Source organism: Gorilla gorilla, chromosome 13 (assembly GCF_029281585.2).
Source record: "Gorilla gorilla gorilla isolate KB3781 chromosome 13, NHGRI_mGorGor1-v2.1_pri, whole genome shotgun sequence".
Classification (NCBI taxonomy): domain Eukaryota; kingdom Metazoa; phylum Chordata; class Mammalia; order Primates; family Hominidae; genus Gorilla; species Gorilla gorilla.
The window spans coordinates 25,891,023-26,178,039 of NC_073237.2; the positions used below are offsets into that span (position 1 = coordinate 25,891,023).

General features: G+C 48.7%; 1 protein-coding gene, 2 long non-coding RNA genes and 1 pseudogene across 5 annotated transcripts; 2 read left to right on the forward strand and 2 right to left on the reverse strand.

Moving 5' to 3' along the window:
- Window positions 1-8,877: 8,877 nt before the first annotated feature.
- Window positions 8,878-25,032, forward strand: LOC129524738 (uncharacterized). The gene is made up of 4 exons (XR_008668624.2): window positions 8,878-9,103; window positions 19,267-19,447; window positions 24,054-24,195; window positions 24,924-25,032. It is a non-coding gene; the product is annotated as an uncharacterized lncRNA (long non-coding RNA).
- Window positions 22,528-22,935, reverse strand: LOC101125119 (large ribosomal subunit protein eL32-like; annotated as a pseudogene).
- A 10,288-nt stretch (window positions 25,033-35,320) lies between the features above and the next one.
- PAX5 (paired box 5) lies at window positions 35,321-237,640 on the forward strand. 3 transcript variants are annotated; one of them, XR_010130152.1, is made up of 11 exons: window positions 35,321-35,785; window positions 48,969-49,134; window positions 54,588-54,785; window positions 63,291-63,355; window positions 67,028-67,156; window positions 102,982-103,157; window positions 146,317-146,446; window positions 187,897-187,998; window positions 223,473-223,559; window positions 230,278-231,177; window positions 234,518-237,629. XR_010130152.1 is itself a non-coding variant. In XM_004048026.5 (10 exons), exons 1-10 carry the CDS (start codon window positions 35,740-35,742, stop codon window positions 230,352-230,354), a joined length of 1,176 nt encoding a protein of 391 aa, XP_004048074.1. In that variant the 5' UTR covers window positions 35,321-35,739; the 3' UTR covers window positions 230,355-237,640. The 3 variants fall into 3 exon arrangements, 2 of the variants coding, with proteins under 2 accessions (XP_004048074.1, XP_018889748.1); XM_004048026.5 differs by having other exon boundaries at window positions 230,278-237,640; XM_019034203.4 differs by lacking the exon at window positions 35,321-35,785 and adding an exon at window positions 42,117-43,238 and having other exon boundaries at window positions 230,278-237,629.
- LOC134756853 (uncharacterized) lies at window positions 60,771-67,611 on the reverse strand. The gene is made up of 4 exons (XR_010130153.1): window positions 67,261-67,611; window positions 66,960-67,104; window positions 63,816-64,060; window positions 60,771-62,378 (listed from the first exon to the last, which is right to left on the reverse strand). It is a non-coding gene; the product is annotated as an uncharacterized lncRNA (long non-coding RNA).
- Window positions 237,641-287,017: the final 49,377 nt, after the last annotated feature.

Sequence of the window (287,017 nt, forward strand, 5' to 3'; positions counted from 1 at the left end):
GTAATACTGTCTTCTTGACGTCTACTTTAGCTGATATTAGTATAGTCTCTGCAGCCTTTGTAACTATTTACATAGTACATTGTTTTTGATCCTTTTACTTTCAACTTGTCTTTACATAAAGTGCATGCCACATAGACAGAATATAGTTCTGCATTTCTTTCTTTCTTTTTTTTTGAGACGGAGTCTCCCTCTGTCGCCTGCCCAGGCTGGAGTGCAGTGGTGCAATCTCGGCTCACTGGAACCTCCAGCTCCCAGGTTCTAGTGATTCTCCTGCCTCAGCCTCCTGTGTAACTGGTACTGCAGGCACCTGCCACCACACCCAGCTAATTTTTGTATTTTTAGTAGAGACGGGGTTTTGCCATGTTGGCCAGGCTGGTCTCGAACTCCTGACCTCAGGTGATCTGCCTGCCTCTGCCTCCCAGAGTGCTGGGATTACAGGTGTGAGCCACTGCACGCAGCTTTTTTTTTTTTTTTTTTTTTTTTGAGATGGAGTCTCACTCTGTCGCCAGGCTGGAGTGCAGTGGCGCAGTCTTGGCTCACTGCAACCTCTGCCTCCCGGGTTCAAGCAATTCTCCTATCTCAGCCTCCCAAGCGGCTGGGAGTACAGACATGTGCCACCACACCCAGCTAATTTTTGTATTTTCAGTAGAGATGGGGTTTCACCATTTTGGCCAGGATGGTCTCGATCTCTTGGCCTTGTGATCTGCCCGCCTCAGCCTCCCAAAGTGCTGCGCTTGCAGGCGTGAGCCACCGCGCCCAGCTATTTTTTTTTTTTTTTTAAAGAGACAGGGTCTTGTCCATTGCCTAGACTGGAGTGCAGTTGCAAAATCATAGCTCACTGTAACCTTTAACTCCTGGGCTCAAGCAGTCCTCTTACCTCAGCGGCCCGAGTAGCTGGGACTACAGGCATACCCCACCACCCCCAGCTAATTTTTAAATTTTCTGTAGAGACTAGGTCTTGCTAGGTTGCCCACACTAGTCTTAAACTTTTGGCGTCAGGTGATCCCCCCCTTCCTTAGCCTCCCTAAGCGCTGGGATTACAGGCAGGAACCACGGAGCCCTGCCCCATTAATCATTTAAAAGTGTACAGTTCAGCAGCATTTAGTGCATTCACAATGTTGCATTAAGTTGGCGCAACGTAGTTGCCATTAAAAGTAATTAAAAGTTTTGACAAAAACGGCAGTTACTTTTGCACCAACCTAATACAACCACCACCACCTCTCTCTGGTTTCAAAACTTTTTCATCACCCCCAGAAGAATATTCTATAGGCTTTAAGTAATAACTCCCCATCTCCCCTTCCTCATTCTCTGACAACCAGGAGTCTGCTTTCTGTCTCAAGGGAATTGCCTATTCAAGGTACGTCGTGTATAAGGAATCATACAATATGTAACTTTTTGTGTCTGGCTCCTTTTACGTAACACAAAAATGTTTGAGGTTCATCCAAGTTGTAGCGTGTATCAGTGCTTCATTCTTTTTCTGAGGGCGGGGTGGCAGGGGACAGGTCTGACTCTGTCGCCCAGGCCGGAGTGCAGTGGCATGATCTCAGCTCACTGCAACCTCCGTTTAATTCCTGGTTTAAGTGATTCTCCTGCCTCAGCCTCCCCAGTAGCTGGGATCACAAGCAGGAGCCACCATGCCTGGCTAAGTTTTGTATTTTTAATAGAGATGGGGTGTCACCATGTTGGCCAGGCTGGTCTTGAACTCCTGGCCTCAGGTGATCCACCTGCCTTGGCATCCCAAAGTGCTGGGATTACAGGCACGAGCCACCATGCCTGGCCTCACTACCCATTTGCAAATTGTTTGTATTTTTGTTTCAAATTGTAAGCATTCTTTATATATTCTGGACACTAAACCCTTATGAGATATGGTTTGTAAATATTTCCTCCCATTCTGTAGGTTGCCTTTTCACTTTATTGATAATATCCTTTGATTTGCAAAAGTTTTAATTTTTGTGAAATCTAATTGATCTATTTTTTCTTTTGTTGCTTGTGCTTTGGGGTCTTTTAAGAATCCATTGCCAAATCCAAACTCATAAAGATTTACCCCTATGTTTTCTTCTAATGTAGTTTTATACTTTCAGCTCTTGTATTTAGGTCATTGATCCATTTCAAGTTACTCTTTGTATATGAAGTGAGGTAGGGATCCAACTTCATTCTTTTGCATGTAGTTTTCCAGTTCTCCCAGCACTTATTTTGAAGAGACTGTTTATTCCCCCATTGAATGTTCTTGGCACGCTTGTTGAAAATCAGGTGACCATAGGTGTTTGGGTTCATTTCTGGACTCTCAACTCTATTCTGTTGGTCTATATGTCCATCCTTATGATGGTATCACACTGCTTTGATTACTGTAGTTTTGTAGTAAACCCTGTCTCTACTAAAATACAAAAAATTAGCCAGGAGCAGCAATGTGCACCTATAGTCCCAGCTACTCAGGAGGCTGAGGAAGGAGAATTGCTTGAACCCGGGAGGCAGAGGTTGCAGTGAGCTAAGATCACGCCACTGCACTCCAGCCTGGGTGACAGAGCAAGACTCCATCTCTTAAAAAAAGAAAGAAAGAAAGAAATCAGAAAGTGGGAGTTCTCCAACTTTGTTTCTCTTTTTCAACATTGTTTTGGCTGTTTGGGGCCCCACGCAATTTCCTATAAATTTCAGGATCAATCTTTCCGTTTTTGCAAAAATGGCTATTGGAGTTTTGATAGGGATTCCATTGAATCCGTAGATCATTTTAGGAGTATTGCCATACGTTTTCTGATATATAACAATGGAATTTCATTACATTAAATTAGGTCTTTTTAAATTTTATTCAGAAGTTTTATAACTTTCAGTGTACAAGTCTTTCCTCCTTGGTTAAATTTATTCCTAAGAATTGTATTTTATTCTTCTGGAATTTTTTTTTAGGATCGTTTTTTGATAATGTATATAAACACCACTGGTTTTTGTGAGCTCATCTTGTACCCTGCAACTTTGCTAAATTCACTTACTAGATCTAATAGATCTTTTGTGTATTCCTTGGGATTTTCTATATGTGGAATCCTGTCTTCTACAACTATAAATATTTCTTCCTTTCCAGTTTGGATGACTATTGTGATTTCAAATGATGAAAGTGTTTTACTTTTTCTTCCCATACTGCTAGGATTCCCAGTACCATATTGAGTAGCGGTGATGAAAGCAGGCATCCTTATATTGTTTCTGCTCTTAGGGGGAAAGCTTTCAGTCTATCACCATTAAGTATGAAGAGCTTCCTTGTCTTTCGGTCTTTGGTTGGGGTTGGACAATAGGCAGCATGGGCTAAATTTAAGAGGACAGGAGGGGAATGAAGTCACACCGTTAGTGTGCTGGCTCCCTCTCTGCTGCGTCTGCATGAGTTGATTGTGTTCCTCTACAAAAGACCACAGTTCCTGTCAGGTGACCTTCTTCATACAGCCATTCCCTCCCTTCCTTGCCCTTTTAGGTGTAACTAAAAGGTGAATGCTCCCTGCAATGGCTAGCCCTAGGGTACCATACCTTGTTGTCTTCCCTAGCACTGCCCACCCCTCTGTAAACCGTCCTTTCATGAAACCTTCCTCAGTTCCTCATTTAGAATGTACACCTGTTTCCTGCGGAGACTCTAATTCAAAGACTTAACACTGAGTAAATGGGCACATCTCTCTGGACTGCCGTCAGCCTGCAGTGGTCCAGCAACACTCCAAAGTGAGTGAGGTTTTAGCAACCACCTTATAATCTTTTCCGGCTTTGGATCATATAGAAGTCTGTGACTAGCTATGGGGTAGGAGGAGTTTAGTGGGAACAAGGAAGAGAACTTGCTGCTTTTCATGTCAGCTATGTGTACCTGAGAGATGCAACTTGCATAAACCATAAAACTTCGTTTCCCAATCAGAGTTGCTGAATCGAAGATTTGGAATTGCAACTTCTTCAAATGGGAAGACAAATATTTCCTCCACCTTTGCTTCTGATTCTGCTCATCATCCATTGTTAGTATCCCAGATTAGAATCTGATTAGGACATGCTGGCTGCTTGAACTTTGGGGCTTATTGCTACCAAATATTCGAGCCCAGTCCAACTTTTGTTTCATAACTGCCTCTACCCCAAGGCCTGATGAAACCCACTTCTTTTGGCCCAAGGAAACTCACATGCTGGCAACATTTATGTACTGTATTCATTTCCTAGGGCTTCCCACAACAAATTATGAAAAAAATGGGGTGACTTTTTTTAACTTGTTTTAACAGCAAGAATTTCTTTTCTCACAGTTTTGGAGGCTAGAAGTCTGAGATCAAGATGTTGGCAGGTCTATGCTCTCTGATGGCTTTAGGGAAGAACCCTCCCTGCCTCTTCCTGGCTTCTGTAGGTTCTTAGCAATCCTTGGTTTGTAGATGCATCACTCCAACCTCTGCCTCTGTCATCACATGGCTACATCTTCTCCCTGCATGTCTCCTTCTTCTTCCTATAAGTCCATTAGTCATACTGAATTAAGAACCCATCATATCTTAACTGATATCTCCAATGACGCTGGTTTCCAAATAAGGTCACTTTTTTTTTTTTTTTTTGAGACAGAGTCTTGCTCTGTCACCCAGGCTGGAGTGCAGTGGTGCAATCTCAGCTCACTGTAACTTCCACCTCCTGGGTTCAAGCGATTCGTGTGCCTCAGCCTCCAGAGCAGCTAAAGATAATTTTTTTGTGTTTTTAGTAGAGACAGAGTTTCACCATGTTGCCCAGTCTGGTCTCCAACTCCTGAGCTCAGACAATCTGCCTACCTGGGCCTCCCAACATGCCAGAATTACAGGTGTGAGCCACCACGCCCAGCCAAATAAGGTCACATTCTGAGATATTAGGGTTTAGGACTTCACCATATCATTTGGGGTGACACAATTCAACCCATAGCAGTATATATTTATCATTTGCAAGGACTTACTTCTCCCTCTCTGACTCATTCCAGTATTAGAAGAGAAAATCGTACTTATAAAGGAAACTTTACAACATTTTATTGAAGCAAAGCAACAGGTGAGCAGAAAAATCAAGAGCCCTCAACTAAAAGTCAAAGGACAGGATTATTGTGCCAGGTATGACATAATTTTCCTGTGTGAACTTTCAAGCCACTTTCTCTCTGTGCCCTTCAGTTTCCTCATCTGTAAAATGAGGAAACAGACTTCATAATTGCCAAGGCAGGTCCTGTTAAGCTCCCCAATTCTAAGATTCTTCGACGTATGCATCCATTGCTAATAGATCTTCTGCAAAGGATACTGTGGGCTTGTTTAAACTGTTTCCTCAGATTGCTTATGCTCAAGGTCTCTCTCGGTCCATTTCCAATTACTCTCCTGTTATCTGTGCGATAGTTTGGCTTGTTTGAAAACATCTAGAGAATTCAGTAACCTTAATTCCAAGTGTGAAATATAAAGGCTGCATTTAAAGCTCCATAATTGGACCCAGATATTTCTCCTAATGCTATTAAATCTTCTCGTCTAACCTTGATTCAAGGAATATTGTGCAGTTTCCTCTTATGGAGACTCAGAAGCATGCACTGAGGTCAGAGGGGAAAGGAGGAGAATGGGAAGATTTAGGGTCATGACGTATAATTTTACTTATCATTCCATCTGTGAAATTGGCTTACATACTTCCTCCCTGACTTATTTGTACCACTGACTCCTCCAGGGCAGGTGCTCTGTCTTATTCATCTCTGAGTGCACACAAGGACATGCATTTTCCCCCAAAATAGCACATGGCCCAGCCAGTGTTGGAGGGAAAAGGGAGGGAGGAAGGCAGAGAGGCCATTCATAAAAGAAGTCCCATCAGTGCTCTATTTTCACCCCCACCCTCCTCCTCTGATCCCCTAGACTCAGGTCCTCAGATCCAGGGACTGATTCTCCTTTTTTTTTTTTTTTTTCCTTTTTTCTTTTGAGACAGAGTGATTCTCCTTTTTAAAAAATTGTGGTAAAATAGGCTGGGCATGGTGGCTCATGCCTGTAATCCCAGCACTTTGGGAGGTCGAGGCGGGCAGATCACTTGAGGTCACGAGTTTGAGACCAGCCTGACCAACATGTCTAAACCCCGTCTCTACTGAAAATATAAAAATTAGCCAGGTGTGGTGGTGCGTGCCTGTAGTCCCAGCTACTTGGGAGGCTGAGGCAGGAGAATTGCTCGAACCTGGGAGGTGGAGGTTGCAGTGAGCTTAGATCATGCCACTGCACTCCAGCCTGGGTGACAGAGGGCGACTCCATCTCAAAAAAAAAAAAAAAATTATCCTGGTGTTGGGGCATGTTCCTATAGTCTCAGCTACTTGTGGGGCTGAGGTAGGAGAATTGATTGAGCCTGGAAGGTTGAGGCTGCAGTGTGCTATGATCGCCCTACAGCACTCCAGCCTGGGTGACAGAGTCAGAGACCCTGTCTCAAAAAAAAAAAAAAAAAAAAAAATTACCGATTTAATAATTTTTAAGAGTATAGCTGAGTGGCATTAAATACATTGACATCGCTATACAACCATCACTACCATCCATCTGCAGAGCTTTTTCGTCTTCCCAAACTAAAACTCTGTACCCAGAAAGCAATAATTCCCCATTCCCCTCTTTCCTTGGTCCCTGGCAACCACCATTCTACTTTCCAGCTCTAAGAATTTGACTGTTCTGGGTACGTTATATAAGTGGAATCACATAATATTTGTCCTTTTTATTTTTTTTTGAGACAGGGTCTGGCTCTGTCACCCGGGCTGGAGTACAGTGGCATGATCTCAGCTCACTGCAGCCTCCACCTCCCACGCTCAAGTGATCCTCCCACTTCACACTCCCAAGTAGTTGGGAAAACAGGCACGTGCCGTCAGCATTACAGGCGTGCACTACTGGGCCCGACCCTATTTGTCCTTTTGTGTCTGACTTATTTCATTTAGCATAATGTCTTCAAGGTTTATCCAGGGCTAGGTGAGGTGGCTCATGCCTGTAATCCCAACACTTTGGGGGGCTAACGCAGGAGGATCACTTGGGGCAGAGTTTGAGACCAGCCTGGGCAATGTCCGAGACTTCGTCTCTACAAAAACTATACAAATTAGCCAGACACGGTGATGTGTGCCTGTTGTCCCAGCTACTTGGGAGGCTGAGGTGGGAGGATCACTTGCGCCTAGGAAGCCGAGGCTGCATTGAGCTGTGTTTATACCACTTGCATTTTAGCCTGGAATGCAAGTGGTACCAACTTGCAAGGCCCTGTCTGAAAAAATAAAAAAGGTTCATCCATGTTGTAGTATGTGTCAGAATTAGAAACTGATTCTTCCTGAGAGCTACAGAACCTTCAAATTCCCTTCCAATGCTAAGTTCCTCTTTCTCAGCAGGAAGACATGCCTTCTTTGATTAAGCAAGAGCGAGAACAGGACTGATCCAGCCTCCCGGTCTTCACCACACCGTCTTTGTATCCAGGCCCTTGAGACCTCAACTTTAGAGCTTCCTTGGCCCTCATTCGTTTGGTCATTTAACAGATACTTACTTGAGCTCCTGCTCTGTAGGTATCTTCTCCAGTCCTATATTCAGTGTTTATAATCCGATAGAAAAAAACAGATATATAAATAAATGCAGCCAGACACGGTGGCTCATGCCTGTAATCCCAACACTTTGGGAGGCCAAGGCAGGAGGATTGCTTGAGGCCAGGCGTTCAAGACCAGCCTGGGCAACAAGGCAAGACCTCATCTCTACTAACAAAAAAAGAAAAAGAAATGTGAAGTGAGGTACTCACAGCTTCTAAGAGAGAAGTATTATGGAGCTCATGGCAACACAAGAGTAGGAGTTCATATGTAACTAAGAGAATGAGAAAAGTTTGTACAAGTGATTCTCTGAATCTTGACGTAAGAGTGAGTGTTCTCTGTGCAGAAACCAGGATCAGGCTGAAGCTCACCAGCCATTAGGCTCTGCCAGAGCCATGGCATAGAGGCATGACTCAGCTTTGTGTGTCTGTGAAACTGCAAGTGAGCTGGCCTGACTGGAGCACAGCATGTTGGAGAATGGAGGGAGAGAGGAAAACACCGTGAAAGAATAGACTTACTGGGAAGCTACAGAGGAAGGTTTGGGTCTGGTCAAAAAGTCCAGGTATGGTAGGTAAGGAACAGGATTTTATCCTCAGGACAATCAAAACCCATGGAAGGTTTTAAGAAGAGTAATGTGGTCAATTACATGTTTTTTACACCCTTTCTAATGGCTAGTGTGGGGAAGGTGAGACTGGAGGTGAAGCCAGTTGGGAGACTATTGCCTGAGACCAGGCGAGGGGTAACACAGTTACGGTGGGATAGAGGCAGCATTGTGCCTGAGCTAACTCAGACTGGCTCATGACAACTGATTGTCAAATCTTAAGGAATTTTGCAAGCTGGTTGTTAAGCCCACTCATTCTTATAAATTAAATTATATAAACTTACAATTCAATAAATTATATTTTTCAGCCTGGGTGCAGTGGCTCATGCCTGTAATCCCAGCAGTTTGGGAGGCTGAGGCAAGTGGCTCATTTGAGGTCAGGAGTTTGAGACCAGCCTGGCCAACATGGTGAAACCCCATCTCTACTAAAAATACAAAAATTAGCTGGGCGGTAGTGGCGCCTGCCTGTAATCTCAGCTACTCGGGAGGCTGAGGCAGGAGAATCACTTGTACCCGGGAGGCAGAGGTGGTGGTGAGCCGAGATCACACCACTGCACTCCAGTCTGGGCGACAGAGTGAGACCCTGTCACAAAAAAAAAAAAAAAAAAAAAGTTATATTTTTCAAATGGTAATAAATATTCAAAATTCACTTCCTAATTCTAGTTGTTTTGTTTTGTTTTGTTTTGTTTTTGGAACACAGTCTTGCCCTGTTGCCAAGGCTACAGTGCAGTGGCACAATCATAGCTCTCTGTAAACTCAAACTCCTGGGCTCAAGTGAACCTCTCGGCTCAGCTTCCTGAGAAAGTGGAGCTATAGATGTTCACCACCATGCCTGCTACTTTACTTTTTAACATTTTGTAGAGATGGGTCTTCCTGTGTTGCCCACACTGGTCTCAAATGCCTGGGCTCAAGCGATCCTCCTGCCTCAGCCTCCCAAAGTGCTAGGATCACAGGCATGAGCCAGCACGCCCAGCCCTAATTATTGTACTATTGTCTTAGCTCTAAAGGTAAGTTACCTCTATTTTATCTGTATGGTGGAGATGCTATATAATGATGTGCTGCTGCACCTCTCTTCCCAACAAAGTGTTCAACACCATCGAGGTGGTAACTTGAAATCAACCACTGTGGGAATATTTATATACTATGAAAATCAGCAGTTGCTTTACATCTGGACTTTCTCCCCCTGAGAGCCAGTTATTAGCATGCCACTACATGGGGTCTCTGTGGCCTGGAGACACATGCTCCAAGAAAGGGAAAGTAGTAGAATCTTTTGGCCATATCTGGGCTGGCAGAGTCAATGTGCTAGTTTTTAAGAACTCCCCTACTTTAGTAGCCTCTCTCTGCAGGGTGCTGTGCTGTTCTAAAGTCTATCACAGACCGTGCAGTAGGAAGGGAGTTTTTGTTGTTGTTGTTGTTGTTGTTGTTGTTGTTGTTTTTGAGACAGAATCTAGCTCTGTCACCAGACTGGAGTGCAGTGGTACAATCTCAGCTCACGGCAACCTCCGGTTCACGCCATTCTCCTGCCTCAGCCTCCCGAGTAGCTGGGACTACAGGCGCCCGCCACCACGCCCGGCTAATTTTTTTGTATTTTTAGTAGAGACGGGGTTTCACCACATTAGCCAGGATGGTTTCGATCTCCTGACCTCGTGATCCGCCTGCCTTGGCCTCCCAAAGTGCTGGGATTACAGGCGTGAGCCTCTGTGCCCGGCCGGAAGGGAGTATTCTTTTAATTCCCAAGGACTCTGCTGGTTCTGTAGTGCCTGAAGTGCAGGGCCAAAGATGTTATTTGTCTTTTTTTCTTTATTATTTATTTTATTATTATTATTTAAAAGAGACAGTCTCACTATGTTGCCCAGGCTGGTCTTGAACTCCTGGGCTCAAGCAATCCTCCTGCCTTGGCCTCCCAAAGTGCTGGGATTACAAGCATGAGCCACTGCGCCTGGCCCAAGGATGTTATTTGTTGGCCAGTAATTTGCAGTTGAGGGAGAACGGAACAGCAAAACTCCCGTCTTCATCCTACCTCTCTGAGGTTTTGACTGAATATGTCTGGACATCCTTGGAAAGATTTAACAGCAGTCACAGAGATATGTTAAGATCATATTTTCGAGGCCAGGCACGGTGGCTCATGCCTATAATCCTAGCACTTTGGGAGGCCAAGATGGGCAGATTGCTTGAGCCCAGGAGTTCAAGACCAGCCTAGCAGAATGTTGAAACCCTGTCTCTACAAAAAACACAAAAATTAGCTGGGCATGGGGGTGTGCATGCCTGGAGTCCCAGCTACTTGGGAGGCTGGGGTGGGAGGATTGCCTGAGTCCAGGGAGGATGAGGCTGCAGTGGGCCGTGATCATGTCACCTACACTCCAGCCTTGGAAGCAGAGTGACACACCGTGTCTCAAAAAAACAAAGGATCATATTTTCGTATTATAAATAATACCATCACTTTAGATTGGAGAAGGTTGGGGTGTTGAGGGTGGGAGCAGAGGCAAGGAGACCAGTTGAGCAACTGTGGTAGTCATCTTGGAGAGAGGTGACAAGAACTAAATCAGGGGAATGACATGGGGTATAGATCTGAGAGATGGAGCAGAGAGAGAATCAACAGTACATAGTGACTTGTTGGGGGTGGGGGAGGAGGGGAGAATCACTGGGTGGCTGGTGAAACCATTTATTGAGACAGAGAAACCAGAGAAATGGTAGATGTTTAAGGGGACCGCTCTTGAACTCACTGACTTTGAAGTGCTGGGACATCCAGGTGCTAAAGCCTGGTGGGCAATTGGAGAGAGAAGAAAGGCACAGGAAGAGAGAGCTCTGCATCTACATGTGTTGTGTATTGGGGAGTCATCAGCCGAGAGCTGATCATTGCAATCTCAGGCAGGAATGAACTTATTGAGGGGCAATGTGTAGAGTGAGAAGAGAATCAAGGACAGCACCCTGGAGTTGAACCTCAAGGTTTAAGAGGCAGACCAGGGAGCTGAAGGATTGAGGGGGAAGGATTGGATAGCATGGTAAGAGAAATAGGAGAAAACTGAGAGGGACTGGTGACTTTGGGAAGAGAGTTTGGGAGACAGAATTGATTGTGGTGTCTGATAACACTGGGAAAGAAAGGGAAATGAAAACTAGAGAGGCCACTGGATGTGTGGGGAGCTAGGGGGGCCCTGGAGCCCATCTTCAGAGCAGTCTGAGTGAAGTGGGGAGCAGAAATCAGAGTGCTCTGGATTGAGGAGGGTGTGGGAGATACGATTACGGAGGAACACACAGAAGGTCTTCTTATGAAGCCCATACTAGAGAGGGACCCAAGTCAAGGGAGGTTTGTAGATTTTTTACTGGATTTTTTAAGGTAAGAGAGACCTGAGCATGCTTATGGCTGTGGAAAAGTAGAGAAGAGGCTGAAGAGACCGGGAATTATCAATCAAGTGACCCATCGAGGTAGAAAACCCTGGATTGGCAGATTTCTCAAGCTTTTCATGTACACATGAATCATCTGGGGATCTTGTTAAAATTCAGATTCTCATTCAGTAGGTCTAGGGCGAGGCCTGAGAGTTTCCATTCTAAGAAGCTTCCAGGTGATGCTGATGCTTCTTGTCGATGAACCGCACTTTGGGAAGCAAGGCACTGGAGCTCTGAATTGCAGTTGTGTGTCCATTTGTCCATCTCCGTCCCTAGACCCTGAAGCAGGATCCTTCCAGATAATCCCTACTGTCGAACACAGCACATGTCATATAAAAGTTTGTTCAATGCGGGCCAAGGGTGGTAGTTCATGCCTGTAACCCCAGCACTTTGGGATGCCAAGGTGGGAGGATTGCCTGAGCTCAGGAGTTCAAGACCAGCCTGGGCAACATGGCGAAACCCTGTCTCTACCAAAAATCCAAAAAAATAAATAAATAAATAAATAAAAATTACCAGGCATGGCGGCACATGCATGTAGTACCAGCTACTCAGGAGGCTAAGGTGGGAAGATCGCTTCAGCCTGGGAGGCTGAGGTTGCAGTGAGCTGAGATCTTACCACCTATACTCCAGCCTAAGTGACAAAGTGAGACAAACCCCTCTCAAAAAAAAAAAAGAGTTTGTTGAATGCATTAAAAGTATGTTGAATGTGAAAGACATTTAATAGGTACTATAAAAAGTGGGGAGGTACCCTAAAGTACCATAACATGAGAATGGGTAAGTAAATTATAGTACAAGTGAGTATACTTCAGAATAGTCTTAAATAATTAAGGTGGTCATTATGAAGTCCATGTAATAATGTGGGGATATTCCTATGATACAATTTTAGAAGGCATGTGAATTTTTGCTTATCATAGCCACTGTGGGATATTATACATTTGGACAAAAACTAGAACAGATCAGAAAATAATCAGCAAGTTTGATTACTTGGAGCAATAGGATGATGGAAACATTTTTCACTTGGATTTCTGTGGATGTTACAAAAATTCAGGCAAAAAAAAAAGCAACACCTATGAAAGAAAAGAAATTAAACGTGCATGTTCTAATTGTGGAAAATCAAAACAGAGATAAGTAAACCCCACATATGGTGGCTTAGATTTGGGATTGTATGTACTGTTTAAAAATATATAGGCAGGGCATGATTGCTCACACCTGTAATCTCCTCCCTTTAGGAGGTCGAAGTGGGTGTATCACGTGAGGTCAGGAGTTTGAGACCAGCCTGGCCAACATGGTGAAACCCCGTCTCTACTAAAATACAAAAATTAGCTGGGTTTGGTGGCACATGCCTGTAATTCCAGCTACTCAGAGGCTGAGGCATGAGAATCACTTGAACCCAGGAGTTGGAGGTTGCAGTGGGCTGAGATTGAGCCACTGCACTCTAGCCTGGGTGACAGAGGGAGACTCTGTCTCAAAAAAAAAAAAAAACTTATATATATATATATGTATATATACACACACACATTAACTTTTCTTTACACAATTACTCATTATGATTTTGACAGCATCTCTCTTCCTTTGTCCTTTCTTTCCTTCCTTTCTTTCCTTTTCTTATGCTTTCCCTCTCCCCTCCACTTTTTAAGACATCTCTCCCTTAAGGAATTCCCATTCCCAGTGATAGCTCATCAAAGAAGCACATGAATAGCTGACATTATGTAATGCTTTGACATTTGGCATTCCCAAGGCATTACCCCACCCCTGATGCAGAATAAGTTGTCAGAGCATGAAATTGGTATTTTTACATATTCTTAATGTACAGATGTCAGTCTGAAAACCATTCGCTAGTATTATGATTACATTCTTTGTCTCATTTTCTTTGTATGCCAAGATTTGTTTTTGTGATTTCTTTTCTTTTGGGAGTTTCAAAGAGGGAAGACAAAACTTTAATAATTCAGTTTACTGATGCCGCCAAAAGGAAAAAGTAAACTTTTAAGTCTCTGACCACTTTTGGCAATGATACTCCTGGCACAGAAGTAAAGATGTAACAAGAAGGAACAGATGCAAACTGGAAATACAATCAGTGGCCCACTCAGCTTGTTCCAAATCAAATATGCCTGCAGTTTACAAGTTTGTTACTCTGTGTTAATCACATAAATGAATAGCCTAGGCTTATGGGAGGAAGCCTGTGCCTAAAAAATAACATTGTGGAAAATACACAAGATAAGAACCAGAAGGGATTTAGAAACACCCTGGTCCATTCTCCATGTATTCAGTGATGCAGGGGTGAGGGGGAAAATATATTCTAGGTAAGGTCAAGGAAGGTCTCCCTGAGGAGACGACATTAAGTGGAGACTTGAAGGAGAAGGAGCTGGGCATGCAGAAAGCCAGAGTAGAACATTCTAGGCAGAAGGAATAACAAGAACTAAGGGTCTGAGAAAATAATAATTCCTAACATTTATTTAACACTTAATATGTGCCTGGCGCTATTCTAAACACATTACATATATTACCTCACATATTCTTTTTTTTTTTTTTCCAGAGACTGGGTCTCACTCTGTCACCCAGACTGGAGTACAGTGGCATGATCATAGTTCACTGTAACCTCAAACTCCTGGGTTCAAGCGATCCTTTCGTCTTGGCCTCTCAAAGCACTGGGATTACAGGTGTGAGCCACGGAGCCCAGCCTACCTCATGTGTTCTTCACATCAGCTCTATGAGGCAGGGAATATCATTGTCTCCATTCTATAGGTGGGGAAATGAAGCACACCACGGTTAGGTAACCTCCCCAAGGCTGAACAGCTAGTAAGTGCGAGAGCTGGGATTCTAACCCAGCAGTACAATTCCAGAGTCCACATGCTTAACCATTTTGCCGTGCTGACAAAGTTGGGGCTGAACCCCTAGTCTCCTGACTTCTACTTCAATGCCTATCCCAGTCAAATACATGTATATAGGTACTTATACACACTCCCAACTTTCCCTCTCAGGAGTCTATATAAACGAGGGACATCTGAAGGTGCCTTCTCTAATCAAGTTGCTAGAATTGAGATGCCCATGGGGAATCTGTGTTGGCACTCCACCCTGAGGGGCACGGTCACCCTGAAGAAACAGGCTTCACGTCTCACGTGGAAATTTCCTAGGTGTATCCCCCAGTGCAGGCAGCCCTGGGAAAACTGGTTGAAGATGGTGGCAAGGACAGAACTGATGGCTCATTGACAGTCTATCTGGGGCCTGAGATGAAAGCCCAGGGCTACGGTAGATTCAGCTCAGTGATATGTGGTCAGAGTCCAGGCCATCCAAAGGAGGCAGGTCATGGACCATGGTAGTCGTGGAAAACATCCAGAACAGGCCAGAGCTCCACAAGAAAGGACTTGAGCTAAATTGGCAAGTTGTTAAGAGCTCCAGGTTGTTTGAGACCCATACTGCTTCCTACCTGCGTTTCACGTCATTCATTCATTTGTGCATTTAATTATTATTTTATCTGGCCATTTATTCATTCGACAAATTTTACCCTGTGTCTGCCACATGCCATTCCTCTGCTAGGCAGTGAGATACAAAGATGTAGTCCCTACTCTAGAGGAGCTCAAAGTCTAGAGAGATGGGAGAGGGCATGGTTCAGCGAATTCCTGGGGAAGGCAACACTGACTAGAATCTCTCTGGAAAGAATAGAGGGAAGACCAATGAAGACAAAGGAAACAGCAAGTGCAAAGCTACACTGACATGAGGGAGGCTGGCTCAGCTGGGTACATACAAATCTTGCTCATACACCATGAAAACTGAATATGGAGGGTGTGAGTATCAAGGGGTATAGAGCAAAGCCAGAAAGAGAAATGTGCTACCCTACCTTTGTTACAAGGCAGTGGTTAAGCAATACAGGAGAAAGCTGAGAGGATGCCGGCCTGGGGATCTGGAGACTGGGGTCCAACCTGAGCTCTGTGCTAATTCAGTAGGTGACCTTGGACAGGTCTCTTCTGCTCTCTGGACTTCAGTTTGACCCTTTGTAAAATGACAGGGTAGGATTATGATGATGTCTTAGGGGCTCTCTTCCAGCTCTATCATTCTGTGATTCTAAATCCCTTTATAACAAACTCTAGGAGAGGAGCTTTCCTCTTGCAAATGGAGTGTAAAGTTAATCCTGCCTGTGCTGATGCTAACTAATGTGTGTGTGTGGTTTATCCCACTTCATTAAACCCTGACTCCCCACAGAGCAATGCATGAGGCAGCCCAGGCAGGTAACACTAAAGTGTTGCTGAACTGGGTCTCCTAGTGGAAAATGATTTCCCCAAACTCTTTCTCAGGTTTATCAACACAAAGCATATAACCCCCATTTTCCATTTACCTTGCCACATGTGCAGATTTAGACCCAATCATAGAGTATGGTAAGTCGTGTCCTCATACTTCATTTATGTCGGCATCCTCCACAACCCCCACCATGCTGCCAGTGACATCATCGTTTTCCGTATGAAGAAACTAAAGCTCAGATAGATTAGACCACTTGGTAGGAGAGACACAGTCCCATGTGATGTGTGACCCATAAAGTGAGGGCAATGCTTCTGTTGACTGAATACTCGCCAAGGGGTGAAAAAACGGCAAGCTTTCAGGTAAAGTTCCCAGGTGAAAAACGTCCCCAAGGTTCTTACCTTTTGTGAAGATCTTGCAGGTTCCAGGTCACTTTTTTCTTTTTTTTGAGACAGGCTGTCACTCTGGAGTGCAGTGACGTGATCTTGGCTTACTGCTGCCAGGTGATCCTCCTGCCTCAGCCTCCCGAGTCGCTGGGACTACAGGCATTACCTTGCCCAGTTAATTTTTTATTTTTTGTAGAGATGAGGATCTGCCATGTTGTCCAGGCTAGTCTTGAATTCTTGGTCTCAAGTGATCCTCCTGCCTCCACCTCCCAAAGTTCTGGGATTACAGATGTGAGCCACTACACCCAACCACTTTTTTTTTAAGACTAAAAGAGAACATTCATTCTAGGTTGTCAGTTGAAAACAAATGGTAATTGTCTTGGGTTCCCTGAATTCTTCTTTTATTGTGAAGTATAGTGCAGATACTGAAAATGCATAAAGCCTATGTATATAGTTTAATGAATAATTAAAAGTGATCCCTGATAATCCCCATCCTAGTAAGGATATAGAATATAATCTTGAGTGAAAAACAAGACACAGAGAATACATCCAGTATAATCCCATTTACATGAAGTTAGTAAAACTGACAGGCTCGACGTTTGGCTGAAGCGGCCCACTCTTTGCATGGTCCTATGCTGTATCTAGACCTGACAAGACTTTGTCCTCTTTCACCTCACTGAGGATGAACCCTCTGAGGACAGAGAGGGATAGAGGCATTGAATGTTAAAGCTGGAAGCCAGGCACAGTGACTCATGCCTGTAATCCCGGCACTTTGGGAGGCCAAGGCGGGCGGATCATGAGGTCAGGAGTTTGAGACCATCCTGGCCAACATGGTGAAACCCCGTTTCTACTAAAAATACAAAAATTAGCTGGGCATGGTCGCGGGCACCTGTAATCCCAGCTACTAGGGAGGCTGAGGCAGGAGAATCACTTGAACCTGGGAGGCGGAGGTTGCAGTGAGCCAAGATCGTGCCACTGCACTCTAGCCTGGGCAACAGAGCAAGACTCTGTCTCAAAAAACAAAAAACAAAAAACAAAAAAAACAGCTGGAAGGACTATCCTGTGACATTCATTCACTCAATCATTCTCATTTCTCAGATACTTTTGGGGATTTACTATGTAGGGGATCTCTGAGGGATAAGGTATCAGTGGATCTTTTGTAGATCTTGTCTTGGAGGAACAGAAAAAGCTGGAATAAGTTGAGTCCTAAATGGAGGAAAGGAGTAGGGGTTGAGGAGGTGCCTGGCTCTGGGCCAGAACACACCCTCAGCTCCTCTGAAAGAGCTGGAGGGGTGGGGCCCACCAAGGGTAGAAGGCAGAAGAGACTCCCTAGGCCTCAGGAAGAATGGGTAGGCTACCGCAGATGAACCCAACCAGCCTCCCTGACCAGTCTCTGTATTCAGTCACCAAAGGATTTATGTGCAATGAATCCCAAAGGAATCAGAATTAGGCTGCAGAATGTGACAGGAAGGCCCTGAGACTGCCTGCTCCAGTGCCTTTACTTTGTGGATAAAGAGACTAAGGTCCAGAGTGAAGTGGCTTTTTTTTTTAAGATGGGAGTCTTGCTCAGCTGCCCAAGCTAGAGTGCAGTGGTGTGATCTTGGCTCACTGCAACCACCATCTCCCGGGTTCAAGTGATTCTCCCATCTCAGCCTCCGGAGTACCTGGGATTATAGGCACCTGTCACTATGCCCGACTAATTTTTGTATTGTTGTATAGATGGGGTTTCACTATGTTGGCCAGGCTGCTCTTGAACTCCTGACCTCAGGTGATCCACCCGCCTCAGCCTCCCAAAGTTCTAGGATTACAGGCGTGAGCCACTGCGCCTGGCATGGCTTTTCCAGTGTCCCCTGGATAGCTTGAGGGGAGCCCTAGGACTCGAATCCAGAATCCTGCCTCCCTTACCAGTGTTCTTCTTCTGCCCAGACACACAACAGTATTTTCCAAGATGAGTTTTTAGAATCATCAGTTTTGATGGTCATGAAATCTGGAAAAGATCTTAGTGGTAATCTGTCTAGTTCAGAGGGTCCCAAACCTGCCTGATCATCAAATCACATGAAAAATTTGTTTTTAAAAATGTAGATCCTGGGACCCCAGACCCCAGAGATTAGGGTTTTGGGGTCTGATAGAACTGGAATTTAGTAGGGCAGCTTGGCCATGTGTATATTTTAAAGCTCCCACTTCCTACCCTCCACTTCCAGCTGATACTGATGATTAGCAGGTGGATGCTATCCAGTTAACAGAGGAAGAAACTGAGGCCCAGATTCGGCGAGGTAGGGTGACTGTGCAAGATCACATGTCATCCCATCACAAATTCTTCTATTGTTCAGAATAGAATTGAGCCAGGCTGCATGTCTAAGAGCCTTGACATATTAATAGTGTTTTCTCTCAATATTGTTTTTTTTGGTGAACACGTTTCATTTTTGAAGCAGCTTAAAACATTCCTAGCCATGCTGCCAGGCACTCAGATTTGTGCAATGTTTACAATGACTTTGTTGTTCATTAAACAAATTTACCTAGACTAACCCAACATGAAAGAAATCATCTTGTTTACAGTGAGATCCTGACAAAAATACGTGTAGCAAAGACAGACAAACACACATAAACCTGAATTGCCGGGTGGGACATGATTTGCTGCCGCATTCAATTTTTCTCATTAGAACTTGTTTTATTTGAGCATGACTCAGTACCCCGTGTAAATGCGAGGTTGTTAATCTTATTACTATATGGAAAACAAATTAATTAGTATGCATGCTTTTGAGATGAGTTTTTAGGTTGGTGTTGGAAAGATTAGGAAAATACACTCATTACTCCAAATGGTATCTGATAATACACATCTGACTTCCACTTTAAGATCTGTTCCAATATATGGGCAACAAATATAGCTAATAAAAATCAAGCTTTTGGGCTCAGCAGCTAAATGTTCATGTTGGCCAGATCTATACACATGTTGACCTTCTTTGTTTTAAAACAAAAGACAGTTTGTCACTGTCCATCAGCCAGAGACTCACCTGCAACAGGCAGTTTCTCAGGTCCCAGCTCCCATCCAATATCCAAATTCAACTCAGAGTGACCTCTTTCCTCTGCTTGCCTACCACACTTCCTATCTCTTCCCAGTGCACCTGCTCCCTTCTTTCAGCAGCCATAATGAACACACCTCATTTTTGCAGGAAACTGTATGCTCCCCAAGGGTAGAGACTATCTTCCAATTGGAGATTTAAATGCGTATCGATCAGAATACCGCGCTGCAGGAAAAATACACAAAGAAGAACAAGGAAGCCCTTAAAGTACCAGTGTGGAACAATCACCAAGATATATCACTAAGCGGAAACATAACTCTGCAAGAATACGGTAACACTGATTACAAGGTTACCAGGGAGGTATACCGGGTGGTTGAGGGGCAGAGGTAGGAAGAGACTTTCCCTCAGGTTCTCTCTGTACCTTTTAAATTTGAGCCATATGTATGTACTCCCTAGTCCAAAAAGAAGAGCAAATTATAATTTAAAAGTAAAATCTAGTAAAAAGAAAATATTTGCTCAACATAAAACAACAATGACCAAAACACACACACACACAAAAACCCCACCAAAACAAGATAAAAATAAACAAATGTCATTTGGGGTATTACACTTTGGGAAGTCCTTTAATAAATAAATCTGTTTCACATTAGCTTAGTGTTACCGAGACTTGTTTCACCAGGGAATTCCAAAAGAAACATAAGGTATCTAGTGTTTCTCAGATAGTTCTCACTGCTTTTAAAAAATATTCACTTATAGGCCAGATGCAGTGGCTCACGCCTGAAATCCCAACACTTTGGCAGGCTGAGGCAAGAGGATCGCTTGAGCCTAGGAGTTTGAGACCAGCCTGGATAACATAGTGAAACCTCATTTCTACAGAAAATTAAAAAAAAAAAAAAAAAAAAGAGGCAGGAGGATCACTTGAGCCCGGGAGGTTGAGGCTGCCATGAGACTTGATTGTGCCACTGCACTCTTACCTGGGCAACAGGAGTGAGAAAAAAGAAACTATACTTACGAATATCTCACAAAACACAAGTGACCCACTGATGTGCTCTAGGCAACATTTTAAACCAGGGCATAGATCCTAACTCTGCTGCCAGCTCTGTGAATGAAACTGGGCAAGTCCTTTCTCTTCTTTGGGCCTCAGTTTCTCCATGTCCAAAATAAGCCAGTGGTATGAGATTCTCTCTGACATTCCTTCCAGCTTTGAAGGTGAGACAGCAAAAAAAATATATCAAAAGTCTCCTCCAAACTAAGCACGTGCTTTAAGTAGCAATTGGAGGCTGGCAGAGGACGATGATACTTGTTAAAGAGAAGTTACAAACATACCTGATGTAAACACGTTTCCCAGCTTCTCCAAAAACCTGGGGAATTAAAAAACAAAACAAACCCCGGAAGACATTCCAGGAGGTTATAAGAAACCAATGCATCATCTTTGGTTCACGACAGTTGATGATATTACCAAAGTCTCAGCACTTCCACTTACTCACTGTCCAGCCTATTGGGGAAAACCCTGGTTTGAGACTCAGTTTCCTCAGCTATAAAATGGGTATAATAATTGCTTTGGCACTTTCCCAAATTCTTGGTATAGGCACTTAATTTATGACAGCAACAGAGATAAGAGAATAGAGAGCCTGCGACAGGCTTGTCAAGCCATTTGTCAAAATGAAGTAAAAACATTTCTTATCAAGTTACATTTCATTTGTTGCTAGATTTCCCTTGGTTGTGGCAAGAGCATGGTATGAGACTATCCTCCTCATCCATTACTAGAGGCAAAGTAAATGTATAAAAGCCTTTGGCAAAGCGATTTCCCCATATATATCAAGAGCCATGCAAGCATTCGGCCCTTTGACCCAGCAAATCTAGATCTGGGTATTTTAAAGAAATGACAAAAATAGGAGAATGTGATATGTATGAAGACATGCACTTTGGGATTATCTGTGATAGTGAAAAACTGGAGTCCTTCTAAATATATAATACTGGGGAATGATATATCCACTTAAAAGAGTATTAAGCAGCCATTAAAATAATTATTAAAACATTTATTTTTAAATGATAATCATGAAAACCTGTGGCATTATAATGATAAACTGTCAAGTGAGAAAGCCGAATGAATGCGAGGCTGTAACTACACTCATAAATCACCTTTGTAAATTTTGCCTGAAGTAAGAGGAACACTGAACAGTTCATTTGTTAGGGTGGTAGGATTATGGATAATTTTCTTTCCTTTTAATTTCCCTTATTGTTGTAACATTGCAAACTAAATAAAAATCTGGGAAAAAATACAATGAAGGCAACAGACAGGTACATTGTGTTGTATCCTTCGTAAATCCTTTCACTGCAGAACGGGATTAAATGTGGCTTGCCATAGCAACTCATAAAATAAGACTCACATTTTGCATTTCCTCTAGACCCTCCTACCCTTCTGAGAATAAATTAAAATGTAAACACCAGAGTTGAGTTTTTAAAATCAGGATTATCTCATTATTCTATTTAAAACATATAAGGAGAGAAAATACACTTTTTTCTTCTGGATTAAGTTTCCCTGGCCAAGTTCCATATGTCTGTTCTTCCCTATTGGCAGGTCATGGGTCCCCATTCCTACCACAGGAGTTTATCAACCTGTTGACTTTGCTCAGCTATCGCACAGATAGTGGTGAAATCATTAGATTGAAGGAAACCCAACAGTTCTTGCTTTGTGAAATGAGCATGCTATTTCTGCCCAGGCTGCAAGCTCGGTCTGGTATCAGGATCTCCTGAGATGATGTGCAGGAAGGCACAGAAGTGCTTTGCAAATCCTCCAGAGCTGTGACCATCTGGATCTTTTTTCTTTAGGAGTCAATGTAACATAATGGAGGACTACGGGGATAGAGTGGACTTAGGGGAGTGGGGAGACGGGGCCTGGGTTTTAGGCAACCCGAAAGTGTTAGTGGTCAAACGATTTGTGTGGAAAATCAGCCTGGCTTTCAAATTCCAGCTCTGCCATCTCCTAACTGTGTGATCCTGGGCAACTTCCCAGTGTCTGAGCCTCAGAGTTGAGGCTTCATCTGTGAACCCGGAGTACTAACAAAACCTGCTGCACAGGTTTGTTTTGAGGATGGAAGGTGATCATGTACGCAAAGCACAGTGCCCAGTGATGTCCAAGAGATGTCCCTTTTCTCATTAGTCTTGCCCCTCCCATGAACTCACTATAGAACCTTTGGCAATTCTGTTTCCTTCTCTGGGCCTTAGCGTCTCCATCTGCAAAATGCGAGAAGAGATGGACTCAGCTGTCTCCCACAGCCGTTTTAGCATATGGGCCTATGATTTCACAGTGGTTCTTGTAGCAATGTCCTTTTCTTTTCTTTTTCTTTCCTTTTTTTTTTTTTTTGGCAGTTTATATTTAAACAGAAATAAAATGGGCACATGGGCTGTCTATTCATTTTCTTTGCTGCATAGCCTTGCTTTGTAACTGGTGACTCTGATGGCCAGCTGGGCTGCTCTTTCCACAATTGCTTTGTGGTTCTTGGAGGAAACATTGTAAGCGATCTCAGCACAGTAAGATTTGTTGCACCTCAGCAGCACTTCCAGCTCCTTGACGTTGTGGACCAGGAACTTCTGTAAGCTACTGGGCAGCATGTGCTTTGTCTTTTTGTTGCTCCCATAACCAATGTTGGACATCAAGAGCTGGCTCTTGAACCTTTTCTGAATCCTGTTGTCAATACCTCTAGGTGTCTGCCGGTTACACTTAATTTTGACATATCAGTCTGACTGCTGCTGGATGAATGTCTTGTTCCTCTTTTTGAAAATCTTGGGCTTCAGGAGGGATCTGAGGGCAGCCATGATGTGAGTAGGGGGTTGCTGCCACCTCCATAGGCAGCACCGAGGAAGAAAGGGCAATGTCGTTTTATTTTTTGAGACAGAGTCTCACTCTGTTGCCCAACCTGGAGTGCAGTGGTGCGATCTCGGTTCACCGCAACCTCTGCCTTCCGGATTCAAGCTATTCTCCTGCCTCAGCCTCCCAGGTAGCTGGGATCACAGGCGCAGGCCACCACGCCTGGCTAATTTTTGTATTTTTAGTAGAGATGGGATTTCACCATGTTGGCCAAGCTGGTCTCAAACTCCCGACCTCAAATGATCTGCCCACCTCAGCCTCCCAAAGTGCTGGGATTACAGGCATGAGCCACCGTGCGGGGCAGGGAATGTCCTTTTAAAAATAGATTGTATGCGAATGTGTATCTCAATGGGACACAGCCAGGGGAATGGGGTTGCAGAAGTTTTCTATAAGATTAGGCTCTCAGCTCCATAATCCTGCCCTTGCTTTACTCCTGAATGTGCTTCCTCTAGTTAACATTCCAAAACCACCATCCCTTCCAACTGGGGTTATTCCAAAGACATCCAAAGACATAGAGGAGATGTTGTAATGCCCTTCAAAGTGGCACAGTGAGGGTTCCCATGAAAAGATCTGTCTGAGCAGATCTCTTCCTCTGGAATTTCAGAGCAGATTTTTTCCACAGGATCCTTTGCTGTGCCACCTTGTTTGTTCTTTCCTGAGGGTGATGACTCCCAAAGAGCAGAACTTAGACCAGTGGCAAGAAGCTTTATGGAAGCTAATTTGTGCTCAGTGAGGGAAAGGACTGCCTAGAAGGCAAGGGGTTCATGAGCTCACTGTCCCTGGAGGTATTCAACCTTAGAATGGACCACTGTTCACTGGGATGCTGTAGAGAGGCCAGCCTGGATACAGTTCATACAATTAAATAAGGCCCACTACCCCAAGTCACTATGCTACTAATGAACTATTTACCAATTAATTATCACTTAATTAGCAATATAGATGATCCCAAACTTATGATGGTTTTACTTAGGACTTTTCCACTTTACAATGGTGAGAAAGCAGTATGTGTTGAGTGGAAATCATACTAAATTCTGAACTGTGCTCTTTTCCCTGGGTATCATACCAGAATATACAGGAAGACACTCTCTCAATGCTGGGCAGCAGCAGTGAGCCTCAGATCTCAGTCAGCCCCATGATCACGAGGCTAAACTATTGACACTCTGCAATGTGTTGTGTGGCCAGATGATTTTGCCCTACTGTAGGCTAATGTAAGTATGCTGAGTATGTTTAAGGTAGGCTAGGCTAAGCTATGGTGTTCGGTAGGTGTATTAACAACATTTGTGACTTAAGGTATCTTCAATTTACGGTGGGTTTATCAGGATGCAACCCCATTGTAAGTTGGGGCACTTTGTACATTAATTTTTTTTTTGAGACAGTGTCTCACTCTGTCACTGAGGCTGGAGTGCAGTGGTACCATCACGGCTCACTGCAGCCTCAACCTCCCAGGCTCAAGTGATCCTGCCATCTTAGCCACCTGAGTAGCTGGGGCTACAGGCACGCATCACCACCCCTGGCTAATTTTTGTAATTTTTTCTAGAGACAGGGTTTTGCCATGTTATCCAGGCTGATCTCGAACTCAAGCGATCCACCCACCTTAGCCTCCCAACTGCTGGGATTACAGGAGTGAGCCATTGCGCCCTGCCTGTACATTAATTAATAAACTACTGGTTGCACCATCTTAAATGCTCTGGCCTATTCTAGTTTCTCTCTCGGGAGAATGCCCACTGGAAGACTCCTGAGGGTGGGGGTTGGTGGAGAATCAGACTGAACACTTAGGACTTATCTTTCTGAGCCTTCTTTTCTACAGAGTGAAATTCTTTCTGCAATTTATAGGGTGTGTGTCTGTGTGTGTGTATGTGTGTGTGTATATATACACTAGAGTTCACCTCATTAATGCATTATTGACTGCAATTTTGTCTTTTCATTTTTCCTTTAGGATCTGAGGGTATTTTTCTGCCTTTCAGCTGTGGCCAGCTGTGTTTTATCCCAGCAAGTCTAGATCCGACATTGTCTTTTCAGAATTTTAGCAGCAGTATCATGACAGCTGTTAACCTTATGGCTCTCAGATGTGCTTGAGGTGAATTTTTTGTTCTTTGCTTTCTCGCTTTCAGCGCTGGAAAAGGATACTTTAAAAACAAACACAATTTTTCAACCCATGAGTACTGTCGGCCTCTTCCTATACATACCTACATTCATACCTCCTGTCAAATGCTGGGCCATTGGCTCCTCTACCAAAGGAGACATGCATTTAGGTTACCAAAAAAGGTTTTCTGCCAGGCACGGTGGCTCACACGTGTAATCCCAGCACTTTGGGAGGCCGAGGCGGGTGGATCGCAAGGTCAGGGGTTTTAGACTAGCCTGGCCAGCAAGGTAAAACCCCATCTCTACTAACAATACAAAAATTAGCCAGGCATGGTGGCAGGCGCCTGTAATCCCAGCTACTCTGGAGGCTGAGGCAGGAGAATCGCTTGAACCTGGGAGGCAGAGGTTGCAGTGAGCCGAGATCGTGGCATTGCACTCCAGCCTGGGTGACAGAGCGAGACCCTGTCTCAAAAAAAAAAAAAAAAAAAAAAAAAAAGATTTTCTGTAAGCAGCACTGGGGAATTCCAAACCCATCCTAACAATACTTTGTGAAGCAAATCCCAGCTGTTATATCATTTGGTCCTCACAACTGCCATGAGAAATAGGTTGAGTGGGTGGCACTTATTCTCCCCATTTTATAGGTTGGCAAACTGAGGGGCACAGAGGTGATGTCATGCTTCTAGGATGTGGTGAAGTGAGAGCTAGAGTCATGGGCTGCAGAGGACCAGTTCAGGGAGGATTTTACCTTCACCACATTTATTCATTCATCAGACTCTCAAATGAGCATTTTTATGTGCAAGTCCTGTGCTGTTTTGGGGTTGCAGAGAGGGATCAGACACTGTCTCACTGCTTTCATGAGAGGAAGGGAAGAGGACAAGGAGCCATGACAGTGTGACAAAGGCATTCACATAAGTGTGGCACCCAGGGGGAGTCTGATATGCTCACTAGTGGAATAACCCTAGACACAGTGCAGACACAAAAGCCCACAAAAGCAGGCATAGTGACTCCTGCTCAGCCAGGGAGGCCAGCAAGAGAGTCTTGCAAATCTCCAAAGGAAGTTCGGATGTTCCCGTGAGTGTTACCTGGGAGTAGCAAACCCTGGGGTGTGTAAGTGGATCAGACCTTAAGATTGCTCTAGGCTGGGCGTGGTGGCTCATGCTTGTAATCCCAGCACTTTGGGAAGCCAAGGCAGGTGGATGGCTTAAGCCCAGGAGTTCGAGACCAGCTTGGACAACCTGGTGAAACCCTGTCTCTACAAAAAATACAAACATTCGTCGGGCATGGTGGCGCATGCCTGTAGTCCCAGGTATTCAGGAAACTGAGGCAGGACAATCACTTGAGCATGGGAGATCAAGGCTGCAGTAAGCCATGGTGGGACCACTGCACTCCAGCCTGGGGGACAGAGTGAGACCTTGTCTCAAAAATAAAATAAAATAAGATTAATGCAGTCCTTGAGGACTCTGTTTCCTCAACTTGTCTCAATTTCATCACCAGGGAATTCTCTCTATTCTCCTGCCTTGCCAGTTCTTAAATAAGCCAAGCATTTTCTCCCTCCAAGCCATTGCTCATCATATTGAACTGTTGGTCTGTAGCATCCTTTTCCCTTTCTTTTCCAACTCACTCTTCCAGATCAAATGCTGCCTCCTTTAAGAAATCCTCATAGATTTCCTTAGCAGGAAGGAAGGACTCCACTTTTGTTTTCCTAATTGTATATAATTAAAAGCCTGGGCCAGGTGCAGTGGGTCACGCCTATAATCCCAGCACTTTGGGAGGCCAAGGTGGGCGGATCACTTGAGGCCAGGAGTTGGAGACCAGCTTGGCCAACATGGTGAAACCCTGTCTCTACTAAAAATACAAAAATTAGCCAAGTATGGTGGTGTGTGCCTGAAATCCCAGCTACTTGGGAGGCTGAGGTACAAGAATCACTTGAACCTGGGAGTCGGAGGTTTCAGTGAGCTGAGATCATGCCACTGCACTCCAGCCTGGGGGACAGAACAAGATTGTCTCAAAAAAAAAAAAAAAAAAAAAAAAAGCCGGCTCAAGTTCTTCTGTGGATTAAAGGCTTATTTCTTCAGTGTGACTTCGAGCAACTTGAGGCAGGAGGCTCTCATCTCGCTCCAGGACTAAGCACAAGGCTGTCTTTGCTGAATAGAATTGAATTAAAATGAGAGGAAGGGGACACATCCATTACCAAAGTCAGACTTTTTTTGGTCCTTTTGGGGCAAATCAGGAATGGTTTGTCAATATGGCTGCTGATACTTTGGGGATCTGGATGTTGCCAGCCTCACAAGTTCTAGTTCAGGGTGTTTAGACAGGTGTAGACCTGGTGAGTGGGGCAGGGGTCAGTGAATCACAGTGGCTTAGTGCTTGCTCTGAAAAAGCTTTTAAGCCAGTGTTTCCCAATGGATGGTCCAGGTACTTCCTGCATCCTACTCACCTGGGGAAGTTACTAGATATTCAGGTTCCAAGCTTGGTCTCATAGCACTAAACCAAGCTCTCTGGGGCTGGGGCCCAGGGATCTGCATGTGATTCTTCTCACACTGAAGTGTAGAAGCTACAGTTATAAGGGAACAGAATGACTTACTTCCAGAAGAGCTGGTGCCCAAAGGAGAACTCCTGCCCATGGGAGCCAGGAGACTAGGAGGAGTGGTGAGAACTGGACACAGACACTTCATCTCCAACCCATAAGGTAACAGGAAGGGTGAGCTCAGGGCTACGTGGCCTGAGCAGAGAATGGTGGCCACCAGCTGCAGCTCTGGGGGGGTCTTTACAGCCTGAGAGGATTTGGTAAAGTTCATGAGGAGCATTCCAGGCTGAGGGTGGTTGGTTTGCTTTTCCAGACTGAGGTTGTTGAGGGAACTTTGTGCAAACTTCCCAGCGGAGAAGGTTAAAAAAAAAAAAAAATCCAAAAAACTGATGGAGAGTAAGCTTTGCTATGTTTCTCTCCTTTGGTTCTAGGGCCTTTCTCTTATTTCTTTCCTTTGGCCTGTGGGTCCATTTACTCCATATGGTAAGGTGAGAATATGTCTTAGCTGCTGCTCTGACCATCTTCATGAGGTACAGCAGGGGCCTGCCCACTCTAGCCATCTTCCTTCCTTTGTCCCGTTCCTCAAACCATTGTGAATTCCTTCCCTCAGAAGCATTTGCCATTCCTACATTGCTCCCAAACCCTTGGGCAGCTCTTTTTTCAGTATTTTGCTTGTATGTTGATATCCAGTAGCCTCTTCTGCAAAGTGCAGATCTTAATTATGCCATCTGCTCCTTATTTATCTAGCAAAGTCCTACTTACCCTTCAACACTCATCTCAGGTCACCCTCTAGAGATGTCCCCTCCAGCCTCCCCCTTTCCAGAGTCTGGCTTCAGTACCTGGCGCAGTTCTCCTGGATCTCTCTTTGCTTGCACACATCTTCACTCTCTTACCATCTAAGTCGAGGCCTGTTTCCCTTCTGGACAGGGCCTGGTGCTCAAGTGGCATTGTACTGTGGCTCCTAACCCAGGGCTGTGCACCCCTTTCCAGGGTGGCTTCGAGGATCAGAGGATGCTGTGTGAGGCTTGCTGAAGGCATCTCTGCAAATGTTCTTGCCCTCCTCCCTGGCTCTCATGACAGGGGAGGGTACTGAGCTGACTCCTTAGGCCAAGGGGGCAGGGAACACCAGTGACTCAGGCTTTCTGACTGGGTCTGGAGAAAGAGTGGAGGTCTATTCACTTGGGGTGTGTGGTCCTTCAGGACCAAGGAGCATGACCCCACCCCTCGCCACCCTCTCCCCTCCACGCCAGCTGGGATTCAGCTTCAGCCTGGGTGGCCAGAAGGGGCAGAGTTTTCCTTTGGGTCTTGGAAGCTGCCCCAGGTGGTACTCCCAGGCACCCAGCCTACACAGAAGACCTCAGAGGAAATGGAGGGGCCAAACGCTCACTATATGGGCTTTGGTGAAAGGAGCCAAGACAAAACCCAGCTCTGAGCTTAATTAAAAAGAGTGCTTAGTCCCTCCCCCAACAAATGCAGATTGCCCACAAAGAAGAACAGGAACCCAGTGGCCAGGAAGACCCGCAGCCTTATAAACAAGCACTTTGGGCTGTGTAGGGCAGCTCTGCTATGATCTGATACAATGACTATTGTCAAGGAGGGCTGTTTTTCCATGTTTTTGTATCCTTTTCTTCACATTTTCTTTTGCTACCTAATTTCATGCATCAGAGGTCAAAAGACAAAAGGTCAGGCCTGGTTTAGAGGCAGCAAACTCCCCACCACCAAGAACGTGTGTCCAAAAGAGCGCTTTGAGGCACCGCCTGCAGACACCGGCAGGTTTTCATCCCTGATTCTCTTTTGTCACTTCATGGGGTACATGAGTCTATGTGCAAATTGCATGAGAAATGAGACACCAACTGCTGTACCAAATTAGGAAAAAATTCACTAAACTGTTTCCATCTCATACTTTGTTTATAAGAATTTGTACCTAACAAGGAAAAGCCCATCTTTGAACTCTCAGCCTGCCTATGGTAGAGAACTTTACACACACACACTCATATGTATGTAAATATATACATACATAAAATATATATACATATACACACATATACCCTGTAAAAATAAAATCTGAGTAAATATTTCTTAATTGTTTTGCTGGGAAGATTTATAAAGATCTGTCCAGAAAATTACCAATACTTGTTCTAAAGATTGTTTTAGTTGAAAGGATAGCAGCATTTCAGTATGAACAATTTAGCATGATTATTTTGGTACGTATTTCATATGAATATTTTGTCCTCAGACTGCAAATCTTTCCAATGTCTCATTTTGGATTCTTAGGTAATAGTAGATTGCCGGAATTTCCTTATGTGATAGGTCCACACTGTGTGTTTATAACGAGGATACAATGTCATGATTTCCCATTAGAAATATTTTCATGATTTAGGGGGATAATGACTTTCTGATTCTATGTTCATAAGCTCCTCATATTAGATATTTCAAATGGTTTTCATCCGACCGAAAATAAATTAGGGGATATCTTTAATTTTTCTTTGTGTAGAGGATTTTTTTTTTTTTGGTAGATTTGCATTCAGTGCCAGAAGGCCCCCACCTCCAGTACAAAGTGAAGGAAAATTAAGGCTTTGGGAAGTGTCTCTGGTGATGGCTAAACACTGAGACTGGCTTCAGGGCTCATCTCAAAGGCACTTTGGCCCAAGTGTAGCTCATCTTTTCCATCTTACTCTGGGCTGGGTTGCTAAAGATAGTTAATCAGCAGCAAATCTGAAAGATTTTTAGAGCAGTTTTATTTCCGGCACGTTCTCAAATCCGGACTTCATATCCTGTAGCCCCCTGACCTTCCCAAAAGACTTCCCTCCCAAAAGAAAAAATAAAAATCAGCCCACAACCTGCCCTGAGGCTGAGGTATTCACTTGGCGATTTGCAGGTTCACAAGGCAGGCTCCAGGGAAAGCACCCCAATCCTGGGGTGATCCTCTGCCGCGGCTCTGAAGTTATTACAGAAAAATGGAGAATGAAGAAACGAGAATATTAAAGGGCCTACTTAAAGGCGCGCTTCACTTCCGTTTAACACTCTGATCTGCGTCCAAAACTAAAAGAATCGTTTAGCTTGTGCACTCACCCTCACTCAAAATCGCTTGTGCAGTAGGCTCTTTTATGTTCCAGTACTTCATGGAATCAAATTATATCACATTAAAATGTTATTAGTTTAAAACACATTAAATAAATGTAAGTCTGGGCCGACGCATGAATATTTAAAGCTCACATTACACGGCGAACTAGAAGAAAAGGGGGTGAGGAGAGCCAACAGAACATCGTATAAATACTGATAGAAATAAAGCATCCTATGTGCAAACTTTCTTTAGCAAAATATGGTTTTATTACTTACACTTATTATGGTATTGTTAAATTTGAAAAGAAATATAAAGAGAAATGAACTGATTTACGCTTGTTTTCAATATTAAACAACCAGAATGCCAGTAAATCTTTCAATGCCCCATTTTGGATTCTTAGGTGAGAGTGGATTGCTGGGACGTGTTGACAAATTTTAAATACAACTGATTGCCTGTTTTTCATATTCATATATTGCGAATGTAACTCCAGGAGAGTGAATTTTATCTCAAAATTCTCCAAGAGTTGCCTTCAAATAGCGTCTCTGTGCATATGCATACGGCATACACTTGACGTCTACCATGTGTACCTGTGCGCTGGAAACTAGTCGTGGAACTGAATTGAATTAGTGGATTTGAGTTGAAATGAACCCATCCAAACGACCCCAGGTCTGCGCTCTTTGAGGCTTCTCTCAGTAACATTTCTAATGAAAGCAAGAAAAGCAGTAAAGTAAAACAATAGTAATAACCCACCATGAGCACCAGGTTACCCGAACACAGACCCATCGCGTATTCTAGCGCAACCCAAGTATTTCCGGGTGGCGAGTCGCTGGCACATGGTGCCCCAGTGAGCCAGCACCCGGAGCTCGAAGCCCTGTAGGCGCAGAGGACCCCACTGCCAACTGAAATGGGTGTTTTGACCCAAACCAATCCTCAGCTCCTTTTTGCCCCGGGCGCCGCCTGAAACCCCGAGGCGACGGCTGGCCCGCGATGTGCGCTTTTTGCGCTCTGCGCTGGGGGAGTTGCAGGTGGAGAGGCGCCCCCATCCATCCCGGCACCGCCCCTAGGCAAGCCCCAAGTTTATACCGCAAGGGACCAACTCGCCGCGACTCGGCGTCCACCCTCAATGCTGACACCGTTCAGGCCCGGCAAACGAAGCAGGGCGGGGTTGGGCATTAGGGGCGCCGCCTGCCGAAGATGCGGTACCACGTGCGCGCTGTACGGACCCCGAATCCTGTGAGTCCAGCTCCGGCCACAGGCTTTCGAAGAACTGGGCCCTCGGCTTTAGGGCGGGGCCTCTTCTTTGCCTCCTGCCTGGATGTCGACTCCCACCCACGCTCTGCGCGAGCTCCGGAGCCGAGCCCCAGTGCCAGAGTCGTTCCCTGCGGCTTCTCCAAGGGCTCGCACAGAGGGAGGCCCAGTGGCGGACGGCGATGGCCCAGCCTTTGCTGGATTCCGGGCTAGGGGTCTGGGGAAGAGGGGCACCGGGCCGGAAATGAGCCCCAGTTCGGGCTCCACGAGCCCTGGAGCCCCCAACGATGTTTCCTGGCTGAGTTAAAGAGCCCGACCTTGGCCCCTCGCCTGGCGATGTCGGCCTCCCCCTCCCTTGCCCGCAGCGTCTTAGCTGGAGGGCAGCTCGCAGCGTGCCTAGGCCAACCCCTTCTGCGTCTCTTTTCTTTTCCTGTCACTCTCTGTTCTCGGTTTCTGCTTTCTCCTTCTCACAGAATGCCAGAGCGCGCAGGGGCCTGGAGGAGCTTCCGCACCAGCCCCTTTTCTGGGCCTCCAATTTGCCTTCCCCACAGTCTAGTCTCCCACCGTTCCATATTTCTTTCTGTATAGACTCTGCTCCTATTTCCTCGCCGATTGAGCCAGCATGTGTCTCTGCCTCTAAATCTTCTCCCTCGTGTAACATTAAACAAACCAAGGTGTGTTGAGCTGGAGAAGTCCTGGCAACGTGGACAGAAGGAATAGCTTATTCTGTCCTGGGGACATTTCCGGTCACTACAGTTCGGTTCCCCTTGAGGCGGCGCCAGCGCCGGTTCCGCCCCGCAGGCCGCTGCTACGGAGGCGCCCGCTCGCTGTCTCGCTCTCTGGCGGTGTCTGCGTGTGTTCGGGTGTGGGCACATGTATCTGTGCTTGCAAACCAGGGCGGGCTCTCCAAACCGAAAGCTGCGCGGAGTTGGGTTTCTGGGATTCTAGGGCTGCGGGCAAGGGAGATGGGGGATTTTCCCGGGATCCCGACGCGGATCTGAGCCTAGACTCCCCGCGTTCTGGCCCCTTGTCCCGTATCTCTAGGGCCGCAGTGTCAATTCCGTGTCCTCCGAAGTGGTTCGTCACCTGCTCCGCCGCGGGGAGCCGCCCCTTGGGCCAACGCTGCGGGAGTCCGGACGGTCCGAAGCATGCTGGCCAGGCGCAAGGGGAGACCGACTCACAGGGGAGAGGGTGGGCAAGGGGACGGCGGCTGGGCCTCGGTACCCCGCGAGGGGGGCTCTGTGATTCTGACCCAGCACCGGCGCCTCCGGGCCCGCGAGGTTTTGACGACCAGCGGGCGCCCCCTCGGGAACCACATTTGTTTCTCGCTGGTCTCGAGCGTTCAGAGCGCGAAGCGGCGGAGCACGGCGAACCTACGATTCGTGATGCTTGGCCTAATCCTCTGCCCTTCATGGGTGCGGGCAGGAACGGAGTAGCGGCTGATGTCCCCTCCCTAATCCCAAAGCCCCACAAAAGCCAAAATACACACGCAAACTCTCACCAACGCATCTCACAAACACAAAAACTAAAGCCAACACATGAAAATATAATCCGAGCCCCCATCAAAACGTACAGCTCAAAAAAATAAAATTCAAATCGAAGGAAACAAAACACACACAACACGAAATTCCCTAAGGCAACACACACACAGACGACACCCACTCACACCAAATCAAAACACATCTAAACACCGCGGAGAAGGAAAAGCCTTACAAACGACACACAAAAAGACAGCCTACAAGGACAAAGTACAAAATCACACAAAATCAAAACTCACCCCAAAGAGCAGGACTTACAGAGCAAAACCTGCTAAAATCAATCCCACGAAAAAACAACACGCAAAACACCCGAAACAAAAGAATATCCCATGGAAAAATGAAAACTCACAGAAAACAAACAAAAACAAAACAAGACCTCTAAATGGAAACAACAACAACAACAAAACACCAACACCCCCCGCCCCTAGCCCGGGGTGAAATGTCAATTCCGGGAGAGCTTTTGATCTCCAGGCGCGGACAGGCCGCTCCTCACAGGCGCTGCCTCCCGGCGCGGGCGAGGCGGGAGGGCGGGAAGCCTGGGCTGGGGCTGGGTTGCGGAGGGAAAGAGTCGAGCACTCGGAGATGGCCAAAAATCAAATCTCGGGATAGGGACACGGGCCCGCAGGCTGCAGGGAGGAGGCGGCGCTGGGGAACTGCGCAGACCACTTGGTGGGGGGGCCGCCCGGGAATCCACAGCCACATTTCCGATTGTGGCGAAATCTGCTCAGTGGATATGTGATGTCCAGTTGCCGCCGGGGGCCCCCCTTTCCTCGAGCTCTAGGCTCTTCCGCCTAGGTTGCGACCCAGCCTCGTGACCACCCCCTCCAAAAAACAAACAACACTCTTGCTGAGGACGATTCACTCTCCAAAACTGCCATTGTCCGGCGAGCCAGGAGTCCTCCTACGGAGCGCTCCCCCGCCCTGGAGAACCTTTCCCCTGCGACCACCCCGCTGCAGGGCCCCACAGGCTTTCAGTGGCTAGGCCCAGCAGCTGAACTAACTCAAGGCTGGGGAGGGGAACAGGGAGGGGAGGCTTGAGTCTGGCCCGAAGAGAGAGGGCTGGACATGCCACACCTCTGCTCGGTCTCTCTGGATCTGATTTCCTCTCTGGAATCAAGTCCTGGGGCTCTGGGACTCCACAACGTCTCAGAGCTCGAGGGCAATGCGATTCCACTTATGGGACGGGGTAAGGTGTCTGGAACTCCCGCCAATCTCCAGGAACTACTGAGATGTTCTGCTCTGCCCGGGTGCTCCAAAGCGGAAGCCCGGATTTCATCTCCAGTATTTCACAGCTTAACCTCCATGCTCTGGGCCAGAATGGAACTTGATGTGGGGAGGGGTTCTGGGACTAGAAGACTGGATGGGACCTGGGGGCTTTAGGGATCTGGCGCTGCCCTAGGGTCAGGGGCCCAGCAATAGTCAGGGCCCCAACAAATTGGGGTGGGGGTTGGATGGCTGGGAACCCTGGGGTCGGGCGCCGCCCTAGGGGTGAATCGGAGTAAACCGGAACGTCGCCTCGGTGCCTGGCAACACTGCCAGCCTTTGCAACCCCTTTCAAAAGCACCTGCTCGGCCGAGCAGTTAATTTCTTCAAAAACAAAAACCCGGCCTGCGCTCGTCTAAGCAGCGGGGTTTGCACATGGAGATGTCACAGGCCCCGCGCACAGCGCAGAGGGCCGCGACCCCCAAGCGCATGTCTTAATAGAGGGTGCGGCTGGAAGACCCGGGCTCCCGGGCTCCGCTTCGGTCTGCCCCTTCCCGTAGGTGCGCTGGCTAGCGCCCGGCGCAGGCTGAAGCCTTCCTTCCCTCCCCCCCAACCCCTATAAAAGTCTGGGGCGGCGCGGCAGCAGCACTGCTGCTCTCCCGGCTTCCCGCTCTACTCCGGCCCGGCCGGGTCCGCCACGTCTGGCGCGCTGAGCAGGCCCGGCCGCGCAGCGCCTACCCTTTCCTCGCTCCGGGCCGGCAGTGTGGGGCGGCGCGCTGGGGGCGCGGCGTGTCTGGGGACATCTTGTGATGTTGGCGAGAACAGGACATGATCTCACATGGCGAGAAGCTCTTTAGTTCCTTAATCATTTCACGGTGCCTTCGGACGCTTTTTTTCCACCTAAAACGTTTAGTTTCAGCTCAGTGATCAGCTACCCCAGCTCGGCGGGGGAGCGGAAGGCTTGAATTATTCCGACCTGTGAGCGGCCCCTGGCACCAAAAAAAAAAAAAAAAAAAAAAAAAGAAAAAATAGGCACAAAAAAGTGGAAACTTTTTTCCCTGTCCATTCCATCAAGTCCTGAAAAATCAAAATGGATTTAGAGAAAAATTATCCGACTCCTCGGACCAGCAGGACAGGTAGGACCGCGATACGGGCTCCAGACGTGCAAACTCCGGGACACGGCCAGGCCCTGGTCCCCACGCAGGGTGACCCTGGAGGAGGAGGGGGTGCGCCGCATTTTCGTAGAGACTGTCTAACTGCGGCGTGTTTGTTATGTTTTTTCACCTATCTGTTCACACACTTCTGCATCAGTCCAAATATCTGTGAGTTTGTCTGTGTTTTTCTCTGTTTCTGAATGTTCATGCTGGTGTCCTTCCGGGGGTCTGCAAGTTAGGGCCTGTGTGTTTATATAAGGGATTCAGTGTGTGCATTACAGTATATGCATTTTTAAAAGATGTAAAAATATATGAGTTTGTGTCCAAAAGTTGTTTTCCTGTGTGTGTGTGTGTGTGTGTATCTTTATACTCGTGGGGTATTCGTGTGTGTTTATAAGTTAGTACTTGTGTGTATATTCTTTTGGGTATCCAAAATGTGTGTCTACTATGAGTGTTATTTATGTAATTGGGAAATATCTGAGTGTACATCCACTATTTAAAGGGTCTGCATTCACCTGTTATATCCCAAGTGATTTTTGGAAGTGAGAAAGAAGTGGCTACACTGACCTTTCCATTTTTGGATGTCAACGGCTGTCCAATGCATACATGCCAATGTTCACATTGTGTCTCTAGGCAAACTCCTAGACGTGGGTCTGGGGCCTATGGAGATCCGTGGTGTTTAGCATGAGCATTGTAAGGCCCAGTTTCCATTCTACTGGGAGATAGGACCAGGAATGAAGGTGTGAATTCAGGGCATGTAGCCTCTTGGTGTGCAGTGAGCACTGTTCAGGCTACCATTTGTACAAACAGGTCTCCTGTGGCAGGCATAACCTTGCAGATGACAGCTGACACCTGTAGGGTTAGTTGTGACATTTCTAGGGACCCCCATCCTACATTCACTTTCACCTAGACAAGCCTCTGACACTGGCGTGTGTATTTGTGTGTACACACAGACACACACACACTGTGTCCTCAGGTTTTATCCTGTGGGTGCCGCACCAGTGGAGGAGAGCACAGTGGGTGGATGCACGTGCATAGTCTGGGCATTCAGCTCTAAGGCCTGTATGCGCACAGGCCTCCCTGGCTTAGGTCCCCATGTGCCTCCCACAGGCCTGAGAAGTAGGTAGCAGGATGTGTTTATGTCTGAGAGGAGATAGCAGGGACAGTAGGCCTCCATCTGCCCTGAGGCATGAATCAGGTATGGGGGGCCTCTTTCACTCACTAGGCCACTGTGAACTCCCACACAAACACTCTCCTGGCCCTGGCAAGAAGCCCCCTTCCCCCATCTCTGTGCCCTCTGAGAACCTCCATCTCTACTCCAGCCTCAAATACAAGCCTAAGAGCAAAAGAGGATAAACTTAGACCCCAAGTCCAGGACAACTTCTGGGGCATAACTGTGTTTCCAAAATTGTGGCTGAAGAGAAGTGAGGGCAGAGATCTGAGGCAGAAGAGTGCTCCCAGGATGAGGGCTCAGGAAAAGGTATCTGGAAACTCCTCTTCTCCATCTTCAATTCTCAGAAGGCCCTTCTCCCTGGCCGTGGGCTTCTCAGCAGATGGACTTTCAGAGAGACCTGAGCCTGGAAGTGGGTGTTGTGTATGTGTGGGGAATGAGGCGGGGATGTGTGAGTGTCATGGAGAGGGTCTGCGCAGTCCTCGGGCTGGCTCTCCCGACAAGCTGTCTAGAAGAATGTAATTCATGGCGGTCGATGGGCTCTTTGATTAGTTCAATTGCCTGAATAATCATTTAATCAATAAAGCATTTCATTCCTCTGCATAGCTGGACTGGGTGGGGCTTGGGGTGGGGTGAGATAGGGGAGCCCTAGGCTGGCCAAGCCTTAAAATCTAGAGAGCCACGCCCCCTCCTCCCTGATGGGTTGGGGAAGAGCTGCCTGCCTGGAAAAGGGCAACAGTTCAAGTGAGACTGCACTTCCATCTGTCCACTCCAGCCTGGGTCAGGGCTGGAGAAGAGAGGGACGCTGAGAAGCTGTCCAAGCTGGTGCTCAAAGGGTTGTCCAGGTCTGGTTCCTATGAGAGCTTCTTCCTTCTCCCAACTTCTGGGTATTTCATGGGCCAATAGACTTCCTTTTTCTTCCTTCAGAACCATATTCCATTTCTTACCCCAACCTCAGTTTCCCTATCTGCCCAATGGGGAGGGAGTGTGTCCTTCTGGCTCTAAGCCCAAAATAAGGTCAGGTCAACACTAAGCAGGGAGCCACTTAAGGACCTTTTCCTCTAATGTCTTCCTTGCTGTAGGGAAAGGAAACACAGAGGTTCAGAGAGGCGCAGGGACTTGTAGGAGATCATAAAGCATGAGTAATGGAGGGAATAGGAATGGAAGGTGACCTCTCTGCCCTTAGACCTCCTGTTCCTGCTGGGAGAAGAGACAGATTCCCCCCTCTCTCCATGGACCCCCTTGGAGAAAAACTACTGCTTGGGCAAGTAGTAGTCTCTCCTTGCCATGGGAACCCTTGAGTCCTTAGATCCGGGCAGACCTGGATGGATTGAGTACTTTCCCACTGGGCATTGACATCCAGTCTCACAGTTCTGGAATGAGCCTGGAATGGAGTGATAGATATTAATAACCCCCATCCATGAAGCTTCATCTCACAGAGCCTAAGAAGTCACATCTCAGGATTTGTTCTCTGTATTAAACAAACGGGGAAGCAGAGGCTTTAGAAGGGGCTGCCTGTCTCAAGTCTTTGGGAGAGAGAGTAGTCCCAGCGCCCCTGGCCTGCAGGACATGCTGGTAATGATAACACACCCCGACTAAGGTGATTTTACATGATTCTTGAAAAACCTGGTTAAATTCTCGTTTTTTCTCCATCCTCTTCAAGAACTCCTGAAAACAGGGACAGGTCAAGTAGAGCAGACTCCTGATCCAGGGGCAGGAATCACACAGGAATCTGCTGTGCCTCCACTTGCTGTATAATTTCAGGTCAATTTCTTTCCCTCTGATACTTAATTTTTTTTTTATTTTTTAAAAATGAAGTTTAGAGAGAACTCAGTGGGTTGAGACAGCCGTGCTGGCAGCATCCCTGATCTTTGAAGAACTGAGCAACCAGTCTGAGCCCTATTGGGCCTCACTTTGTCAGAAGCAAGAACAGGGAAATGGGCTGGACTTGGGTTGAGGGAGTCGATGTCAGGCTAATAGAACACTGTAGCAGCCCGCACATCCTGAAGCCACGGTAATGCAGTGCGCTGGGAGGCGTGGAAGGGGAAGCCGGGAGGGGGTGTGTCCCCAGTGAAACGAGGTCTCTGCCTTCTCAAACATTATTCTCAATGGGCTGTCTTTCAGTACCAAAACTTTCAAAGGCAATTCGGTTCACATAAATTGAGTTTCTTCCTGGATAGTTTCCTTTTGCGGTCTCCTGCCCCCAGCGCCTAGCACAGGGCCCGGCCCAAAGCCCTGTTACTGGGAGAAAGAAAGCGCATCACTGCAGATCAGAGCGAGGCCCGATTGCGTTGAGAGCCGCGGTGAGAGCTGCTAGTCTCGCTCTCCTGGACCCAGGCTGCGGCTTGTGGGCGTTCAGAGACAGGACTGAGGCGCAGTAGCCCGGCTCCACCATGGACTTGCTGTGCAGCCTCGAGCTAGTCACGTAACCTCTCTGGGCTGTCGTTTAGTGACCTGTAAGGCTGGGCTAGGTGGTCACGGTATGAGGTCCGGTCGCGCCTTTTGGGGCTGGAACTTCCCAGAGGCCGCCCGCTCGGGCGGTGATGAATCACCCCTATCCAGGGGGAAACTCCTTCCCCCAAGAACGCCGCGAGTTGCGGGAAGGGGCTGCTCTGGGTGCACAGGTAAGACGGGTCCTGTGTGTGCCACGCAGCAGAACACTGTCCCGAAGCCGAACACCTACTGTGTGAAAGGGGGAATCGGCGCTACTCCTGCTCGGGCCGTGCCCCGGGGATTCTATGCAAGCCTCACGGGTATCCGAAGGAAAACCTGCGTGTGCGGGCATATTCCAGCCGAGTTCTTCGATTTGGCAGCATCGCCCCTCCCCCACCATCCCGAGAGCGGCTCTGGAGAGGCGCTTTTGAGAAAGGTTTCCAGCCCGCAGCCTTTCTTCTACCCCAGACTTGCTGTGTGACTTTGGACAAGTCGTATCCTGCCTCTGGGCCTCGGGTTCTGCACCCGTGAAATGGAGAAAGCATAGCTTCGAGGCCCTTTTAGCTCTAAGATTCTAGAGAACCTGGGTTTGTAGGCCTGAGCTCAGCAAGAGAGGCTGGGGGTGGGGGTGTCACTGGCTGCATCCCTCAGGGCGTCCCGCACTCCCGCCTCTCCAGTAGGTGTGCAAGCCGCCATGTTGAGTCTGGGCCGAGGATCTGAATTCTGGTCATTTCCGACCCACTGGGCGCCATCGGGTGAAGCCAGTGCAGGAAGTCTATTCCATCCCCGTCCCTCTCTGCTGTTGCGATCTTCCTGCTCCAAGGCCGGGGGTGAAAGGGGAAGATCCGGACAGGCGGGGTTCCAGACAAAGAAGAGATAACGCCGCCACTCCACCCCGGCGCGCACTGCAGCCTCCTGGGTCCCCAGAGGCCCGCCTGGGGCCGTTTTCCGCAGCTGTGCCCTGGTGGGGGGTGGGGACGGGTGTCAGCGCCGGAAACTTGTCTACTGGTCAGGGACAGCTGGGTGTGGAACAGGGACAGAAGGCGGGCCCAAGAGTCGACCCCAGTGTAGGAGTTTGAGAAGTAGAGCATGAGTAGAGAGAAGGCAGAGGAAGGGAAACCGAGGCAGAGAATAAAACAAGAGGATAACCCAGGAATCCTCCCATGATCAGCCTGTACTCTGTCTTCCTTACAAGCCCAGTCCTGGAGCAGGCATCTCAAAGCCCTTGTTTTGTGGATTTATGTTTAATATTAGCGGATCATCACTCTTGAAATAGAAAGTGAGTCTTCGGACCACTCCCATGAGTTGCTGGGGCAAGGGAATCCTCAGCGTCGTTCTTGAGCCGGGGCCCAGATGGCTCACAGAACTATAGCTTCCTGGGTGAAGAATGACTGTCACACGCTTCCTTTTCAAGGTCCAGTTTCTTTGATTGTTGTCTCAGAGCCTTAAAACCCACAAAGAAATGGACTCGCTAGTCAAAGATCCCTTCTGTAGCAAGAGTTCTGCTACAAATCCATCCATTTTGTCTACATAGGGACAGGAACTTCCCCTGTAGAGGGAAGGTCAGTTTCCCGTCAACTGGAAGCTGCCGCATTGCAGCGCGCCTGGCCGCTTTGCTTGACCCTTGCAGATACAATGCGCCCGTCCACCCGCCCGCTTCAGGGACCCTTATTAGCCCTGGACGCGACTTGGCTCATTCGGTTCTCAAGAAGCCTTGAGCCGGGTGCGGGATTACTCCGGTGGACAGAAGCGCAACACCAGCTCCCAAAGCGTCTGGCAGTTCCTGATCTGAGGCAGGAAAGAGGGCCAGCCACTCTGCTTGGGCAACCTGGCCCAAAGCCTTAGCCCCTCCACCCAGGTGCGCCCTGGTGGGCCCCAGTTACTAACTTTAAAGGAGTGTGAGATATTCTCCCCCTTCCCCCAACGTCTCTGCGTTTGGTTAATGCAGCAATGAGGGCCCTGCAGGTGGAGTGAGGGAGGAGGGTGGACGACGAGGAGCCAGTGGTGGTTTAGTAGGTACTTGATAAAATTAGGAAATAAAATTAGGAAATATTTCCGTGGAAGGAACCTTCAGTAAAATCTAGTTAACCCCACTCTGCCCATTTTACAGATGAGGAAAGTGAGGTCAGAACTGGCAGATATGCACACACTCCGATGTACACAATCCGATCCCATCACGAGCCTGATGGTGCAGGATCTCTACTGCGCTCCTTGTCTTCCTCCAACATACATTTTTTGTTTTTTGGTTTTTTTTTGGAGACTTCCCCCATTCTCACCCTTCAATCGGCTGCTTTCAAGCCTTGAGAGCGTCCCAGGATCCCAGCATCGCGGTGGGGAGGTCCAGCCCGCGTGGGACCCGCAGCGGGACTCTCCAGGCACTGCGTGGGCCCCTTTCCCCTCCCCACAGCCGCGATCCACTAGGCCTTAGTCCAGCGCGTTTGTCAATGAACGTGGCGCCGCCGCCTGGGCCCCGCCCCCCATTCTCTCCCATTGCCCAGGTGTCCGCTAATCAGGCGGAGCCTGTGGGCTGCTTAGCCAATGGGGCGGTGTTTCGAGCCAGGGCCGGCTGACGCCACTCTGATTGGCTTGGTGGAGCGTGATTGGCAGGTTAGCCCCCGCCCCGCCCCCGCCCGGAGGGAGCTGAGCCCCGGGCGGCGCTGTCCACACGCAGCGGGTCCTGAAAGCGGCTCCGGGGCGGCGCGGTGGCGCACTGTGCGCGCCGAGCAGGCGGAGGGCTAGCGACGGCGGCGGCGGCGGCAACGCAGGCAGTCAGAGCCGGCTGCGGCTCCATCTCAGCCCCGGCAGCCCCGGCGGCCTTGGTGGCAGGGACCCTCTGCTCTCTCCTCTGTTCCTCACTCCACGCCTGGGGCAGGCACGGCGGCCGTCCCGGAAGAGGCAGCGGAAAGACAGTGGAATCAGACCCACGAGGGAGGGCGGCGGGGCTCGAAGAGTTGGTTGGCACGAGGTAGACACCCCGGCGAGGAAGAGTCCGTCGCTAGTGTCCCCGTTCCTGCTCCCAGCGATGGGCGAGCAGCGGGGGCCGCGGGAACTTTGAAGGCAGCGGGTCTCAGTGTTGGAGGGCTGCACGCTCCCGGGGACTCCGGAGTCGCGGCCCCAGCGTCAGGGGCGGAAGCATCTCCAAACCCGCCAGGACCCCGCGCTGCCGGAGAGGAAGTTCTTTGCAACTTCGTCCGAGACGTCGGAGAGCCAGTTCGAGAGAGGCGGAGGGGGCAAGTCCGAGCCCCAGAGACTCGGAGAAGCAGAGAAAGAAAGGATCTGGCGGAGACCGAGGGGTCGAGGAGGGACCTCAGAAGCATCCAGGCCGCGGAACCAGCCTGGCAGCCCCCGGGTCTCTCTGCCCCCTGAGTGAAGTCAAGGGCCGATTGTTCCGGCGGCCTCCTCAAAGCTGCTCCTTCCCAGGGCCGGGGGCTGCTGGCTGTCCCGGAGGCGGGCCCCTACGCTATGCCCCCGAAGCCGCGGGCGCCTTGGCCGCAGCTACCCCGGGCTGGGCCCGGAGCTGCCGCTTGAGCCAGCCAGGGAGGGAAGCCAGCCGGAGTTGGGCACCCGCTCCTAGCCCGGGTGCGCTAGCACCATTTCCCGCCTCTCCGCGCAGCTCCGGGCGGTCTCCAGCAGGGAGGCTCTGAGAGAGACCCCGAAGCTCCAGCAGTGTTTTCTGAGCCCAGCTCGCACAGTGCCTGGCCTGGTGGCGCGGCTCCCTATCCGCCCTGGGCAGCCCCTTGGCGCCAGGAGGCGGCGGCGTGGGCCGGCCTGCAGTCTGGAGCGCCCCGATGGAAATACACTGTAAGCACGACCCGTTTGCATCCATGCATAGTAAGTAGGCGGCGAGCTCGCTTCTCTCACTCTCCCGCCGGGACCGGGTTGGGGGTGCCGGACCGTGGGTCAGGTACTAAGGCCGGAAGGATCTCGGACCTCTGCTGCAGCTGTGCAGCTAACTTTGCAAAGTGCAGGGATCCCAGGCAGGGGACCTGAAACAACGCACTTGGCCGCCCGGGCTGATGCACCTGGGAATCCCGCCTCCGGCAACGCGTAGCTTGGGCAGCGAGCTGCAGCCTTTCAAGGCTCCGGCGGCTACATTTCAGCTCTTTCGGAGAACCCTGGCTTGGACCCGTAGAGGGCTCCGGGCCAGGCCAGTTGGAGGGCAGTAAGTTGTAGGGAGAGGTCACGCACAGTCTCAGACAGCGCCCCACACCCCTACTCCGATGGCGCCTTTTTCAGCCATGGGGCTGATCCAGACTGGCGCTTGGAGGGATAGTGGGGCCCTGACCCGTGTCTGTATGTGTGGAGGAAGAGGTTGAGAGCTAAGCGAGGACACCGGGGCTAGGGCTCCAAAGGCGTCCTGGAGTTGAGGAGGGGGCTTTGAAAAATCAAGGAAGTAGCGGTTTCTGAGTTCAGCTTCTGCTTAGGAGCCGGCCAGTTCATACAGAGACCCTTAAAGACCCCACTGGGTCCTTCTCTGCAGGACGCCTTTTCTCATGGCTTCTCCCCTTTTAAAAAAGAGGATAAGAAACGAAAAAGAAAGAAAGAAAGAGGAAGCCAATTAGTTATCACTCAGGCACCCCCGCCTCTGAAAGACTCAGCGTGTGTAGGAGACGGGAAGGGTCATTTCGGGCGAGGGCAAGGCCGGCCTGGCTGCCTGGCCCGCAGGGATCCTGCCAATTCACCCATTATCACAGCCTCCTGTGAGATGAGCGCTCTTCTCACGGTGAGTTAACGCCGGATTAGATTCGGAGATTTCAAGGAAATTCCAAGTGGAACGAATCGCGTTTCCTTTCTGTTTGCTGCAGAGCCAGGCTGGAGGAAGGTGCCAGGCTTCGGCAGCCTCGGCTCGGGTGCCGCTCGGGGTCTCTGCCGGCTGCAGGTCAGGGAGTTGCTCCCGGGCTAGGAGCCGTCCCCATGCCTGGTCTCCCCACCCCGCTCCCCCCCCACCCCAACAGCCTGGGATCCAGCTTTCCTAGCCGCAGGTCCCCTATTTAACAAAGGCAGCAGAGACCCGGCTGGAGTGAAGGTGAGCTTCCCGGGGCGAGCATGTCCGTGTCTGCCACGCAGTGCTGAGTGGCCTGGCAAGCAGGGGAAAGCCTGTGTAGGCAGCCAGGGCTGGCTGCGGGCAGGTCAGTTTCTCTTTGTGTCAATTTTCTGAGTCTGAAGTAATCCACCAAAGCAGTGGGGAGCTCTGTGCAGAGGAGCCCCCTGTTCTGGTCCCAGCCCAAACGATTCCTCAAGGTTTGGGGCCTGCGCCCAACCGGTTTCCAGTCTGTGGTGACCCCAGTGCCCTCCACAGCCTTTTCTGCCTCGGACTCCAGCCTGGCTCTGGGGAGGCCCTGATCTTGCAATGTAAGCCCAAAACAAACCAGTTGGGGCAATGCTCTGAGAGGTGAGCAAGCCCTTGGCTCGGCCAAGGAGCAACTGTGGGGACAGATGGGGAGCACCAGCCCCCGCACTTCTCTCCTCACTGGTGGAAATCCACAGGCCCTCACTGTGTCCTTCCGCCCAGCGCTCCGTGGCCCAGAGGTTGTGCCCTAGCCCTTGGGGAGATAGCATCAGACCTGGTGGTCTCTCGGCTGAACATCAGTGTGGAGAAGGCGGCTTCTTTCAGGTGCAGGTTAGCCAACCGCTAATGTCTGTGCCTCCTTGTCCGGCCTTCAATCGCCCCCTCCGTGGGAAGTGCTCCCTGCCATTTTCAATCTCCCTGGCAGCACAGTGGGGGCTGGGCCCCAGCCAGTCTAGCTTCCAGAGCTGGTGCAAGACCTTGGCTTCTCTGGAAGCACTCTCGGTTCTGAGGCCCAAAGCTGTTTTCTTGCACAATGTAGGCCTGCTCTGGGGCCCCAACTTGCTAGCAATGGGGAGTGGGGGGTACAGTAGATCCTGGAAGGTGGCTGAGGTAGTAGAGGCTCAGATCAAGTCCCTCCTCATCACCTTCCTCCTGGCCCCGTCAGTTTCTTCTTCCTGTTACCTCTCCCTGCCTCCCTCCCCCTACCACTGCTTCCCCCCACCACTGCTTCAGAGCCGGATAGCTTCTTTGGAGAGGGGCAGGGACTTCCAGGAAATGGGCTTCTGAGTTTGGAGGAGTCCCCACCCACTATTCCAGGCTCATCATTTTCATCAGCACGATAACCTCCTGCTCTCTTCCTGAGCGGTTCCCCTAGGTATCTTTACCAGTTATAAAACACTCATAGCCAGGGTCCCACCTGACGGTGGCCTAAACCTTCAGCTTCACCCATTTTACAGAATATGATATTGAGGTCAGAGAGACAAAAGGACTGACTCAAGAAGTTCACATTGGCACAGCTGGAGCTGGTTCTTGGGTCTCCCTGACCATCTGACAAAGGCATTAAAATGAAGCTTCAGAGGGTTCACAGAAGGGGAGAGGGAGGGACTCAGATTCCAGAGAGAGGGCAGTGGGTATACACATATGCAAAGCTCTCTCTCTGTCTAGTCTAACCATGTATATGTCTACTGCCTGACTCTCCACATGTATCAATACCATTAGGGAGACTTCTTCCCTGCCCTTTCCCTGTGCCCCTGTTTGCCTGTCTGTGTACCCCTTCATTCTTTCTGGTTTATCTAGGAAAAATTTTAATGATCTTGTGGGGGTCCTGGAGCTCAATCTGTGGCTGAGTCAGCAAAGACCCTTTCCCCAAAATCCTATGCTCAGCCATGGTCTTTGGGGGTATTGGAGGGGGCCTGTGGTGGGTAGCATGACCTTATCAGGGCCTGAGGAGCGTCTGTGGAGGCCAGCCCTTTCCATACCAGAGCCACAAAGGCCTCAGGGGCCTCTGCAATTCAGTCTTTCTCTCCTCACTCCCCTCCAAACACTGCCCAGTCTGCCCTGTCCTGTGGTCTGTCTTTTTCTTGTATCTGTGGGTCTGTTTCCTGGTCTTCACCTGATTTGTTTGCCTCTGTCTCTGTGTCACTCCCCCTTTCACGGGATGAGTCCTCACCTAATTGGAGTCCATAGGAAGTACAGGCTGGGACTTGGGTTCTCCAAGAAGATGCAGGGCCAGAGCTGGCACCCCAGAAAACAAAGGTCCTCTGTCTAGAGAAGTCCCCTGTCCTCCAGAAGCCCCTTCCTGGGCTTCCTCCATTTTCTCTTCTTATTGCCTCCCGTTGTGTGCCACCTTCATCTTTCTTTTCTTGGCCTATTCTAGCTTCTCCATTCCTTTTCCCTCTCCTCTGCCTGCCTAACCTGCTGCTTCCTTTCCAGGCTCTCTCTCTCCTGGTTGTCTGTCTCATTCAGTTCCCACTGTTTACACTTCTCTTAACACACCTCTTTTTTCCTCTTTTCTTTCCCTGTCCTGCCTCGCCTCATTCAGACTTTGGACTTCACTTCTTACCAATTCCAGAGTAAGTGACCTTCCTCACACCATAGTTGTAAACCTTCTCACCACCACCCTCTAAGAGCTCTATTGGGTAGGATTGTGATGGTGGAGAAGGCCAAGGGGTCTTGGGGACCTTTCAAGGAAGTTGAGGAAGGTAACAGGCTCCCAGGTCACCCCAAGTCTGTTGTCAGCTGTGGACCTATAGATGAGATTGTGAAAGAGCATTACTATCTCAGCCTATGTGGTCAAGGGTAGAGGGTTTGGGGACCTGCTCTCACCTTGAGAGACCTGGCTCTAGGAGACCTTTAGGGTTTTCCCATGATACAAAACAGCCCCCAGTGCTCATAAATGTCCTGCAGGACTGCTTTTGGAATTTAAGTCCTCTGAAGGTTGCCACTGTGTTTTGGGCAGAAAGTCTCAATTGTCAGTGACATAGAGAACAGGCTATTGCAGATGGACCATAATACCTGGACTCCCAGGTCATATCAAAAGTGTGCTGGGTGTTTAAGCTTCCTTTGCCTGCCCTTTGTTTTCCCAGATGAGCTTATACCAATTTTGAATTTATTTTCTTTTACTTAAATCCAGCCTGCTCTTGAAAGATCTGTACAACCTTTTTAAATAGGTGTTCCCAGCCCCAGAACAAAGCCTTCTGAAGGCTTTTGGCCAGGGTGGCTGCAGTCTTTCTGTTTTAGAAAAACTATGCAATGATGTTTCTAGCTGCAAAATCCTATTTGGAATGGTTTTCCTTTTTCTTATGTCTTTTAGAACAATCAAAACTGAATAAAGATCATTTTGAAAATCAGAAATCCAGCTTAGAACTGCAACTAAGTACTTCAGTTATCTATAAAATTGTGTTTTTCCTTGAAATAAGCCTGAGCCTGGACATTTTTGGGAAATATTCATGGGAAACTTGAGTGGATTGCTTGTTCAGTTTTTAGGAAATACATTATATTATGGGGGTTTTTGCTCCCTTTATTTCAGATGTGGTTCATGAACCTGGGTTGTAGTTTAGTACTGGGGAGAAATAGTTGAGATGAGGTGGCTATTTCATATTTTAGAGTTGAGTGTATATGTGTGTGAGACCTTTGAGGTCTTTCCCTTGTACGGTCCAGTCCTAGTCCAGTCTTGGTTCAGGAGGAGTTTCCCCTTCCTTTGCCTCTGAGCTGCCAGCAACATCAATAAATGCTTTGACTTGGCTTTGGGCTCCAGTCTTCAGCAACGTCAGTGAGTGACTAATTAACAGCTATAAGGTCAATGATGTTGCTGCATCGGATCACTCTGTGTTTACTGGTTTGGCTCTTCATTTACTTGGGTGTCCTTCCAGATGGACCTTGATGTAAGAGAAGGGTGGAGGAGGCACTTTCTCTGGCTCCTTTTACTTAAAATCTATCCCGGGACCCTTGTAAAACCTGGGATCCAGAGGCTTTTGTAGGTTTCCTTATTTTCCCTGGACCAAAATAAAGCTATTTGTCAATTGCAAAACATTGTAAAAATTCCAGGGAAACTCCTTTATAACAAATCCCAATGCAGTGGAGTGGAATGTGCTGTGTGTAGAAGATGCTATGACCCATTTCTTTTGTGTGCTTTGAGAAGGTACAGTGGTCAAGTCTGCATGTCAACCTCACCTTCTTAAAGGGAGGGTTTTAAACAAGGCAATGGTTGTTTTTTTTTCTCAGTACTCTGCAGGTGCTGTTAAATTTTTAAAAAATTCCTTAGCCCTTGAATTAGATTGCTGATTAAAAACAAAATTCCCTGAGATATACTTTTACTGGAGTTGTTCTTTTCACTTTTAAAGACATTTGTTAAAAGGAAACGAGTTTTATTTTTTTCCTCTTTAAATATGATGTATTTTAATGCATATTTTCTCCCCAGGATCTTCCTTAGACCTCAGCATCACATAATAAGTTGTGCCCATTTCGTTTATACTGAGATCTTCACACATTTCATTGTTTAGAAAAATTACGGGGAAAATGCTAATAATAGTATGGGGATGTTTGCTGTCAATAGCTCAACAGACTGGCTGCAGATGGACAAAGGCTAAGATTAATTTTAAAAAGCAATCTGGGGACTTCGTGTAGTTTGCACGATTGGACTCCAGGCGCGAGACATCCAGCCTGCCGGCCATTTGTGATCAGAGGGGCTCTGGGTCCTCACAGCGGTGCTTCTCCTATGTGACTGGTTCTAACCACCCTTTCCCTTTCCTTTTGTTTCTGATCTGTTTCAGGACATGGAGGAGTGAATCAGCTTGGGGGGGTTTTTGTGAATGGACGGCCACTCCCGGATGTAGTCCGCCAGAGGATAGTGGAACTTGCTCATCAAGGTGTCAGGCCCTGCGACATCTCCAGGCAGCTTCGGGTCAGCCATGGTTGTGTCAGCAAAATTCTTGGCAGGTAAAGGCAGGAGCTCGAGGCTTCCCTTGATCTTTCAAATAAAGACCTAAAATATGACCCAGCAGCTGTCCAATATGACAGTATCATAGTGAGAATCATGGTGGCATTTTGTTTCACACGCAGAGCACTTTAAAGTTTGCAAAGCCCCAGTTCCAAGTAGCCCTGGGAAACCCCTGTCTCTAGTGACATGTGGAATAGGGTGACTTAGTCAGGAGGGAAGACATGTTTTCTGAAAGCCTGGTGAATTGTTCTAAAGAACTCAAGAGTAAGACGTTCTTGGGAATTTCCCTTATATATCCTAGGTGAGCCTGGGTCCCCGCATAGGACTTAATATCACATAACCAGAGTTCAATGTTTCATTTTAATGTTTTTGGAAGCATATTCCACTTTTAAAAGTCAGCTGTTATTTTCAGTTTTGGGTTATTATCAACCTTGTTATGTTGGGCTGCAGTATTTTCCTTCTCTATGTTTTTATTTCCATCACAGTGACAAGCATCCAAAGTATATATTAAATTAGAGAGGAGGAAAACAAAAAAAAACCCCAAACACCAACTTTCAAATATGACATTTGAAAGTTGCCACTTGACCTGGCGATTTGCTGCAAACAAAATACTAACAATGAGGCTTCTCCCATAGGACCGTGCAGCCTTTTAGCACTCCCATTTATTTTCTCAGTAGCCTCCGCGTGATCCAATGAAGCATGTTTTAAGATGAGAAAACAAACCTAGAGAGGCAAAGTGACTGACACAGGTTTATCTAGCCAGGCAGTACCCGGGTTGCGATGACGCCTAAAGGACCCCTAGACCATCTGGGTCTCACCATAGCCCCAAAACAAAGCCACAGGTTTGTTTCTGGGCATGTGATCTTGTTCTAGGTCTGCCCTGTCAGGCAGGAGCTTTCTTGGGTTTAGCTGTTCAGTGCTTTCTCACTATTTCTTTTCCCGGGTCAGAAAATAACCTTTGTCCTGTAGTTTGCATTATGGTTTGAGCACAGACACCTGAATAGGAGGTAAATATTTTGAAGTATGTCAGTGACATTCTGACTTTCTGCTGGCTCCTTCCCTTTCATCTGCTGGAATTCAAGAAATTCTCTCAGATGGAAGGAGCAACAGCTTCTAATAACCTTGGGGAGGCTGCTTGTTTGAGGCCAAGGGAAGAAGTTTTAGGACCAGGGGTCTGGCAGCTCCTTTGGGGACCTTGATCCCAGGGTTCATTCCGCATCCTCCAGCCCAGTGCAGGTTACCTGAGCTGTGGGGGCTGTGGGCTTCACTCCTGTTTAGCACTCAGAAAGCAAATGAACCCCAGAGATAGGGGGCGATTGCAGGACATTAACATGGTTTTCTTGTTAGGTGGTTGTTTTAGGCAGGCGGATGGGAGCGAGAGAAGAAAAGTCGAAGACAGAGAGATAGAGAAAAGAAAAAGAGAAAAAGAAGACAAAGAGAAAAGAGTGATTTTAAAAAGGCAGAGAAGTAGAAAGAGATAGATAAATGACAAGACAGGAGAAAGAGAGAAAGAGCACAATATTTTAGACTATCTCAGCATCAGACTTCTAGAACCAAAAGGCTCCTAGATATCTTTTTGTGGAGCCTCTTCATTGTACCGAGAGAGAGGGAGAGAGAAAGAAGGCCCTTTCTTTGTTTTTGCTGAGACATCTTTGCTGAGCCGACATTTTGCTCGCTGTTTGAAATCTCAGGGCAAGATACTGAGCCTTTTTCAGAGGGGACATCCAAACATGTGGTCTCATGTTCTGGTGCTCTGGAGCCTCCAAATCTCCCATGGAGATTGAGGGGGACAGGGACGCTTCCGAGACCAGCCGGCAGCCGGAATAGATTTGTCACTAGGTAGAGTGGCACTCGGAAGTTACGCGCCGCTCCGGTGCCTGGCCGTTTAAGTTGTCAACAATAAATTGGAATTTCATAGCTCATTATTTTCATAACTAAGAACCACAGTGGACAAAATGTCACTCTAATTAGAACTGCCTTTTAAGAAACAAGTTCAGCCCTAAAACAGTGTAACTGGGAATTTCTGAACTGGGGCCGTTCAATCCACAGATTTTTTTTTTTTTTTTTTTTTTGGTCACCGAAGAATCTGATGGGCACACGAGAGATGACAGATTGTAGGGAGAGTGCGATGTGTGGTGGCTATGGTTTTCAGAGTGTGTGGCAAGGCAGGCAAAGTCCCTGGGGCACACAGGGACCCCTGTCATCTCAGGAAGGTGGGCGGTCTGCCAGGAGTGTGGGCATTCAGTCTACAGAGCTCAAGGCTTCGGAGGGGCTAGAGACGCACAGCTTGGTGGCATCTGAGGCTGAGTTAAATCCACCCAGGGCCTGGCTGCTGTCTTTTTTCACTGGAGCCTGGTTGGGAGGTTCGGGTCATTGGAATTGGGTAGTATGTTACACAGCAACAAGAAACACTAGGGATTTTAATCCTCCACACGTGCTCTTTATTTTATGTTTTGCAAAGCTTATTCTCAACCGTCTGTATTTCTGTCTTCAAAACAGCCCCACAAAGCAAGCAGGGAAGACATTCTTCCCCTATTGTATGAATGGGAAAATTGAGGCCTAGAGAGGCTAAGTGAGTTGGCCAAGATCACACAGAGAGTTAGCATCAGAGCCACCTACACCTCTTGACTGCTAAACTAATGCTCTTTGCACCGAAGGACATTGTGTGTTGGTGGCTGCCGTTGGTCTTTTGTCTGTAAGCCAAGGGGCTGCACGGCTGTTTTGCTGAGATGAAAGGATAGTTATTAAATCTGAATCCTCATTTGACACAGTTTCGAGTTGGGGTTTTCGGAGTGTCAGGGTTGCCTTCTAAGTGCCTGGCCCATGTGTCAGTCAAAAGGACGACAGAGACCTCTCATGTCAAGGCCGCAGTCTTCCACAGTTGGCACTGCTCAGGTGGGATGGGCAGGTAGCCCTGCGTGCTGCCGCCCGCCAGCTATGTAAGTGGGGGCCGGGCTGGGGGGGACCTTCAGCCTGCCACCCTCTCAGAGTTGCTATGTGAACGTTGCAGTCCCATTCAACTAACATATTTTTGAGTATCCAGGACAGGGTTGTCTAAATGTCTGTAACCCCTTCCCTGAGATTCTGCCTGTCCTAACAGACACTCGGTGACTATCGATTGAGTGAGTGAATGAATGAAAAATGCATGTGAAAATGCCTGGCCTGGTAAACAGTAAAGTTCTCTGCAATTGCAAGGGGTCATTATTCTTATTATTATTTAAAATTTTATAAGCAAAGCAGCAGCTTGCTGTAGCGGGAAGAGCACTGAATTTAGAGTCAGGTTTGAAAGCTGGGGCTGTCCCTAACTACAGAAGGGAGTTAGGCAAGTCACTTAGCCTTCCGATCATTTATTTTTCCTTCTGTAAATCCCTGTGGCCTTGCAGGGTTAGTGTGAGGATCAAGATAATTCGAGGAAGAGCTCTGTAAACTTTAGGGTGCTGTGGCTGAATTATAGTGAGTTGTATTATAGTAAAAATTGGCTTTATATTATAAAATTGACAGGACAATTGGAGGCTGCAGAGATTGCTGTGTGCCTTGACTTAGGGTGCTTTTCTAGCCATCTGGGTTTTTTTGGATAGTGTTAAAAAGTTGTTTGTGAGTAATAATTTTTTGGCAATTACAGAAAAATTGCTGAAAGCAATTTTTTAGAAAGAGGGAAGATAGGTTGAGTTTTTACCTTATGGTCAAAATTTGTAAATGACTCACTCTTTTCAATGAAAAACAGACATTTCACTTTCACATCACTGCTTCCAAAGTATTTCATCTCTTTCAGGATATTCACTAACTTGGCCTTACCCAAACATACCCAGGCTGAGAATTTCAGCATCTCTGTAAATGTGACCAGTCATCTTGGGTAACATTTTCTACCCATCTCAGAATCACCTCGTTCCCTTGCCTATCATCAACTCTTGTTAGGTTTAAAAATTATTAGTCATTTAAAAAATGTCTTTTTGGTTTTTAAAAACAGATTCAACTGCAAGATAATTTCCTTGGAAAGGGAAATCAAGAATTCTTCTCTAAATATTTAGAGAGACGTCTGGTGATGTCTCAGATTCAGAAAAGAAATTATGTCAATTTTTTCCCCCCTGAAATGATGTTTCATGACACTCTCTTCTTGGTCTTGGTTTTACTGTAAAACCCTGACATCCTATTTTCCTTAATGAGCAAATGCTGATAGCATGGAAATGTCCTTAGAAACAGCCATTTACCTCAGGGGAGGTCCCTGGAAGAGTTGCCGTGACTTGTGGTTGGTTTTTCCGATTGCTTGAGTTTTGACTTACAACAGATATTTTCAGATAATTCTGCAATTCAACATTCCTTTTAATTTTACCCCAGGATTATTATTTTTCTCTTACGGAAAAATAAGTTGCATTTCAGGGGACAGTTTCATACAATGCTGCAGATTGTGCTAGGGCTTGGGAGAGCTGGCAAATCAAAAGTGTAAGCTACCTTATTGGGGAAATTGTAGTTCAAGAGGCTGGGTGGGCAACAGCCCTAGCTTGCCCATTTGGTCTTGTGTGACCCTAGGAAAACTGTTTAACCTTGATGAATCTCTGCTTTATACCTGTAGATCAGGACCTATTCATTTATTTGTTCATTCACTCATTCATTAATTCAAAGCAATTTATGTGCTTTAGAACTGTTGGAGATAAAATGGGAAAACTGACTCGAAAGTTTTCTGTAAACTATAAAATGGTAGATGAATGTGAAAGAATTTTGTTAATGCTTAGCCAGTGCTGTCCAATAGAAATACAATGAGAGACTGGCCGGGCGTGGTGGCTCATGCCTGTAATCCCAGCACTTTGGGAGGCTGAGGCAGGCGGATAACCTGAGGTCGGGAGTTCGAGACCAGCCTGACTAACATGGCGAAACCCCCGTCTCTACTAAAAATACAAAATTAGCTGGGCATGGTGGCACATGCCTGTAATCCCAGCTACTCGGGAGGCTGAGGCAGGAGAATCACTTGAACCCAGGAGGCGGAGGTTGCAGTGAGCCAAGATCACGCCATTGCATTCCAGCCTGGGCAACAAGAGCGAAACTCCATCTGAAAAAAAAAAAAGAAATACTATGAGAGCTGTGTATGCAATTTAAAATTTTCCAGCAGCACATTAAGAAAAGTTAAAAAAAGAGAGGTACTATATTTTAATTATATATTTTATTTAACTCAATATATAAAAATTGTTATTTCAACATATAACTAATATCAAAATTATTGAGATATTTTACTTTTTTGGTACTAAGTTTTAAAAATTCGGTGTGTATTTTATATTTACGGCGCATTTTGATTCAGACTAGCCATATTTCAAATGTTCAAAAGCCGCATCTGGCTGGTGGCTACTGTATTGGAACGTGCAGATCCGGACGTTTCCTGGACAGAGTAGCCCATTATTTTGTTGCCAATATCCGCTTTACTGGTTCCTCATGGCTAAGCTTCTTTCTCTTTGGGTCCTAGGTATTATGAGACAGGAAGCATCAAGCCTGGGGTAATTGGAGGATCCAAACCAAAGGTCGCCACACCCAAAGTGGTGGAAAAAATCGCCGAATATAAACGCCAAAATCCCACCATGTTTGCCTGGGAGATCAGGGACCGGCTGCTGGCAGAGCGGGTGTGTGACAATGACACCGTGCCTAGCGTCAGTTCCATCAACAGGTGAGGGGCTCGTGCCTGTGGGGGTTGGGGATTTGGGGGGGATGGCAGGGCATCCTGGAGGCTCTGCATGTGCCTTTCCTGAAGATCTGGTCTCTCTTTTTACCAAGGCCCCTTAGGGGTTACTGAACAGGAGGGATGCTAATGGGGCCTGCTCGGTCTCTCTTACCCTTCTCTTCTTTCCAAAGCAGGTAGGAGTCCTAGGCCCAGGGAGAGGGGAGCATGCCAACACCCTGGCCGCTCGAGTTTCTTCTGAGCCCAGAGTTATTTTCATCCCTCCCTTCACCACCCACCTATATGTGTGGAACACTTCACAGTGAATTGTCCTGACTAGACCTTCACAAATGTCGCTGTCCCTGCAAACCTAGGCTCAAGGTCTTAGCACTGGCCCATCTCAAAGATTCCCAGGAAGAAAATCCTTCCTCCAGTTTGGGCAGAGCTTGAGCCAGTGAGTGAGAGGAACATAACCCTGACTTGGAGTTGGGAGACTTGGCTCCTTGTTCCAGCTCTGCCACAAACTCAAAGTGGGACCTTGACAAAGCTCTTCCTCTCTCTGAGAGCCCAGAACCCCAGTGGTTCTGATGTGCATCTTCAACTCCAGGGGTGTTGTCCAGGAGGCTAAGATGCTCTGGAGCAATGGAGTTGCCCTCTCCCCAACTCATACATGGAATCTCACACATGGAGAGAAAGAACCAGAGAAATACCCTGGGAGTCATGCACAGGATCTTCCTAGCAGCCACACAGCTCCCTTTCCTTTCCAGTGTGATCCAAGACACATGGAAGGGAGCTCTCAGAGCTTTAAAAATTAATGTATGGAAGAAAGTTTTCTGTTGTAGATGATGAAATTTCAACTCCATTTAAACCCACACAGTCAGGGATGAAGTTCAGAGATGAAAAGAAATGATGGTTCTCTAAACTCTGCAGAGAAAAGAGAAGGCAGCAGCCTGAAAACTTGGACAGTTTCCATTTCTCCAAATCACACCCTACCATCATCAGTGCAGAGCTTGTGTGGGCATAGGGGACCCTCACTCCTAGCAGAACGAGGTGGTCGGTCAGACTAGAATGAGAGCCTCTTGTCCTGATAGTGGATCCTTCTGTGATGATTCAAATGCACAGATCGCTGTGGGAGTGCATGTGTTCACATTTTGAGTCCTGCTATTTTGTAAATTGTTAGCCTGTTTTTCTTCTCTTGGCAAACCTTGACAGAGGCCCTGACATCATGCATGGTACAGGGGAGATAGAGGAGAATCAGGTGTACAGTTTCTTGGTCTGTTCCAGAGGGGCTCTTTGTCCAGGGTGGGGTTCTGACATGCACTTAGAAGCCTGATACACCTGGACAAAATTGCTGAGGGGGTAGCAATGATGATGGTAGGTTTTGGGGAGGAGGGGATAACTCCTGTTCTTTTTCTGGATTATAAGAGGCTCCATTGTGTTTTATGAGCCCCTTACTTCTGGCTCTTTGCAGGATTTCCACGACACAAAACAACATGACAGGCAGCTGGCCTGCTCTGCAGAAGAACATCAGCCAAACCCCTGGTCAGGCTTTGGGGACCCACAGGTTTCCCAACGTAGAGTACACATATAATTGGGGGTTTGCAAGATAACCTTAGGTAGTCCGTGGGGGTCACAAAATCTAATGCCTTACATGGGGCCAGGCAGATAAGGTAATGAGGGAAGCAGGCCAGGCAAAAGACGATGGAGAGAGGTTGGGTCCCTGGCAAGCTAGGCAGCACAAGTCCTATTAAAGGGGCAGTGCTTCTTAGCTCCAGCCGAATGCTGTCAGGACCATGGGTCTGGTGTTTGCCAGGTTTTTTGCATTCTTCAAGAGAAGGCAGAAGCTGGGGCTTGTGTAGATGTATGCATGGATATTTCTGTATGTAAAATCTCTATATTTAAATTAATTTTTTTTAATGTAGAGATGGGGGTCTCCCTATGTTGCCCGGGCTGGTATCGAACTCCTGGGCTCAAGCAATCCTCCTACCTCAGCCTCCCAAAGTGCTGGAATTACAGGTGTGAGCTATCACACCTAGCTTAATCTATATATTTTTTTTAACAGAGGCAACTAATTTCAATTAAAAATGCCTTGCAGGATGAGCGTAACTTATTTACAGAGCATCGGTTTACATCCTCTATAATGCAAAGATGCAAGGATGCACATTGTTTTCTAATACATTTATTTTAATGTATTTTAGAAAAACATAAGTAACCCGCCAAACCAGTGAGTTCGTGAACTTTGTGAACTCCCCCTCAACACTCCCACCTACCCACTTACAGTAGGGAACTACAATTGCCTTATAAAATAAATTTATTTAAGTCAAAATTGAAGTGATGTGAAAGAAATGTATGAGGCAAATAGAGCAGTGGTTACAGATGTGGCAAAGACTGTGAAGGGGCATGGGATCAGAACACCCAGCAATCAGAACACCCACAATCAGGGGATGTGTGGTCAAGAGAAATCACGGGCCTGCTGATGCTTTCTGCCTGGACCTGTGCTGTGGGGAGGTTCTAACTGCTGGCTGTAGGGCCATGGCTAGCCTCAGGAGTGTCCTGAGTGTCCAGTCCAAAGCCATGGCCAGGCAGGCCATGCCTCTAAGGTGCTTTCATGTCTGTGGTCTCCTATAGTCCTTAAGGCTTGACTCTATCCTGTGGCAGGTGTAGCAACAGAGGCCAAGATGGAGAGTGCAGAGGAACAGTGACTTGGAGGTAGACATGGGGGTAGAACCCAGGTTTCCCAATGGTAAAAGGAGGGCTAGTTTCTTTCCACCACTGCCCTGTAGGACTCTGTGAGTGACAGAACTGAGGATCTGTGAGATGAGAGACAAGAGGGAGGACAAGTATTTTCTTCTCCATTTCAGATCCTCGCGGGCTGCCCGTTCTGCTGCCTGGCTGCCTGCCCTCTCTCATCCTTAGCCTTCTCCAGTGCTCCTCACTGGGGGCTTCTTTTTGGGAATATTCTCTGGCTCCTTCCTGCTCTCTTCAGTGACAGCTCACTAAGTGTAGGACAATCTCATGCGGCTGCCTTCCTCACCCCTAAACCCCCAAAGCCAGAGCCATCCCAGCATACAGTTTTATTTTTCAGATGAAGGCAAAGCTCCCACTGCATTCAGATGAATGCAGCTTCTAAATGTCTGCCTTGCAAATGACACTGTGTAAGAGGGTCCACATCTCTCCCAGCCCCTGCTTCCCTTGGAGGCAACTTTTCACCCTTTCTGATTTCAAACAGCTAGGGAGGGAGTGATGGCTGGATTTGTGGCTATTCTTATAGCCACAGGGGCATCTCCACGGTTCACCCCTAGGAGTATGTGCCTTCCTGTTACCTTCCAGGGGACCAGCCTAGGAAACCATGACTGACAAGGGGTTAAGCATCACTGAACTAGTTCTGTTAGGCTTGTGGGGGATTTCCTGGGACACAGATCACCTTGCTCATTTGACTTCTTATGGACAAACGTGCTGGGAGGCTGTACAACCTGCAGGGATCGCTGGATCCAGTCTGAGTGTCCATCGGAGGTGGCCATCCCAAAGCTGACCCAAACGGTGGGTTGAATAGGGTCTTCCTTCTTCTATTCCAGCACCGTGGCCAAGGGGTGGGGACTACAAGTGGCACTCCCAGCTTAGAGGGGCAGCTCTATTTAGTACCAAGTGGTTGGGTCATGTGAGAACATGAGGCCAGTATTGCTGGGTGTTCTGATTTTTCAAGAGAAGCTAGAATTCAGATATTTATGAGAAATCTCCCAACTTAAAAATTTTAGCAACTAATTCAAATAAAAACAAATATACTGTGCAGGCTAACAAAACTTGTCCCGGGCTGGAGGTGGCCCTGGGGAAGATGTTTTGTTAATTCTGCTCTTAATTCTAATTTTGGTAGCAGGCCTTCTGAGATTGTTTATCCATTTCCTCTTTCTTTTTTTTTTTTTTTGTTTTTTTGAGACAGGGTCTCACTCTGTCGCCCAGGCTGGAGTGCAGAGGCACAATCATGGTTCACTGCAACCTTGATCTCCCAGGCGAGGGTGATCTTCCCACCTCAGCTTCCTAAGTAGCTAGGACTACAGGTGCCACCACCATGCCTGGCTAATTTTTGGCATTTTTTGTAGAGATAGGGTTTCATCGTGTTGCCCAGGGTGGTCTCGAACTCCTGGACTCAAGCGATCCACTCACATCGACTTCTATCCGTGTCCTCTTTCTTCTCCACAACAGTCACAGGCCTGGGTGCCACCTGTGGGGCCCCTTGCAGCTTGGCACAGTTGCACCCCTGGGTTTTGAATTCTCGGCATAGCTGATGGCCCAAGCTTCTTACTGCACTGATGGCAGTTTGATCAGTGCCATAGATGTGGGTGTTTCTTCAGCCTTATCTTCCTGTTTCCTTTTTCGAGGCACCATGATTTTCTCTTTCACTGTAATTTTGTGAGGACTGGTGGTGGGGCGGGGGGCGTGGGATGATGGTGAGAAGCCTAGCCTTTCAAAGAAGGAAGAGTGATGTTTCCATGGGATCCTTAAATGCCACAAAGTCCCTCAGAGTTTTAAACCTCAAATTCTAAGTGGCTTTGAAATCCAAATAGCCTTTATGCCTCACATAGGAAGTATTTAGCAGAGGGACCGCGCTTCCTTTGAATGTGGCTTAAAGTAAAGTGCTGGGGCATGGGGGCTGGGAGTCTGGGCTGACTCGCTGTGCAATTCTGGGCAAGTCATTTGAGCATCTTGGGTTTTAGTTTCCTCATTCATAGGAAGAGTTTGATGCTGAGCTCCTTTCTCTGTTGGAACGTCTAGTGTGCTCTGCAGTACGGCAGCCAGGGTCCTGCTCACGCTCAGCAGGTAAGGGACGGGCAGTTTGGTGTGACTGCCAACTCAGCCCAACTGTCCCTGGCTTAGAAAAGGTCCTGAGTGTGCTCTTATTGGATGAGTCTTGACAGCCTGTCATTTTTAAAATTTAAAATTTGTTTAGAGTTGTTATGATTCAATTACAGTCTTGTTCTTCCCGCTACAGTTTCTTCTCAGTGTAAGCTGATGCTCTTTGTTTTTGCTTGGTGACTGCTAAAGGCAGATGAGCAAAATCTCTCACCCCTGGGGGCGGCTTCAGAGGCTTCCCTATAACTCTGAGATCCCCCTTTATAAAGGACAACCCTGATGCATTCTTAAAACAGTGTGAGAGTGGCTACCTTCCCCTCCCCAGCTTCCAAGGGGACCACTTGTGCTTTATTATTACTATTATTTTTAATTTTTATGGGTGCATAGTAGGTATATATATATATTTATGAGTACATGAGATATTTTGGTACAGGTATGCAATGAGTAATAACCCACCATGAAAAATGGGGTATGCATCCCCTCAAACATTTATTCTTTGTGTTACAAACAACCCAATTACACTCTTAGTTATTTTTAAACATACAGTTAAATTATTACTAACTATAGTCTCCTCATTGTGCTATCAAATACTAGGTCTTATTCATTCTTTCTATTTTTTTGCACCCATTGAGCATCTTTACTCCCCCACCGCCCTCGCCTTGTGCTTTTTAAAGCAAATGTGAAAAATATGAATATTTTAAGATGGAAGCTAGTCATTAATCTTTACAAAGACACCACTGAAAATAACATCTTACATTTAAGGAGCACCTAGTATGTAGCAACCACTGTCTTAAGTAATGAATTAATTTAATCCTAATAGTAATCCTATGAGACAGAAATGATTCTTAGTCCCATTTGCAGATGAAGAGACTGAGGCATAGAGAGGTTAAGTAATTTACCCAAGGTCATGTAGCTGGTAAATTGTAAGAGGGATGGGATTCAAACTCTAGTGGTGTAGTTCCAGAGCCTGTACACTGTGCTACTGCTGCCTCTTAATGATTTATAACAAGTGATAATGCTTTCCCAGTGATATTTATAGCTATTTTAAAAGAAAATGAGGAAAACATACTTTTCTTTGCTTTTTTACATACAAATTTAATAGTCAGACAATGATTTGAAAAGTAAGGATTTTAAGCTGAACTACAGTGACTTTTTTGCCATGTATTTATTTGTAACTATATTCATGTCTGGTATATCCATATATTGACATATCCAGCAATATCTCTGTAGACACATACACACAGAGAAAGTGACATACACAAAAATATAAACATTAGGTCAGATGCCAGCTTACTTCCAGGTGACCAAAAAGAGAACCTCACTCCCAGAACTGGACATTTTATTATGACCCGCTTTTCTCCCAAATGCCATGAGTTTTCTGGTTGTCCAATATGCTTCGAGTTTGCTTAGTTAAAATAAGTGGTTTGAATATTAGGGAAAACAAACAAACAATCTGAATGTATTTGAGGGAACACTTAAGCTGACTGATTAGAAAAGGGCAAGAGGCTCCTTGCTGAGCTCAAGTAGCCAGGCTCCAGATGGCCTGTGTGTGTGTGGTGAGACTATAGGGTGAACAGAAAAGACCATTTCAGGCTATCAGCTGAGGACACGGACTGCCCTTGGTGCCGAGCACCAAGCTGTAAGATCAGAAAGGGCAGAGAGGCTACTGCCCATTGAGTTTAAGAGGAGGCACCCACCTGCTACTTCTGTCCTTCTTCATTTGTATAAGCTGGAGACCCAGTGCAGCCTCAGAATAAACTTTCAGATATTAATGGTCTGGAATGTGAAAAAGCTTCTCACAGAATGTTGCATGAAAAGAGCAGGATGCAAAACTGTATACATGGAGGCTGAGTGCGGTGGCTCACGCCTGTAATCCCAGCACTTTGGGAGGCCGAGGAGGGCGGACCACTTGAGGTCAGGAGTTGGAGACCAGCCTGGCTAACGTGGTGAAACCTCTTCTTTACTAAAAATACAAAAATTAGGCGGTGGCATGCTCCTGTAGTCCCAGCTACTCGGGAGGCTGAGGCAGGAGAATCAGTTGAACCTGAGAGGCAGAGGTGGCAGGGAGCTGAGGTTATGCCACTACACTCCAGCCTGGGTGACAGAGAGAGACTTCGTCTCAAAAAGAAAAACAAAAAAACAAAAACAAAAACAAAAAAAACCGGGCATGGTGGCGCATGCCTGTAATCCTAGATCCTTGGGAGGATGAGGCAGGAGAATCACTCAAACCTGGGAGGCGGAGGTTGCAGTGAACTGAGATCGCACCACTGTACTCCAGCCTGGGCAACAGAGCAAGACTCTGTCTCAAAACAAACAACAACCACAACAAAAAAAACTGTATACATGGCATAATCCTGATTTTGTTAAGAGAAAAATGGATATTTCTAAATATGCCCAGGAATGTTGGTATAAAGGAAATACACCAAAATATGGTTTTTAGATGTCTTCTTTATACTTTCCCATGCTGTCCAAGGAGTCTACAATGAACATATATTACTGTTATAGTGGGGAAAAACTCTAATAAATGTCCTTTCAAAAGGTAATAGTTTGAGACTGGAATATAACTTTTCCAAAGAAACCAGACATTTTATTATGACCCACTCTTCTCCCAAATGCCAAGGAAGGAGCTTTCTGGTAGATCCGAAGGAGCTTTTCGCGTGGCCCTGTTCTGCTGCTCTCAGATGCGCCGGGCTTGCGGTCTTGCGCATGCGTTGTCCTTGCTGGAAGTCTACAAACTCTTCAGAGCCTAAGGTTCTGCAGAAGGATGTTAGAGCGGTCAGGTGGCCAAAGGAAGGCAGTACTGCTATTATCTCTTTTATGTACGGGGCTTTTCCATAAGATCTTTTTTCTTTTCCGAAAATGATTTGGTTACTTAAAATAAGCAGAGTGGTCTGTTCCAACTCCGTCATTGTATCGGAGGTCCACAATGGAATGTACTTGGTCAAGGTCACAGTGGAGTTTCTATCAGAATGTGAGCAAGGTCTCTGAAAAGACAGGCCAGGATATCACTGGCTCCAGCCTTGTGGATCCTTTCCGTGAGGTTTGGTGCAAGGTAGGCTTCCTCTTAAGAAAGCCAAACCGGATGTCTCCTGGCTGCACTTTGACTCTCCCTAGTATCAGAACAACATATACATCCCCTCCCTTGGCAACTTCCTAGGGGAAGGGGTGTTATCCCTCCTTATGCGTTCTCTAGGGCAGAGAAACCAGCACGTGAGCGCTGCCAGAGGACAGAGAGATTACCAAGTTCAGTTCCTTCATTCCACATATAGGAGGCTGAGGTCTAGGAAAGCGAAGGACTCCCTAAAGTCACTCAATGAGTCTCTTATGGAGCTAGAGCTATACTCGAGAAAGGGATGCTTACTCATAATGTTAACACATCATCCTCTTTCTTCAGAAGAGGCACTTGAAGCCCAGAGAGGGGGTGCAGATTACACAAGGAAACAAATTACACAGGGAAACAGAAGCAAAGTTGGGACTAGTCCATAAACCTTCCACCCTCCTGATTCCAGCCTGGGTTTATAATCTCCCTCCACCTCTGCCCCTCTGCCTCAGCTCGAACCATGGCCCAGCTTGGGTATGAGTTTTCTGGTTGTCTGTGCATAGCTGGTTGAGGTCTCTTCTCCTTCCTGATGGTAAATAGCAATTTTGTTTTTCAACTGCCCACAGGATCATCCGGACAAAAGTACAGCAGCCACCCAACCAACCAGTCCCAGCTTCCAGTCACAGCATAGGTAAGAGGAACTTTTAAAAAAAATTTAAAAATCTAATGGGCTCCAAATATTCTAAAGAACTTTTAATCATTCTTATGGACAGATAATTCTGCATAAAACACTTCAGCACACGTACTAATGCGCCTTCTTTGTCATTCTCCAAGGGCTGAATCTGGTAAATGAATTTTATAAATACTGCTAAAAGGTTTTGAATTTTACTGATTATTATGATAAATAGCTTTCACCATGAGACAGAAAATTGAAATCTAAGCCAAAAAAAAAATCCACTAATGGGGGTCTATAGAATGTCAGATAATTAAAGTAATAAATCAAGAAAGGGATACTTATTCATAACATTTTCTGCATCATTAGTCAGTAAGTAGTTTTGAATGTGTTTTTTTCTTCTATCAACCAGCCCTTCTACAATTCTTTGTGCACTTGCAGTCTTGAGTGAAGATGTGGCAAAAGTTCCCAAACTTACTTTCTCTCTCTCTCTTGCTTCGATCTCATGAACTCTATGAACTGTCAAGGGCTGCCAGTGGGGTTTCCAGTGCTCACAGGTGACGTCTGAGAGTGGCTGTGACCCGACAGAGTGGGAGTCATAGTTCCTAGTGCTCAAGAGTTCAGAAATGTCCTCTGTCTTCCCTTCAAAGATTGTGAAATGACATGTGTCTATTTAAGGTGTATTATTTCTCCACTTGGGATACAGGAAACACCATTGGTTAGCTGGGGGAAAAGTTATTGTACTATATAAGAAAGTGGGCAATGATTTAGCAAGTCTCTGACACTTCTGGTTGCCACAGTCAATCCTGCAGAATCACACCTCAGATTGTGTAACATTTCCACAGTTTTGTTATTCCTTCTTTAACTGAGAACTTGAACTCACACGGTGATGGGGAATGGGCAGAGTCCTGGCCTCCAGTTCCAACTCTGTCATTACCTCACCCAGTAAAATGTGAAAGTTCTCTCACCTCCCTGAGCCTCAGTTTCCTCATTTGTGGGTGGAGGGGCACTAACCAGGTGCTCACTGAGGCCTCTGATCCTCCATGGTTGGCTCTTTGGATAAAGGTAAGACAGATTTCCTCCCTGCCATGAAATAATTCCTCATTTAGTAATCCCTTCAGAAAGTGTCTGCTAAGTCCCTGCGGTGCAGACCTTGGCACCAGAGGCCAAGCCCATAAGGAAGGGAAGACAAAATCCCCATTCTCAAGGTAAAGGGGGAATATAATGAAGAGAAGTTTGCAAGACAGAGATGAAGCTCAAGAAGAAGGGATGGGTGCTGTGGGGGCAGAAGGGAAGGAACCACCAGCTCTGCTGGGCTAGGGTGAAGAGGGTGGAGGAAGGCTTCCTGGGGGAAAGTTTGTGGCTGAGATTTCACTTGTAGCTGACCAACTATTTCAGGTCACATAGCACTGAAAATCAAATGGGTATAACTGCTAATATTCTTTCATTTGGTTTAGAAGAATAATTCTACTGTAGGTCAGCAGCATGGTTTGTTCTGTCCCAGAAATTTTTAAATTAAACTACATCTCGCATACATATAGCCCCTTAGAGTTCACAAACTTACCGAGGAGTGAGGAAACTGAAACTTACAGAGATGAAGTAACTAGCCCTAGGTCATGTTGCCAGTAAGTGGTGGGGCCAGAAGTGGAATCTGGGTCTTTTGAGCCTAGCGCAATCACAAAACACCAAAACGAATGTCATGGGCTCTGCCAGCAACATGGTGAGCTTTGGTGGTTGTTGTTTAAAGTACCAAGTGACCTGGGATCTTCTTTCTTCCTCTGTTTTTTACATGTTAATACAGAAAAGGTTGTGGGATTTGCATAAATCTATTTTAAGGAGCTTCTTCTGGTGAAGAAAAAGAGAAGTTAACGATTTCTGCCTCTGTGTCTCTTAAGGAAGATGTAAGATCAAACTGAAATGTGAGAAGAAAGGCATGGCTCCCTCTAGGTTTGTAGGAGCCAGGAGCTGGATCTGCTCCAAAGGGAAGCTGTGAAGGGCTTCTCAGGCAGTCACCACCATTTCTAGTGATTTCCTACTCTTAAGAGTCAAAGGTGGCTCCACCTGCCTCCAGCTGGTTATAGCCCAAGGAAGTGTGTCTGAGATTGGTCTGTAGGTTTTAATGAATCAAAAAAGAATTCCCACAGCCCAGAAATGGCAATTCAGCTGTACAGCTGGAGAGGCCCCTGCTGATGGACTGGTCTCTCCCTAGGAATCTGGGGCCAGAAGTTAATGTGAAACTTGCACAAAAGTTGCCCCCCGCCTCCCATCCAATTCTTATTCTTAGGAACTTTGAGACCTAGCCTCAGTCACAATAAGTCACCAACCACTGCCCCTGTTTCTGGGCAGGGGAAATCTAGACTTTAAGTAAGTAAACCCAAGGCTAAGTTCTGGTACCGCTGTTTATTAGCTAGATGACTTTGAATCACTTTCCCTGTGGAGCCTCAGTTTCCTCATTTGATAAATGGGGATAAATAATAGCACTCTGGGCTGTTGCAATCATCAAATGAAAAGTACTGCATTCATGTGAAGTATATTATTGCTCTTCATTGTTTATTAGTGCGAAGCAGATTAGTTATAGGGTTTGAGGCTTTAGTCTCTGGGTTCAAATCACCACTCTGTCTCTTTTATTTTTTATTTTTATTTTTGAGACAGGGTCTTGCTCTGCTGCCCAGGCTGGAGTACAGTGGCACAATCATAGCTCACTACAACCTCGACTTCCTGGGCTCAAGTGATCCTCTTGCCTCAGCCTGCCAAGTAGCTGGGACTATAGGCTTGTGCCACCACACCTGGATAATTTTTTTAAAAGTTTTTTGGTAGGTCTTGCTATGTTGGCCAGGCTGGTCTTGAACTCCTGAGCTCAAGTGATCCTCCCACGTCTGCCTTCCAAAGTGCTGGGATTACAGGCGTGAGCCCCGGCACCAGGCACTCTGCCTCTTTTTAGCTGTATGATCCTGGGTGAGCCACTTATCTTCTCTGAGTTTTACCTTTCCAATAGGATCATCACATTTCCTAGCTTCTAAGATTGTTCTCAGAATTAAATGAGATAATGCCTCTATGCCTGGCACAGAGTAAGTTCTCGGAAAATGTTAGTTATTGTTATTGTCATAATTAATATTAAAATCAAATCGGGGGAAACTGGAAGGAGAAAAGGCAGCAAGAAAACTATAAAAAGAAGGGGCACTCTGCGGTTTGGAGTTTGTTAGCTGTGCGCATGAGTTTGTGCTCAGGTAGTTGTGTTTGCACCCAAGGTTGGGTGTGCAGGCAGGTGGTGAAATGCCTAACGAGTAGTTCAGGTTTTTTTTTTTTTTTTTTAAGCACTGACTGTTGGTGGGCCCCGGCTCCCCTCTTTCTCCTCTCCATCCCCTGCTTCCTGCATCCATGGATAGGCTGGAATTTAAGCGAAAGCCCTTCCTGTCCCCGTGTCCCCGTGTTCCTTTCTGCAGGGGTCAGTCCTTCTCAGTGCCCACCCTTCCCTTTCTCCCCCCATCGCAGAGAACTGGGGCACACGGCCCGCCCGAGGCCTGCGCTTGTGGCTCAGGTGTGGCCGCCTCCGCAGAGCGAGGGTCCTCAGCGCCCCCTGCCCACCCTGCGCTCGCTCCCTCCCAGCCGCCCCCAGCCTCACGTGCGGTGACAGCCGGTCCGCCGCCCTCAGCCCTCTGCGGCCCTGACCGCCCGTCTTTCTCCGCGCAGTGTCCACTGGCTCCGTGACGCAGGTGTCCTCGGTGAGCACGGATTCGGCCGGCTCGTCGTACTCCATCAGCGGCATCCTGGGCATCACGTCCCCCAGCGCCGACACCAACAAGCGCAAGAGAGACGAAGGTAAGAAAGGCCCGCGCAGCCCCGTCGGGGATGCGCTCCACGGGGTCTGTTTCCGGCGCTCGGTCGCGGGTGGCAGCAGAGGTGCCCGCGAACACCCCCCTTACCTGCAGAGGAGCGAGTCCCCCGGCCCGCACGCTGTCCTTTTCGTGAACACGGGAAAGGGCTGAGCCCTCCGCAAGACAGACAGGCAGCAGGGTGAGACTGTGGCATTCTTGCTGGCCTCCCCCATGGTCACCCCTTGGATAGAAGCAGCGGGCCTGGCAGAGCCCTTGTGGCCTGAGCTTTGGCCTTTAAGAAGACCCTGTGTGCGTGCAGATATGCGGCCCGAGGGCAGGGTGTGCTGGGCTCCGCACCCAAGTCCACTTTGTGGAGGAGCTTTGGACCAGAGAGAGGGGGCTGGCCAAGCCGTGAGAGGGGCACACGTGCGGAGGGCAGAGGGGTGGGTTCTCTGAAAGGCCCTGCACACGTCTCAGCAGACAGAGAAGGCCTTCAGCCCTGATGATGGTGTTGGGGGGCGGTGCTGAGGAAATTAATAATCATCTCATCTTTGTCCTTGGGTCTGGAAGAAAGAAGTGCGGGGGTGTTGGGGGGGATTACAAAGATGACAATCTTCCTGGTTGGTTTTTCTCAGCCCCTCCACGGGCCTGGCCCTGTGGTGCCTAGGTCTCCAGAGCCAGCCACCTCCGTCCTGGACACCGGACACCTTAACTGGGGCTCCTTTCCCCTGTATGGGCTGCCAGTACTGGCTGACATTAATGGGTTTGAGAGGAGAAAAGACCCCCTGGGAGCCTGTAAAACCTTAGTCAGGAAAAGAAAAAAAGAAAAAAAAAAGCCAGAGCTGTGGTCTAGGGCCTGAGAGCAGCGTGACAGAAATCTTGATTCAATTATTCTGTTCCTCAGCACAATTCCCTTTCTCAGCTCCGTGTAAGGGATGTGTGTTCTCATGAGCACATGCCTAAGTACTTAAGATCTGTAACTAGAAAATTGAGTCGGCCCAGCCGTGGATTGGCCTGTGGTCTGCGTGTTGCCAGCAGTGCAGAAGCAGAGCCGGTGGCCTCGGTTTAGAACCGTGGGGGTGTGTAGGGAAGATTTGCGGCTTTTGGAACCTGCCTTGCCTCTCTCTTCTGCTCCTGCTGCTCCTGAGCAGATGTCAGATGTCTTTAACTCAGTAGGCTGTGGTGCTGTGTTGCTGCAGGAGGCAGTGGGCCTGCCATCTCTGTTGTTTTATGAGGTTGATGGTATCATCTTTTCTCCCACTGTCACCTGGACTTGCAGCAGATGTGCCTAAGCTGGGGCCCGGATGTATTTGTTCACGGTGGAGGGACAGATTGTGTGAGACTCCCCCAGAGGCTGAGGGATCCAGGTGGAGATTTTTGGGGAAAGACAAAAGCTAGTTTGATGTTTACCACCAAACAGACAGGTTCTGGCCTGGGGGCATTATTTACTTTGTTTTCGGAGTGCTATATTGGCTTGCAGTCTGACCAGCAGTCATGGTTTTGCCCCTCAAGCTCCTTTACAAGGTATAGCGTGGTCAGAATGTGGGCGGTGTCGGTCTTGACTACTCCGTACTACTCAGATCATGCCTTGAGGAGGACTGCAGCCCATTTGGGGGTATTGACCTTTAAGAGGGACGGTGACAAATGGGATTGTGTCCTGGGCGAAGAGGGATCTGATACAGCATCTGGGAACACCTCAAGCCTCTAGGGATATTTTGGCACAAAGAAGAGCAGAATAAGCGAGACTGGATTGCTGCCTTCAAGTATTTGGAGGGCTGACATGGAAGGAGGAAGAAATGAGATCTCATTGCATGGCCTTAAAGTGTGTGGCTGATGCAGAGGTGATTTCACCTCAGTTTAAAAAGAACCAAGTTGCACATATGAGAGTGGCCTAGCATAAAAGGAGATGCCTCGGGAGGTAATGAGTGCCCTATCTCTGGGGATATGTAAGCAGAGACTAAGTGGCCACTTGTCGGGCTGCCAACAGAGTATCAAGAATCAGATGTGGTATTGGATGATCTTTTTTACTTTGTAATTAAAATTTTTTTCTTAATAAATAGACACGGTGTTTTGATATGTTGCTCAGGCTCATCCTGGACTCCTGACTTCAAGTGATGTGCCTGCCTAGGCCTCCCAAAGTGTTGGGATTACAGGCATGAGCCACTGTTCCTGGCCTGGGTGATCTTTGAAATCTTTCCAGTTCTGATATATATGGTAGAGTTCTGATCCTCAGGAAGACTTAGGGGGCAGTCCAGTCGGTGGTCTGTGGTAGAAGGGAGAATGATTTGATGGTCCTGGAAGCTTATAGGAGTGGAAAGAGTGGGGGACAAACCCAATCAACCAGAGCCTCCCCCTAACTCCTGCCCCACACCACTGAGAGTATGCACGTTTGATCCCAGGGGTGGGCAGCAATGGCCGGGCTCACACCAGGGAAGTGTCTGTCGGGGGTATTGCATAAGTGCCCCCTTCTGATGTTTCCCATCCTCTCTCTGTATCTCTCTGGATTCCTGCAGTGGCCCTAGGGGGAGGTAAAGAGGCAGAGACTGTCACTTCCATTTTACTAGGGGAGGGGATGGAGGCTACACAGCCATACAGCTGGTATGGACTGGGGAGTCAGGAGGAGCTGGAGTGCCCCTGAGGCCTCAGTTCCCTGGTATTTTCCAGCTACCTGTTGTCCCTCAGCCCTTTCAGAGATGCGCTTTGGAGGCGGAGCAGTCTGGGGCTGGGCAGAGCCTGGGGCTGGTATGGGGAAGAGTTTCAATCAGAAGGGCATGATTAGCAGGTTGGATGTGGAGAGAGAAGTGAGACCTGAAGGCCAGAGGTTGGAGGAGAGCAGAGAAAGTAAGAAGCAGCCACTGGGGAAACAGGGATATTTCAGGCACACTGGCCGGCTGGCCCATGGCGGCTGCAAACCATGGATTTGTGAGGGTTCTGGCCTCCAGTGCGGTACCATCAGCAGCCTGAGAGAAGAATCATGGGGTAAGAGAGGCAATGGAGAGCTAAGAGGAAGACAGCTGAGGGTCCTTGCCCATTTTTCGGATGAGGTGACTGAGGCTTTGCAAGGTGGAGTTGCTTACTCTGCTGCCTAGTTGACAGTCATCCCCAGCTTAGACTTGAGTTTTGCTCTGAGGGCATTTCCTGGGGCCACCCTCCTGCCCAGATCTTGCAGAGGTAAACGGGTGATAGGATCCAACCACAGAGGGTAAGCTGGCGAGCAAGACTGGCAAGCTGAAGTTCCTCTGATGAGCAGGGCAGTGGGTGAGGTGACACTGGGGGAAAGAGTAAGGCAGGGAGGGCCAGTTTTGACCAAAAGGATCTTGGGGGCTCCTCATAGGAGGTGGCATTTGAGAGCTGGGTAGAGGGAGGAGAGGGCATTCCAATCAAAGGCAAGAGAGATTGTGCCAAGTCTGGGACTCTGGTGAGCATGTGCAGGGAGAGGACCAGCACGGCAGGATTTGGAAAGGGAGAGAGGTAGAGAGATGTGGGTGGCTTAGACTTTGACGGAGGCTTCGAACATTTAGCCTAGAAGCATTTAGGGAGATAGTTTTGAGCTATGTGTCTCAGATGCTCAAGAAACATTCACTCTGCTGAGTGTTTCAGGTAAAAAGATAACGTGAAAGTGACTAGCCCTGCACTATCCAACAGAAGTAGAATGCAAGCCACATGTGTAATTTTAAATGATCTAGTAACTACATTAAAAAGAGTAAAAAGAAACAAGTGGAATTAATTTTAATAATATATTTTATTTAATCCAGTATACCCCAAATATCATCATTTCAACATGTCATCATATAAAAAATTTGATGCTATATTTTCTCTTATTTTTGCTGCCAAGTTTTTGAAATCTGGTATGTATTTTACACATGTAGTACATCTCAATTTGGATGCTAAACGTTTGACAGTTAAAGTTAGATGTAGTCCTACCAAAACAATAAAGCTGTGTTTAGTGGGACAAATATTTTACACTGCTTCTATTTTAAAATTAAAATTAAAATCAAATCAAATAAAAAAATTAGCTCCTCGATTGTACTGGCCACATTTCAAGTGCACAGTAGCTACATAGGACTAGCGGCTGCTGTGTTGGACAACACAGCTCTAATACAAGTGCTTGGCACATAGTAGGTGCTCAGTAAGTTCTCCTTGGTAGAGTGGATCAGTCACATTCCTTTAGAGGGTTCACAATTGGTAACGAGGGTGAGTGGAGGGACCTCTACTATCCTCAGTCAAGGGTGCTTTTGTTTGGTATTTTGGGCTTCCATAGAAAGCTCTGAGTAGAGTTCTGGAGCAAAGACAAACAAACTAACTAGAATATTGTTAGGCCAGTGGATTGGCAAAGGGCCCTTTCAGTATAGAGATTCTAGAGTTCTTCCTAGGATGTCTGCCTCCAAGACCAGACTCGGGGATATGGCCACTATGTCCAAGTCTCAGATGAACTGTTCTTCAGCAACAGGTAAGATCTCTGTGGCCTCTGGAGGAAGAGCTGGGGCTGGTTAAAGGAAGCTGCAGGAGGCAGATTATGGCTGAATGCAACATACGGCTTTCAGAAGAAGCCAGGCTGGGCCAAGAATGGAAGCTCTATCTTAGAAAGGTAGTGAGCTCTCCATCATCAGAGGTGTGAGCAGGCGCTGGACAAATGAGGAGCAGAAGAGTCAAGGATGACATTCTGGTTCGGACTCTGTGACTTTTCAGGCAGGCCTGTTCTAGCCTGGGTGGCCAATGCTTCTGTGCCAGTACTGTGTCTGCAAGTGCATCTACCCACTTGTCTTTCCCTTCTGCTGCCTGACCCTGAGGCTGCCACTCATGTGGACTTGACAGGGCAGGGGCCACAAATCATTTCTATCCCCAGCGCAGCCTCTCGGCACAGCCCCGGTTCACAGGGATGCCCGGGAGGCCTGTGGGATGGCTTCGAGGGTCAGGCTGGGGTGCTGCCCAGTTATGAGATGTCGCTTTGTCTCTTGGTTGGTTTGAACTGAGAGCTTTCGTCGAGGAAGCTGTGGCATGGCTCAGGAATCCTGCTGGGTGAGGGGAATGGAGGCTGAGTCAGCACCTCCCTCTCCGGAAGGCCCAGAGGAGGTGGTGGCAGGGAGAGACTTGGCAAAGCAGGCAGGGTTGTGAATAGCGGCCATGGGTGAAAGGGCAGCCTCAGACCCTGGGTTCCTTCCTGGGCTTTTGATCTCTAGTGAGACCTCCTTCCGCCGCTCTCCCCACTTAGGTCCCCTCCCTGTCCCCCTCACAATAACTCACAGGGCCCTGAGTTTGAAAGGCCCTGAACACACTGAGGTCAGCGGAGTGCGAATCCCTTTCACCAGTTCAGAAAGCTGACCTGTCCAGCCAGTGTGGACTGTGGGGGCCAGAGGTTTCTTTTTGGGCAGTAGGGGTATGTTGCAAGTGAGTTTCCAGCCTTCTGGGCTCTGGACTACCTTCTGAGGAGGGCACAGGAAGGGCAGCCAGGGTCCAGAGGTGGCCTGTCCTTTCCAGAAGATGCCAAGTCTGATGAGACTCTCATGGGGAGGTTTGTTGGGGGGCATTTAGCCAGGTGCTCCCATTATGACTTCCTTTTTGGGGATGCCTGTCTCCTCTCTGTTTTTGTGTCTCTCCCCATGTCTTTGGGGGTGCATCTCATTCTGTGTTATTTGGCTTTATTTCCTGTTTATTGAACCTTCCTCTGTGTCTGTTTCTGTCTCCCGGTCTAGCTCTCACTAGCTTTCTTTTTCGTACATACTCTCTCTCTCATACACACTCTCTCTGTCCCTCTCCTTCTTCTCTTTCTCTCACACTCATTCACTCATTCAATTTCCTTTCTCTCTTGCTATCTCTCTCTCTCCCCAAATCCCCTCTTCCCCTGTCTCTTTCAGGCTGGATGCCCCCTCAGCCCTGCCCAGCAGACCTCCACGGGAGCTATGGCCAGAGGGAAGGGGTTTCAGAAGCTCACAGACCGTGCTGGGCCCCTGGGCCCCTCTGACACAGGCAGGTCCTGGTCTTTTCTCTCATAGGACCCTTTTCCTTCCCTGGATGCATAGATGCTGTCTGCCGCTCCTGGGATAAGGGCAGAAAACAGAAGCAGGAAGTGGGGAGAGCCCTCTCAGAGCTCCCAGAAGGGATGGATATGTGGAAAAGCTCAGGATTCCTGAGTCAGGAGTAATAGGCAGCCCCTGTGGGATTGAGAGTTCACAGATCTCTGATCCCTGGAGAGCCCCAAATAAGGTGTTGAGTCAAAGGCACAGGCTTATGGGCGGGGATGAAATGGTTTGAGGACTTCTTGTAGCAAGTTACTTAATCTCTCTGCACCTCCATTTTGTTATCTGGCGAATAGAGTTGACACAAGCCTTGTGGGTTACAGTGAGAATAAAATGAAGTGAAGTGACAGCTGCCAAGGGCGTGGCCCCAGGGCCTGGCTGTAGTCAATGCTGAGTAGATGGCCACGGAGAGGCCTATGTTTGAGGACGTGAGGCCCGTCATGGCAGAGGGCAGCAGGCTTTAGCCACGGTCCTGTTGGCAGCTGGAACTAGCTGGTTCGTCCACCACCACCTTCCTGTTTGGAGCTGTGGGGCCACGGAGCGATTCCATAGTACTGAAGAAGCCGATTGCCTGCAGCCGGGAGCCCGGGGCATCCAGGCTGAACAACAGTGCCCCCAGGTGTCAGCTGCAGAACGAAGGGCCACTCACTTTCCTCCTCCTTTGCCTTTAGGAAGCTGAGTCTCCCAGCCTGCTTCATGGCAGAAGAAAAGGGTCAGGCCCCAGTTTTCCCTGAAGAGAGGCACAGGGAGCACAGGGGGGTGGAGGCCTCCAGGGTGGGGGCAGAGGGTAGCACCCTGGGCCTGGGAGGGCTGGGCGTCTGAGGGGTTGTTGGGGCCACCAGCCTGGACCTCGAGACTCCCCCATGGGAGCTGGAAGGGCCTTGGAGAGCACCTGAGACGCCCCGCTCCGTCATTCACACGGGAAAACAGGCTCAGAGAAGAGAGGCGGTCTGCCCAGATCACACAGTAAACCCCCAAAAACCTAGAGAGAGAGGATGGCTCTGTGGAAAATCCTTGGCATCCCTTGCCTTTTGATGTGATAAATTCAGTTTTCCTCTCCCTCCTTTCCTCCATTCTCACAGGGCCGTCCGCCATCCCCACTGTTGACAGCCAGCCCCATCAGTCTTATCTCCCCATGGGGTGCTGCCCACACGTCCCCCCGCACTGACCTCAGTTCTTGAGAGAACCCCTGCCCTTCTCTCGCGGGCCTCCCTTTCCTCCTGCTCATTCCTCCTGTGCCTCCAGTCCCTGTGTGTTGGCTCAGCTTCCCGTCTCCAGGCCATTGCCCACTCAGGGCCTGCCACCTGGAATGCTATCCTTGAGCCTGGACCTGGCCTGGCTTTCTGGAACCAGCCCACTCCCCTGTGGGGATTTCCAGTGTTGGGTCATTTGTCCTTCACAACTGGCTGAGACCCAAGGATTCTTTAGGGTCCAGTGTGGAGTATGGGTGACCAGGCAGGCTCTCCATCTCCTTTTCCCAGTGTGGCTTTGGGGGCAGGAAGGAGGTTACCACCATTTTGTCTTGGCCTCTGCTGGGGCTTTCCAAGGGCAGGTCCCCTCCCTGGCCCTCTGTGTGCTGTCCCCTGGATGTAGAGAGGTGTCTACATGTCCCCTCATGTAGAGAGGTGGGTTGTTCCCTGAGTTCTCTTTTTGTCTAAGAAGGAGTCAGGACCAAGATTCTGCTGGGGTGTGGTCGTGGTGGGGGCATCACGTAGAACCCAGGGGAGAATTGGCAGCCTGGCAGCCATGCTTTCCTTGGCTTGCCCTGTATTGATGATGATTTTGAATTAGTTACCAACATTGCAAAATCAGGAAATTTCATGTATGGATGGATGCCTGGCTTCTTTGGGGAAGAAAAATCAGATCTGGCAACCCTGGGGCAGCTGGCAGCCTGGCAACCCACAAGGCAACAGTCATCTGGGGCTGCTGGGCCCGAGTTCTCACGCGCTCCCCGCTCAAGTTGCTCTCGGCACTTGTGCTCTGTTTTTCTTGGCCTGAAGGTCTTTGAGCTTCTGGAGTCTTAGCATGAACTCTAAAGAAACCAGTTTGGCTCAGTCTCTGCCTGTGGCAGCTGAAGCTAATGGGAGGCAGATCCTGGAACTGGCCGGTGGGGCCGAGGGTGCGTGCGTGTATGTGTGTGGTCAGGGAAGTGGGTAGTCAGGCTTACAGGCCAGAGGTGGGTAGGGTAGCGGAGGCAAGAACTTAGGGCAGTGGCCAAGCAGCCACACTCCTTGGCAGGTCATGTGCTCTATACCCTGCAGGTAGGGTAGTCCAGGCACAGAGGGCGCAGGCTTGGCCCAAGGGTATGCAGGGGGCAGTTAGTGGCAGAGATGGTGAGGACCTGGTTTCCTTCTCCCTGCCTGGCTGGCCACTCTCCCCTGTGATCTCTGTCCTGATCTTGTAGCCGTGGGCACCTCAGCTGAGACCCAGATAGACAACTGCTGGAGGCCTCTGTGGTAACGCAGGGCATCTGAGGCCAGGTGGCCAATTGGAGGGGCTCCTGGGGCCTTTCCCTAGTGCCCAGGGCCTGTCCCACGGGTGGGGGCTCAGGTTTCGGTTCCTCCTCGCTCCTGGGTCCCCAAGTTTCACTTTGATTCAGTGAGCGAGAGCCCCCGTGAGAGCCAACGCCACTGAACCCCCACCCTCTCTGTTTGCGCACCTGGTTTGCCCCAGCCCCTCCCCCTCCTCTTACCCCCAGTTCCTTTTCCCATGGGGTGGTGTACTGGTGTTCGGGAGAGCCCTGGGGGTATGGGAGAGGGCAGGGTGCTGCCATGTGGGGATCTCAGTTCAGGGAATCAGTTTGGGGGCCAACCAGTACAAGAGTGGTGGGGCCGATGGAGGGGGATATACTCTCATCTGCTGTGGGCAGTCCCCTGCCAAGGCGGTCTGGAACTTGAGGTGAAATGGCCTTGGCTTTCTCCACCCTGCATGCCCTGCTGCCCCATGGGGAAGAGAATCCCACAGTCCTTTCTCTCTGGCTTGGGAATATGGTTTAATCCCTGGCTGCATAGCCTGTGGGTCAGAGACTTTACAAGGCTTCAAACCCCTGCCCCTGCTGTGTCCCTTCTTCCTGTCCCTTTCTCTGTCTGGGCCTCAGTTTTTCCATCTAAAACAGGAGATCAAGGAATTGCTGAGGTTTTTTCTGGCATCAAAATTCTGAGTTTCTCCTGGTTCCATCTCAAGTCCTCTTGGCATTATTGTAGAGCAGCAGTTCTCAAATGTTTGGTCCTGGGTCCCTTTAAACTCTTAAAAATTATCAAAGACTTCAAGGAGCTTTAGTTTATGAGGGTTAATTAAAATGGATGAAAGTTTAAGATATTTATTTATTAAAAATAACAGTAACAAACAAGTAACATATATAATATTTTTGAAATAAGAAAGAACCGAATCTTCCAAACCCAAAATTTAGTATGAATGGCATTGGCTTACAGTTCTGCAGATCTCTTTAGTGTCTGGCTTAATAGAAAACAGCTGGACTCTCATAGCTGCTTCTGTATTCGCTCCGTTGTGATGGAACACATCTTACAGCTTCTGAAAACCTCCACTGTAGACTCGTGAGAGAATGAGAGTGAAGAAGACAAATCACACATTGGCATTAATATGAAAATAACAGGTGCAGCAAACCACTATGGCACATGTATACCTATGTAACAAACCTGCACGTTCTGCACGTGTATCCCAGAACTTAAAGTAAAATAAAAAAACAATGAAAATAATTTTGTCCTCACAGATCACCTGAAAGTATCTTGGGGACCCCTTCTTCCAACCCTGGCAGGGCTTCCTGGACTACACTTTGAAAATTTCTGCTTCTGGCTGCTGCAAAGTCTGAACTTGCCCACTTATCACTCATATAGATAAGGAGAGCAATTAAGTGGTTTCAGTTAAAAGAAAGGTGTCATCAGTCATTTCTCCTGTTCTTAGCTCCTTAAGACAGTGGGAGCCATGGCAGGTCTTTGAACCGAGGGGGGAGTGACAAGACATACTGGGTTTTGGAAATCCTCCACTAGCCGATTGGGATATGTATGTAGTGCTTCTTGCTTCTATCCCAGGTTGAGCTCCCACGGAAAGACATAGCTACAGAGCCTTCTCCCCTTCCCAGCAGATTGTTGGTAGGGCTTGAGGTCTGATTTCCTTCCAGCAGGCTTTCTTCTGTGCCAGCAGCAGCCAGCTCGTGCCACCCGAGAGCCTGGGGAGTGAGTGTTTCAGAACCCTGCCTCGTCTCCCCATCCAGCTTAGCTCTGTACTAGCCTGCAGCCTCCTGGAGACCCCATCTGGGGCATATTTTTGATGGGAAGAACACCTAGCAATGCTATTGATTGGGAATGAAACAAAATAAAATAAAGAAGTGGGTTTGGTATTTATCTTGACTCCTGGCATTTGAGGAAAAGCAGGTCTAAAAGACAGTTGAGAAAGGGGAGATTTTTGTTCTGATTCCACAGGGGCTTCTGGGTGTTTCTGGAATGTTTCTGGTTGACTCATGTGTGTGTGTGGGAGGGTTGGGGGGTGGGGGTGAGGTGTGTGTGTGCCCGCATGTGTTTAATTTTACTTTGAAATTTCTAGTTTTCATTTTTATTGGTACAAATTAACATTTGTATTAGTCCTTCCTTGGGGCATTTTATCCCTGTGTTAGAATAAACTGGGAGAGGGAGAACAAGAGAATGTCTTAAGGTAATTTGAGAAAAATTGAGAGAGGAAGAAGGATAAAAGGTGTGAGAGAAGGTATGTGTGAGAAACACATTGCTTGTAGCAAAATTAACTGATCTACAAGAGGAAATAGGCAGAAAGAAAGGCATAGCCTCTTGAGGGACTGAACAGTGGGGGATGAAAGTGATGAGGGAGTCAGACACTTCCCAGCATCAGCCACCAGGTGGCACCATCGACCCAGGACAGCTTAGTTGCTGTCCAGGGTTAGGAACAAGAGGGGTAGGGTAGCAGGGCAGTGTGTACTGGCCATTCATGAGCTTGGTATGCTTGTAACTGGGTCGGAGGTGGCAGTGCCCAGGTGGGCTGACCATTAGCTGAAGTCTCACTTCTTCAGCAGCATTCAGTCAGGGAGGGGGAGGCTGGACCATTGCTAGTGGGGATTAATCTGGTCCTTTCTCACCTCCATGGTCCAAATGCCTTGATATAAACCTTTCTGGGAGTAGAGTCCTTGGTTCTACTCTAAGCCTTTACTTGCTGTGTGACCTTGGCCAAGTCACTTCTCTCTGGGCCTTGTTTTCTGCATATTAAAATGTGGAAATTGGAGCAGACGATTTTTGAGGTTCTTTTGGGCTCTGACACTCTGTGGTGTACCAGAGAGCACTAGAGCTGGAGTTAGATTCTAGATCTTTCTGTCAGCCATGTGACCTTGGGTAGGTCACTTCTCACATCTGTGGAGATTATAGTCACATCTTCCTCTTAGACTTACATAAAATAGAAGATGGAAAAATGCTTTTGAAATCTTTTTGGTGCTTCAGGAAAAGGAGAGTGTTGTGATTTTATAATTTTTGCTGGAATTTTTTTTTTTTTTGAGACAAGGTCTGGCTCTACCGCCCAGGCTGGAGTGCAGTGGTGTGATCTCAGCTCACTGCAACCTCTGCCTCCTGGGCTCAAGCCATCCTCCCAGCTCAGCCTCGGAGTAGCTGGGGCTACAGGCATGAACCACCATGCCTGGTTAATTTTTGTATTTTTTGTAGAGATGGGATTTCACCACGTTGTCCAGGCTGGTCTCAAACTCATGAGCTCAAGCAATCCATCTGTCTTGGCCTCCCAAAGTGCTGGGATTACAGGCGTGAGCCACTGTGCCCGGCCTTCTCTGGAATTTAAATTAGCGGGAAGCAGGGGCTCCACCATCTTCACTGCTTAGAAAGTTTGTTGCCTCTACATGTCACCATGGAAAAAGGCCTGCCTTATGGCAAGCGTTTGCTCAAGGTCACTGCATCTCTGTCCTAAATATCCATTGAATCTGCTCATTTCTCTCCATCCCCATTGCTACTGCCTTGGTCCAAGCACTCTCTTCTCTCATTTGGACTATTGCTGTAGCCTGCTGGCTGGTCCCCATCTCCAATGTCGTTGACTTGTCCAAATAATAGTCTGCCCTCCACATAGCAGCTGAAAGAAAATTCTGATCAATGACTTGCCTGAAGGGTTTTAACCTTCAAATCTGCCCATTGTTCTCAGAAGCTATGCAAACTTCTCAACAAGGCTGCCAGGCCCTCTCCACTCTCCTCTTTTCATGCGCACTCCAGTCATACCAAACCTCTTTCCATTCCTTAAACACCACATGCTCTGTCCTGTTTGCAACCTAGGAGTCAGACAACCAGGGTTCTAGTGCTGACTCAACAATGACTACTCCTGGAATCTTGGACCAATCTCTGAGCCTCAGTTTCCCAATTGTGCTTGTGATTGGACTGTTATATGAATTGAATGAGATTATGCATGTAAAGTGCTCAGGATGACCCCATATATAATAAGTGCTCAATAAAGAGTGCCTTTTATTATGCTCTTCCCACTGCTTGAAAAACTGTCTTCCTCCCTCACCCTAGTGTTTACCTGGCTGACATCCCAAACTTCAGGATCTAGCTTGTATCACTTCCTAAGTGAGGGCTTCTCAGATGCTCCCCTCCAACCCAACTCCCCACCAGCACACAGAACCTGCCTGTTCATCAAAATATCACATTTGTCACTCGCCTGTTTTCCCAGCAAGACTGTGAGCTCCATGAAGGCAGGAACTGTGTCTGGAGCACTCACCAATGTCACCTTAGTGCCCAGCACAGGGCCTGGTTCACAACAGCAAATATGTACTGAATGGGGGCCATGGATGTCACAGAAGCCATGGGCTCATCTGGGGAATGAGTGGAGGCTGCTGAGCAGAACACAGAGCCTTGCACATCAAACATCCCCCAAGTCCTGCCTGACCCCAGAGTCTCCATCCTCCAGGATCTTGTGACAGCCATTCTAGACGGGGAGGGAGCTCTTTCGTGATCTACATGCACACATGCATACATATGGATACTAGTGCCTGTGGTCCTCTTTCTGCCTGCCATACCTAAGCATGTGCTCCAGATGTGTATAGATCACAGCACCAAAGAGGAACTGCAATATGGGATAACTATAACGGCTAACATTTACTGAGTATTGACTCTGTGGATTTTAAATTATTAACTCATGTAACACTCACAACCACTGTACCAGGTGGATACTCTTATTATCCCCATTTTATAGAGATACAGAGAGAGTGAGACAATTTCCCAAGGTCACACAGCTCAGTAGTGGCAGTGTTGGGACTAGTACCTAGGTGCTTACCGGCCATCCCAGTCTGCCTCTCACAGAGGGTGTCACAACAGGATGACATCCATATGAGGCTGTGTTCTCCAGGGGAATATCCTCAGCTCTCTCCAACATGGGGCTTTGATTCTACTTTTTCACAGTTCTGCCTGTTCCCCCATTATCCTGTCTGGCTGAGCTCAGGGGGACCTTGGCTCAGAGTCTGTTGCATCACTCAGGGGTACGCCATTTCTGAAGCTTTCCTAACACTGCTGCGCACACTTCCCTGTCACACCTGAAAGTTGGTCACCTTCAAGCGCAGCCGGCTGGTCACATGTGGGTTTTAAGCCACAGCAGGTGGCACCGTGGGTAGACTGGGGTTTGAGCCTTGCCTTTCCTTTTACTAGCAGTGTGAGCTTTGACAGCAAAGGGCTTTAGCTTCTTTGAGCTTCGATTTCCTCACCTGTCAAAGGGGGATAATAATTCCTGCCTTTTCTGGTAATTAGAAAATGTTGCCTATAATATTTTGATTAGCACTGGCACATGGCAAGTTTCAAAAATATCACCTATTATTTTATTATTTCTATTATCAGAGCAAAGTGTTTTTACTCTGAATCTAGATTCCTCAAAAAGATCTCGTTGAGAACGTTCTAAATTCCCAGATTTTTTGTTTTCTCTCTCTCTCTTTTTTTTTTTTTTTTTTTTTTTTTTTGAGACAGGGTCTCACTCTGTTGCCCAGGCTGGAGTGCAGTGGTGCAAACACAGCTCACTGCAGCCTTGACCTCGTGGGCTCAAGTGATCCTTCCACTTCAGCCTCCTGAGTAGCTGGGACTACAGGCATGCACCACCACACCCGGCTATTTTTTAAAAATTTTTTTGTCAAGACAACATCTCGCTTTGTTGCCTAGGCTGGTCTTGAACTCTTGGGCTCAAGCAATCCTCCTGCCTCAGGCTCCCAAAATGCCAGGATTACAGGCTTTCTCTCTTTTTTAATGATCGTTTTATTTATATTACTAAGTTTCATGATAGGATTGTTCAGCTTAGGGTCAGAAGAAAAGGAAAGAAATACCAACTGGAATTCATGCTGGCAGAATTTCAGCTCCATGTTTCAGAAACACAAATAATTCAAGTTGTAGCTGAGGGCAGCTGTCAGAAGTAAGGTGAGCCTGACACGACACTGGAGAAGCCTGGGTTTCTCATCCTGACTCAGCCGTGGCCTTGCGGTGTGGTCTGAGTCAGGTCCTGCCCTTCCGGAGCCTCGGTTAGGATGCACTGAGCCTGGACAACCCTTCCAGCTCCTGATCCTTTCTCCTCCCCCGCTCCCCTCCGCTCCCCCTCCCTCCTTCTTCATCTTCTCGCTCTTCGTTTCCTTTCTGTCTCAGACACAAACGCCATCCAGCACTTCTGAATAGTACTTTTGTTCCGTGAACATCTCTTTTCTGAAAAGGACGATTGGTCAGGTTTGTATCTTTTAACTGCTGGCACATTTTATCAGTTAAGAACCTGCGTACCTCCCTCTCGGGAGACAGCCTTAAGGAGGCAGGCAGGCAAGCAGAGAGGCAGAGACAATGGGCGAAAAACAACTGTTTGGGGGCCTAATTTATGGTCCCTCCAGCAAATGCCTTCCTTCGTGGGAGCCCTTTTCCCCTTTCCTGCTCTTCCCCATGGCCCCGAGCATCTTCCAGCAGACCCCAGTGTATGACTCCTTCCTAGCTCCCCAAAGAATGGGGAGAGGGAACGAGCAGAGCCTGTGCCTGAGCCATCTCGTTCAAGGCCTTCAAGGCGGGGCTTGGAGTCCTGGCTTGGCACTCCCTTGCTGGTGATCTTGGGCAACCCATGCTGGGCCTCGATTTTCCTACTGGCACCAGAGAGAGCAGGACGCCTTCTTCAAATTCTTGTGCAAATTCAGCGAGAAGCAGTGCATGAGAAAGTGCTTTGTAAGCTGTAAAGCTCTCTTGCCTATGAGAGTATCATTGTAGTTCATCTCACATACCCGCTCTGTGGCAAGGGACACATTTCTGAACATCTCCAAGGGTCAGTTTCCCCATCTGTAAAATGGGGACTATATACTTAGGTCATACAATTACTGTGAGAATTCCATAACAGAGGTAAAACACCTGGTACAGTTCTTGGCAGTGGGAGGTGCCCAGGTCTAGGCTGGGCCGTTTTCCGTTTCCCTTTCTTATTCCTCCACAGCGCCTTTCCCTGAATGCAGCGTACAGGCACGCAGCCGCAGGCGTTTGAAACCCAACTGGCCACTCTCTGGCCTGCACCCCACTTCGCTCCTCTGTAGAAGTCGGACAGTAACAGTATCTGCTTCCGAGGACTGTGGGGGAAGATTAGACTGTGCCCATCCGTGGCTCGGCACAGCGTCAGCACCAGGTGAACGTTGGTGATGCTGCCAGGCCTTCCTCCCTCTGGACACCCAGGCACTGGGCATGGGCTGGACGGGACCCCGGCCACCATCTCCTTCGAGCCTACTCGTGGCCGGTGAAGAAAGCCAGGCATGAGAGGAGCAGGAAGCGAGTCGCTCAAGGGCGCACCGAGTCATATCCCAAGATCTTTGAAGGAGGTCCAGGGATCCGCGGTGCCTGAGAATACAGCTCGGCAGAGAGGCCGAGGTCCCTGCGGGGAGGCCGGTCCCTTCCTCCTCGGCCCCGCGGTCCGGGCGCCCCGTGGGCCTAGCTCCCGCCCACCGGCCGGGGGTCCTCGGGGCTCGGGCTCCGACGGAGGAGTCCCCAGGGCCGGGGGCGGAGGGCAGACGAGTTCCAGGAGGTCACCTGGATTTCCTGCGCGACGTGGAAGGAGAAATGAATTCAGCTGCGGACGAACGTGGCGCAAAGAGAAGCTGCGCGCGGCGCCCCCGGGAAGGAGGCCGCCCGCTCGCGCCGGCCTCCGCCAAGCATTTGCAATTTAATTGACATTGGCGGCAGGAAGCCAATCAGTCTAAGTCAATTGACGTTCCGAGATAAAACTAATCGGCGGCCGGCGCTGCCCCCGCCGGCGCGGCCGCGGCGGGGCCCGGGGCGCAGCGTGGAGGCGGCGGCGCGCCCTGCCGGTCCCGGCGCTGGCGCGTGTCTCGGCCCGCTGATTGCCGCGCGGCCCGCGGCGGCCAGGAGAGGCCCGTAATGAATGACTTTATTTGCCGGGGCCCCGCTGAGAACAATTGAGTTTGTTATGCTAACAACGGATGCCAGCTTTCCGGGGCCCCGGGGGGCGCGGGCGCGGCGGCAGCCGGGAGCTGGGCAGCGGAGCAGATGACGCGCGCCGGGGCGAGGGCGCCGGGCGGGGGTCGGACGGAGCTGGCGTCGGGACCCGGCCTGGAGGGGCGAGGCCGGTTCGGATGGCGGACGCGCAGCGTGGAACCGTGTTGGGAGTTCTTGATCATTCCTTGATACTGGACAGGCAGGTCCTCCTGGGTGCGACTGCCACTCTTTCTTCCCTCTGTCCCCGAGCCTGAGTGGGAGTTCTGATCTTGCTGGATGATGCCCTGACATAAACTTTTTTGTCTCTTGCACCGGTGGAAAATTAGAAAAAGGCACAAACACAAAGGCATCACTTTTTCCAGTGACCTGCTGTGGCTTGGGAAGTTCGGCACTGGATTTTGACCCTGCCACGTGTGCTTTGCGCCCTGGAGGGAAGGCCTTCCTTCCATCTCTGTCCCCTGTGTGTATCCCCATGCTCTGTGGCCAGGCGCCCGCCTCAGAAAGCTCTTCTTGCCCTACACAGAAGGCTGCCTCATGGAGATGGCTGGCTCTGAGGCCCCACAGCCTTCTCCTGCCTCCCCCTTCGGACCTTGAGTTCCAAGGGCAGAAGTCGTCTCCCATTTGTCCCAGACGCCCTCAGTGCCCAGCACAGGGCCTGGCACACACGTGGAAGTAGTACGTAAGGGAATGGACTTCTCTCTTCTTTGCGATCTCTTGCTTTCCCTCTGGTTACAGACACCAGAGTCCCCTTTTCCAGTTCTGTTTTCAGGCATGCTGGCATTCCCTCACTCACTAAACAACTGAGAACCAGCCTTTCATCAAAAAAAGCCCTGGCCAGGGAGAGATAATGTAACCCGTGAGATGAGTGTGTGGCAGGCACCCGCTATGTGCTCAGAGTTGGCAAAGGTGTAATAAGTGCTTGCTGAGGGCTTTTCCCTTTGTCATGGCACTCAAAGATCCCTGGTGCCACCCTGTGACAGTCACCACCCCACCCCCCATTTGAAGATGGACAAACTGATGCCCAGCGTGTTTGAGAGGCAGCATGATGCAGTGGAATGGGTCTAGGCTGGGAATCTAACACTAGTTTGCTGTGTGAGCTTTGTCCTTTTTCTTCCCCTCTCTGAGCCTCAGTATCCTTATCTATAAAGTGGGGGAGTTGGAGATGATGGCCTCTGAGGGCCAGTTGAGTGTGAGTTGTCTACAGGGAAGAGGGACCCAGGTCCCTGCTCCCAGCCCAGCTCTCTTTGGCCTTATAGTGTGACCACTGGGAAAAAAATTGCCCTCTACCCTCAGCTATACAAGGCTGATGGTGAGAGTGAAGCACTCACTTTGTGATAGGCGAGTGTGGTGAGTGTGTATGTACCAATACTGTTTTCCTTTGGCTGTTGGAAGAAATGAGGCTAGGTGCGGTGGCTCATGCCTATAATCCCAGCACTTTGGGAGGCTGAGGTGGGCAGATCACCTGAGGTCAGGAGTTCGAGAACAGCCTGGCCAACATGATGAAACCCCTAAAAATACAAAAAACCTCTACTAAAAATACAAAAAATTAGCCTGGCGTGGTTGTGTGCACCTGTAATCCCAGCTACTCAGGAGGCTGAGACAGGAGAATCGCTTGAGCCTGGGAGGTGGAGGTTGTAGTGAGCCGAGATTGTGCCACTGCATTCCAGCCTGGGTGACAAAAGCGAAACTTCATCTCAAAAAAAAAAAAAAAAAAAAAAAAGAGAGAGGTTCAATAACCAGTCCAGGGCCACAGAGCCAGTAAGTCACAAGGCTGGGATTCAAACCCAAGCACTCTGTTTTCAGAGCCTATGCATATAACTGCTCTACTAGTTGGCAGAGGCAGCATATAACCCCCATAACACCCCTCCCTTGCCCTACACCTCACCCCAGTCTTAGTCCCACCTGCCTTGCTCTTGGAGCTCCAACGTGCATTCTGCATGTTTTCAGGGCAGCAGGAGCACTGATTTTTCAAGGTGATTTTTCTCTCCCTGGCCTTTCCCTCTTGACCTAGGTACAGACAGCTGAGAGAAGGCTCTAGCAGGGAGGAGAAGCTGCCGTAGGAAGCTGGGACTCCTTGGCTCAGTCCTAGCTGGAATCTTATGTTTGGGAAACGGTTTTCTAAAAAGGGCAGAGGGAATCCAGGTCTTGTCTGTTAGGAACAAGCTTTTACTATTCATGATCAAGGAAGTACATTTATTTCACAGTTGTTTTTGGTACTTGTCTTTCTGTCCCTCAAAGGCGGTCTGGAGAACTCTTTCTCTCTAGAGCTATACCCTTTTTAGCAAGACAAATTAGGAAGATAGTCCCTAATATGGGATAGTCTTGAAGGGTAGAACTGGAGGCACCTTGGAATCATATATAGTGATTTTAAATCGTGTAACCCCAGCCGGGCAAGGTGGCTCATGCCTGTAATCCTAGCACTTTGGGAGGCCGAGAGGGGTGGATCCCTTGAGCTGAGGAGTTCAAGACCAGCCTGGGCAACATGGTGAAACCCCATCTCTACAAAAAATACAAAAATTAGCTGAATGTGGTGAAAAAAATATCAACCCAATGTTTCCTCTTTAAAACAAGTATTTTGTAGCGCTTCCTTTGCTATCCTAAAACAAAATTTAGAGGAAATAGAATCCACTCATACACATAATTTAAAAAATAGATTTAACGCCCCAATTGTAACAAAAAGGGGAAAGAAAAGTAAAATCATAATAAAATGATATATTTTCATTATGTAAATGCTCAGACATGACTACACCAGAAGACATAATAAAGTAGTTAGTTGCTTGCACTTAGGCGTAGAATCTCCATGAATGCAGCAGCTATAAATGTGGACAGCTGTGTTTTTTGGCAATATAAATATCTCTGGCGGTGTTGCCATCAGTGAACTGATTTTCTGAAATTATGAACATGTCCTGATAAAATTCCAACCAAAGCAAAGCATAATCTTCCCTCAATGTATATGTTGGTTGTATTCTTGGAAAAGTTAGTGTAAATGAAAACACCAAATCTCTGTGTATGTCGGAAACACAGAGTTACGTTCATGGCTCACCTATCTATAAAGAGTTTTCACCAACTTCAGTGTGTGATGGGTCATTCCAAAGATGTGTGAGATGCAGGCCAATTATTTACCGTGCTGAACTGTGCTGGGTAGCATCCCTGGCCCCATCCATTAAATGCCATACTTCCTCCCCCATAACAATATTAGCAATAATTCATAGATTTCCCAAATCTCCTCTGATCTGATCGTGCTTACCGACAACCACTGGAATGAGTGGGTTTCTCTCTAGGGTCTCTTTCTTTTGGGAAGTTCTGTGGAGTCTGTGAAAAAGCAAAATCTGCATGTATTGTGCACCCATTGTGTGCAAGACCTGACCCGGAGACACAGAAGCATAGCCTGATTTAGATGTGGAGCTGTGAAAGCTACGTGACCCCGCTCCATGGGTGCTAAGCTCCCAGGGGCCTCAGTCAGTAAGCATAGCCCCACCCACATCTTATCCTTGTCTGGGATGCCCCTTGCCTCTTCCTTCATGCCCCCAAATCCAAATCCTGGCTCAGATGCCACCTTCTCCTTCCAGGAGAAGGACCCCCCATCCTCCTGCACTGGACAGGTTCTTTCTGTCTCTAGACTTTCATTGCCTGCAGTTGAGGGCTCTCTTAGGATACTTTCACAAGCTTGGACTGTAAGTCCATCTCCAGGCCTTCTCTCCTTGACAGAGTATGGGCTCCCTGAGGGCTGAGACTGGGTTCCCTGGCAGGGCTATGCTTGGGACCAGAGCACCAGCAACAGATCAATGAATGCTGGAACCAAGGGATTCACCTTAGCCAGGTACCCCTCTTTGTACACATCTTGTTCTTTTTATTTTTTATTTATTTATTTTTATTTATTTATTTTTTTGAGATGAAATCTCGCTCTGTGGCCCAGGCTGGAGTGCAGTGGCATGATCTTGGCTCACTGCAACCTCTGCTTCCTGGGTTCAAGCGATTCTCCTGCCTCAGCCACCCAGTAGCTGGGCCTACAGGTGTGTGCCACCACACCTAGCTAATTTTTGTATTTTTACTAGAGGTGGGGTTTTACCATGTTGGCCAGGCTGTTCTTGAACTCCTGACCTCAGGTGATCTATCTGCCTCGGCCTCCCAAAGTGCTGGGATTACAGTGGGGAGCCACAGAGTCCATCCCTTGTTCTTTTTAATTTAGCAAATGGCTTCTGTTTTCTTGTCCTCACTCTCAGTCCTTATTGACTCTCAGGAGGTGCTCACTGTGCAGACAGCACTCTCTCACTTGGAATCCAGCAGCTTGTTTGCTCTGACCAGTGCTGTAGGCCTGGCACGATTTATTGACCCCATTGCACAGATGTGTTGAGAGAAGTGTAAGATCACACAGCTGGCCAAGTGGCAGAGCCAGAGCTCGCTCTCTGTGCTCCACCACTTTTGTCACTTAAACACTTCCAAGGCAGAGCCTCTTCCCTGGGGTGTCATTCATCCGTTTACTGGCTCCTGATGTGGTGTCGGGCACTGTGGTCTCAGAGGTAGGTAAGGCCTGGGAGACCCCATTGTTTTCCCTCAGGGATTTTCCCTAGGGACCCCTTTGTTTTCCCTTAGGCAAGGCATGGAAAGGGAGCATCAGATGTCCCCTGGGAGGGTGAGGCCACTATTTCCCAGTAGGAGGTCACACCGGAGCAGCTGTCTCCCTTCTCCTTTGTACCTGTTTTTTTTTTGTTTTTTTTTTTGCCAGTTTCAGTGAAATTCACTCTACAGGTATTTATTGTGCGCCTGCTATGTGTGCTAGGCATTGTCCTAGTTGCTGGGGACACAGCAATGAACAAGACAGACAAAAATGTTTGCCCACATGAGTGACATTCTAAGGAAGAAAGACAATAACTAAATAAGGAAAATAAGCAGCATGCTGTTCTATGCTCTGGAGGAAAACAAAGCTAGGTGAGGAGACAGGGAATGAAGCAGGGCTGAGGGGGGGCCTTTGCTGTTTTTGGAGGGTGGTCCTAATGATGAGCTGTCGTTTGAGCAGAGGCCTTAATGGAGGGAGGAGTGAGCCGGGCAGATATCTGGGGGAGGAAGTTTCCAGAGAGAGGGAACAGCAAGTGCAAAGACCCCAAGGCTGGTGAGCTTGGCATGACTGTGGAACCCTATGGAGGCGAGTGTGGCGGGAGCAGAATAAGCGGGGAAAGAGTGGGAGGAAACGAGGTCAGAAAGGTGGGATTGCTGGGGGGTACCCAGTTCAGTACCAGTAAAGCCTAGTAAGCTGTGAGGGGCCGTGGGTTTTGCTCAGAGTGGGAGTAGACAGCAGCCTCGAACGTCCAACAGGGAACTTCAGGGGTGCATTTTCTCCCCTCCCTCCAGTGAGTCACTCACTCCAGCATACCTTCCCTCCTAATCACCTCCCGAACCTGCCCCCTTCTCTGGATAGCCATTCCCACTGTTAGCTCTGTCCTGGCTGAGGGCTCCCACTCGACCCTGGGCCTCAGTCTCATCTCCCTCCAACAAGGTCTCTACACTGTGGCCAGATTAGACCGTATGACCCTCCTCCCCCAACCCTTCTGTGTCTGGAATTGTGAATGTATTGATATCATCAGACAAGGGACTGACTGGAACAGAGACTGGGGAATCTGGGATGTGGGGATTGGGGCTGCTGGTAAGTGGGTTGTCATTTTGTCTGGGAGGCAGTGCAATGCGGTGCAGTGGGTGGCCCAAAGCCCCTCCCCCAACCCTCAACCAGCTCCTAATCCCCAGCCCTGTCTCTGGCTTCAGCAATGGCTCCCCCCAGAGGCACCTGCTTTATTTATGGCTTCTCCCCAACTCCCCACAGGCAGAGGGAAGTCCATTAGTGTGTTTGCAGACTCTGCCAGCTCTGAGCAGATGCAAAGCTTATTTGCAAACTGTCATTGCCCTGGCCTCCTCCAGAGACTCTCATGCTGGGCTCAGCCTTGTGCCTCTAAGAGCCACCTCCCTCAGGCAGCCACCGGGGCAAGCCGCTTTCCTGATTTCCCTAAGCATAGTCTTGGCTTGGAGTTGGGAAAATTAAATTAAATGCCACGAAGGAACCATAGCAGTGCATTGGGCCATGTTGACAGTAGAGAATGAAGTCCTCTCTGTCGATAGGAGTTCATTGTTTTGACATAAATTAGGGAGGCATTGAGAGAAAGTGGAAAAAGTCTTGACCTGAGAACCTGGGACCCAAGTTCAAGTCTCTGTTAGGCTGCTGAGTATCTTGGTGATTTGGGGCAACAGTTTATTGCCTTCTGGGCCTCAGTTTCCAAGCTGCACAAGGAGCTGTAGACAGGCTTGGAATCCACTCCAAGCTCCAGAATTCTCTGATTTGAATTTTGGGGATGTTTCTTTCATCCAATGAGCTGGGGACAAAGTGATTTGTCCAAAATGGCTTGGTAATTCTGAAATTGCCTGGAGATTGGCCTCACTGGGGTACAAGGCACTGAGGAGTTGAGACACCAGGGCTCTCAGTCTCACCTGGCCTGATAACTCTGCTGTGTGACCCTGGGCAGGCCACTTTCCGTCTCTGAGCCCATTTTCTCATCTGCAAAATGGGAATCGTAATCTCCTGCCCATCTCCTGAGATTATCATGAGAATCAGATAAGCTGATGAATGTTTCATATTCCACAGGAATATGTATTTGAGGGGTGCGATTGTTATCATTTTGTCGCTGTTATCCTTTTCAGATGTCTAGGCATGCACACTTGCCAGTGTAATACAAGAATATACCCCTATAGGGTACAGAGCCCAAACACGTCAATTTAACTACATAAAAGGGAAATAATGGTGCTTCCATGAATAATGAAGAGCGCTTCTTATAATTTGTGCTTGTTCAGTTCCACACCCTCATAAATCCACCATTCCTGTGTGTGTGTTTGGTGGAAAAACACACCACAGACATACACAAAAGCCTCTTGAGTTCTTTTCAACTGGGACAGGAGATGACACACGTTGGCAGACAGAGGCTGATCTCTGTGTATCCAAGAGGAGTCGAGCCAGTCCGAGTACATCTAACAGGTCAAGCTCTGAAATGAAGAAGCAATAAGCCAGTGAAATGGTACTATCACCGAAACATGATTGATCAATTGAATTCTATCAGAGACAGTGGACAGTGAGATTAACTCAGGCCTGATAGGTTCAATGAGTTAAAGCATGATGTTCATTTCAGCTTCATTTCACCAGTCTTTGCTTGTGAAATTGGTCAATCAATAGAGGTTGAAGATCATATATATAGATAGATAGATATCGGGGACCATCTTATGGGGAATATAATCTTGGTAGTTGGCTCCTGGCTGGGGCTGCCTGCTGCGGGTAATGGAGACAGAACAGGGACTCCATCAGCCCCATCGAAATGGCCTGATAACTTCTCCAAATGAAAAGTATTTTTGGATCTCTGATGATTTATCTTTTTTTTCCTCCCTCTCACTTTGATCTATGACAAAACCCATACCCATCTTGGAGAAATATAGTGATTTCTCCTGAAAACATTTGTGCAATGATCAGATAGATACACTTCAAATACGAACCTTCTTTTTAGTTATATCGTCCTTGGGAAAAAATACAGACAGTAATTTAAAAACTCAAATAGGGGTAATGCAAAGATATCAGAGTAAATATGATTTTTAAACCCTTTTATTTATTTATTTATTTATTTCTGTGCAGTGGGGGATGGGAGAGAGACTGCTGTGTGCATGAAGGCCATAAAAGGGATGTATGCATCCCTTCCAGGTCCTTCCAGGTATAATTAAAATGAAGCCTTTCACATTCTTTGATCTCATTTAAAAGCACAATTCACAGAAACAAATCACTCTTTTGCTCCTAGTAATATTTCATTTGCTTCAGAATATTTTCACTATGGCGGTTAACATCCTTTCTAATTAGTGTGCATATCCCTCTGTAAGGTGGAGTAATTAGGGACTACTGTATGAGGTAATGGACTTGGACAGTATGGATTAGAGAGAACAGACTTGCCCTGTGGCAATGCACCAGGTATTACTTCCGTTCTGCCTCTTGTTTGAGGTCATCTTGATTCATTTTAGCACAAAGAAATCCCATCTCTTCATATCAACACCATGAGAGCTTCAATAATGTATTTGCACTGTTTGTATATCAGAGTGTATATTAGGTTCTGGATAATGGATAGTGATGCTGAACAGCTCGACAGAGAGGGAAGAGCGTCTCACACTTCACCCCCTTTCCCCTCCTCCAACTCCTGAATTCTAATCATGCTGAATTATAGCCGTTCCCCTGCACCATGCTTTCTGTGCCTCCAGGCTGTTGCAGATGCTGTTCCCTCTGGTTGGAATGCAGTTCCTCTTCCCTGGGCATTTCTTTGGCTAACTCCATCCTTAAGACTCAGGGTAAGGCTGGACATGGTGGTTCATGCCTGTAATCCCAGCACTTTGGGAGGCCAGCCTGGCCAACATGGTGAAACCCCTTCTCAACTTAAAATACAAAAAATTAGCCAGGTGTGGTGGTGCATACCTGTAGTCCCAGCTACTTGAGAGGCTGAGGCAGGAGAATCGCTTGAACCTGGGAGGTGGAGGTTGCAGTGAACCAAGATGGTGCCATTGCACACTCCAGCCTGGATGACAGGGTGAGACTCCATCTCACAAAAAACAAACAAACAAACAAAAAACCCAAAAAAACAAACAAAAAAAGACTCGGGCTACATTTTTTCCAGGGAGCCTTTCTTGGGCTACGCTTGCCCCTAGTCTGGATTAAGTGGAGTGAGTTAGTGTAGGGCTAGGAGCAGACTCTGGAACCAGACTGCTTGAGTTCGGACCCTAGCTTCTCCACTTCTTAGCTGTGTGATCTTGGGCAAGTTACTCTTTTTTTTCTTCCTTCCCCCCACCCCCCCAATCGTTAGATCTTGTGACTAGGCAAGTTATTTAACCCCCTGCCTCAGTTTCCTCATCTGTAAAATGGGAGGAAGCAATAACAGACTTGACATCTTAGGGTTTTTGTGAGGATCCAATAGGGAGGTGCTTAGAACAGTGTCTTGCAGAGTGAGCTCTGAATAGGGTCTGGCCACTTGCATTAGGCTCCCAGGGCTGTGTCTGCTTCTCCGGCTCCTAGCACTTATCGCACTACATCGCAATTATTCACTTGTCTTCATCCTCCAGTAGGGGCCGGGGCTAAGACTTGAAGCTCTCTCTAGCTCTGGTGGGAAGGGCAGGGCCAGATACCCAGTATGTAGCTCAGGGATCGACGGATCCAGGAGGCTTGAGGCAGGAGTCAGAGGCCTCATGTCCAAGCTCACCTTGAATCTGCTGTCTGGCCACTGACAGATCCCTTTGCCATCTGGCCTCCCGTTTGCCATCCTCGAATGTGGAATCACCAGCCCTTGGGGCCTTTCCCACACTGACAGCCTGTGACTCATTGGGTAACACCCGGCACAATCAGATTCACTCTGGTCAAACCTGAACGTATTTGGCAATTTTACAATTTCGCATTTTCCTTCTCCGAGAAGAAAGATTGAGTGAAACTAATGGCTGAATAATGGTAGTTTCAGTGGAATTTTTCTCCATGCCAGCTTGATTTTTCTTAGTCTGCAACCCCAGTTTAGGACAGGATTTAGAAAATGACTCAGAACATTGGTTTTCGTTCCGGGCTATCAAGGGACATTTAGAGCCTGGCCACCCTCATCCCTAGCATGGGGCCTGGCTCATAGTAGATGTCCTAGAAGCGTTTGCCAACTTAACCTGGTTGCCTGTACCCGGAATCCCATCTCTTACCTTGGCATCTTGTTTCCCAGGCCTGGCTCTGATCGTCCCTTCTCCAGGACCCCCCTCCCTGTTGTTAGTCATCTCTGGATCACTCTAAGCACCCCAAACAGCACCATGCAGAGAATAGAAGCTCTGTAATGAGTTTGAGCCTGAGTCTGTGAACAGCATTTTGTTGTTGTTGGACTCTGAGCAATATATGACTTGCTGCACTTTCTTTTTGGTATATGCTGCCAGGGAGCTTAGAGCTCAACTGAGTTTAGTAGTTTATCATCCACTCTAGTTCAAAATTTTATGAACAGCCTCAAATCTGTCTTAGAAGTAGGGGAGACATAAACTCTTAGTTGTTTCACTTTTTCCTCCTCTGAGATCACTGATATAATAGAGGCCACTCCTGAGTTCTCTGATGATACCAGCGACTGTCCTAGTGCTGAATTCTTCTGAGCCATACAGCCCTGCAAGCCCTCAAGCCTTCCTAGCTTAATAATTCAGTCAACAAACATTCATTAGCATCTCCTATGCTTGAGGTAAATGGGACATGGGCTCTGCCCTCAGCTCATACTTTAGCAGGGGAAAAAAATACTAATTCTGGAAACAGCTAATGTTTATTGAGCACTTACTATGTGTCAGGAGTTATGCTAAGTATTTTACATGTATTCTCATTAAATTATTTTGTCAACTCCAGATACTATTATTATCCCACTCTACAGATAAGAAAATTGAGGATTAGAGCAGTTAAAGAAGTTGCTCAAGGCTGGGCGTGGTGGCTCACACCCGTAATCCCAGCACTTTGGGAGCCCAAGGCAGATGAATCACGAGGTCAGGAGATCAAGACCATCCTGGCTAACATGGTGGAACCCCGTCTCTACTAAAAATGCAAAAAATTAGCCGGGAATAGTGGCGGGCGCCTGTAGTCCCAGCTACTGGGGAGGCCGAGGCAGGAGAACGGCGTGAACCCGGGAGGCGGAGCTTGTAGTGAGCCGAGATCGCACCACTGCACTCCAGCCTGGGCAACAGAGCGAGACTCCGTCTCAAAAAAAAAAAAAAAAAGAAGTTGCTCAAATATCATGGGCTTGTGAGAGACAGAGTTCTGGGATTCGAACCTGGGCCCACATGAGTTCAGAGTGCCTAGGCTTCCCCACTGTTCTGTACTGGGTCTGCCACGGTGCCCAACTTCACTTTAGCACACGTAGGAGCTGTGCGAGTGCTCTGCTCTGTTATCTTGGGCAAATTACTTCATCTCTCTGTGCCAGCTTCCTTAACTGTAAAGTGGAGGTTCCAAGAGGACTGAGTTCACAGAATGGTTTGTGAAGAGTAAAATCCAGGCCATAGTGGTGGCCCATGCAACGTGCTGAGGACACCCAGAAGAAAGGGTGGTGAATTCAGCCTTTGGATTTGGAGGCAGGCTTCAGAGAGGAGGCAGCTTTTAGACTGAGTCTTGCTGGGCAGGAGGGAAGGGCATGCCAGCAGAGGGAGCAGAATGTCCAGGGGCACTGGGGAGCAGTGGTGAAGAGACACATGAGGGCTGACAAACGGCCTGCTGGGATGGCATCGTGGGGTGAAGCGCGGGGTGACCCTGACTAGAGGAGCAGGTCGTCGAGGCCTCGGGGGCTCAGGCTTTGTCCCCGGGGGAGCCTTGGAAGGGTTTTCTTGATGAAAATGAGGATGACAGCAGCTAGCATTATTTGGACACTAAACTCTGTGCCAGGTGCCGTGTTAAAGTGTCATGGAGATTATCTCATTTAATCCTTATAAAAGCCCCACGAATTGTCCTGCATACTGTTGTTTTCAGTTTACAGATGAGGAAACTGAGGGCTTTCATCTTAGCAGCTGACAGGAACAGTAAAGGGAGGTGTCCCGAGTGCTGGATCTGCAGATAAGAGACCTAGGTACAAATCCCAGAGTTGCCACTTTGAGCTGAGGGACCTCAGTGACTCAAGCTCTCTGAGCCTCTGTTTTCTCATCTGTAAAGTGGAATAAGAATACATACTTCATAGAGATGTTCTGAGGGTCAAAGAAACTGAAGGATGCACAAATAACTTGGCTCAGTGCCTGACACTGAACAGCGCTCTATCTGGGGTGAGAACAGGGGGTGTGGGGAGCTTTGCAGCCCTGTTATCTCTGTCAGCCCCACTTCATTCTTTGCTAGGGACAGACAATGCTCTCTCAGTCTTGCACAAGGAGTTTTGCTAACATAGCCCCAGAACAAACCCCTTGGCTTCCTATCCCTTTTAAAAAATTATTTGGTTTTTTTTTAGAGACAGAGTCTTGTTCTGTCACACAGGCTAACGTGCAGTGGCGCCATCGTAGCTCACCAAAGCCTTGAACTCCTGGGCTCGAGCAATCCTCTTGCCTCAACCTCTCAAGTAGCTGGGACTACAGGCCTGCACCACACACCCCAGCTAACTTTTAAATTTTATTATTATTATTATTTTTGAGACAGAGTCTTACTCTGTTGCCCAGGCTGGAGTGCAATGGCATGATCTTGGTTCACCACAACCTCCGCCTCCTACGTTCAAGTGATTCTCTTGCTTCAGCCTCCCGAGTAGCTGCAGGCATGTGCCACCACACCTGGCTAATTTTTGTATTTTTAGTAGAGACGGGGTTTTACCATATTGGCCAGGCTGGTCTTGAACTCCTGACCTCGGGTGATCCGCCCGCCTTGGCCTCCCAAAGTGCTGGGATTACAGGCATGAGCCACCATGCCCAGCCATTTAAAAAAATTTTTTTTTTTGTAGAGATGGGGGTCTCGTCATGTTGCCAAGGCTGGTTTTGAACTCCTGGCCTCAAGTGATCCTCCCACCTCAGCCTCCCAGAGTGCTGGGATTATAGGCAGGAACCACTGCTCTCAGCCTGAAATAATCCTTTAAAGTTACAAATTAGCATGGTCTGAATTTGGTGGGTGTCTGCTTTATAGGTTGTTTTGAGAATTAGCCATTGCAGCCACCTGAAGATGCCAACTCCAAGCTCATTGGACTCACTTGACCCAAACTGGAAAAATGCCCCAAGTCACATCATTTCATCTTGCCAGTCACCCCAGCTCTGTACTCCTGTGGCAGATGACCATCAGGACCTGCTCTGTCCCCCATCTTCACAAGGGAGGCAAGTCTAGGCATGCAGGCAGTGCCAGAGGCCTGTGGTTACAAGCAGCAAACTGGGCAGATCTAGAGACAGCCCTGGACCCTGGGGTAAGGTGGGGGTGTTGTAGTGCATAAAACAGGAATGGGATCTGGGAGTTATTTTCACAGTTTTTCCTTTCCTTTCCTTTCCTTTCCTTTCCTTTCCTTTCCTTTCCTTTCCTTTCCTTTCTTTCTTTCTTCTTTTTTTTTTGAGACTGAATCTTGCTCTGTCACCCAGGCTGGTGTACAATGGCACAATCTCGGCTCACTGCAACCTCCATCTCCTGGGTTCAAGAGATTCTCGTGCCTCAGCCTCCTGAGTAGCTGGGATTATAGGCTCCCGCTGCCACGCCTGGCTAATTTTTGTATTTTTAGTAGAGACGGGGTTTCACCATGTTGGCCAGGCTGGTCTCGAACTCCTGACCTCAAGTGATTCGCCTGCCTCGGCCTCCCAAAGTGCTGGGATTATAGGCATGAGCCACTGTGCCCAGCCTATTTTCATAGTTTCAAACAGCTTAAGAGTAAATATATCCCTGTGAAGAAAAAGGATTTATTCCTGTCTCTGACTTTCCCCCAGCACTCCCACCACCCCCAGCCAACAGGCCTCTCATCACAGGAGTGCTCATTCAAGAGGATGGGATCCCCTCTGTTGGCTCAGGCATTCTCTTAGTGGTGGGATGGATCATAGCCAGGGAGTCCCCTATAAAGACTGCAAAACAACCAAAATGGGAAAATAAGTCAATGCTCATTTAATACTACTTAGCACACAAAATCTAGGTGGATTTTGGTGGAGAAAGGGGTTAGAAATGACCAACTCAGCTACCTTAGCTTACTACTGGGGTCTCTGAGGCTCAGAGAGGGAGAGGAACTTGCCTGGGCCCACACAGCAAGTAAGAGAAGAGCTGGGGCTAGAACCCGGGACTGCTGGCTCCCAACCCTTTTCCCACTGGGCCCTGCCACTGCCCTGCCATGCTAAGGAGCAGCTGTGAGGTTGAAGGAAGCTGTATAAGGGCTCTGGCTTTGGCCTGGGTTCTGCAGAGAAACTGGACTCTGAGAAAGGCTGGAGGCTGACCTGGTGGCTCAAGCCTCTTTTCCTGGGGCTCTTCAGCCTCCAGATGGGGTTACATCCCAAAAGCCATGATGCCAGGAGGGATTTCAGAGATTCCTGTTTGTTTTTATATTTTTCCTCCTAGTGAGCATCTGCAGACATAAAGTGCATGATGATTTTTAAAGAAACAAACCAGAACCCTCCAAGAAAAATGCAAAACCCCTGAATCTGCTGTGCTCTGAAGAAAATGCAATGGGTTTATGATCTTTTAAGACACACAAGAGACAGCTTTCTCTTGACAGATGGGAATCTGAAGCTATTTTGCTTCTTCCCTTTTTGCGTGACCAGACCCGATTGTGTAAAGCTTTTAGCTTCAAAGCTGGGTTGTGAATAACATTGGTTTAACCTGAAATTTAAAGCCAGCATTTCTTTGCTCCCCGAGACGGGGCTTCCTGCCCCTTGCTCCCCTGAAGCTAGCTTCCAGAATGTTAATTCTACGAGCCATGGTTGACTAAGCCCAGCACTGGGTCTATTACATATTATTTGATTTGGAGTAGAAAAAAAAGATTTAAAGATACCATGCCCCCTGTACACCTTTGTACTTTTGCCCGTGTCTGTCCATATATTTAAGCATACCATTCACTTCGTGAGTTCAGACTTTTCTCCCTGGAATAAAATGGGTCTGAGCATTTCTGCAGCCTGCCTCCAAGACCACATTCTCCAATTAAGTCAGACAGCATCTTCACGGTGCAGATGAGAAATGCTACGGAAGCTTACACTGGAGGCCTGGAGGTTCAGACTTGCCCTTGTGCAAGGGCTGATTTTTGGGATTAATTTTTATAGCTGTCTCTGAGCATATAATCTGTTTGTTGGTTCATTCTCACTGAGTACCCACTGTGTGCGACACCAGAGGCAGGACAGAGGGTCCCCTCTTAAGACCATGCGCCTTTTCAGTCAGAGTACTTATCTTGGTTGATACTTGTACCTTTACTGGTCCGATTATTTTTCAGTTACTGTTTGCCACCTCCTCTGGACATAACTCCATGAGGACAATGGCTGGCTCAGCTTTTGCCCATCACTATGTCCCTGGCATTAGCACTCACTAAGCTTGGTGGAGGGAAGAATGATGAATGTGTGAGGTCAGATGGAGGGATCCTGACATTTTCAGACAGACATGCAGAGTGATGGTGCTTGTCACACTTGTCACAGTTAGTACCAATTCATTCATTTATTCCACAGATATTCGCTTTGGAGGAGAGAGAGATGAATTACCTCCCACCTTTAGCCCGAAGGTAGCTCATAGCACAGTGTGGGAGTGAAGGGCCCAGGGGATGTGGCTCCTAAAATAAGGGAGAAAGTGGTCAGAGCCCTAAGAATGGGAGCTGGAGGACCAGCTGGGGCATGAAGGAAGGCATCCTGGAGGAGGAGACGTGTGCTTCTGGCTGTGTCTGTCTGGAGAACAATGCCCGTGTCCATGGGAGATGGTTTCCATTCCATATGGGCACAGTGAATCACCTGCCGCTGAACAGGTGAATCAGCAGATCCACTTTCAAACACCCACAAATGCAAGCTCCTACCTCCCCTGGCCCCTAGTTTCTACCAAAAGAGGAGGCTTGGGAGCAGAGTTTAGAAAGCATGGCCTGACCTGAAGGAAAGAGCGATTCGGGCCCTGGGACTGAGAAATGTGGAGGGCACATGTTTCCCCAGCCCTTCCCGTAGCTCCTCAAGACTCCTGCAGCAAGGCTCAGATCCTCTGTCTGGCCCTTGGGGCTGTCTGGCTCAATCCCTCCCAGCCTCTCCAGATTCTCCTAGGGCCTCTTCCCTCTCTCCCTCTGTTCCTTTCACCCCCTTCTCTCAGGGCCTTTGTACGAGCGTCTCCTCGGTCTGGCACCCTCTCTGCCCCACCCCCTCTCCCTGGTTACTCCTCACAGTTCCATGCAGTTCCTCTTGGAGACTTCCCTGATTCCTCCCACAGGCAGCCACTCCCCTCTCCATGACACATGGTCACATGGATATATTTTTATGCTCTCTTTTCACCCTAGCACCAGTCACTGTTGTTTGTAATCCTATGTTTATTCCTGTGATCACTTGACTAAAGTGGGCTGCCCTCTCTAGACTGGAGAGAGAGAGGCTTGTCTTGGTCATCACTGTATCCCCTGTTTTTGTTTATTTTTTAAATGTATTTACTTAAAAAATATTACCTGATACAGAGTAAATATTTTATCAATATTTGTTAAACCAATGAATAACTAGTTATGTGTTTTGGAGTGTCCAAATCCTTCTTAAGGAAATAACAGACACTATTGCCTTTATTTCCCTAGTAAAGAAAGCAAGCGAGGTGCTGGTGGGGTGAGAGTGGTGAGGGGAATCGCGAGACAGGGTGAATGCCCGGAGAGGCGGGCTCTGCCCAGCTCGCAGCCCTTCGAGGGCAGTCCACCCACCTCGGCCTCCCAGGTGCTGGAATTACAGGCATGAGCCACCGCGCCTGGCAGCCTAGATATCCTTACAGGTTCAGCTGACAGAGGCTATGGCTGACTCTCAAAGAACCAGAGCAGGACGCAGCCAGTCTGCTTCTGGGGAGACTGCAGAGAGGAGCGCGTGTCCAGCGAGGCTGCCTGTGCTGAGTCTGTGTGGTGTCCTCAGGGGGAGGTTCTCCTAACACCCCCTGTGTGTACACTTGATGGCCTGTGTGCCCTGAGCCTTTACTTTCTGCTGGGCTCTACTGGGTGACCAGACAGTGACCTTGCCCCCAGGGGCCCTCAGTGGAGCCACCCTCTCTGAGCTTTGGGCTCTGAGCTGTGGAAAGAGCCTGGCCCATGAGTCCCGGGGGAGAGGGATCAAGCCTGAGGACTCCTCTGGGAGGATGGCCTGGCTGGCTGAAGAGACGCCCCCTAGAGGGGCAGAGTTGAGGGGATCTGATGGAGCAGCCTGGGTGGGCCGGAGGAGCTGGGCACTGCCCTGCTGGGGACAGAGCCAGGCCTCAGTGGGAGTTGTTAGGAGATGGCTGACAGGAAGGAGGCTTCACTGAGTTTTGGGCCTGGCTGGCAGGGTCAGGGCTGGGAAGTATAACTGAAGCTGGTGGAGGGAGAAGCTCTTGAAAGTGGATGGGCCCCTTCTGACAAGGAGGAACTTGGTGGTGTCCTGGGGACCAAGGCCCACATCATGCTTTAGCAGGAGTGACTGGGACCAGGATGACTGGGCAGAGCCACAGCTGAGTAGGAAAAACTGAGCCATCTTTCCTGGTGTGCGTGTGCGTGTGCGTGTGTGTGTGCATGTGTCTGTGTGCATAGAACCTTTGAGAAAAGGATCGTTTGGTGGGTGCTGACCAACGGAAGAACACTGCTGGGCAGATAGACTGGGCCGTCAGCTCCCACACCTGCTAGTCTTGGTGACCTTGTGGGAATGGTCCCCATGGGGATGGGCCATGATGGGAGAAGGGTCTCTGAGGATGATGTCCTGTGGGCAGGAGCAGGCACCTGTCTTGTGGAAGGCCAGGGTCACGGGCTGCCAGAGGAGGGGCCTAGGCTTCAGGCTGGGGAACGTTGGTCAGAGAGACCAACTTCTGCCTTGGCCCACATGTGGGGGTATCTGGTCACTCAGGCTGTGGCCCAGCCTACAGTATCCTCTTGGGTCAAAATTGGTGGGGAATCCATTTTCTCAGAGGGCTCATGAGCTGCCTCCGAAGGCCCTTCCTATAGAGGATGCTGGGTCCTCTGAGCCTGTTGGCTTCTACAGGGGATCCGAAAGGCCAAAACTCAAAGCTGCTATATTTGTTCAAATGTCAGCTCTGCATTGCAGTTGTCCCCAGATAAGTACAGTTGAGGAAGCATTGACTTTTGACTGAGTCTTGGTGACACCACATCTCACTGCTTCATGGTCTTTAGTCTGGCCTCATTCCTCACATGGGCGGGAGCTTGACGTGACGGATGAAGTCTAGTCTAGGGCAGCAGTGCGCTGGTGGGGGCAGGGGTCAGACAAGGCCTTGAGTAAGGGCACCTTTCAGCATGAGAGCAGACCCACGCTGGTTTTCCCCAGGGCTTCCTGGCTGCAAAGGCAGATGCCTCACCTCTGGGCCTGGGTTTCAAGAAGCCTCTGGTCAGCCTTGCGTGAGCAATATGGTCCCAGAGAGCCCTGGGGAATGATGTACCCCCGAGGCCATTTCCTCACGGGAAACATTTGCCCTCTGTGCTTGATTTTATTTTGAACAGTTCAAGCTTGAGACTCAACAGAAGATATTTCATCCCATTTGTTTCTTTATTGATAATTCATAATGTTTCTTTTGACATGTAAGCATCATCACCAGAGACTGTTACAGTGTGAATAGCTAACAATACAGAACACAGAGGGAATTTAATCTTATACTTAGTTAATTTACATTTTGTAATAAGCAGTACATTTAAACTTCTGAAACCAAACCAAACCAAAGAAAAACATGTCATGAAAAGTCTCTCCCCCTCACCTCCACTCACTCACTTCCTACCTCCCTGAATGAGCAACCACTGTAAATGTTTCTCATATATCCTTTGGAGAGATTTATATTGTACATCATCTTATTTTCTTCCTTTTTTACACAAAAGGTTGTACATTATACATGCTGTGCTGTACCTTGTTTTTTATTTTTTAACATAACAATGTATCTTGAAGATCTTTTCATATCAATTCACAGAAGGAAGCCTCATTCCTTTTCAGCTGCTGCACAGTTTTCCATTATGCAAGTATGCCTGGCTGAGTTAACCAACCCCCCACAAATAAACTCTTGGGTTGTTTCCAGTCTTTTGCTACAAGAACCTTGTACATACATCACTTCTCACATGTGTAAGTTGAGCTGTAAAATAAATTCCCAGAAGTGCAATCGCTGTATCAAAGGGAATGTGCATTTGTGGTTTTGATAGATTTGTCGACTTGCCTAGCACAGGTGTTGTTACCACTTCCACCAGAATTGTATGAGAGTCCCGTTTTCCTACAGTCTTCCTAGCACAGTGTTTCACTGACCGGTCACATGATGTGGTAGCAAATGTCCAGGGTAAGGACCTCAACTCTGGGAAAAACTGTACCTCCCAGGAAGGTCTTTAGGACAGGAGGGGCAGGAGCACCTGATGACTAAGCCTGTGGGTCAGCCCAAGCTCGAATCCTCAGGCAAACCAATAAATCTCTCTAGGTCTCAGTCTTCTCATCTGCAAAGTGGGGAAAATAACCTACCTTGAGGGTCATCATGAGAATTAGATGACATGATGCATGTCAAAAGGGCTTTGCACAGCCCCTGGCACATGGCTGCAGGAGGCTGACTCTGCACTTACCATCAGGTGACCTTGGGAAAGGCAGTGCCTTACCTGAGCCCCTGCTGGTGTATTCTCTGGTCAGGGAGGGAGTTGGGGTCAGGTCCTCTTCATAGTCTCAGGGTCTGACCTGTCTTTCTTTAGCAACGTGTATAACCTCCACTCACCCTTCCTCTCTCCTGCTCATCAAAGGTATTCAGGAGTCTCCGGTGCCGAACGGCCATTCACTTCCGGGCAGAGATTTCCTCCGGAAGCAGATGCGGGGAGACTTGTTCACACAGCAGCAGCTGGAGGTGCTGGACCGCGTGTTTGAGAGGCAGCACTACTCAGACATCTTCACCACCACAGAGCCCATCAAGCCCGAGCAGGTACGCCTCGTGATGCACGCCCGCCACACCTGCCACCGCCACACCGGCCCAGCCAGGTTCCTGAAGGCAGAGGCATCTGGCGGGGTGTGGGTGAGGGCACACCAGGTTCTGGTCAGAGAGGTCTCTTCAGTGTTCTTGGCCAAACTTGGGCAGTCGCTACATCCTACAAGGTCAGGAGGGCTTGTCTGGGCCTCCAGTGGCTTCTTGCCCTGGTGCCTCTGTCGCTGGCCAGCCAAGGGGTGGGTGACTTCTCTGGCTGCTCTGGTGTCCTTTCCAAGGGCTCTTTGGACAGAAGGGTGTAATGATCTTTCGGGCCACGTAAGGTGGTCTTGGGTCAGTATCTTGTCAGTCAGGGTGATGGTGGAAATATGTAACCAGCACGCGGCCTGGGGGCTCACCGGCCGTGAACAATGGAATGACGGAGCGGGTGGGTATCCCACTGTCTGCCCTCTCACCAGGTCATCTTGTCATGCTCTTAGTGACTGAATCCAAAATTCTGGAGATAAAGAAATGTCTCATTGCACAAACTCCCACCTGGGTTATTTGCAAGAGAGGGAGAAAGCAGGAGGACCAGCCCTGGCTGACTGGCTGTCTGCTATACCCTGGGCAGAGTAGTCACTACCTGTGGCTATAGAGATGAGATCACGAGGCTCGGCCCAGTGAGAGGCTCTTGAGGCCTGACTAAGGTCCCTGGACTACCAGATTCAGTTCATAAGACTATTTCCTGACACCCAGTGTGTGCCAGGGCCTTGACAGGTAACCTTGCAGGCTAGACATGGCTCTGGACTGCCAAGAGCTCCCACCTGGTGGGCCAACCAGAGAGACCCTACAGACAACAACTTTCCTCGGCACTTTCCTCGCTGGTACTAGTGGTGAGAACTGGCTGCACTGAGCTTCCTCTAAATGCTAATTAGAGGGTGCTTCTGAATTTTCTCCAAAAAGTCAGTCCAAGCAGTGTAGGCTCCCTGCACAGCTCCCATGGAGAGGCGAGGTGCTGGAGAGAACCGTGTGGTGAGGGAAGAGCAGGGCCTCTGGGGCCACCCATCTATGACAGTCTGTCTGTGTCTGAGCAGTTTCTATGAGAGCTCTTACAGACCTTCTAGCCGCTTTGTTTTCAGACGGTAAAACCAAGGTCCAGAGAGGCAGAGCAACTTGCCTAAGGCCACGCTGCAAGACGCATTCATATAACAAATATGATGAGTGTCTACTTTGTGCAAGGCCTGGAGCCATGCACTGGGTCACATCAGTGAACAAGATGGGCTTGGACCTCCCCTCAGGGAGCCTACAGACTTGTGGAAGAATCCCAATAGAAGAATTACCTAAAGGGTCATGGGTTACAGGTGTGCTTGGTGCTAAGGAGGAGGTGTCTGAGGTTCTCTGAGAGCCTAAAGGAAAGGCTGAGCCAGCCTGGAGGCCTTAGTGGCCTCCTGGGGGAAAGGTATTTATGCTGAGCCTGAAGGGGTTGGGTGGAGCAAGGAGAAGGGGTGTGGGGCTGGAGGGAAAGTGCCTGGCAGAGGGGACAGCAAGTGCAAAGGCCCTGAGTTGAGAGGAAGGCGGCAGGAACGAGGAATGGAGAGAGCCGGTGTGGTTGTGGCTCAGGGATGGGCGGGGGATGATGCTGGGGAGGTGGGCCTGGTCTTGTAGACTGGGTTGAGGATTTTAGTCTTTCTCTTACAAGGCGAGTGACACCTCTGTTGGGTAGGACATGGTTATGGTGCTGGGCATAGCCGCCCCCACACACTCTAGATCTTGGACTTCAGGGAGGAGAGTCTGTTTCCATCACAAGCACCCTCTCTGCTCTGCTCAGAGCCCTTCTGAGAGACGGCAGAAGGCACATTTTCTCTGACACCGGAGGAGAGTGAGAGGGGCCTCGATCAGGAAACCTTCCTGGATGAGGCCTGTCCTTCCCTCCAGAATGTGGAAGAAAGTTTATCTTCTTTTTTTTTTTTTTTTTTTTTTTTTTGAGCTGGAGTTTTGCTCTTGTTGCCCAGGCTGGAGTGCAGTAGTATGATCCTAGCTCACTGCAACCTCCACCTCCTAGGTTCAAGCGATTCTCCTGCCTCAGCCTCCTGAGTAGCTGGGATTACAGGTGCCTGCCACCACGCCCGGCTAATTTTTTTGTATTTTTAGTAGAGATGGGGTTTCACCATGTTGGCCAGGCTTAGTCTTGGACTCTGGATCTCAGGTGATCCACCCGCCTTGGCCTCCCAAAGTGCTGGGATTATAGGTGTGAGCCACTGCACCCAGCCAGAAGGTTTATCCTTTTTTTTTTTTTGAGACAGAATCTTGTTGTGTCGCCCAGGCTGGAGTGCAGTGGCGCGATCTCGGCTCACTGCAAGCTCCACCTCCTGGGTTCATGCCTTTCTCCTGCCTCAGCCTCCCGAGTAGGTGGGACTACAGGCACCCGCCACCATGCCCAGCTAATTTTTTCTATTTTTTAGTAGGGGCAGGGTTTCACCGTGTTAGCCAGGATGGTCTCGATCTCCTGACCTCATGATCCGCCTGCCTCGGCCTCCCAAAGTGCTGGGATTACAGGCATGAGCCACTGCACCCAGCCAGAAAGCTTATCTTCTAATGGCTGACAAGATCATGTAATTTTAGGGGTAACAGGAGCCACAGAGGCAAGATTTCAACCTGTTGTTTTTTTAGAGGCCCAGAGAGAGGACAGGGCATGTCTGAGGTCACCCAGCAAGTGAACAGGGAAGAGCGGGGATCCAGGCCTCTGCACTCCACCTGGCCTCTGCAGCACAAGTGTTTCTGTGAACCCCTTATTCACACAGACACTCCGTGTGAGACTCCCTCTGTGTTTCACATGACCGTCATGGAGACTCAGAGTCTGCACCATAACTCCTTTAGCTCAGAGTGCCCAGGAAGACCACGCAGCCTGCAAGACCTCATCCCTGAGTGGTCTGGAAGCCGCCCATGGATTCACTCACTCACCTGCTCACATGCCACTCCTCTAACTTCTTCCCTGAACGTGGGCTGGGAGCCAGGCACAGTGCCAGGTGCTTATCAGCTCTGTCCAGTCTCGCAGGGGCAGCGTGCTGTGGACTCAGAGCCCGCAGGACAAGAGAGACTGTTCAGAGGGTCCTGATGAGATGTCAGCCAGAGAGGGGGATGTTACCTGGGTTGGGAGCATCAAGGACAATGGCACTGAGGGGGCAGTGTTGGATGGGGGGCTTGAAGGACAGGTCCCATGGGCTCATGGAGAGATGGGGTCTGATGGGGAGGAGACCTGATTACAAACGCTGTGAGGACTCAGCATCTCCAGTGTCCTTCAGAATGAGCAGGCACGTCTGCAGGCCTGTCTCTGACTGTGCGCTCTGAGACGGCGACTGCAGGCGAACTGTGTGGCGGGATAATGACTGACCCAGTGTTTTCTGGTTAATCTGCTTCACCTCCCTGTAATGTGTCTTAATGAGGAGAGATGGAAGGTGAGGCGACGGGGCTGCCCTGCACCCACACACAGGCACTGGACTATGAATGACATACCCTCGTGCCCGATTCCCAATCACTTTGGACAAATGATGCCTGAGCAAGGGGCCGCAGGCTGGGAAGGGATGTCAGTCAAGGGTACAGGTTCCTTGAGCCCCTCATGCTAGCTCTCCAAGAGGTGAATGTTCCACAGGCCTCGCCTGTGAGCCCCAGCGTGGCGTGGCGGTGGTGACAGGAAGAGGGCCTGAGGTGCTGGCCGCGGAGGCTGGCTGCCTCTTCCATTTTCGAGCAGATTGAGCTGTCTCAGTGTGTGTCTCTGTGGCCTAGTGCCCTGGATGGGGGCCTTGCTGTCACTTTCGCTGAGCAGCTTGGTGGGGAAGAAAGAGCACTTACTGGCCTTGGGGTCGGGAAGCTTGATTTGAGTCCTAGCTCTGCCCTGCCGAGCAAGTCACTATTTTTCTGGGCCTCAGTTTCCATATCTGTGGTAGGAGTGATCATGATTTTGATGATGACAACAACAAGAACAGCCGCAGCAGCCGAAACTGAACGTGACGACAGTGATCCTCCTCACCTACACACCACAGCGTTCGGTTCACAAAGACCGTTCACATCCATCCTCTCATTGGACCCCCAAGGCAAATGCCTGCCAAACAGGCTGGGCATGATTTGGGAGCCCCATTGTATAGACTAGAACATTTTTTTTTCACAGATTGTCTATTCAAGGAGTTTCCAAGATTGTTGAACCGCAGAGCTGGAATCTCATCTCAGGGTCTTCTGTCTTCATCTCATGCAAGATGGTTCCATGGGCCTCCAGGTCCAGGACGATTCCAGGGGCCAGTCTTCTGGCTGGCTGGTTTCCAGACCTGGCCTATTTCAGTCAGTCTGCCTGTCATTCCAGAACTCTCAGAACTTGCCATAGGTTTGGAGAGGCCACATCCTCCCGGATCCTCCCACCCTGTCTCCCATGGGAAGAACATTCCTCACTGGGGCCAGGCAGGGGTCCTGACAGTTACTGCTGTTAGCTCGGAGCCTGCCCCACTTGCAGCTTTTCCCGCCAAGATCTACCTGGGTGGGTGGGCCCAGGCTGCTGGCTTTTGTAGGGAAATGTAGTAAACCCTTTGCCCTGGGTGGAAGGCGTTAATGTTGACCACTCCTGGGCCATGAAACACTTCCTTTTCAAAACGGTTATTGAAAAGGCAATTCTGTTTTCCCTACATGTGGAGTGAGTAAAAATCACGTTGGAGGAAGAAAAGAAAATAAAGCTGCTGGTGGCGAGTGTGTGTGTGCGCACGCGTGTATGTGCGTGCGTGTGTGTGTGTATGTTTCCAACAGTGGAATCTGTTTCAGTAAAACTCCCGTTGACATTGTCGTCGGCGCAGCGCTCCTGTTGGGAGCGGGTCCCTCCTCCGGCGGCCACAGGAAGGCCGCGGAGCACAGCCTGCCGTATTTACTCTCGGCAGACTATTAACCAACACCAGGCTATTAATCTGGCTTTTGAGCCTTCACTAAAGCCCATAAAAGCTCACAGTTGTCAAATGGAGTTCATTTTAATTTCCTTTCAATCACAGTAAATTATTCAGGTGATAAATCAGCTGGAGCAGCCTCCTGGCTGTAATAGAAACCCTAATTCCTGGCTAATTATCCAGCCCATTGCTGCCAACAGATCAATACGGGTGCAAAATGGAACGGGCCAGGGCCCTCCCTCCCATTGGGCCAGAGACAGAGAGACAGCTGGGGAAGGGGACGTGCTGCTGACCTCCCAGGGAGTTCAGAGGTCACAGGGGGTTAAACTGGGAGAAGATCTGCCCCTTGTCTAACAGAGAAAACCACTAGAGAAAACCACTAGAAATGCCTCCTGCTCTCGTCAGCTGCTTTGCCCTCTCAGTGGTGGCACCTCTCCAGGCTGGTGGGCCGAACAGCATTGCCTTCTCCTGTGGGCATCCTGTTCCTGGGAAGGGGCTGGTTTGTGCTTCTGAGCATGTTGAGCTTGGTCATCAGGGATGGCCTGAACCTCGACCATGAGGCAGAAAAAGGGCTGGGTACCCTGGGGAGAAAGAGGATGTGGTTTTTTTCTTCAGGGAGCTCATTTTCCTTCATTATGGATCTGTGTCCCATCATGAGGAGGAGAGGAGGAGAGGAGGAGGTGGGGAGACAGGTGGGCCAGGCTGAGAAAGGGGAAGGCTTCCTGGAGGAGGTGCCTTGAGGGAAGGGCAGAATGCAGCCCCGTGGCAATAGCAGATGGCGGGCTGGAGAAGGCATTCTAGGCCGAAGGAGCAGCACAGGCAAAGGACTGTGGAAAGAGAGGAATGCAGGTGTGGGCAGGGAGCTGCAAGGGGGCCTGGATGGTTGAAATGGGGGTCAGTGAAAGGAAGTCAGGTACAATGGGGTGGAGGAGCAGGAGGGGACCTCAACCGCAGAGGGCTGGAACGCAGAGATGAGGTGTGACTGCTTTGAGGGCAGTGTGTCCCAGAGCCCGGGATCTGTGGCCTGGATTATTCTGCTCACCTTGGAAGCAACCTTCACTGGGACCTCTTGCCTCTCGTCCTGTTCCTGCAACTACCGTTGGATCTCTTTCTTCTTGAAGCCTACCTCCTATAAGAGTTCCTCATGGTTTCCCACCATTGAAACCCAACCCCGGACCTTCATCCCCATCACGCCCCTTCACCGTCCCCATGTCCCTCTGCTTGCTCACAAGACCCTCGGGCTGTGGCCAGGCCTGACCCTTCACTGCCCACACAGGCTGGGCTGCTCCTGTGTCCAAGGGGGCTGCTGCCCATGGCCCAGCCTCTCCCAGGGCTGGCGTGCGCATGTGTGTGCATGTGTATGTGCATGAACGTGTGAATCCCAGGTGAGGCTCTGAGCGTGTTTGGTGACAGGTACTATAGTTATTACTTTCTTAATTTTGTGGCTCACTCTCTAAGCTGCTGCTCACTGCTTCCCTGCCTGGAACATTCTTTCAACCTGTTTCTAAATCCTACCCTGTGCGGGCCCAGGAGGAGTCCTGCCTGCCCTGTGAGGCCTTCACCGACCCTGCACCAATTCGGCCTGCACCAACTTGTCTCTTATCTGAGCTCATAATACATTGGGTTTTAATGATTGCTGTAGTAATTGCTGTAGCTACTATGTATTCATTGCTTATGGCATGCCTGGCTGTCTTCTGAAAAGACCCTTACTTACCCCACCTCATTACCAAGTCACAACAACTCCCATCATCCCCGTTGTGCAGGCAGAGTAACTGAGGCTTGGTGAGATGAGTACAGTGGCTTAGCCAAGGGCACACAGTAAATATGGGGCCAAGATCATAAGCCAGGTCCTTGCCTCCAGAGCCCAGGCTGGTGGCCGTTGGGGTACCCCCCAGTTGCAGCACAGGCTGCCCACTGACTCTTAGAGATGGATAGTTTCCTGGAGATGCAACCTGGGGGTTCAATTTGATCATGCAAGCAGCTGAGCATGAGTTAGGAGGTGCTAGCACGGCCACATGAACCAGTGTGGTCTCAGGAGGCATAAACAGAAGTCTAGGGTGGTGACTGTCCCATTCTCCTCTGAGCTGGTTCTGTTCCTCTCACCCTGCCTCTCTCCTCATGGGGCTGTGCTCAGGGCCAAGCTCCTTCTTTGCAAAAGTAGAGTTTGTGTGGAAGAGGCAACTGAAAATTCTTACCCAGGAAGAATGACTGGAGAAATTTGGGCCATTTGGTCTGATGAAGAGAAGGCTTGAGGTTGTGGGCAAGGAAGAAGACAGGCTAAAAGAACTCACTAATAGCCCAAGCTTTCTGACAGTGGAATGGGCCTCCTTGGTAAGTAGTGAGCTTCTCATTGCTGGAGGCATGCAAGTAGAATCTATCCATTTTCATACATGTGGTTTTAGAAGTTTAAGAATCCGGAGGGCTTAATTATCTAAATGCCAATGCCTTTCCAACCTGAAAGAATGATTCTAAGATAAGAAGAATGAGAAGGGTCTGGTGGGAAGAGGGGAAGGAGTAGAGAAGATCTTTTACACTGAAGCACCAGAAGGGGCACTGAAGGGCAGTTCCCCCGAGGAATCCTCACTAGGGTGGACAAAGAGGGTCAGTCTGCATCACAGGAGCCATGGCCCTGAGCAGCAAAGGGGTGGGGACTGCAGGGTCTTGGGAGGCCATTGGATGACTCCAGCTCCTCTAGTGCAGGGAGCAGGGCTGGGGTTCTGGTGAAGATGCCAGGGCCAGGATACTGGTGGCTGCTGTCAGCCTTGCTGCCTCCAGACAGTATCTGGCTTCCTCTGCCCAGGAGTTCAGGGCCAGGTCCCATGGGGGAGGAGTAGGTTGGTCAGCACATTAGCAGAAAGTGGTACGTGGTAAGTTAATGAGGTGCGAGGGGACTTGTGTGCTGGGGTCAGGGCCTTGGACTGTATTATCTTGAGAGCAAAGAGAGGCCTCTGTGAGATTGTAAATCAGGGAATATCAGGATCCAATCCAACACAGAGTGGAAGATTGCTCTTGCAGCTGTGAGGAGACTTGGAGGGCTAGGGGACCAGGAGGCTATTGCTAGGGTATAAGCGACATTGCTGTACCCCTGAAGATGGCTGCCTGGGTCTGGCTTCTCTCCAGTCCATAGTATTGTCCAGGAAGTGTGGCCCCATCATGCATGGCTTCTCTTCTTTCCCTTCCGCTCCCCCACCTCCTCACACTTCCCCTCACCAACCCTCCAAATCTCCAGCCAGGCCCCCGTAGTTCCTAGAGTTAGCTTGAATTTGATTCTGAGCTTCCTGATGGTCAAAGCAAAATGGGAAATGCGATCAGTTGTGTTCTTCTCATTGTCCACCAGTGGAGAAGAGTCCAATTCCTCAATGGAAGCCATTTTTTTTTTCCTGACATTTAGAGTGGAAGGAAATTTTCACATGGGTTTTCAGTGGGTAGACCAGTGAGGCAATGGTCACGGTCCTCAACAGCACATTTAGAGGCCGTGCAGTAGGTTGTATAGAGCTTGTCTTATGGATGAGTATGATGCCCACATGCTAATCAGTGCATTTCTGCAGGGGCAGGGCTACCGTGACCATGAGGCTCAAGAAAGCAGCTTTTCTGATAGCCCAACTTAACTAAGAAAAAATCCCAGACCCTCCAGGGTAGCTCTTCTTAGATTTTCCAACTTGATGCTCTGGGAAGATACGCTTTGGGGCTTTGAGACCTCCTGCCACCCAGAGGGTACCCCCGGGAAAATGTCCTCCTTAGGTGGAAAAGTTTCAGTCTATCAGAAGGTGCCTCCAGTGGTCACCATCAACTGCATCAGCTCAACTCTTGATGAGAATAAGAATTTCGTAGTTTGCGTTGACTTCTCTGGTGGGAGCTTGGTAGGCAGGGACTTGGGGACTTGAAGGAGGGAGAAGTCATATGTTTTAGAGATTAAAGAAGGAGATGGTAGGCTGGATGTGCTTTTGTTCAGGACTTCCCAATTACCATGGCACACATAGAAAGTGTTAATATTTGTGTAACACACCGGGATAAACAGGATGCTCGTGGCTGGAGGCAACTGGCCTACAGGCTTTAGCTTCCCCACATGCCCCCTGGTCATCCAAAGGCTGAGAGAGTTTGATATCTTGGCACACTATTTGTAAGGCTCTGCTTTTGTGGAAAGGAAGAGTTGGGGTTTGGTCGGAGCTTTGAATCTTCTTTCTTTTTCTTCCTCTGTAGGGTTGCCAACCTAGCAAAAATGGACAAGGTATTGATTTGGGTACTGAACAAGTACCCAAATACTCACTCCATACCTTCCCAACCATTTCTAGGGGCTCTGAAAACCTGAGTTGGGCAGTACCACTTAGGCTTAACTTAAGCACCCATTAGAGGAGACCTAAAGTGAAACTTCTGGCACATTATTTCCCAAACTGACTGCCCTGTAGAGCAGACCCTCCCTGGCTTACCCACCCAGTTGCAGGAGGGGAAGATGGAACTGAGAGACAGACTTAACTGGGCCTTCCTATGGGAAACCTGAAGCGTGTAGAAGCTTGAAGTTCCAGAGAAGGGCTTCTGAGCCGCAAGGCACAGTGATGCCACCCACCAGCGAGCACAGCTCACTGCTTGTCCTGGGCTCTGACCAGTTGGATAAGTGACTCCTCCCATGGCAGGGAGCTATAAGAGGGTGGAGGCAGGGGGACAAGGCTTCTCATCCCAGTTGTCCCCAGCAGGAGGAGAGGAGGTAGAAACACCTTCCTGAACACTGAACTGCTTAAGATTTAACTTGGACGCTATTTTGCCTTAGGAATGAGATAATCACAAGGATTATTCTGGAATTGTTGCTCCCTAGATCTCTAGAAGTGCCGGGTGCCTCTAGACCAGCCATACTCTCCCTTATTCTATTTATTCTATTGTCATCATCTCAAAGTGACCCAAGGATGAAAATTACATGGACTCTATGGGACCTCAACCTTCTTCACTTGATTTGCTGCCAAGAATATTGCCTGGGGATGTCCATTTGTTTCTAAGTAGCTTTTGAAATATTTTCTAAACAGTTGAGTAGTCTTTGCCTTCCTGTGAACCAAGCACAAGGACAGCTCCCCAATAAAAATCATTCCTGCTTTGTAAGGGAGGGGGATGTTTGAGGGAATACCGGGCAAATTGCCATAGTGAAAAGCGTGGGGTTCTGGGCTTTAGTGATGGCTCTTGGGCTAGTCACTCTGGGTCATGGTTTTTGCATCTAGGGTGGGAGATTGCCCTGGGTCATCCTTGAGATCCATTCCAGCTCTAACATTCTGTGAGTGATAAAACAAATGGGAAATCCATCACTTATTTTTATTTTGACTTGTTTACAGTTTTTCCTCCTGTCTATTCCACTCTTTTTGATGACAGGCAAATTCTGTGTTTGTGGGATCTAAAGATTACGAGTGAATTGTCAAAGAGCTGCCTGCACCTTGCTCGGATGTTCTTTCATTCATTTATTCATTCATTCATCCAAGAAATTTTTACAGATATGCCATGTCAGTGACATTGACCACCTGTGCTGTGTTGTGTGGCATAAAGTAACAGCAATTGATGCAGCCAAAATACTGTGTGAGAATTGACTTTTGAGTAGAGATATTTCCCCTCAAACAAGGCTATCCGATATTTGCAATTCAAAAAAAAGACAAAAGAACAGATACTTTTGGTCTTACACCTTGTTTGTTTTGAGGGTGTGTCGGAAGTTTGACTTAAGGAAGTCGGCTATTTACAAAACTCTTAAAAAACAATAAAAATAAACATTTATTGTTTTGTAAATTATTTTTTAAAAAAGAACATAGATTTCTGATTCTTATAACAAGATCGGAGCTATTGTAGGCTCTCCTATTGCAAACAATTGAGTCAAATATAACAATAAAGCATTATATATGTGTGTGTATATATATATATATATATATTTTTTTTTTTTTGAAAGAAAAAGAGGGAAATCCTCAGTGGCTGGAATTTAAAAGGCAGCTCAAAGCCAGAACTTTAAGTGCATGAGCTAATGTCCTGGTGGCCCAGGGTATGGGTTCTCAATATAGTCTCTAGTGAACAGGGGCTGGGGTTTTGATGCTGATGCTGAGACAAAAGATGTAGTCTTAGAATTGTGTGATATATAGGAGTGGGAACCAAAGCTCCTGCAAAAAACTAGAAACCTGGAAGGGCTGCACTTTCCATGAAATGGGCACTAGGTAAGTTTTACTCACAAGCTGAAGGAGGCAGTAGGGAAACTTGATTCTACATGGGACTCAGAGAAAAACAAAATATTTCTAAAAAATTCAAGGATAGAAATAATATAAAAACTGGAGGCATATTAGTGAAATCCCTGAGATGCCTCGCAGATGCATATAAAAAAACTGTCATCTGGCTCCTTCCACAATTTAGTATGTACAACATGCCTACAGAATAAATAATAACTACTAAATAAGCTCACAATTTAAAAATGTCAAACCACCCAAGAAAATGAGGGAAAGTTAGGAGACATAACGAGGAAAATGAGTATTCCAAGAATCCAAGATAACAGACAGTTTGAAAGAGACTAGAAAATGATTAAAGAGATGAAAAAGACTAGAAACCATTATAAAAGAATAAAATGCCATGACAAAAGAAGGAACACACTAGAAAGAGAATCAAATAAATTTTCTAGAAATAAAAATTATGATGGTGAGAATTAATTAAAAATTCAACTGATGGATTAAATACCAGATAAGACATAGCTGAATAGAAAATTACTGATTTGGGAGGAGACAAAGCTGAGGAAATTCTCAGGAACATAGCATAGAAAGCTAAAGAGTTGGGAAATATGAAAGAAAAAGGTAACAGATAAAACAAAATATCATGAGAAAGTCCAACATACACCAAATAGTTGGCATGGAAAAATAAAAACAGAGAAAAGAGGCAATCTTTGAAGAAATAATAGCTAAGACTTTGTGAAACAAAACTGTTGCAAGAAACATGTATCATCAGATTGAAGAAGCATACTAAATCCCAAGCAAGTTAAATAAAAATAAACAGACATCTAAGCAAAACTTTAGTGAAATTGAAGAACATCAAAGACAAGAGAAAATTATGAAAGCAACCAGAGAGAAAGTATAACATTTAGACTGACAGGGCTCTTTTTTCAGCACTGTTAGAAGTCAGAAGACAACAGAAAATATCTTCAAGTGTTAAGAGATAGTAATAATTACCTCGTACTCAGATAAATGATCATTTAATAGTGAAGGCAAATAAAGACATTTTCAGATAATGGCAGGGAGAGTTTACCACTCACAGACTGTTGCTGAACTGCTAAATCATGTACTTCAATAAGAAAGATATGAGAGACTTGCAGTTTCAGCTCTGACAAGTGGAGTTTTGACACCATTACTCTGATCTTTACAATAAGAAGTAAAGCTGACGCCACTGCACTCCAGCCTGGGCGACAGAGCCAGACTCCGTCTCAAAAAAAAAAAAAAAAAAAAAAGAAGTAAAGCTGAACAAAAGGAAAATCAACACGTTTTCTTGGCCTAAGTCATAAGAATACAGAGTTACAGCTGAGATCTGCCAGATTAACATGAAACCTTACTTTAGTCCAATTACTTCATGTATCATGTACAACTTTCAACAAAATATTAGGCAAGAAAAAAAAAAGTAAGAAGAGACAAAGTAAGCATCAAAACCAGACTCAGACTTTGGAATTATTAGATAGGTATATATGTTTTTCTTTTGAGACAGGGTCTTGCTCTGTCACCCAAGCTGGAGTACAGTGGCATGATCTCAGCTCACTGTAACCTCAACCTCCCAGGCTCAAGTGATTCTCCCCTCTCAGCCCCCCAAGTAGCTGGGACTACAAGCAGCACAACCATGCCTGGCTAATTTTTGTATTTTTTGTAGAGACCAGGTTTCACCATGTTGCCCAGGCTGGTCTTGAACTCCTGAGCCCAGGTAATCAGCCTGCCTTGGCCTCCCAAAGTGCTGGAATTACAGGTGTGAGCTACTGCACCTGGCCAAGATAGGGAATTTAAAATGACTATAATTAATATGTTAAGGACTGTAATGGAAAAAGTAAACAACATACATGAATGGATGAGTAATGTAAGCAGAGAGATGAAAATTCTAAGAAAGAATCAAAAGAAAAATAAAAAACACAGTAACAGAAATAAAGACTTTCTCTGATGGGCTCATCACTAGACTGGACACAGCCAAACCAAGAATTTGGGAGCTTGAAGATATGACAATAGAAACTTTCCCACACTGAAAAGCAAAGAGAAAAAAGAATGAAAAAACAAAACCAGAACAGAACATCTAAGAACTGGGGGATAATTTTAAGAGGCATAGCATATTTATAATTAGGTTGCTGGAAGGAGAAGAGAGAATGAATGAAGAAGAAGAAATATTTGAAATAACAATGGCTGGGAATTTTTCAAAATTAGTGACAGATGCTAACCACAAATGCAGAAAACTTAGAGAACACCAAAATATCTACATTAGGCATATAATATTCAAAAGCCAGAATATCAAAGACAAAGAGAAAATCTTGAAAGAAGTCAGAGGTGAAAATTACCTTACTTACAGAGAAACAAGAATAAAAATTACAGTGGATTTCTTGTCAGAAACCATGCATACAAGAAGAGAGTGGAGTGACATATTAAAAGTGTTGAAAGAAAAAACTCACCCACCTAGAATTTTATATCATGGGGAATTATACTTCAAAAGTGAAGGAAAAAATACTTTCCCAGTTAAACAAAAATGGAGGAAATTCATCACCAGCAGACCTGGCCTAGAAGAAATGTTGAAAGAAGTTCTCCAGAGGAAGGAAAATGATGTAGTTCAGAAACTCAGATCTACATAAAGGAAAGAAGGGAGTTGGAGAAAGAATAAATGAAGATAAAATCAGACCTTTGATTTTTCTATTCTTAATTGATCTAAAAGGTAACTGTTTGTGTAAAGTAATAATAATAACAATGTATGGAGTGATTTATTACATATGGATAAGTGAAATGAATGACAGCAATGTCCTAAGGGACAGGAATGAGGAACTGGGAATATTTTATTAGAAGGTACATGATTGAAGAGGAATAGTATCATTTGAAGGTGAACTTAGATTAGATGTAAACATATATTGCAGACTCTAGGGAAAGTACTAATACTTAAAAAAAGAAACATAATTGAAATGCTAACAGAAGAGAGAAAATGGAATTGTATGACACGTTCAGTTGAAACCAGAGAAGGAAGAAGAGGGGAGGTAAAGAAACAAAGAACAAGTTCAACAAGTAGAAAAGTTACAAACGTAGTAGATATGAATCCAATTATATCAATAATCACTTTGAATGTGAATGGTCTAAATATACCGTTGAACATATTGAAACCCCGTCTCTACTAAAATACAAAAAATTAGCTAGGCATGGTGGCGTGCGCCTGTAATCCCAGCTACTTGGGAGGCCGAGACAGGAGAATTACTTGAACTTGGGAGGCAGAGGCTGCAGTGAGCCGAGATCTCGCCATTGTGCTCCAGCCTGGCTGACAGAGCAAGACTGTCTCAAAAAAAAAAAAAAAAAAAAAAAGGGAGATTGTCAGAGCATATTAAAAAAACAGAAGGACTCATCCATATGTTGCCTACAAGAAGGATATGAAATACAAAAGGAGAGAATGGGATTTAAGAAGTGATGGTAACCAAATACATAGATAAATGAACAATAATCTAAATAGGTTTGTCCAATAAATAATATCACCTGTAAAAGTAATTCATAGTTTTGGAAGTTTAAAACAAAGTAGGAAAAAAGGCAATAATAATATGTAAGACTGGGAGGAGGCTGATCTAAGTTAAAACATTCTAAGATTTTTGCATTTCATAGGAGGAAGATAGATATATTGATAAACATTAGGCTGTGTTAGGTCAAGGATGCCAGTGAGCAAATTAAGGATAACAAGTAAAGGGTAACCATTATGGTAATAGAATGCGTAATGTGCAAACCAGAAGAAGCAAAAAGAAATATTTAGAATACTTAGTGGATCCAATAGAAGGTAAGGGAGAAGAAAGGTAAATTAAAAATATAAAATTACACAATAGAGGATAGAAATAAATAAAAATATTTGAGTAGTCTTGATAAATAGATTGGATTTGCAAGATAAATAGAAGATGTGTAAAATAACCAAGACCCAGAAATGTGGTGTTTTTAGTAATTAACCTAAAACAAAATGGTACTGAAAGTTTGCAAGGACTGAGAGAGGAAAATATGGCAATACTAACCAAATAAAATGTGATAGAGTAATCTCGTTATCAGATGATATAAACTTTAAGGCCCAAAGTATGCTCAAAGACAAAGAGGATTATTGCTTAACGATAACAAGAACAACTTGTAGGAAAATGTAACACTCCTGAACCTGTATGCACTTAGCAACAGAGTCTCTAAATATTTAAAGCAAAAAATGTCAATGAACAAATGAACAAATCCCATGATATTTTGGGGAGACTAAAATGCCCCTCTTGTTAATGAATAAATCAAGCTGACAAAAAACTGGCAGGGATATTTGTAAGATTTGCACAACATAATTAACAAGCTTAATAGAATAGACATATGAAAGGACAACAATTAGAGAATACTTTTGCTTTTTGAACTCCTGGAAGGAATACTTCCATGAATGCCCATTCATCCTGCCCCCTACTTACACCACCCTACCACCCTACTTCCCTACCCCCAAATATGTCTTATAAAGAATTTGTAGAGGAAGTGGAACTGGCTGGCCTATAGAAAAGAAAACTCATGGCCGGGCACAGTGGCTCACGCCTGCAATCCCAGCACTTTGGGAGGCCGAGGTGGGCGGATCACAAGGTCAGGAGTTCGAGACCACCTTGGTCTCGAGATGGTGAAACCCCGTCTCTACTAAAGATACAAAAAATTAGCCGGGCGTGGTGGTATGTGCCTGTAATCCCAGCTACTTGGGAGGCTGAGGCAGGAGAGTCGCTTGAACCTGGAAGGCGGAGGTTGCAGTGAGCCAAGATTGCGGCATTGCACTCCAGCCTGGATGAGAGGGCAAGATTCCATCTCAAAAAAAAAAAAAAGAAAAGAAAACTCAGTGGATATGCAAGAATGTGATCTGATCTCAAAAGGGATCCTGTAGAGAAGGAACAGAAGCAGACTTCTTTGTAGTTCCAAGGGGCAGACCCAGGATTTAGGTGGAAATTACAGAGAGGCAGCTCTCATCTCAGTTGAAGGAAACCTTCCAAGCAGGTGAGCTGCCTAAATGTGGATTGGGCTGGGAATCTTCTGTCGCTGAGAGTGTCTGGTGTGGGCAGTGAGGCCACTTGGGAGGAAGACTGAGGAGGGGTTTCAAGTGTCAGATTGGGGCTTGGAAGAGGTAACCACTAGGGTCCCTTCCAGCTCTGAGCTTTGGCATTCTGTGACGCATGTAGTTGCATTTCCTCTCTTCTATTTTGGAGAAAAGATGAATTTGTTGATTCTTTCCCGATGTCTTGGCTATGAAACCAAATGGGATGACTTTATTGAAGACCATCACATAGTCCAGCTCAGTGTCAATGCTTTTAAGAAGGTGCAGACCTTATTGGGTCAGGGCAACAGAATTGGTGATGTTTTCATTTCAGGCTCACCAAGAGGACAGATAACTTTATCTACCTGTTGGTTACAGTAGTTCAAGTGTTCCTGGCAAGAGCCGGCTCATCAGGATGAGAGCATGCGAGGAAGATTGTGACAAACAAGCTTTCAGAAGGAGCTTAGGGACTTAGATGAGTTCTAAATGACAGGTTAATAATGATCCTATCTGTGTCCATCCATGGGGCTGGAGCTGGGGAATGGAGATTAAGGTCAGTGGAGTCAAAGAGGTGTCCCTTAGGGAGGTTGAGGGTAGTTGAAGATAGTGGTGGGAGGTCCCGAGGAACAGGGAATCTGCCAGGAGGAATGGCCGCATTTCACTAACAGTATGAGGGGATTGGCTTGGGCAGATAATGTGGAATTCTGAGGAGATGCTGTGGTAGGATGGTGTGGTGAGCAATGGCATGGAATTTTGCAGACCCCATGCCTGGCCCAGAAAGGCCTGAGGAGAGGACGGTGGTGTGCTTTCTACTGGGGAGTGTGTCAGGGACCCATGTCTGGAGGACTGCTGGAAGTAGCATAGTGTCATGGTTAAGAGCACAAGCTTCGGAAGCAGCTGCTTGTGACTTTGCAACCTGTTATGTTAGTTTTGAGCTCACGTAATCTCTTGGGAGATTGTGGTAATAAAAGTGAATGTAGGCTTACCTCTGGAGTCTGTGTGATTCTTCCTTTATTCCTACCTTTGAGAACACTGGTTATTATCACATCTCAAACAAATACGAGCTTTTCTTCCTTTGTGTACAAAGTTATTATTTCCAATCTACTTGGCTTTACCGCAGCTTTATCCTCAGTTTTCTCATAAGTAAAATGGGGATAATAACACTATTTGTGTTGGCCGGGCGCGGTGGCTCACGCCTGTATCCCAGCACTTTAGGAGGCTGAGGCAGGTGGATCATGAGGTCAGGAGATCGAGACCATCCTGGCTAGCATGGTGAAACCCCATCTCTACTAAAAATACAAAAAATTAGCCAGGCGTGGTGGCGGGCCCCTGTGGTCCCAGCTGCTTGGGAGGCTGAGGCAGGAGAATGGCGTGAACCCGGGAGGCAGAGGTTGCAGTGAGCCGAGATTGTGCCACTGCACTCCAGCCTGGGTGACAGAGCGAGACTCTGTCTCAAAAACAAAACAAAACAAACAAAAAAACAGCAATACTTGTGTTGTAGGTGGTTGTACTGATTAAACAAGGTTTGGCAGAGGGTTCAGCCCATAGTAGGTACTCCAAATGTTCCTTTATTATCATTGTTGTTATTATTAAGGAGTGTTCTGCCACATCAGAGGTTCTACAGGGCAGAGAGTCAGGGTCATGGTGGGAAAGGGATCAAGAAAGCTCAGGTGGGTAGGGCTGGGTTGGGCAGGAAAGGAGTTGGAGAGGAGGCAGGAGGGAGTTTGCGCAGGGAGACAAAGTGGCTATGAATTGTCTTGGTGGGAGGGAATGAGAGACAGACCAGAAGGCCCTATCTGACCTGCAGTGATGGGGCATTTGTGCTGGGGAGTTGCTGGGAACTTTTTCTTTCCAGACTTTCTCTGTTTTTACTGTTTGCTTGGCTACAGATTACACAGGCAAATGAGCCCAGGCTTCCAGGGAAAAATTCCATTAAAGCAATCAAAATAACAATTTGTATCACTTTTAGAACTTCTGCCTGAGGAGCTAAGAAATCTTTGTACTAAATTATTAATTCTGGGTTGTACTGTAAGGATCTTCCCCTACAAACAAACAATTTAATATTTCCTTTTTGGTGCAACAGAGGACGAGTTCTCCGGTCTCCTAGATCTGCCTCAAAAGGAGGGAGGAGGTATTTAAACCCAGACTGTGATACTTCTAAGGAACCTGCCTAACAGAATGTGTCCCGTCCCTCTCGGAGGAAGGGATGGACTGTCAGCCTCGGTAACCTTGTTCTCAGGGACACTCGCCGCTCCCACTTATGGTCGGGCTGCACCTGTGCTGGCCACATGGCAAGGCGGTAAGAGCCAGAGCTCTGGAGTCCCTGGTCCTGGAACCTGGCGTGCGTACCTGCTGGCTGTGTGATTGGGATAGTTTGCTCCCCCTCACTCAGCATCGGTTTCTCCATCCACAAGAGGAGGGTGGCCATGCCGATATGCTAGCACAGAGCTGGTGTGAGGCTCCCGTGTGTCTCCAAAGCCTTGGACAGTGCCTGGCACGTGGGAGACATTCAGAGGATGTTATTTATTATTATTTGCATTCTCAGGGAATGTCTCAGTGATATAGACACGGCTCTGCCTTTCACCAGGGGCAACGGGGGTGGGGTGCACAGAGAGTGTGTGGGGAGGAGGATGAGGAAGAGGGTGCCAGGTAGGGAAGTGGAAAGAGGAAGAAGAGAAAGAACAAAAGCATGGAGACATATGCATATGTGTTCAGTCTGGGAAAGGGAGAGTAGTTTCAGGTGGCCAAAGTGTGAGGTATGGTGGGGGTGTGGGTGATGGTTTTGGAAATTCTGTTAAAAAATATATATATATATGTTCACACACACATATACATACAAATAAAATATAATGTCACTTCATATAATATGTAATACAGTAATGTAATATCCGGACAGTGCATATCCTTAAATACTTTCACTTGAGACCATTTGAGACCAGCCTGGGAAACACAGCAAGACCCCATCTCTACAAAAAAACTAAAAGTTAGCCAAGCGTGATAGCTACTCGGGAGGCTGAGGTGGGAGGATCGCTTGAGCCCAGGAGTTCAAGGCTGTAGTGAGCCATGATCATGCCACTGGACTCCAGCCTGGGTGACAGAGTGAGACCCTGACTTTAAAAAAATAAAAAATAAATAAACAAATGAATACGTAAAATTTCAGGAAACCGAGGAAATAGTACTTGATCCAAAGCAAGGTTTAAAATTTTTACATTGCATTAGCCTGACAGGACATTTATGGTAGGTTTGGAGCCACAGTGTAATTTTTCATCTTTTAAACATCAGGGCTTGTCACTTTGGATGTTGGAGTATGAGGATCAGTGGTGGGCCTGATGGTGCTGCCTCTGGAGCTGCCAGGAAGGGGAACGTTGCTTCCATAAGGGACATCATTTTAGGAACAGGCATATTTATTTATATGGGCTCCTCTGAATAAATTCATTTATGAATAGAATCTGGATGTCAAATTATAGCACATGGAATAAATCTGGAGAAATCCTGTGATATATGTGCCCTGGGGGCAGCACTATTCACTGTTATCCTTTTTCTGGGCTTCTGATCCTGTTTAGAATGGGTTTTTGGGATTTGGAAAAAGTAACCACTTCCCTCCTGTTTTGGCCCTGCACGTGGCTGAGTCATCATTTTACACTGTGGATTGGGGGTTAGGAGCTAAGGAGCAGGAAGCGGCCATGGGGCTTTCCAAGTTCGTTGGGCCCTGCCTGCTGGTGGTTGGTAAAGAAGTTGCCTCGACTGTCTCCTGGGGATGCTTCCAGGCCAGCTCACCAGTGGATTTCAAGTAACTCAAAATGGACTTAAACCGCAAAGTGTCCTGGTGACCGTAACCTATCTCTAGCACGTAGTTTTCCCTTCCATTACTGGTAGTCAGAAAGCTGCATCTATGCTGTGGGGCAAAACAACTCAGACATGTTCACACATGGCCTTGAGAGACGAACCTCTCATTGCTTTGGAGAAGCTTAGCTACAGGAAAATCTTACAGGACAACTGACATTGGTCATTAGATTCCCCTCATGGGCAGATTTGAGGTCAAAATTTCCAGAGGTTTCAACCTGATGAATGTGGCCCAGGTTTTGGCTGGTTCTGGGGAATCTTATTTTCCAGCACTACACACTGAGGTCAGCTGCTCGGGTTTCTCTCGATCTCTGAGTGGTTCCCATGAAAAGTTCCCTGATTTACAAATTCGAGCTGTCCATCTGTGCACTGGGAGAAATACATGGAAATGCTCGAGGCAGCACTGCTTGGCATTGCGGAGTTCCTGAAGCTCAGGGGCAGCTGGGCCATGGCCCCTCTGCGAGCCTCAGGGAGTCACTTCCTGATGGAGCACTGCATCCTGACGGAGCACTCCTCAGGGAGTCGCTTCCTGATGGAGCACTGCAGAGTTTCCTGCATGCTGTTCCTTTAGGGGGAGGTGTATGTGTGCATCTTGGTGTAGAGAACTCAAAGCTGAACACTTTCTAGCCCCTGACCATGCTGTTTTGTAACAATAGAGTACAAATGATGTGCCAGGCACTGATCGGGGCACTTTGCTTGTATTAACTCGTTAAATTCTCTCAACAGCCCTGTGAGGCGGAGACTTTATTTTAATTTTACAGAAAAGGAAACTGAAGAACAAAATAGTTAAGTAAGTTTTCCAAGGCCTGCAGCTGGTAAGTTGTGCTGCTGGGATTTGAAGAGCAGCTTCTCTATCTCATTCAAAGAGTGGCCCAAACAATTGGACCGGCTGATCCAATTTGCCAGAAACAATGGCTGTGGCTCAAGCATTCTAAAATAATAGTTACTATTTTTAGGATCTGTTTCTTGTGTTAAACAGATCTATAAATAGTAATGCCCTTTGATAGGTTACTTGATTTGGTTATCTTGGCATAGATGTCATCTTGGAAGGTATGGGTACAGTGGCTTACACCTGTCATCCCAGCACTTTGGGAGGCCAATGTGGGAAGATCACTTGAACCCAGGAGTTTGAGACAGCCTGGGTAACATAGTAAGACCTCATCCCTACCAAAAATTGAAAAATTAGCTGGGCATGGTGGGACATGCCTGTAGTCCCAGCTACTAGGGAGGCTGAGGCAGGAGGACTGATTGAGTCCAGGAAGTGGAGGCTGCACTGAGTCATGATTGTGCCACTGTACTTCAGCCCTTCCTGGGTGAGAGAGCGAGACCCTGTTTCAAACAAACAAACAAAAAATTAAAAAAAAAAAAGATAGTTGTCCAAAGGGAGTTTTGTTTTTTACCATAAAGACAGGAGTGTGGCTGTACCTGTCCCAAATATCTTCCAGTTCATAGCCTTTGTGATTGTGTTATACAGACAGGAACTTTGGCGTCTCCGTCATCTATAGATCTGTGTGTTGGAGGTCTGTGATTGTTGCTACAGCAGTCTTCTGAGGGGATTCATGTCCCTGTCTGTGGGTAGTTACAATTCTCACTCTGCGTGGCTTCAGGCCTGGGTTCCTGTCAGGTCACTGAGCTTTCACATGAGGGTGTCAGTACCACTTCCAGCTCGGTCTGTGTTTAACCATGGGCACAGAGCAGCATCCCTCCAGCCCCCGGTTAGAAATAAAAATGCTTGGAGAACATTTAATTTATGTGCCTTTCATTTATTTTAAAATCATTCCCGGATAAAGCCATTCAATTGGGTAACTGCCCCACCAGTGTGGTCCCCTTAGAGTTATACTGAACCCATATGGAGACACCCTAAGAAATCACGTTTGAAAACCACCCCTGGATCTGAAGCGCATTCAGCACTTTCTCAGCTTGCTCTTTAGGGGGGTTTTGGGGAGAAATTCCACCTGGTTTGAGAGTTAGTCGGAAAACCTCTGAGTAATGGGCGGTCTGCATCTCATGGACTCTGTGAGGTCGTGAACCAGCTTCCCTTCTCCAGCTGGCAGTGGGGAGGGCCTCATGCAGTCCTTCCTGGAGTGAGATTAAAAGCCTCCAGCCTCATCTCCTGGCTTTGAGGATGTGGAGAGCATGGTGGTTGAGAGTGGACACTAGGGCCAGGCTGTCTGGGTGCCGTCCTGGCTCCATCACCTACCAGCTGCACGGTTCGGGCAGGTTATTTGCCCTTGCTAAGTCACAGTTTCTTCATCTAAAAAATGGGGATAATGAGTGCTTGCCTTATACGGCTGTTAGAGGTTTCAGTGAGGTCCCTGTGACATGTGGCACATGTTGACATGAGCATGTCCCATGTGTTTGTTGTTGGGTCCAATTATTATTATTTTTTAATCAGCTTTTATTTTTTTGAGACAGAGTCTCTTTTTGTCACCCAGGCTGGAGTGCAGTGCTGCAATCATAGTTCACTGTAACCTTGAACTCCGGGGCACAAGCAATCCTCCTGCCTCAGCCTTCTGAGCAGGTGGGACTACAGGTGTGCACCAATGTACCTGGCTAATTTTTTATTTTTGTGGGGATTGAGTCTTGCTATGTTGTCCAGGCTGGTCTCGAACTCCTGGCCTCCAGTGATCCTCCTGCCTCAGCCTCCCAAGTCCCTGAGATTACAGGTGTGAGCCACCGAGCCCAGCTCTAGTCACTTATTATTGGGTCCATTTTATGTTCTCCCTTTTTCTGTCCTTTCTTCCCTCCATACCTCCATATATTTTTTGCATCCTTGTGAGCTGCTTATATCTTTTCTGGAAAGTAGTGAGGTATGAAAAAATGAGTGATTAATACAGTTAATTAATATAACAATGGCTTATAGGTGTAGGTTCTTTGGAACCTACGCCTATTCTTCTCAAAGTCTTTCATGTGTCTTTTCTGATTTTATTACGAAAATTCTCTTGCAACATTAATTTACCCAGAATTCTTACACAGTGATCCTTAGGCCTTCTTTTCTGGTATTAAGTAGCTTGCAAAGATGTAGCTGTGTGTGTGTGTGTGTGTGTGTGTGTGTGTGTGTGTGTGTGTGTGTGTGTGTGTATGTTGGACTAATCCACAAATACTCAGCAATATCTTTAGGAGAGCTGAAGTTAGCAAGTAAGATCAGCTTTATTGTACTGTGAAGATCTGATTTTCGAAAGTAACGTGGGGTGTGTAAAACTCCAGTCTCATGTCCTAGAGGCCAAGCATAGCCATTTGAAATGAGGAATAGGAAAGAATGGGGAAACAGATTGGAGCCACCACCTATGGGATGCTAGGAGCCAGACAGGCACTGAGGAGACTTGGGGACGCCAGAGTCCCCATCTTTGCCTGGGCTCCCCCTTGGCCTGCACCCACCTCAAGGCAATGTGCATGGGGAGGCAAACTTGATGGACCCGTAAGTCAAGGTGATTCTGGCCACATCCCAGGGAATGGGAAGAAAAGAACGTGAAGCGATGGAGGTGGGGGATGGTGGGACTGAGATGGAGAATAGCTGGATTTGGCAGGGCTAGGGTGGGCCTGCACTGGAGGAGGGTAAGCACAAGGACATAGCAGGCCCTGGGTGGGGAAACTGAGGGCTGGGTGCAGAGAAGGAGAGCTGGAAGACAAGGGCCAGCGGGTGTTACGCTCCATGGTTAAAGGCTGAGGCACTTGCAGCCTTGTAGGGTAGCGTCAGCTGTGCTGAAGGCGGTTGCCCTGCCACCAGGCCCTGCCCTTTCATGGACTGCTCCTCCTGGGCTCACTCTCTTGCAGGAAAAAGCCGGGCCCCACAACCTCTAGCAACTCCTCTGCTAAAAGCTCTGCTTCCAACATCAGCACCTGTAGCTGCATAATCTAGGTTAAAATTGTATTAATTGCGTGATCATGGGAAAGTCACTTCATCTCTCTGTGCCTCAGTTTCTGCATCTGCAAAAAGGAAGAAGAATGAGAACCACACCCCTCTGGTAGAGGCAGAATGAAGCCCAGTATGAAAGCTGTGTCAGCAGCTGAGCACGACTCTTACAACAGAGCAGGGACTTGCACATGTCCCACCCCTGGGTCCTCCTCAAGCCCACCTAGCACATGGAGGGGGACTCTGTGTGTAAAAGGTGCTGTGAAATTACCTGACTGCTTTCACATCTGTGGCCTTGTTTGATCAATGTGAACGCTTCTGTGATATGAAGGCAGGCAGATGCTATGATTCCCATTTTGCCTGTGAAGCAAGTGTAAGCCAGGGAAATGCATTTTCTTTGCTCTTCCTAACTCCAAGTGTTGCTTTTCCTGAGACCTGGGCTCTGATTTGAGGCCTCCTTCTTACAACAGTGTCCCCTTGAGCAAGTCTTTCCCGTTCAGCTTCCATCTGAAAATTGAGGGGAAGGGAATGGGGATACCCCAAATCCCTTCAGCTCAGACGCTGCCTAGAGTTATAGGCCTGACCTAGGAGGCCTGGGTCCTTTCCCTGAGCCGAGGAGAGGGTCAGGCTCCTGGACACGCAGGTGGGCACACGAGTTCATGTTTCAGCCATCAGCTGCCTGGGCAAACTGCCAGGGTATTAAATGAGATAATGAGATAACACGTGCAAAGTGACTAGCACTTGATCGAGCGCTGCTATCATTATTTTTACTAACGCTATTATTCTTCAGGAAGCAGAAGTGAGTTCAAGTACAAGCTCTTTTTCTTACTAGCTATGTGATTGGAAAGGATCTGTCTTGGGAGATGCCCTATGCACCCCTGCATCACCCAGTGAGCCTGGTGCGAGTCTCATGTCCTGGAGGCCAGGTGTAACTGTTTCTCCATCTCAGTCCCACCCCCGCCCCCACCTCCACCGCTTCATATTCTTTTCTTCCCATTCCCTGTGACGTGACCAGAATCACCCTGACTTGTGGGTCCACCAAGTCTGCCTCCCCAGGGGCATTGCCTTGAGGTGGGTACAGGCCAAGGGGGGAGCCCAGGCAAAGAGGGGGAGTCTGAGGTCTCCAGATCCTCCCCAGTGCCTACCTGGCTGGCTCCTAGCATCTCACAGGTGGTGGCTCCAATCTGTTTTCCGTTCTTTCCTATCCCTCATTTCAAATGATTATGCTTGACCTCCAGGGCGTGAGCTGGAGCCAGGACAGGAGATTCATGCCAGGCATACTGGGTGATGCATGGGTGCATAGGATACCCCTCAAGACGGACGCTCTCAAATCACACAGCTGGTAAGAGGCAGAGCTCGTATTTGGACTCACTTCTGCTGCTTCCTGAGGAATAATAGCGGTAGTAAAAAGAATAGATAGCAAAGCTCTGTCAAGTGCTGGTCACTTGGCACACATTATCTCATTTAATACTCAGAACAACTCTGTAAGGGAAAAACTATTATGAGTTGTGTTCCACAGATAGGTAGCTGAGGCACACAGGGGCAAGGCCAGGGTCTGTGATGGGTGGTGCTGGGTTAGGCCACGCCCTTGCACCCTAATCCGTGCTTTCTCTTACCCTGCAGCTGCCTTCCAGTATGGTTTAGCGTTTACTGGGCATTTTCACTCTGTTGCTCACCAGCAGCAGCTCTACTGCTTCTGGGCCTGTTCCTGCCTTCATTCCCCCTTGTGCCTGGGCCTCTGTCTATCCCACTTAACCTGTTTTCAGGGCTCTAATTATCCACTCTCTACCTGGACCCGGAATCTTCTCCTCTCATTGCGTTTCTTTAGGATATTTTCCGAGTACCTGCCGGGTGCCAGGCACTGCTCTAGGTACCTGGAGATTCAGCAGAGAACAAAGCAGATGAAAATCACTGCCCTTGTGGAGCTTCTAGACTCCTGGACGGAGATGATTTCTGACCCTGATGCCTGGGTGCCTCTCCAGACTCAAATTCGATTCTCCCTGGTGCTGTGCACTGAGAGCCCTGCCTTCTCCTGCTTGCTGTTCCTGGGACAGCAGCACATCCTGGTGTCCACTTCTAGAGGGCCTGTTTTCCCCTGGAGACCTGACCTCCTCCTCCAGGCACCCTGGGGATGTTGCCGTGGGCTCAGGGCGGGTCCCAGGGCTGCTCCTGGGGGTCGTGTGCGCAGGCATGTGATTTACCGCGCCTCACTGCGCCACATGTCTTTAAAATTACAGTGCCCATTTCCTGCTGAAATAATTTCCACAAAGAGTGGCTCCTATTACCACAAGAGGCGTGCAGACGTCATGATTTATTATTATTTATGGTCCCAAGGCCTTGTTTATGCAAGATGGGTTAGGTGCGTGCGATAGAAATGCCATTATGCAAATGACATTGAATGTCCTTACTGCGCCTAAATAATTTTTGTGTTGGACGATTAAACCTCATCTGTTATTGATATGGGCTGCAGTCGGGCCATTACAGAGTCCCAACAGTACTTACTCCCAGTAATGGGAAAATTGAGAGAGAGAGACAAACGCAATTGCCTCAAGTGGGCCGTGATGGTCTGGAAGGAGTAGAACATCTCCGGGGCTGAGCAGGGGAGCCTCAGACTCCTCAGGATAAATAAGGAAGGCAGCGCCGGGCAATAAATTAAGCCCCGGCTGGAGTGGGTGCCTTGCAGGATTTGCAGCCTTCCAGCCCTGTGATTTAGCTATTTGATTTAGCCAGGGGACTAGGCAGCCCCAGCCCGAGTTCCAGTGAGGCCCCGCGTCGAGGGGAGGGTAACAGGAGGAGGGTGGCCACGAGGACGCTGGGCATCCAATCTGCTGCGCCCACATGACGCCAGCGTGCACCCGCACGCAAGCACTCTCTCACTCTCTCTCTCTTTCTCTTGCTCTTTCTCTCTCTCCCTCTCTCTCTCCCTCTTTTTTTTTGACACAGCTGTGAAGTCCCATTTTGATCAGTGTTGATAGCTTATGAATTCCAAAATTGACAAAATTTACAGAAAAATGAGGATAATCCATCTTCCTTAGCAGCCTGTCAGGAGCTGGCCATACTTCATAATCTCCAATTACAGATGCTATTTTCCGACATTTACATGCAGATATTAGAACCAAATGAAAATGAGAAACAAAGAGGGAATGGAAATGCAGCTATTTATATGTATAAAAGACAAACAGGTAAATTCAAGACATTTAGATTGGATTTGGGGTCCCTTTAGGAGGCTGGAAAGAGACAGCCTTGAGCACGTGGGGTTTCAGAACAAAATGGCAAGACACGTGGTCTCAGCAGGGCCTACCCAGGGTCTGGTGGTTTGGGTTAAAAATGGGTCAGCCCTGCCCAAACGGCTAAGGATGCTTGACTGGGGGTGGGGGACACGTAGGGCATCCCCCAGGGCTTTAAGGGTCTCTGAGGATCACCCACAGCCCACACTGAGCAGTAAAACCCACACATATTTCATGAAAGGGCCAGTTTAGAACCTTCCACATTTATTTTAAGAAAGAAAGGGTGGTGGGGCAACTACCATTGGAGCTTTGCCCTAGGGCGAATTTCAAAAAGTTGGCCCTTTCTGGTACAGAATGTACATACTCCCGCTGAGAAGGGGACACAGGAAGGGGCCGCTGCTTGTCAGAAAGGCCCTGGCCAGGTGCATAGGGAGTTGCACCAATAAACTTTTAAAATGGGATATAAATAATAAAATTAATGGGGAGAGAAGGAGTTCTGATATATGGATCATCCGCTTCCTTCTCGAGGCTAATCTGGCTGAGAGAGGAGGGTCTGGGAGGAGGCTTTGTAATGAAAATGTTCTTCCCATAAAATTGAAGGGAGAACAGCCTTGTTGCCCTCGCAGCTGTATGTGGCACTGGCTTCTGGAAAGCCGGGGATATTAATTAGCACTGCTTTGGATTAAACTCTCCCAACCATGTCGGATGGTACGATTTTTCTCTTTGTGAGCTTGACAGAGGGTGGCAGGAAGGATCCTGCCTGGGTTTTCCCAGCCTACCGTTATTAATGAACTTTTATTTGGGGATAAAACCTCTTCCTTTCCTGGAAATAAAAATGAGATATTCCAGGGTTTTCCAGGGCAATTGGGCAGAGAGAGGCTGTTTTGTTGGACCAGGCAGAGGAGGTGGAGACGGTTGGATGGGGAGATGTGAACATCTAGTTGCTTTTGGCTTGAAAGCTTTTGTTTGTTTGTGGGAAGCCTATTTCTAGCCAGCAGTTTTATGTTATTTGAGGTTTGATTTGTGGGAAAGAGGTGAAGGAAATAAAATCAGGAGTCTAAATTAATGTATGTGTGTGTGTAAGGGAGAAGAAATTATTAAAAATCCAACTCAGACCAAGCCTTTAGACGTGTGTTTGTTTACATGTCTAGCCTCAAGGCAAATGGCTTGCTTGTCCAAGTAAATTATAGGTATTAGCACGAAAATTAATTATTATGCTTTGTTTCTAGGTATGAAATGCAAGATTCATGGAATTAACACATAACCACAAAATGCAAATATATTTCCGTAATTAAAAGCAGAAGCTCTTAAGTAAAGTTAACCCTGATAAAAAGGCATATAAGCAGAAACACCATCGTCGCTGTGCTAGTTTTGTCTAGATTATTAACATTAGGTAAAATTTGGGCTTACACATCATAGCTAAATCCTAAGCCTAGTGTCTCCTTCCTTTAGTTTCTGATCTTTCTAGAAGCCAGAATATCACCTTCAGTAAAGAACAGAGAGGGCTTGAACTAAGCAAACAGTCACATGCCTGGTTTTTCCTTAATGGCGCTAACAGTGCCACATGTTACTGTTTAATTCTCTATTGTTTTGCACTAATGTTAAGATGAATTGCTAATGTTGGCATTAAACGGGAGCACCGCTGTCCTCTGAGTTGACGGTGTAGGAGCTTTCTGTCTAAATGAGGAGAATAAAGGATAAAGTTAACAACATCTGTGGCTAAACCTATCTGGAAACCTTTTCTATAGGAGGTCATTCTTCAGCCAGGATTTGAAGGGGCGGATAGACAGGAACCGGAGGAGAGAAAGCGAGAGGGCGCCCGGCGGGGAAAGCATGGCCATGTCAAAGGTGCAGAGTCAGGTGGGTCGTCTAAAGAGGTCACCAAACACAGGAAGATGAGCCTGGCCTAGCAGGTGGTGTCCCCGTCAGGGCTCCGGCGCATCATGGAGCAGTTTACAATCAGAGTAAAGAACACAGGCTTTGGAGTCAAACAGAAGCTGGGTTTAACCCCCGGCTCTGCAACTTACTCAACTTCTCTCAACCTCAGTGTTCTCATCTGCAACTTGTTGGGGTTAGTAACAGTGGCAGAGGGGGTTTAGAGTGGTGTTTCAGAGCTTGGACTTTGGAGTCGCACTGCTGGGGGGTGAACTGGACATGTTATTTTGGCACCTTGTGTCTCATTTTCATCATTTGTAAAGGGAGGGTAGTAATACTTACCCTGTAGGGTTGTTGCAAGGATTAAATGAATTATTAATAATACATTTTAACATCTAGAACAGTACCTGGTACACAGTAAGCACCCAGTCAATGTAAGTTATTCCGCCTCTTAGTAAAGGTATGTGAGGGTCTAGGGGGAGCTGGTAGAGTCTTCTGAATGGCAAACCAGGGAGTCTGAATTCACCATGAGAGGCCTTGCCTTTGCAGCCTTCTCTTTCTGGTAGTTCCCTTGCACAGTTTCTGTTTGGCCCTAGGAATCCTTGGTGACCCAGAGGGCGCTCCCTCCTGAGGCTGGTTGGGTATGCCTTTGCACAGCATCACGTGTTAGGAAGTTCCTTCTGACAGGGAGCGGAAGGGCAGAGAGGTGGTCTTTGGCCTGAGGAGTGTGTGTGTGTGTGTGTGTGTGTGTGTGTGCATGTGTGTGTGTGCCTGCAGGTTCCCACATGGCCAGAGGTGGTGGTGGTGGGGAGGGGCATCCAGGCCCACCTCCCTGTCCCCACCCTGCCACCCTATTGATCTGGCCGTGTGGAGTGAAGTTTTCTCTTTTCACTTCTCCATGGCTCCAACATAACCTTTCTGTCTTCCTTGTAGCTGGGAAGTCATGCCAAAAGAATGTGAACTATGAGAGTCTTGGGGTGCTCCCTCTCCTCCCATGCTAGGTACTTGAGGATGGAGATCCTCCCTTTGTACCCCTCATTCAGGCCCCTTTGTGGCCAAGAGTCCTGCACTCCCTTGGAGGTAATGGCCTCCCTGCCCATGACTAGCCATGTAGTGGTAAGAGCAGCTGGGCCCCATCATGGACTGCCTGGAAGAAGCCTGTGGAACTTGGCCACCTGGAGATGGAGCTTTGTCCCTGGAACTTTCCCTCCCTTTGTCCACATCAGGCTCTGGAGCTGCTCGTGACCCAGCCAGGCAGAGCTGTAGCAGGTGCAGAGGTTCCCCAGAGAGGGAGTCCGCATCCCCCTTCCCCACAGGAGTCAACCCTACTGGGATCTTACTGTTTAGGAGGCTTTGACTACTGGGTCCTGGGCCACTGGGTCCCAGTTCTCATTCTCCAGAAGTGGAGCTTTGTGCTCTAAGCCTTGTCAGGATAACCTTTCTGTCCACGTATTTGGGAAGACCTGTGAGCTTGCAAATAGCACACTGGTTAAGGGAAGGAGAAAATACCTGATCACTTTCCATTTCTAATGAACTTAGAGTGAGCCCTGCCTTGACCGTGAGAACAGTATGAATCAGTCCGGTTCTAGGCTACCAGGAAAGCAGAAGCAAGCATCATACGCCCCAGTCCGACAGCATGTCTAGTGGAGGAGTGGAGGGCCTGGGGCCCCCTGCTGGATCCAGGCAGGGAGGGCACTGGCACCTGTAGGACCTCTGTTGGAACTGGAGCTCCAGAGAGCACACCCAGGACCAATGTAGGGAGACCAACATTTAGCACTTTCTCACACCGGAGCTGTGTGGCTGCCTCGGAAAGTAGTGAGTTCCCATCACTGGAGATACCCATTTGGTGGATTTCAAGTGCCAGGTAAAGATCAGCCTACAGCACTCCTGAGCTCCATTAGGCCCTGAGATTTGGAGCTTACTAAAATTCCATAAGAGGACAGGGGAAGAAAAGGGCCTTCTGATTAGTCATTGCTGAAAAGTTGCTCTCAGACAGAAGTTACAATATCTGACTTTGGTGGCCTCCTTGGGCTTCCCCTGCTGGTACCCACCACCACTTGGGAACCTGTCTGGGGGTGTGCCTGAGGGGGGCCTGGCAGGCTGTAAACAGAACAGGGGGAGATGAGTCACTGAAACTTTATAGATCTCTTCTTGGAAGCCCTTCAATTCTGCTGCAAATCTTTTTTTTGTTTGTTTGTTTGCTTTGGAGATGGAGTTTCGCTCTTGTTGCCCAGGCTGGAGTGCAATGGCACAATCTCCGCTCACTGCAACCTCCACCTCCCGGGTTCAAGCAATTCTCCTGCCTCAGCCTCCCGAGTAGCTGGGATTACAGGCATGCACCACCATGCCTGGCTAATTTTGTATTTTTAGTAGACACAGGTTTCTCCATGTTGGTCAAGCTGGTTTCAAACTCACAACCTCAGATGATCCGCCCGCCTCGGCCTCCCAAAGGGCTGGGATTACAGGCATGAGCCACCATGCCTGGCCTGCTGCAAACCATTTTGACCCAGGCCATGAGTACATCTCTGGAGAAACAAATGAATAAAGAGCGTGTTTGGCCCACGTCCGTGGCAACCTCTGATGAATAAAAGCACCTTGACATCACTTATCCTCTCAGTGACCCTGGGAAGCACCTCTGGCACTGTTGGAAGAGCCAGGCCATGGTACCTGTCCCAGTTCATTTGATTTCACAGGCATTTATGTCACATCTGTTCAGAGCTGGGCACTGGGCCAGGAGCTGCTGCCACAAAGATGAGGGAGACACAGTCTCATCCTTATGAAGCTCACACTCTAGCTGGGGGATGATGTCCCTAAACGGTTAAACGTATAATGCAGAATAATAAGTGCTGTGGCAGAGAGAAGCACACTCAGCCGTTTTAGGAACACAGAGAAGGGGAAATCCGTGAGGGCTTCCTGGAAGAGGAAGGCCCTTCAACATCCTTTGTAGTACTTCCCCCTAGTTAATATTAATGGTAGCACTTTGTAGATTATGGAGTACTTCTGCAAGCATCATTCAATTAAACTTTTTATTTTGAGATAACTGTAGATTCATATGCAGTTGTAAGAAATAATACAGAGGGCTCCTATACACCCTTTACCGAGTTTCCCTCCACAATAACATCTTGTAAAACTATAGTACAATAAATTGACACTGATAGACATTGAGTCCAAGATACAGGCTATTTCTACCACTGCAAGGATTCCTCCTGCTGTTTTTTCAGTAGACATTTTCAAAGTATTTATTTATGAGTCTGGCACTGGGGACTCAAAAACTGAAACGCAAAAGGCCTGCCCTCCAGGGCTTTATTCCGATCTCTCTTCTGGGCTTTCTCACAACCTTGTGAGGTAGGTCACATATCCCCCTTACAAATGAGAAAAGGTACCAAGAGTGAGAGGTGCCTGGCCTAGTTTCACACAGCACAGACTTGGCCGTGTCAGGCTTGAAGTCTGTCCTCCTGGCCCCAGACCCGGTGGAATTCCTCAGCCACGCTGCCTCCCCTGGTTGCTGTCAGGCCTCTGGATTCGGGGACCTGAGGTCAAACGGGCAACATCTTCACCAGCCCACAGAGGGAACCTAAGCCCTTCCTGGGGCCATATCAAGGAGAACCCCATTCCACAGAGTGAGGACCCCATCTTGGTGGGCACAGACTTTAGTGAGCCAGAAGGGCCCCAATGGATTTGGTCCATCTCCCTCATGACAGATGGAGTCACTGAGGCCTGGCAAGGGGAGGGTCTGGCCCCAGTTGCATGGGAGTCCAGGGCAGAGCCAGGTCTCCAGGTCCCTTGCCAGCTCATCAGATCCATGGTAATCAAGGCAGAACTACTCCTTAACATACACTTTGCCAGGTGGAGTTTTGTGTGTCCAGGTTTAAAGAACGCAGGGCATTCCTCCTTGCAGATTCAGTGCTCTTTCCCCAGCTGGAGGAGGATAGTGGGTGTGTGGCCAGGGCCCTTCATGGAGGAGTGTCTGAGCTGTACCTTCAGGGGTGGCAGTAAAGTCCCCTCCAACTCTAACTCTGCTTCCAGGTGGGGGACCAGTGCTGCACACGGGGTGGGCAGCAGGGCTCCCCTCTCTGAGCTCTAGTTCTGCATCTGTCCACATCCCAGGACTCCCGGGGCACCACGGACCTGCAAGGACTTTGCAAACTGGAAGGTGCTAGGCAGGCAAGAGGACTTAGACTTCTTGTGTTTGGAACTTTGGCATCCCTGAAGATGCAGGGATGATGGCCTTCAAGGAGCAGGGCAGGGCGCCAGGAAGAGGAGGCGAGAGAGTAAGCTCCTGGCTGTCCTTGGCCTCTTGCGTTCTCTCGTTATTCCACAGGTATTTGTTGGATGGCTGATGAGCGGTGACAGGCGGTGCCATGAGTCAAATATGTGTGGTTTAACTTTATTTATTTTAACTATGGAGACTTTCTTTCTTTTTTTTCCTTTTTTTTTTGAGACAGGGTCTCCCTCTGTCACCCAGGCTGGAATGCAGTGGTGCGATCTAGGCTCACTGCAAAGTTCGCCTCCGGGGTTCAAGCAATTCTCCCACTTCAGCCTCCTGAGTAGGTGCCCACCACCACAGCCTGCCTATTTTTGTATTTTTAGTAGAGATGGGGTTTCACCATATTGGCCAGGCTGGTCTTGAACTCCTGACCTCAGGTACTCCACCTGCCTCAGCCTCCCAAAGTGCTGGAATTACAGGTGTGAGCCACCGTGCCCAGCCATAAGTATGGAGACTTTCAAAGTAGACTTGGAGTAATTTAATCAGCCTCCAAGCACCCCTCCCCCAGATTCAACTCATGACAATTGTTGCACTGATATCCCTCCCCCGACACACTCCACTTATCTTTTAATGGCTTTATTGAAATATAATTTTTATATCATAAAATTCACTCATTGTAAGTGCATGAATCAATAGTTTTTAGTAGATTTAAGGAGTTATGCAACTATCACCACAGTTTGGTTTTGGACTCATTTCATCACTCCAGAAAGATCCCTCATGCTGGTTTATAGTTAATCTCTGATCCCACCCCCATCTCCAGCCAATCATGGATCTGTGCTCTGTGCTTGTAGATTTGCCACTTCTAGCATCTCTATGGGCTATCCTCTATGTCTGGACTTTTTCACCTAGCATAATGCTTTTGAGATTCATCCATGTTGTAACATGTATCAGCACTCCACTCCTTTTCACTGTTGAATAGTATTCCATTGTGTAGATATACCACATTTTATTAACTGCACTTTATTTTTCAACAAACTTCAGACATTATGTCACTTCACCTGTAAATATTCTAGAATGAATCTTTAAAAGACACAATCTTTTATTAATTTATTTTTTTGAGACAAGGTCGCCCAGACTGGAGTGCAGTGGTGTGATCAAGGCTCACTGTGGCCTCAACCTCCTGGGCTCAAGTGATCCTCCTGCCTCATTCTCCAAAATAGCTGGGACTACAGGCATGCTACTATGCTTAGCTAATTTTTAATTTTTTTGTGGAGATGGGGTCTTGTTATGTTGCCCAGGCTTGTCTCAAACTCCTGGCCTCAAGTAATCCTCCTGCCTCAGCCTCCCAAAATGCTGGAATTACTGGTGTGAATCACAGTGCCTAGCCAGACAAGACCTTTTAAAAAGCATAACCACACCACTATCATATCCACAAAGTTAGCACATCCATTCATGTCATCAAATACTCAGTTGGTGCTCACATTGCCAATTGTCTCATTATATGTTATGATTTTTTTTTTTTTGAGACAGAGTCTCACTCTGTTGCCCAGGCTGGAAAGCAGTGGCTCGATCTCGGCTCAGTGTGCAGCCTCCGCCTCCTGGGTTCAAGCAGTTCTCCTGCCTCAGCCTCCTGAGTAGCTGGGACTGCAGTCACATGCCACCATGGCTGGCTGATTTTTTTATTTATAGTAGAGATGAGGTTTCACCGTGTTGGCCAGGCTGGTCTTGAACTCCTGATCTCAGGTGATCCGCCCACCTCAGCCTCCCAAAGTGCTGTAATTACAGACGTGAGCCACCGCGCCTGGCCATGTTTTTTGTTTTTTGTTATTTAATGATTATTTATTTTACAGTTTGTTTGAATCAGGGTCCACATTGTGACCTATCGATTTGTCTCTAAGCCTCTTTAACCTACAGGTTCACCATCTCTCGTTCTTGACTTGCCATTCATTTGTTGAAGAGGGAATCTAGACTTTGTCATGTGGCCAGTGATAGAGGCAAAGAGCATCAGCAGTGGAAGGAGACTTAGAGATCCTCCAGTGAAAGTCCTCAGACAGGTGGGGAAGCAGAGGCCAGTGAAAGGAGGGGCTTGCAGACCCCTTTGCCTGCTCAGCCTCAGTCCCTGGAGCCAGGCCCTGGAGACACGTCTCACCCACTCCAGCTTCTGTCCTCCTTCTGGGTAGATGTAGAGGTGGGCAGGTGTCTGGTCCTTCAGAATGGGAATGGTTGGCCTGGCTCTGGCCCAGCTCCCAAGGGATACCTGTGGCCTGGCGGTGAGCCTACAGGAGCCCAGCAGGTGACAGGGAGGCCTCCTGGCCCCAGGTGGCCATCTGAGGTGACCAGCCCTGCAGCCTTGCCCCATGCGCTGCCCTCTTTCGTGCTGCCCTCCTTCTCACGTGTCTGTGTTTCTTTTCTCCTCCATGCTATGGCAGTGGTGCCCCGTGCTGATGAGACAATACTTGGTGCAGCCCCAGGCAGTCCTTTTCCAGGTAATTTCCTAGGGACCCAAATGATGCCCAGTGCACACTCTCCTGGGGCACGTGCCTCCTTGAGTCCCTTGCTAGAATTCCTGAACCTCTCATATTGCTTAGTTTCCAAAGCGGTGTCCCTCTCCTTATCCCTCAGATTCTCATGATAGTCGAGGTAGGCAGGCAGCTAGGGACTAGAATTAAAATTTCATTTTACTCATGGTGAAAATGAGATTCATAGAACTGGCCCAGCTCACCTACAGCCACACAAGTGAGAAAGGGGCAGAGCTGGGACAAAAACCCTGTGTTATCACTCCTAGTTCAGTCTTTTTTCCCCCACTGGGTCAAAGGCTATCAATGATGCAGATAAAAATGAACTAAGGGCCAGGCGCAGTGGCTCACGCCTGTAATCCCAGCACTTTGGGAGGTTGAGGTGGGTGGATCACTTGAGCTCAGCAGTTCAAGACCAGCCTGAGCAACATGGTGAAACCCCATCTCTACAAAAAATTAAATAATTAGCTGCTGAGTGTGGTGGCGTGTGCCTGTAGTCCCAGCTACTTGGGAGGCTGAGGTGGGAGGATCCCTTGGGCCTGGGAGGTTGAGGCAGCAGTGAGCCATGATTGTGACACTGCACTCTAGCCTGGGTGAGAGAGCAAGACCTTGTCTCAAAAAAAAAAAAAAAAAAAAAGGACATCCATCCCTATCCCTGTACCTCAGTTTTTCTATGTTGGGAAAGATGACCCTGACTGTCCTTCTATTATAGTTCTGATATTTCAGAGGACAAGCTGTTCCATCATCTGGAACATGGTGTCTGTGAGGATGGTGCACACACCTTGGGCTGGTGGTCTTGACCCTGAGGTCTTATAAGAGTCTGTGGCAGCTGGGTGTGGTGTCTCATGCCTGTAAATCCCAGCACTCTGGAAGGCTGAGGTGGGTGGATCATCTGAGGTCAGAAGTTCAAGACCAACCTGACTAACATGGTGAAACCCCATCTCTACTCAAAATACAAAAATTAGCTGGGTGTGGTGGCAGGTGCCTGTGATCCCAGCTACTCAGGAGGTTGAGACAGGAGAATCACTGAACCAGGGAGGTGGAGGTTGCAGTGAGCCGAGATTGCACCATTTCACTCCAGCCTGGGCAACAGAGCGAGAGACTCTGTCTCAAAAAGAAAAAGATTCTGTGGCAGCAGGCAGAGGAAGTTTTATCCCAACGGTTGCATTGCAGTGGGAAATCTGTGAATTGCTGACTTCAGTTCATTTCTGTTCCTGGGTCATGGTCAAGGACAGCACCAGGGTGCCCTGATGAAGAGGGAGAAGAAGCCTAAAATGACATCCTAAGAAAGAACCCCAAGGGCTCAGAAAAAGTAGGAAATGTGGAACACAGCTGTTGCCTGTGATTCTTAGGGGCTGGGGTTGGGGGGGCGGGCAATGTACCCAAGTATGTAGGTGCACCAACACACTTACACATCTGTGACTGTGTGTGTACCTCTGCACCCCACCACTCAGCCTCTGGCTTCGAAAAAACTGAGAAATGGAAGTAGAATGCCATTGTTACCAGGAAAAGAGGCACCAGGAATTCCTTTCCTCTTCTCTTTCTTTCTCTCTCTCTCTCTCATCCTTCCTTCCTTCCTTCTTCCTTCCTTCCTTCCATCTTTCTTTTTCTGTCAGTTCACCTTTCCCAGCCTTCACTTTCACAAAGAACTTGAGGTGGCTTGCAAAATAAGCAAGTATGTGTATCTAAGTTAAGTTTGGAAAAAAAGGTTCAGAAATTACATGGAGAAAAGGGGAAGATCATTGTGCCAGGAGCCAGCAATGATGTGCTTATGGTGGTTGAACACTGAATTTGACCGAGTTTCCTGGCAGTCAAAGCCAAAAGAGATATGCAGTGGTTTCCAGTGTTCTTGTTGTTTAGTCAGAGGCAGATTAATGACTCACCAGGGGAAAAACTTTACTGGTGTTGAATTGTAGGAGGGATTGATAAGGAATTTGAATATTCTAGTGGGCAGTGTCCCCAGAGGTTTTAAACAATCTTCTTTTTGTGGCTGTTTTCTTTTTTTGCCTCATAAAAATGTTGAGTGCCTGATATTCCATCAGAGACTGGTGAAAGCACTACCCAGGGGCTTTAATATGTTGGATAGGGATGTGGCTTTCTGGTGACCTGACTCGATGCGGGGTAGAGGTGGAAGGAGGGCAGGGGATGTTAGCGTATCACTTAGTGCTCTTGTTCAAACACTTCCCAGTTAATTTTTGAGTGTTGTGGCTCATAACATGCTACTGAACCATTATTCATTCATTCAATCAACAAGCACTTAGGGGGCACTAAGGATGTTCCATGTTCCACACTGACAAGGCAACCTGCAGGGAGACAGACAAACAGCCTCTCTACATGGTGATAATGGAGGTCTGTGCAAAAAGCCACCAAGTATGGAAGCATAGACAAGGGAGAGATTGTTTCTTTGTAGGAGTGTGGAGCTCAGGAATGGCTCCACCAAGGAGGTGACATGTGAACTGGGTCTTGTGGATAATGTAAGAGTTCTCTAAGTCACGGAGTGAGAGGGACCCTCCGGGCGGAGGTAGGACAGTGTCTGGAATGGCTGAGGAGCTGTGGTGTAGCAATGTTCCAGGGAACCCAAGAGATTGGGGAGAATGCAGTTGCCTTTAAAAATCACAGACACCTCAAAAGGACAAACGGTGATGAGGACTTAGGGAACAATTAAACACCAAAACTAAATGACAGCTTCCCCTGGCTCATGCAGGAGCAGAGTAAGAACTGAGGGAATCCCACCAAAGAAGAGAGGCTGGGCTCTGGGCAAGCCCTGCAAGGTGGTGATGGTGAAAGGCACAGATATCTGGGTGCAGTGGCTCATGCCTGTAATCCCAGCACTTTTGGGAGGCCGAGGCAGATGGATCACTTGAAGCCAGAAGCTCAAGACCAGCCTGGCCAACATGGCGAAACCCTGTCTCTACTAAAAATACAAAAAATTAACTGGGTGTGGTGGCATGTGTCTGTAATCCCAGCTACTTGGGAGGCTGAGGCAGGAGAATCGCTTGAACCCCGGGGGCGGAGGTTGCAGTGAGCCAAGATTGTGCCACTGCACACCAGCCTGGGTGACAGAGCAAGACTTTGTCTCAAAAAAAAAAAAAAAGAAAAAGAAAAAGGAAAGGCACAGATGGTGAAGTGCAGCTAAGGACTCGTTTCCAAGTGTCCCGCCGTCCCCCAGGGCCTGGCTCATAGGGAGGTTTGCTTTGCTTTCTGGGATCCAGTGGTGGTTGGATGCCTGGATTTTCGGACCTCCCACTGCATGTATAACATAAGTTGAAGATTTCTTGTCTTAAAAAGATGATCCAAACCTAACTTTTGAAGTGGCTGAACGAGCTTTGTTTGATACTGAATTTGTTGACTAAAACAAAAATCAAATAGCAACATAAGCCTCTTCCATCTGGAAATTAAATGTGTTAAGAGGCAGAATATATCCCTGTTGACCACCCTTTTTGTGGTTCTTTTAAACCCAGGTTGGCTCTGCTTTCTTGGGGGGAAATAAAGGCATTCGCTTGCAGACCCAGCAGCCCAGCCCATGTCAGAGAGAAGAGGCTGAGGTCTAGGAATGCGCCAGGCCCCAGGGTGGGCTGGGGAGGGGTGCAGGGATGCTGACTCTTGGCTGGGATGCTGCCTGGCCCTAGGAAGAGCACTCCTTCCTTCATTCACCCAGTGTTCATTGTGCAAGCCCTTCACAATCGAGTTCCAGCTAGTCTACCGTTCCATCTTTCCCCTTTACGCTTGCACCCCCTCTAACTATTGCATGTGCCCTGTTTCTGGGTCACTCTTGTCCTATTACCTCTGAGCCTGACTTCGGCTGTTCTCAGTCTTGGGAGTCAGGGATTGTTCACTCCCAGGTTAAATACAGCCTGCATCAAGAAACCCTTCCTGACCACTTCACACCCCATATTTATTAATGACTCTGTGCTCTTGTCCCTCTTGGCTGGAATTTCTGGGCCAATGTGTCTTCTCTTGGGGTTTGTGGGTGAGGCTCAAAGAGTGTGTCTGGTCTTCACACATCATATTGCACACAACAGGGCTCAGTAAAGGTTGAATGAACGCACGCCCACCATGCTCAGGCCTTCACTAGGGCATTCGGGAACACAGAGAGGAGGGAGGAACTGGGACCCACCCCTGGGGGCCCAGAAACTCTAGAAGATGCCATCTAGAAAAAGACCCTTGTCAGAGGCATTTTGACCTGCCGTCTTTGCACACAGCAATGAACTGAAGGAGTTGCTTCCAGTGAGTGGAATTCTAAATTCATGCCCGATTCATTCTCAGAAAAATTAGGAGGCTAATGCCACGACCAAGTCTTGTTCTACAGAAGAGGAAGTCTAGACAGCAACCTTTTTCCAATAGCTCTTGCTGCATGGAATGAAGCAGTATTTTCCAAACTTTGCTGGCTGTAACCTATAGCAAGAAATACATCTTAATCTCTACCTCGTACACACATACCCACTGACATGGGAAACAAAGACTTACAAAACAGGACTTATCCTTTCTATGTGGGAGACCCTTGGATATTTTTTTTCAATTTCATTTATAAAAATGTTGGGACCAGCAAGTTGATTTCACTGTGTTTTAATGGATCAGGTACTCACAGTATAAAGATCATTAGGGTCATTGTCAAGGTTTTGGAGTCAGAGGGACCCAGGTTTGAATCCTGGCTTGGGCACCTAGAAGCTGTATGAACTTAGTTAGGCAAGTCATTCCTGCGCTATCATAAAAGCCTCAGTTTCTTCATCTGTAAAATGGGGATGTCATAGAGCCTGCTTCAAGGGGTGACTGTGATGATTAAATGGGATAGTACAGCTAAAGCTCCTGGTACAGAGTGAATGCTCAGTGAGTGTGAGATTTTGATGCAATTGTGAAGACTGTGGTTGTTATTGTTCTGGCACCACTTGGCGGGGCCAGCAGAATAAGGGTGGGACTCACACTTCCTGGGGAATGGTGGTTATGAAAGACTTCTTGGAGGAGGAGGCACTGAGACAGGGCAGCAGGATGACTGGGTCCCACCACTAACCCCACAGTGAGCAGGAACCCTGCGTGAGCATCCCAGGCCAGAAAAGGTACTCTTCCTTCCATGAAGGGCAGACTTGTTCCCAAGGATTTTTGGCTGGACCTAGAGCTGGCCACGTTAGATGCCTTTGCCTTCCACATTTAGGTCTCTAATCCACCTGGAATTGATTTTTGTGTCTGGTGTGAAGATCCAATTTCTTTTTTCCCCTGTTTCTGAATGGATAACCAGTTACCCCTGCTCTGTTTATTAAAGAGTCCATCCTTTCCTGCTGATTTGTACACAATCTCCTTCATATATCACAGTTCCATATGTGCACGGACCGGGGTCTGGACTGGATTCTGTTTCATTGGTCTATTTATCTATCCCTGTGCCAATACCACCCTGTCTTAATTACTGTAGCTCTATAGCGATCCCTGATGCCTGGTAAGCCTGTCCCCCTGGCCTTGTTCTTCTCCCTTAGAAGGACCTGGGCTTGCTTTGGGCCTGTGCTCTTCTCCACATGTTTCAGAACCAGCCTTTGATGAATGAGGATCGAAGAGCCCTGGGGAACTCTGGACATGCTGTCCTCAGCACGAATCATCTAGAGCCTGGGCCTGCAGCACCTCCTGGACTCGCTGCTGCCATCACCCCCAGTCGAAACTTTAGCTGCCCAGGAAGTAATCTCTGATTTGAAGGGAAAGACACCAGGAATGTGCCTGAGTCCCAGCCCCTTCTGCCTGCCACCCAGTGGCTCCTTTGGTTTCCCTCCCAGTGGCTCAGTCCTCGTCATTTTACTCAGGGTGCCTGCAGCTCCTTCCAGAAGACTGCTTGCTTCTGTGTCCCTCCCTGACAAGGACATAACCCTGGACCAACATGGGTGTGTCCTCCATCAGCAATGCCAGCGTCCTGGAGGAAACTCCCCACATAAAATCTTCACATGCACAAACAAATTTGTTGGCTTAAGTGTTTGCAAATTCCCTCCTCCCTCCCTCCCTCCCTCGCTTCCTCCCTTCCTTCCTTCCTTCTCTTTCCCTCCCCCTTCCCTCCCTCCATCTCTCCCTCCCTCCTTCCCTCCTTCTTTCTCTTTCCCTCCCTTCCTTCTCTTTCTCTCCCTTCCTTTCTTCCTTCCTTCCTTCCACCCTCCCTCCCTCCCTTCTCTTCCCCTCCCTTCCTTCCTTCTCTTTCCCTCCCTTCCTTCTTTTTCTCTCCCTTCCTTCTTTCTTTCCTTACTTCCTCCCTCCCTCCCTTCCTTTCTCTTTTCCTTCCTTCCTTCCAGCTCTTTCTTTCTTTTTTTTGACAGAGTCTTGCTCTGTCACCCAAGCTGGAGTACAGTGGCATGATCATGGCTCACTGCAGCCTCGATCTCCTGGGCTCAGTCGATCTTCCCACCTCAGCTTCCCGAGTAGCTGGGACTACAGGTGAAAGCTACCACACCTGGCTAATTTTTGTATTTTCTGTAGAGACAGGGTTTCACCATGTTTCCCAAGGTGGTCTTGAACTCTTAGATTCAAATGATCCACCCGCTTTGGCCTCCCAAAGTGTTGGAATGACATGCGTGAGCCGCTGCACCCAGCTGCATATATTTTCTTTACCTGAAAATAGGCCCTGGGGTGGGGTGGGAGGAAGAGACTTGTCACTCATGCTTATAATTTAGTCTATCCTTCGGTTGAAAGATCCAGGTTGGTGCCTTTGCTGCCTTCTCTGGAGACCATTCTGACGGTGGCTTGGATGACAAGGAATGACTCATTGCGAACTCTGATTTCGTGAAATGGCTTAAAGAAAGGAGCGTGACTCATGGGCTAAATACACATGGTTGGTGTGGACTTGGTAAATTAGATATGTGCACCCTGTGGTTTTCAGCATACAGGTGTTTACCTGCTTCTAGAATTCAAAAACACTTGCCAAATGGTGGCTCAGTTAGTTTGCCATATTGGATTAGGGTGGGAATTCATGGTGACCTACCCCAATTGGTATTCTTTCCTGTTGGTGGTGGGTAAAGCCCTCCTCCCCTTGAGCCTCAGTTTATTCTTCTGTGAAATGAGGATTTGGAATGGATGATCTCCCAGATTCCTCTTAACCCTTGTTTCTGTGATTCTACCTTTGTGGTTTAAGAGCACAGAAATCAGAAACCATTCTTTCCATTCTCTTGGCAAGAAGACACTTATTTCTGCCTTGCTTTTGGTTATGGACCCTCCATCCCTGCACTGAGGAGTGTGGGGTCTCTGGCCAACTGGAGTTGGGTGAGGGCAACATGCAGGCCAGAGGGAGCAAAGTTTGGATTCTTGTGACGTTGCACTGAGTCCTGCCCACCTCCTCTCCTGGGAAGAATTGTTGATTCTGGACAACTGTCTTGTTCCACCAAGCTGACTCTGCCCTTTCAACACTGGAAGTGTTCATGAGCCCCTTGTGGGCCTTGGCACAGGCATGGACTAACTCAGCTTGGTGGCTGAGCTCAGAACGTGGAGTTGGCATTTGACTAAGGTACTGTGGAGTCTTGGTGCTGAGACGTCTCTGTTTCTTCTTTCAGACCACAGAGTATTCAGCCATGGCCTCGCTGGCTGGTGGGCTGGACGACATGAAGGCCAATCTGGCCAGCCCCACCCCTGCTGACATCGGGAGCAGTGTGCCAGGCCCGCAGTCCTACCCCATTGTGACAGGTGAGGGCACCTGGGGCATGGGGGATGAGTGAGGGAGAGAGAGAGAGATAGGAGTGTGTGGTGGGAAGAGTGGCTTCTTGGTGTGTTTGGATGTGATTGGCCAATTTTGTTTTAACGAGGTTATGAGGCCTGGGAACAGGTCAGGTGCTGGGGCCAGGGTTGCAGCTGTGATGAGACATGGCTGGATATGGTTCCAACAAAGCTGGGGAGAACAAATGCCAAATGGACTGTGGGCTGGAGGGGACTTGGGGCGGGGGGCAGGAAACCTCATGCCAGAGGGGCCCTCGTGGGTGGGGCTGAGTGTTCAGAGGCCTAGGGTTTATTTCTTTCACGAGAAAGGCCACCCTGGTGGGCACCAACCTCAAGGAGGAATGGGATTCCTTGCAGATTGTTGTTGGCAGGCAGAATCTGAGTCAAGAAGGGTAGGCGGCGTAGGCTGGAAGGTGCATGGCGGATGCCAAGCAGCTTCCTTCTGGAAGTCCCAGGGCCAGACTCTTTAGCTGTCTGTGTAGAGATTGGGAGTGTGGGTCCTGGAGGTGCACTGTTGAGTTTGATCATGCCATTTACTAGCTGTGCAGACTTGGGTGAGTCATGTATGCGTTCTGGGCTGTGGCTTTAAGCTGCACAGCGGGACTAGTGCTAGCACCTACCCCAGGGGGCTGTGGTGAGGCTTAATTTGTTCGTATGTGGAAGGTGCTTGGACTCTCGTCTGGCACATGGTAAGCACCCAATACATGTAGCTGTTAGGATTCTTCTGAGAACCCTCTCCCTGTGGCATGTCACCAAGGGGCTTGCTGACTTGCTGCTGCAGAAGGGCTGGATGCGCAGGCCAGGACGGGGAGACCCCTGGCCCAGCTGTGCTGGGATAACGTGGAGCCGACTCCATGTGGACAGACTCAGCTGCCAGCTCTTGGTTGTCCAACCAGGCAGGCAGGAGGCCCGCTCGGGTACTGCACAAATAGACAAGGGGCTGGCGGGCCACACTTGGGCCAGAGCCGTGGGTCTGGTTTGAGGTAGCAGGATGCCCATGTGGGCTGGTAGGCAGGGCACAGTGAATAGTGACAGTGACACGGGACTCGTAGACATGCAGGTGGACTGTGGGTGCATCAGGGAAGCTGGGTTAGACTCGGGTTAGAACAGTGGAGGGGGTCACTTAGGCCAAAGCAGCAAGACAGGGAGGGCCCAGCTCCGAGACCTGGGCTGAAGGGTCAGCACTGAGGCTCAGGCAGAAGAGAGGGGCCCTATTTGCAGCTCTGAGCACCACATAAGGGCCAGTCAGGTGGCAAGAGCGACTTTGTCCCCCATCCACCTGAGGTGGGCCAAGAGCCTGGAGTGCACCCAGGCCTGAGGTGGGAGACGTTAGCGAGGGGCAGGGAGCCGGGGAGCCCATCTGGAGTAAGCCTTTGCTGACCCCACAGGTGTCCGAGGAGGTCCCCTCCCCTGGTGTCACAAGAATCCATGACAAGACCTCTGAAGGCACTCCCATTTCACAGACACAGAAACCAAGTCTCAGGGAGGGGCGGTGGCTTGCCCAGCATAAGGGGTAAGGGGGAGTTAGAGCTGGCCCTCTGGCTTCTAGATCCTGGGCCCTTTTTCCTCTTTTTCAAGGAACTACAAATAATTATAGAGGTGGGCATGGCAGAGTGCAAAGAAACCTGGATTAGCGAACAATAATAGAAACTGACACTTCACTGAGCACTTACTGAGAACCGGGCATTGTGCTAAGTGAACTCACTTTACCTTCAGAGGAATCCTGGGAGGTGGGACCGTTATGATCATGTCCATTTCACAAATAGAGAAACTGAGGCTTGGGGCAATTGAGTGGCTTGTCAAGATCACAGCTGGTGAGCAGTGGAGTTGCAGTTGAATTCCAGGGCCCGTGCTGCTGGCCACGCTGCCACACAGATCAGCTGGGGCTCATCCAGCAAGGTCACTGCCTTGATGTCTGACTCTGGACACATCTCTGAGCCTCCGTTTCTCCATCTGTAAAAGGGTCCTGGTCTCTCAGGCTCCAGGTAAGGATCAAATGAGATCCCAGAGGAGACCGTTCTGCAGAAAGGAGGGTTTGTTACTGGGATCGGAGTTTATGAGAAGATTGGGTAGGCAGATCACAAGAAGATGTTATAGGCTTACCTTGGAGACATTGTGGGTTTGGTTCCAGGATACTGCAATAAAGCAAATATCTCAGTAAAGTGAGTCACACACATTTTTTGGTTTCCCAGTGCATATAAAAGCTATGTCTGGCTGGGCGCAGTGGCTCACGCCTGTAATCCCAGCACTTTGGGAGGCCGAGGCGGGCAGATCACCTGAGGTCAGAGGTTCTAGACCAGCCCGGCCAACATGGTGAAACCCCATCTCTACTAAAAATACAAAATTAGCTGGGTGTGGTGGTGCATGCCTGTAATCCTAGCTACTTGGGAGGCTGAGGCAGGAGAATTGCTTGAACCTGGGAGGCGGAGGTTGCAGTGAGCCAAGATCACGCCATTGCACTCCAGCCTGGGCAACAAGAGCAAAACTCTGTCTCAAAAAAAAAAAAAAAAAAAAAAAAGCTATGTCTATACTATACAGGTTGAGCATCTGAAATGCTCCAATATCTGAAACTTTTTGAGTATGACATGATGCTCACAGGAAATGCTCATTGAGGCATTTCAAATTTTGGATTTTCAGATTAGGAGTTGAACTGGTAAATATAAAGCCAATATTCCAAAATCCAAAACGATCCCAAATCTGAAACACTTCTGGTCCCACGCATTTTGGATAAGGGATACTCAACCAGTACTGTAGTCTAGTAAGTGTGCATTATGTTTTTTAAAAGACACATACCTTAATTTAAAAATACTTATTGCTAAAAAATGCTCATAATCATCTGAGCCTTCAGTGAGTCATCTTTTTGCTGGTGGAGGGTCTTGCCTCGATGTTGATGGCTGATGACTGATCAGAACGGTGGTTGCTGAAGATTGGGGTGGCTGTGGCAATTTCTTAAAATAGACAACGATGAAGTTTGCTGCATCAATTGACTCTTCTTTTCATGAAAGATTTCTCTGTAGCATGCGATGCTGTTTGATAGCATTTTATCCACCATAGAATTTCTTTCAAAATTGGAGTCGGCTCTCTCAAACCTTGCCACTACCCTACCAACTAAGTTTATGGAATATTCTAAATCCTTTGTTGGCATTCCAACAATGTTCACAGTATCTTCACCAGGAGTAGATTTCATCTTAAGAAACCACTTTCTTTGCTTATCCATAAGAAGCAACTCCTTATTCACTAAAGTTTCATCATGAGATGGCAGCAATTCAGTACATCTTCAGGCTCCACTTCTAATTCTTGTTCTCTCACTGTTTCCACCATATCTGCAATTACTTCCTCCACTGAAGTGAGTCATTTTCAGCCCTCAAAGTCATCCATGAGGGCTGAAATCAACTTCTTCCCAACTCCTGTAAATGTGGATATTTTTACCTTTTCCCGTGAATCACGTATATTCTTTTTTTTTTTTTTTTTTTTTTTTTTTTTTTGAGACAGAGTCTCGCTCTGTTGCCCAGGCTGGAGTGCAGTGGCGTGATCTGGGCTCACTGCAACCTCTGCCTCCCGGGTTCAAGCAATTCTCTGCCTCAGCCTCCCGAGTAGCTGGGATTACAGGCGCCCACCACCACACTTGGCTAATTTTTGTATTTTTAGTAGAGACGGAGTTTCACCATCTTGACCAGGATGGTTTTAACTCCTGACCTCATGATCCACCCGCCTCAGCCTCCCAAAGTGCGGGGATTACAGGCGTGAGCCACCGTGCCCAGCCAAATTGTGAATGTTCTTAATGGTATCTTTAATAGTGAATTCTTTCCAGAATGTTTTTAATGTACTTTGCCCAGATCCATCAGAAGAATCACACTCTCTGGCAGATATAGCCTTACAAAATGTATTTCTTAAATAAGACAACTTGAAAGTTGAAATTCCTCCTTGATCCACAGGCCACGGAATGGGTGTTGTGTTAGCAGGCATGAAAACAACATTCATCTCCTTGTACATCTCCATCTGAGCTCTTGGGTGACCAGGTGCATTGTCAATGAGCGGTAATATTTTGAAAAGAATCTTTTTTTTCTGAGCAGTAGGTCTCAATGGTGTGCTTAAAATATTCAGTAAACCATGCTGTAAACAGATGTGCTGTTATCCAGGCTTTGTTTTTCCACTTGTAGATCACAGGAAGAGTAGATTTAGTATAATTCTCAAGGACTCAAGAATTTTTGGAATGATAAAGGAGCATTGGCTTTAACTTAAAGTCACCAGCTATATTAGCCCCTAACAAGAGAGTCAGACTGTTCTTTGAAGCTTTTGAAGCCAGGCATTGACTTCTCCTCTCTATCTATGAAAGTCCTAGATGGCATCTTTTTTCAGTATAAGAGTGGTCTATATTGAAAATCTGTTGTTTAGTGTAGTCACCTCCATCAATGATCTTAGCTTGATCTTAGCTTCTACATCAGCACTTGCTGCTTCACCTTGCACCTTTGTGTTATGGAGATGGCTTCTTTCCATAAACCTCATGAACCAATCTCTGCTAGCTTCTAACTTTTCTTCTGCAGCTTCCTTACTTCTCTCAGCCTTCCTAGAATTAAAGAGAGTTAGTGCCTTTCTCTGGATTAGGCTTTTGTTAAAGGGAATGTTGTGGCTGGTTTGATCATCTTCTTTTTTTTGAGGCAGGGTCTCACTGTGTCACCCAGGCTGGAGTGTAGTGGTGCAATCATGGCTCAATGGTCTTGACCTCCTGGACCCAAGCAATTCTCCCACCTCAGCCTACTGAGTAGCAGGGACTACAGGCGTGCACCACCATGCCTGGCTAATTTTTAAATTTTTTGTAGAGACAGGGTTTTTCTATGTTTCCCAGTCTGTTCTCAAACTCCTAGGCTCAAGCAATCCTCCCACCTCTGCCTCCCAAAGTGCTGGGATTACAGGTGTGAGCCACCATGCCCATCCTGGTTTGAGCTTCTATCCAGACCCCTCAAACTTTCTCCATATCAGCAATAAGGCTTATCATTCATGTGTTCACTGGAATGGCACTTTTAATTTCCTTCAACAACTTTTCCTTTGCATTCACAATTTGGCTGTTTGGTGCAAGAGGCTTTGCTTTTGGCCTGTCTCAGTTTTTGACATGCCTTCCTCACTAAGCTTAATCATTTCTAGCTTTTGATTTAAAGTGAGAGATACATGACTCTTCCTTTCACTTGAACACATAGAGGCCGTTGTAGGGTTATTGATTGGCCTAATTTCAGTATTGATGTCTCTCAGGGAATAGGGAGGCCCTAGGAGAAGGAGAGATGAGGGAACAGCCAATCAGTGATGAGCAGTCAGAACACACACAGCATTTATTGGAAGTTTTCCATCTTATATGGGCACAGTTTGTGGCTCCGCAAAACAATTAGAATAGTAATATCAAAGATCACTGATCACAGATCACCATAACAGATATAATAATAATGAGAAACTGTGAAATGTCACAAAAATTACCAAAATGTGACCCAGAGACAGGAAGTGAGCACATGCTGTTGGACAAATGGCACTGATAGATTTGCTTGACACAGGGTTGCCAGAAACCTTCCATTTGTAAAAAAATGCAATATTTGTGAAGTACAATAAAGTGAAACACAGTAAAATGAGGTGTGCTGGGCATCCTGCCATTTATGCACATGCCTCTTTAGGTAGAAAATAATCCTGTAAAAGTTGAGGCTGTGGTTGCCTTTCTGAGAATCTTGTCTACAGAAATGGTCAACTGGTGGCCAGCTGGCCAAAGGGCTAACCTAGCCCACAGACATGTTTAGTTGGGGCTACATAGAGCTTTTTACAAATTTGAGTCAATATTTAGAAAATGAAAGTCTGGATTTTGGGATTCCCTTACAAAAACTGGAAAATTTGGCCACACTGGGTCATATTCCCACATAGTCGTGGTGGTTGGGGTTCAGTAGCAGTAGCTGCTGCCCCTTAAGACAGGTCCCCATGGTCCCCACTCAGTTGCTTCCTTATTTATCTTACAAGCCTGGCAAGGAATTTGAGTTGAACTGATCTAGAAGATTGGTGCTAAGAACCAGCTCAGTGGCTTAGCTGTCCTGGGGTCTGCAGGAGAAGGCTTCTTTGTTAGGCCCAGGCAGGAAGTCTGGGCATGGATTGAGTTTTAAAGTAAACCCTTGACCAAAGACCTGTTTATACTTTGATTTATCCATTTTAAAGCCTCATTATAGAGCAGAAAAAAATATAAACATCCCAGGCCTAAGTCAAAATTATGCTTAATTTAAAAATATTAGAAGTATTCTAATTATCAATATAATATATATTCTTATAAGTAAACAATAGTTAGCTAGAAAACATAATAAAAGAGCTGGGTGCAGTGGCTCACGCCTGTAATCCCAGCATTTTGGGAGACCGAGGCAGGCGGATCATTTGAGGTCAGGAGTTTGAGATCAGCCTGGTCAACAGGGTGAAACCCCGTCTCTACCAAAAATACAAAAATTAACCAGGCATGGTTGTGCACACCTGTAGTCCCAGGTACTAGGGAGGCTGAGGCACAAGAACCACTTGAACCTAGGAAATGGAGATTGCAATGAGCCGAGATCACGCCACTGCATTCCAGCCTGGATGATGTAATGAGACTCTGTCTCAAAAAAAGAGAAAACATAATAAAAGAGAAGACCCCACTAACTATAACTATATATATATATGTGTATATATATATATGTATATATATATATATGTATATATATATGTGTATATATATATATGTATATATATATATATGTATATATATATATGTGTATATATATATGTATATATATATACGTGTATATATATATATATATATATATATATATATATGTATATATATATATAACACCTGGGAATAAACTTAAGTTTAAAACTCCCTTAAGGGTCATAATAGAATAAATGAAGAGATGTAGTTTATTCTTGGATAAAAAACTAAATATCATAAAATGCCAACTCCTCCGAAGTAACCTCTTAATTCAAAATAATTTGTATCAAAATACCAACAGATTTCTTTTGACTTTATCAAAATGATGCTAAATAATAGATAAATTAACACTCAGTGATAGCTAGAAAAATTTTAACATAGAGAAATGAGTAAAAGTCTTAGCATATTTTAAAATATCTGATAAAGCTACAATAACTAAAACTGTTTGTTACTGAAACTGAAGTAAATAGACAAAAGGAACAGCATAGAAAATTCAGAAATAGGTCCAAATATACATGGGCATTCACAAATGCAGCATTTGAAATCAGTAGAAAAAAAGACAAATCATTTAGTTAATGACGTTGAGACAGTTGGGCCTGTTGAATACCTTCCTCACTCTTTATATTAAAATAAAATTCAGGTTGAACAAAACCTTTAAATATCAAAAATGAAGTCATAATAAAACAAACAAACAAACAAAAACTCAACGGATTTTTTTTTTTTCAATCTCACTTTGTTGTCCAGGCTGGAGTGCAGTGGTGCGATCATGGCTCACTGCAGCCTCAACCTCCTAGTGATCCTCCCACCTTAGCCTCCCAAGCAGCTGGGACCACAGGCATGCACCACTACATCCTGGTAATTTTTTTTATTTTTGTAGAGACAGGGTCTCCCTATGTTGCCCAGGCTGGTTTTGAACTCTTGGGCTCAAGTGATTCTCTCACCTTGGCCTCCCAAAGTGCTGGGATTACAGAAGTGAGCAACTGTGCCTGGCCTGGAAATTTTTTTTATAATTTTAGAGTGGGAAAAGTCTTTTTTAAACTATATTCCAAATACAAAAGACAAAAGAAATAAATTTAAGTATTAAACATTTAAATCTTTTGTATGTATATGGAAGAACATCCAAAAGACAAAGAACAAAATGAAAAAAAAAAGTGTAGAAGACAGATGACAAAAAGCTAATTTCCTCAATATATAAAGAGCTTTTAAAAATGAATAAGTAAAAATCCTTTGTCCATTTTTTTCTACTGATTTCTTTTTCTTAACGTTTCATTCAACCTGAACATCTTTTCACTGGGAAAAAATGCGGATGCCCAGCAGTATATGAAAATGTGTTCACCTGACTTATAACTTAAAAACTGTAAATTAAAACAATCATGAGACACTTAAAAACATCTTAACAAAGATTAAAGTTCAGTGTTGGAGATAGTATGAGAAACGTATCTTTTCACATATTGTTATAAGAGCATACATTGATGCAATCTCTTTGGGAGGGAAACTTGGCAATATTGATCACTTTTCTTTTTTTAGAGCTACACGTACTGGAATGGGATCTATCAAAATTTTACATGCACATGTTTACTTGCTTGACTCAGAACTTTTATATGTACTTTTAGGAATTTATGTCATAGGTATATTCACATAGATGCACAATGATATCTATATATGTATGATCTTTACAGAATTATTTATAATGGTAAATAAAAACAGACAATGCAACATGCATCAATAGGAGCTGGTTAAATAAATTATGTCTCTTTCACACAATAAAATACTATGCAGCCACTAAAAAGAATTAAATAGAACTATCTGTACCGATGTAAATAAGTGTCTAAGATATACTTTGAAGTAAATATTAAGTATTTAAGTATTTCATTGATATGAACAATGAAAGTTTTTCATTTCTATGAAAAAATATAAAGGATAGACACACAGATGCATGTGCATGTGCACACACACACATCAGATGCTTGTATGTGAAGATCCGGTGGGAGAGCTTTGAGCCCTTTCCTCTGCTTTTTGGGACATTATGGTGCTGTAGCAGGGATGCATTGCAGTCAAGTTCTCCACCCAGTTCCACCCAGCATCCCCTTGGGATAGCATATATTCACAGTGCCCCTTTACTCTCCTGAAATTACATTCATTAAGAATGTAGGTCTGTCTTCACAACTAATTTCAAATAAAATCAAAACAATGCCCTATGAGGTAAATGAGATGAAAGCAAAGTTATGTATAATTAAATAATATGTACTTTGATATGTAAATACTCTGTATGTTTAAACTGCAAGACATAATGAAGGTGTCCAGGGCTTTCCCCGTGCACAGAATCACAGTGAATGCAACAGTCCCAGACATAGCCTTACACACAGGTATGGACTAGGGACTAACACTAACTCATCCTGCCAGCGTGATTTTACAAATAGGTGAGGAACCCTTGGCAAAGTTCCAAGTAAAACAAAGTACAAGCTTTGCTCCATTTACACGGTAGTTGCATTCCTAGAAAATTCAGTGTATATTAAGACCATGGAAACTGCAAGTTCACATTTATATGTAAATGAAGTTCAGTTCTAGATTCAAATACTTGTAAACGGATTTCTCACCTACCTGAATGTTTGGCAGGACAGGAGAGTTGTGAAGGTTGGAGAAAAAGTCTTCACTGTGTGGGATTCTTGCACTGCAGGGCAGTAACACCCATTAGGCAGGGAGAAGCCCCCATGGATTTTCAAAACACCCTCTGGAGGTGCAGTTACCCCCCCATTGAGAACTGTTAAACACCTTGAAGGAATGCCCCCAGGAGCTGTTGGGGGGTGGGGGGCTCTGTTTCACCAGATGGCATTCATCTAACTCCACCTGTGTTAGTGGATGTGCTGACACAGTGCGGAGCTCTTCAAGGGACAGTCAGAACCTTCCGGCCCCACCTCTCCCCTTTTCCCCTCCCCACAAAGCCCGGAGTGCTGCAGGTGCCCAGCTGGATGGTGAGCCTGGCCCAGGGCTCTACCTGGGGTCTGGGGGACAGATGGCTTCTGCGCTGCTCTATCTCAGCCCTCACACTCTGGGCTGTTCAGGGAAGATCTCATTAGAGAGGGATATATATGCCGCATTAAATATTAAGTTAAACACCTGCTCTACCAGCTAGGGCCACAGTTCTGAAACTGCTCACCATTTGCAAACTGGTGACATGGCCAGCCTGTTACTGCACTGTCAGCAGTTTGGGCCTGTCCTGATTGGGACTAATTATCTGCAGGTGTCTCATTGGGCCACAGGCCTGCTGATGGGGGAGCCACTGTGCCTACCTGCCAGAGAGGACAGTGGGTGGGGCACCAGGCTCCCCACTTCTGCTCACCTCTCTACTGGTGAAGGACTCAGCTGGGTCCACCTGACCTTTTGCCTGAGAGAACAAAGGAATGGGGCCAGACTGTATGTTGCTGGCCTTTTTCCCTGAGGACCATCTCTTTGCATCAGTAAGTTGGCATGTCAGGAGGAGACAGAGAGAGGCCTCCTGTGGGCCAACAAGTTTGGGAAACACTAGCCTGGTAGGAGACCCGGGCCCTGGGGACTGAGGCTCCCCCTGGGCACTGCCCCTTTTTAGTAGTGGAAATACCCACAAAGACAGACAGAATGGCTGCCAAGTCCGAGTCCACCTGCTCTGATTTGCAGTATCCCTCAGGTTCAATGTTTGGAGTCTCAATACCCAAAACTTGGCAGCCCAAGAAAGTCCACCCTCTTCTGGCTTTTAATCTGAGCAACAGCCACGGGCTGAGGGAAAGAGCACTGGAACAGGAGTCAGAGGAACAGGTTTCTGTCTGGACTTTGCACCTAACTGGTCCTGTCTTTGGATACATTGATCATCCTCTTCTCTCCAAGCTCATTTCCCTATCTATGAAATAGGGGTGGTAATTCTGCACCTGCCTCCCTTGGCTGTTTCAAGGATAAAATGAGCCAGTAAGAGGAGGGGGCTTAAGAACCACTGAAGGGGCGTCTGAGTGTATGTGGGCAGTTGCGGAGAAGGAGGCTTGGAGGGGTTTGGGATCCAGCTTTGGCGAGTCCCAGCCTTCCTCAGAGCAGACGTTCTGACCGTATCTGGGCAGGGTGGGAGGATCCTGTGGTCCCACTCCTCACTTCACAGCTGGGGAGGCTGAGGACAAGAGAGGGAAGTGACCTGCTCAAGGCCACATTTAGTGAGTGAAAGCTGGAGCCCCAGTTCCAGCTCCCCCAGGGCCCTGGCTTCCACAGCCTACTGCCATTATATGATGAAATGGACTAAAAAAATCCCAGTTCAAATTTCCTGAAGGCGTCTCTTTCAGTGTGCAATTGAGAATGTCAGCAGGGAAGCCAGATTACCAGAGATGGAAGCCCACTTCACCGCATTCTAGCTGGGTGATCTCAGGCAAGTTACTAATTTCTGGGCCCAAGTTTCCCATCTGTAAAATGGGCCAGCACTAGAGTTTTCTCACAGCTTCTGGCAAGGATTATATGAGCGGACCTTGCAGAGTGCTTAGCACAGTGCTTGGCAGGTGGTAAACACCCCATAAATGGTAGTTATTACTATGTGTCTGGGCTCTTGTCCAGAGTCCCTTATCTCTGCCCTGGGGGCATAAGACAAAGAGATATTTGCCCAGCGACAGCTCTCCACGTGGGGATGCTCTCAGAAGGGTCCTGATCCCGCAGAAATCCACAGAAGGTGTTGGAGTCTTGGAGACCCCGTCAGGATGTCTGGCTGAGGGGCAGGGGTGGAGAGCTCTGAATTTTTTCCACTTGTTTAGAGTCCCAGTGTCTATCATTGGAAGCAGGGACATCCACTGTGCGTTTGGGGATTTTGGGGAAACAGTAAACACTGCATGGGGTTGCTTTTAGCCTGTGAACCCACGGACTCCAGACCTGGGGCGTCTCAAGGGCTGGGGAGCCCAGGCTGGTTTCGGCTGCGTGGTGGAGACCCTCTGCTGGGCTGAGTGGCTTTGGGGTTTTCCTCCTCAGGAAATATGTTCTGCCTCCTCTGTCACAATCCCCTCTGGCGGGGTGCCAGGCAGCTCTGAACAGCGATTTGTTCATATTTCCATGGGGCGTGCCTCCTTTGACCCATTTTTATGAGCCTTTTTGAGGGTCATCAGATGCAGCTGAATACCTCTTCTCTCAGAGTGAAATCATAATGAATAAGGAAAGCAAAAATACAAGAACACCTTATGTATCCAGGCTGCCAAAAGGTGCTGTGAAAAATTACAACAAGAGCTACAGTGCAGGATGATTCCCTGCAACTGAGTGTCGGCCACGGGGCCGTCCTTGGAATTCCATGGAAGATGCTGGGCTGGCTATCAGAGCTGTTCTGTGGGCCGGGCGTGTGGCTCATGCCTGTAATTCCAGCACTTCGGGAGGTCAAGGCGGGAGGACCACTTGAGCCCAGGAGTTGGAGACTAGCCTGGGCAACATAGGGAGACCCCCCCGATCTAAAAAAAAAAAAAAAAAAAAAAAGTTGTTTTGTGCGTTGGAAAGGAGATAATATCAGTAGTTACAGCTTATTGGGCTCTTGCTCTGTGCCAGGCTGGGAGTAGCATGGTGCCCCTGGTGGACAGTCCCTGCCCTCACTGGGCTTACTTGTGGGGCAGAACCAGGCAATTTACAGTAAACACAGAATAAATTTGCAATGTAATTTTACCGTGGCATGTGCTCTGAAGAAAATAAGTGAGAGAGAAGAGAGAGACTCAGGGAGTGGTGCCCAGCGGGGTGGATCTCTGTAAAATGATGGTGTTTGATCTGAGATCTAAATGTTGAGAAGCTTTGTGGGGAGCTCGGGGAAAGGCATTGTGGCAGAAATTATAGCTTCAGCCTTTTAAATGTACAAATGAATGAACGAATGAATGAATGACATGCATATCCTAAAGGATGAGGCAGGTTTCTCAGTTCTTTCTCTGCTGCCAGCCAGGCTCAGCCCATAAATCAGGCCTCGAGGGCTCTTGGAGTTAGAGGAAGGCATAGAGGTCCCGTGGCCTGACTCTTCACACAGCCCGGGGTCAGTTCCACATCAGGGCTTGGGCACCTCTGGTATTGGGGATTTCACTACCTCAAAGGCGAAGTCTCTTCCAGCGGTATTTACCCAAAGCTGTTCTCAGTTGAAGTGATTTCCTTTCCCACTGTCAGGCCAGAAGCTGAGGTATCTACAAAGTCCAGGCGGGCATCTATGCTTTGAACTCATAGACCAGGCACTGCCCAACACATCCCTTAGCCTGGCGTGTGCCCCCGAGGTCCAGCCCAAACGTGCTTTGATTTGCATAGAGTTTTTAAAACTTAAAAAAAAATTAGTCCTAACATTTTAACAACCAGAGGAGATACACCCCAATGTCCATCCGTGGAGACCTTGTTACATACAGAATAGCTCATCCACACAATGGAGTGGGAAAGAACGGGGAAGCTCTTTATATCCTCATAGGGGATGTAAATAATGTATCTTTGAGATACATTATTTATGAAAAAAGCAAGGTAAAGAATAGTGTATACAGCATGCTGCCTTTGCGTAAAAAAGGGACAATGGGAATGCATATTTATGTTTGTGAGAATTAAAGAAACTCTGGAAGGGTACTCAGGACTTAACCATGTTTAGGCAGAGGGTGGGGGGAGAGCACTTTTTACTGAGTGGTGTTTACATTTTGATTTTTTGAACCTTATCAACATATCAGCTATCAAAAAGTTAAATTTAAAAGTGCCTTAAAAATCAGGAGATTTAACATCAAGAGGGTGGATTGCTTGAGCTGAAGAGTTCAAGACCAGCCTGAATAACATGGTGAAACTCCGTCTCTACAAAAATCTACAAAAATTAGCTGGATGTGGTGGTGCGCGCCTATAGTCCCAGCTGCTTGGGAGGCTGAGGCAGGAGGATCACCTGAGCCCAGGAGGTCAAGGCTGAAGTGAGCCATGATCGTGCCACTGCACTCCAGCCTGGGCAAAGGATCGAAACCCTATATCTAAAAAAAAAAAAAAAAAAAAAAAAGAATTAAAATGTCTAGCTTCTCTTGGAAAAAAAGTAAGACTCAGCCACCTTGGGTCTACATTCCCAAGTGGCCACACTTGGGGAGAGTTGAGAAGTGGTTGCCCCCTGTAGCTAAAGCAGCAGGCTCCTGTTTACCCCACACCCCACCTGGCAGCTTCATCCACTTACCTTACCTGCTGGCCCCTGTGGGCATTGGGTTTTCAACCCTGTTCTAACCCAGTCACCCTATCCTTCCTGTGTCCTCTTACCTTAATTCCTGCCCAACAGAAACCCCTCTCTCAAGCCAGGAAGGGCAGCCCACAGGCTCTCCAGCCAGCCTTACCTGTCCCTGACTTCAGGCCTCTGCTCAAGCTATTCTACCTGCCTGGGATGGCTTTCCCCAGTATCAGCTCAGCGTGCAAACCACCCGCTGGGAAGGGCCTGGAATAGCGAGTGCAAAGTTCTCAAGAATGTGCAGCAACACAGCGTTTCATCCCAGTGCAGTGACATCCGCTCTCTCCAGACTCAATGTTGTGGGCCCTTTGCAGTAGCAGTGGCTGCAGAGTGAAAACTCCATATCCAAATTGGACTCTCCCCAGAGATGCAGGGCTATTTGCATTCCAGAACGATTTGGGGGTGAATTCTATTGAAATTTGAAGTATTTGTTTTTTCACTGGTAAATAGACTCACAATTATAGATTCCTGGATTCCTAGAAACCTAGAATTTTGGAATCTTGGTTTTTGGAAAGCTACTCAGAGGTTCAGAGGTGCCAGAGGTCCGATCATTTTAAAGCCGAAATGAAACTCAAGCATCTTCGTAATTAAAATGCACGTAGAAGAAAAATATGATTTGCTTTCAGGTTAGCACAATGTTCCCAAGAAATATTTGTTGAATAAAATGAATTAATATTTGTGTAAAGTGTAGCATCAATTAAAAAAATAATTTCAGTGGAAAGTACTCCAGTTGTTTCTGACCTTATATTTTATAGGATAAAAAATAAATGAAGCTGGACAGCCCTTCTGCTAATGCTCTCATAGATTTTTATACCTGTGAGTGGCTTGGGAGCTGACCCTTCCAAAGAGCCTTCAAGCAGGTCTCTGGGCCTCCAGCGTCCAGCCCACCCTGCTGTGATCCATCTTCCTAAAATAGCGATTTCATTAGCTTGTTCTTGTGGTCAGAGATCCCCACTGCCTTGTCATTGTCTGGAGGAGAAAAAGTGCAAAGGATAGCACCTGGGCAATTTGCAGAACTTCTGCCATTCATCGCCCATTCACTCATCTCTCCATTAAAACTGAACTCCTCCTTCATGTCAGACATCAGCCTAGTCTAAGTCCTGAGGGTTTTAGAATTCCTGCCCTCAGCCAACTCACAGTCTGATGGGGGAGGCAAACATGGATACATGTATGCGGCAAAGCAAAACAAAACAAAAATGAAAAAGAAAGAGAAATATAGTGGGAGAAGCCAAGTGCTTTTGACAGCATGAAGGAAGGAACAGTTGCTTCGCTTTGTGGGGTTTGGGGAAGGTTTTATGGGGAAGCAACATCTAAGCTGCTCCAGGGAAGCCATCCACTCTTGGCTTCTCTTTGGTTTAATCTCTCACCATTCTCTTAAAAAAAAAAAAGTCTTTTTTTTTTTTTTTTTTTGAAACAGGGTCTTACCCTGTGGCCCAGGCTGGAGTGCAGCGGTGTGATCATGGCTCACTGTACCCTTGTCCTCCCAGCCTCAAGGGATCCTCCCACCTCAGCCTTTCAAGTAGCTGGGACTACAGGTGCATGCCACTATGCTGGCTAATTTTTGTATTTTTTGTAGAGACAGCGTTTTGCCATGTTGCCCAGGCTGGTCTCAAACTCCTGGGCTCGAGCAATCCTCCCACCTTGACCTCCCAAAGTGAATAATTCCTTTTTAATTGCAAAGTAATACATGCTCACTCTAAAATAAATTCAAATGGCACAGAAGTATGTACAGCAATCTGTCCCCACGTCTCCTCAGTCTATTCCTAATCCATTCTGTAGATGTCATCAGAGTTGGCGATTTGGTATGTGTTCTTCCAGAACCTTTGCTGTGCATAAAGAAACATGTCAGGATCTACACATACAGTTTATTTCCTATAAATGGCTTCAAACTCTCTGCATTGTTGTTTAATTTTTTTAAGCTTATTCATGTTTTAAGGACACCCTAGCTGTCGGTAAGTAAAGAGCTTCCACCCTGTCTAATGAACTGGACAAACCAGCATGGACTTTTTCCCTAGCGGTGTGGCTGAACAGCCCCGATCCTCAGGGCTAGGGGGCGAATCTCTCTCAGTATTTGATACACGGGGCTTCAGACAGAGGTGAACAGGCCCAAGAAGGGCAGAGGACAGGGCACCTTGGCATCCACAGGAGGCCCAGGGCTGTTGGCATAGAGACAGCTGACTTGGAGCCTGGCTATGGCCTCCCCAGTGCTATGCGGGGAGGGAGGCTGCCAGGAGGACAAGGGGAAGCCACGGGGAGGAAGCTTTAGTTTAGTGAGAAGAAGCACTTCTGAGCAGTTTGAACTCTCTGAAAGCTGAATAGGCTGCCTCAGGAGATAATAACAATGATAGCTAATGTTTAATAATAAGCATTTGTTATGTACTTTGGTTCATTTAATCTTCTACTCTTTAAAACACAGGCAATATTTTGGTCCCAAGTAATAGTTAAAGAAACCTGTGAGTTCACACAGCTTGTAAGTGGAGGTATGGTTTTCTCCTAACTCCTCTAAGGTCCTGCTTCCCTTGGTACCAAGCCCCTCAAGCAGAGCCCTTTCCCGCTTACCGTAGCACAGAGAGGCTGGCGCCCACCGGGGTCTGGGAAACTGATCAAACGTGCAGTCCTGTGTGCAGATGCTGGATCAGACTGCCTGGCTTTGAATCCCAGCTCTGCCACTTATGAATTGGTGACCTCGGTTTCTCAACATGTGTGTGTATGTATGTGTGCACACCTCAGTCTCCTCATCTATAAAATGGGGATAGAACTCACTATGTAGATGAAGTGAGTGGATAACTTGCAAAGCACTAAAAGCCCTGCCTGGGCTTCTTACATGTGGCTTTGAAAATCTGGAGCTCGGGAAAACAACCTGAGTCAGGGAGTCAGACTTAGGGGTCCCCAGCAGAGGGGCTGGTGGGAGAGCTTGCGGGGGGATCTGTCCAGCGTGGAGCAGGCCTGACGGCTGCCTGTCTTGGATGTTCTATTGACCTCCTGCAGTTTTCAGTTGCTGCTGTAACAAATTACCCCAATCCCAGGGGCTAAAACAATGCAAATGTGTTATTGTAAAGTTCTGGAGGTCAGAAGTCCTAAAATCAAAGAGTGGTGGGCTGTATTCCTTCTGGAAGCCCTGGGGTAAAATTCATTTCCTTGCCTTTTCCAGCTTCTAGAGGACACACAAATTCCTTGGCTCATGGCCCCTTCCTCCATCTTCAAAGCCGGCAGAGCAGCATCTTCTCTCCTCCTTGGCCTCTGCTTCTGCTGCCACATCTTCTGTCTGTGACTCTGACCCCCTTGCCCCTGTTTCTAAAATCTCTTGTGGTTACATTGGGCTCACCTGGGTGATCCACACGCTCTCCACATCGCAAATACCTCAATTTAATCACATCTGCAAAGTCCCTTTTGCCATGTAAGGTCACATAGTCACAGGTTCTGGGAATTAGGATGTAGACATCCTGGGGTGGGGGGGTGGATTATTCTTCTGTCTACCACATCTCCAGGGCCAAATATAAAAGCCTCCTTGAGCACCGTGTGTCCTGTAGTTCCCCTGGATGACCCATCATCTGTGAGGGCACTGGACACCTCTTTTGCTCCGTTTCTGCCTGTTCTTTCTCCACTCTTTCTGTGAGCACTGGCTGGTTCTCACTCTGTCTCCTCCATCTGCCCCAATGTTGAGACAATTTGTGCCCTCCCTAGAGTCAAGAGACTTTGGAATATAGGTGCTGGATAAACCCTAGGGATCACCAGGTGCAATTCCATCATTGAACAGATGGGGAGGCTGAGGACTGAGAACTCAAGTTCTCCCAAAGTCAGACACCTCTGGAGCCCATATCCCTTGACTCCTATTCTAGTGCTCTTTCCTCCATGTGGAACTCAGCCTTTGTCCTTGCAGAGTGGAACTTTTTTTTCCCTCTCCTATCCTCCTTTCTCAGCCTGGTTGATCCACTGCCCTCTATCTGCCTATCTATGAAGCTGCCCAGTGGAACCTTTATCCAGGCCCGTCTTTTTGCCATCTTTCAACTCAGCCATGCGGAGTCCCTGACTCCAAGCCTTTGGTCTTGCTGGTTCCTGTACTTCGGATGCTTCTGTCATTTGCCCAGAGGTGGCGGCAGTCTGCTGTGAAAGGGAGAGAGGGGCCTGATTCGGAGTCAGGCTCACAGATCTTCCTCCCAGCTCTGCCATAACTCCTGGTAACTTTGAGAATTCCCTTCCCCTCTCTGAACCTCAGTTTTGCCGTCTGCCCAGTGGGAATTATAAATCCTGGCTCATTCTTACCTTACGGGACTATGGTGAAGTGCACATGAAAGAAAGTGTGTGACAATGGCCCAGAAGCTGTAAGGGGCTGGGCCCTTTCTTGTGAGCTCACGGAGAGCCAGCCACCTTGACTGTGCCAGGGGTCTGGCCTCCCCGGCAGGAAAGTGAAGATGAGCTGGTCCAGGGCTTTGCCTGTAAAAGGATCTCACAACACTGCTGAGGGATTTAAGAACCAGCAGGCCTGACAGTCCCTGCCCGTGTGCCTTCAGTGCATGTCTCCCTGGAGCAGTCCCCAAGTGCTGCCTCCTCTAGGAAGCCCTCCTCAATTACCCTACAGTCAGAAGTCATATTGCCCTTGATCAGCCCACCATTATGCCTGTTAGCCCACTGTGCCTTGATTTATAATTCTTTGTGTCCAGCCTAACTTTCTTCTTAGTCTACAAGATTCTGAATTGTCTCTGCCTTCTCCAGCACAGCCTAGTATGGGACTTGGAATATAGTATGTACTCAGGAAGTGTTTATTGAATGAATGAATGGATGAATTAATAAACCAACGAGCTGTCTGCTATGATTGGTCGTTACTAATCACGCAGCACTCCACCCTTCTAGGTCATTGTCAAGGTTATTGACATGATTCACACACTCACATACATATCTTTGATTAGCATAAAGTCACATTTGAATTCAAGATATTATCATAATTATTATTTCTTCCCAAATGCATTAGCTTCTACTAGTCTGCTGCCTTTTTTTTTTCTTGGCCAAGTTCACAGCTCAGGAAAAAAATCTCTCTCTAATTTATCTCTATTAGCTTTTATTTTCATTATCTGCGAGGCCATAGAACTTCTACTCCTACCCTGAGATCATCTATAAATGTTTAGTAAGGCTGTTTCTGGCATGAATGCTTAGGGGCACCTGCTGCCTGTCTGGATGAACACGTCCAGAGAAGTGTTTGCCTTTTCAGACCCATTAGTTCCTTTTGTATGCCTCTGTGAACCCAGGTTCAAGATGGGGTCACATGCCCATGTTAAGGATAGTGTGGCCCAGCAGCCTATTCAGGGGGCTGGTGTGTAGGATAGGGTACTAGGGGGCTCTTTCCCCAGAGTTGGTTTCAATCCTGAACAGCTAGAGAGGCAGGCCCAAGCTAGGGTCCCATGAGCCAAGAGTCACCAGCAGGAGTGATAGCTGATGCTCCCATCCACTCCCTCTGCACCATGCAATGTTCTAAGCCCTTGACTTATTAATAGCTTGTCTAATCTGCATAACAACCCTTTGTGGGAGTCACTCTTCTCATCCTCATTTCACTGGTGCAATAACTGAGGCACAGAGAAGCATAGAAACTTGCTCAAAGTCACACAGCTTGTAAGTGGTGTAGCCAGGTTTTAAATGCCGGCAGTCAGACTCCAGAGACCACACACTTGACCTCTAAGCCACACTATTCTCATAAAGCCTGGTAAGTCATGGCAGCCTGGAAGTGTGCCAGAGGAAGTCTGAGTTGGACAGACCCCTATCTGAAGAACAGAGCTGATAGGTGGATTTCAGGCCACGTGTAGGGGCCGGGACTGATGGGGCTTCTTGGGTGATATCTGATTGAAGGGTAGTGGGTTGACTCATTCCTGAAAAGCTGGCATCCCCTTAGGTCAGCCTCCTGCTCAGACAGACTTCATGCAGCCTGACCAGGCCTTAGCAGGCCCTGGGTGAAGGTTTGGTGAGTGGATGGGCAGACACAGCAGGTATGATTGTTCCTTCTTTCTTGGGAAACATGCTGTGTATTCTTGCATGTTCCTGCCTGGGCCAGGCCACCTGGACACGCCCCAGCAGCCTCAGGGCTCTCAGCCCCTGCTGTGCAGCCTCCCAGCCCTCAGGCTGTGTGTTGTCCATTGTGGGGAGCCCTGTGCTTCAAGAAACTCCCCACCTAGACCAAAGCTTTCTTCTGTTCTTTTGCTTTCAAGCAAAAAATAAAAGCATAAGAAAGATAATTGTCACTACTTAAAAACAAATATTTTAGAGATGGGGTCTCACTCTGTTGCCCAGGTTGGTCTCAAATTCCTGGGCTCAAGTGATGCTCCCACCTCAGCCTCCTGAGTAGCCGGGACCACATATGTGAGCCACCCTTCCCAGCCAACTGCTTTTCTTAAACAGACTTTCTTCCTCCTTCCTTGGTCTGGGAGAGAGAAGGCCAAGCGCCAGGGTAAGGATCATGCCACTTAGGTCTGGTTCTCTTCAGGAACAAGTCGTGAAGTCCCCAGTTCTTCACACCTGCACCCCATGGAGTTCCTGCTTTCTTATCCTCCATTGCCCGGCCTGCCTGAGAGGAGGAAGGATGCCAAGTGCTGGTGGTGAGGGGTGGGGAACCTCAGCCCAGGTCCCGGGGCAGGCCAGCAGGTGTGATACAGGTGTGATCCAGGTGACTGGATTTGGGGGAAGTGGGGGGGTGAAGCCAGAGGCTGCACTTAGGGCTCTGGGCAGTGACTCTTTTCTAGCTGGATTGGCAGCTTTATGGGGTCTTTCACAACCACTAATATCAGCCCCGAATGTTATAGTTGCTCAAAAGGTGTTGCCCAAAAGAAAACCATGGTTGGCACAAATAGCCGTCTGTGCCAGTGTGGGTGGGGGTAGATTTCAAACAGATACCGGTGGCTTCATTATTTTAAAATCCGTCTTGTGCTAATGAGGCTGATGGAATAAAAGGCCCTGGTGGAACCCAGCCTAAGGCCATGGAGCCAGGGTGTGGCTTCCCATCCCCCCAACACTCCCCACTCGGATCCTGCAGCCCTATTTTGGCCCCTCTCCACCTGGGCTTCAGGGCCTCTCTAAGGGCTGGGCCCATCAGTGGCCTAGTTTCTCTGTGGCCTGAGCACACTTCCAGCAGGGACAGGCTCTGCCCACGGCACCTTCCCAGATGAATCCCTTCTTTGACCTTTGTAATTATTCCTGTTCAATCTTCCTTCGTGTTTTCTTCCTCCTCCCTTTTTGAGGTGCTCAACTCCTGCAATCTCTCCAGTGTATTAAGGATGTGAGTGAAATTGATGACTGGGATGTCTCAGGTCTTTATGATGATGAATGACTTTCACTGCCAAAGCTTTTATTGTCTGTGATTTGGGAAGAAGGGGGAACTGATATATCAAGGCTGCCTGTCACACCATTTAATACAGTTATAAATCCTGACGTCACTAACTGGTGGTCAGGAGCTGGAGAATTCCACCACCACCGCTTTGCTGAGCCTTTATGGATTTTCTTCTTTCTCTCGCCTTTCTTTGCTTGACCATCACAATTGTGTTTTGGGAGGGGGGATAGGGACAGCTAGATAGTGAATTTAAAAATCACAGGGACACCCTGCTCTAGGGAGGGGATGGGAGCCCTCCCTCACCCTTACTCTAAAAGAAGCAGCAGATAGAAGGCCTTTCATTCTAATGTGAGCAAGGAAATTGTTTGGTGAGACAAGCCCTGAAAGTATGCTAATGCCTTCTTGCATGTGCACCGCTCTCTACAGTTTACTAAGTGATTTTACATCTGTTATTTTTCAGATCCTCCTACCATCTTGGGAGGGCAGCAGGGAAAGACTTGACCCTCATTTTACAGAAGAGGAAACTGAGGCTCAGCAAGGCAATGTTCCTTGGCCAGGGTTATGCCACTTGGGCTGATGACAGGAGCTCCCTGGTGTGAAGCAACAGAGCATCACCATTAGGCGTTTAGGGCGTGGGGTCAGACAGTGCTGGGCTCCAATCCCAGACCCCCCTACCTTTTAGCGGCTGACCCTGGGAAGGCCACTTACATTTGCTGATATGCCATTTCCTCACCTGGAAATGAGGCTAACACTCTCCTCATTGGGTTGTTCTGAGGGTTGTTCTAGGGTTAAATGAAATCATGCACGTGGGTTTGTAAGCTAGGTTCTTGGCTCATCAAAAGTGCTCAGTAAATGTTTTTAAAAGGTGAAATGATAAGGAGAGGCATGTGACAGATGTCACAGGTGCACAACGGGGGCCACTTCCCGAGGCTGGGTGGGAGGGCTTCCTGAGGGAGGTGACACTTGAGCACACGGAAATGAGCAGGAATTAACCAGGCTGGGGAAACAGGTGAGGGAAGAGCATTCCAGGCAGAAGGAACAGCATGATAAAGGATGAGTGAAGAAAGCAGCTGGAGATGAGGGAGGGCCCAGGTCCCTGAGGCTGCCAAAGACCTGGGGGCAGACCTTGCAGGTGCTGGGAGCCCTGAGGGGAGTCGAATCTCCAAGGGAATCTCTGTGGGGTCTTGACAGAGGGTGGAGGTAAGGAGGATGAGACGCGCAGGAAGACCTGACCTGCCCCAGGTGGCTGTAAAAGCCCAGGAGAGAACGGATGAGAACCTGAACCCAGGCTGTGGAAAGGGGGATGGAGGAAACATTTTGAGGGGTGGAACTGGCAATAGTCACTTGTGAGGAGCAGGTGGGCGGCCATCAACGATGGCTCCCCTGGTTGGAGTTTGGGGGACCCGGGAGATAATGGAGCCAGTGGCTGAGATGAAGACCATGGAAGAGGAGCCGGTTTGAATATTTAACTTTGGGGTACCCCAGGGACACTCAGGTGGAATGTGCAGAGGCAGTGGGGGTGGGGTCAGGACTGGGGGCATGGACACAGGTGGTGGGAGGATGTGAGTCACTCAGTTGAGAGCTTTAGACAAGGACGATGGGGAGGAGCAGAGCTGGAGGGGGACTCTGGGAAACCAGGGTGGCTGAGGAGGAGGACGCCATGGAGGAGGACGCCATGGAGAAGCCCGGAGTGGGGGAGTGAGTGGTGATTGACACGCCCGCCACAGATTCGCTCCATCTTGGAGGCTGTAGCAGTCACAGGACTTCACTGTAAACAACAGAATTCTCTCTGGCTTGTTAAGCAGAAAAGGGATTTTCTAAGGATGTTAAGATGCTCAGGGTCTCCAAGAGGGCCACAGAACCAGGTTTGGAGGCTTCCCAGTCAGGCATAAGGCCTGGCCCATGCTGCAGGACTACTCTGTGAAGCGGCCATGCTGTCGCCTGCGGACGCAGACCCTTTGGCTCACACAACCATCGCTGGACACCGGATGTCACCACTAGGACCTCCGCCTCAGCAGATGGACTCCATGTGGTGCCTGCTTCTTTGTGTCATCAGCTTCTGAATTAAAGACTCACACGCACGTGTCTACTTGGGGGACCCAAAAATATGCCTGCACCCTCACGCAAGGGTGGCTGGGAAATCACGTCTCTGACTTTGGCCTCAAGAAGCCTGAACTCTTAAAGTGGAAAATGCCCCAAACAAAAGAAGGATGTTCGATGATGTCAGGCAGCCAAAAATATTTGAAGATTTAGAGAGTGAGCAGAGAGATCCAAGGTAACAAGGCTGGAAAGAATCCATTGGCTTTGGTAGTTAGGAGTGCCTTGTTCTTCCAGCCAGTTATCTCCCATAGCCCATCCATTTCCACAGGATTTGAGGCAGCATTAAATGAAAGCCCAAGGGCATCTGCACATGGCCAGAAACCACCTGAAGAAAGCACGAAATGGTTGCACTGGATTTGGGATGGGGGTTGTGGCAGTGGAGCCCTGAAGCTCCAGGAAAGCCATAGTGAGGAGAGGAGGCTGGACCAGGAGGCCATGGGGTGGGGGCTGTCCTTCAGGACTTGAGTGACTTGCAGTGGATGCCTGGACTGGGGACAAAGTAAGGGAGAAGAATGAAGCAAGGACCTGGTGGCCTGGCCCCAACCCTGTAGTCCTGGGGGTTGGCTGGCAGGCATTTCCCTTTGGCTAGCCCTTGGGTAGTTTCTGGGCTTTGGCTGGTGGCTTTTCTCAGTGGAGAGGTTGGAAAGTAACACCGATTGGGCTCAAAGAAAAAGCCTCCTGTCCTTATGGGCACAAAATCCCTAGCACTGAACGCAGGCTGGGCTCAGAGGAGTGGCCTGGGAGATGTTTTCTGAGTGAAAGAAAGAATGAGCCTAGGCATTTGTTTAGCTTCAGCTCTGCACCAAACATCGTGATGGGTACCACAGGGAAACAGAGGTGAGCAGGACATAGTACCTGCACCAGAAGGGGTAGGTCTAGTGTCTTCTACTAGACAGCTGTCCCAGCAGTCTGACATGTGCTGGGCTGTGGAGCAGCATGGCTCTGAGAGCACTGAAGAAGGAGCATGGGACTGTGGGGGACAGGACCAGGGCATCTGGGGGGTCTTTCACAGGAGATGACATTGGTGGCATTTGCCTGGCGCCTGCCAGGACTCTGTGGCAACATTTGCTAAGGCATGGAGGCGAGTTGGGGGAAAGCAAGCCATTTAGGGCTGTGGTACTGGTGGGGGTGCTGGAACCTATACCGCCCCAGTAGAGATGCTTGGGAGAAGGCAGGAGGAGAGGGCATGAGGGGTCTGGACTTCATCCAGAGGTGATGGGCAGCCGAGGAGTTCAGGGTCCCATGGATCAGAGGTGGCTGGAGCCAGGCAGGGGTTCAGCTGGGCTGCGGTGGCTATGGGTGTCTGCAGTGCGGCTGGAGTTGGCTGTGGATGACACCCCCAGACTCTGCCCCAGGGGTGTTAGTGGGAGAGGCTGGGCCAGTGGGTGCCAGGATGTCCGGGCCAGGCCTTCTTGCCCAGAGGCGCCCCCAGAGCCTGCTGGGTGCCCTCATTATGCCCCCTCATGTGGCGAGGAGAGCCGGGAGCTGCAATCAAGACGCCGGGTGCCTCCTGCTGGTGTTCGGAGAGCGGGCAAACCACATGAGATCCCATCTCGCGCATAATGTGCATCCGAGGACAAAATTAGATTGAGAAGTAAATGGAGCCGAAAATTTCCAAAGCATTTCCCGTCAAGAAGCTGTTTGATTGCATGTTTTAATTCTCCTAGTCCTCCTGCCCGGTGAGCTTCAATTTGGTGGGGATGGCTGGGGCAGAAGGAGCCTGTGATGGGAGGGGTTGCTGGGGTTCTGGGGCCCGGAGGCCAGAGGGAAGAAGAGAGGCCCTTTACACATGTGAATGCAGACCCCACGTGCCTCCTTCTCTAGGTGATGTGGCTCAGACCTCAGACAACCCTGTGAAGATAGTGCCACTAGCCCCAATTTGTAGACAAGAAAACTGAGGAGCAGAAATTAACCTGCCTGAGGCCACATAAATAATATGCAGTTGGCTGGGCTGGGCTGGCAAGCACTGGCCTGTGGAACTTTAAAACTAAAGCTCGGGCTGAGTTGGATTACATGTTTGAATGTTCTATTTTCTTTCTTTTCTTTTGTTTTAACCAGAAGACTGCCTTGTTCCTCTTTCTCATTCTCTTTCCTTCCCTCTTTCCATCCTCCATTTCCAAACCCAGGAACAAACCATGGGAGGCAGAGCAAGGGGCATGGTTCCCATTTTCAGGTTTGTAAAGCAAGGCTCATCGAGGCACAGGCATTTGCTGGTAGCACAGAAGGAAAAAGTTAGAGTCAAATTCTGTGAAGTCGGATTTCTGTGTGTGTTGCCCCTGACCAGTAGGCTCAAGGATGGCTCAGCCCTGTCTCCCGGGCTCCAGGGACACGGCTGACTTTGGCCAAGTCTGCAGAGCCCAAGAAGATGCTGGCATTCTTAGATCTACTCACAAAACGAAGTGTTGTAATTCTCTTCATCAGGGACGTGAGCGCCCTGGACTACTGGAAGAAAATTGAGCACCAGTTTCTTGAGCTTGAGAGGTGTTCTGTGAAGACAGAGGGAAGGGCAGGAAAGCAACAGAGAAAACCTGGGAAAGAAAACCTAGGAAAGGAAACCTGGATCAGGATCCATGCTGGGTCCAGGGCCCAGACCTGGCTGTGCACAGCCCTCTGGGCAAGACCCTGCCCTTGCAGGAGTTTCTTCTTCTCACCTGCAGAATAGGCATTTAGTGATCTTTTTTTTTTTAACAACTGTTAAGGTTTTGTTTTTTTCTTGCTTGTGTGTGTGTGTGTGTGTGTGTTTGAAGAAACCTTTATTCAGATGAATCTTCCTGGGAAGCTTGATGTAAACTAGTTAGAAGTGAGGTTCACTGGTTGAAAGAGTGGGAGCTCCAGAGGTCCCTGAGGTCCCCCTGGAGGCTCACGGGAACAGATCAACCCCTCCCCCAAACTGGTTGACCTTTAGCATCCTTCGAGCTCCGGTGCTCCCTGATTCCACAGCGGTTTTCCAGCCAGCGTGAAGGCTGCTCACAGTCGCATGTCCTCTGCTCAGCCCAGCTCGGTTCCTACCTCTGGGCCCACAGCCCTCACACCTTACCCACAGCTGCTGCCTGGACCCGAGGAAGCTCAGACTGAGTCCCAGGCACATCTGCCACTCCAGGCTCACAGGAGGCAGCAGTCAGATGCCCACTGCATTGCCCACTCTGCCCCAACTCAGCCCGAATCTCCTTCTAGGTCCTCCTGAAGGAACCCTACACACTGAGGCCCTGTTTCAGTGCCTTCTCCTCCAGAAGGTCTGCAGTCTGACTGCAGGAACCGAATCTCAGATCTGCTGTTTGCTACATGTGAGAGCTTGCGCAGGACCCTTCACCTCTTGGAGCCTCAGTTTCCCCATCTATGGACAAATTGAACCCAGGCCTGATTGGCTCTTGTACCTGTCCCCACATGGAGTTCCCTGTTTAGTGGCGTCCCTATCCCTGCACTGTACAAAGCACTTTCACTTCTGTGATCCCATTTGGGGCTCTGATTACCCATGAGGGAGTCAGGGCAGGGGTGATCAATCATGTTTTACAAAGGGGAAACCGAGACCCATAACCAGCAGTGGCCTGCAAGCAAGAGCCTGAGCTAGGCTGGTGGCTAGCAAAAGCAGCCGGTGATTCTGTGAGATAGTTCGGCCCTGGCACCTGATCTGCTTCTCAGGGAAGGGAGGGCTGGAGAGGGATGGGCTGGCACTTCGGTAGCCTGCAGCGCCAGCCTAGCAGCACAATTTAATGCATGTTCTCTGCAGCACATTAATTTGCTGTGCACCCTGGGAGGTGCCTCTGTGGGATGGGCTTGGTTTTCCTTGGCAAGCAGTGCACCTGCTCAGCCTGCCTGTCTCATATGGGCCTCCTTGCTGCTTGGTTTGAGGAAAGAATTGGAGGTGTAGGAGCTGGCGTTGCAAAATATCAGCGTTGTCTGTTTGGACTTTCTTGGTTCCAAGCCTGGCACTGTGACATCGACTATCCCGTTGCCCCCTGGACCAGCCGAGGCACTGGTTTAGGATTCGTGATGGGCCTCAGTCCCTTTACAAGAAATCAGAAGCCTATCAGAGGCTTGGATACTTACCTATTGACTTTTTCTTAAAATAATATGAGCTGTCAGCCGGACCTGGACAAAGGGCAGAGAAGCCAATAACTATGGATTCCTCCTGTCTCTGCAGCATTAGCTGATCTCCCTCTGGTGGGTGGCCTGGGGTTGGGCATCAGGTGCACAGGTGAGGACATTTACAGAGGAGAGGAGACCTGCCCGAGGGCACAGTGAGGAAGTGCAGGGTTTTCTGACTCCTAGTCCGGGGCTGGCTGTACCTCCATGGGCTTTGCACTTGGTCCCCCAGCCCTGAACTTACCCCTTAGCTTCAAAGATCCAGTAGATCCCTCCCACCATGCCTGACTTCATTGCAAACACATCTTAGATTTGAGCCCCAGGAAGGGCTTTTTGCCCAGTGGAACTTGGTGGTTAAGAGCACGGACTGCTAGGGTTTCTAATCCTAGAAACCCCCAACCTGTCACATTTTCTGCCAGTGCAACCATGGGCAAGTTACTTCACTTCTCTCAGCCTCCATTGCCTCCTCTGTACATTGGTGGCAGTAACAGGCATCAGAGGTAATAACTGACATTTGGGAGCACTTACATGGGCCAGGCGGTTTCCTAAGTGCTTTACGTGCATTGAGTCTTGAATCCTTTTAAACAGTCTAAGGAGGTATCATTATCCCCATTTTATAAATGAGAACACTGAGGTGTAATCTTGCCCAAGGTTATAGAACAACTAGTAATTTTAATCAAAAGAATCTGCTCCAGACCTTTTGCCCTTCACCGCTAGGCTGAGCCTCTTAACAAGGACAATAATAATAGTGATCATTTCTACCTCATACGACTGTTCTGATGACTAAATGAGGTGACGCAAGTAAGGCATTTAGAAGAGTTTCTGGCAAATAGAAAGATCCCAGTGCTGGCCACCATTCTTCATGTACCTTGCGTGCATTCGGCGGATTCGGCGGCACACACAGGCATGGGGTGAACCGCTCCAGAGGCCTCCACCTTTGTGCACAGGCCTGCTTCCCTCTGCGCCTCTCGTCTTCCGCATATAGACCCCATGTTTTATTCGGACCCCGGAGCTGGCAGAGGTTTAGCACAAATGAAAGCGTGTGGTAGGGAGGTGCAGCGAGTGTGAGTGGGCCATGGGCACCAGCCTACGTGTGTTCCCAGAGCTGTCTCACTCACTCGGCCCTCGCCACCACTCCATCAGAGAAGGACTGTTGGGGTTCCCCTTCCTCCTCCGTTAGACAGACAAGGAAAGGAAGGCGGGGTCACCTGCCCAAGGTCACACAGCTGGTAAGTGGCAGAGCTGGGATTTGAGCCCTCAGAGCCCATGCTCTTAGCTGTGTGTGTAAGCAGTGGGGAGCCATCGAGGATTTCTGACAGCAGCTCGATGTGAACAGAGCTGTGCTTTCAAAGCCCAATCTGGCTTTGCTTTTGGGATGGACCGAGGGTGGCTGTGGAGCGAAGGAGGCACGGTTAACAATGGTGGCCTTATTGGGTGTTCACTCTGTGCTAGGCCCTGTGCTAGGGGCCTCACCTGTATTTGTTAATTTAATCCATGTGACAGCACTATGAGGAAGATAGGATTGTCCTCATTTTATAAATGCAAAACCTGACACACAGAGAGGCGAAATGACTTGCTGGAGATCACATGGCCAGTGAGTGTGGAGCCAGGATCTGAGTGGAGACCACCAGCCCTGTGGCTCTTGTCCCATCACACACTGCCTACCATCCCACATGGCCCCCTTTACAAAGATTTCACATCCCCAAATCCAGAAGGCCAGTCTGGGGAATGCTATCCTTTCTGTGCTTTCATGTATTTATTCTATTTTTTCATTTAGCAATCATCTTGTTTACATAAAATCTATCTCCCAGGAAGGGAGATTTTCCCAACTATTAGATTTGACAGGTATGTTCTGAATTAGCAGCTCCTACCCAGGGTGGGCAAGAGGTGCTGGGCAAACATGTGATGGGAATACTGCCAGCCCTGGGCAGGAGAACATGGGGTGACCGCCAAGTTTCGGACCAGCCCCGGGACTCTGTGATTCTGAAACATGAGGCGTCTTTGGATTTGTCTTCCATGTTCACCGGCCAGTTTGGAGATGGCTTGATATAGGCATGTACCAAAACCAGGAGTGGGGGCGTGGCAGGTCTCGATCAGCAACCAACCTCCTGGAGGTCTTTCTGTTGCCATGCACTGCACAAGGGCTCTCCAGGGAGCCACTCTGGACCCAGATGGACAGCTGGGCTCTCTCCACATGCTAATTATGATTACATAGGTTTGTCAAACACTGGTTTGTCCTATCAGTTTCTTGGATAAGAGGTGCATAATATCATGTTGAAGTGACACACCGTCACCTTCCTCTGATGACAAAGGTTCATCTTTGGGAACCAGCATTACTGAACCTCGCTGATACAGTCGCGAAGGCTCTGCACGTCTGTAAGCGGGCGGCTCGTCCTTCCGCCAAGTTCCCCAGACTATCACGGCTTGGGCTTCTTATGTCTGATTATATTGTTTTCCTGTCTCTGTCCTTGCTGCCCACCTGCCACCTGTCAATTTTCCTAATGTCAGTTTCCTGGCCATAGAAGTCTCTCTCCTTCTAAGTTTGCTGTTTTTAATCTGCTGGGGGCTGGGAAGCCAAGCCACTGAGCTCGTTGGAACTATGTGCAAATGAAAGTGGGCAAAAAGCCTGTCCCTAAGTCCCTCCCAGCCTTTCAGAGTTGGTGCCAGGAAGGACTTAGGGACAGGCTTTGTGCCCACTTTTGGCTACTCATAGCCGGATTGCAGGGGCTGGGGTTGTTGATGGTACATTTCAGATCGGTAGGGCAGGCCACCACGGAGGTCTGGATGCCAGCCTGGGAGAGGCCTGGTGGGGCCATGAGCTCTGAGTATGCAACTTGGCCAAGGTGCTGCTGGCATCATGATGCTGTCCTTGAACATGAGAAGTTCCTGCCATGACACTCTGGCCTGAGAGCGGCTGCAGTGGGGGCAGGGGGCAAGTGCACTTCATGCATCTTGGTTCATTATTATCTCTTCTTCTAGAGTCTGAGTGAGCCCCTTGGGCACGGATTGTGTTTAGTTTTAAGAAAACATTAATTTTAACTCAAAAAGTTAATTTGGAATAAAAAGTAATACACACATGTGGTTAAATATTCAAGCCATACAGAAAAATAGAAAATGAAAAATAAATCTCCCACTCCCAACCTAAGCCCTCCCATCTGTAATCCCTCTCCCCAAAGTTAACAGTGTCTTCTGTATATTTTCAGTAACATTTTGATTCCTCTATCCGCCTCCAGATTTTATCCTCTTTTTACTAGCACAGATGGAATTATACTGTACACAGTGTTCTTCCACACTTGCCTGTTCACTTAGTAGTTTCCCTTGGAGATCGCTCCACAATTTCCACAATCAAATCTACCTCATTGTTTCTCAAAACTGTATAATAAATATTCCACCACAGGCAAGTATCATAATTTATTTATCCCAGCAATAAGGATTGCTGCCTTCCTTCCTTCCCATGAAATATCTTGGTGTATTTTTCTGTGTGTTTCCATAGGTGAAGTCCTAGAAGCTGACTGGTCACAGGGGAGGGTGCATTTTGTATTCTGTGATTCACCTACTGAAACAATCGTGTGTGTGAGGCAGGAGTGACTGGCTCTGAAGTCAGCCAGCCTGCATCCAGCTCACCTCTTAAGAGCTGAGTACCTTATCTGCAAACTGGGGATTGTAATGCTTGATGATATCTCCTGGAGTGGCTGTGGTACTTAAATGAGATAATACATACAAAGTGCTTAGAACAGTGCTTGGCGCTAAGAGCTGTGTAAAGGATAGTTGCTGTTGTCGTGGTTGTTATTGTTACTGTTATCATCTTTGCATCCTTTAGAGCACTCAGGACAGTGTTTAGAACTTAGTGTCAGATAATGCATGAATGAGTGAATGAATGAATAAAGTCACGAGCTAGCCCACTTTGCCCTGGGAATCCTTGCACCATAAATACTGCCTTCCCTCTGTCTCTGGAGCAGTTCCCATCATGGCAGGGAGGCCCAGAGCCATCAGTGTGGTGGTAGAGCTGCTTTGCTGCTTTCCTAATTAGAACCCTGACTTTGTCATTTCATTAAGTTGGCTCAACAGTTGCTGGTTCCAGGTGGCTGGTGTCATACATGTGCATGGAAATGTAGACTGAGTCCCAGTGTCTGCTCTAAAATGCCAGGCAGATGAAATTCAAACACGCTTCCAAAATTGAAACACAGTATTGGAGTGTGATAGTTCCAGAGATTCCAGGGAGGTGGGTGAGGTCAATTCAGAGGAAGGAATGAGGAGGGTTAGCAAAGTAAACAGCTCCCTGGTTAGTGGATTCTGAGATTGTCTTCCTGGCTCTACAAATCCAGATTAGATCTTTAGCCAGGGCAATTAGAAGGAGGTCAGTCAGAATTAGTTAAAAGTGGGGATTAGGTAATTTTGGGAAAAGAAATTTAGGGTTATTATTCCTAAATCAATAACACCACCCAAACTAATGGCTAATAAACCTGTCATTAGGAGCCTGCCAGATCCGCTTTAATGACTGGATACAGCTCATCTGCAATTAGGACATCCATTGTCTGCAGGCAGAGGTAGGCTGTTACATCACCATTCCCACTGCCCTTCCCCTCCGGGTGAAATATTCCCCCTCTGCATCTCCCGTCAGCAGCACACCCTCCACTAGTGGCAGGTCTGGACAAAGGGAGACTCCAGAGCAGCCCTGTTCAAACTGCCACACATTTCAAACACCAGCGGGAACGAATAAGGCTGGCGGCGTATGCACTACGTGTACACACGCACCGACGTGTGAGTAGCAGGATGAATCCCCGCCCCAAGTCCTGGGTATTGAGCTGTTTCTCCCCCTCTCCCTAAGGTGGCACTTGTTCACTGTCATCTGCTTTGGGGTTTGTTGAAAATCTTCAGCTCATGTCATTGTCTTTGGCATTGTTCACCTTTTCCTACAACAGGTGTCAAAATATACTTCAGAAAAAGTTAAAAGCATAACTCTTGTACAAATATAAAGTGAACGATATGTAAAATGAAGTTTTTTTGTTTTTTTGGAGATGAAGTCGCGCTCTGTCGCCCAGGCCGGAGTGCAGTGGCGCAATCTCGGCTCACTGCAACCTCCACCTCCCAAGTTCAAGCAATTCTCCTGCCTCAGCCTCCTGAGTAGCTGGGACTACAGGCGGGCACCACCATGCCCAGCTAATTTTTGTATTCTTAGCAGAGATGGGGTTTTGCCATGTTGTACAGGCTGGTCTCAAACTCCTGACCTCAGGTGATCCTCCTGCCTTGGCCTCCCAAAGTTCTGGGATTACAAGTGTGAGCCACTGCGCCCAGCCTAAAATGAAGATTTTATTTCATTTGCAGACTGACCACTCCCATCCCCTTCTGTAAGTTCCTTATGCTTAGCCTCCTTTCACTCAGGTTTAATTCAGGGGCTCCAGGAAGTCTGATGCTGTGGGCAAGGGTGTGGAGACCACAGCGAGCAGCCGCTGCCATATCCGTCTCTGTAGGAATTGATACCCACCTTCTTTTCCATCAACATGGGGGTGAAATGATGCCACCGACTTAAGGAATGTTACTGTGGAAAAAACCCTCAGAGGCCATCTGTTCCCACTGCTTGAGTATTCAGATAACCAAGGCCCAGAAACCAAGGCCCAGAGAGGGGGTGAAGTTTACCTGAGGTCACACAGCAATCCGTGTTGCCTGCAGTGTGCAGGCTTCCTGGACCTTAGGAGTCCCCAGCAGACAGAGTTGCCAGTTCGCAAAGAGCTCTGCCTTTCCCAGCCAGTTCCCCCATATTCCCTTATAGTTTGGGCCTTGTATGCTAAGATCTCCCTCCTCTGGGCAGGACCTCTTGCCCCAGGGCTGTCAAGGCTGGCAGACCCTCTCGGGCCATCAAGCCATCACCAGGATCCCGCCCCCACCTCTCGTCTTGTTCACAATAATTAATGGCTGCTCGATGGCTTGCTTCCTTCTTTCTCTCACTCACACACACAGTCAGGTAGATGGAGGGGGAGTTTGGTTGGTGCCCTATGGTATTCAAAGTGAAGGGTTTTCACACTGTCAGGGTAATGAATTCTGCAAGGGTTTGAAGCGAAGGACTGGGAGGATTTCTGTGTCATGTGTCTGGGAGTGACAACCCCCAGTGGTTAATTACTGCCACACGATGAGAACCGAGCTGGTAGCAAAATGAGATAAGTTCATTATGAGCTAAATTTGAAGTTAATTGGATTCACATTCCCCCCCGTTAGTGTACATAGAGAGAGCCTACCTAGAAATGGGCTCTATGAAAAAGAAAAAGAAAAAGTTGCATCTAAGCAAAAACTGATAAATCAGGCCTGGTTATTTTGTGGAGTTCGTGATGAAGGGCTTTCTGAGACGTTGATGCGAAGAGAAGCATAGTTCCTTCAGAAGAGCAGACCCAATGTCATATGATTAATTTCATCTTGGCAAACGTTTTCTGAGCACCTACTGTGTGCCAGGCCAGTGCAAGGGAAACAGGGATGAGAGCAGTTCTTGATCTCCGGGGATTTCCAGTCTAGAAGCAGGAGAAGGATGGGTGCCCAATGCTGGGGGATTGTGAAGGCATCTGGTGCCAGAACGCCTCCGTTTGGATAAGGCTCCATTTGTGACTAGCTGTGGGAACTTGGGCAGGTGCCTAATCTCACTGTGTTTTAGTTTCCACATCTGTAAAATGGGGATAACAATAGGGTTCACCTTACAGAGTTTTTGAGGATGAAATGAATCTATATCTACAAAGCAGAGTGAATAGTGTTTAGAACACTGCTTAGTGTAGAGCCTTGTCTGGCGTACAGTAAATTCTACAAAAATATTAGCTGTTATTATTGTTATTATTATCAGCCGTGCAACCTTGGGTACATCAACTGCTTGGGAGCCTTCATTTCCTCATTTGTAAAATGGGGATTATAACCGCAACCTTATGGGGTTCTTGTATTGAATGAGGTTAAGACATGGAAGTGCCTGGCCAGGGCCTGGCTTGTGGGAAACTCCAAGGAGGCTGGAGCTCTGTGGGTTGACCAGTCACCAAGGGGGCCCAGGTTCAGGGTAAAGGATCATAGACCTCACTTCTCCATGAGAAGAGTAACAAAGAATTTGCAGACATGTTTAAATCCTGTTACAGAGAGTACCATTGTTACACTCCCAATAAATACCCTCTTTTTCCAATTATCAAAGAAAGCCCCATGCTCAGATTGTTGTATTACCTGCCAGAGGTCACACAGCGAGTAAGTGGTGGAGCTAAGATTTGAAGCCAGGCCTGTGTGACTCCAAACTCCACCCCTCCCTGCAAGGCTCAGGGGCCTAGATTTGGCTCTGGAGGCAACGGGGGACCCTGTGTGAAAGGGAGAGCAGATGTGAGTGGCTTCATGCCCCCTCAAGCCTGCCACCTGCAGAGCTGCCTGGAGGTCTCCTCCCTGGGGTCAGGTCTGCCCTCTGGATGCCAGGTCTTCCACCAGCGTCAGCCATAGCTTGCCTCTGCCCAGCTTGCCCTCTCCCCAGATGCAGCCTGAGACTTTATATCTTCCCTTCACGTCTTTGCCTGTTGAGCATTTCCCAGCCCCAGCCCTAGGCAATCATGAATCTACCTTTTGTCGGTAGATTTGCCTATCTTGGACATTTGTATGAATATATTCATACAATACATAGTCTTTTGTGACTGGCTTCTTTCACGTAGCGTAGTCATTTCAAGTTCATTATGAATGTTACTACTGTAGTATGTATTGGTATTTCACTCTGTTTTATTGCCAAATATTCCATCGTATGGATATACTACATTTTCTTTATGCATTCATCAATTGATGGATATCTGAGCTGTTTCCACTTTTTGGCTGTCATGAATAATGCTGCCATGAACATTTGTGTACAAGTTTTTATGTGGACATATGTTCTTATTTCTCTGGGGTGTACACCTAGGAGTGGGAATTGCTGGGTCACATGGTAACTCGATGTCTAAGAACTGCCAGGCTTTTCCAAAGTGGCTGTACCATTTTACATTCCTACCAGCAGTGTTTTGAGGGTTCCGATTTTCCCCATCTTTGCCAATGATTGTGACAATGTGTCTTTTTGACTGTAACCTTCCCAGTGGGTATGAAGTGGTGTTTTATTGTGGTTTGGATTTGCATTTCCCTGAGAGCTAATGATGTTGAACATCTTTTCATGTGCTTGTTAGCCATTTCATTTATTCTTCTTTAGACAAATGCCTATTCAGATGCTTTGCTCATTTTAAAATTTGATTATTTGTCTTTTTATTATTGAGCTGCAAGAGTTCTTTATATATTCTAGATACAAGTCCTTTATCAGACATGATTTGCAAATATTTTCTCCCATTCTATGGGTCATTTTTTGACTTTCTTGGTAGTATCCTTTGAAGCACAAAAGCTTTTAATTTTGATGAAGTCCAGTGTATCTATTTTTTTGTTTGTGTCGTATCCAGTAAACTATTGCTGAATCCAAGGTCATGAAGATTTATGCCCATATTTCCTTCTAAGTATTTTGTACTTTTAACTCCTACATTTAGGTCTTTGATTCATTTCTGAGTTAATTTTTGTAGTGTGTGTGCATCTGGTTTCACGTCATAGTTAGAAAATCTTTCTGCACCTGGATTAGAGAGGAATTCACCTGTATTTTCTTCTAGTACTTGTACAGTTTTATTTTTTTACATTTATTTCTCAGTTCTATTTGTAGTTTATTCTTATATATGGTGGGAAGAGTTGATCTATTTTATCTGTTTTCCCAGATGGCTTTCCAGTTGTCCTAACACCATTTATTAAAAGTCCATATTTGCCCCAGTGATTCGAGATCCTACCTTCATCGTATGCTAGATTTCCATATAATCTATGCATTGGATTGTTGGGTCCATAATCCAATATGGATTGGATCTTTTGAGCCTTTGTTTAAATTTTTCATTCTATTCCATTGGTTTTTTCTTCAGGTGCTGGTATCACAATATTAATTATAAAGACTTCATAGAATATTTTAGCATCTGGGAGGGCTAGTCCCCTCGAGGGGAAACATTTTTAATAATCCTACAATAATAGCATTTAAGTAGAAATCATGAGATCTGAATTGAAGTCCCTGTTCTACCGCTTACTCTGTGACTTTGGGCCAGTCAAACCTCATCCCTGAGCCTCAGTTTCCTCATGTATACAACAGGGGCAGATCCCTGTTCTTCCCCCTTCCTCTCAGGATTGCAAAGAGTGAGTTATTTCAAACCAAATGTGTCTCTTCTGGAGGAGTGGCCTTTGTGTTGAGTTTCACTGTTCTGCCTGGACTCCTTGCTGATAGTAAGCAAAGCCAAGTCTTGGTTATTCTCCCTGGTAAGAGAAGGCCACGCATGAGTTAGACAAGATGTACTTACGTGCCATTAATAGGAGGAATTATGTTAGGAATGCAAATTGATTCATTTTAGTTAGTTATTTGCAAACTTATTATAGGCCGTCAATAACATTCAGTGCCATTGCAAATGATACAAATAATTTCTTCCTTGGTTAAAAAAAAATGAAAGAAATGTGTGCTTTGAGGTCATAGCATGTTTAGAAGCATTAAATCTGGTTTCCCATCCCAGTCCAGAGGCTTGAATTAGAGCTAAGAAGGGGGAGTAGCATCTCCTTAGCTGCCTTGTGTTGACAGGTTGTAAACCCCAACCCTGGCGACATGCCTGAGACATGTTAGGGAAGGGACTGAGAAGGTGAAACTGCCTGTGCCCTCCAAGGTCACAGACTCCTCAGCTTGGTGCCGGGAGAGTTCTGATGGGCCTCAGAGCAGATCTGAGGCTTGAATTCATAAGAGTGGGTTCCCAACCAGGAGTGGGGATCAGCCTCTGCCTGGAATTTGATACGTGTTCTTAGAGGTTCCAGGCAGCAAGCTTTTAAGTAGAGAACAGTGATGACATTTATTAAATCTTTGTCAATCAGCAATTGCCACCACATTGCTGCTTAGCAAATGCCCCCCAAACTCAGGTCTTAACACAGTAATCGTTTATTCTTGCTAGTGCACTTGGGGTCGGCTGGGCATTGGCTGCACCAGGCTGGGCCGGGTTCCAGTCACAGTTTGGGTCCATCTCTGCTCCACATGTGCCCCTTCCTCCTTGGACCTGCAGGCTAGCCAGGACATATTCTCAGGATAAGGGAGAAGTGCACCCAGCCACACAAGCACATATCAAGCTTCTGCTTGCCGAGTGCTCCCATCCCATTGGCCAGAGCAAGGCACACGGCTGAACCTAAATTTAAGGGTCAGAGGAGGCCACTGTGCTCTAGCAGGAAGAGCTGCAAAGGGTTCCTTTTGTTTTTTCATAAAACTGAATTTATTTGGTTTTAAAAACCAGTTTAATATATGTCCTTCCTACTTTTTGGTGTTAAATTACTATTTCTTTTTCAAGCTGATGGTGGTGAGGGTGGGGTGAAGAATTACCTTCCACACTGTGCCATGTGCTTCTCACACATCTTCCCTCTGCCTCCTTACCACAGCCTTATGAAGAAGGCATGCTTCTGTGTGGTTGCAGAGATGGCACAGGGTGAAGAGGGCAGGCTTGCAAGCCATACTGGCTGGGTTTGAAACCTTGCTTTTTAATCTTCTAGCTGTGTGACTGTGAGCAAGTCACTTAAACGCTCTGTGCCTCAGTTTCCCCCTCAGTAAAATAGGAATCATAGTAGCTCTCTAATAGGGCTATTGTGAGGAATAAGTGAGAATGTGTGTGCCTAACTCACAGTTTACTCTCCGTAAGCGTTGGCTATTATCCTCCCCATTTTATAGATAAGGAAATCGAGGCTCAGAATGACTAAGGGACTCTCTCAAGGTCACACAGCTAATAAGTGGCAAATCAAGGATGTGAGCCTGGGCAGACTTGACATGCTTCGTCACTGTGCTCTGCTGTCTTCCTTCCTCTGGTGAGCTGCAGCCTCCCCGAGACCTCCCCACACAGTGTCATCAGGTTTATGCTGGGAATTTTGTAAGCTATGAGGCTTCAGTGGAATAATGCTGCTCAACAGCCCATACCAGTGCCTGGCACACTGGAGCAATTCAGGAGGTTGAGAGGACACAGAAAGCTGTCAGCTTCTCTCCCTTCCTTGCAAGGAACAACCCAGGCCCTTTGTTTTCATGGCTAGTCCAAGGAGAGTAAGCGCAGCTACAGGTGAAGCCTCTGGTTCTGGGGACTGTGCCTGCGTAAAACTGGAGCCGTGGACAAGGCAAAGGAGCCCCTCTGTGATGGGAACTCGGAGGCAGAGTGATGTGTAGAGTGCATGCAGCCATGTGCCAGCTCCTCTGAGCACATACTGCCATCCTGGTGGGCTAGGAGAGGGGGACCTGAGAATGGAATGAGTCCCCAGCATGGTGGTTGCTCAAGTCCTGCACAAGGCTGGAGTCGACACAGTCCATTACCTGGCTATTTCACCAAAATTTTCCATTGGTTCTAGGAGATGAGCCAATTTTCTTATGATTTCCCAAGCCTAAGATTTATCCAGCTGATTATAATCTTGGGTTTCCCCCTGTCCCCTAGTGCTTATTCCTCTTATGTCTCTGTCTTATCGTATTGTACTGGCTAAAACTTTCAGAACAATTTTCAGTGATAACATTGATAATAGGTTTCCTTGACATGTTCTTGACATTAACAGGAATTCTCTAAGTATCTCACCAATTAAGTATTTTTAAGGTATTAACTTTAGATTTAGTATCAATATAAGAACAAGGAAGTATACTTCAATTCTTATTTACTAAGAGGTATCATAAGGAATTAATATTGAATTTTAGCCAATGCCTTTTCTACATCTTTTATATAATCATATGATTTTCTTCCTTTAATACATTAATATGATGCCCTGAACAGTGCTTTAATATTGAACCATCCTTGCATACATAGAATGAAACTTTTTTGGTCATGGTATATTATTCTTTCTGTAATATTGCCCAATCAGTATGATAGTAGACTTTTTACATGTATATTAACAAATTGTGAGACTAGTCTTTAATTTTTTGTGTGCTGCCTTTGTTAAATTTTTAGATCAGGATTATGCTAGCTTGGAAAAATGAATTGGGAAGATTTCCTTAGTTTTATATATCCTGGGAACAGTTTAATAACTGAGATATGTGTCTCTTGAAGGTTTAAAGAACTTGCCAAAAAGAATAACAAACAAAAACTTTCCCAAGAAGCTAAATGGATGAGGCACTTATTTTTTTTTAAACTTTTTCTATTTCTTCTAAGATTATTGGGATGTTGGTATTCTCTGACTCTTCTTGAATTACTTTTGGCAATTCATATTTTCCTAGAAAATTGTACCTTTTGTTGAGATTTCTACATTCATTCATGTGGAGTGTGTTTCTGTTTTTAAATATCATCTCTGGTTATAATGTCTCCTCATTCTTTATCTTGATTATCTGTGCTTTTTTTTGAATCTTGATAGATTTGTCTATTTTATTGTTCTTTTCAAATAACAATTATTGGCTCATGTATTGTTGTCTGCTTTTCTGTTTCCTAATTCATTCTTTTCTTTTCTTTTTGTGAATGGAGTCTCACTCTGTCTCCCAGGCTGAAGTGCAGTGGTGCCACCTCAGCTCACTGCAACCTACACCACTTAGGTTCAAGCGATTCTCCTGCCTCAGCCTCCCAAGTAGCTGGGATTACAGGCATGTGCCACGACGCCTGGCTAATTTATATATATATATATTTTTTAGTAAACACAGAGTTTCACCATGTTAGCCAGGCTGGTCTTGAACTCCTGACCTCAGCCTTTCAAAGTCCTGAGATTACAGGCGTGAACCACGGCCTGCCCCTAATTCATTCTTTTCTGTTTTTATTTTGTTGATTCCTTCCTCCTTCTTTCCCTGGGTTCATTTTATAGATTTTTATCTGGCTTCTTGAGTGCTTTGGTGAGGCACTGATCTTCTGAACCTTTGCTTTAGGGTTCAAGGTTTTAAAACATGTGTAACAGCAGCAGAAACTGTTGGGGTTCAGAAATGACCCTGAGAGCAACCCACCGTTGAAGAAAGGATCCACTCCCAGGGGGCAGGGGGGCGGACTGTCAGTCCCAGCCTTGCCTCAGGTCAGCCGAGTATCTTTGGACAAGTTCCCTCCCCTCTCACGATCCTCTTATCCATCCCAGGCAGCCAAGTAGGATGTGAGCACTTGTACCAGGCAGCCTCCTACTGGGCTAATGCCCCCCATCTTTCAGGAGGCAGATTTGGCAGCACCCCCTTATGTGGTCCTGGCCTCTACCCCAACATGCACACCCATCAAAACTGTGCAATTGAATTTTCCTCTGCATGATGGAGCCAATCAGTGATGGTGACAGTGTCCCAGCTGAGAGACACATGGACACTCTGGACTCATGGTCAGAAGCACAGCAGCCTGAAAGAGCTGGACACTCACCCATGGGAGTGTGCACGCCTTGAGGGCTGAGACCTTAACCTCCATGTCCCAGCGCCAGAACAGTGTTTGGCACTGGGAGGTGCTTCCTGCATCTTCACTGAATGAAGAAACAGCTCTAGGCCAAAGGAGGAAAAATTCAGTACTAGGCCAGATATGGGACTATAAGGTTTGAGGCAGATATGCCCCCTGTTCACTGTGGGGGGCTGTTGAGGAGAGGAGGAGTGAGGCATTTGAGCTGGTCTTTGAAGGCAGGTGGTGGCAGGCTGTGTGCAGTTGGAGGAAGGGGGACTTTGTACAAAGGACATAGCAGAAGCAACAGTGTGGAGATGGAGAGGTCCCAGGCATTCTTGGGGAGTAGAGAGTAGGGAGAGCTGGCTGGAGTCGGGGCGTGCTGTCACCTGCGTTGCCTAGCCTCCCCAAGCAGGGGGTTCTGATTTCCCAGGAACAGGCCACATCCCTGACTCTGTTCTTGCTGAGTGGAGCGAGGGTGGCTGGAGATGTGTGTGCATGCGTGTGTGTGTGTGTGTGTATGTGTATGTGTGTTTGTGAGAGCGTGTGAGCGACAGCGGGGAGCTGGGGGCACATTGCCGTTCAGCGTCCAAACGTGACAAATGTGCAGAAGCGTCCAGGGAGCTGTGGACATGAGCGGCTGGCCACGGAGATGCTCACCCTGTGATTTGTTGCTTTGATTCCTCAGGCCGTGACTTGGCGAGCACGACCCTCCCCGGGTACCCTCCACACGTCCCCCCCGCTGGACAGGGCAGCTACTCAGCGCCAACGCTGACAGGGATGGTGCCTGGTGAGTTTGCACTGTCGGCGTCTCCACAGCAGGCAGTGGACGGGGTTTCGGTGGGGGGACATCCCCCCCAAACAGCCTGGGTGACCTCTACGCTTCTGAGAAGCGGGCCTGAATAAATCAGGCAGAGGTCTGCGCTCTCTGCAGCTGGGCCTGCAGTGGGCCCTGGACCAGCCAGCAGCGGCACCAGGGAGGACACCGGGGGCGAGGGGAGGGTCTTTGACTGTCACTCAAACAGGCCTTGTTGGCCACGTACAGAGTCTGAACACAGAGGGTGCAGGGGCTGGCTGCAGGTCACCCAGCCGGTGTGGAGCGAGCCTTCTCCCCAACCTTCCCTCCCTCCCGGCCCCCGCCCTCTCTCCCACACAATCATGTGACGTGAACAAGCAGAAGGCTCTGAGGTGCTCGCGGTGGCCTTACTCCTTGGGGTTGAGGATAATGTGTTGAGGACAGACGGGATGTTGGATGGTGGGTTTGTCATTTGATTCTAAACTGAACACCCTGTGGCCATTGGAACCTGATCCCCCCAGGCCAGTGATGTGTCAGTTTAAAACATTTGGAGAGGAGGCTGCCATGTCTCCTTACATTGTGGGGTGGTGTGGGGACAAGTGGTACTGGCTGTCTGGGTGTTAAGGGCATTAGCATAGCAGAAATACCCGAGTATTCTTTCTTGAAAGATGTTTTTAAAAATCAGGAGGAAAATCGGGCCTCCACTGGATGTTGTTACACATCTTTTATGAGTTAGCATTGTCTCCTTTTAAAAATTATTTCTAAAAGTTTTTATTTATTTAATTTAATTTTAATAGACAAATAGTTCAGTGTATCTATAGGGTACAGTGTGGTGTTTTGACAGTGTATACATTGTGGAATGATCAAATCAGGCTAATTAACATACCCTTCACCTCAAATACTCATAATTTCTTCGTAGTGAGAACCATTAAAAACCTCTCTTTTAGCTGTTGGAAATATGCAATGCATTATTACTGACTATAGTCACCATGCTGTCTCTTAGGTAGAGTCATTTTCAGGGGGCAACACAGCTTGTTTCAGTGCCTGGGGCTCTAAGGGCCTTATCTCCTTCTAACACACACTCTTGACTGTCTTTGGGCACCTAAAAAAGCCAGAATAGGCCGGGCACAGTGGCTCATGCCTGTAATCCCAGCACCATGGGAGGCGGAGGCAGACAGATCACTTGAGGCCAGGAGTTCGAGACCAGCCTGGCCAACATGGCGAAGCCCTATCTCTACTAAACAAACAAACAAACAAACAAAATACAAAACTTAGCCAGGTGTGGTGGCATGCACCTGTAATCCCAGCTATTCGGGAGGCTAAGGCATGAGAATCGCTTGAACCCAGAAAGCAGAGGTTACAGTGAGCCAAGATCGTGCCACTGCACTCCAGCCTGGGCGACAGAGCGATACCCTGTCTCAAAAAATAATAATAAAAATAATAATGTAATAAATAAATAAATAAGGGAGCCACCCCTTAGAGGGCCCCACTTCAGCCCTGCTGAAGCCATGCCCACTCTCCCATGCACTGGGGAGAGCCTGCAGGGCCAAACGGACATGACCACACCCCTCTTCCTAGCTCATGCTGGAGTCCCACCCAAATAGGCCCAAGTCTCTTCCCCCGGGCCATCCTCCTGAAGCCAGCCCATGTCACTGGTGTGTGCATCCCTGGGCCCAAGGCCTGGCTCTCTTTCGAGAGTGTGGACGGAGCTTGGATGTGCGGGCTGGGTGTCCACACATGCGTGTGCAAGGCCCCACGTGGTGATGAGGATCCCAGGGTGGGGAGGAGCTCAGCAGGACGGATCTTAGCTAGGCTGGCTCCCGTTATGGCCACATCCTGGCACAGAACGCCAAGAAAGCCCAGAATTCTACACTCGATCCTGGCCTTCCAGGTTGTTTCGAAGATGTATTTAACAAGGTAGGAGGATGGAGCATATTTCATTTAACGGTTTGCTAGCTTGATTGATGACTTTTAAATATGAGACACGTGGGAAACGGCCTCCATGTGTACTCTTGTCCTGGGCCTTGCCAATGCCAGGGAGGCCTGCCAGGTTCCTGCCTGCAAAACTTTGGTCTGCTGCAAGGATGGACCTGTGGCAGATCACAGAGTTGGTGGGACACACACCACCCTTCCCCTTGCCCCGCCCCACCGGCTCCTCATTTTCCAACCTTTAGCATGTCCAGGCGGCCTTGGGAGATGGATCCCAAGCCATGTCCATGGATGGCCCGTCGCATTTATGTAGGGCCTTATAGAACACGGACTTCCCCTGAGTGCTATGACGCATCAGTCCTGCAAGGGGGGCAGGGTTAGGAGAGTAATCCCTGTTTTCCAAAAGGGCCAGAGAAGCCCCGGAGAAGCCAGGGAATTTCCGGGGGGCTGTGCAGCTTGCAGGAGGAGGACTTGAACCCCAGTCTTTGGCCCCTTCTACCTCCCTCCCAGCACTCCCCACACCCGGGGAGGCCCTTCTTCCTGTGCCCTGGGCTGCCTGGGTGTGCTCTCTGAATCAGTCAACTCCAGCCTATCTGTGATGACAGAGGAACAGGGACAGCCCCGGAACCTGTTCTGAGATCATGTCAGTGGTGAAGCTGAGGCCACCCAGCCGGTCCTCTCAGCCCCCCACTGGAAACCCCAAAGAGGCTGAGTTCAGAGAAGCAGCTGAACTTTGCCAAGTTTATCCAAACAGAGCCTGCCCTCTGGCCACCAGGATTCCTCCAGCCCTAATTACCAGGCTCAAGACACAAATGGCTGCAGGCCTGGCAGAGCCTCCAGTGGGAATGGATGGCGACTCCTTGCCCATTAACAGGGCAGCAGGAATCACAGGCCCGAGCAGGGGCACAGCTTCACCAAGCCTGGCAGCAGCTGGACAGGGGCGGCCCCAGGGCCCCATGGGACTCTGTCCTTGGGCACAGAGGAGGGTGCACGAGTGTGGAGGGAGGAAACAAGCACTTCGGCAGAGGAGCCTGCTGCCTGGGAGCTAATGACTTCTTCCTTCTCTCTCTCCCTCCATTCTTTCCTTCTGCATCTCTCTGTCTCCTCTTCCTCCGTCTTTTCCTCTTTCTCCTCTTGCCCCAGCCTCCTTGCTATCTCTTCTCATGCATCTCCCAGCATTTATTCAGTGCCATGCCTGGCGTCAGGGCTGGGATTCCAAGCTCAGCCGCACAGCCCTTAGTTCCTGTTTCTCAATGGCCAAACAGGGTCAGGTCTTTGGGACTCCTGTTTCCAACAAAATTTCCAAATCTGTTTCTTGGGTGGCCTGTGGACATTGTTTTTGCAGACACTACCCCCGGCACTGTCCCACAGAACAGAGAGGGCCCACCTTTTGGCAGAGCAGGGGCCCTGGGCTGTCAGGCCTCACTGTGGTTGGCCTCAACTTGCCTTTCTGGCCTCCTCTCCCAGCCTCCCCGACCCTGACTGCTGTCTGGTGCCCAGCACACCTTGGACTCTCACCCATCAGTTCCTTCATCATTCTTGGATAGCTTCCCACCTTGACCTGTCAGAATCCAGCATCACCCTTCAGGGCTGAATGCAAACCTCACCTGCTCAGAAAAGCCTTCCCAGATGACCCCCTCTGGGGGAAGATGCTTGTGCCTGGCTCTGCCACATCACATGACCCAGCGTGTTCAAGGCACAGCCCCCTACGCCACGTCCACCACTCTCACTGGGACCTTATTAGTCTCTGCACCCTTCATGGCCCCTAACACATATCAAGTTATCTTTGTGAATGTTGGCTAAGGGAGGGAGGAGAGGGAAATTATATGGACCTGTGTGTTAGTTTCCTGTGGCTACTGTAACAAATCTCCCCAAACCTGGTGGCTTAAAACCACAGAACTGTGTTCTCTTATAGTTCTGGAGCACAGGAGTCTGAAGTCAGTATCACTGGGCCAAAATCAAGGTGTCCCCAGGGCTATGCTCCCTCTGGAGGCCCTGGGGAAGGATCTGTTTCCTTCCTCCTCCAGGTTTTGTGGTTCCCGGCACTCCCTGGCTGCAGCTGCATTGCTCCAAGGCAGGAGCTTTCAGTGTTTCCCTGCTCCATCTTCAGGTTGCCTTCTACTCTGTGTGTCGAATCTGCCTCTTCTCTGTTATAGGGATACATATGCATTTCGGTCATACCTGGAGGATCCAGGATGATCTCCCCATTGCAAGATCCTGAATCAATCACATCTGCAAAGACCCCTTTTTTCCTTTCACCGGGAGTCACATTCACAGGTTACATATAAGGAGCCTTCCTATGTCAGGCTCCAGGGAGTAGGGCATGGATATGCCACAACGCGCTTGAGAACTTCAACTTAGTGTTTGTTCAGATGCTGATTCGTGACCTCTTGGGCTTTTGAATCCTGAAGGCATCCACTGAATTGTGACGGTGCTGAAGATGATGATGCCATTGCATTGACCCCGAGGGCCTGTTGGCATGTTTGGAGAAACAAGTGAAGCAAGGCTCTGGGACACCTGTGTCTCTTGCCTTTGTCTCTCTGAGGTTGCTATGCTGCAATGATCTGTTTCACTGTGAGATCTGTTTCACTCCCTCCTGGCCTCTGGTGGGCTGGTGGTGCAATCTAGAGGGAAACCCAAAATCTTCGGGGTGTTTTTTCCCCACTGTCGGCTTTAGAAAACATTTAGCTGCCACTACTTTCACTTCTTTTTTCTTTTCATTTTTTAAATGAAGGCATGGTCTCACTCTGGCCGTCACCCAAACTGGAGTGCAGTGGTGCGATCTTGGCTCACTGCAGCCTTGACTTCTTGGGCTCAGGTGATCCTCTCACCTCAGCCTCCTGAGTAGCTGGGACTACGGGCATCTGCCACCACGCCACCTAATTTTTGTATTTTTTGTAGAGACGGGTTTTGCCATATTGTCCAGGCTGGTCTCCAACTCCTGAGCTCAAACGATCCTCCTGCCTCAGCTTCCCAAAGTGTTGGGATTACAGGCATGAGCCACTGTGCCCGGCCACCACTTCATTTCCAAGTGAAGGCTTTTATTGTAAATGTGCTTGGAGGACACACAGAGGAAGGCACGCTTGCCTTGGGCTATGCTTCCACAGCCACACTGCAGAGCCTGAAAAAGTGGATGTCACGTTTTTCCTTACTAAATGTCTGCTTGTTAGCTTGGACTCATGTTCAGCTTGATTTCTGATTCCGTCATCAGAGTTGTCTGCTCCTTCCGGCTCCAGGGCATCCCCATGTCTGCAAAACACAGCTTCTGGTCTTCTCTAGGGTTTGCAGATTCAGTAAATTCTGCAGCTCTGTAAACTGCATCGCCATTTGCAGAGCAGTTATGTTGAAGAAAGCGAATATAGCATCTTATATCAGCTTAGAAAGGAAACAGTTTTCAAATTTTATTTCCATCAAGTCCCAGAAAATGCCAAAAATTTTGCACCAAAGATTTCATAGTGTCTTGATTGGTGTAACCAGTTGATTCCTGCCTGAAGATATTTTGCAGCCTAACATGGTTGCAAATATCATAACATGGTTGCAGATATCGACATGGCATTTGAAATTCTGACAAATTCTGGGCTAGAGGAAAAAGGAAGGGGAATTCATTGCCCTTTGGCTTTAGTAAGTCTGAGAAAAAAAGGTTGCTATCTTTGAGGAACCGGTGGGTGCCACATCCCGCATGGCCCACCAGAACAATGTGCACAAAGGCACTAGGTGGGGTCCCTGTGGTCCTGGGCACTGTACTTGCCATGGATTGATGGACATCATTTCTAGATGCCTTTTAATTGAGGCACTCACTAAACTGATGGCTTTTATTTTCTTAAAGAAGTAGGAGGTGAGGGTGCAGTGTGGAGTGGGGGCCTGAGGCCAGAGGAGAGGTGGGCCCAGCCGTGTGGGCCGGGAAGGCACAGGGTCCACTGAACGCCACAGGGGGAGTGAGAGGGGCCTGCTCCTTCCCACCTCAGCACCTGCAAGTTCCTCTGCTTAAAGGGCTCAGCCCCTCTCTGCTGTTTGCCCAGCTTGCCTGGTCCCCTCTCACCTATCTGGGTTTCCCTTCCATAGAGAGGCCTTCCCCAGTGACCAAATATATTTGAGTTTCCTGTTGCTGCTGTGACAAATTACCACAAATGAGTGACTTAAAACAACAGACACTTTTCACCCTCTGATTCTGGAAGTAGGTCTCACTGGGCTGAAGTCAAGGTGTCTGCAGGGCTTGTTTCTTCTAGAGGTGCTAGGAGGGAATGATTTGCTTTCTTGTTCTAGCTTGTTGCTGCTGCCGGCATTCCTTGGCTTTTGGCCCCTTCCTTCCTTGTCGAAACTGGCGATGTTGGGCTGAGTCTTTATCTGGCTGTCCCTCCTTTCTACCTCATTCACTTAGAGAGCTCTGTGTTTCCCTTGGACCCACCTGGATATCTAGGATAATCTGCCCATGTTCAGGACAGCTAATTTCATTTTATCTGCAACCTAATTCCCCTCTGTCATGTAACCTGACATAGTCATGGGTTCTAGGGCTTATGATGTGGACATTTTTGGTGGGGGAGCCACAATTCTGCCTGCCACACACCCTCCGAACCAGGACCCCCATCATTCCTCTCCCAGAGCTTCCTGCTCTTTTCATGTGCAGCACTAAGCCCAGATGAAGTCATTTAGTGTGTGGTTTACTCGTTCCCCTCTGGCTTCTCTTCAGGTCTGTATGGTATGTGAGAGCTGTACAATAATCAAGGCTATGTCTGTTTTGTTCACAGTTGTGTCCTTAGTTCCCGGCACAGTGCCTAGCACCTAGTTGCACTCAGGACACAGTAGCTGAAATTAAAATGGAGAACTTTAGGCCGAGCTGCCAAGGAGAGCTTCGCCAGGTTTGCTGTGGCCCTGAGTCTGGGGCTGGGGTGATGCAACCAAGGAGGCTGGGGCTGACCCAGGGCTGGGAGTGGTAGCGCTGTTAGAGTGGCTGCCACATGGGGAAGCAGTGGGAGGCTGGGTGGTTAAGAGCATGGACCTGAGCCAGACTCCCTGGTTCTGAGTCACAGTCCTGCTTCTCACTAGCTGTGTGACTTGGGGCAAGTTACATAACTCCTCAGGGCCCTGGTTTCCTCCTCGTGTATAAAATGGGGATACTGATAATAAATGTGAGCATTAAGTGATGTAATATACATAAAAGCTCTTAGAATTCTGACTGGCACATATGGAGTGGCACATAAGTGTTCATTATTATTGCTATTATTATTTACACAGGGGCCTGGGCTGGATAGGGCAGTGAACAGAGAAGCCTAGCAGGCATGCTAACGCTCAAATCAAGAGCTCTCCAGCAGAGCTCATACCTCCTGGAGCCTGTGGATCAATGGGAAAGCCAACTAGAGAAGAATCCAGTCAGAAATGAGAGCACTGCCAAGTAGGAGTCAGGCAGTCTCCGAATGCAGTGGGTCTGGAGAAAACAGGCAGCTGTGGTTGGTGCAACTGAGAAAGGCCTTCTGGCAAAGGCGGCCCTGGAGCTGGGCTGGGAACCGTGTGTGCTTGGCTATCTGGAGAGGAGGATGGGGGCTTTGCGGTAGGGCAGAAGGCTAAGCCTAGTGGCTGGTGTGGGTTCCCAGGGGTGGGAGTCCAGCCCAGGCCAGGCAAGTAGGATTGGCAGGGAGGGGAGCCTGTTGAGTGGAGGCTGATGGCCAGCAAGGTTAGGATCTGAGCTTGGCAACTTTTGGAGGCCAAGCAGACATGCAGATGAGGCCTTCTGCCGACAGGTGCATGAACCCCAGGAGCATGGGGCGAGGGCCAGTCCAGACAGAAATATGCAGATGCCCCAAGAGAAGCGAAGGGTGCTTTGGCAAGAATGTGGCTTCACCATTATTAGCAGTGTGACCACAGAGGAGCTCTGTGACTTCTCGGAGCCTGCCTTGCTGCTGTTTGAAACAATGGTTGTGTAGTTACGGAGACACCGCCTGTGTGAGATACGAAGGGTATTGAGGTTCTGGAGCGGGGAGGAGAAGGTTTCTTTTGTGGTCTGGCAAGCCCACCCCTGATTCTGCGTCTTGCCTGCCCTACAGGCCTGCTCTGTGCAAAGCATGCAGGCTTGGGGTGGGGGCCGCAGTACCAGGCAGCATCCTGGCCCAGCTCAGCCAGGACACTCTGTGCCATCTGACATGTCATTTCCACTCTCTGGGTCTGGTTAAGCATGTGAAACAGGGGGAAAATATATACTGCCCAGTTCCATAGGCATGGCCGGGACTAGTGAACAGGATTCAGAGGGCCACCTTTTCCAGCCTTGTATCAAGAACCTTTCCTATGATTAGTACTGAAGACATTGGAATGGGCAGACTTGGGAGGGTCCAGCGGACACTGGTGAGAACTTGGTGGTGGGGATTTGAGCATCAGATGGAGAGAGGACCAGTGCTCTCCAGGCACCTCCGTGACCTAAGCATCAGGCTCAGGGAGCGTTTGCTCAGGGAAAGAACAGCCTTTGTTCTTAACACTAACTTCCCTTGACCCCTGACTTTCTTTCTAAGCTCCTTGCTGGGGCTCCTGGTAGCTCTCTGGCCTGGGCACGCCGCCCCTTTGCCAACCTGGCCCTGGCGTCTGGGGTGCACACCTGTTGCTCGTTCCTGACTCTTTGCTGCCCTCTGGTGGCCTCCAGTCACTCTGCCACAGCAGGAACATAGACTTGACCCTGGGGAATCCTAGACACAGCTACGATGAAGTGCAGGTGGCCATTCACTTGTTCATTCATTCATTCTCCATACATTTCCTAAGAGACCCTTGGTGCCAATTGTGGGCTAGGGGTGGAGTTGCCGACACAGCCCCTGCCCTCAGGGAGCTCACAGTCTAGTTGGAGAGATGGATATAAAAAAATCCTGATGTGCTAATGTTAAGAGCTAAGACCTAGGAATCTATAAAGTGTTGGGGAAATGCAGGTGAGGGGGACCACTGAGTCTGCTGAGGCAATGGGGTGGAGTGGGAGAAATCAGGGAAGACTTCTCAAAGGAGGTCATTTGAGATGGACCTTGAAGAGTGAGTTTGCTAGTCTGTGAAGCTGGAGGGATATTGTTGGGTAAGGGACCAGTGCATGAGAAGCCCCAGGGGAACCAGAGAACGTGGGCATCAGGGAGGGAGCTGGGAGTGACCAGAGCCTTGTGGGGCTGGTGGGAGATGAGCTGGAAGGGAAGGCTGGATCTAGGGAAGAAGGGTCCCAGTCACACCCACACCTCAGCCCTGGAAACCTCTGGGCATGAGGCTGAGCATCCAGTAGCCTTGCAGAGGGCAGGCTCTGCCCAGGCACATGTGGAGAGTCAGGGTTGCCTGTGCCCTCATAGGATGGGGGGGCAAGGGGTCTAGAATGATGTGATTTGGACAGTCTATGTGACTAAAGCTCCAGGAACCCTGCACGGAAGTGATGCTGGGAGTGAGGAGAAACTGATACACACATGTAGACTTTCTCAGCTCTTGCCTGCATTTGGGAAGAAAAGAATTACAAAAGCCTCAGAGATGGAAAGGACTCTGGGGACATGAAGGTCCTACTTGAATTTAGGAGACCTAGGTTCTGATTCTAGCTGCCAGATACTCACAGCATGACCTTGAGACATGACCTTGGGACTCCCTGCTCTCTCTTAAAGCAGGAGGCAGGGCCTGGGGAGGCTGGGCTGAATGCACCCCAGGGGGCTTTCTGCTCCTGCCATTCAAGGTTTCTAAGTCAGTGATGTTTATGCCTGCTGATATCAGCTGCTGACCGAACTGGAGGGCTCCCTAAGCCCTGCCACCTCTGTTCTAAGCAAGCAGCAAGTGCTTCCAAGTTCCCTTCAGATCTGGGGCTGTGAATAATAAGACAGTGGCCCTGGGCTGTTGTGTATAATCTGGTAATCACTTCCAAGGGCTGGACTGAAGGAGAAGAGCCTGAGGACTTGTTAACCTTACACACTGCTCCCATGTCTCGATCGGGAAGGCCCAGAAACTGCTGGGGCAGGCCAGGGCTGGCTTTCGGGGCTTGTGCACCTGGGAGCAGGGCTCCCAGACTGGAATCTGCAATCTTAGGGTGAGAGAGAGGTAGTAAAGATCACCATCATTTGTTCCATCTTTGAAAGCAAAGTGTCCCTTTTGGGAGCATGGAGATGGGGAGAGAGAATATCCTAGGCTCACAGGTGCTGGGAAACATTCTTATTTCTCACATCCCCATTACAAGGACAGCTGAGAAGCAGAGTCTCAGCTGGGAGAGTGCCCTGTCCAAAGCCGGTGCTCACTGGCCCGCCTGGGAAGTGTGCAGTGCTGGGGGAGCTCAGAGCCAGGGGCTGAGGACAGCTTTGGTGCTGCTCTGGGCTGAATCTACTTGTTAGATTTCCCCAGTTTCCAGCTCCTTCTGATGGTGGTTGGCAGGCCCCAGATCCAACTGCACCAACCTGGTCATGAGTATGTGAGAACATGTGTTTGGGATCCTGACTTACAATGTCTTCCTGATGTCCTTCTACTAATGGTGTTTCTTAAAAACAAACAACAAACAAAACGACTGGGCTGTGATGGCTTTTTAGGAGATGAAGGGGAATGCTATCAGAATTTGCTTTAGAAGAAACTGAAGCATTTGCGGAAGGGCTAAGTGTTGGGTGGCTGATGCAGGGTCAAGGTGGGCCTGGAGGGCTTAAAGGTTCTCCCAGCCCTGAGAGGTTAGGGTTCCCCCATTAGTGCAGAGAGGAGCCTGGAGGTACACAGCCCAAAGTGAGGGTGTCCTGAGGACAGTGGCCTTGCTGAACCTTAGGCCTTCTTATCCTAATTCCTGATGACCAAGTCAGATTCTGACCAGAGACAGAGTGGACATGAATCCAGGAGATAAATGCCAAGGACTGGACGAGGACTGCAGCCCGGGTATGCACAGGGCCCATGGAGTGGCAGCAGAAGCCATCCTCAGCCCCTGCCACACAGCAGGTGGCGGAGCAGCCTGACACCAGGCCTGGGGTTTAAGCCACGCTGCTACAGGCACCTCCCAGTAGCACTGCTTGCCAAAAGGCCTGTCAAGAGGGCAGGTGGCAATTCCCTCTGTTTTGTGGTTGAGTCTTGGTTGGGGGCAAACAGGGAGAAAGTACTCTGGGCCTGGCTTACCTGGAGATAGGATGGGAAGGAGAGGCTGAAGTCCTAGGAGGAGCCTGGGCCAGGCAGCCCCTGCCCTGAGGGCACCCTATGCAGGAGTGTCAGGGCTCAGACCAGCCCCTTCATCTACTGGGCAGCAGCAATCTGCCCCTTTGAGGCTTGGGGCCCAATGCACTCTTTCCCTTTTCTTTTACTTTTTATCACATTATTTACGAGTGCGTCTCCACCTCCACCAGACTTGAGCTCCTGGAAGACGAGGTTGGTGTCCCAGCCAAGACTTCCCACAGGATCCTAAATGAAAGTGCAGGGCCCTGGAGAGGCCCTGGGCTAAAGTCCCAGAAGCTTTTTAGGAATCTACAACAATCTGAGGCCCAAACAAAGCTCCTTTTACCTCTAAAATTAAAATAGGAAACTAGAAAACTGACATTAATAAATGTTATAGTAAATGTTTACAAATTGTAACATTATTGTTAACTTCATTAACTATTAAATTTAGGGCTTACAAAAATTTCATTACATTTAAAAACCATTTTTAGATTAGATTTTGTTCCTTTAAAAGAATTTCTAAGTGTGTGCTTCAATTGCTGAGTATTCATAGCTAATCATCAATTAGATTACTTGTGGCCAAATAATTCCAAAAGTAAAATTATAAAAATAAGCTTTTTGTGTTTTTAGAGTGAAAAGTATCATTATTATAGGGCATTTAATGCATGATGTGCTGTGGGGTAGAATGGAAAGGGGCCTCCGTGTCCTAGAAGAAGGGGCTTGGGAGAGAGCCTGTTGAAATGTATTGAACATAATAAATAATTGTGGGGCCTTGAGCTGATCAGGTTGCAGTGGCCATCCATTCATCCATCCATCCACCCATCCATTTATCCATCCATCCATCCATCCATCCATCCATCCATTCATCCATTTATCCATCCATCCATCCATCCACCCATTTATCCATCCATCCATCCATCCATCCATTTATCCATCCATCCATCCATCATCCATCCATCCATCCATTTATCCACCCATCCATCCATCCATCCATCCATCCATTTAGCCATCCATCCATCCATCCATCCATTCATCCATCCATCCATCCATCCATCCATCTATCCATCCATCCATCCATCCATTTATCCATCCATCCATCCATTTATCCATCCATCCATCCATCCATTTATCCATCCATCCATCCATCCATCCATCCATCCATCCATCCATCCATTTATCCATCCATCCATCTATTCATCCATCCATCCATCCATCCATCCATTTATCCATCCATCCATCCATTTATCCATCCATCCATCCATCCATCCATCCATCCATCCATTTATCCATCCATCCATCCATTTATCCATCCATCCATCCATCTATCCATCCATCCATTTATCCATCCATCCATCCATCCATCTATCCATCCATCCATCCATCCATCCATCCATCCATTTATCCATCCATCTATTCATCCATCCATCCATCCATCCATCCATTTATCCATCCATCCATCCATCTATCCATCCATCCATCCATCCATCCATCCATCCATCCATTTATCCATCCATCCATCTATTCATCCATCCATCCATCCATCCATCCATTTATCCATCCATCTATTCATCCATCCATCCATCCATCCATCCATCCATTTATCCATCCATCTATTCATCCATCCATCCATCTATTTATCCACCCATCCATCCACTATCGCTTCCTTCCTTTCCTTCTCCCTTCCAACATTTATTGAGCATCTACATGTGCCAGGTATTAGCCTAAGGATACAAGATCAAAACCCATGACCCTTGTCAGGCAAATCTGTGAGGGGCTATGGGGGCCAGTTGTGGTAGCAGGCAAGCCCAGGGACTCTGGGAACACAGAGAAGGGGGATGGAGCCTAGACTGGAGATGTCAGACACAGAGGGGCTTGGAATCTCTGTACAGTAGGGCTGGGTGGGAGGCATGTCTGAGGGTGCTTTTGCAGGGAGTTTTGCTAAGATTGAGAAAACACATCAAAGAACAGGGGCACAGCTAAAGCTTTCCAAGTCATCCCTGGTGCTGCCCTTAGGGCAGGGGAGGAATCTAGGAAGAGACAATTTTCAGGTTTATTGTTGAGAGAGAAACATATGTTAGCCAGTGGGAGGTGGAATGAGGAGGGAGAAGATGAGTGTTTCAGGCAGAGCAGGAACAATGAAAACAAAGGTTCTGAGATGTGCTTTGCTCCTGTACTTACTTCAGTCTTTCCGAAACCCAGCTTTAATCTACTGGGGCTGTCAGAGTTTGACTCCCTTCAGCTTGCTGGGATCTGCAGCCCCTGTCTCCAAGACCCTGACAGCTGTCAGTCTTCATCTGGACCAACCGCTGCCTCCAACCCTGAGGGTCACTCCACCTGGGATACTGCTATCCAGAGAACTTCTGGCAGTGTCCGAAGCCCTCAGGGCAGTGAGAGCCAGTGGAGCTTGGCTTCTGCCTTCCAAAAGGAGAGTGTTCTCAAATGAGGCCAAACCACCCATGCCCGTAAGCTCATTCTACCAACAAGCCCCATGCTTCCCCACCCCCAACCTGCATGGTGCTTTAGAGTTATCAAGGGACACACAGCTGTTAGCCCCAGTTGCCATTTGAAAGCATGTTGTGAGGTTGGAGTGCGCATATCCATCTCGGAGGCAGGCTGACTGGGTTCAGGAGGTGGTGTTGCATTGCCAGGGGGATAGCCAGTCAGGGAGCAGCTGGGCTTGGCGCCTGGAACTTAGGGTCTCTGAGCCTCCGGTGTCCATGGAGACTGAGAGGAAATGGAGACTATCTATGGGCTCTGGGGCCAGGGAAGGTGCTCCCTCAGGGACATAGGTGGCCTTTCTAACTCGAGTTCTTTTATGGCCCAGGAAGAGCTCTTCCTGCTGGGATGCTAGGGAGCTCACACTTGGAATTCTGGTATATTCCTTTCTCCCTCCCCATCCTCACCTGTGTGTGTTTGACACATGCTCCTAGACCCAAATTTAAGGCTCTCTCTTACAGGAAGCCCCCCACCACAGTCCCTCATCTCCCCACTGTGTGCACCCCCAGGGCACTGCCCATGGTCTGCCATAGAGACCCCGTGCACCCGTCTCCTGGCTGCTTCTGAGGTCAGGGCTGCCTGGAATTCCTCTCAGATCCTGGCCCTGCCTGCAGTAGGTGCTGCCTGCAGTAGGTGCTCAGTAGCTGTGGGTGGGATTTATCTGAATACAGCACATGCCCCTCCCCATCTTGCCCAGTCCAGAGTCCAGGGCAAGTTAGGGTCCGACTGTGTAATTAAACAGGGCTTGAGTGCCACTGACACGTCCCCAGTCCTTCTTCCAATATTTGCTCTGGCTTCTAGCAGGAAGACGCTGAGACAATGGCCCTTGTTACCCTCTGTTTGAGTTATTTATTTTTTTCACTTTTCCCTCCTTCCCCTCTCGGGGGACTTGCCTCTCGCCCTCATCCCTCATGTTTTCGCTTTCACTTGACTGTCACTCTCATTGTCCTCCCGGGGCCGGGAACGCGGGGTGACAGGCAAGGGGAGCCCAACCGGGCTGGGAGGCTGGAAATATAGTCATTAATGGGACCCACGAAGCCCAGATGTCCTCCCTGAATGCGGGTAATTTGTTTTTAATGAAAAACCATGCGGTGACCCTGAACAAATGAATTTTCTTTATAAGGAGTCTATGTGCAACGGGCACAAATAAAGGGCCCGAAACAGGGAGACTTCAATCCAGGGCTGAAAGAAAGAAAGGAAGAGGGAAGGAGTGGAAAAGAGAAAGAGAGATAAAAGAGGGAGGAAGGAAAAATGTGAAATGACAACTGTGTTACCACACCCTTCGCCTGAAGAGCAATCCCAGGCCAAAAATGCCTTGGGCATTGTCCTGCCAGGGCAGGGTTTCTGACCGCTGTGGCCATCGTGGGGTCTTGTTCACAATGATGCTAAGAAGACGAACCCCCACCTGGACAGAGCTTTGCTATTCATGCGCCCCTTTCATGTATAATTGCAGTGGAGCCTCACGGTAGCCCCTTTTACAGAGGTGAAAACTGAGGCTTAAATGGTTTGCTAGCAAGTGGTTCAGTCTAGATGACAAGGGAAGGATTTTGCCAATTTGGAGTGTGACTCTTAGAAACACTGTGTTACAGCCCAGAAATTGCTTTCATGGTGTGATGCAAAAGAAGAGTGTGGCACGAGCAGGTCTAAGCGGGGACACCAGGTGTATACCAAAGAGTCTTGGGTTGAAGCAGTTTCCCATAGCCCCTACAACTTTGCACTGGACCTTTGTGAATGAATAGCTTTTCCATGGGCACTGCCGGTGTGGGGTTCCTGGGTAGAGAAGAACTCTCCAGGAACGAGCCAGACACATTTGGAAAAACAAATGCAAAGAAATTGGAATCTAGCCTTGGGAAGCAGGAGACCAACCAAGGCCCCCCCCACCACCCCATTCAGGACCTTTTGTGGGCTGTAGAGCTGGCCACTGGGGGCAGCAGCAAAGACATTGATTCAACAGAGGCCCTAGCCAAGGGCCTTGCCTTTGGCTTTGGAGAAATCTGCTCTGCGGGAGAAGTTTTGAAGGCTGTTAGCCCTGTGTAGACTGGGCTGTGCCTGTGTGGAGCGTGTTGTGTGTTCAGCGGAGAGGCCGTTGTGTGTTCTGTAGCTGCTTTTCCGTCCATCACTGATGGACAGGGCTGGACTCAACCTTAGAAATCAACCCAGGGCTGTGCAGATGAGGACGAGGAAAGGACTTGTTCAAAGTCATATGGCAAGTCAGAGGGGGAGCCAGGTGGCCCTCTTTCTGCCCTATTGTCCCCACCCCCCTCAGTTCTTCACCGAAGCAATAAAAAAGAAGCTATTTTGTCTCCTGTCCTTGTGCAGAACTGGTATAAAAAGGACGGTTCTTGGATGCCCTGGCTTCTACAGCAACCCAAATCAAGACCCCCACCTTCACCCCAACTTTTGTTGTGCTCTTCCTGAATGCAGATCCTCTCCCAGGCCCTGGGACCTGGCCAGCTAAAAAAACATCTTCTCTTAAGTCTCAGGCTTCTGTGCCTCAGTGGATCCAGGCAACGGTGGGCTCCCCAGGCCTGGCCGAGGTTGGTCTGAGACCTGCAGGTACGCCGGGGCCACAGCTCCCCCACCCAGAGTCAGGTAGCCAGACACAAAGAAATGATTGTTTTCTGTTCCTGGGTTCAGTTTCCCTCTGGAAGCTGTGACCCAGTTAGAAAGTCAGACAGGTAGAAAAATCTGACCACGACCCCAACTGAGGTTCTGAAGTCTTGGCTTCTATTTAGGCCTCTGCCTCGAACGCTCCCTGGTGAGGCCCGGCCCGCCCGCGCTTCTTCAGCCACCAGGAGCAGACCTTCCTAGCCGCTGGTTTTCTCCGTAATTGATGATTTATTCCCCACTGACTTCCAAAATGGATTTCAGGCACCTTCCTGACCTTTCAATAACATCAGCCCCAACCTGAAATCCCTGTCATAAAACAGGAGGACTGCCAGTGGTTCCCGGTGGGGCAGGAGTGGATGCAGGTCCACCCCACCTGCCCGAGGATGGGCAGACTTGCTTTTCACAGCGTGGCACCACTGAGCCGTCCTTTGTGCCCAGCCCTGCTCTGGAGCGACCCATGCTTCACTGCTAGGAGCTGGGAGCTCACTTTTTTGGAAACAGCTCCTGTCTGTATGCATACCAGAGCAGGCTTCCAAAAACATACTTTTAATCAAAAGAAGACTACCAGAAAAACTGGGGCAAATTGTGATTTTGACAGTGGACAATTATAAATACTGGGAGAGGTTACTAGTTGGCAAATAAACTCCGCTGGTGAAGTCTTGGATTAATTATACCACCAGTGAGCTGGCCGTGTGGGGTCTCCTGATTGTCTTCATTTGCGGAATATGTTCTGGTCTTCCTCCATTTCTTCCTTCTCTCCCTCTCTCCCCAGCCTCTCCTGCTGCCTTCCCTCCTCTCTTCCCTTCCTCCCTTCTTCCTTGACTCACTTATTCATTCATCAGACAATCCCTGAGTCCCTCCTGGGTGCTGGGCCTAGTTCAAAGAATGGGCACAGAAATGACTGAATGAATTTCTCAAGACCTAGGAGAATCGCCCATGCTACCTGCTCAGATGGAAAGAAACCAGCTTGTATGTGGAGGTTCTGCAGGATTGCTAGGCCCAGGGGCTAGGCAGAGACTACTGGGGGACAAGAGGGCAAGGTGTGGGGAGCTCAGAAGCTGAGGGTTGCTGACCCGATGGATGCTCTGGCCGGGCTCACCCTGGGCCTCCCTGGGAGAACTGAGGGAAGCACCTGGAAATCTTGGTCTCTGAAGTGGGTGCCTGGCCTGTGTTTCCAAATAGGGGGCTCTGTATTTAGGAGTGGGGAGGAGCAGGGAGCTGCCCTGAATGGCTGCCTGCTTTGGAAATTTCTATGCATTTGTAATAACAAAATTACCATAATTTGCTCGTTAACGCAGCTAGATCAGTCAAGCATTGTTCCGTCGCGGGCGGGGAGGCCGCGGTGCCTCTCTCTGCACACTCTCCACACCCCAGCCCGCCTGCCAGCCCGTTAGAGCGCTGGAAATTAGCATGCAAATGGTCCTAATTCGGTGGGCGAGCTGTCAGGCAGCGCCTCTCCGGCCTCGTCTCTGTGAAGGCCCTGACAGCCCGGCTCCGGCGCCGGCCCACCCTCCTCACTCCAGCCAGGAGGGGCTCCGAGGGGCACCTCTAGACTGACAGCTTGGCGGCCTCCCTCCCTCCGTCAGCGCCATCAGCCCTGGCGGCAGGCTCCCAGGGGAGCAGGCAGGGCCTGCCACCATGCTGGCCAGGCCGGAAGAAGCAGGCAGGCAGGTGGGCTGAGGGGGGAGGCTGGCCCACGCTCAGGCCCACCAGCCTTAGCTGGCCTGGGCCGATGGGGGCAGGTGAGGGTGGCGTTGGGGTCCCCTGACTCAGGGTCCGGCTGGGGCATGGGGACCCTCACAGTTGGTGGGTTCTGAGAGTGGCCCCATGAGGACTCTGCACAACCTTCTCCCACCTGCACATCCACAAGGATCAAGTTCAAGTCCTGCCCTGCTCCCCACTCTTTGTCTTCCAGTCCTGACTTAACACATTGCTCCTCGCCCTCCCCCATACCTGGACCGTCTCTGTCCAGGTCCACTCCTGGAACTCCTCAGGCTCTAGTGGAGAATTAGGGAGGCTGAGAAGCTGCATGGACCAGGACTTGGCACCTTTGGCCATAGTCCTGCCTGTAGGCTTACCAGCCTTAGAGGGAAGTCACCTTTCTGTCTCTGTACCTCAGCCTGCACTTTTATGGTCTTTTTCCCAGGGCTCGTGTGAGGAAAAGGGCTTGCTTTGTAGCAGTAGCTGACACCTACTAAGCACTTTTATTGGGGGGGCGGGGGGAGACAGAGTCTCGCTCTGATGCCCAGGCTGAAATGTAGTGGTGCAATCTCGGCTCACTGCAACCTCTGCCTCGTGGGTTCAAGCAATTCTTCTACCTCAGCCTCCCGAGTAGCTGGGACTACAGGCACATGCCACCATGCCCAGCTAATTTTTGTATTTTTAGTAGAGACAGGGTTTCACCATGTTGGCCAGACTGGTCTTGAGCTCCTGACCTCCTGATCCGCCCACCTTAGCCTCCCAAAGTACTGGGATTGGAGGCGTGAGCCACTGTGCCCGGCCCCTACTGTGCACTTCTATATGCCAGTCCTGCACTAATTGCCTTTCATTCCCCGACCTGCCTGTTTTTTGCAATGCTCCCATTAGGCTGCTGTTGATGTTATCCCATTTCACAGAGTAGGAAGTGGAGGCATCGGCTTGCACAGAGTAACTTGCCCAAGTGATAGTACCAGGATAGAGCCTAGTAGGCTCACTGGTTCTAGAGCCCTTTTAACAAGAGAAAACACAGGGGCCTGAGAGCTGGAGCCTGCCTCTGCCTGGCAATGTGCCCTAGAGCATGTTCCTGAACTGTGCTGGGCCTCGGCTTCTGCATCAGTGAAAGCCATGATGACATCACCTGACAGATGATTTGTGCCTCTCATAGTACCCGGCACATCATTGACACTAAATAAATGTAAGTTGAGGCCAGGCACAGTGGCTCACACCTGTAATCCCAGCACTTGGGGAGGCCGAGGTGGGAGGCTCATGTGAGACCAGGAGTTTGAGGCTGCAGTGAGCTATGCTGGTGCCACTGCACTCCAGCCTGGGCGACAGAATGAGACCCTGTTTCTAAAAAATAAAAGAATAAAATAAATACAGATTGAAAAAAAGAACCCAGGCGGGCCTGTCTTTGAAGATCCATTGGACTTATCCTTACGTTTTTCTCCTGATCTGTGACAGCAGTGTGAAGCAGCTACCGCAGGAGGGAGAGATCATGCAATAGGGTTTGTCTTAAAGTTTCCCCTGGGCTGTCCCCAGGCTGTTTCTCAGCACCTTGTTCCTTCCTTCTCTTGAGCAGATGAAGCCGCACGCCAGGACTTGGGGTTTGGAGGCTGTAGAGCAGGCTGGACCTCAGTCCCCACTTGTCCAGTCAGCCGGTGACTCTGGTGCAATGAACAACCTGCCCTTCCCTGCATGCCCCCCCTGCCTGCCCCCTTGGTCTGTTTTAAGGGCATCTTATTGGGCCTTTTTAACCTTCAGATAAATGGAGAGGCGAAAGAGACCCTGAGAGTAGGTGGGAGCTCATGAGCCTGAGTTTCTGCCGCATCGGAGGATCACCTGCTCCCAGCATACAGACTGGCACAGGGCAGATGCCCAGTGAACATGTAAGGAGCCACCTTAAAGAACCTGTGGGCCAAGACGGGAAACAGGCACGCAAACCTGGGCAGAACTGAACCCAAAGCCGCCCACCTACCTGCTTCAGACCAAACGCCCCCAGCCAGGGGTGGCTTCTCTTTCCTATGTTGCTTTTCCTTTCCATCTTTTTGGTTTGTTTATTGGGGGTCATAGCATGATGGATCCACGTGCCAGCCTCTCAAATCGCTGCTGTTGGGCTGTGTGGAACATCTTTTGGAGAGAACGTGATCTGCCAACCACAGGATCTGAAGCAGCATGAGGACCTCTCAGGGGCGCATCTATTCCCACCCCAGAACGCGGTGCTGGGGACTTCTGAAATAGGAAGGCCGGACTGCTGCCTGCGAAGTTCATTGCTGCGGGCGGGAGAATTGCCCAGGCTCCCCCTAGTGGAGAATCGGGATGCATCGTCCTCCTGCTTTCCTGGTGTGTGGCCAGACAAGACTCCGCACCCACACCCCTCCTCAGTTTACCCAGAGCTTCCACACCCATCCTCTCGTAGAATCCTCACCACAACCCCGTAGGGACCCATTTTTATGGCTTTTGTGACAGGCTTAGCGAGAGGAAGGGGCTGGCCCAAGGTCATGCAGAGGCAGGACTAGAATCCAGCGTGCTTTCCCTCTACCAGCTGCCTCCACACACCTGGCCCCGCTCCATGAGTGCCCTTGGCTTTGGCCAGCTGACCCTCTGCTTGCATAGCCACATGGCCTGGCCGTTCCCAGTCTTGTGGCATTAGGATAGAAAGGGCCAGAGTTGTCCACTCAGTGGGAAGGTCAGTCTTACAGTAAATCCTTGCAACAGCCTCTTTCCTGGTCTCCCCATTGCCAGTCATGACCCTTTAGTCTATTCTCAACAATGCGGCCTCAGCGAGCCTGTGAAAATTGGAGTCAGGACATGTCCCTCCCGTGCACACTCAGAGTAGAGGCCAAAGTCCTGACCTATCTCCCCCTCCCCACTTCCCTCCCTGGCCTTTTCTCCCCCCTCCCCACCCTGGCTTCTCTCCAGCCACACAGGTCTCCTGGCTGTCCCAGCCACACACCTCCCACACTCCTGCCCCAGGGCCTTTGCACTTGCTGTTCCTTCTGCTTAGAGGGCCCTTCCCACATATATTCATATGGCAAACTCTTGCTTCCTTCATTCTTTCTTCAAAAGTCACCTTTTCAGTGGAGTCATCCCTGGTCACTCCATCTAAAATTCCACGTCCTCCCAATATTTCTTATTCTGTCTCCTGCTTCATGTTTTCTCTTTAGCACCCATCATTATCTAGCATGCCGGACGCTTTGTTTTTACTTGTCTGGTTTACTGTTTTGTTTGTACCACTGGAATATAAGCTCCATGAGGGCAGGGACTGTTATCTGCTTTGTTCAGGGCTGTATCCTCAAGGCCTGGTACCTAGTAGGCCCTCAGTCAGTATCTGATAGATGAATGGATGGATGAAATTGCGACTGTCTGCAGTGGGCCTGGTGTCAAAGCAGATGCCACCAGGGCTCCTCAGGACATCTTTGGGCCCCTCCCACTGAGCCCTGCGTTTGCCCTCTTAGGTGGTTTCTTCACTTTTCTTTCCTTGGCCTCCCAAGATATCTTTCCTCCCCTCCTCTTCCCTCCCCTCCCCTCCTGCTGACTCCCTCCCTGCAGAGCCATCTCTCAGCCAGGTGTGTGGGCTGGTCACAGGGGATACATATGAAAGTATAAATCTCCTAGAAAAAAATGGGTCTTCATCAGCACAGGACTGCATGGGGCTCCTGCCTCCTGGTCCAGCCTTGGGAGCTGTGAGGGTCATCCTAATTCAGCTCTCTCCATGGAATGGCCCTGTCAAGCTCACTGAGTCATGGTGGTGGCTGCCCTGTGGCCTGCCTGGAGTCCCCCATAGAAGCCAGCCCTTCTTAGTGGTTAGCTTATGGTGGCTGCCTGCTTAGAAGTCAGTCTCCTTAGGGGCCCCATTTCAGAGGCCGTGGGAACTGGACACCAGCATGCCTCTGAGGACGCTAGAGAAACTCTTTAACATGGATCAGTGCTTCTCAAGCTTTATTGCACCCAAATCATCAGGGATCATCTCAGAGAGCAGATTCTGCTTCATAGAGTTGAGGGTGGGTGCAGGAGGCTCGTCCTCTAACATGCCGCACACTGAGTACCGAGTCCCTGCCCCCTGTCTCTCAAACTTGCTGTACATTGGCGTCACCTTGGAAGTTTCGACAAATATTACCATCTGCCGCCCCCCTCACTCCGAGCTCCCTGTGAACTAGTATGAGATATGGCCTGGTCATCTGGATTTTTAAAGCTTCCCAGATGATTTTTTTTTTCTTTTTTGAGACAGAGTCTTGCTCTGTCACCCAGGCTGGAGTGCAGTGGTGCAATCTTGGCTCACTGCAACTTCTGCCTCCTGGGTTCAAGTGATTCTCCTCCCTCAGCCTCCTGAGTAGCTGGGATTACAGGCACGTGCCACCACGCCTGGCTAATTTTTCTATTTTTAGTAGAGATAGGGTTTCACCATGTTGGTCAGGCTGGTCTCGAACTCCTGACCTCGTGATCTACCCGCCTCAGCCTCTCAGAGTGCTGGAATTACAGGTGTGAGCCACTATGCCCGGCCCCCAGATGATTTTTTTTTTTTTTTTTGAGACAGAGCCTCACTCTGTCACCCAGGCTTGAGTGCAGTGGCGTGATCTCAGCTAACTGCAAGCTCCACCTCCCGGGTTCACACCATTCTCCTGCCTCAGCCTCCTGAGTAGCTGGGACTACAGGTGCCCACCACCACGCCTGGCTAATTTTTTTGTATTTTTAGTAGAGGTGGGGTTTCACCGTGTTAGCCAGGATGGTCTTGATCTCCTGACCTCGTGATCCACCTACCTCGGCCTCCCAAAGTGCTGGGATTACAGGTATGAACCACTACACCCAGCCCCAGATGATTCTTAATGTGCAGCAAGGCTTGACAGCCACTGGCTCGGGTCACTGCATTATTCCTGCCCGCCTCCACCTCCCCTCAGGGCAGCTTTGCTGTAGGAGAGCAGTAAAACTTACAGGAATTTGCGGACACAGTGAGGAAGGGTGAGGAGCCGGGGACGGGGTGGGGGGCACATCCCACTCTCAGTCAGCCTTGGGAGAGAGAACCCCAAAGGAATGAATGTAGGGTGCAGACGCTGAAGGAGAGGGGCCACTGAGACCCTGAGGCTGGCAGGGGGAGGGAGGGAGAGGCCTTGGGAGCTTTTTCAGCCAGAGGAGTGACCAGGAGAGCCGAAGCAGCTGGGTGGTCCAGCCCGGGTCTTTGGCTTCTTCCTTGACCCTGACTCTGTTAGGAGAAATAACTCTCCCTTCCCTGCTTCAGCCCGGCCCGCCTTTCGTACCTGTACCAACGCACTGGCCCCAGCCTCCCAGGGTTGCAAGTAATTTATGTGCGCGCCTGCCCCTCCCGCAGACTGTGGGCTCTCCGTGGGCAGGGACCGTGTCTGATTCATCTCCGCCTCTTCCAGCCCCAAGCCTGGCTTGCTGGGGGCAGGAAGGGTGTGCAGAATTGAGCGCGCTCCTCGGGGCGCAGGGGAAATCGGGGCCTCTGTGCTGCTGAGTTCTCAGCACACAGTGAACCCCGAGCGTCCTGGTAGTAATTGTGGAGGTAAATCTTGTCTGGTCTCCTCGCAGACACTTGGTGAGGCATTCCATAAATATGTCAGCAGAAGCATTAAAATTTGATGGCAGGCAACGCAGGTCGGGACTAGCACTGCGACTTCCCAGCAAGGTATGACACCTTCACCCTCCGTCTCATTAGTCAGCGGCGGGACATTCAGGCCTCAGCGCTGAGCCCAGCAGAGCCAGGGGAGGTGATTTCTTCCAAGGAGGATCCCTGGCTGCTCTGAGGGACAGGCCAAGGTCTGGGCCGCAGGAAAGTAAGTCAGCTTTGGGCTGAGCGAAGGAGTTCCTGAAGGCCTTGGGAATGTGCCAGGAGGTTTGAGGGTCTCCAAGCTGGAGGGGGCTGGGCCATTTCTGGAGGCTGGGAGCCAGTAATGGAGGCTGGGAGCCAGTAATAGAGGCTGGGGGCTGGTTTTAGCTTTCCAGTCAGTCTTGTGGAAATTATCTATTTGCCCAAACACAGAAAAAGCCTCATAGAACATTTTTAAAAGGTATGGGATTGGATTCATAATTTTAACAAGCAAAGAGTCATTTGGGCAGATATTGGGGGGAGGAAAACTATTCCTTAGTGGCAGAAAGACTGGAAACCAATCTTGTCTGTTTCCCACCCTGCCATTGTCCATTTGGGGAAACTGAGGCTAAGTGAACCTGGAAGGGATGGGTAGAGACGGGAGATCAGGGACTTGGACTCCTAGTGTGAGGCTTTCCTTACAATCAAGAATTTTAGGCATTTGTTGAAATATGAGAAAAACATCCTGAAATATAATTTTGCTCAAAAAAAAAGTCCCAATGTATCCGTTTTTGCAATAGACACACAAAGCGTGTGCTGTGTGCCAAGGATTGAGCTAAGTATCAAATAGCTCCTCACATTTGTATAATACTTTTTAATTCACAAAGGACTTCGAAATGCATCAATATTTAGTCCTCTGAGTGTTGTAATTACCATACTGCAAATTAGGAACTCAGACTCAGAGATTCAGGAGACTTCTTCGAGGCTGCCCAGCTAAGTGGCTGCTGGGCTTTGGCCAGGACTGACTGGCTGCACACCCAGGGGCTTTCCACCACCTCCCAGTTACCAACATGGAGTGGCAGCCACTCCTGCCCTCAATGCTTGTGCAGAAAATCAGCGCTCCCCTTTCTACAATTATTTACAAAAACCATGACGTGGCTCAGAGCTGTCAGGAGCCTTGGGTTTATCGGCCAGTATCCTACATTCTCAGCTGCCTTGTTGGGGAGTTGAAAGCAAGGACAGTCGTGTCTTTGTGGCCCATTCCATGTCAGCACCGTGTGCGTCCTGCTTACTGGCCTCTTTCTGGGAAGAAAGTGAGGACTCCTTTCCCTGGGGACAGAGGCAGTACACTTTGACTCAACAATGCAGCCTGGGCTGGCAGGTGATGGGACAGATTTCGGTACCCACTAAATGACAACATTTGAATGTCCTCCAGCCCACATTGCAGCCACTTCTTACAGGAAGCTTTCCTGGATACCCTAGCTAGAATGAATTTCCATTTCTACTCTGCTTCTGAATCCATCTTGCCTTTTGCTGGCACCCGAATGTCTAGTTTTGGGTCTAAGAATCCCCTTTAATGCAGGCAGTTCCCTGAGGATTGAAGCCTAGGCGCATTTCACTGAGTATGCCTTACTGGGGGCCTAGCTCTGAGCTCTGAATGGAGTAGCACCACAGTGGATGCTGAATTAAATGCAGTTACCAAAATACACAGCATCACCAGTATAGGAGTCTAAAAGTGAAACATAGTCCCCAAATCAAAGCTTAAGATAAGTTTTCCCCAAATCTGGCGTAGGAGGACAGTGAAGAACTTTAGAAACTTGGGGAGAGATGTTACTTTCTACCATGCCCTACCTTTTAAATCATTCATTCCAACTCTGAAGTTGCTCCAGGTAGACCCAAGGAAAGTGTGTATGACTGCCTGAACAAACCCAGTTGAGGCTAGACACACGAGAACCTAGTGAGTTTATTTGACACTTATCATGAATACATGAGTTGGATTTTCCTGGGAATGCAGTTCAATGTTATTCCTACTCAACTCTGCAGAACCTGGGACCAAGTGGGTTAGGCCCTGGGATGGGGGCTTCTGGCAACATTCTGGATGTTCAAAGAGACTCTTCGGGTTTCCAGGCCAAGCATCTGCCAGTGGCCAAATGGATGCAGAGAAAAGGTGCTAAGGACAAAACCTAGAGCCTTCCTATCTTTGTAATCCAGCTTCAGTCTGGTACTGCTCTTTTTTTGCTTCTCCCTTTAGAAAATTTGTGTATTTTCAAGGTCAGGAGATCAAGACCATCCTGGCTAACATGGTGAAACCCCATCTCTGCTAAAAATACAAAAAATTAGCCAGGCGTGGAGGCGTGAACCTGTAGTCCCAGCTGCTGGGGAGGCTGAGGCAGGAGAATGGCGTGAACCTGGGAGGCAGAGCTTGCAGTGAGCCGAGATCGCACCACTGCACTCCAGCCTGGGCGACAGGGCGAGACTCCGCCTGAAAAAAAAAAAGAGGAAAAAAGAGAGAAGAAAATTTGTGTCTCTTTATTTTAGCTTGTACTTTTGCGCTCTTTTGAAGTGAGCCGAACTGAGTGCTGTCATTATGTGGCAGGGGAGGCCTACTGAGGCCTGCAGGTGGGAGCTAAGCTGCTCAGGAGAGCACCAGTGTCCTTTTTCACTCATGGGACCTGCACGGTGGTTTCTGCAGTAAACACAGCCCACTTCTCTTGGTGCATTTTATTCCGTTTCTCTGCCTTGCTGTCTCCATGTTTCTAGCAAAGATCGGGACTGGTGTTTCACTAATTCTTTCTAGCATGGATTTCACGACCTTTTCTGTTCTGACTCTGAAAGGGGCTGGCTCAAGGAACATCTGCTGGGCACACTTAGTGCTCACTCAGTCTGCCTTGGTATTGTGGGCAAGCCCTGTGCTGGGGGCGGGGCTGCAGGGGCTTGTCAGTCACAGATGGTCAGCCTTGGTTCCTGCGATTGAGGAGAAACCAGACCCAACAGCAGGGGAAACAAGACAGGTCACAGACAGCCCTGAATCTGTGTGCCCTGGGACATCGGCAGTGATAGACCCAGGGCTGGGGACCCAGGGACCAGTGGGGGACTGCTCTCAGCTGGGATGATTAATCCAGAAAGCCTTCCTGGAGGAGGTGGTATTTGAGCTGGGTCTTGACAAATAGGAGAATTGGACATGAGGAAGGGAAGGAAGGTGGTGTTTGGGATGAAGGAAACAGCATGAGAGATGGAAACGGCCCCGTGGAGTAGGTGTGCAGAACAACTGGTGGTGTGGTTGGCCTGGAATATGGCTTGTGGCGGGTGGGGGTGGAGTGGAGGATGTGGGCAGTGGGAGGTGTGGCTGGGAAGCTCCACGGGAACCAGCCCCTGAAGGGCCTTGACCTCCACCAGGAGCCGTCTGGGTGTTGATCTTCACAAAGTGCTACCTGTGGGCACTCCCAGCACAGGGCACTGCAGTACCCCCCTCCCCACCTCACGCATGCACACAAATCAGGTGTTATCTTGCACCCTAGTGAGGCTTCAGGGGGGTCATTTTTACATGCCCATTGTTTGCTTAGATGAGGGCAGGACAGGACAGAATTTTGGAATAGAACCACAGCAGCAGAATGGATTAAACTTGGACCAGTGTTGTTCAAAATGTGCCATGGCATAGCCAGGGATCTCAAATGGAAATGCCTGCAGGGGCCAGGCAGGTTACAGAAAGAAAGGTCAGCCTTGGAGGCAAGTACAACAGATCTAGATAGATGGAAGTCCTGTGGCTACTGATTCTTGCCCCTTTCAAACACCAGGAGCCGATCAATTGTTTCCTCCTGGCCCCATGTGTCCCGAGGCCCCCAGCTCTTGCCTGTGATGGATGGCCAGCTGGTGGAGTCGGACCTGTGCCCTGTGGCAGAGGCACCATGATGCAGCAGTGGAGTTTGTTTCCACTGAATTCCCTAGAGAATCCTTGAATTTGGGTTTTTGTAGTTGTAGACAACAGGAAGGGGACACAACAGCCTCTTCTTTACAGAGGATCACACTGAGGCCCAGAAAGGCCACTTGGCCACCGCACTGCTGGCGGGTGGCAGAGTCCTGGCCTCCACACCAGGTTCCCTGGGGCTCACCCAGGCCTGCCGTCCAGCTGTGGGGTCCGCGGCTCTCGGGAGAAACAGAAGTGAGACACATTGTGCATTCTGCCCCTCATGCTCACCCTCTCTCTCGGTTTTTCTCTTCCCTCTGGTTTTCTGAAGGCCTTCGTGGCTGGCCTGAGCTGGTGGGAGAGAGGTTTTTCCCAGCAATGGATCGATGCACGGCTGTCGGGGCTGACAGGCTGACCTTTACTGAGCTCAGGTTTTCATCTCCCTGTTGGGAGCCCAGGAAGGTCTTGCTGTGGAGAGAGGGACGGTGAGAAGCCTTGGCCTGTGAGGGGGTGAGGCTTGGCGTGGGTGCAGTGAAGACAGCTTCTGAGAGCTGAAAGCCCTTGGAGGTCACTTATTTCAATTTCTTCCAAACACACCACTTTTACAGATGAGAAACTAAGACTTGGTGAGAAATGACTTGCCCAAGTTCCCTCTAAGAGGCTTTGACACAGCTCCAGAATCCAGCGTGTGTGTATGTGTGTGTACACATCCAACATACATACGTCTGTATATTATAAATATTATACATATTATTACGTATACATACACAGATACATTATATGCATGTGTACGTGTATATCGGGAGTGTCTATACATGTGTATTATGAAAGCCTGGCTGTGGCTACGTGTGATGCCGTGCCTACGCTCACTCTGGTCATCAACAGTTTGGTCCCGCAACATCCCGGGTAGCTGCCGATCCCTGAGCCACCGGGCATTTCATGCAGTTCTGCAAAGCCATGGAGAGGAGCTGAAGAAACCTCATGGTCCTTTTCAAATCGTTTCTTCCTCCTCCTCCTCTGCAAAGATTTTCTCTAAGCCCAGTTTGAATCCTTCAGAAACAGAACTTGGCTGCGAAGTCACTTTGAAAGACTTTCCATATGTTAATTGCAGCCGGCCAAGGTCTGGAGCAGAGGTGGGAGCCCACCATCTGCAGACGGGGTCGGCCCCCAGTGCGCTCTGCAAATCCCCGTCATCTGGCAGGTGTCGTTTTGGGTTAATTAAGAGCTATACTGAGCCCGTTTACCTGTCACTTCTGAGAATTTTAGGAAACTTTGACTTTCTTGCCATCTCTGGGCTTTGAGCGAAGGGGAAGCTGAAAACACCTCTGAATCTGGTGATGTTTCTGCCTCTGGGATCTCCAGGACAGCTGCATTAAGTGCATCTTATCATAACCCCTTTTTAAACTTTTTATTTTAATCAGTGTTCTCTAGTTAGTGCATTGGTTTTTACAGTCACGTCTTCTATATTGGAAGACAGTACTGTTTGGGGGAAACCCACCATTTGTCTGAAATTTCTTAAGGCTCTGCTTTCTCTCTGCGTCTTTGAGGAAAGAGGTTACATTCCTCTAGCTTTGTTCTGTGTAATGGCTTTGGAGGAACTTTGAATTTGCAGGTCAGGGGCTCTTTCACCCATCGGGGTTTGGGGCTGTCAGTGCTAACCTCAGAGCTCTATGTTCATGGAGGGATGACTCAGTTACATCCCCAGATAGCTGGGTTCTCGGTTGGTCAATAGGCCCCCTTCTTCAGTATGAGAGAATTTTCTCTCTGTGCTGTTGACAATGTTCTATTAATATATCTAGGTAGGGGTTTGGGTCACACAGATCTATGCATTTGTCAAAACACAGCAATAGCACATTTAAGATTTGTGTATTTCATTATGTGTAAATTTTGTATCCAAAGAAAAAACTAGTAAACAAATAATGAACGTCAGTTAATTGTATGCATGCTGAAGTACTTAGGGGAAAGTGTACTGATGTTTGCATTTACTTGGAAATGAAATACACATTAAGGTGAAAGAAAGGCTAGAGGGATGGAGATCGATATGACAAGCAAGCATAAGAAAACATTGATGGTAGAATTAGGTGGTGGCTACATAGGTGTTCACTATAACATTCTTTCAACTTTGCTGTATGCTTGAAAAGTTTCAAATACATCAGGGGTGAAGAAGGGTGTGATGAGAAGATTTCCCTTTCCTCTGCTGGCCCAGCTCAACGAGGTGTTCCTTGGGATGGTGGGATCCCTGGGGTCTGGGAATATAGGCCAGGGTCCCAGGCCCTGCTCTGTTCCTGACTGGCTAGAAGACCCTGAGGATGGAAAGGTTGAGGGAACATATCTCTAAAGTTCATCCCAGGCCTGATCATCTGTGACTATGAGTGATGGCACAGGTTGGTAAGTTTCAACATAAGATGAATTTGTTGCGTGAAGGGAGGAAGAAGTGCATTGCTCGGGGTTAGGCAGAATGCCGGGAGGGACTGTCAGCCTTGAGATGCCCAGTGGGAAGCCACGTTCCTTCTGCCCCAGCCCGGGCTCCTCTGCTCCGCGTCCTCCTCACCGGGGTTATTGTGAGGGTGAGGTGCCATGGCCTCGGAGCTGCTCCTTGACTGCCAGCGTTCTGTTTCTAGTCTCGCCGTCATTTTTTTCCTCCGAAGGCCACCTTCCAGACAGTTCCCATGCAGCCCTCCCCTCCTGTCTACCTGGCCTCTGAGGGACTGCATGTGCCGGGCCTCTGCCAAGTCCCTTCTCCTTTCTGAGACTCAGTTTCCCAGTCTGCGACACAAGGGCATGTTGAGTATGTGGATCTCGCCAATCCCTTCCGGTTCTGTCACTTTCGCAGCTCTGTAATTCTTTCTGTCACTGGGTTTCCTCTTCCCACCTGCCCAGGATCAAAGGGCGAAGGGGCAGGGGGAGGAGCTGGGATCAGAGGGCTTGCGTGGGGGCAGAATTTCTGAGTTTGTTCTCTCTCAATGAGAGAAGGTACCTAGTCCCCACCACACAGGTGTTTGCAAAGAGCATCTGCAAACGTGAAGTCATTTGATCTTCTCCATAAGCTTAACAAGTAGGGATTTTCCTTCCCTCCATTTTATAGATGAAGAAACTGAGACTCAACAGGTGAATGCATGTGCCCAAAGCCACACAGCTTGGAAGAGGAAGAGCCGGCCTGGAGCTTGGGTCTGTGTGACTTCAAAGGCCATTTTCTGTCTTCTCCTCCAATGTGGGCAGCTCTGGGCAACAGCAGAGAGCAGAGCACACCTTGGGTGTGGCCTGGAGCATGGCCTAGAAGGGGACCAGCCCTCTGTTCTTAATTCTGTCAACAGCAGCTAGAGAAGGGGGATCAGAGAAGGGGTATCAGCCCGGATGCCCTGGAATCCCATCGTGGGCCATCTGCCCACCCCTCCTCCCTGCCTTTGCTCATGCAGTTGCCTCCTCTGGCCCCACCATGCCTTTCTCTGATTCCAATAATCCCAATGGCTGGCCAGCATCACCTGGCACTTTGAAATCAAGGTAAAATTGATTCAAACCCTCATTTGCCACCTAGTGGGAAAATCCTATGTTGTCCTTAAGATTTCTGCCCCATTTCCAGGTGGAGGCTCACTTTCCCATGCTCACCTCAGGCTCAGGCTTCTCGGGACGTTCTTCAGCCACTTTCTTTCATCTCAATCCCGCTGGCTCCTTCCTCTGATTTCCATGTGGGGAGAAAACACCAACCCGGCCATCCAAGGCATTTGAGTGTGAGTGAGCAGAAATGGCAGAGGTAGATTAAACACCCAACAGACAACTGAAAATGGGAACTTGGGCACCCCACTTCTTCAATGTTCTTCTACCCCCGGCCCCACCGAAAGCTATCAAATTACATTTAGGGCCTCAGTTAGTTTTCAGAGGAGGCTCTTTCTTCTTCCATCTCCACCCAACATCCCCAGTCCCCTTGGCCTGGGGAAAAGGTAGTTTTGTTCTTCCAGTAACATTCTTTCACTTACTTCTTGCCAATCCTATGATGTAGGTGCTTTTATTTTGCCCATATTCAAGATGAGGAGGCTCTGCCTGGAAGGTTCAATCGCTTGCCCAAGGCCACAAAACCAGTGAGCAGAGGGCCTGATGGCAGAGCGTGCTTTCAGCCCCGCCGCGGGAATGCCTGTGTCCACCACATGCCCACCTGCCTTCTGCCCCCATAGCACCATTTTGGGGCCCAGTTTACAGTGCCAACTGCAGGCCCAGTCCCATGAGGCTTTGGGCCCAGTCCTGTTTTCTCCCCGGGACTGCTTGCTCCTGGGGGAATGCCGATGGAGAACATGGAGGCACGTGTTTTGTTGTTGAAAGAGTTCTTAGGGGTTTCCATGTGACCAACTCCAGAGAGCGCCAGGAACCACCTCTGAGAATGGCCATGTGCTGTGTGTCTCCCAGAGGCGGGTCTCACTGCCCACTGAGGGACAGCCACTCCAGTGTAAGCTGGCACCTACCAGAACTCACAGCAGCTTTTCTATGAATACGTAAAGAAAAGTTTCCCAATTCCAGGGGTTAGTATTTTTGAGAGATGCCAAAAGTGTGGGTCAGTTAGAAGGAGGTGAAGGGCCCGTGGTGTCCCTTGTGCTGGGCACGGTCATCTGAAAGGGGTTCGTTGTGGGATCTTTGTCTTGGGCCTGTTAGCTGCACCTCTGGAGGCCGCAACAAAAGACAGAACCAGGGGCTTTCATTTCCTTCCCCAAGAATGTCCTTCCTGCACATGAGGAACATCATTTTGTGCCTAAGGATGCCACTGCTCTGTCATCTCCCAGGTCCAGTCCCTCTTGCTTAGACTGTGGCCACAGCCACCTGGAGGGGCCCCCTGACTGCAAGCTGTCCTCCTCCAGCCTGTCCTCCAGATTCTGGCACTCACCAGTCTGAAGCCTTGGTTGATCCCAGCCCTAATGAGAGAAAAGCATTACACTCTTGCCCCACGCCTGCTCTGCCCTGCAGCTGCCTCTGCGGGGCCTCACGGAAGACCTGGCCATTCAGGGGCCACGTTCTGCCCAGCCCCACTGCCGGGCCTTTGCTTGTGCCTGGAATGCCCGCCTCTCTCTGCCATCAAAGTCCTACCCACCCTTCAAGGCCTGGTTCACGTGGTCCCTTCCACTCCCAGAAAGTGTTCCCAGGCCTTCTCTGGACTGTTGACTAAGGACCTAGCTTCTCCGGATCTCATGGGGTGAGGGCTGCCTACACTCAGACAGCTTCTTGTGTGGCACTTCAGATAATCAGACACCATCCCAGAGTCCCCAGCAGGTGGCTGAACCAGCCTCTAGGTCAGCCTCACGACCCGTACATGGTCAAACGCCCCTTACCCAGAGCGTATTGCTCTCATAGGGCAGGGGCCCCGTGTTGGGGGTGCCCACCACACTACCACTCTTAGCACACCAGGCAAGCCAGTCCCTGGTAGGCTCATTTCTCCCACCAAGGGGCAGGATGGTGTGGTGGGCAATGGAATAGGAGAAATTGGTTTGGATCCTGGCACATAGCAGGTGTCCAACACACCCCTGGCTGTGGGTGCTAATAACGGAGGCAGTGAGAGCTGTCGCCTGAGTTAGAGAGTCTGCTCTGGAAGCGTGTGCCTGGTTGACCTAGGAGTCTCATTCATTCATTCATTCATTCAACAAATAATTATTCCTGCCTACTAGAGGCCAGGCCCTGTGCTAGAGGTTGGGATCAAGACGTGAACAGGCAAAACTCCCTGCCCCCATGGAGCTTACATCCTAGTGGAAGAGGCAGATTATAATAAGATAAGCAGGATAAACAAGACAGGTTGGATTGTGATCAGCTCTATGGAGAAAAAAAAAGCAGGAAAGAGAGATGGGGTGGAAGGAGCTTCCCTTTTAAACACGGTGATCAGGGAAGGCTTCCCCATGCTACAGAGAGCTGGTGAGCAACCAGGGATTGTTCAGACACTCATTGTCTGCTGTGGACTGGGCACCAAGCTGGGGTGAGGGTGGCACACAGGTGCAGAGAGGAATCCAACGGACCTGCAGGGCCAAGCATGCCCACGTACAACGGATTCCCCTGCAGGTCAGGGCAAAGCCAGTGCTGCAGAACCACACGGGAGACTGGGGTCGGCAGAGGAGGGGTGGGAGAGGGGCTTCCCAGAGGAAAAGGTAGCCAAGGACCTCTACATTCACCACTGTAAGGCTAGAAAGGTGGGGACAGGGTAGAGGATGGTGGGTGACACTGACTTAGGTACATCCTATAAAGGAATTGGGAGCTGTTTATGGCCCTTTGCAGGAGCCAAAGCCAATCTGGGGATGGATAATATGTCCACAATGAACTAACTCCAGCCAGATGGACCTGAGACTTGCACTTTGTGGGGCCGGAGATCTGGGAGGCTTCCTGGAAGAAGTGGCCTTGGAGCTGGGCCAGGCAGCAGAGGCGATGCTAAACAAACATATGCCCTGGGCTCGGCATTGTCAAGAAGTGCCTCTGATAGGGCAGCTCCATGGGTGCTCAGAGTCCCGAGGGGAGGGTGCTGTCCCTGTTCTCCAGGCTGTGCTGTGTCTCTACTCCCCCACCTGAGGAGGAGGAGGCTCCGTGGTGCTGATGGATATGCCGGAGCCGGGCGGCTGCAGCCCACTGTCACCGGGCTCTCCCTCTGCATGCCAGAACCTGACACCCTGACCACTGAGGCATAAAAAACAGAGAATTGGAAGGCTCAGCCTGTCAGGCTGGGAGTGGCCCCCAGAGAGGCCCGAGGAGGAGCGCGAGCATGTGTGTGTGTGTGTGTGTGTGTGTGTGTGTGTGTGTGTATGGACACGCTCTGCCTGTGGTTGTGAGGTGTGGGGAAAGCCAGCTAGACCTAGGAGGTGGGAGTGGCTGGCCCCTCAGTCCTGCCTCATTATTCCTGCCCCACCTGGCAGATCCCCAGGGGCCCACCTCTAGGCTTGGGTTGTAGGGGAGAGAGCAGGCTCTTGGTCCCGGGTTCTGGCTGGCCCGTTCTGGAATCTCTCACCCTTCGGCCCTTTGTAAGCATCCTTGTAGGGGATTGTGGAGGCAGGCTTGGGCCACCAGTGGGCTCATGGGGCTATGTAACTCCTGTCACCTCCAGTAGGGAAGGGCTCCCATGCTCTGTACCCAGAGCAGCCAGCTTTCCATGCCCTGTTCCAGGGCCTCTACTGAATACAGTCTGCCGGGTACTGGGCACCTGGTGATGAGTCCAGGCTGAAGTCTACTCTTTGGGATCCCCTATAGCCATGGGGGAAGACAGGCAGGCCCTGCCAGCTACAAGACCAAGGCAGCAAGGTGGTAAGGGACAGAATTGTGAACTCTCCTCCTAGTGACCTGGCCAGTAGTAAAGAGGCTCTCCTGGGACGGGCACCCAGAGCCCAGGGAAGTGCCAGAGGCAGGTATTACTGCTCCATGAGCACCTGGCCGGAGTGAACCATGTTCGGGTCCCACCATGCCCCACAATGCTCATCACACCCTGGCACACCTCACAGCTCCTGCCCAAGCACTCCCACAGCTGCCAACAGCTGCCCGCTCCCCAGTGGCCAGAAGGCCCCAACCACTCCCTCTTCTATGCTCCCCTAGCCCTTTGGCTTGTTGTTTCATTTCAGCACAGTTCTGTCTGCTTCCTCCAGGCAGAGGGCCTGGGTTTATGTCTCATCTCCCTGACGAGACTGAGGCCCCAGGGACAGCCACCCCTGCCTTCACAGCACAGAGGGCCAGGCTAGGGTTGAGGTTACCTTTGGCTTCTCTGTCCAGAGCCACTCAGGAGCAGGTGGGGGGTAGAACTGAGCCCATTCTGGGGTCCTGGATTGGCTTCACTCAGGGATGAGAACCAAGCAGTCTGCAGCCTTGAACTTAGCAAGGTGTATCAAGACCATTTTGTGAGATGACCTGGGCATCAGCCTTCTCATATGTAAAATGAGCCAATGGCCCCAAGGAACATCTGGCACATGGGGCCACAGAACGACATGGGAGTTCCATGGTACACATGTGAGAGTCTGCCATTCACTCCCACTGATAAGGAGGGGAAATACAGACAATGCCAGTGACAGCTGCCCACTCCATGATGATGTGGACCTGACTTGCTTTTGTTGGTTACAAAAGCGCCTGCAACTCACAGAAGAGGCAAATGCCATTGGCAACCAGGCTGGCTGGGACCCAGGGCCTTTTCTGAACTGGATTTGACATTTGGTTCCTGTTTCTCTCTCCACCCACCACACACAGGGAGTGAGTTTTCCGGGAGTCCCTACAGCCACCCTCAGTATTCCTCGTACAACGACTCCTGGAGGTTCCCCAACCCGGGGCTGCTTGGTGAGTACTGGCGGAGGCCCTGCGGGGCCCTTGGGCCATCAGCTACCCCATCCAGGCCTCCTCACTGGCCTGGGTCCCTCGACATCCTGAGGTCTGGTCACTGAGGTGGGTGGGTAGCTTGCCCAGACACATGGAGCACAGGTGTTTTCATGGGGGCCTTAGGGCAGTAAATAGTGCTCCAGCCCTGCTCATGCCCTCCTCCCTCCCCCAGATGCTTTGGTGGGTTAGGAAAAATGGCACAGAAGGGAAACAGAGGAAAAAAGGGGCATTGAAGGAGAAAGAGGAAGGTAGGAAAAGTGCCTACCTGTGAGTAACTTGTATTTCTTAAGCATAATGACATATTCAGGCGAGAACTCTCTAAATAAGTGTCAGTAAAGATACCAACTTGAATTGACTGGTAGTGGCTGCCTGGAGACCACCTTGATAAAGACCCTGATGCCCAGTGATTGATTAGTGATGTCTGCATGGACATCACCAGAGCCGGCTCTGTTAGAACCTGGTTGCCTGTGGCTGGAGGTCTGACAAAGCATGCCATTTAGGGCTCAGCTGGTGCCCACCCTCTGCCCAAGCCTTGGATTGGCAGATTGTCTGTGACTGGTGGCAGTCTGATCTGTGAACATCATCAAGATTTGGGCCACCGCAAAGACCATGCAAGTCTAACTCAGCTTTCAAAAGGCCAAGGGGAGCCCTCTGTTTTGTTGGACTGACCTTACATGAAACCAGCTAGTGAGTGCCAGTTGGAGCTAAAGGTTCTGGGACATGAAGTAGAGGCATGGGCTCAAAGATGTCACTCACCATCTGGGAGGTGGAGCCAGCCAATCAGCCTGCAGGCAGCAACATGGAGCCCTCCCCCAGCAGTCAGCTAAGAATTTTCTACTTCGAGCAGTAAAAGGTCAGACATGGAAGGGACCTCTGAGACCACCCAGGTTTATCTGCCCAGCTTAACAAGGCCTCCTTAAGGAAGAACCGTTTAATTCCTCGGATCCTTAATTATTTTAGGACTGAGAAACAGGCTTCATCAGAAAAGCCATAACCTGGTGTCTTCAAACTCAAGTTGCCAAACCATAGGTCTGTGAAAAAGGCCGTGTAATCTCAGCCTTGACCCCTTCCCAAACCTGATTTGGTGGCTAGGACAGACACACAGTATGGAAACCACTTTTCTCTTGCTACTACCATTCCATGCTCTTGGGACCTTGGGCTGTCCAAAGGATTTTGGTGTGTCATGCATGACTTGGGGATTCAATAAAAAACAATTCCCATTAGTGCTGCAGGTCCCTGTGCAAGGAGACTGCAAGCCTTGCAGAAGACTCCTAGCTTCTTATTATCTGTGGTCTCCAAGAGGGGCAGAATCTGCAGATTGATCTCTTCTCAGACTCCTTTTTTGGTTTTGGTCAAAATTAGTTCTAAGTATCGAACCAAGATATCCGCTTACCTAATGTTTTTTTCTTAAATGGACTATTTGAGTTGACCCAGATGTCTGTCTCAGGAAACAGGAGGCATGGGCTGGCTGTGGGCTCCCTGAACCAGTGTCTTCCAGCAGGGGTTGGGGTAGGGAGATGAGTCTTGAGGCCCAAACCTGGGAGTCCTTCCCAGGAAATCTGCCTCAGGCAGAGGCCTGATCCCAGTCCTGCTGGGAGACCCCAGGGGATATGGCACACAGGAGACCTGGACACTGGCCTGTGGGAGAGGTTCCTTCTGATGGAGAGGTGACCCCAAGGAGGCCATGGTGGCCCAGGGCTGCCACACATGACTGCACTGCCTAAGGGGACAAGTGGGAGCTGAACCCCAGCCCATGCATGGCACAAAACCCTGAGCCCTGGCACGGGGCTGCACCTTCTCAAAAGGGACACCTTTTTCTCATTTTTACAAGGTGTCCTGGAGGTTGATAGTGGCTGTCATTTATTTGCCTGGGAATTCAAGAAGCAGAGAAATTAGAAGAAACGTCTCAGGCACGTGTGGCAAAGGCTTGGTGTAGGAGGTGGGACTATCTGTGGAGTGTGCACAGAGCGGCCCCTTGAAGGCCAGGCTGGGGAGTTTGGACCTGACTGTGTAGGTCTGAGGAGATAGGGAGGGGAGGGCAGGACTAGACCACATCCGAGGCTTTTGCTACTCAAGCTGGAGTGAAATCTAGTTCACAGCCCCAATTGTTAGGCTTGGGCTGTGTGCCTGTTGTGGAAAAGATGCACACTCTGTCCCAGGGAGCTCACAGGCTGTGGGTGGGAGCCTCAGGCAGGGGTGTCTGGCTGGGAAGTGCTCAGTACCTTTAGGGGGCCAGAGACAGCATGGAGAGGAGGAAAAGGAAGCAAAACTCCATTCATCTACATGAGCACTTGCTAATTGTACCAGGCACCCAAAACTCTTTTCACATGGGCTATCTGATTTCATCCTCTCAGCAACCCTACAGAGCACATATTATTATCTCTATTATACGGAAGAGGACAATGAGGCTCAGAAAGGTGAAGTTATTCACCTGAGGTCACACAGCATTCAGGTGGCAGAAGGAGGATTTAAATTCAGGTCACCCTGACACCAGAGCCTATTTCTGGAACCAGTATGTGATGTGGTACTCTACTCTCCCTGACTGATTCACAGTTTGAGCAACAGCAAGCCAGGAAAAGAGGCCTCACCCCTCTGTAGAAACAGGCCTTGGGAGTCCTGAGTCCTGAATACTCAGACCTGTGTGTGAGTGATGAGACTGGCTCTGGTCCAGCTTTGAAAGCAGGTTACTATCTGTATCTGTCAGACTTTCAGTTTCAAACAACAGAATCCACTCTGACTGGCTTAAGCAGAAAATGAATTTATTAAGGGATATTTGGGACCCCTAGAATCTCCAGGAGGACAAAAAGAGGTAGGCATGGGACACAGCCAGGACAACACCCACCACATAACTAGAGTTGCACTAGCATCAACAGCCCTGCTGCCAGCCAGCACCCAGCCTGCAGCTCCACTCCACTGTAACTTTTCCCAGGGTGCTCGGAACTGGACACCAGAAGCTCTGTCCTGCCCCCACACAAAGCTGGATGCCTTTGCCACTAACTCCCAACAGATGGAGTCCCCCAGCCCACTGCTTCAAGTGGCTACCTTCTCAATCAAGGTCATATACAAGAAAGTCTAATTGGCAGAGCCCACGAAACACACCTGTGCCCTAGCAGCAAGGGAAGCTGGGAGGATGAGTTCTGACTTCTGGCTCAAAGAAGCAGGCCTCCTACTGCAGAATCTCTACAAACACAGGAAGAGCACAAACGATATTGGCCAGAAACAAACATGAGAAATGGTGCCTGCACTGCCCAAGTCTATAACCTGGAGGAGCCTAGGCAGGCCTGGGCCTCAGTTGCCTCGGATGTAAATTGAGGATAGTCATCCCTGCAGCCTCATTCCAACAGGAGCTGCATGCATGCTCTCTTGAGATGTGCAGGGCGGAGGAAGCAGTGATCTCACCTTCCTGAAGATGGGTGAGATTGCTGCCTCCCCAACCCACAGCCTTGCAAATAGCTCCAGGCCCGTTCACCTCTCCCGGCCCGCCCTGCCCCACAGTGTCTTCAGTGTGGCCTGAGAGAATACCCCAGGGCAGGGAGACCTAGAAGGATTATTCGTGACATCTGGGGAGGGCGCCAGGGCATGGAAACCTGTCCGGAGGTCCCTTGGTGCTCCTGTTAGATTGGTGGGCTCTGTGGAACAGGCGAGACCCTACACACACACATGCACACACACACAGATGCACGCTCACACTCATACACTCACACTCACACACACACTCATACACAGGCACACACACACAGATGCACGCTCACACTCATACACTCACACTCACACACACACACTCATACACATGCACATGCACACACACACATGCACACACACACAGATGCACGCTCACACTCATACACTCACACTCACACACACACACTCATACACATGCACACACACAGATGCACGCTCACACTCATACACTCACACTCACACACACACTCACACACACACTCATACACATGCACACACACAGATGCACGCTCACACTCATACACTCACACTCACACACACACTCATACACAGGCACACACACACAGATGCACGCTCACACTCATACACTCACACTCACACACACACTCACACTCATACACAGGCACACACACACAGGCACACACACGCTCACACACTGATACACTCACACACACATGCACACACAGATGCACGCTCACACTCACACACACTCATACACATGCACACACACAGGCACACACACAGGCACACACTGATACACTCACACACATGCACACACAGACACATGCTCACACACTGATACACTCACACACACATGCACACATACACGCACATACACACACAGACACATGCTCACATCCCCACTCCCACTCGCACACACCCTCGCATGTGCTGCCCACACCTCGTCCAGTCTGGCTGAAGCCTCCTTCCCAGGAATGGCCAAGGTGAGGATCAGCGATGCCAGGAGATGAAGCAGAAGGATTGGGGCACTTTGACTTCTCAGGAGAATGTACCTCAGCCAGGGCAACTGTGACTCAGCATCCCACCAGGGCCCCAGGGTGGCAAGGGGGCTGCGGTCCCGGCAGGAAGAAAGGCCGGCTGTGGTCAATTAGGATTAGAATAGGAGTGCCTGTGACCGATGTGAAGGGATTAGAGAGAAAGCAGAACCGGGAATGACTGTGTCAAGCAGTAAATTGACGATAATGTGAATTAGAGAGGGAAAATGACAGAAGAAAGGACAAGTTTATTCTAGATGGAGGTTTAATGGGCGCCAGGAAGACAGAGTGCTTTGTGAGGTGATGTTTTCATTTTTCACAGTAAATGCAAGCTCTCACGCGGAGGCCCGCTGGAGGGTCTAGCCTGGCTTTGAGGGAGTGGGTCAGAGTCCAGGGCGAGAGGTGGCTGGGGTTGAGGGCTTAGAGGGTCAAGCCAGGGATCCTCCAAGGAGAAGACTCTACTTCCGTTTCCTGTCCTTTGGGGCCGGTGTGTAGGGCAGACCCTGTGATTGCCCTGCCTTCGTGCCATGCCCCTCTCATGCACACACACCTGCCTTCCTCTGGGCTCACCTGCAGGCAGGGTGAAGGGCAGGCACTGCAGACACTCCATGGGTGGCTGTCCCCATCCCTCAGAAGAGAGAACAGAAGAAAGCTGACAGGGGTCTCTGAGTCGGGACTGCAGCCAGGGAGGTGACAGAAGAGGTGGCAGAAGAAAACCCATCTCAGGGAGTACTTAGGCATGGGGTTGGTGTTTGTGCTGTCTGGAACAGCACAGCAAGGTACTAGCTCCTCCACTGCCATACTGCCTCCTTGGGGGGATGGGGAGGGAGCAGTACATCGGCTCATCAGGGCTGAATGAGGAGGAGAGGTGGTGCATCCCAAAGTGTCACCCCTACTCTGGCAGACTCCAGGACTCAGCCCCCAGTTATGGTACAGGTTGACTCTCCCTAATCCAAAAGCCAACTTGCTAGAACCATCTTGCACTGTCCAGAGCTTCTTTCTGACCTTGGATCCCCTTCCTGCTCTGAATATTAACCTGTGTCAGGCTGGCGTTTGCCCCATTATTGCCCAGCCCTGCCCCCAGCAGGGTCAGGAAATGAGTGGTGAATGAATGAGTTAATGAATGAATGGGCAGGGGGTGTCTTCGCTATTGTTTGCTCACTCAGCAAAATTGGTTCGTTTACATGTCCAATCCAGCCAAGCAGGTGCCACATATGGCTCCAGGCTGGAACCGGGGACAGACTCCCAGGAAGAGCAGAACCCAGCCTCTGCCTTTTGGGGGCTCTCCATCCGGGGATGGGGGAAGTGCAGAAAGAAGTCTTTCCCATAGCATAGGGACAGACTACAGGGGAGTGTGAGCTCAGGGCAGGGGGCTTCCCAGAGGAGGAGACAGGGCTCTGAGATTTGAAAGAGGCATAGAAGTTTAACAGATGGGAAAAGGGGTGAGGGTGCAGGCCAAGAGTTCCAGGCAGGAAGCACATTGTGGGGAAAGGCACAGAGGCAGGAGAGTATGCTAGCATGAGCTAAACTGTGCCTACCCCATAGGTTTAAATGAGATAATACACGCACAGGCCCTAGCAGGGCCAGGCACAGAGGATGTGCTCATCTGTTCGCATTGTGTATATATGAGACAGCTGCAAGGAGTTTCATCCAGCTTAAGCATGATATATGAATGTGGGCAGGAGGGGCCTTCCCTGAGGGAAATGAATTCAGAGATGCTGGCTGGGGATAGCTCACAGAGCACCTGCAGGCCAAACAAAGGGAATGCTTTTCATGTTTTTATCTTCTAGGTGGGGGGTTGGCAAGTGATTTCTATAAAGAGCCAGAGAGTAAATATTTTAGGCTTTGCAGGCCACAGTGTCTCTGTTGCAACTATCCAACTCTGTCATAATAGCAGTAAAGCAGTAATGGGCAATGCCTACATTCATAGGCAAGACTGTGTTCCAGTAAAATGTTATTCACTAAAACGGGCAGCTGGGAGGATTGGACCCAAGGGCCCCAGGCTCCGGACCCCAGCTCTAGATGGCGAAGAGCCTCGAAATCTTGTGAGCAGGTTGTGGCCCTGATGGGACTTGCCATCTGGGGAACAGACTGGGACAGAGATCTTGGTGAGAGAGGATGGTGGCCCGGACTGAGTGAGGGGAAGAAAGGACAGAAGTGGAGGAGACTGGTGGAAAGGGGACCCCGGATCTGACCTCAGTGCTCTCTCCCGTCTCTTCCAGGCTCCCCCTACTATTATAGCGCTGCCGCCCGAGGAGCCGCCCCACCTGCAGCCGCCACTGCCTATGACCGTCACTGACCCTTGGAGCCAGGCGGGCACCAAACACTGATGGCACATATGGAGGGTGACAGCCACCCAGCCCTCCTGAAGATAGCCAGAGGAGCCCATGAGACCGTCCCCCAGCATCCCCCACTTGCCTGAAGCTCCCCTCCTCCTCTCTTCCTCCAGGGACTCTGGGGCCCTTTGGTGGGGCCGTTGGACTTCTGGATGCTTGTCTATTTCTAAAAGCCAATCTATGAGCTTCTCCCGATGGCCACTGGGTCTCTGCAAACCAATAGACTGTCCTGCAAATAACCGCAGCCCCAGCCCAGCCTGCCTGTCCCCCAGCTGTCTGACTATCCATCCATCATAACCACCCCAGCCTGGGAAGGAGAGCTTGCTTTCGTTGCTTCAGCAGCACCCATGTAAATACCTTCTTGCTTTTCTGTGGGCCTGAAGGTCCGACTGAGAAGACTGCTCCACCCATGATGCATCTCGCACTCTTGGTGCATCACTGGACATCTTAGACCTGTGGCAGAGCATCCTCTCTGCCCTGGGTGACCCTGGCAGGTGCGCTCAGAGCTGTCCTCGAGATGGAGGATGCTGCCCTTGGGCCCCAGCCTCCTGCTCATCCCTCCTTCTTTAGTATCTTCACGAGGAGTCTTACTGGGCTGGTTGTGCTGCAGGCTACCCCTGAGGCCCCTCTCCAAGAGGAGCACACTTTGGGGAGATGTCCTGGTTTCCTGCCTCCATTTCTCTGGGACCGATGCAGTATGAGCAGCTCTTTTCCAGATCAAAGAACTCAAAGAAAACTGTCTGGGAGATTCCTCAGCTACTTTTCCGAAGCAGAATGTCATCCGAGGTATTGATTACATTGTGGACTTTGAATGTGAGGGCTGGATGGGACGCAGGAGATCATCTGATCCCAGCCAAGGAGGGGCCTGAGGCTCTCCCTACTCCCTCAGCCCCTGGAACTGTGTTTTCTGAGGCATGCCCAGGTTCAGGTCACTTCGGACACCTGCCATGGACACTTCACCCACCCTCCAGGACCCCAGCAAGTGGATTCTGGGCAAGCCTGTTCCGGTGATGTAGACAATAATTAACACAGAGGACTTTCCCCCACACCCAGATCACAAACAGCCTACAGCCAGAACTTCTGAGCATCCTCTCGGGGCAGACCCTCCCCATCCTCGTGGAGCTTAGCAGGCAGCTGGGCATGGAGGTGCTGGGGCTGGGGCAGATGCCTAATTTCGCACAATGCATGCCCACCTGTTGATCTAAGGGGCCGCGATGGTCAGGGCCACGGCCAAGGGCCACGGGAACTTGGAGAGGGAGCTTGGAGAACTCACTGTGGGCTAGGGTGGTCAGAGGAAGCCAGCAGGGAAGATCTGGGGGACAGAGGAAGGCCTCCTGGGGGAGGGGCAGGAGAGCAGTGAGGAGCTGCTGTGTGACCTGGGAGTGATTTTGACATGGGGGTGCCAGGTGCCATCATCTCTTTACCTGGGGCCTTAATTCCTTGCATAGTCTCTCTTGTCAAGTCAGAACAGCCAGGTAGAGCCCTTGTCCAAACCTGGGCTGAATGACAGTGATGAGAGGGGGCTTGGCCTTCTTAGGTGACAGTGTCCCCCATATCTGTATGTCACCAGGATGGCAGAGAGCCAGGGCAGAGAGAGACTGGACTTGGGATCAGCAGGCCAGGCAGGTCTTGTCCTGGTCCTGGCCACATGTCTTTGCTGTGGGACCTCAGACAAAACCCTGCACCTCTTTGAGCCTTGGCTGCCTTGGTGCAGCAGGGTCATCTGTAGGGCCACCCCACAGCTCTTTCCTTCCCCTTCTCTCTCCAGGGAGCCGGGGCTGTGACAGGATCATCTGGGGCAGGCCCTCCACTTCCAAGCAAGCAGATGGGGGTGGGCACCTGAGGACCACTAATATTTGGACCAAGTGGGAAACAAGAACACTCGGAGGGGCGGGAATCAGAAGAGCCTGGAAAAAGACCTAGCCCAACTTCCCTTGTGGGAAACTGAGGCCCAGCTTGGGGAAGGCCAGGACCATGCAGGGAGACAAAGCAGACTTCCTCTGGCCACCACTAAGTATTTTGTTCCCTAAGTCCCCCACGGGGTGGTGGAACAGAAGAGAAAACTAAGGCTCAGCAAGGTGGAGTCCTCAAGCAGTGACTGGTGGGGGTGGGGCTGGGACTCGGGCTCCTGACCCCCAACCCATGGTGTTCCCCGTCACCCTGGTCTATCCACATCTCCTATTCCTGAGGAGAGTTGACAGTAAGAGCAGTGAGAGATGGTTCTGGGCCCCATGCCCTAGACACTCAGTCTGTAAGAATTGCCAAGGAAGCCTGGTCACCCAGGCCAGGGATGGAGCCCAGCGAGCTCACAGCAGGCACACGCACCCCCGCCCCCACCCAGAACCTGTGGGGCAAAGAAGGGAGGTAGTTGGGGCCAGAGTCCACCTCCAGGAGCCAGGGTGAGCTGGCTGCAGCTTCCACCTGTCAGGTAAGGTAGGAGAAGGTATGTTACCTGGCACCTCTCTCCCTGCCTCCCTCCATTTAGCAGGAAGTGGTGGGGTCAGGGGTCTTCAGCACAGACTTCTTGAGCCTCTGCCCCGTCACCCTTCTTTTGGAATGATGTGTACCCACATCTTTGGATCCTGCCCTCCTCATGGTTCCAGGCTGTTGGGAGGAGGTCAGCCTCCCCTGAACCAGCTGCCTGAGGCATGCAGCATCCTTCCTCGGCAAAGCCCACCTGGCTCACAGCGGCCCCCTCTCCCCATCCTGTTGCTCTTCTTGCCCTGTAATGAGCTCCCCCCATACCTTTCCGCTCTCACCTGAGGCTTTGCTGGTCCTCAGATTGGTTTTGTATTTGTGAGACAACCACTTGACTCCTGGGCTGCCAGGCAGAAGCACAAGCGCACATGGATGCACACGGATGTTCTCACACACACACGCCCGCTCTCACCAATTCACAGCACCTCGTGGTCCGGCGGAGCTGCCTGGGAGCTTGGTGAGGATGGCTCCAAAGGACACAAGCCGTTGAGTAGATGCCAGAGAATTCTGAATGGAAAACACAAGTCCGGGGCCTCACCAGCATCGTGGCAGAAGGCCTGGGGCATTTCTCCATGGGCCTTCTTCCCTGTGTTCGAGCTCTGACTTTTGGAAAAGGACATTGTGGATTTTATGAAAATTTCTCATACCATTAGTCTAGCTCCAACCTAAAAAAATTGGATGATATATCAAACCCAACATCCCTTTCCCAAGGCACCTTAGTTAAGGCTAGCCCTTCCATAACTGACATTGTACGGTGCTTTGCAATCCTCGACCACTCTGTGGAGCAACGAGCATGATGCCTACTTTATAGATGGGGAAATTGACATTTGGGGCTCACACGGCAACATAGAGGCGAAGTGAATTCTCAGATCTCCAGGCCCCATTCTCTCTCCACCGAGTTGTGCTCCTGTCATGGGAGTGTATGGCTTAAAGACACTCCCCCACCCCCATTCCCTAGAAATCCCCCAGACCCACAATCAGGCAAGAAAGAACAGGGACCCAGAGGCTGGCCTGACCTAGGGGCCTGGAGGTTGGCGGCTTTGTTTCCTAAGAACGTTGAAACCTGCGGAGTCTTTGACCAAATCCACAACAGCGCTTCTGAGGTTTCATCCAGACTCTTTCCCAGCTGTCCCTGAGGTTCAGAGGGTATCAGAGTCAATTCAAGGCCACACCATAATCCCTGACCAGGCCTGGACATGGGTCCAGCCCTGACTCCAGGGGTCCAGGTGCCAGGGTCATGTGCTGTCCCCCACTTCCCTTTCTTTGCCTTCCCACTTTGGAACAGGCTCCAGGCCTGGCTGTGACAGTATGCAGGAGTGCCCAAGCCAGGGCCACCAGGGTGTCCACAGCCCCTGGAAACACAGATCACAATCTCAAGTCCCCTGAATGAATTGCTTCCTGGGTGAACGGGGTGGTGTAGCCTTGCCACTCGGGCAGGGCACCACACAGTACGGTGCAGCAGTGCCCGAGATGCCCAGAAGTGTGCCTGCCCCCCTGAGTGGCATTCAAGTATGAAAACTTGTAAAATGTTCTGTCGGCCTAAAGAAAAATGTCCATGGGCCAAATTTGACCCACTGGGCACCAGCCTGTGAGCCCCAATGCCTGTCAATTGCCCCCTTGCTCATTCACCTCCTGTCCTTTGTTGCAGATTTGGAGGAGATGGGAGCCCAGAGAGGTGAGAGATGTGCTTCAGGGTGTCCAGCAAGGCAGGGGTAGAAACGGGCACGCCCAGAGCCTGCCACTCTCCCAGGCCTCATCTTGGGCTCTTGCAAGCCTTGCGCTTTGAAGATGGAGTTGGGTGGGAGGTCAGAGGCGCTGGGGACGGGACTGGGGAGCTGCTGGGTTTTCAGGGGAGGTCACTGCTGCTTGGGCACCTTTCACATGTGCAGGGAAGAGACTCAGATGTGGCCACAGGGCACTGAGGGGTGAAATCCATTTACCAGAAGTCACGCCCCAGAACGACTGCCCAGCCTTGGCAGCCAGTGGCTCCAGCCACCCCCTCCTCATGACATTCAGCCAGAATTGAGCTCCAAGCCAGGGAAGCAAATCTTAAAAACCAACCAAGCACCCTGACACAGCCCTAGAAACATGATGAGTCTGAAATATAGCTTCCCAGGAGGGGAGTCTAAGATACAGCTTCCCGGGAGGGTGGAAACCAACTCCTGCCCCACGGCCAGGCCAGGCCCAGGCAGGCATGGGTGGATCCCACAGGGCTCTGAGCTAGACCAGCTCCACGGTGGTCCCACTACGAGGCCAGTTCTGCAGCCTTGGCCTTGTCACCCATCGAGAGGCTGCTCTGATGGTTCCCAGCCACATACCAGCTCTCCTGGGGAAACTATTTCTTTCGTTCTTTTGGCCTCGGAGAGGTCCGAGGCAAGTACATTTCTTAAAAGGTAATAAAATGCATTATTGGAAAGTTGGACAGTCAGGCCACGACTCCTAGCCCACGGCGTGCCCCACCTCCCAGCAGCCCCTTCAGCCCCTTGCCCCTGTTGTCCCCTGTTGCCCCAAACCTCAGGGTTCCCTCTTGCATATTCATGGGGGAACCACAGTGCTGATGTGCACTTCCCCACTGTCAGCTCGGCTGCACCTCGTGTGGCGCCAGGTCCCAAGGGCCTCTGCAGAGGCCAGGCTGTGAGCCCCTTGCCTGCCTGCTCCCCTGATGAGGCAACAGCTTCTCTGAAATGAGCTGCCGGCCAGGAGCAGGCAGGCACCAGCCTGTCTTTCCTTTTCTGGTAATTCCTCAGCACTGAGGCTCCATTCCTGGGCACCCCAGGATTGAAGGGAACCTCAGAATCATGTCACTGCCATTCTAGAGTTTCAATCCAAGGGGTCCCCTTTAGCTCATCTCCAAGATGGGTAAACGTAGCCACCATTCAGAAAGCCCAGAAATTCTTGTTCCCACATCTTAGACCCCTGAGCAACATAAGGAGAAAACGCAGCTGCTTACCTATTAATATCTACTGAGGGACAATCAGCGAAGCCTCAAAGGAGTCATCTCAGGTAGGGTACTTGGCCTGTGGCAGGAGAGACAGAGGCACAAACCCACCCACCCATCAGCTTCCGGTGGCTGATCGGGGCCCAGGGAGGGAAGCAGGTGAAACAGCAGGGTGGGGGTGACTTGGCAGTCATGCATCCCCTCCCCGACTCTGAGGCCTGGCAGGAGGAGGCCACACCAGCCTCACCTGCCCTGACCCCCCCCCCCACCCTGTGACCCTGTGGCTATGGCCGCTGGTCGCCCTTGTCCCCAAAATCACCATGCCTGTGGCCACGTCCCTCATCTTCTCCAAAGGCATCATTAAGAACAAGTGATTTTGGATGATGGATTTTTGATTTACAAATGGCGCATTTCCCTTGGAGTGGAACAGAAAGGAAACCATTTAATGGCGCCCTTCTTTTCAAGCATGAATACATTTTAATGAAACTATTTTATTGTATTTGAGGAAATGGAGAGTTGAACATTCCAACCAATCAATAGCCAATTAATTGCTATAAAGCTAAAAAGAAAATAAATAAATCCTGAGTCTATTTTAAATACTCTGCAAAAAGTTCAGAGCCTCAGAATCTGGCCTTCCCCTCCATAAGGTGCACGAGCATGTAAACACACACACACACACACACACACACTCACTCCCCTACACCTCAGACATACTTGAAACTCAGAAACAGCACTGAGTCTCCCCATGCCAATTCTTGCCTGCTGTCTTCGACTTGGGTCAGAGAAGGTGAGCAGACCCGGCAGCAGCCTGTCCTGGGGCTCAGGAAGAGGCAGGCCCATCCCCTGGCCCCAAGCCCCCAGCACAACAGAGGGTGGCGGGCAGTGAGGGCCTGGCGTTGCCTGGGCCCCACTTCTCAGCCCCAGCTGCTGGGCCTCCAAGGTTGGGCTGAGGATGGAGTTTTGGCTCTGGGTTTGCCCTGACTCCTGCTGGAAGACGCTGCCCTGGTTTTTCACCCTCTAGTGGCCTTGGACATTGAGTATTTGTAGAAATGCAGATTACATTGCAAATGGAAACCTTTGCCAGGAAGACACATGCATTTTGCTTTTAATTCTTTGAGACATTTGATTTTGTCTTAGGGACTGATCTTTCAGCATCAAAGAAATACATATCTACTGTATCCGCCAAAGTTTGTGATGCCTGCATAGACGCTTACTTGTGAAAAAAAAAAATACAAAAAAATACAAAAAAACCAACAACAGAAACCACAATTGAATTGCCTTTGAAAGTGGGAGATGATCTGTCTCCAACGGATTGAAAAAAAAAATGCTTCTTAAAAAATGTGTATGTTTTGTATTCTTTTTTTCTAGTAGAAAATAACTGACTTGAAATATTGGTGGTTTTTTTCTTAGTGACGTGTGTTGCTTTTGTGTGTAATAATATTTGAATGTAATTACAGCAGTGCCAATTTGCCAAAGATGTTGGACATATTTTTCTTTTTTGGGGAGGAGGGCAGGTCTAGGGGTGGGACTTGGGAGAAAACAGGGGTGGGGTTTTGATTTAATTTTTTTTTTTACTTTTTTTTCCTTGTCAAACCTGAAATTTGTGGCTTCCTTTTAAGTTAAATGGTTGACTGCAACACCTTTATTTTAGATTAGTTGGAGAAACATGCAATAAGATTGGCGTAGTTTCAATATCTGTGTGTCTTTTCATGAGTGGCTGTTACTTGTGAAGAATTGATTTTATGTAACCTTTATGTGAGATAATTATTTGTAAATATTTGCCATAATTTTATTGGTTCCTAAAATAAAAGTAATTTTTTAAGTTCAGAAAAAGAATTTGATCTTGTTTGTTTTTACTAGTTTGAGGATGATCTTTGACAACTTTGACTGTACCGTAGTCATGCATGGATTTGATTGTTTTGTCAAAACAAATCTATGTTGCAGAATTGGGCTGTGCCCTGGGCAGGGGGCAGCAGGCACAGAATCCACCCTTGAGATGTCCCCAGGCTTGGCAGGTTGAGTCATGGGTGAGCCTCCACTCTGGATTTGACTCCTAGCTGTGATTTAATGTCAACTTCTTCAGTTCCCAAATGGTAATTCCCACCTCATTCATTCATTCAGCACACACTGATTGAGCATCTATTCTGTCCCCAGCACTGGGGACACAGAAGTGAACAGGGCCAACAAGGACTCTGCTATCAATGGCACAATCATAGCTCACTGCAACCTTGAACTCCTGGGTTCAAGCCACCCTCTTTCCTCAGCCTCTCAAGTAGCTAGGACTACAGGCGTTCACCACCAAGCCCAGCTAGTTTTTAAAATAATTTTTCCCTACTTACAAACTAACATATTATCAGCTAATTTTTTAAAACTTTTTGTAGAAACAGGCTCTCACTATGTTGCCCAGGCTGACTTCAAACTCCTGGCCTTAAGCCTTCCTCCTGCATCAGCACCCCCAAAGTGCTGGAATTACAGGCATGAGCCACCGCCCCCATCCCATACGTGCTTTTCACCTTGATCCTGTCGAGCCTCCTGGAACCTAAAATGCCTGGATCCAGACAGAACTCAGAAGCCATTCACACCTGGAGACCTCGCCTCTGGGCCCCAGAGCCACAGGCCATATCCAGTCAGACCTATGAGAGCAAGAATCCACAATCCTTCTGTCCTGTCCTTAAGCCTTTGGAACTGAAAATTTCAGGTGCAAAGGAGCCCAGAGGTGGCTTTTCATCAGCGGGTAGGGCAGCTGCAGACTTGAGCCCTGCCCCTGCCGGGCGATGTGAGAGTGTGCAAGGGCAGGCAGGGACCGCTGCGCCCGTTGGCACAGTGTGCAACTCAGTAATTGCCAGAGATGGAGTGGGCGAGTGACCGCGTGGGGGCCGTGGACAGCAACTCATTCATATTTAATAAAGCAGCTGCGCGGCCTCCATTCATTTCTGCAATGGATGGTGGCGAAGGTGATTCCTGAGGGAGAGAGGGTGAGCCATGGCAGAGTGCCGGCCTGGCTCCTCCCTTCTCAGTGCTCCTGACTTACAGCACAAACTTCAAAGAGAAGTAGGCGTGTTTTTTTAACTGAAATCGGACCCCAAACCTATGAACTGGCGAGGCAGGGCAGGTGCTTCGTTTCCTGACACTGTGGCTCTGTCCTTGGTTTTCTGGGGACAGAAGCCTCAGACCTGCCCTCCCCAGAAACAGGGCACCAGTCTCTGCAGTAAGCAGGGCATGTGCAGCCCCCACGTGACAGCAGAATGGAGGCAGTGGGCAAGGCCTCCAGGTATGGAGGTGGAAGTACCAACCCTGACAGCCTCAGGCAGCCTCCAGCAGCCCCTCCGCACTTAGGGACAGTGAAAGAGGAGCAGAGACAGAAGAGTGAGATCTGCCATGGGAGGTGTTCCTCGAACTCCCCAGGGAGCCAAGCCCCATGCTGGGTGCTGGGGACGGAAGAAACCCCTGGGGGAGTGAGACTGCTGCAGGGCAGAAAGATCAAGCCTCCCACAAGCCATGCCCGGGAGTCTCAGCTCCAGGTTTTGATGGTCAGTTTGCTGATATAAGCAGTCTCTTAACTTCTAGAAGCCTTGATTTCTTCAGCTGTGTAATGGGTATAAACCTGACAATACTTACCTCAAGAGTGTTATGAGAAACAAGTGTTATGCATTGTGTAAAAGTTTTTCCAAATCACAAATGGGAGTTTTACCAGGATGTCTTCTCCAGTGTAAGGAAGTCAAAATTTTACACCCCAAGGTCAAATTCTAGTCAGAACCTCCTCTGTGCTGGGTGCAGGAGGAGGGTAGAATGGAGAAATGAACCAACCAGGAGCCTGCTCTCTGGGGGCAGGTGATGTGTGTATTTTAATTCTAGGCATCACATGGCCAGTATCACCTATGGCTGGAGCAGGCAAGGACGTGTGGTCTCAGGAGGGGTTGCTTTCAGTTGTGGGAGGGTTAGCCAGAGAAGGCTTCCTGGAAGAGATGGCTTTTGAGCTGAGCTGTGAAGGGTGGGCAGAATCTTAACAGGAAATTTTAGAGAGGGCAGGAAGGGAAGGCATTCCAGGCACAGGTAACAGTGTGAACAAAGCCCCACAGATGGGAAAACGGGTGTGTTGGGAGGAGATACTGAACCATTTACCTCTGAGTTAACCAGGCACTATGGCCTTTTCCTCAAGCCTACCTTCTGGGGCTCTGTGGGTGCCACCAGGTCAAAGGTAAGGGGTAGCTTGGGTTCTGGATCAAGGTGAGGGCTAGCCTAGGCTCATGTCATTTCCTAGCAGATGGGGTTGCTCAAGGAGGAGAGGAGGTGGCAAATGCAAGCAGAGGCTGACATCTTCCTTAGGAGGCAGCGAAGGGGAGCGTGTTTCAGATGGGGTGGGAGCAGATGGATTTCCAGCCCCGCAGATCCAATAGCTGTGGAGCCTCTTGGCCAGCTGTGTGGTGACGTGGGGAAGGGGACCCTTCTGGCCGACTAAGCACTGCTGTGGCCTCCTCAGCACACTGCCTCAATAGCTGTCTCTGGGAGGGACGCCTCGCCTGCAAAGCCCCGCAGGAGGAGGCCATCACTAGGAGGCTTGCTCTGCAGGAGACACAGCTGCTATGATTTTAGGCCACTGAGGGCTTTAGCACCCGAGGTGATCTTAGTGATTTATTTATCTACTTGTCCTGATTTTTCTTCAGTGCACGTGCATTACACACAATTTGAAGATAATTTTTAAAAGTTGACGTTGCTCTCCTTGCTTGGTCTTCCCAGCAGATCGTGATGGAGGCCTCTGCAAGCTCCACTACAGACCAGCTCTGAGGACGTTTAGCAAGGAACCTGCCTGTGTGAGTCTGTTAGGGTACAGAGCACAGGAACACACACTGGGTGGCTGAAACAATTTATTTTCTCGAAATTCTGGGGCTGGAAGTTCAAGATGAAGGTGTCAGGCAGGGTTGGTTACTTCTCAGCCTTCTCTCTGTGTCTTCACACCCCCTTCCCTCTGGGTACGTCTGTGTCCTAATCTCTTCTTACACAGGCATCAGTCACCCTGGATTAGGGCCCACCCTAAAGACCTCATTTTAACTTCATTACCTCTCAAAGACCCAGTCTCCAAATACAGTCACATTCTAAGGTACTGAGGGTTAGGACTTCAACATATAAATGTGGGGGTGACACAATTTAGTCCATGACACCATTTGAGAAGAAGGAGACCCCCAGATCCCAAGAGCAGTCCCAGCTGGGACCTGCTCTTCACCCATCAACCCTACCTCTGCCCGTGCTATGCCACCCCTAACCAGCGACATCTGCCCCTGTTTGTCCAAAGCCAGAGGCTTCTGCCCCTCAGATCTGAACTCCCAAATGTGGCCCCCAGGAAGATCCTTACCTCATACCTTCCATCCAAAAAAATTCCTAGTGGAGCCAAGAGTTTCTTTAAAAATTTTAAATAAAATGAATGGAGTTATAGATGAATATATTTCAAACTTCTATATGAAATACGACTTTATAAGCTTAAAAAGATGGAAAAGTCTCAAAGGACAAGATTGAAATATTTAATCTTATGATTTGCTTTTTTTAGTTTTATGTATCCAAAAACATTTAACAAAATACAAAGATAAAGAAGTTGGAAAAATCTAACAAATGTGAAAAGGTATAATGCCTTTAATACATGAAAACTGTGCGTGCAATTTTTTTTTTTTTAATTGATCATTCTTGGGTGTTTCTTGCAGATGGGGATTTGGCAGGGTCATAGGACAATAGTGGAGGGAAGGTCAGCAGACAAACAAGTGAACAAAGGTCTCTGGTTTTCCTAGGCAGAGGACCCTGCGGCCTTCCGCAGTGTTTGTGTCCCTGGGTACTTGAGATTAGGGAGTGGTGATGACTCTTAACGAGCATGCTGCCTTCAAGCATCTGTTTGACAAAGCACATCTTGCACCGCCCTTAATCCATTTAACCCTGAGTGGATACAGCACATGTTTCAGAGAGCACAGGGTTGGGGGTAAGGTCACCGATTAGCAGGATCCCAAGGCAGAAGAATTTTTCTTAGTACAGAACAAAATGAAAAGTCTCCCATGTCTACTTCTTTCTACACAGACACGGCAACCATCCGATTTCTCAATCTTTTCCCCACCTTTCCCCTCTTTCTGTTCCACAAAACCGCCATTGTCATCCCGGCCCGTTCTCAATGAGCTGTTGGGTACACCTCCCAGACGGGGTGGTGGCCGGGCAGAGGCACCCCTCACCTCCCAGACGGGGCGGCCAGGCAGAGGCGCCCCTCACCTCCCGGACGGGGCGGCTGGCCAGGTGGGGGGCTGACCCCCCCACCTCCCTCCCGGACGGGGCGGCTGGCCGGGCGGGGGGCTGACCCCCCCACCTCCCTCCCGGATGGGGCGGCTGGCCGGGCGGGGGGCTGACCCCCCCACCTCCCTCCCGGACGGGGCGGCTGGCCGGGCAGAGGGGCTCCTCACTTCCCAGTAGGGGCGGCCGGGCAGAGGCGCCCCTCACCTCCCGGACGGGGCGGCTGGCCGGGCGGGGGGCTGATCCCCCCACCTCCCTCCCGGACGGGGCGGCTGGCCTGGCGGGGGCTGACCCCCACCTCCCTCCCGGATGGGGCGGCTGCCCGGCGGAGACGCTCCTCACTTCCCAGACAGGGCGGTTGCCAGGCGGAGGGTCTCCTCACTTCTCAGAAGGGGCGGCCGGGCAGAGATGCTCCTCACCTCCCAGATGGGGTCGCGGCTGGGCAGAGGCGCTCCTCACATCCCAGACGGGGTGGCGGGGCAGAGGTGCTCCCCACATCTCAGACGATGGGCGGCCGGGCAGAGACGCTCCTCACTTCCTAGATGGGATGGCGGCCGGGAAGAGGCGCTCCTCACTTTCCAGACTGGGCAGCCAGGCAGAGACGCTCCTCACTTCCCAGACGGGGTGGCAGCCGGGCAGAGGCTGCACTCTCGGCACTTTGGGAGGCCAAGGCAGGCGGCTGGGAGGTGGAGGTTGTAGCGAGCCGTGATCACGCCACTGCACTCCAGCCTGGGCACCATTGAGCACTGAGTGAGCCAGACTCCGTCTGCAATCCCGGCACCTCGGGAGGCCGAGGCTGGCGGATCACTCGCGGTTAGGAGCTGGAGACCAGCCCCGCCAACACAGCGAAACCCCGTCTCCACCAAAAAAGTACGAAAACCAGTCAGGCGTGGCGGCGCGCGCCTGTAATCGCAGGCACTCGGCAGGCTGAGGCAGGAGAATCAGGCAGGGAGGTTGCAGTGAGCCGAGATGGCGGCAGTACAGTCCAGCTTCCGTTTGGCATCAGAGGGAGACAGTGGAAAGAGAGGGAGAGGGAGAGGGAGACGGAGAGGGGGAGGGGGAGGGGAAGAGGGAGGGGGAGGGGAAGAGGGAGGGGGAGAGGGGGAGGGGGAGGGGGAGGGGAGGGGGAAGGGGGAGGGGGAGGGGGAGAGGGAGAGGGAGAGGGCCTATGCATACAATTTTATGAAAAATCCTACCACCCTCAATAGAGACATGGGTAAAGGTATCCACAGAACACTCATAAATGAGCACAATGTTCAATCCGACACTGAAAACACTATTTGACTTCACAAAAATCATTTTTTAAAAATACCTAGTGCTGGCGAGGGCGAGAAGAAATGAACACCCATCTATCCGGCCACTGAGCTGTCTTACAATATGAGGCCAAGGCTGCTGTTACTCTCTAACGGGTTCATGCCTCTGATCCCAGCTACTCAGGAGGCTAAGGTGAGTGGATTGCTTGAGGCCTGGAGTTTCAGATCAGCCAGGGCAACATAGCAAGACCCTATCTCTAAAAAACAAACAAACAAATCTCTAGGCCTAGGTGCTGGCCCCAGGGTACCTGGAGGGGCTAGAACTTGAAAGGGTTGGAGTGGGGATCCTGCAGGGGGCCTGACCACTCCCAGTGTTGTGGTTTTTCCCTGGGGCTGGCTGCCTGCAGTCACAGGATGACATTTACAGCCCAGGTCAGGTGGGAAACATGGCGTTTCAAGCCCAGTGGTGTCATCTGGAAGGGCATGCAAGCAGCAGAGGTTCCCACATTATCCACAAACATGTGTAAATATCGCGACGGTGCATAATGCAACCAAGAAAATCACTTCCCGTTGTTTCCCCTTCAGTGATATTTTCTGCTTGGCTGAGTTTGCTTAGCACACTGGAAAGGCCAACTCATCAGTTCTTGTTGTTAATCAAGAGCAGTAATTGTCCGAGTTCAAAGCCTCCTGACTTAGACTCTGCTGAATAGGATAACAAGTTCCAAAAATGCTAAGTAGTAGTTTCTATAAATGGGCTTTTTTAATAGGGAAGGCCCCTGAAGAGGGTTTGGAAAGAAAACCTTTCTGTGAAGTGGAATTAAAACATTGTGCAGACTTTATAGAGCATGGCAAATAAACTCCTAAAACTCCTAGAAGCTCTTAAAGCATGGACGTTGTGGATGCAGACTCATTTTCTCATTCACAGTGCAAACTGTATTGGTTAAGGCGATATCAACTGATGTAAGAAACATATCCCATACCTTCAATGTCTTAACACAATAAAAATCTGTTTCTCACTCACATGTCAGCCTTGTGAGACCCAAGGAGAGGACCCACGTAAGTCATACCCCACGTTAAATGTAGCATTCCTGGTAGGCAGGCAGCCTTCCACAAGGTGACTCAGGGATCCAGCCTCCTTTCTTGTTTTAGCTCCGCCGTCTTCAACCTTATGGCTTCCAAGTTTACCTCATTTGTCTGCATCAGGCCTGCAAAAAAGGAGAGCATGGAGGATCAGCCACTGGATAGTGTTCATGGGCAGGGCTGAAGTGGTAGACATCATTTCCATTCACATTCTAGTGACCAGAACCCAGTCCTGTGGCCCTACCCAACTGCAATGAGGCTGAGAAATGCAGTCTAGTTCTGTGCTGAGGAAGAAGAGGACATGGGTCTGTGGGACAGCTAGCCAAGCAGTATTTTCATGACACTCATGAATTCCAGAATTTCAACCCCAGCTTTGCTCAGTTCTTTTCTACCAACTCTGGGGCAGTGGAAGGCAGAATAAGTTGATGCAAAACAATGGCATGCATGTGCCTGACTCAGCTCAGCCCCCTGCTCCTCACCTTTGTCCTGCTCTCGCGTGAACCCACGCTGACCCCAGGCTTGGAGAACAAGCACATTCCTGGCCTGGAAGAACTGAAGGGAGTCCCAGGGCTTGTCATCATCAGCCCTGCTCTTGGTCTACTCTGATCTTCTGCCTTGCTTCTAAACATAGGACTATTTGGGTTGAGTTGTGAGCAAGAATGTCAGTTAGCATTTACTGAGCACTAACTATAACTATCTGCCAGGCACTGATGCTTAGTGAAAATTTTCCCATTGTCCCAGAATTGCACAGCCATGGCCAAAGCTGAGAACTGTAATTTCACAGATCCTCCAATAGTTGGGTCCAGTCACCTCCTGCAGGGTGGGGAGGTGACAATTCAGAGAATGAACTTGACCACTCAATAACACCCCCTACTCACCCCACCACCACCATCACCACATAAGTAAAGAGTGAGAGAGGAAGAGATAGTCAGCTTGAGGAAGATGCAGATTCAGGAGAGAGGCTAGTGGGCAGGGCTGCTGTTTCCTCTGCCCAAAGCCAGGGGTCAATGGCTTTAAGAGACTCCCTGGGAAGTTTGGAGGTACCTTCAAAAAGGGGAGCCTGAGATTTCACCTTCTGTATGGGCATCTGCTTGGCCAACAGATTTGGTAACCTGCCCTTACATTTCCTGAAACGGGAAAGGAGAATGGGTAAAGATATGCATGTGCCTTGTGAGCTGTGGGACACCATTGATGAGAGCCACCCTCCCACTGCCCAGTGGGAGCCCCACCCCAAAGCCCTCTCCCTGGACCGGGAACATCTGGAAGCTGTGCGGTGGATGGTCTTTGATGAGGGTTGGGAGAAGGAACAGAAGGAACAGAGCCACGTCTCCCACCATCCAGGACCTGGCTGCAGGGGTCAAAGAGGGGAGGCACATGGGATTACCAAGTGAGAATAAAGACAACACATCCTACAGACGTCATGACAGCCCCCAGTCAGCTGAGTTTAAGTCAGTCAAAAGGGAAACGATCCTGAGTGGGCCTGACCTAATCAGGTGATCTCTTTAAAAGAAGGTCTAGCAGTCAGAGAAACAGATGCCTTCCCTTTGGCCTTGAAGAAGCAGAGGGTCAGGCTGTGGAGAGGACCACACAGCAGGGATTGGTGGGCAGCCCCCTAGGAGCTAAGGGCTTCGGCTGTCTAACCTCAAGGACCCAAGTTCTGTCAACACCCAGGGAATGTGGAAGAGGACCCTAGCCTTAAGTGAGATGACAGCCCCAGCTGGCACCTTGATGCAGCCTTGTAAGACCCCAGGGAGAGGACCCAGATAAGTCACACCCCAACTCCTACCCCACAGAAGCTGAAATAATCAACGCATGTTATCTTCAGCCACTGGGTTTCTGGTAACTTGTTATGGAGCAGCAGAAAACCAATGTAGTTTCTCCACAGGCTGCCAGAGCCACAGCAGAGGCCGGTCGGCCCCGGGTGACGGCAGAGAACTCCGGCGTCGGATTATGTTTGAGATTGAAATTTCAAAAAGAACAGGACAGAATATTAAATACCAAAACGAAACTGTTCTAATAACTGAAAGTTATTCGAATGTTCTGGAATCTGACCAAGATGTCAATAAAGGTGCCACCACCCTACCAGAAATGCGAGAAGGAGGATAGTTCCATGTAGCATAGCTGGGGGCGGGGGGGGGGGGGGATTAACTCATGTCATATTTACACCCCAAAGAATTAAGACCCCTTTATAAAATGGACTTCACATGCAGGCTCTCACTTACTCCTTACAATAACACTATGAGGTCCTGACAATTATTACCATCCTCACTTTTATGGGTGGAAAGACTCAGGCTGAAAAGCCCAGCTATCTCACCCCAGGTCACACAGCTGGTAAGCCGTGGCCAAGACTTGAAGCCAGGCTGTGTGTGACCCCAGGTGGAGGGTCCCCAAGAGTCGCTGCTGCCCATTCAGCCCACAAACTCCCAGCACCTGGGCCCTGCAGCAGGTAGTGAAGGCTCAGTGGAGATGGGAGGGCATTTTCTTACCCTTCACAAGAAAGGCACTGGCTGATGACACCTCCAGGCAGAGTCTCCAGGGCTCTTCTCCTGCTGCGTCTCACCTAGGCAGCTCTGATGCGGCTGGAAGTCGAATCCAGGAAAAACTAAAATTCCGGTAAAAATCATGGATCAACTGGGATGACTTGAAACTGCTGTCAACATCAGCATTTTAGAATGAATTGCTGGCTGTCTTCTCCTTCTTTTGGACAGTAAACACTCCTGGATATCTGTTCCATGCCAGGGTCTCGGCTAGGCACAGGGACCCCAGGGACAAAGAGAACAGGCATGGTCCCTGTCCTCGGGGAGTGCCCCATGTGGTGGGGCGGGGGAGCATATCCATAGCCGTACAGCAGATCTGTGAGTCTATGAGCAGTATCTCAGGAGGTAGACACTGTGGGTCTGGTGGGAATGACAGGCTCTAGTGGACCGCACGGGAACAGTGGTGTGTCACTGGTAACCAGCACCTTTCCTGAGCAGGTAGGATGTGCTCTTGCCACCGTCCTGCAAGGAGCATCTGTATGTTCCCCAGATGAGGATATGGGTTCAGATCAAGCTGTCTGGGGAGGAGGTGAGCACCCTGTTGCTAAGAAGCCCAAGCCGGAACTGGATGTTTACTTGGCAACACCAAAAAGTCTCATCTGATAGAGACTGGACTGGGGGCCTCTATGTGTACAGTGGGTTTTCATTTTGGTATTAAATTTTGGTGTTTTTAAAAAAAGATCATACACACACACACAGTTAAAAAATTCAAACAGGGGCCGGGTGCGGTGGTTCACGTCTGTAATCCCAGCACTTTGGGAGGCCAGGGTGGGCAGATCACAAGGTCAGGACATCAAGACCAGCCTGGCCAATGTAGTGGAACCTCATCTCCACTAAAAATCAAAAAAATTAGCCAGGTGTGGTGGTGGGCACCTGTAATCCCAGCTACTCAGGAGGCTGAGGCAGGAGAATCACTTGAACCCAGGAGGTGGAGGTTGCAGTGAGCCGAGATCACACCACTGCACTCCAGCCTGGGCGACAGTGAGAGATTCTGTCTCAAAAAAAAACAAAATTCAAACAGAACAAAAAAAGTAGGCAGTGGGTCTCACTTCCACTCCAACCCCGAGGCTCCCAGGTCTCTTTTCCATGACTCTAGTCTCTGTGTATTCTTCCAGAGATAATTTATGCATATGTTATATATGCATATACATAGAGATATTACGGGTATGTGTGTATATACACATATCTCTTCATTTAAAATATTCTCAGAGTCTCGTTTCTTTGTAAAATTTCATTTTGAGGAAGTCCAACTTTTTCTTGGCAAAGCTAGAAAGAATAGTATTTTTTTTCAAATCCATGTTAAATATTTATTTTACTGCCTGTAGTAGTCAGAATTAGATCAGCTATGAACGACTGAAAAATCCAGAGCAGCAGTGGCTAAAACAGGACAGATTGTCTTCTCTCACATTCAGAGTCTGGAGGCCAGCGATCCATGGCTGATACAGCAACTTGGCCGAGGAGGCCCACACGGACCAGACTCAGTCATCTGTGGCCCTCCTGAGGCTGTGTCCCTCAGCCCCAAGGCCCAAGATGGCAGCATCAGAATTCCAGACAGCAAGGCAGAGGAGACAAAGGAAAGAGAACCTGCTGTCTCTGAGTAAGGTTCCAGGAGGCTGGCACCTGGCACTTCTGCATGTATGTCATGGACCAGAAGCACATCCTAAGGCCACACCTGTCAGCAAGGAAGGCTGGGGAAGGGGATCTCTACTCTGAGTGGCCCTGTTTGTCCAGCTACAAATTCTGTTATTCCGGGAAAAGGAGAGACTGGATATTGGATTGTGAGTGGCAGTTTCTGTTCTATCTCCATTGCCCAGTTGGTCAGAGTAGAGACACATTTCTTCATTTATTCAACCAATTGTTATCGAATAAATGTTTGTTGAATTAAAGGGAGATGGCAGAAGGAGGGACTTGTGTGGAGGTAACAGAGGACCCAGATCTGCTTCAAAAACTCACAAGCGACCAGCTAAGACCACCAGCCTCGAGCCCTAGAGAGAACTATTATCACCTTGCCTGTTTACTCTCATACCTATATCAGAAGGCCCTCACCCAGGACTCAGTCTTTCCATCTGAGCAATGGGGCCGGAGATATGAGTTTGAACCACATGATTTCCAGTCCTTCCATCTCAAAATCTCAATGAGTGTGTGGTTCTAAATGACTCATAGTCAAGGGACCAAGCATTCATTATGAAGCCTGAAAGTCAAAGGCGAGAGATCAAAGACACCAAGGGCCCCTTGGAGCTGGCCTTCCCTGTGGTGACCCTCATCTCTCAAAAGGCCGTCTGAAGCCCCCAGGCACATTATTCTGCTGAGCCAAAGAGCTAGGTCTCAGTGAACACTAGCATCCACCCAAAGACTAGGCAGAAAGTAAAATACAGCAGACTGCCTGTCAACAGAAGTTTTCCAAAGGGGAACTATTAAAAATGGTAACTTGCGGGTTCATAAGGTCCAAACTATGGAGGAAGGAGTGTGGCTTCTGCAAAGAGAAGTCTGCCTCCCTGATCCGCGAGGCTTTGAGGAAGAATGACGTCTGAATGAGAATAAACCAAAAGATGTTATTGTTTAGTCTTCAAATGGCTTTGGAGACATTCCCCAGGAAATCCACTAAAAACATAGCATTTTTCAAGACGTCTTGGGACATTTCCTCATGATTAACATGCTGGCTTAGGGAAAGAAAAGCCAAAAGTAGGGGAAAATAGACTCTTCTCTGAATAGAAAACAGTAGCATTATCTAATTCTCTAGGGACTGGAATTAACTGGTTTTAATTAATATTTGGTAGTTATTAGGGAGAATTTCTTGTGAGAAAGGAGTTAAGCCCATCAGAATTACGTAAGGCTCTGGAGGGGCTGCCAGGCTACTTGGAGGTCTGAAGTGAATCAGGTGAGCTTCAGTGGGGAAAAAGAACTCCAAGCTATGGGCTTGGAGGAGTGGAAGACACAGTTCAGGAGCCACGTGGACATTAAGGCTGCTCGGGAGCTTGCCAGAAGCTGAACCTATGCTTTATCAAGGGACTTTCAAAATAGGGAATATGCCCATGGGATGTTTGGCTAATCACAGTTGTGGGTGTGTGGACACAGTCACAGCAGTACTAAAATGTAGAGACAGGGAGGCAGCTAAACTCTGTGGTCTGGTCCACGGTTCAGAAGCATCTTTCAGTCCCAGGCCAGCCCGCAGCTGCTTCTCCTTCTGCCGGGACACTAGGGTTTCTATCCAACTTCCCCAGCAATGCTGAGCCTGGAGAGGGTTTTAATTTTCTATCTTGATGAAAAATGTGTGGTTTATACACTGTCGTAGAACAAATAGAATTGGGATTTATGTTTCACAACTTCCATGGTTTGTTTGGGTTTCTTCCATATGTCTTTGACAGTCCTATCACATTTCTGACAGTTATGATTGTTTTTTCTTTCTGGGAAGTTGGGCAGAGGCAGAGAACACATTTTTCCCTTTTTCCCACTAAGTCTTGCTTGAAAGTATGTGTGAGCATCATATGGGCCCATGCGTGTGCCTCTCTTATTGAGAAAACACGTGAAAGTATGTGTGCAGGCTGTGGGGTTACATGTTTGTGTAGGGGGCACTGGGCTACAGTGTGTGGACATGAACATGTTAAGTATAGTGCTATGTATTGGATACATGTTTGTGATGTGATGGTGGTGGTGTTTGTGTGTGTGTGTGTGTGTGTGTGTGTCTACAATAGAAAAATCAGCCAATTAAGTGTTATTCTAATTCAGATGTCATCAATGACCAAGCCTCTCTCTTCACAATGTCATGCACGCACGTGTGTGGGGCCTGCCAGCAGTTGGGAAGGGTCAAATTGTTCTCCATGCCCCAAATTCCATGTGTTTTCAATTACTTTCACAAGTGTGTTTCCACGTGTGGTGCTTTAATTATGTAGGTGAAGAAAATGTCTCACTCCCAATTATTGATCGAGGCCCATCCCTTCACTCTGTGCGGCAGAGTCCTCCTCACCAAGTGTCGTTAAACACGACATCAATCCCAATAGATTGACTAATTCCTTTTTCATTATTAGAACAGATTTACAACTTTGGAGTCAGGGTGTTGGGCGGGTTTTTTTTTTCCCACTAGAAAATTCATCTGTATCCCAGAATCAGCTTGTAGCTCAATGTAAATTCAGTGTAGAATTTAGTCAGTTATTAAATGGATTTAAGTGGCTGAACCCTGGTGTAATCTGACCAGCAATGCATGAAGGAAAGAGGTGGAGGTGTAAAAAATGTCAAATAGCTTTCTCAGATGCATTAAACTATTAATAAAGATAAAACGATCTTTATGTTTGGGGTTTAGAACATCTCTTTTATGATAGCAAGAAGCCACTTTGATTCACGACTCGTTGGTTTCAAGGTCTGGTGTCATTATTCAGAAGGTGTCAGGAAGGAAACGGAGACAAGCTCCTCAGCAGGAGGAGAGGTGAAAAAAGAAGCTCGGAGTGCAGGACTGCTCTTGCCCAGCTGGGTTGGGCAGGGAGATGTGACAGTGAGGGGACGAATACAAAAGGCAGTGGTGATTGCGTCCACACCATCAGAGCCCTCTGTAGACGCATCTCCGTTTGGTGCTGAGATATGTTTTCCGTGGCTCTTCTGAAGAGGTCACGGCCTCCCTCTGAGGGGACTGGCGTGCTGGGTATTTTCCATCTGCCCCCAACCCCACCAGCTCCATGGCTCTCTTCAGCCCTGCTCTGCAGCTCAGGAGGTTGATCCCTGCGGACCACCTCACCCCGACCCCCTTGCCCTCTAGCTTCTGGTGGGATTGATCCAGCCAATGGGAGGCAGCAGAAGACTGGAGAGAGGGGAGTGAGAGGTCGGATAATTTATCCGCACTCCCTCCTTGACTCACCCCAGTTCTGACAGTGGCTGCCTTCAGGAGTTACATCCTCTTGCAGCCCCTCTTCCACGGCTCCCGGTCTTCCTCCGGGTTCTGGCAACAACATTCCAACCCCTTGTCCTTCGGGCCTCAGGGTGGTCGCAGCTCCCCGCTGGGGCTGCACCCTCCCACGGTGGGTTCCTGGGCCCTGCCAGTTTGCACCACGGTACGCTGTCTCATCGTTAAACTCTCCTCCCTTAAACTCTTTGAGTGGGCCGACCGTTTTCTCCTAAGAGGCACTGACTCAGAGGAGCCTGATCCTCCCAGGGCTGCGTACCTGTCAGGGATGGAAACAGGAGCTGGGGAGTCGTGCAAATGCTCCGTGAGAAATGTTGATGCACGGCTGCCCCCGTGGCCGAGGCTTCTGCGGCATGACGTAGCACGTGCTTCCTCTATTCCTTTAACAAGCCTTGGCTGGGCGGCTTCCAGGGGTCCGTTTCCATGCTAGGCAGGCGCTGTCCTCATGGAGTTTACAGTCAGGGGTTAGGTGCTATTGTGGGAGGCACAGGGCTTTGAGCAGCAGAGGAGGAGAGGCGCTGGGTGGAGGGGCCAAGAGGAAGGAACATCCAAACTGAGAATCTGGAGGATGGGAAAGAGATGTCTGAGAAAAGGAGTTGGGGGAGCGACGCAGGGACGGTGGTGTTTCTGGCAGAGGAAACAGCAAGTACAAACCCCTAGAGGAGAGCCAGATCAGGAGTAGGGGGCGGGGGCATTTGACAGCTGTCCCCCCTGCCCAGGGACCAGGGAGCTGAAGTGCACTCACAGAGGAGAGGTCGGGGAGAGAAAGCTGTGAAGGGGGCACTGGAGGACTGCAGCCCTCCCTGCCCCACCCCAAGCCCCACTAAGGGGTTCTGTCTTTATCTTCAGGGCCAGAGGGCCTTTGGACACAGCCAGATTTACATTTGTAAAAGACCCCTTGGTCCACAGCGTGGGAAATAGAAATCCAGCAGGAGGCAGGTGACTCCTTCAGAGGAACTAACGTATGGTGAGCTCACCAGCCGAATGGGGGAAGTGAACCCACACGAGTGAATCTGAACCCCCATTTTCTGGACGCGGACACAAGGCCCAGAAAGGGCCAGATCTTGCTCAGGTCACACAGAGAGGCAGCATACTGGGATCAGGGAGAGGAGAAAGGAAATAACCAAGGGCTGGAGCCACCTCGTCCTGGAAGGAAGACCCCTTCAGAAGGGATTCCCGGGGCAGGCCCTGGCCACCCCCGTGTTTCCTTGCAGGGCTGGGGGGGGGGGGGGGGCCTTTGGATCCACTAGACCCCACCCTGGCAGGACCTGAACCCTCACCTGGACGCACCCCAGGCACCTCCACCGGCATAGGTGACAGGAGCTTCCCACTGAAATCATGCGAATATTAAGCTAATCAAAGCCTTGCTTGGGAAGAGATGGGACTGGGAAGGCGGCCCTAACGAGCTGCTGCGTGTCACTCCCTCCACCCTGCGCGTCCTGCGCTGTCCCATTTGTCTGGCTGTAATCTACATTTCAAATGATTACATGGGAAGCTGAAGTGGTAGTGACAAGGATAAACGAAGCTTGTTAAACTAATAGCTGCACTAATGCCCAAATATGTGAACTTCCCGACGCAGGCCGCATCCCAGCCTGGCGGAGCTGTCAGCCCCGCTCCCCCGGGCTCCGCCGCCAGCCGCGGCCACATGATGAATGGCCCTGTCGACCAAACTCATCCGGGGCCCAATTAAACAGGCAGAAATGAACTGGAGCCGTCAGGCAGCCGGGGAGGGGGGACGCGGGGAGGGGGAGGCTGAGCCAGACACAGAAAGGCTGGTGGGGGGGAGGGGAGAGCAGAGAGAGAGAGAGAGAGAGAGAGCAAGAGAGAGAGCCCAGGCCTAGGGGGTGGGAGAGAGAGAGCAGCCTGGGAGGAGAGAGGGTCAGAGGCCCAGGAAAGAGAGAAGAGACACCAGGGTGGGAGCGGGAGGAGAGAGACAGAGACACACAGAGATAGACGGAGACCGAGAGACCGAGAGACTGGGAAGGCAGAAGGAAGAGACTCCCAGATAGACACAGGGAGCGGGGAGAGACAGTCGAAGACACACACAGAGACAGAGTGAGGAGAGACAGCTGGAGAGAGGCACGCAGGACAGGTGGCCCAGGAGTGGGGGCAGAGGCGTTGCGGCTGGAGGGGGCGGTCCAGGAAGGGCCAGAGGCGCGGTGGGGGGAATGGACGAGAAAAGAGGGCGCGAAGAGAAAATGAGTCCCGGCAAGTCCTGGCAGCTCGCAGCGGCAGGGAAGTCGTTCTGTCAGAAAATGGTCATTTAATGGTTTGCCGAGCCCGCGACAGATATGTCATCTGAGGCGGCTCGGCGGCAGTCCCAGGGCATTTCATTTATTAATTACCAGCTTCCAGCAGCTCCCTCGTCCCTGCTCCATGTCGTCACCAGCCCGGCCCCCCTACTGCCTCTGCCGGCAACACCCCCATTACCCCGTTCCTGTTGGTGCCTCCCCTCGTCCCATTTTCCGGAAGAGGCGGCCCAAGGCCAAGGCCAGAGAGCGTCAGGCCTGCCAGCTGTGGGCCAGCCTCCCTCCCCGGGGGGCCTCCTCGGCTGGGCCTCCTAGACCAGGGTGGGGAACCCAGTCCCTCCCCTGCCCCAAGCCTAAAGGGAAGCGGGAGGCCGTGACCTACGTGCTCTCCTTTTCTCCTTTCGTAGAGACAGGGAGATCTTGTGTTGCCCAGACTGACTTTGAACTCCCCAGACTCAAGCAACCCTCCCGCCTCAGCCTCCCGAAGTGCTGGGATTACAGGCGTGAGCCACCATACCTGGTCCACATTACACTTTCTCATTCACAAATAAAATAATGTTTTGCTTGCCTGATAATTTTATATCTTTTTTTCTTTTTATGTAAACTCACTTTTACAGCCTTCAGATCTGTTCTTTTCCCCCTCTTGGCAGTTCCTAAGCCCTTTAAAGGGCCTTAACTCTGATTTCCTTTCATTCAGACCCAAGGAGCTTGTCTCTGTTTCCAAGCAGAGGTAGGTGCTAATATTCTCTCAGGTGGCCCCTTGCCCATGTGAGAAATGTTCCACCAGGAATGTTTAGTAAACTAGGAATGGATGCTCACAGATCGTGCTGGTGGCCAGCCCTGCCCACTGGGCAGACTGCACAAGGGAAGCTGGCACCTCAGCCACCCTCCCTTTCCAGCCTCCAAACCCCACCCTCCAAGCTGGCCTGGAGCTGCCTCAGAGGAAGGGAACTGGCAGGGTATCTCTCTGTCCCCAGAGAGTCAGGGACGACTCTGGGCTGCCTAGGTCCCCAGTTGGCCACACTCCACAGGTCCTACTGCCCCCCAGGACCCCATGATCCAGATCGTTCCCAGAGGAAGATCCACAATGGAAGTGAAGTCCTTGTTTTTTGTTTGTTTGGGTTCCTTCCTCCCTCCCTCCTCTCTCCTTCTCTTTCTTTCTCCCTTCCTCCCTCCCTCTCTTCTTTTCTTTCTTTTCTTTTCTTTTTTTCTTTTCTTTCTTTCTTCTTTCTTTCTTTCCTTCTTTCTCTTTCTTCTTTCTTCTTTCTTTTTCATTCTTTTTTGACAGGATTTTGCTCTGTCTCCACCGAGGCTGGAGTGCAGGGGCATAATTTTGGCTCACTGCAGCCTTGACTTCCTGGGCTCAAGCAATCCTCCAGTCTCAGCCTCCCCACCCCTGAGTACCTGGGACTACAAGCACACACCACCACACCTGGCCAATGTTTTGTTTTGTTTTGTTTTTTGGTAGAGTTGAGGTTTCACCATGTTGCCCAGGCTGGTCTTCAAACTCTTGGGCTCAAGCGACCCGCCTGCCTCAGCCTCCCAAAATGCTCATGAAATTCCTGTTTTAAACAGGATGCCTGCTCAGAAATGGTGGCACCGACTAGAGTGGGGTAAACTCTTTCTTTCAGAGGCCCAGGGCTGGTAAGACATTGCTGAGGCCTCTGTTGGCCCTGGCATGAATCTGGAAGGTTGGTCTGAACCTCCCACCTCTACTACCTGAAACCTCCAGAAGGCTCCCTGCACATCCCATGTCCCCAGGTGCCCAAGTGAACATAGCTCCTTCCCAGAGCCTCCCTGGGCTCCCCATCCCAGCCAGCAGCACTTGCAGCCCCACCCTCCAACTTGAGCATATCCTGTACCTAATGTGTCACCAAAGGCGGCACAGCCCACCTTTCAGCCTTCCCACCTGTCTATCCCCCATCAACTCCCCAGCGCAGACATCTCTCACCTCCTTCGGGCTTACAGTTCTCCTCCACACCACACCTGGGTGACCTTCCAAGGGGCAAAGCTTCTCCCCTGACTCCCTTCAGAGGCACAGAATTCAGGCTTCTTTTCAGCCTTTGAGATCTTGCCTATTTTTTTCCTGCTCCTGCCACTGAGCTTTTAGCTCCCTCTGACCTCTCTCTATCTCTCTCTCCTCTCCTTCACCCCTAACACTGGGGCCTTGGCACACGATATCCCCTCTGCCTGGGATCCCCTTCTGTGCACTGGGACCTGTAGGGAAATGTCACAGGTAAATTGGACTGTCAAGGAGTCCAAGGATGGAAGTGAGCCCAGTGTCATGGGCAGCGGTTTACAACAGCGACTGGAGGAGCACTCTCCTGGAGTCGGGGAGGAGCCTCTAGCATAGGATGGGAGTCTTGGCTCAGGAACCACTCAGGACCTTCCAGCCCAGGTCTCTGACCCTGTGCATCTGCTTCTTAGAAATCATAGCTGGTAATCGCCCTTTTTGTGGGTTCCTGTTAGTGGGGCCAGGGCCGGGAGCTTCCAGGAACACTGAATTTTAGTTATTCCTAACCTTAGCACAAATGATATGTTCCAGCAGTCCTCAGAAGAAAGCTGGTGGGGACAGAACTCACCTGTTCCTTGTAGGGGCATCCAGGGCTCGTGGGGACAATGAATGTCTCCTGCAAAGAGAATTAACTAAGAGAGAGCCAGTACTGTAGGAGTGGGTCAAAGTCCATGAGGTCTACCAGCAGACATCACCCTTCTCACAGTAAAGATAGGTCAACTGAGGTCCAGAGAGAGGAAAGGAATTGCCCAAGATCACAGAGTGAGCCAGAGGCAGGCCCAGAGCCAAAGCCCAGGTCACATGACTTCCCACCAGGGATCTTCCCGCAACATAGCAGAACCACTGTCCCCTTGGTGTCAAAACCCTATGGGGGAGCAATTGGGTCCCCATTGAAAACAGAATTCCTCAGCTTTAATTAACCTTGTCATATGAAATAAATAACCATGACTGTTTTCAAAAGCTCATTAAAATATATTTTTATATATTTATTATTATTATTTGTTGAAATGACCTGGGCTCCCAGATTTCTGGGACGAAGACTGTGATTTATAAACACTCTCCCATGGATCATTTCTTGTACAGTGGACAGCCTGAGAAAAGGACCATAAGGCTGTTGGGTTATTTTTGTTAGCTCAGATTTGCTTCCACTGGCGCTCTGTTCTCCTTCACTGTCTGTGATTTGGCTAGAACTGCCAGTCAGTCTCAGGACAAGCCTGGCCACCCATAGTACCTCTTCCCTCTGACAACAGTGACTGGTCCAAGAGATGGGCATGTGACCCATCAAGACCAATCAGAGTGCTTCCCTGGGACTTACACACATAGAAACTCCTTCTTCCTGCTGCAATGCCAGGCTAGAGCTTTCAAGGGCTCTTTTCTTTACCTGCGCTGAGGAAACTCAATAGCAATGAGAAATAATGAGGTCAATATACAAATGGAAGCAAACCCAAGAAATGGAGAGAGAAAGAGAAACCCGATCACTTGGTTTAGGCCCTAGATTCAGCCATGTCTGAAGCCAGTGCCATCCCCTGGAGGTACCCAGGGTCATGGGCCAATTAATTCTCTTTATTCTATTTTTTAGATTGATTTGGGATTTTTCCCCCCTTGTACCTGAAAGATGTTCCAAAACAAGTACAAGGCCTTTCCTTCTGTCCGCCTATTTTACACAATAGTTGGCACATACACAGCCCCCTCCTCTGAGACACTTTGGGTACAGAGCTCACACACACATTCTTTCATCACTGGGGAAGAAGGCCCCAGTAACAGGCCCCTGTGTCCCTTCCTGCCTCTCCTGCACTGTCTTCTCAGGGTCTTGGTGTTTCTTCTTGTGGGCAGAGGAAATTTCCAGACCACTGGAAGTCCTCTTTAGGCTCAAGGGGGGCCAGAGGCTCTGAGATGTTTTTGGGTTATGCACAAGACTGTTTCCAAGAGGGACAAAGGAGTCTCTTTCATTCAAGTGCTCTGATCACATCACTCTCCTGTTCAAAAGCCTCCAATTACTCCCTACTACCAATGGGGAAAAGTCCAGACTCCTTAGCCTAGCAGTCTATACTCTTCACAGTCTGCCCTGAATTCCTCATCCTCTCTTTCCTACCTCTAAGTCTTTGCGTGCGCTGTTCCTCCTCCTTCCTCTGGAACACCCACCTGTGAGAGTCCCTCCTGTCCTTCTAGGCCTGGCCCATGCACTACCTCTTATAAGCAGCCTTCCTCACTCCCCTAGTAATAAGGCAACTTGTTCCGGGCCTCCTAGGACAGGCATGTTATCTGCCTCTCTTTGTGACTTATCATATAGTCTGTCTTGTATTAAATATATTGTTTATTTTGCCTGACTTGCTCTCTCTACCTCCATCCTGTCTCCAGACTGGGTGATTCTTAATTTTATCTTTTAGGTCTCAACTCAAAGTTTACTTGCCCAGAGAAGCCTTCCTTAGCTGCCTCCCCCTGAAAAAGTCTCTTCCCCTTGATTTCTTGTGGTCACTGCACTCTAAACTCTTTTTCAACAGTACTTATTGCATTTTATGGTAAAATATTTATTACTATTAAAAGTATTTGATTAATGCCTGTATCCTCCTATTAGAACATATGCTCCCTGAAGCCTGAGACTTTGTTTTGTAGCTAGAGTGGCACCTGAAACACAAGTCAAAATTAGTGGAATCACTGCTGGTAGAGTCAATGACTGAATAGGTATATGAATGAATAAATGAAAGTCTCCCCCAGCCCTGTACTAAATGGCAGCTTGCTGGGGTCAGGGACTGTCAGTGATCTTTATATCCTTCATTGTACCACGCATATAGTCATAGTAAGTGGTCAGCAAACATGAATTTAACCATCAGCAGGTGCAGTTTATAGGAGTTCCTGGACTCTACCCATGGCTATAACATGAGCCAGAAACCTAGGGCCCCAATCCAAGCTGGGTCAAGAACTGAAAAATTTTAATAACCACAAAGGATATTCCCAAATCCAGGCATACTAGGGCTGCAGAAATGACTGAAACAAGCCCCCCTGCCCTTGGGAGCAAATAGTACAGTTGTCCTGAGTGAGTTGTTCTGACCCATCACCTCTCCAATGGGGTATGACATCGTTCTCGAGTTTTATTGCTACAACATGGGCTTACTCAACTCCTCAGTAAATAGCATTACATAAGCACCATGAGCGCACACACATGCAAATCCAGAGTGGACAATAACCCCAGGCGTGTTGGAGTGTTTGATGGGATGGCCGCGGGAAAGCAAGCCAGGAGCCAGTTCTAAAAAACAATATTTATTTATTACAATTGGCAGAGCAATGGAGAAAATTGCCACTTAGATAGGATTTTACATTTTGCAAAGCTTTTTGTAATCAGCACAATTTCTCCCAACAGTTCTCGAGGGCAAGTTGTTTTTGTCATTCCCATTTGCAGGCAAGGAGGAGATAGTAGGAGAGAATGAGGGAAGTACTGTGCTTCTACTTACACAGACCTCAAGAGTAAAGGAGAACTCTGGCTTAACTGAATATAAGCATGTTTTTTTTTTGGAATATCTACTATGTGCTGGGCAATGGGGAAGACCTGCATAAGATTCTGGGCCTTAGCTCACGACTGATTTCTCTGGGGGTGTATGCCCTTTGTCTCATCCAGAGAAGAAAACAATATGTAATTTTACATTGCCTCCACTTAGTGCTTTGCTTGGCCACCTCTCTTTTGGAAATTCACATAAGTTACATCAGGTTAGGTAATGCTGCTGTAACAAATAATCCCAAAATCTCAGTGCCTTAAGACAGCACTTTATTTCCACCTCAAGCCAAATATCTGTTGTGGGTCAGCAGGAGCTGAGGGGAGTGTTATGCTCATTGTAGACCCAGGCAGAAGAACACCCATCTGTGAGAGTTCTTCCTGTCCTTCTAGGCCTGGCCCAAGCACTACCTCTTATAAGCAGCTTTTCTCACTCCCCTAGTAATAAAGCAACTTGTTCTGGGCTTCCCAGGACAGGCATGTTGTCTGCCCCTTTTTGTGACTCTGAATGAGTGTTGTGCTCATTCAGAGACCCAGGCAGAGGAAGTAGCTTTCACCTCAAACATCATAGGTAAATGTGCTAGAGGAAAAGAGAGTTCTGGAAACTCTTGCATTATCAGTAGTTCAATTCCTTGGTGCAGAGGTGACGTATCGTTTCAGGGCTTACTTTTTGGCCAGAACCAATCATACAGGCCCACTTACCCAAAAGGCATCCAGGAATTGCAAATCTTCTGTGCCCGGAAGATGCAGAGGACTGGCAATACTTCACAAATAGAACTAAAAACTACTATGCAAGTTGAAGTTCATCCCACACCAAGAAGAAAAATTAAAGCCAAATCCTTGAGTGTGTCCTTACATCTGGAAAAACACCAACTTTTTAGGGAAAATGGATTTTTGCAACTGATTGATTGTGCTTTCTTAGGAAGGAGAAAAACCTGAGACCTGTGCAAAGACTGACTTGTACCAAAATCAAGAGTGTCTTGAGATGCATTAAAGGGAAAAAGCCTACCTGGTGCAATAAGACAAGCAAAATAAATTAAAAGACATATAGATTACAAAGGAAGAATTAAAGTTGTCTTTGTTTTCAAATGACATGATTGTGCATAGGAGATCCTAAAGAATCTACCCCCAAAAAACCTACTAGAACTAATAAATGCATTTAGAATAAATTGATATACAAAATAAATATAAAAACCAATTGTATTTCTGTACATTAGGAGTGAACAATTAGAAAATTATATTAAAAATAAATACTATGTATAAAAGCATTCAAAAACATCAAATGCTTAAGGAGAAGCTTAAAAGATGAAAACCTTCTACACTGAAACTATAAAACAATGCTGAAAGGAATTTAAAAGACATAAATAAATTAAGCAAATTAACAATTAAATTTTAAAATCATGATTGAAAGACAATATTATTATAGCATCCATTTTCCATAAATTGATCTAAATACCAATTTCATCCCAGTCCAAAAGATTTTAAAATTTATTTGGAAAGGCAAAAGACCAATAATAGCCAAAACAATCTTGAAAATTAATTACAAAATGAGGAGACTTATGCTATCAGATTTCAAGACTTACTATAAAGCTATAACCATCAAAACAGTGTGGCTTTGATGAAAGCATAGACAAATAAATCAATGGAACAGGATGGAGGATTCAGACATAGGTCCACACATATATTGTCACTTGATTTTTAACAAGGAAGCCAACACTGTTAAATGGGAAAGAAAAATGTCTTTGGCAGATAGTGCTGGAATAAATGGAAATCCATATGAAAACAAAGAATCTTGGCCCCATCTCACACCACACACAAAAATAAATTCAAGCTGAATTACAGACCTAAAGGTAAAAGTGAAAAAAATTAAGTTCTTAAAGGAAAACAGAATATCTCTGTGACCTTGGAGTAAGTAAATATTCCTTAGAAAAGACACAGAAGGCATAAATCATAAAAGGAAAAAGTTGAGAAAATGAATTTGATCAAAACTAAAACTTCTGCTCATTAAAAAGTACCATCAAGAAAATAAATCGGGAAGTTACAGAATGAAAGAAAATATTAACACCACAATTATCTGACAAAAGACTTGTATGCAGAATATATAAACTCCCACAACTCAGTAATAAAGACAGGCAGCAGAATTTATTTTTAAAAAGACAAAAGACTTGAGCAGACATTTTACAAAAGAAGATATATAAGTGGCTAATAAGTGTACAAGAAGTCACTTAGCATCATCGGTCGTCAGGAAGATGCAAGTGACAATGAGAGATCACTACTTACTGTCTAGAATGGCTAAGATGATAAAAGCTGACAACACAAGACGTTGGAGAGAATGTAGAAAAATCATAATTCACATATAGTGCAATTTGGAATGTAATATGGTATAACCACTTTTGAAAACACATGCATAATTTCTTGAAAAGCTAAACATATATCTACCCTATGACCCAGAAATTTCATTTCTAGGTATTCACCTGAGAAATAAAAACCTATGTCCACAAAAAGGCTGGTAGGAGAATTGTCATAGAAATTGTATCCACAATAGTTAAAGAATGGAAACAACCTAGATGTCTATGAACAGGAGAATAACTAAGTAAGCTACAGTATTGTCTTCCAGTGGTATCCTCACGATACAGACACAGGCAACAATATGGATGAATCTCAAAAATATTATGATGAGGGAAGAAGCCAGACTCAGAACGTGTATAACACGTGATTCCACTTATTCTAAAATAGGCAAAACCATCCTGTAGTAATATAACTTAGATTCGTGGTTGTTTTGGGGTGAGGGTGAGGATTGCCTGAAAAAGTTCTGATTTAATCTACTTTCATGAAAACTGATGAGACAGACTTAAGATCTGAACAGTTCATTGTATGTAAATTATACCTCATGGGTCAGCCCCTATCAGCAAGGAAAGCCAGGCAATAATGTCCTCAAGATGTTCCAAATAATATCATGGCTCCATCACTAAGTAAAAGGGGAGAATGAATATTGGGATGCCAGACCTTGTTCTCAGAGCATCATACATTTGTTCATTTAATCTTCACAATGACCATTGTTATCCCCACTGTGCTGATGACAGATCTCTGCTATAGGAGGTGTTGAAACTCAATGTCATGGCATATGGAGACTGGTTGAAGGAATCAGAGATGTTTGATCTGGAGAATATAAAATTGAGAAGACTCAAGAGTTGATTATAAATTCCTGAAGATCTCAGGGCAAGGAACCAGAGTTCTTCTGGGTAGCCCCAAAGGGTGGGGCTAAGATCAACGGAAAGAAGATGGTGTCTAGGTCTGGTTTCATGAGAGGAAATAACATCCTCCTAAGCACCATTAGCCCTTCCCCAGAGCCCCACAAGAGTCTAGTGAAGGAGAAATGTCTGATAGTATCCCCAGTCTACAGACAAGCAGGCTGAGTCCAGGAGAGATCACATGATTCGTCACACACTCAGTGACAGAGCCAGGGTGAGATCTTAATGCTCCTCCCCGGTCACTCAGCCTGTCCCCATTTGAATGGCATCTGGGAGGCAGTAAAGCTCAATGTGGAAACTCTGGAGTCACACACAGACCTGGGTTAGTGTCTCCACCACTAACAAGCTGGGGAACTTTGGATTAGCAAACCATTCTGAGCTTAATTTTCCCATCTGTAAAATGGGAACGATAAAAATGGTAGCTCTTTTAAGACTGAGATAAGGATCAGTTGAGATAATGCACGTGACATAGCAGAACATCTGGCACATAGTAAGTGCTCAGGAAATAATGGTTATTATTGTTTGCCTCGGAGATTCAATCACTGGCGTAGTACCTGGTACCAATGACCTTGACGCAGCCTTAAGTTCACATCCTGCAAGATGGGAAACATCTGGATCTTGTGCAATATTTGCTATGCCAAGGAGGGTTGGAGGCCTAATTAAAATTGCTACTCTGTTTGCATTATCAAATGTCAGAGTTTTTTTTTTCTTCTCACAGAGCAAAGATTTTTCTTATCAAAAATCTATTCGCTAAAATGCTAATGATCGTCAGTGATTAGAAACTGCTGCTCAAATTTTGAAAGTTCCCAGTGGGCCTCTCAGACATGGCTTGTAACTTGTCAGTTGAAGAAATGTTCTCAACAAATCAAACTTTGCTGTATATGTTAAAAAAAAAAAAAAGAAGAAGAAGAAGAAAGAGAAAGAAAAGAAAAGAAAAAAAGAAAAAAGATTTCATTTCCTTAACGCTTCACTGTATGAGTCCAGCAGGGACTTTTGAGTTAAGTGACAGAGACCACATTATTAGTTGTTCTAATAGAAGTCTCTCAAGGCAAGATCGTCTCAGATAGGCCCCAAAAAACTGCTAACGAAAGCCTGTCACGCTTATCTTAATTTCAACGAGCATTTAGTTTGCCAAAAAGAGGCACAGCAAGCAATTTTCTTTTATTATATTCTTTTTTGTCCTTCCTCTCCTTTTTCTTCTCCTGTGCCTTCCTCTTCAGGAGAAAACATCTGCAAGGATGTTTCCTGAACGTGTAGCCAAGCATCAGATGCCATCAGCTTGTTCTCCGTGGTCAGACCTGGGTACCTGGGGCCTCCTGGGCTGTGTCTGCACAGCCCCAGCAGAACCAGATGGGCTGATGATGTGGGAGGGCGGGAGTCACTTCACCCTGGGCTCTTAGCTGCCCTGGCACATGTGGACACCAGAAATCAAAGGCCTTGCCTCTCACAGGACCTCACATACTGCTCACCTGGTCTCTCTAGGGTGGTCTCCAGGAGATACATGACTGGACTGTGGTGGAACTCTCACTTTGGCCACAATGAGAGATTTGGTGTCCATTTATCTCTTAATGAGGCAGCTCCGCTGGAGGTTTTAAAGTCCAGGGACACAGTCCTGAGTCGTGTTTGGAGCACAGACTCTGCAGTCAGGCAGGCTTGGCTTGGGCCTAGTCTCAGCTCCACCACTGTGCTCATTCATTCAAGAAATATTATTGAGTACCTATTATGTGCCAGGTACTGTGCTGGGAGCTAGCAATAGTGAACTGAATGAAACAGGTACTGTCCTTGTCCTCCTGAAATGTGCAATCTGGTGGAAGAGACAATAATCAATTAAGCAAATCAATAAATTAAATAATTACAGACTCTGATTAGTGTTTTAAAGGAAATCAATGGAGTGCTATGAGCAATGGTTCTTGAAGTGTGGTCCCCGGACCAACAGCTTCGACATCATCTGGGAGCATGTTAGAAGTGCAAGTTCTGGGTACAAAAGAAACAATAGAAAGAATGCATAAGATCTAGTATTTGAAAGCACAACAGAGTGACTATAGTCAATAATGATTTAATTGTACATTTTAAAATAACTGAAAGAGTATAATTGGATTGTTTTTAATACAGGATGGGGCGTGAGGTGACAGATACCCATTTACCCTGATGTGACTATTATACATTGTGTGCCTGTATCAAAATATCCTACATGCCCCATTAATATGAACACCTTTTATGTACCCACACAAATTATAATTTAAAAACGAAAGAAATGCAAGTTCTCAGGTTCCACCCCAGATCTACTGAGTCAGAAACTCTAGGGTGAGTGGGGCAACAACCTGTGCCGTAACAAGCCCTCCAGGTGGCTCAGGTGCATGCTCAAGTTTGATGACCTCCGATACAGAATGATGAGGCTGCCAAAAGCCTCTTGACTGAGGGTGGTGAAAAAGGCCAGCCCGAGGAAGTGGTGCTCAAAGAGAGGCCTCAGGAATGAGGAGTACCCGTGTGAGGAGTCGGAGGAAAAGTGTCCCTGGCTATGTGGTTTTGGACCTCAGTTTCCTTATCTGTGTATTGGGGATGACAATAGTTTCTGCCATCATAGGGCTTTAATGAGGACCAGTGGCTAAAGGGCTTAGCAGGCTTTGCAAAAAAGTAAGCTCGCTGTTAATGATTATTTTTCTTATTTAGCGTATGATGCCACCAGGTCCCAGCTCTTCGGGGACCTGCAATACTAGGAAGGTGGCAAGCAGGCTTCTGGGAGGCCCAGTCTTTGGGGGTCTGTGCTGTAGTGTCAATAGAGTCAGGACCTCAGATACGAGCAACAAAGCTTCCAGGGGTCTCATTCCGACTTCCACTTAGCATCGGGCTCCACCCTCCATCAATTTTTTTTTCTACTTGCAAAGAACTCCAAAGTACCAGGGATTTTGTGCATTTTTAAAGCAGCACAGATCCTGGTGCATCATCCCAACAAGATGACGTGGGACACTTTCATCTTCAGGAAGAATGCTTGGTTAAAAATCAGAGAAGTCCCATCTGTCCAGCCGGTCAGCAGCCGTGCCATGAGTCTTGCCCGAGAGCCCAAGGTGCATGGTCGCTGACCTCAGGGAGCTTGTGACCTAGTTGGGGGATATGAGACACACAAGCAGCTGCACAAAACACGAGGTAGAAAATGCTATTAGGGAGATGTTGAGCATTCAGGGGACAGGGAGATTGATTCCTGCTGGGAGTGTGGGGACACCTTCCTGGATGTACGTTCCCTCGAGGACATCCATCATTTCTTGCAGGAGCTTCCAAGTCTAAAGAGCTTATTATTCCCTCCTACACCACTTGGGACTGTAAATCAAAAAGTCCAGCTCATAGAAATCTTCAATTCTTAAGCAGAGCAGAGAGAGGCTCAAAGTTGGTTTAACCTCCCTGCCAGCCCTTTGGAAGGAGAAGGGGAAGAAGATCTTTGAAAGCTGCCTCTGTTGCATTTATTTCACGATCAGGAGGTCCTTAGGAAATATCTAGACCAATTCTCCCACTGTAGAGATGAGAAACTGAGGCCAGAGAAGGAAGGGATGTTGCCAAGGTTACCCGCTGAGTCAGGGCAGTGCTGGGACTGGAATCCCGGCCCTGTGGCCTCCTGTGGGGGTAGGAGCTGGGGCCGCAGGAGGTTTGCCTGAGAACACTGGCCTGGACTTGCTACCAGGACCTCCTGGGACCCCTGTGCTGGGTCTTTTTGCTCTCATCAATTACCACCAATTTCTTGTCCCTGCATCCAGAGCTTAGGCCCACCCAGCTAGAACTGTCTTCTGCCCCAGGGGAACCAGACAAATGCCCAGAGACTGAGGCAGGGGCCAAGCTCTTCCTTGTGTACTTCCTGCTTTTGCCCTGTTTCATGGCCTCTGACCACTTCCTTAGCCCTTGCCCTGGACTTTGGCACCAGAGGATCTGGGGCCATTGTGGGGTGGGTACAGTTTCTGTACCTTCTGCTGCCAATGTCTGCTCCCTCCAGACCCCAGCTCATTCGACTCATGCTCCTGTCACATCTCCTCTCCCTTGGCCTGCATGGACCTCTCACCGTGTATGTCCTTGGCTCTCACCTGGCTCTTCTGGCCCAGTAAGTGATGCCCCTGCTTCCCATCCTTCTACAGCTTCACCAAGAAGAAAAACACCCACATAGCATCGAGAAAAACTACCACATTTAGCCTCGCTTTAAAATTCAGGTAAATTAGTACAGCTAGAAAAGAAAAACAAAAATGTAGGCTTGATTAGTGAAAATTTTACTACTTAGAATTGATGACGTGAACTGAGGTTAATTGATCATCCAGGTAACAACACTTATTTGCATCATGACCACGTGTCAGCATCACTTAGTTATGAGTTTAACTTGATGATACCACTGAGCTCAGGTAAAGTATCCTGGGCCTTCATATTTGCCACATAGTTTTGTCATCTGCTCCCAGTTTTAATAGTTTGGAAATGTTTGGCCATATTCCAAGGTCATGGCAGTTGTTGTGGTCATGAAATTATGTTAAAGGGTAACAGAGGTCATCTATATCAGCCTCAAACCCAGGGAGGGAATCCCACCCACACCTCGCTGGGAGTGGTCACCCAGGCCCATTCTTGAGGATTTCTGGTGGCAAGGAGCTTGCTATCAACAAGGAATTCTGATCTTTGAGTAATGCCAATTGAGTGGAAGTCCTTCCATAGATAGAGTCAAAATCTGCCTCTCTGTGGCTTACACTATCAATTACATCATCAATTACACCATCAATATTGGTTCTGTTGATCTAAACGTTAGTGAAAAGTCTTCCACATGACAGTCCCCTCAGTATTTTAAGATGCTGAGATTGTGAGACCCCAAGAGGCAGTATAGTATAGCGGATAAGAACCTACTTATTTGGGTTCAAATCCTGGTTCTACCACCCACTAGCTATTATTATATTGATGGAGTTATGTACTCTCTCTATACCTCAGGTACCTTAACTATAAAATGGTGACCATAGTGTTTACCTTTTGAGTTATTGAGACAATTGATGAGCTAATATGCCTAAGTGCCTGGAACATACTCAGCTCTGTGTAAATGTTAGTTACCGCTCTTTTCTTAGTCTCACAAACTAACTATTCTCCATTTATTCCATTTTTCCCCTTAAAGATTACTTAAAGCTCCTTCATATGGAAACAATTTAGGAGTCCTGCAAGTTTCTCAAATTGGGTACAGAAAACAATAAAGCATTGTTATAAAATTAAATGAGTTATTTCAAGTAAGGCGCTGAGTACAGTTGCCTGAAACATAGTTAGCCTCAATAAATACTTGCAGTCATGGTTATTGGTGCTTATTGAACTATTCTACAACAGAGATGAGAAATTAATGATATACATGTCTCAAATCTAAGTGACTTTTGAATAACTTAGATGTGTACCTAAGTGAAATGTCTTAAATAAAGATCAGGCACGTGTGCAGAAAACTGCTCTAATTACTCAGCTCCTGCAAGCACATTCCCGTCTTTGGAGACTCACAAAGTCTCAGTTACCGTTTCCCCTCAGGTATCATGCTTCACGGTGATGAATGGGAACTGAATCTTGGAATGGAAATGCTGTTTCCATGGGACTGTGGTGGCAGCAGGAAAGGCATTAGATTAGTGTTTGAAATGCACAGTCTTGGAGAGTAAGCCAGAAGCTGCCTTCAAGAACACCCCCAGCTCAGCCCTGAGACTCATGGAGGGAAAGTCTTTCACCAGCAGGAAGGAGTTCCAGGAGCATCAGGGATCGATCTCGGGGCCACCTCCAAAGCAGCAGCTCCCGATACAGCTGTTCCAGACACAGCAGCTTTTTTCAGGTAAATCAACCTTGCTGTCTCAGAAATCCCAGAAGCAACAAATGCTATACTTTTTTCTCCTTGTTGCCCACATCTTTTTGTTGTTGTTTTGGCTGTCATTGTTTGAGTGTGACTATATTTCACCTAGACTGCTGCATGCATTATCTCATTAGATTCACAATGCTCATCTGAGGTTGGTAGTTTTATTCCTGTTTTACAGATAAGAAAGTTGAGACAGATTGTTCACAACTATTTCAATTCTCACTTTTCCACACTCTGAGAAGATGTGCATGGCCAGACTAGCTTTGACCAGTGGAATGTGAATGGAAGTGAAAGAGCTCACTTTAAGGGCCAGTGAGCGAATTACCATGCCCTGTTCACATTGCCTTGGTCATTGCGGAAGGAGTAACAAGAAGTTTCCATAAACCTGGGTTCTGGAGTTACTACGATGAATAGAATCCCCAGCAAATCTTTAATGAACACGCAGCATGAGCAAGAGATCAATCTCAGTCATTTTAAGCCACTTAGATTTCAGAGCTGTTTGTTACTGCGGCATAAGCTAGATTATCCTGACTGATACAGAAGTGTTCCATACCATGCCGAAGGTTACAGAGGTGTGGAGCTGAAATTTGAAGCCAGGTTTGTCCTATTTTAAAGTCTGTGCTCCACCCGCTACATTATTACACTGCCTCCTTTCTTTCTACCTCCTTAGTTCTCTGCCTCACTGCCTCCTCACCCCAGCCTACCCACTGGGCAACTATGCTCAGAGTGTAAAAGGGTCTCACTCCACTCCGCTTAGCAGGAAGCACTTCCCTGCCCTCTGGAAACACTCCTGGGCAACCATGGTTTTTACAAAGGCACGCTGAACTCCAAAGGCAGGGGCGGAAGTGGATGGAATTGCCTCTCACACTGTTCCGCCCTCTTGTACTTGCTGCTCTCCTTCTCATCCCGAGGGATCCTTCCCCAGAAAACTCCAGTCTCACTGGGTTCCTCATTTTATGTCTCCTCAGGATTAAAGTCTGGCACTCAAGGCCCACCGTGAACCAGTTCCTGCTTCCTTTCTAGTTTTCATTCCTGTCTTTCCTCTGCATGAGGCCCCAGGCACAAACATGTAGTAATTCCCTCCTCCCTGATCCTTTTCATCTTCTGGCAGTCACACACACGCGTGCACACACACACACACACACACACACACATGCACAACACATCAGTTGCTCCGTCCCTCCATTCCCAGCCCCTAGTCCTCGCCTGCATCTCAGCGTGAGTCACTCTGCATCAGCCTGGTCTATGCATGCTCTGTCTCCCCTCAGACTGAGGCGCTCAGGGCAGGGACTACATCTGATTTCTTTCTGTGTCCCCAGAGACCCCATAAGGTCTGATCCATCCAGAGTGGGGGCTTCTGACATAACAGCATAGGTTGCTAAACACCAGCTGCCCAAAGCCTGAGCTTCCACAGTGGGCAAAAAAACGGCATTTTGCAACCTTCCCTCTGTCTCCTTTGAATGCGATCCAGCTGAAACAAACAAAAACAAACAAAACGTGCTCTTCTCTCTGAGCCCCAGGCTGGTTCTCCCCGGGCACTGTGCTTTCAAACATCATCTGCTTTCCCACTCCAAGCTCTATCTATCATCTTTGCCAGAATCTGTCCCCGAGGGGCTGTGGCACGAAAATAGTCAACATTTAACACAATCAGAGCTTGTTCCATGGTGGGGGGGCAGTGTGTGTGTACTGGCAGGGCTGAGCACACGGCTTGTCTTCTGAACGGAACACAAACACCTAAAGATGGGATTCTCTCATGAGACCATCCTCCTCCTTCCCCCTTTCCTATTTTCCTTTTATAGAGGAGGCAGGGCAGGACAAATGCAAATGGTGGCCCCATTGGAGTGCCCGCTTCTCCCGTCGTCAATTGTGCCTCTAGATTCTGGCATGTCTTGGCCTCATTTAAGGGTTCTCACCTACCCATCACTACATAGCACTCAGTGGCCAGGGACTGGGAAGATACCTCGGTACTTCTTCATGGCTTCAGTAGCAAACATTGTACTTGAGCGTTCAATTTATAGAAACGTAGCTCATGGTGCAAAGTCCTAACCTAAAGAATCCCAGTGGAACTTCAGGTGGGCTGGCATGTTTAAAGAAGGGAGAGAAGGGAGAAAGAAGAAAAGAGAGGGACAGGTAAAGTCAGTCGAAGTGGTGTCTGTGTTTAGGCTGTCCTTTCCTTTCAAGTCCCTGGTTTCTGGTTTCAACACCTTTACTTAGAGGCCTCAAGAGGAATGACAAGGTGGGGATTGGAGACCCAGTGCTCGAGTTCCTCCATAGCGACGTCCATGCCCAAATAAATAATATTTCTGTGCTTGACCGTGGCCAAGGGCATGCCCCAGGGCAGTTCAGGTTAGGTAGTGTGAGACAGAGGCAAGAAGGAAAGGCCGAGTGAGACAGTGGCTGCCTCTTGGGGTTCCCTTCCATCTTCTCTTTGCTCTTCCTGGGTGGACACGCCCCTCTCCTCCCCATGTGTTACTCCCTTGGCACTGAGCTGTGGCCGTAGAAGTAGCCATAGCATGCCTTACTGACACTCTCTAAACACCCCCAAACATGAGGCTGAGACACCTACTTAGAGTCGCTCCTTGCAGTTACTGATGTGGTAGTACAGAGATAGAATAAGGTAATCAATGAAGCTCCTACTATCCCCAGTTTGCCACAGAAACAACCAAGCTCCAGTCACTCTGCTCCAGGTGACACTGAACCTCCTGTGAGATGGGGTGGCTTCCCCCAAACCACCCAGAAACAGGCTGATTGATTGAGCTGAATTCATTTTTCCTCCTGACTACAGGGACAAGTGCTTACAAATTGAATGAAATTGATGCAACGTCTGCAAGTGGAGTTATTCAATTTTCAGCAGCCGCATTCTGAGCCTTTAGCATGCTCCTCACAGTTTTAGGGCAAATAATATTTGTTTTCTTCCTGCACAAACATGAAAATGTTTCCGGCATTCTGAAAGCTCCTCTTTTGGGTATTTGCACTGAATTCCATTTCTGTAAGTGTTTGCTGAGGCTATTGGTCCAAAAGCCAGCAGTTGGCTGACGATCCTTGAGTGCTGTATGCCAGGCATTTTAACATGTTTGATCTCATTTGACCTCCCCACAAGAACCCTCTGAAGGGGACTATTTCCCCTGCTTCCCAGATGAGGAAACCGGGACTTGGAGAAATGGCTTGCCCAAGGACACACAGCCAGTCAATACTGGATCTGCCTCCAAAGCCAAGCCCTCTTGTGGGACTCCTCTCAACCATGAGGTGGTGCAGGTCCATAAAAGGTGTCGGCCAGCTCCAACTTGAGTGGATGGTGAGTCATCAGAGCCCAGCTTAGGCCTCTGCAGAAAACATTTATGAATGAATGAATGAGTGGGTGAATAAATAGACAACTGAGGGAATCTCTAGGACAAGGCTCCCATCTCCTCCCTTCCGTGCATCATAATTCTGCTTTTCTGACACTGCCCTGGGAGCCCTGGACACAAGAGATCCTCCCAAGTCACATCTTCACCTCATAGGCCACCATGTGGTTGTGTATCACACAGGGCCCAAACATCAACAGCCCTGTGAGAAGAAAACGACTGAAGAGCTATCTCCACTCCTGGAAGAGCTCATTTCTGTGTGTGCTGAAGGGCACTGCCCGGAACAACCGTGACTGTGCAGCTGCCATGGCAGTGTTCTGCAGCCCTGGCAAGCTCCTGTAGCCAAGCCCTTGACAGGTCCTCACAAGGGCCGCTGGCGGCAGGCAAGGAAGTCCTCCCCGTTTGAACAGAAGGGGAACCAGACTCAAACAGGAAGATCACACAGCAGAACTGGGACCAGGCTTTCTGATACCCAGCCCAGTGCTTATCCCCCTGCCCCATGATGCATCCTCTTTAATGACTATCAAAATCATGGAGACCCATCAACCCTAGGCCCTGGTTTGCAGGTAGCTTTAGTTTTGAGTTAACAGTTAGGAGCATATGATTGATTAGCAATGTCTGCCATGAGCGAAGGCCAGAGTGACATCAGAGGTGAAGTATATTTATGGACCCCTCCCCAGACCCTAACCAATATGCCTTTTTCCTCTTTAAGACAAAACAGTTTTGAAATTGCCTCTCCTTCTTCCTGTCTCCAGCTCAATATAATTTTCTGACCTAATGGCCAGAACTTGGGAAATTTCACCTTAATCCTACCTGGAAAGGAAGGGTTTGATAAACAATTTAACATTGACTTCAAGATTGCAAGGGGAGTGTTTAATTTGCTCAAGAGACCCACTGTCCTCAAGGACTCCAGTCCATTAGCTTTTGTCCAACTAATGACAAGTGAGTTTTCTATATTCATTAAAGCAGACTTGGGATTTGGCTTGAGGGGCAGTGAACTGGAGAGGAAATAGCACTGGACTCAGGAGGAATGTTCTTGATTACTTGCCGTACGTTTTGAAAAAGAATAAAATGGGGTTTTCTAAAATCCTTTAAAGTCAGGCTTTTTTTCTGATATGGGCAGGTGAACCTTCCAGTGGAAACCAGGGGTCCACAGAAAGGAAGTTTGCAGGTCAGCTCAAACCAGCTCAACTAGCTCAGGTCACCCACCAGCTACTTTCCAGTGGTCTCCCAACAGGCTGGGCTGGAGGAGACAGAGATCTGAGAGATCAAGACTTGCCTTGGAGCACTCACAATCTAAGGGGGGAAACTGAGGCAAAAACACCATCCTGCAGGTGAGGGCAGGGAGCAGCCCCTGCTGGTCCCCCAGGGCCCCGCCTCTCCTGCCGTGCCTGGCAGAATTCAATGGATCTCAGCACAACAAATATTCATCAGGATCCTGGTCAGTGCCAGAAGTGTTGAAAAAAGGCAAAAGGTCTCACCGTGCTGCCTCTGCCCTGTTCTCTGCACCTCTGCTTCAGCCACCCCATGAGAGATGGAGTTGGGGTTATTTCCTGACCTGCTCAGAACAACTCCCCAAATGCGTACAGAATGCCTAGAGAATGCCAGGAGGTTTCTGAAGATGCTGCTGGCATAAAGAAGATCCTTGTGTAAATTATGAAAGAGACCTTGAATTGTCAGGGTTTGGAAGGAGACAGATGGCTCACTCAGAAGGGGTGATTGGAGAGTTTACTGAAGACATTATTTATAAAGGTGTGGTCATGGCTAAGAAAAACTAGCAAAAGATGGTGAAATACCCTAGCAACAGAGGGGAGCTGTTACCACCCTTAGACCCAAAGGGACCACAGAAGAAAGCAGTTATGAAATCCCACTAGGGCTGCAGCTGGGGAGATTTTGACAGACAAGCACAGCCACTGCCAAGCCAACAGGGAGGGAACCAAAGGAATAAATACTCAAGCCTCTCTCCACCACCTCCTGCCTCCTGCTGCTGCTTCCCCTTGGCTTCTCTGCCCAAGAACAGAGATCCCATAGACACTGGCCTTCCAGGGCACAGAGCAACAGGGAGAAGGGTGAGAGCAGGTATGGGGGTAGAGATGGCCAGCCCCAGTTCCTCCAGATATTTGCTGCCATCTGCCGGAATGTCATGATAAACATTCCATTCTACAATATGATGTAGATGGCGGCCCAATGTTGGCCTGTACAATCATTGGTGGTAATGCTGCTGTAGTCAGGACTGACCCCAACCTCACTCTTGCTCACTCCTGTCCAGCTCATACTCTGGCTCTTCCAAACACCCTGAACAGAAGTCCTACCCTTCCTTCCCTATTTTCACGTACGCCAATCTAGAAAGTCCAGGGCAAATACCATCTCCTCCTTGAAGCCTGCCTGATGATTCATGAGGGGGCCTCTCTTCTCTCTCTGTCTGTCTCTCTCTCTCTCACACACACACACATACCCCTGGCTCCTCTTTGGGAGTAGAAAGTGGGCTCGTTCATTCCTGAATTGACCCTTGAGTCCCCTCTGTCCCTAGGGAAAGCATCCATGAAGCCGTTCACCATTGTGTGCCTCTGTCTGTGCCTCCTCCACAGGCACAGGGGTGCGTGCAGGGAGCCCCACCAACAGTGAGCCCGACAGGCGGGAAGTGAACCCTGGCTCCACCTCCAACTAGCCTTTGGTTCGGGGCAAGTCACTTTACCTTTCTGAGCCTCAGTTTTCCCATCCCACCCATGGGAATGATAATCCCTACCTTGGGGCTGTTGTGAGAATTCCATAAGATCCTCTGTGTGGCACTCACTAGATGATAGCGTCCCTTCTCTTCCCCCGGTAGAATGGGAGTCCTCAAAGGCACAGAGGGCACATCGTGTCTGTCCTGACCCAGCCTCGGCTCTCAGGATGGCCTGCGACTTGGAGTGGGGTGGTAGAGTGTGCCAGTTAGAAGGGCAACCTCTGGGTAGCCCCTGGGCAGTAACTTGGGCAAATTACTTGGCCTCTCATGCTCTGTTTCCTCATCTTTAAACCAAATAAGAGAAACAGCAGTGGTGTTCCTAGCTAATACCCATGCAGAGATTACTGGGCCTTTGGCACCGTTTTGAGTACCTGAAGTACATGAACTCATTCTATCCCTAAACCACACGAGCAGGTGATATGGTGGCTTTTTCCTGTTCAGCAAACATTTCCAGTTCTCTTTCAGGCACCTAGCAGGGTTGCATTTCCCCACTACCTTCAAGTTCGATGCGGTCATGTGACTTGCCTTAGCCAATAAAATGTGAGCAGCAGCGTCGTCTGTCACTTCCTGGTGGAGCTTCCTCCAGAGCTTTGGGAATCGGCAGACCCCAGCAAATGCCAATCCTTCCCTTGGTTCTTCTCGTCTGTCTCGCCATTGACCATGACTCACTAGCAAGTGCTCCCAGCTGCGTGTGAACTGACAGCCCTGGGTTTTCTTTCCTTCTGGGTTAAACTTCTGGCTATCAGTGGGTGAGTGTCTGTTACCTCCAGCTCACTTGCACCTGGCACCTTAGGAGTCAGGGCACGGCTTGCCTCTCTCTCCCTCTGTCACAGTGACTGGCAGTGTTCCACATAATGGTTGTTCTGTCAGTCTGGGCCCCAGGCTGACAATGACAATAGCAGAGGCCAGTGTCCTTGGCTGATACAAGGACAAACAATGTGACTGAGACCACTTCAGGCCACTGACATCTAGGAGGTGCTCATTACCACAGCACAACATGGCTCATTCTGACTGAGACCAATGGGGCCTCAAATTTATTATCCCTGTTTCATGGTGAGGAAAGTGTAGTATCTATATCATGGATATGATTGATGTTACCACAGTGTTGGTCCACGGAAGCTGGAACATAATTAGCCCTTAATAAATGTTAGCTATGTAAATATCTATATCCCAGATCGCTACAGACATAGGCATAGATGTAAACATGGACATGACTCTGGGCCTGAAGACCTTTCCAGAGGATGGCTTAGGGCAGCCCAGGCCCTCACAGCCTGGAAGGAAGGCCAAGGTCTCCTCAAGCTCTTTGTGGTTCAGCTTGGCACATTTCTGCTGCTTCACCACAGGCCCGAGCTTGGGAATCAGCAGACCCCAGCAAATGCCAACCCTTTCCTTGGTTCTTCTCATCTGTTTGGCCATTGACCATGACTCACTAGCAAGTGCTCCCAACTGTGTATGAACTTGCAGCCCTGGGTTTTCTTTCCTCCTGGGTTAGACTTCTGGCTATCAGTGGGTGAGTGTCTGTTACCTCCAGCTCACCTGCACCTGGCATAGTCTGGAAGAACTGGAGACTGTGACAGCCAAAGGGGCAGGCACCCCTGGGCATCTCCCAGGCCCATGGTCTCTGATGCAGGCTCAAGTCACCTGCATCATGTCCTAATCATTCATAATTGACAAGGGGTGACATTTCTGAGCATTACATTTGGATCATCGTTCCTAGTTTACAATGAAACATTTTCTTTTTTATATACTCAGTACTCACTGGGCTCTGGGCACTATACTAGGCTGAGATTTCAGACTCCACCAACTCACAGTTTTAGTAACAACACTACCAATAATGATAGCTAACTTTCAGAATGCTGGGTCCATGCCACGCCTATGCTGAGCAATCTATGTGCATTACCCTAGTTTATTCTCCCAAGAAGTGTATGAGATATGGGATAGGAGTTACCACCATTTTACAGATGAAAAACTGAGGCACAGAAGGATTGTAACAGGGCCAAAGACAGCTGGAAAGTGGTGGAGCCAGGATTCAAACCCAGGCTGATCTGACTCCAGAGCCCTAGTTTCCCAATAGTAGTGACTGTAAGTGGCTGAGGTGGAGAGAAGGAAGCTGGATCTTACTCACTCCTTACAGCAGCCTTGTGACATAGATTTTTTGTCCTCATGTTGCAGACAGAGTTACAGAGATAATAGAAATTTGCACAGTCACACAGCAAGCAAGTGGAGAACAGGAGTCTTTCTCAAGCATGCATGTCCCTAAATCTCCTCTGTACAGGAAGTCACCAGCCATCAAACACAGGTTGTAATGCAGAACATCATAGACCAATAACACATTTAATAGGGACACAGAGAGAGGAGCAGAAAGGATGGAGAAACTAGCTCTGGGGTAATCAAGGAAGACTTCCCAATGGAGGTGGCATCAGAGTAAGGAGAGGAAAGAAGAGAATCCAAAAGGAAGGCATAAAGACTCTGTGGTATCTTACTGGGGGCCCAACACCTGATGGTGAAGGTAGCGTCAGGTCAGCACTGCATGCACCTCTTCAAGGCTGCCATTCTAAGCGCCCCCTTGCTAAATGTCTCCTTTCCTTCTGCCTGGATACTCAGACCACTCCAACGGGAGGGGAAGTCTCATCCACTCATATTCCCCATTCCCAGACCATTTGGAGAATGGCCAGGCTCGGGGAGTGGGGGTGGTGGTAGCCTGCAAGATCTCAGAAGACACACCTATAGGCACACGGACAAATTTTCCAACCACATTCAATTTCCCCACCTGTCTTCTTGCTATTGTAATTGCAGCTCCATTTATTTTATACCCATCTGCCCCATCTGGAAGGAAATTGGGCAGGAGTAAGACGGGAATAAAATAATAGGAACTTTTTAGTCTGGAGCAGTCATTAAATGCTCTCTTTGCCCATCAGACTGGTATTTAAATGGAGGAGGGGTCCTGGGTGGGCAGAGGGCATTGTTAACAACTGCCTCAGTGTGGCAGCAGGAGACAGGAATAATAGACTTGGAGAATGTTTTCCAGACTGTGCTGAAGTGATGGAAAACAATGGGTCCCCAAATAGAAGTAATGGTGCACAGAACCCCTCCATGGGTCCTGCAGACAGCAGCAGAAACTCTGTCTTGCTCCCTTTCTAACAGGACTGAATTAATTCAGGGACCGTGTGAGCCTTGTACTCCCATTTCGATTACAGACAGACCTAGTTTTTGCAGAACTCATTAACTAGCAGGTCTTTGGGGACCCGGGCTTCCAAGCCTTGCTGGACAGTCCCCAGGAGCCGGCTTCTGAGGAATCCAGGAGCCCGGATGTGGGCAAAGCCTGTGCAAAGGGGCAGGCCTCAGAGGGCAGCATCGGCTGTTCTGAGTCTGAGGGAGGTCAGTGTGTGGAGGAGGCGGGAGGGGCCTGAACAGGTGACTTCTCGCAGCCACACCAAGCCAGGGCAATGGAGGGACTTGGTGACAGGGTAGTCAAACATTGATGACTGGGGTTCTGAATTTCCTGTGAAAGGTCATTCTCCAATAGCAACTTAGCTCATCAGCCCAAGGCCAAGAGGGCACTGAAATCCGAAAGGGAGACCTGTGGATGTGTTCGAATGCCGCTGGCCTCAAAGTTCAGCTCCAGGGCCCCCTCCTTTAAAAAGCCTTCTGTGACACCCCTGCTGGCCAGGATCCCCCCTCTCCTCTGTTTCTGTCCCCTTCCCAAGGTAGCACGCCCTTTACACTGTGCAGGGGGCGTTCCCAGCTATTTCATGTCTTCCTGCTGAGCCGTAGGTTCCCAAAGGCAGGCTTCTTGCACACTTTGCATTCCCAGCTTCAGCAGGCTCCATGTTTACTTGCTGAACACCTGAATGGATAAATGAATGAAAAGTGGCTGTAGGAAAAAAAAAAGTCAAAAGGATACAATATTTCACACAAATCATCCCAACAGCCTCATACTGGGAGGCAAGTGGAGATACCCCAGCTAAGTGGCAGTTACATGTTCACATTCTAGACAGGGCTCTAGAACCATGCAGGGGCAGGCTCTTCCTGGGAGCAGCAGAGCACAACAGTTAACCCAGACTCTGCAGCCTGGCTGTTTAGTCTATTTCCCAACTCGGAACTTAACAGTTCTGTGGCTTTAGCCAAGTTATCTGTCCAAATATACCCTTAGTTGCCCCATCTGTAAAATAAGGGTGATAAAATAGTTACCTCTTAGAGTGTTATTTGTAAAGTGCTTAAAGCGGTGCTTAGCACAGCGTAATGAGTCAATATCCCCCTCCTCTTGGACCCACTCAAAGTCTGCTGCTTTTCTGTGTCTCATCCTCCCCATCCCTGCCACAGACACCTGGCCTCTCTCCCCTCGGAAACCAAGCTGCTCTGGGTCAATGGGGGCCCCTGGTGGCCAAGTTGTGGAACTGTCCTACCATTGTTCCTTCACCACCTCTGTCCTTATTTAATCCCATAGAAGAATACTGAATATACCAAGTATCCCTTCTCCTTGCCTCTTACTGTTCACAACTCAGTGTATGCTCCCCAAGTGGCCCTTCATTCATAGACACACAACCTCTCTAGCTTGTGTCCAGCTACCTTCCAATAAACTTCCTCCTTTGTCTCTGTTATTTTTCCTCCTCCCACCCTACCCCATTTTGTTACACCTGAGAGGCTGAAGTCTGTTTGGGCTGATAAGCGTACTAGTAACGCTATGCTGCACTGTTCACAAGTCCACAAGTGGCTATTTACATTTAAATTTCAATTCCCTAACATTTAGATAAATTCACTAAAATTAAATAAAATTAAAAATTCAGTTCCTCTGTTGTATTACCCACATTTCAAATGCTGAATAGCCACATGTAGTTAGTGGTGACACAGTGCAGATATAAAACGGTTTTATCATTTCAGGGAGTTCTATTGGACAACACTGCTCTACATTCCTCTAAATAAGAGAGAAATGCAATTTTCAGCTTCTAAAAGGAAAACACATAATAAAGAACCAGTTATTTCCTTATCTCTATATATATGTTCAATACAGATACATACATGCCTCTGTGTGTGTGTGTGTGTGTGTGTGTGTGTGTGTGTGTGTGTGTGTGTGTGTGTGTGTGTGGAGAGAGAGAGAGAGAGAGTTTTCATGCATTATAACCGCTAACCCCTTTTGAAAGTATTTGGAAGCCCTTGGAACTTCATAAAGGTGTCTGACTATTACCTCTCATCTAATTCAACCTGCTTTTTCTAGAGCATCAATATTCAAGATAAACAACAACAAACTCTTCCTCCCTCCCTCCCTCCTTTCCTTCATTCCTTCGTTCCTTCCTTCCCCTTTGTTCCTTTGTTCGTTCCTTCCTTCCTTCCTTCTTTCCTTCTCTCTTTTTTGAGACAGAGTCTTGCTCTGTTGCCCAGGCTGGAGTGTAGAGGTGCAATCACAGCTCATTGCTGCCTCAATCTACCAGGCTCAAGTGATTCTCCCACCTCAGCCTCCTGAGTAGCTGAGACTACAGGCATGCACCACCATGCCTAATTTCATTTTTATTTTTAGTAGATATGGCTATGTTGCCCAGGCTGCTCTCAAACTCCTGAGCTCAAGCGATCCTCCTGCCTCGGCCTCCCAAAGTGTTGGGATTACAGGTGTGAGCCACCCATGCCTAGCCAACAGCCTATTTCTTATACAGCTTTGTAGACTTAGAATTTTGTTTCCTCACTGGTAATGTAGCTACTATGTTAGTTCAGTTGTAATCCAGCCACTGAATAGCTGTGTGATTTTGTATGCATTCCTTACTCTCCTGGAACTGCCATCAAAGGGATGATTGCAGGGGATTACTGAGTCCCCTTTTAGCTCTAAGAAAAGTTTTGCTTCTAGAGTTGTTTTTTCATCTCATGAATGTAAAGAAGCTTATATTAAATGGCCATTAGGGTCCACAAAGAATTGGTTACATAGCCTTTGTGGGCTGGTGTGGGAACCAACTGACCATTTCACATCTATTTCTATAGGAACACGCACTCTGAGGTCCAAACACTGGCCATGTCTCCATTGGGGCTGTCAGCACCTAGAGCTCAGTGCTGTAAGCCCAGGAACCTGTGGCAGCTGATAATGATGACTAAAGGCTTGGCCTGGAGGCCAGGGAGGGGCAGTGAGCAATGCCTACTGTCATTCCTTCTTCCAACACAGACACAAAATATGCTTTTAAGATTGCCTGATTAGCACTAGAGAGAAAAGGTGCCAGGTAGACTTTGTTAGACAAAGACAAGTGTTCCTGCATTTATTCAGCTGTCCATGGCATGTTAATGTTAATCCCATTGACAATGGCAGGAATAGGCCTAGGCTGCTGTGCCCTTCCTCTGTGTAATCAAGTACTTCAAGGCAGATAGCGTGGGTGTCCACACTATATGTGACAGCCCAGGAGTCAGACGCCCTTCCTCCTGGAGAAGCCGATCATTTTCGCTCCACCCTTTCTTGGAAAAACAGCTTGGAAGGGGATCGCTCTACAGTGTGTGGGGGCCTGACACACCCCTGCTCCCTGCTGATTGGGTCAGAGGCAGAATCTGCCTAAGCTGACCCCATCAGACTGTCTCCTCTGAAAATCTGGAATCAGGGCACTCCGACACTGGCCAATGAGCCACAGGGAATGGCATAGGAAGGCCTTGGAAGTTTGAGGGCTGAAGCTACCATTTTGTGGAGGCCTTGATAGGCCTTGTGCAAGCAGATGATAAGCAGAAAAGCCAGATCTGAGAGCAGTAGAATGAAATGGGAGCTCAGAGAGAAGCAAAATGAGAAACCAGGCATCCAGTAATGGATAGTGGCAATGTGGAAAGGGGAGATGGCTGAGGTCCAGTTCCTGAGAGGCCCATCTGTACCTTTGGTGACTGGGTGCCACAGGAGCCCCCAGTGCCTTCATAGCTCCTCCCCCTTTTTTTAAACCTGAGCTCCCAGTGGGCTTCTTGCCTTGAAATGATTCCCGCCCAGGCTCTCAGAGTCTCAAAACAGAGCTATGGTAAAATGAATGGATTTTGCTTGTCTTTGCCTTTCTGCTTCCAGGGTTAATTTTTGTTTTTGTTGTTATTTTTTGTTTTGAGATGGAGTCTAACTCTGTTGCCCAGACTGGAGTGCAGTGGCGTGATCTGGGCTCACTGCAACCTCTGCCTCCCAGGTTCAAACAATTCTCTTGGCTCAGCCTCCCGAATAGCTAGGATCACAGGCACCTGCCACCACGCCTGGCTAATTTTTGTATTTTTAGTAGAGATAAGGTTTTGCCATGTTGGCCAGGCTGGACTTGAACTACTGACCTCAAGAGATCTACCGCCTCGACCTTCCAAAGTGCTGGGATTACAGGCATGAGGCACCACGACCGGCCAGGTTAATTTTTTTAAACTCTGTTTGATCATGGCCTGAGGTCCCCAAAGGAGGAAACTAGATGTGTAGAGAAAGACTCAAGGGTGGGTTAGCAAGCATTTTGGGGTACCTCTTGTGTGCCAGGCCTAAGTAAAGGACAGAGGGGTACCCTTCCCCTTCCATTTCCAAATCTTAGCCTGGCTCCAGGGCTCTGCTCAGTGCCGCTGCTTCCTTAAGACCTTCCCAGATCTACACACACATGCACACACACCCCAGCCAGAGCAAGGCTTGCTGTCTCCCAACTCCCAGGGGATAGTCTCAGCACCTCCATTTGGCCATTCCTACTTTCTGCCTTGTGTGACAGTTCTGTGCATCTGGTCCTTTCCCTTACTAGCATGTGAGGTCCTTGGGGACAGAAGCTGGCTTCTGCTCACCTAACCAGTTTGGCTGGATTGCCCGATGTTTAGACCATATGGTTTTGACGAATGTAGCCTCATAGGTGTTCACACAAAGCCATGGCATCAAAACCAAGTCTCCAGAATGCTCTGGAGTATGACTGGGCACAACTCCCTGTTTTTGTAAAGGAGGACACTGAGGCTGAGAGAAGTCACTGGGAGATGCACCTTGACTTTCTGCATTCCTGATACAGCTAATCTCACTTCTCTGAGAAGCCATCTCAGACGCTCTCCGTTGACATAAACATCTCCCACCTCCCAGCCTAGCTCTGTGAGATGTTATTCCATGTAATGATGGCCAAGGGAGGCATTCCAGATAAAGAATTAAGAAGAAGCCCCAGTTCTTCACTAGTGAAACTGGTGGGTTCCCCTAGTTTGACAGATCTGCTCACTGAAATGATTGATGGGACATAAGCACTGTTTGTGGCTTTTTGGACCTTTAATGTAGGGAATGCAAGCATTTGTCCCTATGCACTTTCTCATGTCATTAAACAGCTAAGGGGCAGTTCAACATGACCTCCAAAAGGATGGGTTCTTGGCCAGCTCCTTAAGCTCATGCTTTTCTAATTAAGAACATTACACATGGCTGGGCACAGTGGCTCACGCCTGTAATCTCAGCACTTTGGGAGGCCGAGGCAGGCAGAACACCTAAGGTCGGGAGTTCGAGACTAGCCTGACCAATATGGAGAAACCCTGTCTCTACTAAAAATACAAAATTAGCTGGGCATGGTGGGGCATGCCTGTAATCCCAGCTACTCGGGAGGCTGAGGCAAGAGAATTGCTTGAACTTGGGAGGCAGAGGTTGCGGTGGGCCAAGATTGCACCATTACACTCCAGCCTGGGCAACAAGAGCAAAACTCTACCTAAAAAAAAAATACACACAATTATCAAATATTCATCACCAAATATGAAAAACCATCATAATAAGGACCAGATTAACTTCTGATACTTATGGCATAGCTTACATGTAAACTAAACCAATAGCACAAAAACACTAAATATTGATTAAATTTTGGTTCTGTCTTCTGGATCAGGCATGATAAATAGGTTTCCTCTCAATTGCCAGTGGTCATTGTTTGGTGGCAGTTACTTACAGCCTGTGTTAAGAAGGATCCTGAGGGAGGTCCAGAGTAAGGTGCTGATGGATGACTTGGATTTCACAGAGTAGAAATTGGGACATTGAGAAAGGTCATTTTAGCAAAGGGGCTGGGCAAACGCTCAGCCACATGGCCCATCCATGGAGACATCCCCACCAAGCACCCTGGGAGCACTTGGTTCCTGACCCAAAAAAAGACGACAAGCCTGAGGGTTGGGGTGCAGTCCCACGAACAGCCGCTGGGAAATTTGAGTGAGAGCACGCCTGGAGGGCAGTGGTGGCCCACTGTAGTTCCCTGTCAGCTATGATGGCAGGGAACCCTGAGGACAGTCAGCTGCAATGCAATTCTGCAAGGTCACTGTGACCCCCTCCTGCCAGGGGCTCCCTCTTCTCACCCAGGAGGGACAAGACTGTGCCTGCTTCATCAAGAAACTCAATGTTCATTAAGGCTGTGATTCCCAGCCTTGCAGGCAGTGCCAACATGGTAGTCTCTTAAGCCCTTCACACATCTGTCTATCCATCCTAGAGAATGTCTAGATCCCCAGACCAGAGAAAGCCCAGGGACATGGCACTGCAGCCCAGACCCCAGGAGGCTTGCACAACAGGGTTTAGATCTTGCCTTTGGCCTGTAGCCCCGTTCATTCGCCTTCTCCTCATCTCCCACCACTCCCTCACCTGCAGGGGGACGTTTGACTCCAGCATTTCAATAAAATAAAAACTGACAGTGTGGAGCCATGTTCAGGGCTGAGCTACAAAGGATTCATGCAATTATCTTTGTCAGAATTCATTTTGTCAACGCCCCTCTCCTTTTCAGGTTGCACACTACTAGTATCTTTGGGAAGTTTGAGGAGACTGAGAATAAAGTGAGGGAAATGCCAGCAACCTCTCCAGGGGGAAGTGGCTCCCAAGTGGAACAAACTCCAGAGTGGCATAAGAGGGGACAAAGGCAGTGTGAAGGGAGAGCAGCGATGAGAGAAAAGCCCTCAGGGAGAAGAGCCACAGAAAGTCCCTGAATCACAGTGGGGAAGGACCTTAGAGGCATCTGCTCAACCCCTGCCCGGGTGTCAAACCCCACACTCAGTCCCGCAATTCAAGGACAGGGGCCCATCAGAGTTCAGACCACTTCAGTTCTCGGGGGTGTGGGCAGCCCCTACAATGTTCCTTCAGAGTCCGGCCTAAGACTTCCTAGAGAGACCATAGGTCCAAGCCTAGAACAGCCCAGGAAAGGGCAGCCCCATGTATGAGTCAGCCACACACAGGTTATCCCAACCATTCCCCCATATCCTTCCCACATGTGAGCGCAAGTGCACACACACACACACCCTCCACCAATGGAGAATCTAGATGCTAACTACTCCTAAACCAGTGCATCCAGCTCGTACTTCTGCCCTGCACTCCAGGCCTGGGTGTCCAAGTCAATGGGCCATGCCTCCTTGCATGGCTAATGGGCATCCCAAACTTAGCACCTGATCTTCTCCCCAACCTCCTCTACACCTAGGCTTCCTCATCCCAGCTAACCACAATTCTGTCCTTTGAGTTGCTCCCACTAAAATCCTCAGAATCATTCTTACTTCCTTTATTTCAACCAAACCCCACATCAGATCTGTCAGCAAGTCCCATCAGCTCTGCGTTTTTCAAGGTAAGTCCAAAGTCTGACCTCTTCTCACACCTCCCCTGCCTCCACCCTGGTCCAACCCCCACCCTCTCTCATCTGCATCGTGTGCCACTGGCTCACAGCAGCCTGGGTGAGCCCGTGAAAGTGTCAGTCCAGTTACGCCACTCTTCTCAAGACCCCTGGTGTCTTCCCATGTCACTCAGTGTAGCAACAGGGCCCTCATATTGGTCTACAAGGCTATGCTGGATGCCATGACATACCCCTTAGACTCCTCTTCATGGATATAGAATTTATCCCCCCAGATGTTGGGAGTGGCACCAACCACCAGCCCACAGCCATCATCTCCTCAGGCACTGCGTCAACTAAAAGTCACGCCCCCTCTTCCAGGCAGCCTGCACCCAGTGCCTGATTAACACAGGAGTATAAGACCTGGCCATCTCACCCCAACTTAGGATGCCTGTAGAAAGTGAGCCTGTCTTCAGACCTCCATGCAGGGTTGGCTGAGGCCTCCCTTGAGACTGCATCACAGCTCAGCTTCCTCCTCTGCCTTGTCTGTTTCCCTTCCTTCTCCTTTCCTTTTTCTTTCCTTTGCCCCTTCCCTTTCCTTCCCTTCCCTTCCTTAGGTGTTGATCCCAAAAGAACTCCCTAATAAACCTTCTGCCCACTAATCTTCATCTCAGAGTCTACTTCCTGCTCCAGCCACACTGGCCTCCTTGCTGTTCCTTAGCGTGACAGGCGTGCTGCGCCTCAGGGCCTTTGCCTGTGTTCCCCCTCTGCCTGGGAGCTCTCCCCACATGTCTTCACATGGCTCACTCCTCATCTCTTTCATGTCTTTACTCAGGTATCAACTTCTCAGGGAGGCCTTCCTTGGCCATCCCATCTACAACTGCAATAGCCCTAACACTTCTATCCCCTTCCCTATTTAGTTTTCTTCTTAGCCATCACCATCAGATGCATATACTGTGCTTTGTTCATTGTCTCCCCTAGCAGAGTGTAAGCTCCATGAGGGCAGGAATCTTTGTCTTTTGTTCAATGTGGTGTCCCCAATAACTAGAATAGTGTGTGACACATAATAGGTGCTCATTAGATATATGTTGAATAAATGAATTAGATTCAATGTTGTGAAATCCATCCTTTCAGTTATCCACCCACCCATTGATCCATCTCTCCATTCTTCAAGCAGGTACTGAGCATCTTCTGTGGACATACCAGGCTAGGTATTGCGGGAAACTCACACACACACACACACACACACACACACACACAAGCCTCTCTGTTAATGGTTTCATGGTCCAGGAAGAACAGGAACAGTACGAGGCTGAAAGGACTCAGAGGAGAAGAAGATCCTGCCACCTGGGAAATGAACCATGGGAGCCTTCCTAAAAGAGAACATGGGAGGACAGGGAGAATTTAGAGAGGGGGACATGGAGGGAGGACACTCAAGCCAAGGGAAGGATAGGATCAAAGATGTGGATTTAAGTGTGTTGCGGGAGGACAGCTCAAAGGGCACAGAGCTTTGGAAAACACTGGGAGGGACTCCTGGGATGGTTAGTGAAGACAGCAGATGAAGACATCAAACCTTTTATCTTTATCAGACAAATGGGGAACCCATAAACGTATCCATGCAAAGGACTGATATGGTTACAAATACTCTAGTTTACAGGCAGACAGGGCAGTCATCGAAGATGGCAGAGAAGGAACATCAGAAGTTGGGCTGCAGGGTCCAGAGAGCTGGCTCCAGTCCAGTGTCATCACCAACTGTGCAGGTGATATTTGGTGATACCAAACCACATTTCCTCCTTTTTGGCCCACTGGTACC

What these genes read in the sequence shown, in the direction of transcription:
- PAX5 (XM_004048026.5), top strand. Translation starts at nt 35,740, where the DNA reads ATGGATTTAGAGAAAAATTATCCGACTCCTCGGACCAGCAGGACAG. An exon ending in CAAGCGCAAGAGAGACGAAG is followed by an intron (nt 67,157 to 102,981) that starts GTAAGAAAGGCC and finishes TGCTCATCAAAG; the next exon opens with GTATTCAGGAGTCTCCGGTG. An exon ending in AGCCCATCAAGCCCGAGCAG is followed by an intron (nt 103,158 to 146,316) that starts GTACGCCTCGTG and finishes TTCTTCTTTCAG; the next exon opens with ACCACAGAGTATTCAGCCAT.